Genomic DNA, 206,189 nt, shown 5'->3' with positions numbered 1-206,189 from the left:
GATGCTGAAAAGAGGCCAGGAAGTTTCCATCAGCCGATGGAGATCCTGGCCATGTCACACCCCCACAACAGCGGTGACACACCTGTTTTGGGAAATAGAGTCCATCACGGAATTGCGGAAGGCATGGCCACACCCCCTTAGGAGAAAACAAACCTTTTTGCAGTGCCCGGCGCAAATCAAGGGGGGACTCGCTCTCACCCACAGGCAGAAGAGACTGCTGCAGAGAAGCCTCCCACTGCAGTCCAACACAGTAGCGTGTGCTGGGCTACTGACAGGTAAGAGGGAGGAGTGGGGGGAGGCAGCATCAGGCCCCTCCAACAAGCCCGGGCCTGGGTAATTAGTAACCGCTCCCCCTCCCTCTCGGCACTCCTATATAAACCTAGTACACTGGCTGATTCACTAATAGTCAATAAGTGAACTTATCAACACAGTGTTGAGTAGAATAAGATTAAATAAATACCTAATACATTGCCTAATTCTCTAATATTAAGTTAGATTAATTAATGGCACATTATTGACATGTATTATCGATGATTTGTGTTGAAAAATAATTAAATAGTCTTCACAGAGTGATAGCATTTATTTGTTTGTTTTCTTAACTAACATTGTGTCATTAGGTTCACTTATTAGCGAATTAGTCTACTAATTATTCATTTAAATTATTCTACTTAACACTGTGTCGATAAGTTCACTTATTGATTATCACTGATCATAGCAGCTGTGTAATATGAAATAAACAAAACTAATAGGTTTTTATTAAATAATTACAAATGATAAAAGACAGTAAAATTACAGAAGTAACTTTTCCTTTTGTGTTTTGATAATTGGCACCTTTAGCTGCAATTACATTTATGAGCCTATTCCATTAATTCTCTACCAGCTTTGCACGTTTGGACACTTCCAACCAATATTGCATGCGTTCTATCAGGTGGCATAGGAATCTAGGGTAAACAGCAATTTACGAGTTATTTTGTAAATTCTCAATCTAACTGAGGTCTGGGCTTTGACTTGGTATACATTTATAATGTCGACATTCAATATTCAGAATGTTGACAATGACAGAATGTTGACATTATGTTGACTATAGAATGTCAGCAGCTGATTTGTGGATGATTTTAGGTTTAGGGTTAGGTTGCATTGTTGGTTAGGATCAGTCATACTTTGGTTAACATGCCGCTGTCAACTTTCACAATACCAACATTATGCCGATATGTATTGTTTGACTGGGTGACCCCCAGATGGTATTGTTTTAGTACTTCAGTCACTCCAAATAGTCTTTACTTTTATACTTTGTGTACTTGACCTGCTGGCATATAAATATATCAAGTTGCAGGTTTCTTACAATGCTTTGTGTCATTGATCTGCTGCATGTTTTCCTACAAGATTTATCTGTATCTTGCACCACGTACTTTCCCATTTATTTTCCCTACACCGACCACAATGCTTAATGGTATGGATAAGTTTTGCATATAAGTATTATTTTGCCAAATTATCTTGCTCAATCTCTTTAAAAACCATTGATGAGTGTTCTAACACTTGACGGATTACAGCTTCAGAAATATGTGATCACTTTCTGGAATTTCAGACGAGCTATCGAAAATGACTCGGGGCCTGATTCAGCAGCGGACGCAATGACGATTACGGATGCAGACCACGTGATTGTTTGCCATTGCGCATGCGTATAAGCCGCACGGTGCGTGCGCAGCAATGACATTGCGATTGCGGATGCACAGAGGAATTCATCGCAAAGTGAGTGACAGACTGTCAGTGTTTGAGGGTGGTGACGGGGTGGTAAAATAAATGCAGACGTGTCTGTCCGTTTGAATGCTGTTTCACGGGCGTGCATAAATTAGCCACTGCGATTGCATATGCAGCATAAAAGCTCTTTGCGTGCAAAGAGACTCGCAGTGTTTGCAGCTGGTCAGACCTGTTGTAAATGCTGTGTGACTGCCGATGTGCATCGATGGTTACACAGAAGAGCGAGGCTGGATGGATATGAGAGGCGGCAGTGGGCATCTTTATGTCGGCTGTGCTTTGGCAGGTATTAGCATATTGTAGCAAAGGCGATTGCATACAGTTGTGATTGCATTTCAGTTCACTGCTGAATCAGGCCCTAAGTTTGAATTTGGTCCAAACTAAGCATTCACTTTAGTGCTTGAAATGTCCAGGTAAACAAATACAATCCTAATATCAACTGCACTCATACAATAATGTATTTTTGTCAGCAAAACTGTCTAGTAATTCAATCTATTTCAGTCAGTATATTTTACTTTAGCTGGACCTTCATCAGCAAAGTTTTCATAAATTACAGAGGTTTACCATCGTCCTTACATTTGTCTTAATAACCTTCTTTCAGGGGTTAAGATATATTTTAGTGTATTATTTTTTTTGAAAGTACTATGAATATATTGAATATAACTAAAGGTGGCCACACACATGGCGATCTGCACACGATCAGCCGATGTGTACGATTTCCCTTGAAACTCTCCCCGGCAGCTCTGCACACGATCTCCACATGATCTGCACACAATTTGGTATCCAATCTTCAAACGATCTCTGCTGCATCCAGACTTTCACAGTGCATCGCCTTCTAGATTGTCAGATCTGCCCTACTGCACGGCAGATCTGAAGATGCGATGTGCGACCAGCGGGGACGCGCATCGCATCGTGAGTGGAGACTCACGATTTACTCAGGATTTGCCCATATTTTACACAATCTATCGTTCCAATGTGTCGGAATCGGCCAGATCGGGTAAAATATCGCTATGTGTGTGACCAGCATTTCACCAAGGCTTTGCCTGTACTCCCATTTCCCATTGGCTCCTTACACCAATATTTGACTACTAGAACCTTTGTGCCATTATAAATTCTCAAAAAATATCAGTTAAATCTGATCTCTGAACTTCTAGAAAGACAGCTAATTTTTCACTAAGTTGAATCTTTCAAAGAGCCTATAACCTTGTGCTGATCCAACCAGGAGGTGAGTGAAAAACAGTCTTTGGTACATGTTATGGGCACTTTCAGAATTGTATATTGTCTTTTCAATAAGCCAATGCCACTGCCAGTTTCCAACAATGAAGATGATGTCTCCTGAGCCCTGTTAGGTGGATATGTCGTGATTCATCTAGACTGTATTCTAATCTATTTCCCAAAACTATAGACCACTAAAGACATGGACAAACAGTTTTGGGTTGTCTTCGGGTACATGGACTATCTACTAAAGCAAAATATTATACCTTTGATACCTATAATTCCACCCAAACGTCTCCAGATGGAACACACAAAAAAGTCTGCTATTGAGGAGTGTCTGATTTCTAAAGATATTAACTTCAGTGTGCTCTCACTCATAGTCAGTGACTCTGATCCCTTCTGTCCCCCCTTCTCAGGCATGGAGTTCCCTCGTACTGCTGTTATTAGCTGTGTCTCATTTTGTTTTAAGTAATCACTGATGATGATGACTAGTAGCAAACCTGACACATATGCTACAGACACAGATGTGGGCAAATCTTGAGATGCTTACAACACTGCATAGGGGCAAAAATGAGAGTTATGGTAAAACTTACCTTTGTTAACTCTTTTTCTTTGAAGTCCATAGGGTCCACAGGGAGACCTTGGGGTGTAGGTGGTGGTTGAGGACCAGGCACTACACAGTTAAAGCTTTCAGCTCCCATGATGCACTGGTCCAACCCCCTATACCGCGCCCCCGAGCCAGAGGCACCTCAGTTTGTGACAAGCCAAAGGCCGGAGAAGAGAGAAGGAAGACTGGTACACATAAGAATCACACTCTCAGGTAGAAGGAGACAGGAAACCGGTGACCAGAAACATAGCCCATATGAAGCCAGGTGCGTCAGGGTGTGTGCCCTATGGACGTAGAAGAAAGAGAGTTAACAAAGGTAAGTTTTATCATAACTCTCATTTTCTTCTTCAGGGTCCATAGGGCTCCACAGGGAGACCTTGGGGATGTCCCAAAGCAGTCATTTAAGGGTGGGGATGCTCCTGAGCTGAGAGGAGAATCCGGTCCCCAAATAAAGCATCCTGAGAGGCAAATGTATCAAAGGCATAAAACCTCAGAAATGTATGGACAGAGGACCATGTGGCCGCCTTACAAAGCTGTTCAGCTGAGGCACCATGGCAAGCTGCCCACGAAGGACCCACGGAGCGAGTAGAGTGAGCAGTAACAGTAGCCGGTACAGGAAGGCCTGCCTGTGTGTAAGCCTGTGAGATAGTCATGCAAAGCCATCTAGCCAATGTCTGTTTGTTGGCTGGCTATCCCTTGTGAAATCCATAGAGCACAAATAAGTAGTCTGATATCCGAAGGGAACTGGTATGGTCCACGTATATCATGAGGGCACGGACTACATCCAAGGAGGCCTCACCTGCCGATAGGTCTGGTGATTGAAAGGCCGGGACTACAATATCCTCATTCAAGTGGAAACTAGTAACTACTTTAGGAAGGAAATCAGGGCGAGTCCAAAGCACAGCCCTGTCCTGATGGAATATCAGAAATGGGGAGCGACAGGAGAGCGCCCCTAAATCTGACAGCCTTCTGGCAGATGCCATAGCCAGAAGAAAAAGTCTTCGCTGTGAGCACTTGAGTTCCACAGAATCCAGGGGTTCAAACGGAGGACCCTGGAGGGCACGAAACACTACTGTCAAATCCCATGGAGCCATTGGAGGGACAAAGGGAGGTTTTATACAGAGGACACCCTGGAGGAAGGTGTGGACATCCGGAAGTGGAGCAAGTCTACACTGGAACCAAATGGATAGAGCAGAGACATGCACTTTCAGTGAGGCCAGGCGGAGTACAAGGTCCAATCCAGCTTGAAGGAAGGCCTGGAAATCCTAAACACTTGGGGGTCGTAGATTCTGGTATGACACCATTGGAAATATGTATGCCACACTCTGTGATAGATCCGAGCAGAGGATGGCTCACACGCTCTGAGCATAGTTTTGACTACAGAGCTAGAGAATCCTTTGGATCTCAGGAGGGATATCTCAAGAGCCATGCTGTCAAAGACAGACGACCCAGGTCCGGGTAAAGGTAAGAACCCTTAGACAACAGGTCTGGTCGTTGAGGCAGCAGGAATGGAGTGTCGATGGAGAGACTCTGAAGATCTGAGTATCAATGACGTCTAGGCCAAGCTAGAGCCACCAGCAGGACAGTGCCTCCGTCTTGTTTGAACTTCCGAAGAACTTGAGGAATAAGGGAGACTGGAGGGAATAGGTAAGCAAACTGGAAGGTCCACTTCACTGATAATGCATCTACAAGGGTTGACTCTGCATCTCTTGTTCTGGACCCATACACTGGCAGTTTGTGATTGTGTTGGGAGGCCATGAGGGCCACCTCTGGGAGGCCCCATCTGCTCATTAGGAATTGAAAAACCTCTTGGTGAAGAGACCATTCCCCGGGATGCACGTTGTGACCCTCGGTCCATATCACTTCTGTCATTGTTGCCCGACTTCGAGTGCCTCCTTGATGGAGGACTGTACCTGTACACATTTTCCGTGAAGTGTATTCTGGGCCAGTATGAGGGCCCTGTAGACAGCTTGAATTTACAATATGTTGATTGGCAGTGTTGATTCGATTGATGTTCAGCAACCCTGAAAGGAGTGTGGACCAGTCACTGTGCCCCAGCCCCGGAGACTGGCATCCGTTGTTAGGAGTAACCAGTCTGGAATCCAAAAGGGGGGACCCTTGGTTAGATGAGATGTCTGTAGCCACCAAGAGAGGGAAAGACGCACCTCCGGAGAGAGTACCATTGTCTGAGCTTTGATCCAATGGGGTAACCCTTTCCACCTGGAGAGGATCAGCCTTTGCAAAGGTTTGGAATGGAACTGAGCATTCTCCACCATGTCGAAGATGGACACCATGGATCCCAGAACCTGCATTGCTGAGTGGATCGACACCCGGCGACTGTGGAGACATCTGCGCATTCGTAGTTGAAGTATGGAGATCTTGTCTGATGCCAGAAAGATTCTCTGATCCTGAGAATCCAGCAGGGCTCCCAGATGCATCATTCTCTGTGAAGGATTCAGGGAGGACTTTTTCCAGTTGATTAACCATCCGTGCTTGTGAAGGAAAGCAATGGTTAGCCGTAGATGGCGGTGAAGCACTTCTGGGGATCCTGCTAAGAGTAGGAGGTCGTCCAGATATGGTAACAGTCAGACACCCTGACCACGCATAATTTTGGTAAACACCCGTGGAGCTGTGGATAGTCCAAAGGGCAGAGCCTGAAATTGGAAGTGTTGCTGTAGTATAGCAAACTGGAGATATTGCTGATGTGAGGGCGCTATAGGTACATGTAGGTACATGTCCAGAATATCCACAGATACTATAAAGTCCCCATAGCTCCATAGCTAGGATGAGCGTAGGGTTTCCAACCTGAACCTGGTTACCCTGAGGTTCAGGGATTTGAGGTTGAGGATAGGTCGATTAGACCCATTCGGCTTTTGAACCAGAAAGAGAATAGACAAGTAACCGTGTCCCATGCTGAGATAGTGGGACTGGCACAATTACCCTTGCTTGCAGCAAGGACTGTTTGGCTTTCTGGATTTGTAAATGCCTTGCTTGGGTCTGAAGGAGGGCCTGTGTAGAAAAACTGGTGGGGTGGCGGTCGAAGAAATGAAAGGGCATACCCGTGAGAGACCACTTCTCTTACCCAAGCATCCGTGGTGGTTTGACACCAGCACTGGGCACACTGAAGAAGTCGGTCTCCCACTCTGGGAGGGCTTATCCTTGGATTTTGAAGCAGGACGTCTGGTGGTCCAGGCCTGCTTGGTCTTGGCGGTCCTAGTGGAAGCAGACTGCCTAGGAAAGGACTGACCTTTAGGTTTTCCTTGAAGACGAAAGGACCTAAAAGATGTAGTCCGAGGCTTTGCAGTAGTAGTTGCTGAAAGCAGAAATGTAGTTTTTGATGCTGCCAATGTGGTTACAATCTTGTCAAGGTCTGGGCCAAACAAGATCTCCCCATTGTAGGGTAACACTTCTAGGCCTTTCTTGGAGTCCGCGTTTGCCTTCCATGAGAGTAGCCACAGGGTACGGCGGGTAGACACTGCCGTGGCCAAGACTCTGGAGGTTAGGAGACTGGCATCCAATGTTGCTTCTCCAATATAAGAAGCTGCATCTCGTATGTGAGCAACAAAAGAAATTTGATCCCTAGAAGCATTTTATGGAAAAGAGTGTTCGAGTGAGTCAACCCAGCTCTCTATAGCTTTAGCCACCCATGCAATAGCCATGGTCGGACGGGCAACAGCCCCTGAAAGAGAGTATATTGATTTAAGGCAAGATTCAACCTTTCTATCCGTAGGGTCCTTCAAAGAGGATACTGTAGGGATAGGTAACGTAGCGCTTTTAATTAAACGCGTAACATGCAAATCCACTGCACGGGGAGTCTCCCATTTTGAACAGTGAGCTGCAGGAAATGGATAACAGTAGGTCAGACGTTTTTGGGGCTGAAACCTCTTACCAGGCGTCTGCCAGGCTGTCGCCATGTGTTCAACTAATTGATCCAATAGAGGGATTTTGCTGAAGCCACTTTCTGTCGTAAACAGTGGGTGCTTTGATTTAGGGGCTGGCTCATCATCTTCTGTTATTAAGATGGATCTAACAGCTCGCACCAAGGCAGGAATATTAATTTTAGACTGACTCTCATCCTCCCCCGGAGGGGAGTCAGTGTTAGAGAGATCAGCATCTTCTGCCTGCTCAGATGATACTTCAGAATCTGAGAGCTGCATGGACTGTGAAGATAACACAGGATGCTTAGAAGGTTTACTGGGTAGGGGCTTTTCACCTTCCAACATAGGGCCTGATTCAGACCTGCTCGCGAGCGCACAGCACTCGCAAGCGGGTCGATGGTCCCCCACTGTGCATGCGCACGCCGGCTTCGGCATGCGTGAGACCCGGCCAGCGATGGGTGCTCCGTCGCTACGGGTCTCGCACCAAAGCAGGGCAGCTGTCGATGGTGAATGACAGCTTGCCCCGTTTTGGAGGCAGGCAGGGGGGGTGGCCTGCAGGAACGCCTGCCATTTGTGGACGGCCCTACTGACATCACTCGTGCTGTCCGTAGGTGGATTCCTGCTCTATTAGAGCAGGAAGTCCACTGGGGCTTGCGGCCACGAGATCCTACCACAAGGGTTTCGTCGCAAGTCTGATGGTCGCGATGGTCTTAACTGGTACCACTAGGCGGTCTGCAATAGTAGCCAGCACCTGAGAAAAGGAAGCCCAGGGGGGCTCTTGAGCAGGGGGGGTCTGATGGGCCTGGTGGAGTATAACACTTAATACATAACCCATCTTGTATCAAATCCTCCTCACTTAAACCTGCAGCACATAATTTGCATGATAGCAGTATGGGTGCAGATGCTTGATTGCTACTCTTGCCTTTGCTAGACATAGCTGTAGAGTAGTATAGCACACAATATGGCACCTGGTATAATGCAAGATATGTAGGATACAAGTAGAAATGCAATATACTGATCCTGTCCTAGGCTTGGGCAAGCTGCAGGAGCGCACAGCACAAATATGGCACTGTGCAGTAACCAACTGTATGTGACAACCCTCACCAACACATTTATTGTAGAGGTGAGGTACTGGGAAATACCCTGAATACACCTGTATTTTAGGGCAAAGTCAGGAAAAAAAAGGAAAGATATATACTGACAGTATAGAGAAGTAAACAGCCAGGCAGCGCTAGCATAAATCACATACAATGCAGAAATACAATATAACTGCAGAATGGCACTACAATCAACTACATAGATTCTATGGTCAGTGACTCAGCATCTGGTAGGCTATAGCGCTACATAATCTGACTCCAGGAAGAGGTATGTAGGGGGATCGGACCCTGCGTTTCCCTGAGAGAGCTGTGGCTGAGCCTGGAGAAAATGGCCGCCGGAGACCTCTGAGGGGCGTGGTCGTCGGAGAGCAGTTCAGGGAAGCGAGACCTCAGAGGAATGGCGCCCTGAATTGAGAGGCCGCTTTAATGGGGAAAGCTGACCTCCCCATGCTGATTTTTAAACACCGGGATGCTGGATTCCTGCTCCATCTCTACCCCGGAGGGGTGACGGAGTGGCAGCGCAGACATCCTGTGGACAGTCTGTTGCTGCGCACTCAGCAGGAAACATTTTTTTTTTTTTTATCAAATCATAAAATAAAAGCTTTTTGGGCTGCCTAAACAGCCCACTGCATAATGGTGACCGGACTCAGGCTGGGCACTGAGGAAACTGAGGTGCCTCTGGCTCAGGGGTGGGGTAAAGGGGGTTGGACCAGTGCATCCTCAACCACCACCTACACCTCAAAGTCTCCCTGTGGAGCCCTATGGAACCTGAAGAAGAAAATACAATTTTATTTACTCTCACCATTTGATTCTTGACCCTATACTCTACTTCAGTGGTTCTCAAACTCGGTCCTCAGGACCCCAAACAGTTCACGTTTTCCAGGTGCACAGGTGTATTCATTACTCACTGACATATTCTAAAAGATCCACAGGTGGAGCTAATTATTTAACTTGTGATTCTGTGAGATCTGGAAAACATTAACTGTTTAGGGTCCTGAGGACCGAGTTTGAGAACCTTATTAGATTGTTTTGTTTATTCTATTTTAATTCTCCATGTACGGCATTACGAATTGTTCATGTACGGCATGTAAAAAAAAAAAATGACGAGTGGGACATCAAAAGTTTAAATACGAGTGGGAAGAAAGCAGCTCTTTAATGACTAGTGAGGGCAGGCTGAATAGTCATATGCAGGCGATAGATGAGGTGACTGAAAGTTCCCTAGGGGTACACTGATTTGAAAGAGGGGGGTCCATTATGTGCCTTTAGAAGTTATTGTATGGTGATCAGTGTGAAGATCTCCTTCAATAAACTCAGGGACACATTAATTTGACAGAGGGTAGTAAAAAATGCCTAATCTCCCCCATACTGGCACATGCACACTTGGGGTACAATCATTTGACAGAAGGGAGTCACCTCTTTAAATAAATGTGCTCCATTAGTAGTTATTGTCTGGTGACCACGTAATAACCAGGTATCAACACCCTACACTACAGAAAACATGAATTTTCCAAAGATGGGTGGTTCTAATGACCAGATCTCCCCATCCTGTGTCAAATAAAAACAGGAAACACCTCATTTTATTCAGGTGGTTTTCTAGTTTTTGCCTTGTTGGGCTACCATAAAACTCCCGAACATTGTATAAGTTTCATTCAAGGTGGTGAAAAACTAGTAATTTTTAAGTGCATATTTTATTATGAATATCTATGTGTAGAATCCGGATTTTTGCTGTTTTGGTAAGTTTGCTTAATATACCAATGCCAAAACCACAAGTATTTTTATTGGTGGCCAGTCCTACCTCAAACAGTACACTACTAGGTAATTTCCTGTACAGAGTGAGCTAGGAGCAAACTTTTGTAATTACCTCCTGCTGCTGTTGCCTATAACATTGGGTCCATGGCAATTCATACTGTGGACCATTACCAAGCCAACCAACTCCCATGGTTATAACCCTATGCTTTTAGTTATCTACCGGGTTTCAACAAAATGGCCAATTCCTGCTTCACATTTATCGGCTATATACTGTAAGTGTACAGAAATCATTATTTGTGACAGGGACACTCAATTTACTTGATATTTGAAGGACTCCTGTACTACCCATTTTTCTTGGCTCATCACCGACCATCTAATAGACAGACAGAAAGGCTGTTTCAGAGTTGTGAGCAAAAAAAAATGCACAAAAAAATAAAAATAAATGTGCACCTTGGCAAAACAATGTTGCACTGCAGGTGGGGCAGATTTAAAATGTTCAGGGAGATTTAGAGTTGGAAAGGGCGTATCCTTGTTGAACTCTTATTTACAGTGTAAAAATAAAGCTGTACCCTGCATGCAGACACACACACAAAAAAAAATTAATCTATAACGTCTGGCACTATGTTCCACTAAAATAGGTATATCAAGGTGCTCTTGTAACAATAAACACAACTGTTACTGAATAACTGTTACACGCAATTATTCCAGAGGACGATCATGCATTATTGGGGATGTGTTTGCAGCACCAATTTGGTATATGAATGACTTAATATATAAAACACACCCCTATATGTATTGAATTTTTCTCAGGGTATTTCTAGGGTGAATATTCTGACAACACCTTAGTAATACCATGTATTTCTATGCAAAAGAATGAAATTGTACACAGCTCTGAACTAAACAAGTTAGTAAGAATGCAAATGGTATATACTAAAATATTTAATATTTAGACTCAATAAGAATAACACATAAAAAAAAAAAGACGTAAAAACTTAACAACTGAGAGTTTCACATCACAAGTTCTAAATCATGTGCATAGATTTAGTACAAGCCGCAATGAATACAACAAATGACCTTTATAATTATGAAACCAGCATGGGAGATCAGTCCTGACAAGCTGGGGTCCAGTAACTGTGCCCTCCGTGGGGAGGTCTATTATGCTTAGCTTTTAAAAGGACGCAATCCCAATGGATAATTTGCTGGTGAATAACAGGATGAGGTTTAGCCACAACAATGTCCCGTAAGGGAATAGTAAAGATAATTGCTCTTTGAGAGCTCTCACCATATAGTGTGAATCCTGAACAGGTGAGTGAGGACGGAGAACTCCAATCCTGGACGCTGTAAGTGAGCTGCTGTGGCTGTATCTGTGTATACCAGCACCAACAATGTATCCAGTGGAGATGAATAGCTGCTCTCAGCGTGTGCTCCGGACGTGGCTAACAGTGTTGTATTCCAATGATAGGTCAATGAGGCAGGTGGTATTGCAGGTGAAACAGGGAACTGAGCGGCTAAGATGATGTTTGTGATGACTCCGTTTCCCCGTGGCTCCTCCCACGGCTTCCTCAGATATGCCTCTGACGAAGCCGTGACAGGAGCCACGGGGAAACGCGTCAGCCACTGCCGCTCTGTCTATGAACATTACTGGAGTCTCATCACACACATCGTCTTCGCCGCATGTGTCTTTTTAATATGTGTTATTCTTATTGAGTCATATTAAATATTTTAGTATATACCATAAGCATTGTTACTAACTTGTTTAGTTCAGCGCTGTGTACGATTTCATTCTTTTGTATAGTATCCTTGTGAAACCATTAGGAAGATTGACAACCTCCTTCACAGCTGCAATGGTTGTAATTTTTCACAGCGCCACTATTGAGGTTTCCTGTTTTGCTTGTTGTATTTCTATCCAACACTCTTTTTACCTGATACTGGGCCAATTAGATATCTACCTATCTAACTTACTATAATTCCATAATCCCAGTCTAAGATTTATTAAATTCATTAAAAGTGTAGCTGCGGTACGACAATACTACAGATACGCTGTTCTAATTTTTACAACAGCCCAACATATTGTTGACTGTTTTTATGTTTGTTTTCCCACGATATATAGAATTGAATTATATTTTGGCTTCAATTAACGTCTTGTCTTGTAATTGGCGGGCGGGACCATTAATTATTAAACGGTCTGTGTGCATTTGTCACAATAGGATAACAGCAGAGTGCACACCATCAGACAATTAACCAATTTTCATAATTTTGTTCATATCAGCAATTTACATTAAGCATATCGCTCTCATAAATAGGTGTAGTGCGGATCTCCACTTTTATTGAACACGGTTGAACTTTGGGTGGGTGCCCCAATTGAGATCAGCTGCAAGGACCGTATCATATATAGGAACCAACAGTAGTGTAGCGCAGGTCTCCCATCAATCCTTATAATAAGATTTATTAATATCACACACACATGGCATAATGAATGATAATTACTAATATTCGTATTATTATTACTTTATTACAAGACAGCAGCATATAGTGAGTCAGTGTAATTTTATTACATCACTTTTCTAACTTTATTTTCACTATTCTCGAATTTATCTATTGTTTTTAAATATTTCACTAAACAAGGTTCTAATAAGAAAAATAATAAAAATTATATTTTATGGTAGCAGTTTTCTTCTTGTGCGCCATCATAGGACTTTTCTTTTTCTCCTTTGGGACGGTGTATATGTATCTGTGTATTATCCTTGGCAGCACCCCCACTCAGTAATATAACTTCTGTTTGAGTACATAAAATTGGGGTCAATTAATTTATTAATAGCTAGTGTAGTGGTTCCTTCTTTCCCTTTTCCCTTAATTTGTTGTTTACCACCTATCCAGGGTGAGTTGATATATTTACATTTACAGGTTATTTGAATATCATTATGGTACACACTATTGTCACACTTGTTTTCCCCAGAATTTCCAGGATACTTATTTGATAAATTCTTAATCATTCAGAGGACACAGAGAACGCCGGAACAACCCTGAACCCTCCCCCACCCTCTCCAACATACACGTAAAAGAGAGACAGAGACATATGGAACTTACCCAAATTCTCCCCTGGGTAGATATAGAGTTTGGGTAAGACACAAGATAGGATCCTTCAACTATAATATATAAGGGATGATAAAGATTTTTTTTTTTCAGGAAAAGGCAATCAGACCTAAGGGAGAGCAGTAGATTCAAACTTCTTAGGAATAAATTGATAAAAAGAAATAGAGACAGAGTATGAGCATAGAGACCTAGAGTACGAGAATCTAAAGGAGGAGTTAAAGCTTGGAACAAAATATACAAGAATTAAATAGTCCCTGAAGGGCTATTCTATCGACCAGAGAATTGATGTGACATGAATATCAAAATTAAATAAAAGATACAAATTTTCTGCTGCATCCAATCCAAACCAAATGTTTTTTTAATCTCCTTTATTGATTTGAATAGGTATGTAAGAACATTTAGTTGAAAGAGACATTTAACTTATAAGGAGATGAAAACAATGGATTTGGCCATTGTGTTGGTTGTATTAGATGATCTGTATAATAGATTAATTGATATGTTAGAGTCTCTTTTGGAAGAAAATTAAGAATCTGAAGTACCCAAAAACGACATATCAAATTTAAGTGATAATAGATTGTCTTGGATACTAAAAATTTTAATAAATGAATATTTTTACCCCCACTGCAACACGAGAGTATTTATAGAACTTATTTGTCAAACAAGATTGGGGGGTTTTAAACAAGATTTAAAAGAAAACAGAAAAAGTATGTAGACAGATAATTTATCTCAGATGGAAAGAATGACAATTCACTGATAACTGAATTGGTTGCTGATAGCAAAAGCTGCAAACATCAGAGGTGGTTTAATGGTTCAGAATATGAGTAATTATCTAACAAAAGCAAATAGACAATAAATGTTTTTTTTTAAATTGACAGGAGATCCCTTGTTAAGATTTCAGAGTTAAACACATAGGGGACCGCAATGAGCACCAGGCTTGCTCTAAGGTTCTTTTACCTATGTATAGACTTTTTTTTAGGAACACATTTATACCCTTTTTACACCAGAGCTGAAACCCGGGTTATTGCAGGGTTAACCCGTGTTGCTTCTAGGTGTAAAAGGGGCCAGGGATGGATTCCCGGGTCAAGTGACCCGGCAATCCAACCCAGGTTACTTGCAGCGTTTAACACGGGAACCACCTGTGAAACCCTGCAGTGTAAACGAGTAACCCGGGTCGTCCGACAAGGGTCCCGTTTACAGCATGGGGACTTCCTGGTTACTAAGCGGTTGGAGATGATGTCATCTTGAAGCACTGGGAGAAGTGTTCCACTGCACCCATGTGCAGTGTGAACGGCGCCAACCCGGGAATAACACGGATCGGCGCCATAGTGGAAAAGGAGTATGTCCAGGGTCTGACCTGTTTTGGAAATGTGGGCCTGATTCTGACCCGCTCGCGAGTGCAAGACGCTCGCAAGCGGGTCGATGGTGCCCGAATGTGCATGCGCACGACGGAGGGAGCTCCGTCGTGCGCATGCGCGAGACCCGGCGAGCGACGAGGAAGCTGTCGCTCAGGGTCTCGCACCAAAGCGGGCGTGCTGTCGATGGTGACTGACAGCACGCCCCCTTTGGTGGGCGTGCCGGGGGCGTGCCTGCCAGACGGAGGCTTTCCCATGGGAACGCCTACCGTCTGGGGCCGGCCCCACTGACATCAGTAGTGATGTCAGTGGGAGTGATTTTGGCTCTGATAGAGCCAAAATCACTCCAGGGCTTGCGGCAGCGAGACCCTACCGCAGGGTCTTGTCGCAAGTCCGATGGTCGCGATGGTCTTGACCATCACGACCATCATCATGGACGCTCGCTATAGCTGTGGGTGGTAACCCACAGCTATGGGAGCATCCAAGAGGCCGCTCCAAGAACAGGTAGGAGGGCTCTGATTCAGAGCGAGCGCTCTGGTCAGAGCGTTCGGCTCTGAATCAGGCCCTGTGTTCCATATCTCGGATCAGACCCTGGACTTAGGTGGAAAAGCAGAATTAGTTGGACAATCTTGGGGAAAAACCTTGGTTAGAGGATTTATTCTTTATTTGGGATTCTATATGTATTAATTATTTTGGTGAACAATTAAATATTAATCAGCATCATTTAATTTTCACAAGCACATATAACCGTATTCAAATCAGTTGATTTTGCCCTTCACAGTCCAATTCAAACGACCACTTTCAAAGACCTCAACGACACCTCATCCTCATACATCTCTGACCTCCCCACAAGATATTATACCTCATGCCATCTTAGACCTGCCTCTGACCTGTATCTACGATACCTATCTTTCACTCCTGCCTCCAAGAATTATTCTGTGCTGCCGACCATTTATGGAACCCTGTCTGACCAAGTATTTCACCAACCTCAACCATTTAAATGCTCTCTCAAACTCCGCCTCTTCCCTATAGCCTATACTACCTGATACTAATCGCTAAGGATACTACCGGCTACTGTCCCAATCTCCACTCAGAGTAATACTACCTTCAATTGTCTCAGCATTGCCCTACATCTCAAAAAGCAGGGCCCTCTGTTCCCTTTGCTGCATGTCCACATATTTTTGCCAACCTCATGCAGTTAGGTGGCAGGTTACAAATAAATGATGATGATGATAAGCTTACTAGAATGGCTGTGTTCATAATGGGCACTTAAAATCTTACATCAGAAAATAAGGGCGTATACGGGGCTAAGATTCTCCAAGTTGGTAGGCATGCAAGCCTCTTAATAAAGTGATGCAACCCTAGTAGTAGAGTAAGCAGAGTCTGGTAGCAATTCAAAAAGTTTAGAAACATGAAAATAGATTTAGGGTGAGCACCTTTCTGATTAATCAAAAAAAATAATTGATTTGTTTAATAGTTAGAATTTATTTTACCTTTATGTTATATACGATACTCAGCTTGAGTATTTGTCTGATCTTACATAGAATTACTTGGATTTAACCCATGTACAGTATCAATCTTGTTTTACATCAATTATTTCAATGATCCCAGAATAATTCAAAAATCAGATGTACAAATGTCTATCATGAAAAGGGCTAGGATGACATCAAGATCATCAAAGTAAAACCTATTTGAATTATGGTCTCTCACACAGTCACTGCAGAAGGACTTTCTGAACTCCGTGTATACGAGTATATGCATACATATAGATCTAGCTAAATATCTTATAAATGAGAACGTCTGTTTATTTTTTGTCTGATTGTGATAAACTCCACAAACCACTAACCGATTGTGATGCGGTTTACACAATTATGCAAGTAGTTTTCTCAGGCAGGGAGGGGTCCCCAGCACTGCTCTCGGCAAGTCTAAATTATTTTCAGCCCTATGCTCCGAAGAGGAGCTATTGCTGAGAGCAGTGAGTGGAGTCCTGAGCTTGCAGTAAAGAGGGATTTGCCACCTGAGGGGGGTATGCGAGCGAGATCGCACAACCCATTCTGCACATGCGCAGACCCTTCAACATCGGAGATGTGCGTTCATCCTCGGATGAACGTACATCTCTGAATCGGGCCCCATATTACAATACATTGAAACATTTGCTCTTTCCTGCAGTTTATTATTTTCATTTAACCTGAGTGCCGCCTCTTGAATGCAGTATGCTTAGACAAACACACACGCACATATATATATATATATATATATAGTGATAGGATCACTGGTAAAGTGGTCTGTGACAGGGACATTTATCCCAGATTCCTGTCTTATGTGTTTTAAATCCCCAGGAGAAAGTCTGCAATGTAGCAGGCTTGAGTCTCGGCTTTTTGAAAAGCCGGTTTGGGACCTGGGGGTTGTGGGTGAGAGGAGAGGGAGGGCTCCACCCACGGCCACTCCAGGTTTTGGTTCTCGCAGCCTGGTACAGGCTTGTTAGGGTTCCCACCTGAGAGTGGCCAATATAAGCCTTGCGTGTTTAGGGCTGAGTGTCTCACCTGGGAGAGCAGACAGGGAGTTTGCTCAGAGACACTTGAAAAACCTATCTGTAAGTGTTGTGCTGTGCCTTTGTTGCTGGTGAGGGCATTAGGCCCTGCCAGGTTCTGGTAGTGAGGGAACCACCTGTGAAGTTAGTGCCTCGACAGGGCTAGGATTTGTGTTTTGTTTTCTTTTTGTTATTTCTGACATTGAACAATAAAGACTGGCGCCGACCAGCTTGTACTCGAATCCAGTCTGGCGTACTGTTTCCAGCTGCTGTGTGTGTAAGGAAGGAGTCCTCTACCCAGGAGAGGGACCCCTAACCTGACTGTGTCACAATATGGTGGAGAATGCGGGCAACCACACACACTGAAGTTGCAGCAAGAGGAAAACTTTCCATTTAAAAATTAAAGGGACAGACACCCAATTTGTGAGTGTGGAAATAACACTGTGTCCTTGGAGTCCCATAGAGGAGGCGTCAGCCAATGCTCAGAGAGGCAAGGTTCAGCTTCCAACCTACACCCCAGGACAAAATGGAGGAAATTATTAAGGCCTTGCTCCAAGCTACAGCAGCTCAGCAGGAGACAAACAAACTTCAGCAGGAATCTACCAGAGCTCAGCAGGAGACGAACCAACTTCAGCAGGAATCTATCAGGCAACAACAGGTCGCCATTGAGGAAACCCGCCAGGCCTTAGCGGAAAACAGCCAGGCCATAAGAGAGGTGGTACAGCACCTGGTCGCCCGGCCCAGAGATGTTACTACTGGTCCTCCCACCACCACTCACTCCGTAGGAGCCAGTCACTTCCTCCAAAAGATGACTTCGGGCGATGATGTGGAGGCCTATCTGGTCGCATTTGAAAGAACGGCCGAAAGGGAGAGTTGGCCCAAGGAGCAGTGGGCAAGTCTGGTGGCACCTTTTTTGTCTGGGGAGCCACAAAAGGCCTATTTCGACTTATGCCTGGCTGATGCCAAGGACTATAAAAAACTAAAACAGGAGATCCTAACTCGCTTGGGAGTCACCTCCTTTGTTCGTGCCCAACAGGTCCACCGCTGGGAGTTTCATATGGACAAGCCTCCACGTTCACAGATGCATGACCTCATCCATCTGTCCTCAAAATGGCTACAGCCCGAGATGCTGACGGGACCACAGATCGTGGAAAGGGTCGTGATGGACCGGTACCTGCGATCATTACCTGTGACTCTGCGCAAGTGGGTGAGCCATGCAGACCCTAAGTCCGCGGACCAGTTGGTCGAGCTGGTGGAGAGGTACGTGGCGGCTGAGGAGCTGATGAGTATGCCCCACCGAGCCCCGATGGCGCACCGGCGAACTCCCACAGACACTGGTAAGACTATTCTAGGGGAGAAGGGTGCTTGGCGGTGGAATGTACCTAAGACTGAGGGTGTAGAACCTGGAGACAGGCCTGCCAGGCCAGGAAGGTTCTTGCCCCGTAAACGACTAGACATTAATATGATTCAGTGTTTCCGGTGTGGTGACTTCGGCCATATTTCCGCTAATTGTTCACTTACAACTGAACCTATGCAATGTGATACTGCTCATGTCTACCGCAGGGCGTCTTTCTTTGCACAGACAGCCTGTACGGCTGACCGGCAGGCTGAGACTGATAAGCACATGTGTGTACTCACTGTAGATGGCAACCGAGTAGAGGCACTGTTAGACTCTGGTAGCTTGGTGACACTTATAAAAGCTGAGCTGGTGAACCCCTTGAGGCATACAGGGAAAACTGTTGGTGTGACCTGCATACATGGGGATACTCGATATTATGTTACAGCCGAGGTGAACATCGAGACACCATGTGGTTCGGCTATAGTTTCTGTGGGTTTGGTGCATGGTCTGATGTACGATGCAATATTGGGGAGAGACTTTGCTCACTTCTGGAAGTTGTGGGAAAGTAGTTTTGTTCCAGAAGTGAACAACCCCGATCCATTTGAGAAGGTTGTCGATGTAGTGGAGGAGGGAGTTTCTTACGAGTCAGAGTTATTCCCTTTTTCTACTATGATTGGCGAACTAGAGAATGCGGAGCGTGATGGTGGCCCGCCAACTGATGTGCCTCCCATTGAGGTGGGAAGTGTTTTTGGGCCAGTTGATCGTCTGCCTGATTTAGAGGTCAGAGGAGAGGTCTTTGCCATGGAGCAGTTGAATGACCCTACTTTGGTAAAAGCCAGGGAGAATGTAAAAGTAGTTGATGGTAAACCCGTAGAGCCTGATAGTCCTTTGTCCTATCCCCACATGGCAATGTGTCAGGATTTGTTATATCAGGTGACTAAGAAGGGGGAAGATGTTGTGGAACAGGCTCAACAGGTACAGCAGAGGGTATACAACCGCAATGCTCGGTTACGCAGCTTTGCTCCTGGGGACAGAGTGTTAGTGTTGGTTCCCACTGTGGAAAATAAACTTTTGGCTAAATGGCAAGGCCCCTTTGAAATCTTAGAAAGAGTGGGACAGGTCAATTACAAAGTTTACCAGCCGGGGAAAAGAAAGCCGGAACAGATATACCATAAAAATCTGTTAAAGCCCTGGAAAGATAGAACGGTACTGTCGGCCGACCGAGCCCCTCCAGTAAATCTAAAGCCCTATAGGTTACCAGTAGCACAAAGAGAATCGGTGTCGAAAGAAATTAAAAATATGCTAGAGTTAGGGGTTATTGAAGAATCACATAGTGAATGGTCAAGTCCCATTGGGTTGATTCCAAAGCCCGACGGGAGTGTGCATTTCTGCAATGACTTCCGAAAGTTGAACAGTGTTTCAAAATTCGATGCCTACCCGATGCCACAGTGGAGAAGGAGGCGTTGGCCATAAAGTGGGCGTTAGAGGCTCTCAGGTACTACTTGGTTGGAAGAAAGCTCAAATTGATCACTGACCATGCCCCTTTGAAGTGGATGTCCGAAAATAAGGACAGTAATGCGAGAATTACGAGGTGGTTCTTGGCGTTACAAACTTTTATATTTTCAGTGGAACACAGGCCAGGAGGCCTGTTGTCTAAAGCAGACGCGTTGTCACGCGTTCATTGTTTGGGGGCTACAGTTGTTCCGCCCCATAGGTCGAAACAAAGGGGGGGGATATGTGATAGGATCACTGGTAAAGTGGTCTGTGACAGGGACATTTATCCCAGATTCCTGTCTTATGTGTTTTAAATCCCCAGGAGAAAGTCTGCAGTGTAGCAGGCTTGAGTCTCGGCTTTTTGAAAAGCCTGTTTGGGACCTGGGGGTTGTGGGTGAGAGGAGAGGGAGGGCTCCACCCACGGCCACTCCAGGTTTTGGTTCTCGCAGCCTGGTACAGGCTTGTTAGGGTTCCCACCTGAGAGTGGCCAATATAAGCCTTGTGTGTTTAGGGCTGAGTGTCTCACCTGGGAGAGCAGACAGGGAGTTTGCTCAGAGACACTTGAAAAACCTATCTGTAAGTGTTGTGCTGTGCCTTTGTTGCTGGTGAGGGCATTAGGCCCTGCCAGGTTCTGGTAGTGAGGGAACCACCTGTGAAGTTAGTGCCCCGACAGGGCTAGGATTTGTGTTTTGTTTTCTTTTTGTTATTTCTGACATTGTACAATAAAGACTGGCGCCGACCAGCTTGTACTCGAATCCAGTCTGGCGTACTGTTTCCCAGCTGCTGTGTGTGTAAGGAAAGAGTCCTCTACCCAGGAGAGGGACCCCCTAACCTGACTGTGTCACAATATATATATATATATATATATATATATATATATATACACACACACACACACAGTGGTCAAAGTAGGAATTCTGAAGTGGGGGTATCGAAGTAGCCTGCCCCTCTGTCAGTGCACACAAAGGGGACTGGGAGAGAGGACAACGCACACACGGGGGACTGGGAGAGAGGACAACGCACACAAGGGGGACTGGGAGAGAGGACAACGCACAGAAGGGGGACTGGGAGAGAGGACAACGCACAGAAGGGGGACTGGGAGAGAGGACAACGCACACAAGGGGGACTGGGAGAGAGGACAACGCACACAAGGGGGATAGGGAGGGAGGTCAGTGCACACACTGGGATAGGGAGGGAGGTCAGTGCACAGAAGGGGGACTGGGAGAGAGGACAATGCACACAAGGGGGATAGGGAGGGAGGACAATGCACACAAGGGGGATAGGGAGGGAGGTCAGTGCACACAGGGGGATAGGGAGGGAGGTCAGTGCACACAGGGGGACAGGGAGGGAGGTCAGTGCACACAGGGGGACAGGGAGGGAGGTCAGTGCACACAGGGGGACAGGGAGGGAGGTCAATGCACACAGGGGGATAGGGAGGGAGGTCAGTGCACACAGGGGGACAGGGAGGGAGGTCAGTGCACACAGGGGGACAGGGAGGGAGGTCAGTGCACACACGGGGACAGGGAGGGGGAACAGTGCACACAGGGGGACAGGGAGGGAGGTCAGTGCACACAGGGGGACAGGGAGGGAGGTCAGTGCACACAGGGGGACAGGGAGGGAGGTCAGTGCATACAGGGGGACAGGGAGGGAGGTCAGTGCACACACGGGGACAGGGAGGGAGGTCAGTGCACACACGGGGATAGGGAGGGGGATCAGTGCACACAGGGGGGGACAGGGAGGGAGGTCAGCGCACACAGGGAGATAGTGAGGGAGGTCAGCGCACACAGGTGGATAGGGAGGGAGGACTGTATATACTGAGGGCAAAAGGGAGGGAGAACAGTATGTGACGTGTACAGTAAGCAATAGTATAACTCACCTTTTTCTTCCTTCTGCTGTGGCTGCTTCCAGTCACTCTCCGGCAGCCCCGCTCCATCGTCCAGCTTCTCCTCGGAGTCCTGGCTGAAATCTATGCGGTGCCCCAGGCAGGACCCATCTCCTGTTTCTCCGCACACGATTGGTTCCTGTTCTCACCAGTTGGCTGAGCTCCTGATGCTGTGGCCTCCTCACCTCTATGGGTCAGCTGCCTGGCAGGCAGGCACTGCACCCCATGCGGCTGCGGCAGCATGTGACGTCATACTTCACATGAGGGGGAACAGCTGTAAGGGGCAGAGCAGAGCTAAAGGCACCCGAATGGAACCTAGGTCTTTGCCATTGATCGTGGCCCTGAGAGGCCACCTCGTTCGTTAAGGCCGGCTGTAATAAGTCCAACAGACTCATTATTAGTACTGCTACTTCTAATACCATGGACTCCGTACTTTCAGAACAGCACAATGCAGTGCTGACAACTTGTTAAAAAAAAAAAGTTTTAGTGCTTGAAGTGAGGGTATGTCATACCGTTGCTTACTGGCACACTTCGAGCACTGTGTAATATATATATATATATATATATATATATATATATATACATACACACACACATATTTTAAACATATGAGCTGGACACACTATCACTATGCCGGATGAGGGGAGGAAAATGGGAGGAGTTGCAGCTGCCTGCAGGGACTGATGGGAAAAGACCTGTCCCTGCAGTTTTAGTAAGAAATAAGGAATTTTTTGAAGATAACACCACATTCAGATGGCATCAATTAGGAAAGATAATCTAGCCGTTTTTCTGCTTGCTGCAAAGCATAATATGTTGAGTGCTGTATAGAGCAATGGCTAATGTGATGAGTTTGGAGTCAGCATTAATGGAGAAGATAGTTGCGTTTAAGTCACATCTATCTATCCCATATCTATCTATCTATCTATCTACTGTATCTATCCCATATCTATCTATATCTATCCAGGGGCGTCTTAAGAGAGGAGGTGGCCCGTGTGTAGCTTCCGTTTGGGCACCCTCCTCTCTGTCGGCGGCTCAGCACGGCACAGCGCTGTAGATTCTGGCTTCATGCCAGAATCTACAGCGCATGTGCGGGTCTCCGGGAAAATGGCGCCCGCGCCTACTTTCCCGGGGACATCTTTTTGCGCATGCGCAGATCACTGGGGAAATGGCTGCCGCCATTTTCCCAGTGAGCGTTTGCTGCTCAACAGCGCCGGTCCGGTAAGTATGATTACCAGTGGGTGCAAGGTGTGCGGTGTGGGTCCACCTGGACCCAGGGGCCCGTGTGCGCTGCACACCTTGCACCCATTCTAAAGACGCCCATGTATCTATCTATCTATCTATCTCATATCTATCTATACGCATAGGCATGCTCCTGTCCCTCCCTCCCACCAGGACATAGAGTATTGAATAATAACTTCAATTTCCATTAATTGAGCACTGATTTTATATATAAATAGAAAATGCAATAAAAAACTAATTTTGGCGTTACCCTATAGAAGTCTATGGGCATCTACCCCATCGCGCTGGTGTGAGTGATCCGAACTGATCCCTCCCAGCATGCCCCGTGGCCGCCTCGTCACTCTGCAAATACGCAGATGGACTCATAAACCCAGAAGTCCAGGGCGCAGCGCTGATCGCAAAGGACAGCTCTTATTGGAAGAGCTGTCCTCAGCGGTACTGAACGCATATGTTAGTGCATATACGATCAGTACGAATGCAATGTCTGGTGGTATGGACCGCCCTCTGTTAGTGCATCCCACCATCTGTAAAGACCACACACATACATAACTAGTCACACTCTCACGGCATTGGACACGCCCCCTGCGGCGGTATACAATAGACCCTTCACAAATTTCAGCTCCATGCCCATGTGGACCTTAATCTGGCACTGGACCCCAATGTATCAAATGTATTATGCAGGGCCATGCTCTGATGAGAGGCTGTCCTGACAAGATTATACAGTATAGTGACTGATAGCTATTGTTATCACTAGTCTCCTGGGTTCTGTCCCAGCCAATCCACTGTGTGGCCCTCAGGTAACACATGCGCATACAAACATTAGTGATTGGAGGGAGTGAGAAGCATGCAGTCTGCCGGGGAGGGATGCTGCAAACAGTATCCATGGCATTAGCTATCTGAGACAAACAGCCCCATTTCACCATCCCCATAGAAAACTATGGGGATGGTGATTGTTATTGAAATATTTGTGCATGCTGAAGACACTTGTGATATCTCTGGTATTACAGTAGTCAAATAGATACAATACTTAATTTGCCAATTTCATGCAATAACTCATGCTTTTGAGGCTTTATGGCTTCGATCCTTTTCATAAATAGGTCCCTAACACTTGGAAGCCTTGGAGCAGTCTACAATCCCCATCATACTGTATCACATTTACTGAAGTTGATTAGAACATGATTTGCAGTAAATACTACCCTTCAATAAAAACTAACCTGAAAAGCCAAGATAAAAAATAAATGATAGGACCTGCATCTAACATGCAGATAATTAGGATTTGTATTCTGCAGTTACATCAGCATGGTCATTTCCAGTGACAACTGTATTTAAAGTGTAGCAGCTATGCATTATTATACAGGGTGTTTCACTCGCCATTGGCCCCAAATTTACTCTTATAACTTTTAAAGTAATTGACGTGTATAATAATTCAAATATAAATATATTCAATAAACTGTCTTTGGCATGCCTTTAATCGACTCAGTTTTCTAGTACATCTGGACAATAAATACGCATTATTCAGCCGTGTACTGGTTCATATTGGCACATAACACACACACACGATGAATGTGGTCGCCTTAGTACACAACACCACTGTCAGAAGCAGGAATACCTACTGACTAGCAGCCGGCTCCAGAGGTGGAGCTACAGCACAGTACAAAAAATTAAAATAGGGGAACCTCACCAACTGCCACCCTCATTGCGCACATGCATAAACAGCTGGCCTGGCAGGGCCGGCCCTAGCCCAAATTTTTGGTAAGCAAATATATTTTTTGGCGCCCCCAGGCAAATTGTTGCACATGCCCGAAAAAATTAAGGGGCCATGGTCTCATGGAAAAAGCCATACCCCATTTCTGTCACACTGGATGCATGCTCTCTCCAGTGAATAGATGCAGCGCGCATGCGCACGTCAATTATTCACTGCTTGCTCAAAGCAGCTACCGCCTTTTGTTTTTTTTACTGAGGATAGATATGGCTACCATGCAGGTGTATAGAAGTCACCCATTGTCACACACACCAGTCAGACGTTCTCTCTCACACACAGCAATCAGCCATTCTATCACACACAGGAGTCCGCCATCGTCTCTCTGACACACACAGCAGTCATCTACTGTCTCACATGCAGACACACAGCAGTCATCTACTGTCTCACATGCAAACACACAGCAGTCATCTACTGTCTCACATGCACACACACAGCAGTCATCTACTGTCTCACATGCACACACAGCAGTCATCTACTGTCTCACATGCAAACACACAGCAGTCATCTACTGTCTCACATGCACACACACAGCAGTCATCTACTGTCTCGCATGCACACACACAGCAGTCATCTACTGTCTCGCATGCACACACACACAGCAGTCATCTACTGTCTCGCATGCACACACACACAGCAGTCATCTACTGTCTCACATGCACACACACACAGCAGTCATCTACTGTCTCACATGCACACACACAGCAGTCATCTACTGTCTCACATGCACACACACACAGCAGTCATCTACTGTCTCACATGCACACACACAGCAGTCATCTACTGTCTCACATGCACACACACAGCAGTCATCTACTGTCTCACATGCACACACACAGCAGTCATCTACTGTCTCACATGCACACACACAGCAGTCAGACATTGTCTCACATGCACACACACAGCAGTCAGACATTGTCTCACATGCAAACACACAGCAGTCATCTACTGTCTCACATGCACACACACAGCAGTCAGACATTGTCACACACATCAGTCATCCATTCTCTCTCACACACAGAAATCAGCCATTGTCTCACACACAGGAGTCCCCCATTCTCTCTCCCTCTACACAAAATGTGACAGCACCCCCACCCACTCTACACAAAGTGTAACAGTACCCCTACCCCCTCTACACAAAATGTGACAGCACCCCCACCCCCTCTACACAAAAATGGGACAGCACGCCCTCCCTTACACAAAATGTGACAACACCCTTTCCCTTACATACAAAGTGTGACAGCACCCCCCCTTCCCTTACATACACAAATAGTGCCAGCACACTATTTAAAATAAACACACAAAATGTGACAGCACATCCACTACACATACAAAAAGTGTGACAGCATACCCCTAAACACATACAGTGTGACAGCACCCACCACCACCACACACACATACAGTGACTGCACTTCCCCTACAAACACACAAAGTGTGCCAAACGTGCCCTCCTCCTGTTATGGAGGTATACCCCCACTCCTTCCTGTCTAAGGAACCATACCAGCCTGCTCCCATTCACAAAACCCCCTTACTTCAGGGGGACTCAGCAGCAACCCCTTTTCCCAGGAAGGTGTATTGTCCCCACTTTAGCTTGCTCAGCCTGTCCGAGCTTCAGCTGGAAATCCTCCACACGCCCCCCAACCGTTAGGCAGCTGTGCACGGATCATCTCCACCACACTCGCGTCTAGAGGCCCGGACGGGCAGTCCTGCCGCTCCAGCCCACAGGACACTGAAGACGGTACTAGCAGCAGAAAGATGGGCGCTGGCGCCTGGCGCCAGACGCCAATATAACTCCTCCTAACCAAACGGGGGCCGCGGCTCCCGTCCCAGACTCCATCACCGCACTCCCGCCCTAGCCCTGGTAGCGCGATGTGCCTGTGACCAGAGCCGGCTTTAGACCTCATGGGGCCCTAGGCAAGATATCGTTTTGGGACCCTCCTCCCTCAAACAATCCATAGCACTATATTTTTGTTCCTGATTCATGCCCCTTACATTATTTGTTGTTTATCCTCCATATATACAACTTTTTAAAGCTTTAAACATTACAAACATTGAAACATTAAAAAAGGTACATAAAAACACAGTGCAAATAAAAAAACAAAATAATTAATTAAACTTTTAAGGTCTGATATCATAGACAGTGCAATCATTGTATATATAAATAGCCACCTTTAAAGAGCCCTGGTCCATAGCTATCCTATATAGTTTACTCTTTCAGAAACAGTAGTGATAAAACACCAAGGGCAGTATTCAATTTGGCTGCGAAAAGTCAGAAACTGCGATAAATTATCGCCTATGACGTCAATTTCACGTTTCAATTATCCCCGTATTCAATTACGAAGACTTTTCGCCGGTGCGAAAAGTCTTTGTAAAAAAACGGGGATAAGTTTTCACCATGTGCTTAGGGGTGCAGGCTTAAAAAAAAATAGCCTACGCCCTTGGGAGGGTCCCCTAAAAATAATCTGTGTCAAAAAAAAGTTTTTTATAAAAATCGGGACACCTCAGAAAATTAACTTGAATTTTGCGGCAAAAAAAATAAAAATATGGGGGACAAAATCCAAAAGTAGCGAAATAGATTCCACAGGGGTCGCCATGTATACGGCAGGTGTTTTCTTCATTGCGGATATTAGCGGCAGGTGCATTTTTGAAGAATTTTAAAAATGCACTTTAGGGACTTAAAACACCCATTTTCATGTACCCCAAATTTGGTGGGAATAGTTATTTTCTCCCCCCAAAAAAAGCAAAGTGCTATTCTTCACCACTTCTACATAGCTGCATTTATGCACCTGTCGCGGCTATTACAAACCCTGACTACCTTCAGCAGGCAAAAATGGGGGTACCCATAGTGATCCCCCATGTCTAGACATCTTTAGGGGGGCCCAGGAACAATTCCTGAAAATTCCCGTTTTTTTGCGATACTTACCTTTCCACCGGCTCCCGTTTTTGCTGATTCCTAATTGAATACAGGGATAAAGCAGGCGCGCGCCCGATACTTTATCCCCGTCAAACCTGCAAGGACTTTTCACTCCAAATTGAATACCCCTCCAAGGATTCACATTTGTATTCCTCATAGATATAGGCCAGGCTACACTCACAGACTCTGTTATATTACTTTAAAACTTCACTGATTGCACCATGTCCCCTACCCTCTAATTCCCATTATTACACCCTCACTCTGACTGTATTATATTAATGTACCTTCTTCATTGATTGTACCAGGCCCCTATCCCCCCTAATTACTATTATTATACTGTACCCCTCACTCACTAACTGTATTATATTACTGTCCCACCTACACTGATTGCACTATATCCCTCTAGTTTCCATTATTATACCACTCATTTATTACATTTTAGATCAGTGACTCCCCCTCACTGATTGTAGCAGGCACCCATCCCTTATAATGTTTATTATTACACCCATTAGTGACCTCTTTATATATCAGTGTCACCAGCCCACCCCCCCCCCCTCACTGATTGTAGCAGGCAGTGGCACCTACCCATTAATACTTAAGGTGCATACACACAATTGTTTGAACGATTATCGATAACGATATCGTTTATCGATCAATCGTAGAAAAAATCGTTCCCTTTCTGAGTTAAAACGATGAACGATTATCGTTCATGCGCGTTCATGTTTGTAGTTCAGTCAGACTGACCAACTCAACGATTTTCAGTAAGGGAATATGCAAAAATTGTTTGTAGTTCAAAAAAATCGTTCAATAGATTTAGAAAATTAACGATTTTAGTAAACGATTTTCATTCATTGTTCCCTTGAAAAAATTAACGAAAATCGTTTACTAAAATCATTAATTTACTAAATCGTTGTGTGTGTATGCAGCTTTATAGTTACACCCAGGGCCATTAGTAACCGCTCTATATATCAGTGCTCCCCCTCAATGATTGTCAGGGCCGTACACAGGTCTACTTGCACCCTGTGCGAGAAATTTTGGGACACTCCACCCAAATCCAGCTATTTTCATAATTAATACTTTTATGAAATGAAAAAGATATTCCCTAGTTTTTAATTTAACATATTGTCCGCCTCAGGAAAAAAAAAAATACACGCCTCGTCTGCCACAGGAAAAAAAACGCACATTGTCCGCCACAGGAAAAAAACAAAACACACACACATTGTCCACCAAAGGAAATATTAATCGTCCCCACAGGAAAAAAAAAAAAACATACATTAATTCACTGCACCCACAAAAAATAAAAATACAACATACATAAATTCACTGCCCCACAGGAAAAATAATAAAACATACATTTAATTAATTGCCCCCACAAGTAAAAAAATTAAACATACATTAATTCATTGCACCCACAGGAAAAAAAAACATACACTTGGGCCTGTATTCAATTTGAAGCGAAAAGTCCGAGGCCGGACTTTTCATCGTCATCGGATGTTTTGCTGGCGAAAAAGTATCGCACGCGTCCCCATGTATCCAATTGCAAATGTGCGAAAACGGGACCTGGCGAATTGGAAATCAGTGAAAAGTTCTGGGAGTTTTGGAGAAATCAGCCTGACACTCCCCTAAAGATGCTCTGACATGAGGGTTCACTCTGGGTACCCCCGAATAGCCCTGCTAAAGGAATTTTGGGTTTTTAAATGGTCTCAATAGGCGCTATTTTGCGTCATTGAGCAAGTGACGAAGAAAATATTTTGGAAACTTTTTAGTGGGAAAATAAGTATTCCCATTAAATTTGGGGTACATGAAAATGGGTGGAAGTATAGTTCAAAGTCACTAAAATAAAGTTTTAAAGTGCACAAAAACACGCACCTTCTGCAAGCACCTGCAATAAAAAAAAAAACGCTCCCTCATACTCCCCCCCCAGAGGCTATGTCGCTAGTTTTTGAATTTGTACCCCCACTTGTTTTTTTGCCCATTTTTTCAAAGTGCTTTTTTTGGGGTGTCCTTTGGGTAATTGTTTTGCGTTTTTTTGACGCAGTTAGCGTCAAGGGGGGTGTACAAAGGGTTTAGGGGGGTTGCCGCAATTTTGCACCCAAAAACCCAGATTCTGCACTTTTTTCTGGAATGGAATCCATTGCCGATAGTTTTCCACTGGTTACAATGCGCAATCTTTTCGCACCGGGGAAAAGTCGGGGAAATTTAATACGGGGATAAATGAAATCGGCGAAAATTACGTCATCGGCTTTTTCGCTCCAAATTGAATACGAGCCTTTGTCCCCCACCCCCCCAGAAAACTGAGTGACCTCACCACACCTGCAGGGAAAGTTGCAGGAGGAGGTTCATAGAGATCTATAAGAGATCCCATAGGATCAGTGACTAGCCATCCTGTCCCTCACTTGCCTTCAGCCCACCGTGACACCGGCATGCAGCAGCCTCTGTAATAAGTCACTGGCTGCATATGCATTGTATGCGCGGGCTGGACTATGGGCCTCATTCAGACCCGCTCACAAGTGGGTCGATGTTGAGGCCCTGCGCACGCTCAGCGGCCGCACTGCGTGTGCGCAAGCCCCGGAGCGAGAGAGAAATTCTCTCGCTCCGGGGCTCACTACAAAAGGGGCGGCTGTCGATGGTGATCGACAGCTCACCCCGTTTTGTGGGCGGGGTGGGGTGGGTGGCCAAACGGAGGCGTTCCCGAAGGAACGCCTGCCATTTTGGGCGGCCCCACTGACATCACTCGTGATGTCAGTGGTGCGCTTCTGGCTCTGTTAGAGCCGAAAACTCACTGGGGCTTGCGGCAGATGAGACCCTACCACAAGGGTCTCGTCGCAAGCCCGATGGTCAACCTGGCCGCTCGCTAAAGCTGTGGGGGGGTCACCCACAGCTTAGCGAGTGGCCAGGAGAACGGCTCTTTACAGAGAAGAGGCCGCCCTCATTCAGAGCGAGCGGCTCTGAATGAGGTCCTGTGTGCGGCAGTGTGACCTATGACAGAGGAGCCCAGGACTGCCCAGGCCAGGAATTTGTATAATGGCAGGCTCAGCCATGATGCCTGCAATGCGGTTGCGGATTCTGGAGGACATGGAGGCCTGGGCGTAGCAGCGATCTGCCAGATATGTCCCGGCGCCGCTGTTTGGCCTCTCCACAAGAACTGCCCTCGATCTGGCTATGCTGATTGTAGCAGGCAGCCAGTGGCACCCATCCCTTAATACTTCTTGTTACACCCAGGGCCATTAGTGATCACCTTATATATCAGTGTGTGTTTGTGTCCCTCACTGACTGTAGCAGGCAAAGGTCACTAATAGCCCTGGCCCCTGAGTGTAACAATAAGAATTAAGGGATGGGTGCCACTGCTAACCCCCTACCCCCCTCCCTCTCACTCTCTCACATATACAGTAGGAGCAGGGCACAATCTTCTATATAGTATTTAATAACAGCTAGGTAATCAGCGCCACCCAGCCGCCCCTCCCCCTTCTCCCATATAGCACCAGCCCCTATCTCCTATACCAGTGTTGGCTAACCTTGACACTCCAGCTGTTAGGGAACTACATAACCCAGCATGCACTGCTACAGTTTTGCTGTTAGGGCATGCTAAAACTGTGGCAGGGCATGCTGGGATATATAGTTCCACAACAGCTGGAGTGTCAAGGTTAGCCAACACTGTCCTATACAGTGTTTAACAGCAGCCTCCAGTGTCAAAAACACTCACCTTGCTGCAGTGCTCATCCTTAGCGGCTGGTCCCGGCTCCTCTCTCTGTGCATGTGACATCATGCACTCGTGCGTCATAGGCACAACTCACAGTACAGAGACTAGCCCCTGGAGCCAACTCGGCGGAGACCGTCTGTGACAGTGTAGCTGTTGCACTCAGCCAGCCAGTGCGGCAGGCGCGCGCGCCCGCACCCATTGACTTCTACTGCAGGATAAGCCCTGCATACAGCCCTGGCCACGGGCCCTCTAGGACACGCTGGTGCGGGTGCCCCTATCGCCTAGCGGTAAATCGGACGCCCATAACAACCGCGGTCTGCCTCTCTGCTGTACAATGTTTAATTACAGTGTCTATAGTTTAATTAAGCAACATGTCAGCATGGACACGGCCGCGGCGCCCTTCACTATGTGGCACCCTACGCGGCCGCGTACCATGCGTAATTATAGAACCGGCCCTGTGGCCTGGATGCTAATGGCGAACACTTCCAGCACTTGCTATGACTTCCTCATGTTTCTCATAGACCAAGGTATGTCTGTGTCACACTAAAACACGTCAATTGCTTTAAAAGTTATAAGAAAAACTTTGGGGCCAATAGCGAGTGAAACACCCTGTATTATGCCCATCACTGGCTACAGTAAACTAATTGTACTCTTCTTACATCCCTGAATCTTACACGTTATACAATATCCTCCTGCTTCCTACAGAACACCTGCAGACAAGCTAGTAAAGCCCACACACACTCCACTGAAGTCGCCATTCCTTACACGCATCCCGTCCACTCCTCATACTGAGCTGACTGAGCAGCAAGCAGCTCATTACTCGTCAGTCAGCACTGCAGCAGCGGCGCTCCTGCCTGCTCTTCCGGGATAATGCTGCCACTTTCCTGGTCCGGCCCCTGATCCTGCTGCTGCTGCCTGGGACGTAAGCGCCTGTCCCCAAACAGGAAGCAGCGCAGGCGGCCGGGGGTGGTCCACAGGCTCAGGTAGCAGGAGGAGGAGAGGATGGCCGGTCTCCTGTGTCTGCCGGAGCCCCTCACGGCCCCGCAACTGCGGCGGCTGGAGGAGCACAAGTACAGCGTCTCCGGCTGCTCACTGCTGGAGCCCTACATGCAGATTTATTGGAACTGGCTGGTGACGAAGGTGCCCCTATGGATGGCACCCAACACTATCACCATGGTGGGATTGGTCATGAATGTTATTACCACCCTCATCCTCATCTACTACTGCCCCACGGCCACCGAGGAGGTAGGTGTCTGCGAGTGGGCAGCTCTATAAGCCACTTATACAATGCTTTCACTATTTGATACTGAATATTAGTGTATATGATGTTAGGTGGTGATTTCCTTGGCAGGAATGTCCAGTCTCCATTTATCACAGTGTTTGTTTGCCTTCCCTATTGTCACCTGATAATGTGTCAATCTGCCACCTCAGCATTCATCTGACATGTCACAATAGCCCTGTTGTAACTTGTAATTGGTATTACAAAGCCTGCTCAGTCAGTATTTGCTTATGCAGTGACCCTTCTGGCCTTTTATGTTTATTTATATTGTAAGCTTATAAATCAATTTCTAAAGCTTTTCACCACTGTGCTCATTATATAGTGAGCTGAAAACAACAAGCTCCATAGCAGAATTGTGTTTCTAGGTTCAAATATTTAATGTGGTAATATTATACATTAACTACCGGAAATATGGAATATATCTGACAATTTACATACTATGTACTAGTGGAATAATTATAAGGCTGTTCACCCAACACTATTGATGCGTACATCCTGTATGATAAAAATGAACGATATGTACGATAACGATATCTTTCAGATCGTTAATTTTTTTGTGCCTTCCAACCCTCAAACGACGAGTGATGCGCGGGCACGTATGGACGATAACGATATCGATCATTGGCCGTGCATGCAGGCCAACTTGGGCGATATCGTCCAGGTTACATAGTGACCTACGATCGTTGATCGTGGGACGCTGGCCCTTCGTTGGTGGTGTGCTGGATGAACTATATTCATCATCCAGCACACCGGAAAGGTGCAGGGAGATCAGTCAGCAATATCGTTATCGCTGACTGATCGTACCATGTGTATGCACCATATCGCCAAGGTGTAGGTAACAAGTGGTTGTGTGAGGATCAATGGGGGCACTTCAATTAAATCACTGCAGTGAATGTGAGTAATGGAGCACTGTCGTTTTAAAAATACACTGCTACCCAGCAGCTCCTGACCATACGTGTGTATGGCACGATTGGAGTCCGTAGGATACAGCTACATACTGAACCTGTCTACATGCTATTACTTGTTAAGCTGCGTATACACTTGGCGATATTTTGAACGATAACAATATTGTAATCATTCACACTATCGGCCAGTGTCTATGTGGTAAACGACCAACGATGCATGCTCCTGCTGGTCGTTTTACGATATCCCCAGGCGGCTGTACATGCAGCCCAATGGGGATATCGTGAGCGATGCCATGCTGCTGAATGCAGCATGGCCCCGCTCCCCGCCCCGCTGTCGTCCGTCGCTGGACGGCATCGGCAAGTGTGTATGCACTTGCCGATGCCAGCACCCCCGCCGGGCCCGCCGATGACGATATTGCCGCATACACACATCATGTAGTGTGTATGCGGCTTTAGAAATAACACTATTAAAAGGATGATTTTTTTTTTCAAAGCCAGTAAGGAGACCTTAGTTCATGTGCACACCATGGGGTCCATTCATTATGTTAATTGTTAGGGGCCGTCTGGCCCCCGCAACTCGCTGCGAGTACCAGTGGTGAATACAAGTTCACAGGGGCAATTCAATTTTGCTCCTGTGCGGAGACAGCTGATCTGAACATCAGCTGTCTCCGCGATCTCTTGAACCTTAGCAATGCCGAGTCTTACTTGGCAGTGCTAGTTCACCTGCGTGAACTGGGCTTCACGCAGGCGCACAAGGCGTCTGGCGGAAGAAGCCAAACAGGAGCTTTCGCATCCCTTGTCGCAACCAGTGACTCCTTCCCATAGAGAGAGAGCATGGGTGCAGGAGCAAATGCCATCTGAAGATGGTGAATGCTCCCGCAGTCAAGCTCCGAAAATATTATATGTCAATCATAACTGCGGCTTAGGGGGCACTCTGAGTGATCTCGCAGACACTGATTGGCACATGCGCAGGACAGATCCTGCGTATGGGCTGATTGGCCACCAACAGAGTTTTACGCAAACCATTGGGTTTACGTACAACTCTGAATCAGACCATAGTTTGGTCTTGAAGGGGTAGCTGCTTTATGCACATGGAGGCATTTTTTGAGGAGAAGCTTCTTACAATCCCTCTCCAGCAGCTTCCGTCTGCCGCAGAGGAGTTTCACAATCTAAAGGGGGTATCCACTTGTAGATATACAAACGACAGCACGATTACGACATTGCAATCGTGCTGTCGTTTGTATAGCTAGTGATGTGCCTAGACTGAACGTTCACTCGTTCAGTCCCGGCACAACCCTCATCCCCGCACATCATGAACCTGACGAGATCGTCAGGTTGACCTGCATGTATGGGCGATGTCAGAAGCGACCAGCGGGCACGCGCATCGCTGGTCGCTTCTGACCAAAACATGCCCGATGCATGCACGATTTGCAAGCGATTGCACGATAACGATGTCGTTATCGTGCAATCGCTTGGCTAAATCTCTAAGTGGATACCCCCCATAACACTAGGGGGTTTATTTACTGAAGTGCTGGTATTTAGAAGTGGAGATGTTGCCCATAGCAACCAATCAGATTCTAGCTGTTATTATTATTACTATTATTATTATTATTATTATTGTTTCTTTATATGGTGCCACAAGTGTGCGCCTTACAAAGTAAATACACAAGTAAGTGAACAAGAAGCCAGTGACTTACAATACAATACAGTGCAGGACAAGGACATGGTTTATATACATTGCTACATTAGCGATCATAACACTCAAATAAGCAACAGTGTGTAAGCAACCAAGTGTTAGGTGACCTAGAGGGCAGTAAGGATTAGATGAAAGTATAAGTAAAGAGAAGCACAAGAGGGTAGAGGGCCCTGCTTGTAAGAGCTTACATTCATCTTCTAGAAGCTTCTAGATAAATGTTAAGTAGAATCTGGCAGGTTGCTATGGGCAACATCTCCATTTCTAAAAACCCAAACTTTAGTAAATATACCCCTGTTTGCATGAGCGGTGCCAGTCACTGTAGAGGAGCCTCATTTCTCCAATGTGTGGTAAATTATTTCACAGGGACAGAGCTTTATCGAACGCACTGTCCCTGTAGAAATTGTTAGTAAACAGCAGGGGTAATCATGTAATAATGTTTATTCCCGCTGCTATGTACACTGAAAAAACTCGCTGCATTTCTGTGATTTTTAATACATATGCCCCTTATTCTCTGTTTTCAGTGTCTGCTTATAACTTCTTTGGGGCAGTTTCAATTAGACGTGGAAGCTGCTGTAATGGATCTCGGCGGCTTCCATGCGTTAACTGCAAAAGCCAGATTGTTTTCGGAGCCTATGGAGGTGCAAGCAGAATATGCCTACTGTAACAGGCAGAATATTGTCCACTGCAAGTTGCCGCGCCAGCCCGCGTCCTATTGAATCTGTCCTTTTGCAAGATTAAAGTATTGGTCAAATTCATGATTTTGTAGATGTATGCATTATGTACTGTACATTTCTTACTTCATTCAGTTTTTAACAGTCGTGGCAGCAGTGCTAATTGTTTCGCTATCCACACAGGTGCGTCTCTTCCAAGATGTCTCAAAGTATTTGTGCTGCTGCAGGTGCAGTGTGTCCTTCTTATTTTTCATGCCACCAACTTAGGGGTATATTTACTAAAGTGCAGGTTTTTAGAAGTGGAGATGTTGCCCATAGCAACCAATTAGATTCTTCTTAACATTTATCTAGCACCTTCTGAAGATAATAGCTAGAATGTGATTGGTTGCTATGGGCAACATCTCTAATTCTAAAAAACCGCAGTTTAGTAAATATACCCATTATAGTTATACTGACAACAAATTCTTAGTTAGAAGATTACTCTGTGTATATCTTGCATAAAAGGTATGCATATATTTGGGGAATGGTGTATTTAATGGTAATTGCTTCACAAAGCAAGGTGACTTGCTTTTACATGTTAATAAATGCAAAGTGCACATAAGGCAGATATAATTTATTCATACTTAAAATAAAGGTACTTGTGTACTTTATGGACTCATTGCTGAGAGAACCCAATGAATGTTTTAAATGGTACTTGTTTACTTTACGTACACAAGTACCGAAAGTTGTCCCCACCTAAAGAAGAAAGTTGTCGCCTCGCGGGCTCGCTGTGCTCTGCACGCTTTGGGCTCGGTGGTTTGCTACGCTCACCACAAGGTTATATTCCCCCTCTATGCCCACTTGGATGGTAAGGAATGACGCTGGACACTGGCTGAAGACGTCAGGGTCCTCTCCATGAAGGGGATTTAGACATTACCATGATTGATAATAATAATAATGAGTGTAGGACACTTGGGTTCTCTCTGCAATGAGTCCGTAAAGTACACAAGTACCAAAATAAATGTATAGAAACATTAAATGAAAGTAAATCCTGTATTTTAGTACAGTAAAAACCTCTTCTCTCTTGCTACAGACATTCCATTCATTCTATTCACACCTTGCCTTGGGGACATTTTATTGCACTGCCATTTATATATTATCATTAAAAGCTGTTTGTCAGAATGCCTTTTACATACATTTTTTGGTGTTATTTCTTAATGTAACACTACCAGACTGGTGGCTATTGTTTCTTCCTCAATAGTATTTTTTTTTCTACAGAATTAGTTTGGAAAGTCGCTGATTTCAAAAGAGGAAGTACAGAAAACATTCCACAACTCTGATTTTAGCTCCTAGGAGGCCCAGTTATCAGTAATCACATACTCCATGCAATCTGGGCCCAATATTAGTACCCATGATCACATTGCAGTATGCAATATTAGCGCCGGAATGTATTAAATAACACCCGCAGGGACCGTGTCTCTGAAAGGAGCCTGTCCCTGTAATGTGCTCGGAGTGAAGTGACCGCATCAGAAGTTTTGTCACTCCTCTATCAGGACTTCTGCGCATGTGCAGTCTACTGACCATACATGTGCGGCAACAGTTGCCGGGGAGGATTTCAGAAGAACCCTCTCCCAGTACAGTTTGCGTAGTGTAGCCCATAAGCCACAGTTAGCTGCACGGGCCAAACATATGGCAGTTGCGGCTGTTGTCGGAAATGGAAGGCTACAGAAAATATCGGAGATATCTGCAGCGATCCCTCCATAGTACATCTGGGGGATAGATAATATTTGCAGGTATTCCATGAAATCTGGTGTTTTCTGGGAACATGCAGCAAATATTTAATGATAAATAGGCTTCTTTCCACTGCTGTGTATTTTGACTGAAATATTCTGTTCATAAGTTATTTTGATGAATTATTGAACAAAACTTGTGTATACAACAGATCATCAGTGCTTGTATTGCATCTACCTATTAAGGTAGTTCATATGTAATACCAACATGACCTAAAAATGTGATATCAACATGTGTTTGTGGTCCCCAGGAGAATTTTCAATTAGAAATGTGCAATATGTAATAACATTTTCAGTTGACATGTGATCGTTATCTGCTTATGCGTGGGGTCATCTGCTCGCAATCTCATTTGTGATCTGATCACCTTGCCTGAGTAATAAATGGATCTGTGTGATTTGGTCATTCGTGGAAATATGTTGTTGCTGAGTGATGTGATTGGTCCACATGTGTTCAGTTTACTGCCCCTGTAAACTTAATAACTGTAACTGCCCCTCCATCTTCATTTAATAATTTTCAATTGGTATTTACTAATGCTTTGAAATGAATATTTTCAGGGCATACGCAGGCTACTCACCATGGCCAAATAGTGTACTCATGATTAATTGACAGAGATTCCTGTGTCAAGTGAGCTGGTACCTGACTTCCTTTAGCCTATCATTCGCTTCCACTATTGTGAAGTAGAAAATACTTTCACTCCCAATTAAATTTCCAGATGAAGGATGCTTGTTTCTTAATACAAAAACACAAATCTTGCTACTGGTATTTTATGCAAGGGTTAACTTAATCACATCACAGCGTTTAAAGTGTATTACACCAAGGCATGGGTAGTGTAGTACAATGCCAGTATTAGAGTGGCTAGCTCTGGGGTTTCAGTTTCAGACTTAGGGGTCCATTTTGTAATGGCCACATTTGTAAAGCGGCCTAGTCATTATATTACCGATTCATGATCGCATTGCAAGATCCGGCACCCGCAAGGACAGGGTGGAACCCTCTGCCAGCTAGTTATGTGAAGTGTAGCCCATAAGCTACAACAGGCTAACGCCATCTTGAGATGCGACCGCCAATCTCCGGGATGCTTTGCATTCTGGAAAGTGGTAAATCAGGCAGCATCGCATCCCCCGTAGAAACTTATCAGGGCTGCGGCTGTTGGTGGGAATTGCAGGATTAGAGCAGGTATCGGAGATATCTGCTGCGGTCCCTCCTTCATACATGGGGGTGCTAAACATTTGTGGTTACCCCTCGAAAACTGGTGTTTTTGGGAATAAACAAATATTTAGTGATAAATGGGTCCCTTAGTGCGTGGTAGCTAAATACTTACTGCCAGCAGGGCAGCATTATACTGTCACATCCCTTTTGAGGCACATAAATCCACAAGACCCACAAAGATTCAGAACAAAACAAGATTTGATAAGCTTCACAGTCTTTCATTGTAGCCGACAACTCTTCTACCAGTGTAGTGTGAACAGAACCTCTTGCCAGTCCATATACTCAGCGTCACGATCAGAGAGTCACACTATGGTCTCCAGACTAATGTTGTTTTATCCGGTCTCTGGTTTCCTTCTTTAGGACGGCAGTACTAATTTGGCTCCTTTGGAAGACTTTGGGGTCTATTTACGAAGCTGTGTTAGGAGATAAAGTGAATGATGATAAGGTACCAGCCAATCAGCTCCTAACTGCCATTTTTCAAACACCGCATGTGACATGGCAGTTAGGAGCTGATTGGCTGGTACCGTTCACTTTATCGCCTAACACAGCTTAGTAAATAGACCCCTTTATCTCTCAGGGTTGTATCATGCCTTGCACCTGCTACCTCAGTGGGAGCTTTTATTTTCTGTCTCTTTGATGTATGGCAGACTTGGCCTATCTCTGTTGCAGACCCTATGCCCACCGAAAGCACCTACAATAGGAACATGAGGGTCAGAACTGAACCAAGGGGCTATGGTAGAAAGTGGCAGGTTACACAATGGATCTCCTGAGAAGAGCCTAATCTCTGGGGAAGAGATTCACAAAGACATTTTCCTGTATTCAACCCGCTGCATTGCTGGATTGCAGAATATTGGTCTCTGACTGATGGACATTTACCATATAGTCTGTCCACTCTATTAGATGTATAGGCCAATTGCCACCCATGGCACAAGCCAGTGCTTGGCGCACTTGTGGACTAGGCTGCACTTGCCTTGTTTTTGGCAGGATCGTTCCTACCCTGAAATACAGTTAAACATACATTATGCATACATACAGTAGATACACAGGGCAACCTAAAGGGCATAACCATAGGAGAGAATCCCTGGCGTGCTTAATCTGTATTTAACATAACCCACTTCTTTTAACCTTGGAGGAACAAAAGAAGGAAATAGAACTCCAGACCAAAGTGCAAACTGCTTTGGGGTGATGCAGAAGTGACTGCATAGGTGCTTCAAATTGAATGTTCAAATTGTGTTCACTAAAAAAGCCACAATTGCATGGTTATGCTAAATTGTAATTTCATCAGCCCCTTTGTGCGAAACAAGGCGCATCAATGGTGGAGCAAAATGAATCTCTTGTTTTGTCACCGCATATGATGACTATCAGAAATGTATGGGTTTTTTTTTGTTTTCTCATGATATTAAGATGGACGCTAATGCTGCGAAAATATGCTAATGGTTTCAAAGCTAACCCGAGCATAAGAGCGCCCACTGCTGTCTTCTTGTATGCATACGACGTCGCTTACCTGTGTAATTATCGGTAACATCGACGCAAATCGAGATCTTGCCCTTGCAGCAGGTCTGACCTACCACAGACTCTGTAGCTCTCCTGACACACACAGGGCTCTCATGCTGCGCAGGAGATCGCAAAGTGTTAATTTATGCACGCCTATGTAACAGTGTTTAAACGGATGTGTTTTTCAGACCATCCCTCTGTTTCATTTCTGAATCAGGCCCTTAATCACTTAACTTGCTAATATTTTATCCAAAATCCACTCAGAAATTATTTTATTTTTCTTTCTTTTATGATTGAATTAGGTTAAGCACATCTATTTATACTTACCCAACACAATTTTCTAAAAAAAAAAATATATTTAATGAAGCACATGACAAATATGTTAAAAATCAATATTAAATGTTATCAATATGTCAGCATTGCAGCTGCCAGGTATACACTGGGGGGCTGGCTCTGGCTCTCTGACAGCTTCTTCTCTCTGCAGCCATCGGGAAGGGGGTGCTACCTGATTAGCAGGGATTGGCAACAGGGCAGATACTGGGGGCGGGTGTAGGGATACAGTGGTGCCGGGAGGTCCCTCTGCCATTGGCGGCTGCTGGAAAATGATCTTCCGGCAGCCACCCAGTGTGCTTTTCTTACTGATCGCATTGTTTGCGACCATGTCTGCTAACGCACTGCCTGGCAACAATGCGACCATGCCAGGCAAGTGGTTTAAGGGTTCATAACAATTTGTGATCCCCATTCTGCATGGTAACTCTGCATGTGGGATCCTTTCAGCTGACACACAGTGAAACTGAAAGATTGTGAAATAACTTTTTTTTTTTTTTCAAAAATGTTTTTATTGAAGTCCTCAAATACACTCTGGTACACAAGCAAATATGACAAGAAACAATGACATAGTCACAATTTATAGCATACAGTTCACTTGTGGTTTGAGGTAATAATCTTGCCACAATTTTCTCTTTTTACCAATCAATAGAAAATTAAACAGTAATATATTATAGTGACTTCAACCATAATAGAAGAAATGAAGGGGGAAGAAAGTAGATGGGTAATGGGGGGGAGAAGTATAAGAAGAGAGAGAAGGAAAAAGGAGAAAATAAATAAATAAATAAAAAAGAGAAGAAGAGGAAATAAAGTGGGATGGGAGTTATGAGCCATGCACTCCCAGGGTCAATCCCTCACTACTCTACTCTTGTTTATGTGGGTTTTTTCTTTTTTTTGTTTTCTCTTAAGTGTAAGTTATTGGGGGTCTTGTAGCAGTATTCTAGTTTCATACCATTGTGTTGATTTGAAACACTGTTGTATTTGTCTTTTAATCTCAGGATTTAAAGCCTCAATAAAGCTTTCCCAAATTAAGAAGAATTGTTCTGCTTTCTTTTCCTTATTGATAGAAGAGTTGACCCAATCCATTTTGAAAATATAAAATAATTTCTCTTTGAACATGGTTAATGAAGGAGGGGTAGGGGCAATCCATTGTTGTAGGATACATTTTTTAGCTACAGACGAAATAATTAATAATAATTCTTTACAACCCTTAGAAACTCTAGTTGTTCCTGGAATATAACCGAATATTGCCCATTCTGGTGTTAATGGAAGATAATTGATTAGGTCAGCTAGCACATATTGTTTCACTTCCATCCAAAATTTCTTGATGACCCTACAGTCCCATAGGCAGTGGTATAAAGATGCCTCTAAATGGGCGCATTTTGGACACGCAGAGGAGGTTGCAATACCAATCAAGTGACAACATTTGGGAGAAAGATAGCCCCTATAGAATAGTCTGTAGAACATTTCTCTGTAGGTTGTAGCTGTCAATGTTTGGAGGGAATACTGTAGAGTGCGCAAAATATTAGTTTCTGTTAGATTTGGAAAGCAAGTCTGCCACTTAGTGATACCAGTGGAGAATGTTCCCGTAAAGTAAGGAATTCTTAGTAGGTGGTAGAACAGAGATATAGCCCTATATGGATAGCCAGCGGATAAGAAGGCAGTGTCTAACCTATTATCCCAATCCAAGGGAAATAAAAAAGATAATATTTTACTGGTGTAGTGTTGTGCCTGTAGGAAGGCCAAGTTACAAGAATGAAGAAAATCGTATTGTGTATGTGCCTGTTCAAACGTTAATGGGCGTTTAAGTGAAGAATTAGTGAAATGTCTGACTGTACGAAGGCCCAGTGAATCCCACCTTCGGAAAGGGTGTGTTGCAGACCCATTCTGAAAGTCATTGTTTCCCAGGAGAGGGAGATGTAATGAGTAGGAAGCATGAATTTTGAATTTGTTACGTATCGAGTGCCATGTTGACCATGTTGACATCAGGAGTGGGTTATCAAGCAAGTGTGGTGGTATATCGTGTTTAGGCATATGTAAGAAGTAGACCAAGTCCAAACCAGATAGGAACTGTCTCTCTAATTCATAGTGGGCGAAATGATTTCTATGTAGAATCCAGTCATGAATGTATCTACAGATTGCAGCTTGGTTATAAAGGAGAGTATGGGGAAAGTTAATTCCCCCGTCTTCCTTAGTGCGTTGAAGAATTTTCAAACTAAGTTTTGGTTTTTTGTTATTCCAGACAAATTTCCGAAATGCAGCATCTATCTTTTTGTGAAATAACTCTTAACATAAGGGATCATTTATTAACTTTGAATTCAGGTGTAAAATTTGCACTAATCCATAATTAATCTAATGTTCCTGCTAGACTGTTTTGGCCTGCCCGATTTGTAACTAATGAGATACGCCCTGCCCGTTTTTTTTGAATGCTGAATTGCTCCCTGCACTTCTCCAGAACACGACACAATGTTAATTATTTACATTCTAATATAAGTATAAAGAGTGCCTGCAGATGGAATAATTTGTTTTTCCTGACAATAGTCAGCAGCATGCACTCTCAGTAGCAATACATTAATTAAGAAAAACTAACTGGCTCTGGAAGAATATAATTACAATGCAATATATTTAAGATACAGGTTGAGTCTCCCATATCCAAATATTCCGAAATACGGAATATTCTGAAATACAGAATATTCTGAAATGACTGAGATTGTGAAACTTTTTCTTTTTGATGGTTCAATGTACACAAAGTTTCTTTATGTGCTTAGATTTGGGTCCCATTCCCAAGATCTGTCATTATCTTATGCAAATATTCCAAAATACGGAATATTCCGATATCTAAAATACCTCATTTTGAATATGGGAGATTCAACCTGTACTAATACAAATCTTTGTTTACACCTAAGGTTGTTTTCAGGACACTGCATGTTAGGGGATAGATCAATATTTCTTCATTTACAGGTTCCAAAGGTTGATGCTGTGGAAAGTGTAGCACATTATACTTTGTGATAACTGAACGGTCAGTCCTTTACATATTCAGTTACGATAACATTCTATTATTGATTTTGATGAGCTTGTAGACATTGTCATGGTTCAGAGTTTACAAGCCTGAATATATCTTTTGCTGCTGTGTAGAAGCCACCTTTTGCTGCGGTGTAGTAGCCACCTTTTGCTGCAGTTTAGTATCCACCTTTTGCTGCGGTGTAGTAGCCACCTTTTGCTGCGGTTTAGTATCCACCTTTTGCTGCGGTGTAGTAGCCACCTTTTGCTGAGGCGTAGTAGCCGCCTTTTGCTGCGGCTTAGTAGCCACCTTTTGCTGCGGCTTAGTAGCCACCTTTTGCTGCGGCTTAGTAGCCACCTTTTGCTGCGGCTTGGTAGCCGTCTTTTGCTGCGGCTTGGTAGCCGTCTTTTGCTGCGGCTTGGTAGCCGTCTTTTGCTGCGGCTTGGTAGCCGTCTTTTGCTGCGGCTTGGTAGCCGTCTTTTGCTGCGGCTTGGTAGCCGTCTTTTGCTGCGGCTTGGTAGCCGTCTTTTGCTGCGGTGTAGTAGCCACCTTTTGCAATAAGATACTGAAAAACCTGCTGAGTGAGGCATCATGTTTCGTCCCTGTTGTATGTCTTGCACAGATGTCTACTTGTCCTATTTCTTATAGTATCAGTGACAGTTGGCTGCCTGTGCACCAGCTGTAATCAGCTGGTGGGGTAGCACCAAATCAACACCGCTGCCGCCTGGGCCCCCCTCGGCGGCTCTAACTGGAGCGGCCCACCTTGTGTGCATGATTGGGTGCAGGGGGAGCGGCGGCCAACAGAGACATCTCGGGCACCATAGCAGCCGTACCCCTTGCACCCATGGTAGTTTTGCCACTATTTGCATGCATGTTAGCAAACAGTGGGGTCCTTTTTTGGATCAATGGAATTGGCTTATAGGAGAGGACAATGTAAACAAATTAAGACTGCAGGTGTACTTCAGGGTACAGTCTTCAACCCGGGCATCGCCAGATATCCCAGCTAGTAGTACATTTCTGGGGGAGATAGGACTGTACTCAATAAGAGAGGGAGAAGGGGAAACGCACGTCTGTCTCTTGGGATTTCCGTTCCGCGCACAAGGGATTCCTTGCACCATGATCCGGAAAAGTACACTGTTTCTTTCTCTGTTTATTCAGCAGCATTCTCATTTCAAACAGCATACCCAAACAGCATACCCAATTACCCTGGCATGAGAGTTTTGCAATAGCAGAAGCTGCTCTAATCTAAATACTTAAATTTCCCGAAAACTGCAGGGACAGAGTTTTGCCTGCAGCATCTTGTAACTCCGCCTAGTCTCCGTCCCTGCTTTGCGGTGACCGCCAGCAGGTAAGTCACTCTAGAGCATGTCAAAGTTTCTTGAATTGATTGACATGTGTACACAGGCTTTATATTAGAGGAACAATATCCAACCAAGTGCTAAAGAGTACAAGTGTTCATATTTAAAATTTATATATACATTTTAAATATAAAAGCACAAAAATATACATGTATACAGACTAATATAAAGCCTGTGTCAATCAATTTGGACAGGCTCTATATGGACCCATCAGCGGTCCCGTGCACATGACTGAGCATGCGCAGAAACAAAGTATTGTTTTTCGGAAACTGATAACAATGCCTTCTGTAACATTGCAGGGACAGCGTGTTACCGCAACCGCTGTCCCTGCAAAAAATATTGCTGAATAGCTTACTTAAATTTTAATAATTGATAAAAAAAAAATCGTGACGATGTTGCCCGATAATATTCTGGACAACATTGTCACTGTTGCTGAATAGACCCTTAACTCTGGAATTAATATGAACTTGCATGAGTCATAAATTTTGACACTTGCTCAGACTGAGATTAAAAGGATACTTTTGTAGCTTTCACGCAGGTTTTTGGCAAACTGCCAATTTCCACTGGAGCCAGCCCCGGAACCTGTGTAATGTAAGAGTGTACCCATTTTTAAGAATTGTGTGACAGTGTGTGGCTCTGACAAAGGGCCTGATTCAGACCCGCTCGCAAGCGGGTCGATGTTAGGCCACTGCGTATGCGCACGTCAGAGCCGGCTCTGACGTGCGCATTTGTGAGACCCGGCTAGCGACGGGCGCTCCGTCGCTCCGGGTCTCGCACCAAAAGGGGGCGGCTGTCGATTTTGATCGACAGCTCTCACCGTTTTGGAGGTGTGGCATGGGGGTGGCTTCACAAACGGAGGCGTTTCCATGCGAACGCCGGCCGTTTGTGGGCGGCCCCACTGACATCACCAGTGATGTCAGTGGGAGAGCTTCCGGCTCTATTAGAGCCAGAAGCTGCTCTCTGGGGCTTGCGGCCACGAGACCCTACCACAAGGGTGTTGTCGCAAGCCCGATGGTCGCGATGGTCTTGACCATCGCGACCGTCATCCTGGCCGCCCGCAATAGCTGTGGGTGGTCACCCACAGCTATACGAGTGGCCAGGAGACCGCTCCAAAAAACCAAAAAAAAAACGCCCTGATTCAGTGCGAGCGCTCTTTCAGAGCGTCCGGCTCTGAATCAGGGCCAAAGTTCAAACCTAGCCAAAAACCTAATCCTGGTCAAGCTACACCACCATGCCAAATTTGTGGAGCTAAATCCAAAACTCTTGCTTGGATAAAGAACAGACAGACACGCTTTCTCTCTTATTATATATGTTTCCATATTGTATATAAGTCAGAAGTGCTCTGAGAAGTGATCTCGTGATGTCTCAATAGCACTTTTTAAAGTTAATATTGCCTCTTCCTTTTGTAAGTAGGTTGATGAAGTATGGCTTAACCTTGTTTCACCTCCATGGGAAAACTGGAGGGAGGATATTGGCTGTTTGAGTATGACTTATTTAATTATATGTGAGGCCTTTACAAAATACACAAACAGAGGTCCAAAAAGTAGAGATATGGGACAAGTTTTTTCTGAATGCATTCGTACCATTTGGCACATTTGACATGGTAGGTACTTCTCAAGAAATACAACTTTGGCAGGCATGCATATGTTGTAACATACTCTATGCATGTTATAGTTCTTATAAGGGGACATTATATTATTTCTAGCATCTATATGGTCACTATGCACATGATCACTATTTAAAGACCAGGGTCATCTGCACAGACGACTGGATAACTTTACTTTACTTTGGTACTTTTTTTTTAAGGTTGGATAAGTCTTTTGCTAACCGTTTGCTGCAATAGTTCTGCGACAGTACAACTGGGACTCATACACAATTCTATTTACACACTGGGTATAAAGAATATTCTGTGATATACTGTATGTTGCACCGATTAAGCATTGTTTACTTTTATGATCCTTTCATATACATTCATTAACCATTTCTGCAAAGCACTAGTAGATCTAGCAATCGTCATTTATTTTTTTCTTGTATATTTTAAATCTTTTCTTTTCGGGTTTAGGTAAGGGAAATTGTATCTAATACTTTTATTCACAGAATAATTTGAAATAGCAAATTATTGACTATAAAATTTAAATGAGAAGTATTAAATGGGGATTGTGATGTACAAGGGTGGTTCAATAAATAAGGTAACAAGACATCTCTTTGCGTAAATTTATTCAACTCGTACATATATGTATAGTCAATAGTATGCCCTTGGTACAGATAATTTTTTCACATAGTTCCCATACTTGTCTAATCATTTGTTCCAACGGTACACCAAGGCATCTATAACGGCATAAAAGAAATCGGTGATACACCTAGACAAGTTGGCGATGAATTTCAGCTGCTGATCTGCCCTTTTAGATGCAGAATCTGATCACATTATGCACCTCAATGTTGGGACAGTATGACTGATATGAGGAGCAGTCTAATGGCCGTGAGGGGAAGCAGTGGTCTACTGGCTGGCCCGGTGGGATATTAGAATAGAATAGAAAACCTAAAACACGTGAGAGGTCTTGTTAACTTACTTACAGAATTGAACCACCCTCCTATATAGAAAACATCTGCTCCCCCAGAACAGCTTGTTTTAACACATGTAAATATGTATTTTTCCTATTGCTGACAAGCACTATCCTTCTTCACAGGCTCCATCTTGGGCACTCCTGCTTTGTGCCTTAGGTCTGTTTGTCTACCAGTCACTGGATGCTATAGACGGAAAACAGGCACGAAGGACAAACAGCAGCTCTCCACTTGGAGAACTATTTGACCATGGATGTGACTCTATTTCTATAGGTAATATTCTTCTACAACAATTGTACTATGTGATTTGTTAGAGAAACCGATCTATACTTTGCTATTATTCAGTATGACTGGTATTTTTGAATATAGCTATATCTAACTTTTTATCCTAACCTATAATTGCAAAGTTAGAATGAATAAATGGGTGTTTATTCCTAATTGTAATGTGTGATCTCTTCCTGTGCAGTGTTTGTTGCAGTGGGGACAATTGCTGCAGTAAGACTTGGGACCATGCCCAGCTGGATGTTCTTCTGCTGCTTTATCAGCATGTTCATGTTCTTTTGTGCTCAGTGGCAGACGTATGTGTCCGGTACTCTGAGGTTTGGGGTGTAAGTTATTTTTCATTGTTTTCTTTCTTCTTTTTATATCATTTGTCCTTTGCTAAGTCACTGAAATAGTGTTTTTATGCAAGTGTAATATTTAAGAATATTAACAGTTAAGACAATGAACAATTTGTTATGCATGCAAATATCAGAGATGATGGCACAGAATGTAAGTTATTGTATGTTTGCATAGAACAACATAATCCCTATCAATGAACAGCATACCGTTACCCTAATAAACATTATCACACAACTTGCCCTTTGCCCCCTATGGTATTAATCTTAGGGCCGTATTCAATTAGCTGCGATAAGCCGTTTTCGGCGAAAAGTTTACGCCGGTGAAGTAATTTCAGAGGGTACCCCAAGTATGCCCCAGGTGTTTTTAAGATTGCAGGTGTTTGCGGCAGGTGGATTTTTAACGATTTTTAAAACTTCACATTAGTAACTTTAAAATATGCTTGCACCCATTTTTATGTACCCCAAATTTGCTGGGACTAGTTATTTTCTCCTAAAAAAAAAAAACAACAACTTTTAAATGCGCTTCTTCACCACTTGTGCAAAGACGCTAATTAGAAGCTATTGAGAGCATTTAAGTACCCCAAATACCTTTGGCATGGCTATTCGGGGGTATCCATAGTGATCCCCAATGTTAGTGCATCATTTGGGGGGGTGTCAGGCTGATTTTCCCATATCTGACAGCACTTTACGCCTGTTTGAGTATCGCCGGGTCCCGTTTTCGCATCCTTTGGAATTGAATAGGGCGAAAAGCAGCCACGCGCACGCAAGTCTTTTCTCCAAAAACATGCGATGTAGGCGGAAGGTCCGTCAGGTGAAACTTAGCCGACTTTTCGCGGCTAATTGAATATGCCCCTTAATCTCAGATTATCAATTGTAAAGCCCAATGGAATATAAACATACAGATGTGTCCACATACATCTATCCTCCTGCACCGCAAGTCACGTTACTCATAACTCGTAAGCGCCATGTGACTTGGTAGCGCAGAGCGTCTTTTCAGGCCACTTTTTCCTTACAGTGCGTCTGATTCGCACAATCAGCTTCTGCTTATTAAAATGATATGCGGCATGCCTATATTCTGTGTGTGACTATATATCTGCATGCAAAATGCTATGTTGCTGTGTCAGTGGCTGTGACACTGTAACATAGCATTTTGCATGCAGATACACCCTCAGTCACACACAGAATATAGGCATGCCGCTTATCATTTTAAACAGCAGAAGCTGCTTGTGCGAATCAGATGCACTGTGAGGGAAGAAGTTGCACGAAAAGACGCTCTGCGCTAAGGAGTCGCGCCACGGCATGGCGCGAGTAGAAGGGCAGTGTAACTCGCAAGGAGGCTAGATGTATGTGGCCACATCTGTATATAAGTAAATGTTAATAAATAATAGTGGAACCTATAATATCGTCTTCTCTATTTTTAAACATTAGCTTTTATTGTCAATATCGATGTCCCATTTTGTCTAGGAAGTTTGGGTTGACATTTGATTTAAATATTAGCAGTGTTTACCAGGGATATTAACAGCAATGTCTGGGTTATATCTATAGCTTAAATTCATTCAGTGACTTACAGGGAGGGCTCTGCTGTCACCATGTACCCCTGGGTTATGTATCGATACTGCCTTCATATCTCAGGCTAGGTACACATTAGACGATGTGCAAACAACCCAATGACCTTCCCGATTTCTCTTCATCCCAAGAACAAACTATATAGTGCGCACACACTGTGCAATCCTTCAAACGACTTAAAAATATATTTTGCATTGTTTGTACGTTAAATTAAGATATAAAGTTAACATATCGCCTGGTCGTCCGGTTGGGCGTACACACTTTACGATTTGCACAAAATTTGCTAAAGATATGTTCTCATCGTTCTCATCTGCTGTGCATGTACAGCAGATCAGAAGAACTGAGGAACAACTTAAGGGAGCACGCAATAGTGTGTACACATTAGTCGATGTAGATGATTTGTTGTTCCAATTCGGCTAAAAACGACAAGTCGTCCAATTTATTATCTAGTGCAGAGGTTCCCAAACTTTTTTGAATCACGGCGCCATAGTGTATCAGTATTGTTTTCATGGCACCCCCAAGCCAAAAGTTTTTTGTTGAGAAATTCAGAAACAAATGTAGTGAAGTAGTACAATGAAGTAAATTGTGCTGACCTGTCATCCTTAGGTACAGTTATGTGGTGGTGGACAGGTTTGTGCTTCTGTTTGTCTACGTATTTACATTACATTGATCATAAAGAATTTGATTTGATTTGCTTCTGGACCACCAACCTGAGCACTCCTGCAAGTGTCCCGAGGCACCACGGGTCCCGTGGCCACAGTTTGGGAACCACTGGTCTAGTGTGTACCCAGCCTCAGTAGCATTATAAACACAAGCATTTACATAACTTGATTCCTCTATAGAAACTCCTAGTTCAACAAAAGTTAGGGAGGCGGGTGCTATCTGTCGCTAATGTTAACATTGGGTCATTGTGTTGCATTATAAGATGTTAACAATTGGTGCATTGTTGCTTCTGGCAGGAATTACCTTTTTTTTCACGCTTTCAGCATGTTAAATATAACACCATTTTCTCTTTTATAAAGGATTGACGTAACAGAACTTCAACTTTCTGTAACCACTGTCTTTTTGCTGTCTGCATTTTGCGGTACAAGTTTTTGGGACTATGAGGTAATATGATTAAATCCTAACTTTCCACACAAGATCTATATGCCATATCTGTTCTGTGATACAATTAAAGGGGTTTAAGCCTTTAATGTCGAGGCCAGTTGATTGCATTTTATCACAGAGGATTTGGGTGTGCATGTGTGTATCATGTACATATGTGTCCTTACACATCTTCGCTGCAGTCGCACTAAAAAGCCCCTCCCGGCGCAACAGGTCCTGTGAGACTGTTAGCACCAGGTGTCTTTTTTTTGTGTCTTTCTTTGCCGAAAATGCATCTGAGACGCAAGTTGATGCAACTAGGACACACCAGCAGATTGTGCTGATTAATTTGATTTGCGACACTTCTATATCTGTGTGCGGCTGAAGCTCGCCACACATCTAAAGGTTATCTGTCTAACCAGCCAACTAGTTGATTGGTTGGAATGAAAATCTGGTAACGTATAGGAGTAAATGATGATCAGCAATTTGCTCCTAAATGCCAGAAAACGGATGAAAATGGTCGTCAGACAAGTTTGTTAAATGTTTGATCTAAACAATTTGTTCAAACAACAGTTTTTGTCCATTTTCCGGCGTTTGGGAGCAAATTGCTGATTGTCATTTACTATCATACCTTACCAGATTTTCATTCCAACCAATCAAGTTGGCTGGTTGGACAGATAATCTTTAGATGTGTGGCCACCTTGAGTCTCTGACTCCAAGTTCCGTTGTGGTTCATATACAGACTCAGTTGCACACAGATATACAAGTGTCACATATCAAATTACTCAGCACAGTCTGTTGGTGCGTCCTAGTCACATCACACTGCAACTAAGACATTTTCGACCAAATAAAAAAAAAAAGAAGCTCGACGCTAGCCGAGTAGTACGGGACATGGTGGCTCACTCACATGTAGCCTCAATGCACCACGCAGCGTGATTTGCCTGGTGTATGATGACATCTGTATATCACTCACTTCTCCCTTGAAGAATATGGGATTATTTACTTTAACATGCTCTGCTCGTCCGCAACCACATTAGCATACTGCCAATCCATTGAAGTGCTTTTTAAGGCATGTCCTTGTCAAATTCGTAAGATATGATCTGGTTACACCATACCACTCCCTTACCTTGCATTAAACGGAATATCTTTACCAATCGCAAGCAGGTTCTCACCAGTCTGATACTGATAACTTAGTGTGGGATGGAGAGAGCTTGGTGGAGGAACTTCTTACTTTGTGCACAGTGCGCTGAATCAGAGCATGACTGAAAACTGGTATATAACCACCTCAATAGGTCAGTTCCATGCTGTGTGCATGCCAGTGAGGCACAGTTCAAAAGATAACTTTTTTTTTTTTTTTTCATGGTGATGAAAATGTGCGTTAAAATCATACAACCGCTTTAATGCGTGAGATGAGTAACAGCTTTGACATGAATACAGTATTTGTGTAAAATCTATAATATGTTTACAATATGTATGGCCATCATATATTCTCAATGCGTTCGGTGAAAAAGTGGGAAAGCTTGATGCTTTGAAAGGTACCATGCCCCCCAACAAACACACACCCTATTGCAGAGACCATGGAGGGGAAAATCTGATCTGTAGTACTGCTGTATGAATGCCCACACTTTTAGAGGGTTTGATTCTGAAAGTAGTTGAGGTATTCATCTGTTTCTCTTTGCTTTCTGCTGCCAATGGAAGCTTTCTTGAGACCGGACAGTTCTTGAGGTAATTACATTGTTACTAAGATATCTAGTGTCTAAATGAAGGGTGCATGTACAGTAGTACAAATATGAAATGTACAGAAAGTATCAAGGTGCGTACATTTTCTAGCCTTGCAGGCGCTGTTTTAGTGGAGCTACCACCTAAAGTCAAGTAAGGAAGGCTATGGCATCGGAAGCACCACTTGACTGGACAGATGTTGCAGTGTTCCATCCAACTCTACAACCCTTATGGAGATCAGGCGTTAGCAGTTTTCAAGCAGTGATATTATGGAAAGGGCTCCCAGACATTTTACAGATCACAAATGGCAAAATCCTGTTGCTATTGCTGCAATAGGATCCCTTTCAGATATAGACTTACATGTGTGCTCTGTAGTACAGGCAGAGGATAATGACGTGCTAAAAGGAGTCATCTATCAACCTCATCTAAAGGAGTCGATCCATTTTAATTGGCTCGTCCTTGGGTATTGCACTTCTAGAAGTGCTATATAAAGTGAAAACAGGACAAATTGATATAATTAATAAATGTAAGTGAGGCCATTAAGGAAGAAATGGCAAAATGCATTTGTTATTATTGATAGAACAATATGCTGACTGGCTTAATTTTTTATCTAAAGACTCGACCTATCCACAGTATGTAAATTGTTAATGGGACCTCTTACTTTGTGTAACTTTTATTTCATAAAGGGGAGGCAGGCTATTAATTAGGACTTATTCCCACTTGTGCTTTGATTTAAAGTCCCAAACATGTCTGAAAAATGGTTAGAGGTATTAGCATTTATACTTGCATTCATAAGGTGACAGGAGCTCGCCCCATTGAGCTAAATGCTTTTTAATTTGGTTTAACAGATTAAGGGGCAATTCAATTCCACAAATGGCACTGCAACTCACCCGATCTCATCCCGGACTCGTGTCCCATATGGGGCTGTAAACAAAAATCCACGGGTCCGGAGGACATCTAGTAAGCAAAGGCGTGTTTTTTAACACTAGTAGGTATTAGGGCCTTACACTTTCATTATCCCTTGTAGATATGTTAAACATTATGTTGAATCTGCAAATGTACGGACCTATACATTTACACATTTTTATGTTTTATTTTAAGATTCCTATGACTGGACTACCAATGAAAGTACTTCCTCTCATGGGGATTGTCTCAGGAACAATTTATTCCTGCAGCAACTATTTTAGAGTCATTCTCAGTGGTGGAGTAGGCAAAAATGGATCTACTGTAGCAGTAAGTAGATTGGCAAAAACTATGCTGTGTTCTTTCATAAAAACTATGCTGTGTTCTTTCTTAAGTATGTATATACAGCTACGTGTTTTGTACAGTTAGCTTATCCCAATAAATAGTTATACTAAAGTATAGTAGTAATGGGAGAAAGGGGTAGCCTTAATGTGTCTTTATACAGATGTGTACAGGTTGCGTCACACAACGTGTGAACGCAGTGCGACTCTGTAGCGCCGATCGTCTTTTAGTGCAACTTTCCCCCTTAAAATGTTTCTTATTCGCACAGCGATGCGAATAGGACGCACAAGCAACTTCTGCTGATTAAAATGATATGCTGGGCTGCCCACACGCTCTTCCTAACAATGTGTAGATGCCGCACTATGCAGAGCAGCGATGACTGTGCTCTTCCCAACTTCCTTCCGCGGGACAGGCATATGAGTGTGGCATACCTCCCAAAGCAGGACACTTGGGAAGTAAGCCACACTAATTTGACCACCTTTTATATCACTGAACAAAGTCACTCCAGCCAGTGGCGGAACTAGCGGCGGTGCAGCCGGTGCCTTGCACCAGGGCCTGCTGTGGTTCAATGGCCCATAGCCACCTGCCCCGACACCACCGCTGCATCCGCCGCCAGCAGGGCCGCCCTCAGGGGTAGAATGCCGGGACTGGAGTCCCGGGCCCGGACCTTGGCTGAACGGGGGGGCCCGTCCGCTCTTATCGCCACTCCCTCCAGTGGCGTGACGTCGCGCATGCCGTGTCCAAAACAAACTTTATTGACCATAGAGGCCGGCAGCAGTAAGAGTGGGCGGACCCTGGCGGCGTGAAGTGGTAACGGGCTGGACGTAGAGGAAGGTGAAAGGGGCAGAAGATGATGAAGGAGGCTGGAGGCAGAGGAAGGTGATGGGGACTGGGGCAGAAGGTCACAGGGGCTGGAAGCAGAGGAAGGTGAAGGGGGCAGAGGAAGATGAGCATATACTTGCACCTGGGCCCACCACTCTCTAGTTCCGCCACTGACTCCTGCTAAGGGAAAGTAATGCTGGGTGCACACTGGCAGATATATTGTCCAATCAATGGACCAATATATTGTGTGCAGTGTGTACCAGCGATATGTCTGTGAACGACGTCGTTCAGACATATTGCGTCGGTTGTGCAGCCGAAGGCCGATATGTCTGCAGATATATTGACTGATTGTACTGCGTGCCTGTGCAGTCAGCTGACCGCCCGTACACTTGCTACAGAGGCCGCGGGGAGGGGGGCGCGACGCTGGTGGTTGTGTGTATGAACATCCATCATCTGTAGATATCTCTTAGGTGTGCACTCGGCTTAAGGTTTCTGTTTTATTTTCACATGGCACTAAGATCATTCTTTTGTTTTTTAGCCATTAAATTATAGATATGAGTGTGCCCAGGATCTTGCTGCCTTATCCAATGTTTGTATGAGTTTTCTCCAGGTGGTTCCTTCCACACTCCAAAAACATACTGGTAGTTTTATTGGCTGCTGTGAAAAAAATGAACCATATGGATTGTAAGTTTGCGAGCAGGGCCCTCTTACATTATTACCCAGTCTTGTTTTACTACTGTTTTGCTCCCAATTGTAAAGTGCATCAGAATATGCTGGTGCTATATAAGTAAATTTTATTAAAAAAACAATAAATGTGTGTCCATGTGATAGGGAATATGGATTATAAGCTCTGTTGGGCAGGGAATGATGTGAATGACTGAAATATTCTCTCTAAAGCTCTGCGTAATATGAGTGCGCTATATAAATGTTAATAACTGAAGGCCAAACAGCTCCACCTTGGTGTCATTTGTCCAAAGAACATTATTGCAGAAGTCTTGTAGTTTTTCAGATCCTCCTCTGTAAATCTATACTGCGCTGCGATGTTTTGGAGTACTTTCCTGGAAGTCATACTCGTTCATGTTTTTTTTTTTTTTTATGGTAGACTCGAGAACACATACCACAGTTACCATGTTGACAGAGGCCTGTAGATCGCTGGATTGAGCTGTGCAATTTCTCATAATAACACTATCTGTCCTATCCACGCCGGTAGCTCGTGACAAATTTGCTGCTGCAACTGGGAACGCTGGTGTCTGAAGCGGTCAGAGACTAAAGAAGCCTCTGATCGCTTCAGACGCCAGCGTTCTCAGTGCAGCAGTGTGCGGGTGACGTCATGACTTCACTCACGATATGAGGAGCCTGCTGGATCTAGTTAGATCCAGTCAGCGGCAGTGTTTATGGGAGTGAAAGCGGGAGTGCTGAGCGGTGCCCAGCGTGAGGAGAGGTAAGTAACAGCACAGGGGAGTGGGGCCCAGTTCTACACTGGGAGGGGGCCCAGCATAAGGAGCACTACTAGGGGCATTACTGGGGGCACTGCATATTGGGGACAGCAACAGAAGCACTACATAAGGAGCTCTAATACAGGGGACATTGCATAATGGGCACAACTACAGGGGACTGCATAATGGGCTCTAATACAGGTAGCATTGCATAATGGGCACAACTACAGGGGGCATTGCATAAGGGGCACTACTACAGTGGTCATTGTATAAGGGGCACTACTACAGTGGTCATTGTGTATAAGGGACACTACTTTGTGTCGTAACGTGAATAAGGGACATTGCTATGTGGTGTAATGTAAATAAGATTAAGCTGCTGTGTGGCGTAATTTGAATTGGGGATACTATGTGTGATTTCGGCAGGACAGACGCCACGCCCCTTGCTGCGAGGTCACGCTCCCTTTTTTGGGTTCGTTAGATCACAGAGTCCAAAAGTTTGGCCACCTCTGATCTAACGGCATCTGTGTTGTTACAATGAGTAATGCAAAATAAGAGAAAAAACTTGTAGGGGAAGGGTGGCCACCTTAATGGTTTTTAAAGTATGATTTTGAAATTCACAGTGTATAATAAGTCTGTATATGTATATGTATCCCTCTGACCCGCCTGCGACCTGCTTTTATACCTACCATGTAGGGGTTTTCTCTTTCCCCCAGCCACAAACTTGGGAGGGGATGAAGGGGGATGCCACACATGCCAGGGACAGGACAGAGCATAGTGAATTATTATTTTGATATAGATATACACATTGTTATTTTAATTATGAGCCCAGTGTACTGTGCGCCATGCTGAAAGATATGGTGAGCATCTGATACTCCCACCACAGCACTGCCTCTCTGTGACTGTACGTGCTACCAAATAATGGGCCTGATTCAGCAGTGCATGCAAGTGCAATGCTGATCGCAGAGTCAGGATTATCGGGAATCTGCATGTGCGCAGGACCCATTCTGCAAGTGATTGACAGACAGAGGCATTTAAGGGGCGACCGCCATTCCCAGAAACAGGGGCGTGTCTGTCCCATTTTCCAGGAGTGGCAAGCCCAGGGACTGCGTCGACCGACGCAGTGTCCTGGGCTCGCAAGCCGCCCAGCCTGAGTAAGCTGAGGCTTAATCAGCTGGCTGGCGGCCCGGCGCTTTCCACCATCGCGACCATTGACCACCGATGGTCCCAATGGTGATCCCACCCTACGTCTCAGAGCTGGAATCGCTAATGCAGTAGGGGGTGTTATACACCTCCTGCTGCATTTGCATAATAGCAAAGACGTAATTGCAAAGCTGACTGCGTGCAGCTTTGCAATTGCGATTATTGCTGTATCACCACCAAAGTCCAAATCCCAGAAAACAAAAATCAAAGTCTCTGAAGTATTCAGTCTGTTCATTATATTGGAAATACCTGTGTAAGAAAACATCACTAACTTCCATTTTATTATTTCTCTTATCTAAAGGACTACATTGTTCATTAGATTGGAAATACCTGTGTAAGAAAACATCACTAACTTCCATTTTATTATTTCTCTTAGTAACTCTGGTTTTATCAGTTCTCTAAAGGACTACATTCTGAAATTACGATTTCTAGAAAAATGTGGAAGTCTTACTAAGAATGGCCTAATAAAAACCCATTTTAAATCTTTCGACAGGGAACCAGCGTACTTTCTCCTGGTCTTCATATTGGACTGGTTCTTACACTGGGACTAATGATTTACATTAAGTCAACAACGGACTTATTTTACAAACACCCAAGTCTTTATACATTAACATTTGGGTGTGTGAGTGCCAAAATCACTATCAAGCTTGTGGTAAGTGTTTCTGGTTTCCTTAACATACTGTATGATGTCCATGACTTGCATGAAAACTGCAGTAAAAAGAAAATGCAAGGACACACTCTAAGCAGTAAGAATACTGATAATCAAAAACATTTATAATAAACTCTAACAATTAACATGGAGTTTAAATATGGTTCTTAGTACATGCTTGCCCAAAAATGTATGCCCACCTACCACGACACTTTATCAGGTGGGTCCCTAACATCCCTAATACTGACACATTATATAAAAACTGCGGTGTCACATTTTCAGACGGACATGAGACAAAATATTTTTTTTTCATTGTGTATATTACCTATGTTGGTTGTCAATCACAAATGACACTTTAAAATAGAAAGAGCTGCATAGATATAACTTTATTGTAGTTCCTCCTAAGGGTTTTTATTTGGTTGATGCTTGGTCTGGTCAGCCACCCTTACAGCCAAATTATATGAAGGGGGTGTTGTACGGTGTTTTCGTAAGGTAACAGAATAATTAAAAAAAAATGTAAGTGTAATATTTTCCATAACCGTGCAAAACAAAACTATCCCTCCCAAAACTCACCTCCCCATTCCACACACTGTAAATTATTCACGTATATCGTGTGTATGTATGCAGCCAAGCTATTATGCAGTGCAGTAGTTTCCATTTGTACATATATAATCAGTAAATATCCTAACCTTGAGAATTTGTCCATTGAGACCAGAATTGCTCCTATTTAACCATGCAGTTCCACATAGTGTACATTTAAAAATTCATGTTCTGTTGTTTCATTAACTAGAACTGTCCAATTTTGAACACTTGGTGCCACTGGGGCTATCTAAGATGTAGCAATAATTATATTGTATTGTGCACATTTGTCTAAAATGTATTTTATCTGTTCCAAGATAAAGTGCAGCCACAATCAGTGCAGAAGAGTACACATCCAAAATATACTCAAACTTAATAGCAGAATTAAAAAACAAATGCACCAAAATCAGGGCGCTCTCCTAGTACCAAGTTCTAGATGGTGTATATCACTAGTATGTATGAAAAGCAACAATAGTCACTGTAAAATATGCCGTATCCTTTAAAATCCTTATAAACTGAGGATGATTCGATCAAGATATATTCCCTTCATGCAGCTTTTCACAGTGCAGAGTAGTTAATCTTTTCAATATGCACAATCTGAAAAGTGTCTCCCCTCCCAATGTAATTTTACAGCCACAAAGGTTCAGGAAGACATAAAGAAAACATTAAAATATAGTGCATAAAACCTTTTAATAACACAGGTTTAATTTACATTTCTCCTTCATCCACTAGGGTACACTGGAGGCTTCATGACAGTGGGATATAGATGTGTGCTTACGGGGAGCTGGCACTTTAAGTTTAGAAAGTGTGACTAGCTCCTCCCCCTCTATAACCCCTACAAGCCAGTCTTAGGGGCATATTCAATTAGTCGCAGGGTTTCACCTGCGGCTAATTGACAGGCAAAAGTCCCGCGACGCGGGGTTTAGCTATTCAATCAAATGGCTATTTCCCCGCGTCATTAGACCGGGACTCCTGCGCGAGAACACACTGATTCCGCGAGAACTACGGAATCAGTGTGTATTAACCTCTCGCGCGAGGCCAAATACGGCGGCCTCACGGTGATTTTACCACGCACCTACATGAGGTGCGAGGTAAAATCAAACAGCGGGGACTCGAGCGCGGGGTCTCAGGGACACCCGCGCGTGGAATCCCCGCTAATTGATTCCCGTCCAGCGCGACAATTAGCTGCGGGTGAAATCCCGCGGCTAATTGAATATGCCCCTTAGTATTGTGCCCAAGGGAGCTGGTCATACTTTGGGCTTCTCAGGGCATTGTTTAGTTTAACAGAAGATGCTAAGCAAGCATTGAGAACATGATAGGCAGCTGGCTGCCTCTGCCTGCCTGTGACGATGGAGCAGCTGGGGGGACCCTATCACAGCTGCTTTGGCTCGTGCATGGGTCCTCGGCTATGGAGACCACTGTCTTCGGGGTAGACCAGGACATACTGCATGCAGCGCACGTCGCGGTCCCCCATTAGCCTCACCGGCAGCTATTGTATTATCCTGGCTCCCCGATTAGCGGGCGCCATGTACAATTTAAAACGGGCGCCATAGTGGGGGGGGGGGGTGTGCAGAGCCTATCGCTCAGGTCTGCTCCTTGCTCCCAGCTTCCCCGGCGCTTCCATAAGCACAGCTGACTGCTGCGCTGATCGTTTTCGCAGCGCCGAGACTGAGACAGCCTCCCCAGGATGAGTGACCAGTGGGGTTAGGCTTTATAGGAGCACAGTGTAATAATACTGCTGTGGTTTATTCATAGCGCTTTTTGCACTGCTAAAAGCGCTGTTTGGTCGGGTGTGGCTCTCCTCCCTCTCTGCCCTTATCTCCTGCTATATTTCTCAGTCTCTACTTTTACACTGTCCACTACACTACTGTATTGTTTGTATGTCAGTGTTGGGTACCATGGCTGGAAGATGATCTAAAGCTTCACAAAAAACTTTTTTCTTGCACATAATGCGCAGAAAAGTTTATACAGGGACAATCATCTAGCTCCCTGTTGTGTGACAATTCTGATTCAGAGCAGTAGGCTCAAGGATCACCCCAGATGCAGGAACCGCCGTCTTGGGTGGCACAGTTCACTTCTGTTATGTCCCACCTGTCTGCGGAGCTGGAGGCCTCTCGTAAGGAAAGAGAGGTTTTCAGATCTCGGAGTTCTACCCTCTCACCTCCTGAACCAGCCTGGGCTTGTTCCCTAGCTAAATCAGTGGAGGGGCTCACAAAAACCATGACCACGTCCCTCTCCCCTTCTGCGGGGACTTCACCACAGGTTCCCAAGAAGAGGCTGTTACCCTCAGTCCTACAGTCAGATGACTGAGGATGAGGATATGTCCCCACTAAAGGAGGGCGAGTTTCATGATTCTGGGGAAAAACAGGTCCCGGAGGATCCAGAACCTTTGTCCCAGGAGATAGAAGCTCTGATTTTAGCAATACACCAGGGGAACAGTGATTCTGTTCGGCCATCTATCTTTAGTAAAAAGCAAAGACAGACTGCATCTGAAGACCTGGATTCTATCCTGACCACTGCCTGGAAACACACGGATAAATAATTCCAGGTATCCCGTCGACTTTTGTCCTCCTACGCTTTCCCTACAGAAAGCAGGAAGCTTTGTGAGTCTCCACCCTCAGTAGATCCCTCAGTGTCTCATCTATCCAAAAAGACTGTTCTGCCAGTACCAGGGGCCATTTCCTTAAAAGAGACTTCCGACAGGAGGTTGAAAAACACCCTAAAGTCCATTTACACAGTAGCGGGCGTGATTCTTCTCCCTGCTCTAGTGGGCTGCTGGGTCAATAAGGCGATTGAAGCCTGGGCTAAACAACTACTCTACTGATTACGGATGTGACTCCCAGCTAAGGATCTTATTCCTTTAGCAGAACAGATTTGGGGAGTCTGCTGCTTATCTTGGTGAGGCTTCAAAAGAGGTATGTAATCTCACTTCTAGGTCTTCCACTCTAGCAATATCGGCCCGCAGAGCTCTTTGGCTGCAACAGTGGCAGGCTGATGCAGAATCAAAGAGGGCGGTGGAAACACTTTCATTCCTGTTTGGACCTGAACTGGAAAAGTGGATCTCCCAGGCTACTTGGGGTAAATCTACTGATCTCCCCTTAGCTGCTCCGGCTTCCCGTAAGCCTTATTCAGGACCGTCTTCTCGTACCCCAGGAAGATTTAGAGGCCGTTCCAGAGGAGGACCTACCACTTCTCGTGGTTCCAGAGGTAGGGGTAGAGCCGCAGTAACCTCTACACACCATGACAATAAGCCCTCCACCAAACCCAGTTAATGACGGGTTTCCCTCTCACCTGGGGGACCCCAGGGTGGGAGCTCATCTTCGAGATTTCAGGGCAGTGTGGGCACAATCTTGTCCGGACGCCTGGGTTCGGGACCTTATCACTCAGGGGTACAAACTCTATTTCCAAATTCAACCACCTCTTCGGTTTTTCACTACAGGTTTGCCAGTTTCCAACGACAGACTGGTCGTGATACAAGAAGCTGTGGACAAACTTCTGAACGCTCGAGTGTTGGTACAGGTTCCCACACATCAATTAAAACGAGGGTTCTCCAGCTTGTTCATGGTTCCGAAGCCGGACGGATCGGTCACACCTATTCTGAACCTGAAGGGTCTCAATCCCTATCTGAGAGTTTTCAAGTTCAAGATGGATTCCCTTCAATCTGTCATTGCAGGGCTTGAGGAAAACGAGTTTCTGGTGTCTTGGACATAACATCATAAATGATGCCTACCTACACATTCCCATCTGGCCACTTCACCAAGCGTTCCAACATTTCGCCATTTGGGTCTCACATTTTCAATTCCAGGCCTTACCCTTCGGCCTATCTTCGGCTCTCAGGGTATTCACCAACGTACTGGCGGTGATGATGGCTCTCCTTCGGACTCAAGGAGTCACGATTGTCTCTTACCTGGACGATCCCCTCCTGAAAGCTTCTTCCAGGAACCAATTATTACAAAACATACTGGTGCCTCACAGGCTCCTCATACGACACGGGTGGATCCTGAGCTTTCCCAAGTCCCATCTGCAGCCAACACAGAGGCTTCAATTTCTGGGGCTGATTCTGGACATAAGTAAGTCAGAAGGTCTTCCTTCCTCAGGAAAAGGTAACATTCAATCAGGAGATGGTACGGCTGATCTTATAACATCGACAAGTATCGGTGTAGCTGTGCATACGACTCCTCGGGAAGATAGTTGCAATTTTCAAAGCCATTCCATACGGCCGCTTCCACTCCAGGCCTTTTCAACTGGACCTCTTCTCCCAGTGGTTGGGATCTCATCTATTCCTTCACCAACGAGTGAATCTGGCCCCCAGAACTCTGGTGTACATAAACCGACAAGGCGGCACCAGAAGTCGGGCAGCAATGAATGAGGTAAGCCGCATTCTACTCTGGGCGGAGGAATTCTCAGTGGCAATATTTATTCCAGGCGTGGACAATTGGGAGGTCGACTCTCAGATTCCCTGTTTGTCCGGTATGATGTCGCTCGTCCTGTTTGACTGGCTTCCAAGCAGACTATTGCACGCTGGATCCGTCTGACCATCAGGCAGGCCTATGTGGCCTCCTCCAAGGAACCTCTGGCTTCCATCACAGCACATTCTACGCGCTCGGTGGGTCCCTCGTGGGCGGCTGCCCACGGGGTTTCCATGGCTCAACTTTGTCAAGCGGCCACTTGGGTGGGCCGACATACCTTTGTCCGGTTTTATCGTTTTGATACGTTCGTGGCCTCCGCCTTGCAGGGTTCTCAGCTCTCTCCCACCCAGGATGTGAGATCTGGGACGTCCCCACTGTCGTGAAGCCTCCAGTGGATGTAGGAGAAAACAGGATTTTGGTACTTACCGATAAATCTCTTTCTCCGATTCCACAGGGGACACTGGACGCCTACCCGGCGCTGTTCCTTCTTGCCATGGTTGGTTGTCATCCTACGTTATGACTGGTTGTGTTTGTTTTACTGTTTTTTTAGAACCTTTTTACACATGTTACGTGTTGTTTGTCATTCTGTGTACTTGCTTCACCTCCTCCTGTGCAGTTTGTCTTTCCAGTTCTCCTCGGGCACAGTTTCCTAAGACTGGCTTGTAGGGGGTTATAGAGGGGGAGAAGATAGTCACAATTTCTAAATTTACAGTGCCAGCTCCCGGTTAGCACACATCTATACCCCACTGTCATGAAGCCTCTAGTGTCCTCTGTGGAATCGGAGAGAGGGATTTATCGGCAAGTACCAAAATCCTGTTATTGCACTTACCTGAGAGTCCTAGACGTACAAAGGAGAGACTGGATCTTTGCTCCGGATGCCTAGGTCCAGTCACGGGGAATCCCCCTCCAGAAAACGGCTGAGAGAGCTCAGGAGTCCAAAACAAACCTAGAGCCACGCTTAAAGCGTTTCAGACAATAATTGTCCTTCAGACGCGTCTGAAAGACGATTATTGTCTGGAACGCGTTAAGCGTGGCTGTTTCCCTGTGGTAACTGGACCTAGGCCTCCGGAGTAAAGATTCAGTCTCTCCTTTGTACATTTAGGACTCTCGAGACCCCCCCCCCCCCCCAGACTGTTGTTGTTGCTGCTTTTGCAACTATGAAGTTTACGTATATGCTTATATTCTGCTGTCATTGTAAGTGCAATATGTAAATTAAACCTGTGTTTTTAAAAGGTTTTCTGCACTATGTTTTTTGTTTTCTATATGTCTTCCCGAAGCTTTATGGCTGTAAAAGTACATTGGGAGGGGAGACACTTTTCACAGATTATGCATATTGTAAAGGAAAACTACTCTGCACTGCACTACCCTGCATTAATCCTGATTGAATCATCCTCAATTATATATATTTTAAAGGATGCGGCATATTTTACGGACTATTGTTGCTTTTTAAACATACTGGTGATATACACCATTTGGTCATTATTCATACACTCTGGAACTTGGTACTAGGAGAATGCCCTTATTTTGGTGCATTTGATTTTCAATTTATTTATCTAATTCTCTTATAAATAATTATGTAACAGGTGTGTAGTAACCCGGGATTTGTTCTAATACAATTTACATTTAACCCTCAAACTGATACCACTGCAGGTATTTACTCGGATCAGATAAAATTAGGGAGGCACCTAGGGGTATATTTACTAAGGTGCGGGTTTGTAGAAGTGGTGTTGCCCATAGCAACCAATCATATTCTAGTTATTTATCTAGCACCTTCTAGAAGATAATAGCTAGAATCTGATCTGAGTAAATACCTGTAGTAGTATCATTTGAGGTCCCCCTGGAGAAAATAGGCTGTTGGTGCAGGAGAAGCTGCTCCAGGAACCCCCATCAGCTGTTAAGAGACTTCAATGTGAAAACAACAGGAAAAATACTTTAAAAATAGCTAGGCTTCCATTGGGGCTTTACACAAAATTGATTGTGAGACATAAAATGGTGTATATACAGGGAGAGGAGCCTAAGCTAAAGCAGTAGATTTGAAAGTTGCCAGGCTCCAGTGTCCTCCAAGGAAGAAGCAGAAAACATACATGCTTGTATTTTGCACTTCTCCAACACAAGGTTAAGTTACTTGCAGGTTAGAACTGAGGGCCTGATTCAGAGATGGACGCCGTTCACATCGCTGCTGCATCTTTGGACGCAGCCGTGATGTGAAAATATACTAATGCAGCAGGACTCATCTGAGCAGATGAGACACCCCCTGACTGCATCACAGATCCAAGTGCTGCGTCCGAAGATGCAGCATGGGCCATCTGAGAAAGTCAAAGGCTACTCAGAATGACCGTTTTACCTGCGTAGCCGAGGCCAGGAAATCTGTGCCGATGCCCGTTTCCGGGAAAGCAGAACGACACCACCCTCTCCCTGGCCCCAGCCTATCAGGCTGTGCTGGGAGACACTGCGAGCGAACTTGCAGGTGGAGACCTGCACATGAGCAGTCCTCCCACCATCAGAGATGTACACAAACCATGGGTTTGCATACAAACATCTGAATGAGGCCCTGAAATATCCCCCTGAATGAGGCTTTAGTGGCATGATGTATACAACCTATACAAGGCCTCCTCAGCGCCATCATACGTGTTCTATTTTGGAAGACCAGTGACCCCTTTAGTTTATCATTTAAGCTCTAACATTCCATTTTAATTGCTTTCTCTTCAGTAGTTTATGTCATCCTCTAATTGTAATTGTAGAAACACTATGCAAATCATGGCACCCCAAAGTACCAGTTAAAGTCCCTGGATGTATTGAATGAGTCGGTATTGTTTTAAGACCAGGCAAATAGTAATTGTGTGCATCCCACAAAACATTATTCCCTATTTTAGCTTATTTTCTAATGCACAGGTTCTAAAACTCGGTCCTCCGGACCCCAAACAGTGCATGTTTTCCAGGTCTCCTCACAGAATCACAAGTGAAATAATAGCTCCACCTGTGATCTTTTAAAATGTGTCAGTGAGTATTGAATACACCTGTGCACCTGCTGGGTGACCTGGAAAACGTGACCTGTGTGGGGTCCTGAGGACAGAATTTGAGAACCACTGCCCTAATGACCAGAGTCATTTTGCCAAATATCCTTTTTAAATGACCACTTAAATGGCAGTCTGAGTAATAAATCGCCATTTTCTTTATTTATTACATGGTTGTCTTACATATATTGGTAAATGGCAGAATTCATTTTACAGGCAACCTTTAAGTGCCCAGGCCTGACACAGCCAATTTAGCATAGTTGTATAAAAAGAAAACAGATCTCCACTTTTTCTGGTTCTAAAGAATATGTGGTATTGAACTCTGTTTATAAATCAACAAGATACTAACATTCAGTAACGTTTAGATTTTTTTCTTTCAGTTGGCTCATATGACCAAAAGTGAAATTTATGTTCAAGATACTGCATTTATTGGACCAGGTCTTTTGTTCCTCAATCAATACTTCAATAGCTTCATTGATGAGTACATTGTTCTATGGTTAGCTCTCGTAAGTATTCTTTACAATAGTGTTGTTTGATCAATGGAATCAAGAAATGTTCTCAGCTTGTATACTTTAATTATATTAGTTTTGCACATTTTTGCTTAATGTACGTCATGGTATGGAAACCTTCAGATGCCAAACCATATATATCAAGGCAAACGGTTTCTGTGCATTATGAAAAATTGAGTCAGCCCTATGTTAGCATCCTTATCCCTTCAGCAAAAGCCTATTTAATGCTCAAAAGCCATCAAAGGCTTTTATAACCTGTAGCCATAGGTTAAAGAAGCACCAGGTGCTATATACAAGTACCATCACCCATGTGGTCAGGATAAAAATCGAGCCCCTCCACCATTTAGCATGGAGGAAATGTAACCAAAAAGGAAACTAATGCTGCTGCTTTGTTTGGAGGCTCCAGAATGGAAAAAAAGTCAAACAAAACCCAAAAGGTAACAAGAGGTCACCAGAACTTTCATATATATATAAACCTGTCAAAAAGAAAAAAGGGTAATACAGTTTGCGGGGTGAGTTAAAAAGTAAAATGAATAACAATAATGTAAAATCGAATCAATATATAATACATTGCCTTGCTGAGAAATAAAAAATTAAAGCACAGCCTCATAATTTTAATGCCATTTAGCTTACAATGATAAAATCAAAAGAATGTTTTATACCATCACTAGAAGCAGAAAAATAAAAGGAATAAAGGAAACATCTGAAACTCATGCTTACTAGTCACATAGACAACAATATTCAAACCTGCGCTTCACTGAATGTGTCTACCAGCTGTTAAACTAAAAGGTAATATACTCTTTCCCTACAACAAATCATTTAAAATAGAAAAAGAGGAAACCAGCGCTCCATTCATTTAAAGGTGTTTCATAATTAGACTTAAATGTGCAAAATATTTTTTGTCCCTTTCTTTGGTCTCTCACATCAAAAAGACTGACACATATGAATTTCTTCTCGTGCTCACATAAAGGTATCTGAACAAAGCAGGCTGTCACCATGTGCTCTTTTGCGTAAGAAGGCTGACACTTACATGACATTTTTCTCTCGCTTTCACATCCAGGTATCTTTTAAAATAGCAGCCATGCAACATTACCAGAAATTACACTTATGTTGCAGTTCTAGCAGGCGTTCATGTAAAGGTTTCTTTGTAACTCGTTCTCCTTTTGTGTATGACACAAAGTAGCAGGCATTCATATAGTTGTAACCCCTTTGAAAAATACTTATTAGGTATAAAACCAAACCGATGTGCATGACAAACATCGATTTATTGATCCAACATCGGAAAAATTTCATAAAAAACATATATGAAACCAAACACTGATATCTGCGGATATGGAGTGTAGATACCGCAGCGCTGGAGGAAGATGTTACAGTTATGTCACTCTGTGCTACAGTTTTAATCCAGGGGCGGAGATGTAATTAAAGCAGATCTTCATTGCGCCGTCCCTCACACATGTACCTCAGGCCTGTAATATCAGCGGCATACTTGAGATCCAGTCTCCTTCCTCAAGATCTGCCGCTGTTGGTTGGAGATGGGATTTTTGTCCCAGTCTCAATGGGTCACGAGATATAATTTATCCAATCACTGGCTCTGATTCCTGTCTTTGCATTCTACATCAAACATGCTATATATATATATATATATATATATATATATACATACATACATACAGTCAGGTGCATAAATATTGGGACATTGACAGAATTTTCATATTTTGGCCTCTATTCACCACCACAATGGCTTTGAAATTAAACAAACAAGATGTGCTTTAACTGCAGACTTTCAGATTTAATTTGAGGGTAATTACATCCAAATCAGGTGAACGGTGTAGGAATTACAACGGTTTCTATATGTGCCTCCTACTTTTTAAGGGGCCAAAAGTAATGGGACAAACTAAACAATCCTAAATCTAACTTTCACTTTTTAATACTTTGTTGCAAATCCTTTGCAGGCAATTACAGCCTGAAGTCTGGAACGCATAGACATCACCAGACGCTGGGTTTCATCCCTGGTGATGCTCTACCAGGCCTCTACTGCAAATGTCTTCAGTTCCTGCTTGTTCTTGGGGCATTTTCCCTTCAGTTTTGTCTTCATCAAGTGAAATGCATGCTCAATCGGATTCAGGTCAGGGGATTGACTTGGCCATTGCATAACATTCCACTTTTTAGCCTTAAAAAACTCTTTGGTTGCTTTTGCAGTATGCTTCGGGTCATTGTCCATCTGCACTGTGAAGCGCCGTCCAATGAGTTCTGAAGCATTTGACTGAATATGAGCATATAATATTGCCCGAAACACTTCAGAATTCATTCTGCTGCTTTTGTCAGCAGTCACATCATCAATAAATACAAGGGAACCAGTTCAATTGGCAGCCATACATGCCCACGCCATGACACTACCACCACCATGCTTCACTGATGAGGTGGTATGTTTTGGATCATGAGCAGTTCCTTTCCTTCTCCATACTCTTCTCTTTCCATCACTCTGGTACAAGTTGATCTTTGTCTCATCTGTCCATAGGATGTTGTTCCAGAACTGTAATGGCTTTTTTAGATGTTGTTTGGCAAACTCTAATCTGGTCTTCCTGTTTTTGTGGCTCACCAATGGTTTACATCTTGTGGTGAATCCTCTATATTCACTCTTGTGAAGTCTTCTCTTGATTGTTGACTTTGACACATATACACCTACCTCCTGGAGAGTGTTCTTGATTTTGCCAACTGTTGTGAAGGAGTTTTTCTTCACCAGGGAAATAATTCTTCTGTCATCCACCACAGTTGTTTTCCGTGGTCTTCCAGGTCTTTTGGTGTTGCTGAGCTCTCCGGTGCGTTCTTTCTTTTTCATAATGTTCCAAACAGTTGATTTGGCCACACCTAATGTTTTTGCTATCTCTCTGATGGATTTTTTTTATTTTTCAGCCTAATGATGGCTTGCTTCACTGATAGTGACAGCTCTTTGGATCTCATATTGAGAGTCAACAGCAACTGATTCCAAATGCAAATGTCACACCTAGAATCAACTCCAGACCTTTTACCTGCTTAATTGATAATGAAATAACGAGGGAGTAGCCCACACCTGTCCATGAAATAGCTTTTGAGTTGATAGTCGCATTACTTTTGGCCCCTTAAAAAGTGGGAGGCACATATAGAAACCATTCCTACACCGTTCACCTGATTTGGATGTAATTACCCTCAAATTAAATCTGAAAGTCTGCAGTTAAAGCACATCTTGTTTGTTTCATTTCAAAGCCTTTGTGGTGGTGAATAGAAGCCAAAATATGAAAGTTCTGTCAATGTCCCAACATTTATGCACCTGACTGTATGTATGTATGTATGTATATATATTTCTTTTTAATTTCTTTTATTCATCAGAGCAATAATATAGCATATATACAACAAAAAATAATGGTAAATAATAAATATAACAGAGGCCCATTAAGGGCAGTAATCTACAAATAGTACAAAATAAATACATAAAAGTATTTTCTTTACAAAACAGAGCCAAAATAAGGTATATATTTATATATTAGTCAAAGTAATCTAGATGTGGCTGGGAGGTCCAAATAGAAACATCTTAACCTGTAACAGGTAGCAAAATAGGCGGATCGTCCAGTAAAATTCTTGTGTCATACCAAGAAGTATTTCTGAAGCATAAATAGATTTGGCGTCGTAATTCCAGCGTAAAGGAGTCTATAAAGCCTTCCCCAAGCTGAAACAAAGCAGCTGTCTTGGTCTCCTTATGTAGTGTGGTCTCTAGCCAATCCATTTGAAAAGCAAAAAATAATTTGGCACTAAATAAAGGAATGGATGGGGGATCTGCATGTGTCCACATCTGCAATATACACTTATGAGCCACTGCAGATATAATCAATAATAGTTTTTTACTATCTCTACCTGAAACAGATGGTGTTAAAATACTCAAAATCGCCCATTCCGCCGATAATGGAAGGTAACTGACTAGACACCTAGTTGCAAATCTGTTAACTGATAACCAAAATCCACGTATAAGGGGACATTCCCACATACAGTGTATGAAGGTTGCATCAGAAAAACATGCTATATTTAAAACACACCTGTGTCTATTTCAGTATTAGGCCCACAAGTCTTGCTTAAAACCACATTATTAGTATAAACTAATGTCAGTCTTTGCAAATGTCTGTTTCTTTACAGTGACACCTCGTTCCCCCCCCCACATCACAACCTCCTCTGCCCCACTCCGTGCCGCCAACCACCCAAGTGCATACAAAAAAATAAATACACTGGCCGGCCTCTTTAGGCGACCAGCCGTGGCACACGGTTTGGGAACCATTGGCCTATGTGTTTGGTATCAATTTTTTCCAACGCCTCTTAAGGTCTATTTTGCACATTTAAATCCTAGTATCAGGGCTTGACAAATTTTTCTAAAACCTAGGTGCCAGGATGAAAGTGTAGGAGCCAGACCCCCCCTTCCCCCGGGGCAGCATTACTGAGCACCTACGCCCTAGGCAACCAACCCCTATGGCCACACCACTAACGGGGTACCCCAGGTAAACCACCCTCCCACAGCCACATTATTGAGCAGCTAACCCACCTCTCCAGGCAACCAACCCCCAGAAAGACCACCCCTCCGCAGCCAAAAAACCCCGGGCAAGCAAAGCCACCCCCGGCAGTGGCCGAACTAGAGAGTGGTGGGCCCAAATGCAAGAATATGCTTTGGGCACCCCTATGCAGTTCCCCCAGTAGTAGTCCCTCCTCTGCAGTGCCCCCAGTAGTAGTCCCCACTATGCAGTGCCCCCAGTAGTAGTCCCCACTATGCATTGCCCTTAGTGGCGCCCCCCTATACAGTGCCCTAGTAACAGCCCCCCCCCTTATACAGTGCCCCAGTAGCGGCCACACCCCCTGTACAGTTCCCCCAGTAGCGGCCACCCCCCCTATGCAGTGCCCCCAGTAGTGGTCCCCATATATAGTGCCCCCAGTAGTGGTCCCCCTTTGTAGTGCCCCCAGAAGTGGTCCCCCCTATGCATTGCCCCTAGTAGTAGTCCCCCCTATACAGTGCCCCCAGTAGTAGTCCCCCCTATACAGTGCCCCCAGTAGTAGTCCCCCTTATGCAGTGACCCCAGTAGTAGTCCCCAGTATGCATTGCCCTTAGTATTGGCCCCCCCATACAGTGTCCCCAGTAGCAGCCACCCCCACCTATGCCCCCACAGTAGCGGCCACCCAAACTATGCAGTGTCCCCAGTAGCGGCCACCCCCCCTATGCAGTGCCCCTTAAAAAAAAAAAAAAAAAGAAAACGCAGCTTACCTGATCCACGCTCCTGCTGACGACTGCTGCTGTCCGCTCCTCCTGACTGCTCTGCATTATGGGACAGACGTCATGACGTCTCTCCCAACCTGCTGCTGGGTGAGCCGGCTCACTCCGTGGACGACACACCAGCCAATGAGAGTCTGATAGACCCTCATCGGCTGCTGTATCAAACATACAGCCGCCGCTGGCGGCTGTGTGTTTGTTACTCTGTAGTGTGGACCGCGCTCGCGGTCTGCACTACAGGGCCCGGGGGTTGCTGAAAATCTGGTCGCCAGGCAACCAAATGTGGTCGCCATGGCGACCTGGCCCCCGGGTTTTGTCGAGCCCTGCCTAATATAAAAAGGTGTGGATTCACAGAGGTAGTAGTAAATTATAAAAATATAGTACACAATACAGTACATGTCCTTATTAGTTACTAAATTATTTTTTAGAATATTAGTTACTAATTTGGTCTAATTAAAATGGATTATGCATTTGCGTTTAAGTTCAAATAAATACACACAGATTCCGCCTTCCCCTTTTTTAATAGATTACCTAGAAATATGCTGCGAAACAATTGGAAATAACACTGTAATAATGCAAATAGATTGTAGCAGGAACAGTGCTATAGCGTTCGCATACTGTAAGTGAGTGGGATTTGGAAGCAACTCCCAAGTTTGTATTTTCCACCAGGGTCTGAGCACCCGCTAGTTAATAATTTTTGGTGATTTTTTATTTTGTGGTTTCCCCATTTGTATATTACCTGTTCTTGAATGTTGCTCTATTTTCTCTTATTTGTGTACTTAAAAATGTTGCAATACTGCAAATACTTTAAATATTGTAAAGCAACAATGTGCTAATCTGTGTCCCGCTCCCATTACCTGAAGTATCTGTATAAATGCTAATCTAAAAACTTTAGATTTTTAGGTTATTTGTTTACTGCACATGAAACTTTGTGGTTCCAATGTTTCTTAATAACATTTCTGAAAATCTCTGTCTTAAGGGCCGTACACACCAGACTAGTTTTTTGAACGATAACTATATCTTTGAATGATATATCGTTCAGTGTATATGGTCTAAACGACCAACGATGCACGCTCCTGTGGGTCGTATACGATGTCTGCTATCGTCCGAACATGCAAGTCAATCTGACGATATTGTCAGGAACTGCCTTAAATGTGGCAGGATGACGTCACTAAACGATATCGTTAGTGATATCGTTTAGTGTGTATGCACTATGTCATTTGCCCGGGAGTTCAAGGGCAAACACTGACGATATCGCTCATGGAGCTTATCGTTTAGTGTGTATGAGCCTTTAAACTTTGGTTTTCATGGTAGCTAATAAGTTTACAAATTTAAATATAGCTTCTGTAATGCTGTGTGTGTTCAATAAACTTGCATTTTAAAGCTGCACTACCACCACCATAAAAAAAAAATACTAATGTATCCCATCTCCTAGCTAGAGCACTAGGAAACACAGCAAGGCATATAGGAGCCTCTGAAATTTTGTATGTTGGTAAAATGTTTAGTTCAGCTTTAAGTTTAGTAGCCCTTATATGTTCTATTGTAAAAAAAAAAAAAAAACACATTAAAGGAACAAAGGGGCATATTCAGTTAGATGCGAAAAGTCCCGTACTTTTCGCATGCCGAACTTTTCGCCGACATCGCTGGTTTTCCATGCAAAAAAGTATCGCACGTGTGCCTGCTTTTCGCCGTATTCAATTCCAAAGACGCGAATCGGGACCCAGCGAACCGCCAACAGGCGAAAAGTGCTGTCAGTTTTGAGGAAATCAGCCTGACACTCCCCAAAAGATGCACTAACATTGGGGATCATGGTAGATGCCCCCGAATAGCCCTGCTGAAGCTATTTGGGGTACTTAAATGCTCTCATTCGCTGCTAATTACTCTTTTTTTGTGAAAATAACTAGTCCCAGCAATTTTGGGGTACATGAAAATGGGTACAAGCATAGTTAAAATTGCAAAAGTGAGGTCTTAAAAAGTGTTAAAAATGCACCTTCAGCATGCACCTGCAATAAAAAACACCTCTCCCATACTTGCAGACCCCCCGCCCCCTCTCAAAGTCTATTTCACTAGTTTTTAAGTTTGTACCCAACTTTGAACTTTTTCACTCCCTTTTTCAGTCATTTTTTGGGGTGTTCTTTATTTGTTTTTATGATTTTTTTTTTTTTTACGTAGTTTACCTTTGGGGACCTGTCCTAAGGGTGCAGGGTGGTATCCCAACCGTTGCACCCCAAAACCGCAATTCTGCACTTTTTTCCGACAGCTATTCATAGACGAAACTTTTCTGCCGACAATTGAATACGGGGATAAGTTTCCGCTGGAAAAATGACATCACCGGCGAAACTTTTTTTTGCAACAAAATGGCTTTTCGATGCTACTTGAATATGGCCCAAGGTGTTATTATCCTTTTACCTTTTTTTTAATATATAGAATGTTACAAGTTCTGATTCACAAGTCAACATAAGAGTTGCTGATAAAATACGTAAATGAATGGTAAATTTAAAATAATGTGTTGCTTTTAATTTTTCTCCCTTCTTTTTGTAGGTTATTTCATTGTTTGAATTGCTGAGATACTGCATAGGTGTTTGTCTACAAATAGCAACACATCTGCGAATATCGGTCTTCAGAATCCCTTCTATCCCAGCTACTGAGCAGGTTCAAAATCAAACACATAATGACTGACTGCTTAAATAAATGGAGGAAAAGAAACAGGGAGGGAGACAAATAATCCATACTATCCTTATGGTACTAAGGGGAAAAAAAGGATTTAATTATTATTATTTTTTTTTTAACATCATCCTTAGTTTCAATGGTAGTAAAATAGATTATCAGAATGCTGGAGCTTTGCTGATTTAGTATTGTGGCTTCATTTGAATTTAATTATTTGGGACATGCCATCTATTTGGATTTTGTATGTCTTATATCGAATTTTGATACTGGATATAATAATTCTAGCTGGTTGGTAATCGGAATCCTAAACAACCCCATACAAAAATGAAAAATAATAAAGTAACCAGCACTTGTTGTGAATCTGCATGGGCTTGCTTTTGGCAGTTACTTAATTTACATTGTTTGACAGTTAATTAAAATAGTTTCTTCTCCTCCATATGAGCAGTTCTAAATTTTACATTTTTTACAATAAGAAGAAATTTGTTTTAATATTTCTATTTATTTTGGCAGTACTATAACAAGGAAACAAAGAGTTAATAAGCTGTTGAAAGTTTATTTAGCAAATTTCCATAAATGAGGTGAAGACATACCGAACAATGTACCTTTTTTTTATTGCTTCTTTTTAATTATCTTCATAATTTTGTGACTAATAGGTACAATACAAATGTACAGTATTGTAAACTGGAAAAAATATTTTTATTATACAAATAACCATGTGGTATTTACTCATACTAGCATGCTCGTTGGAGCTGAATAATTTATTTTCAGTTAAAAAGAAAAGAAAAAAAATACTTTAATTGAAATTATTTTTCTGTTTAATAAATGTTTCACTTTATATGGGTAATTGTGTTTGTTGAAAGTTTTGCACACATAAGAAAGCTAGATAAAATACTAATGTTTTTGTTGTTGGTAGTGGCATCTATGAAAGAGAGTCTAATTCTTCACTATTAAATATTAAATTCTGATATATCTGAGACACACTAGTTGAAAAAATTGGCAGGGTAACAAATAGTTAAAGCGAAAGAAACTGTTTCTGAATATAGTAAAGTGAGACAAAATCCGAAAACAACTTTTGTATCGCTTTTACAAAAACCTATTTATATATATATATATATGTGTATATATATATATATATATATTTATTTATTATAACAGCAAGTTGACTGGCACTCCTCCACTATAAAACAAAGTGACTGAGAGCTCTTGGATATAGAAAATACAGGAAGAGAGAAGCCGTGTCACTCACAGGACTTGTTGCATCAAAAAAACACTGGTGACATACCACCTAAGCCTCTTATATGTCAATGTTTAAGTTTTGTTCAACTTGTCCTGACGAAAGTTTTTTTTACACAGTTCTATAATAATTTAAATTACTACAAGTAAACATCAAAACATTTTATAACTGAGGTTTGTTTTGTTTAACATTGCACTATTTAAAAAAAAAAAAAGTAGACTTATTAACTTTATAAAATCATAGGTTGAACTGCAACTTTGTTTTTGTTGGATAATCATTTAATTATATGTTACATAGGTACAAGTTATTCCTTCAGGGACCCATCAGAATAACATTGACTGAAGAGACTTTCGAACACTTGCCATCTCTTGCTGTTGCTGGCAGAAGAAAAAGCATGAAATCAGTTAAACTATTTTTATATTTATCTCATATTTTCATAATAAAATTTATAGAGACCGAAATATTAGTCACATGTCAATGGAGTGTTTTACTTAGAAACAAATTTTTACTTACAGTGTCCATCAATATTTTCTTTTGTAGCATAGCCATTTCCTTCCTTAGTTCATTTTGAGCACTGGTTAAGAGGCTTTCATGGTTCTTTTCTAGTTCATGCATGCTCTGGGTAAGAATTGGAAAGAATGGCACTTTTGGTGGGAATGCTGGTAACACCCCCTCCCCTCTGTTTTTTTTTTTTTTTTTCAAGACTAAAATACAGATTTCATAGGTCGATGTAGCAATAGATTAAAACAATTGTTATTAGTTAAACTCTAGCTTTATGTACACTGAAAATGCAACAGTAACCGGAATTAAAGCAGAGCAATTAAACTGAATATGAAATGTCCACAAGCATATCTGTGGTTCTTACTCAAATACCAATAATCATGGGACCTTCATAGATTACTAGCTAGAACAGATGCCTTTATTAGGGGAAGATGGCAGCAGTGATGCAGGTACTAAACTGCTAGTCTAAACAGGTTGTAAAAGTAAAATCTGCAGAGGTGTAAGAATTCATTTAGTTGAGAAACGAGACCTACCTTAATGAAAAAATACAGTCAGATCATAAAAAGACTGCAAATTATTTACTAACAAATCATGAATATGCAATAATGTAGAGCAATCTAATATGTGCTTTAATTGTCTAGCTTGCACTAAGGATGTTTGGTATTATTATGATTGTTTTTTTTAAAAATGACAATGAGGCAGTATGACTATCTACTGGATCATGCAGAGCCGGGTGATGTAATAATATTGCAATACTCCTGGGAGTATAGAGCTACTGGGGGAAAATGGCTCATTGGAAAACAAGGTGGGGGGAGTGAGAGATGGAAATAGAAAAGGAGGAAGGAGAGATGGAAAAATGGAGATAGAAGAAGAGGGGGGGGGTCTAGTAGGATCAGGTGTGTCAGGACTCGACCATAAAGGATTAGCCTGCTGGACACCCCCCTTTGCCAACTTTGTAATGATGTGTGTACTATTATCACTGTTGTGCCAATGCTTTTGTGTATATACTGTAATATATTGCATACTTAAATGTCACCAGGTTGTCAATGCTGCCATTGCAGTGTTCCTTTATTCTGCAGGAGATGCACCTGCTTGTATCCCGTGGAGTGTCCTGCTGGGTAAAATCTGGTCTAGCTAGAAAGATGGGAGCCAGGTCACAAGTGGCCACCAAGACAGTATAAGAAACTGGGGATAACCCAAGTGAATTGAGTCTCTGCGAAAGCCTTCAGTTTAGATGGGTGTTCATTATTGGATATAACCTGTTCAGCGCCAGTGTGGGGTTTTAACTCCTGTTGGTCTTGGCGCAGGGCAGTGAGGATTGAAAAGCCACTGCAGACATCACTACCCACATAATACACCAGGTTCTCCGCACTGTCTTATAACATTGTCTAGTGGAGAGTTGCACAATGTTGTTTAAAGAGGTACAGAATGCAAAACAAGAGGGCAAAACAAGGTTATATTGGGAAACTGTACAGGCTGTGAGAAATATATGACCCCTACAGACACTGAATGGTGTAATGGTGTTTATTGGTTGTCTGATGGAGTGGTACAGAGAATACACAGGCGTGATAAAAGATGGCATCTCAGATGAACTTGTTAAGAAGTGGTGCCTCTGAGTAGTGTGCCTATTTACGTTGCTAACAAAGCACCTGACCATTCTGTGGCTGCTATTGCATCAGAGAGCCTTTGATGTGCCTATTTACATTGCACATTAATTGTGCCTATTTACGTTGCTAACAAAGCACCTGACCATTCTGTGGCTGCTATTGCATCAGAGAGCCTCTGCCATTCACTATGCTCTGGGGTGGTGCCTGTTGTTGTTATTTTTAACTTTTATTCATATGGCACCACAAGGGTTCCGCAGTGCCTTACAAAGTATATAAGTAAATGAGCACACAAGAAAGCCGTTATGCAGGACAGGGACATGGTTTATATAGTTTGTTGCATTAGAGATTGTAACAAATAAGCAACAGCGTGTCATCAACCAAGTGTTTGGTGCCGCTGTGGGGAGTTTGGAGTAAATGATAGTATAAGTAAGGGAAGAAGCACATGAGGGAAAATGGCCGTGCTCTAAAGAGGAGGGGCAGACAGACAGGGGTGACACGGGGTAGACAGTGAGGAATGATCATTGAGCAGTGGGTTAGGATGAGAGCTGGAAGGCGTTGTTGAAGAAGTGTCTCATGAGAGCCCGTTTGAAGGTTAGTAGAGAGATGGAGAGTGAGAGAATTCCGGAGGTAGGGAGCAGCATGGGAGAAGTCTTGGAGACAGGAATGGGAGGAAGTAATCGGTTGGCAGGAGAGGCGGCATGCATTTGTGGAGCAAAGTGGGTGGGGAGGTGTGTGAAAGGAGAGTAGGTCAGAGATGTAAATGGAAGAGGATTTGGTGAGGGCTTTGTAAGTGAGTGTGAGTGCCTTGAATTGGATTCTTAATGGGAGGGGAGCCAGTGTAGGGCTTGTAGGAGAGGGGAGGCAGATGTAGAACATTTGGAAAGGAAGATGAGCCGAGCAGCAGCATTGAGGACAGATTGTAGTGGAGAAAGGTGGGAGTCAGGGAGGCCAGATAAGAGAAGGTTACAGTAGTGCAGTCTGGGGATGACCAGTGAGTGGAAAGTCTTAGTAGCATGCAGGTTGAGCAATGTGATTTAGGAGCTGATTGGTTGGTCGTTTATCACTCTCCACTTTATCATTTTCCAGAGCTTAATACATCTGCTCCATTGAATGTGTGGTTTGAAGAGGGAGGAGTCGAGGATAAATTCAAGACAGCGCACTTGGGGACTAGAGGAGTTGGTTGTGCAGTCAATAGATAATTAATTTGTGGGAAGTGAGGTTATGCGGGAGAGCTGGGAAGATGATCAGCTTAGTCTTAGGCATGTTAAGAAAGCGCTGGGACATCCAGGAAGAGATACCAGAGAAGACAGTTGGAAGTATGAATGAGAAGAGAGTGGGAGAGGTCAGGGGAGGAAAGGCAGATCTGAGAATCTTCAGCATAGAGATGATATTGGAGGCCAAAAGAGCTGATTAGAGGGAGAATAAGAGGGGGCCAAGAGCAGAACCAAGAGCAGGGGGCCGGGGGGGGGGGTGGTTGGGAGACCAACCCGTGTGAAGTGTGTTACTTGGTCAATGCTGATGAGGGAAAGTCCTTACCCTGAGGCTAGAGTGAAGACCGAGACAGCAGCCCCAGGGTTGCACATCATAGGGACTGTGACAGAATGTTGTTTAGAAGTATGAGTGTGTAAGTTGCAGTTCGGTAAATACCCTGGTATTGCTGTTATTGTTTTGTCTTGTGTGTTTTCATACAAAATAGGGGTGCTTCTTTTACCCACTATTTGCCAATGTAATGTACGTAACTAATGTTGAAAGTAGCCGAAGTGTCAGAGGCAAGATATAAGGTCTGATCTATAGACCAGTTGGCTGGATTTAAAAGAGTAGGGGAGGAAGATGGAGCTAGAAATGGAGGTAGGGGGGTGAAAATAGAAGAGGAGAAGAGGGGGGAAAAGGAGATAGGAAGGAGGGGATGCGAGCTAGGGTTATATATCTTTTATACACTCTGTGCCAACTTTACGTTGCTGCAGATATGTTGGCTGCACATTCATGCTGGGAATCTCTTGTACATTCCAAAGGTGATCTGCACTAAGGTGCCAAAAGTCATGGGATAGCAGCATGTAAAGGTAATGGTAGGTGGCGTCGCCATACTATGACATCTTGGAAATGTCCAGACCTGCAACAGTTGTAATCTGACATCTCGTGAGTCTGTTTGAACACCGGCTAGGCTGCTCATGGCAAGGCGACGTGAATTATCTGAGTTCGAACGAGGCATGATAGTGGGTACCCAATGGATGCGACATTCCATTTCCGAAGTTGTGCATACATTCAACATTCCTCGATTAATGGTGTCACGTGTGTACCGGGAATACCTCATGGACGACCAAGTGGCCGACCACGGGTACTAAATGATCGTGACCAGCCAGAATTGTCAGTGGTAACATACAAGCGACACTGGTTCAAATTACATCCACATTCAATGCAGGATGTACCAGATGCATATCTAGCAGGTCAGTGTAGCATTCTTTAGCTTCCATGGGATATTGGAGAAGAATGCCCCTGTTAACACTACGACACCAGACACAGCGCCTCACCTGGGCTTGTGACGGCGCTAATCGTATCCTGTAGGACTGGCAAAGTGTTGTGGTCTGATGAGTCACTGTTCCAGTTGTTTCGGGGCTGATGGTAGGGTCCAGGTGTGGTGCAGACCCCATGAGGCCATGGACCCCAGTTGTCAACAAGGCACCATGCAGACTGGTGGTGGTTCCATAAAGGTGTGGGGTGTGTTCACGTTGCATGGTTTGGGTCCTCCTGAACAAGTCATTGACCAGTAACAGCTACTTAGCATTGCTTGATGACCATTTGAAGCCCTTCATGGATTTAATATAACCACACAACGATTGAATATTACAGCAGGATAATGGACTGTGTCATCGGTCCCAAGTTGTCCAGAATTGATTCGAGCGGCAATCTGGAGAGTTCTGACGAATAATGTGGCAACCACTTTCGCCCAACATGAACCCAATTGAACATTTATGGGACGTGGTGGAGAGGGCAATTCTCACCCAAGATCCTTCACCTACAAATATCAGGGAGCTGCGGGAAGCCATTCAAAAGGCATGGGTCACCATCTCTCCAGAGGTCTTCCATTCTCTAGTGGAATCGATGCCACGTTGGGTTGCTGCACTTCGCCGGGCTAGGGGGGGGGGTTCTACACTATACTAAGCATCTATCCCATGACTTCTGGCATTTCAATGTGTGTATATAATATGTGTATGTATGTATGTATATGTGTATATATATATATATATATATATATATATATAAATAAAACGGTTTCCCCTCACGCCCATTAGACTGTGCCTCATATCAGTCATACTGTCCAACACATGGCAGGGCTGGCGGAAACATGGTCCAACATTGAGGTTCGTAGTGTGATCAGCTTTCTGCGTCTAAAGGGCACATCACCAGCTGAAATTCATCGCCAAATTGTCGAGGTGATGGTGATAACGTCATGTCACGGAAACAGGTTTAGTTCACTGGCTTTGATAAAAACAGGACAGACATCAAGATGAGCAGTGTTCCGGCCGGCCAAGCATGTCCAGATGACATTTAGTGCTGCATTGATGGTATGATTCTTGGAGGACAGACGCATTTGAGTTAGTGATATTGCTGATGAACTGAACATCTCAGTGGGTACTGTGCACAACATCGTTCATGAGTAACTTGGGTACAGGAAAAAGTTCACGCTGGGTACCGAAGCAACTCACAAAAGTTCACAAAACCAATAGGATGGGATTGTCTCTCGTGCACTTGATGTGGTACCAGGAGGAGGGAGTGCAGTTCCTGCAGCATATTGTTACAGGTGATAAAACGTGGGTGCATCATGCGACACCGAAGGCTAAGCAAGCATCCATGACATGGAAACACGCACTGTCCCCACCTTCAAAGAAATTCAAAACAACTCCACCAACAAAGGATGTCATGGCGACCGTGTTTTGGGACAACAAGGGTGTGCTGCTTGTTGATTTTCTCGCTTTTATAAAACATTGAGCCGATTGTGGAGGGTAATTCTTCAAAAAACGACCTGGATGAGAACAGGTGTCATATTGCTGCATGATAGTGCCAGGCCACGCTCAGCCAATCGCACGTGTGAGTTGTTACAGTGCTATCATTGGAAGGTACTGGACCATCCTCCCTACAGCCCTGACTTGGCACCAAGTGATTTCCATTACTTTGGATCCTTGAAGAGGCACCTGGGTGGAAGGTGATTCGCAACAGACGGTGAAGCCTCATATCCTGGCTTCAGGCGCTTGTCACTGATTTCTTCTATGCTGGGTTAGATGCCTTGGTATACAGTTGGAACAAATGCTTAGATAAGTATGAGGACCATGTGGAAAAGTAATCTGTACCAAGGCCATACTATTGATTATACGAATATGTATGAGTTGAATAAATTTATGCAACAAAAGGTCTTATTTATTGAACCACCCTTGTGTGTGTGTGTGCGTATTAATATATAGTGTGTGAGACCGCATGTTTACAGTTTGCTAGTAAATTAATCCAGATTGTGGATGCAATCTTAAAAATAAATGTTCAGATAAAATATTAAAGCAGACCCCAAGACTAGTCTTAAAGTCATCAATACCATATAAAATCTGTAAGGTTACATAGAAATAAGTGTTTCCTCTTTTTCGAATAGTCTGCACTAATAAATGTACTGATTTAACCTTTGATTTACGAATTTTAGCATTAAATCTGGTGTTAACTGTAGCCACTCAGTTTAAATATATGTTTGACCATTTTAACTGCAGTGATTTAAAGGTGGACCTTTTACCCATAACTGTATACCTGGAACTAATACCTCAGGAATATCAGACTCTTGCTTTGTGATGTCCCTGGATCTAGCAAATTCGTAGACTGCATACTGGTACTCTCAACAAAATTGAAACCTCTGTTTTTAAAGGCTGTTAATGTTTATTATCAACTTACTTAAAAACTATGAACACTTATTTTTTTAAATCTCTACCTAGCTGGTTTATTTTGTTAGATACTCTGTCTTCCATGTTGAAAGCCTATATGCACTCAGTGGCGGTTCTAGGGGTGGGCTAACAGGGCAGTCGCCCAGGGCGCCGGCCCCTAGAGGGCGCCACTGAGTCACCAGAAGGTAAAAAAAAATAAAAAAAATCCCATAATAAAAAAAAAATTAAAAAAAAGCGCTGGTCCCCCCGGGCACCCGGCTCCCTCCCTGCAAAGGCAGCCGAAACTCACTCCAGAGCTCCGGCTCCCGCATAGAGTACTATGGGAGGGACGTCATGAAATCATGACGTCTCTCCCATAGATCCGTGGAGCTGGAGCTCACTCCAGAGCTCTGGCTCCAGCATGACGTCTCTCCCGTAGATCCGTGGTGGAGCCGTGGTCGGACCGGACGGCAGCGGATGCAGGAGTGGGGCCTAAGGTAAGTATTGTGTTTGTATTTTTTTTTTTCAGAAGGGAGGCATGGGGGCATTACTACTAGGGGCATGTCTATAAGGGGGCATTACTACTTGGGGCATGTCTATAAGGGGGCATTACTACTGGGGACATGTCTATAGGGGGGCATTACTACTGGGGGCATGTCTATAAGGGGCATTACTAATGGGGGCATGTCTATAAGGGGCATTACTACTGGGGGTATGTCTATAAGGGGCATTACTACTGGGGACATGTCTATAAGGGGCATTACTACAGGGGGCATTACTACTGGGGGGCATGTCTATAAGGGGCATTACTACTGGGGGCATGTCTATAGGGGGCATTACTACTGGGAGCATGTCTATAATGGGGCATGACTACTGGAGGCATGTCTATGAGGGGCATTACTACTGGGAGCATGTCTATAAGGGGGCATTTCTACTGGGGGCATGTCTATAAGGGGGCATTACTACTGGGGGCATGTCTATAAGGGGACATTACTACTGAGGCATGTCTATAAGGGGGCATTCCAACTTTGGGCACTACTATAGGGGGCATTCCAACTTTGGGCACTACTATAGGGGGTATTCCTACTGTGGGCACTACTATGGGGGGCACTACTTCTGTGGCCTTGTATTAGGGGCACTTCTACTCAGTACTGTGGGCATTGTGTAAAAGGGGCACCACTGTGTGTCATAACATGAATAAGGGACTAATGTGTGGCGTAATTTGAATTGGGGATACTGTATTATAAAGGGAATTACTGCATGTGGCATAATGTGTTCTACAGGGCATTACTGCATGTGGCATAATGTGTTCTACAGGGCATTACTGCATGTGGCATAATGTGTTATAAAGGTCATTACTGTGTGTGGCATAATGTGCTATACAGGGAATTACTGCATGTGGCATAATGTGTTATACATAATGTGTTATACAGGGCATTACTGCGTGTGGCATAATGTGTTTATAAAGGGCATTACTGCATGTGGCATAATGTTTTATACAGGCCATTACTGCGTGTGGCATAATGTGTTATACAGGGCATTACTGTGTGTGGCATAATTTGTTTATAAAGGGCATTACTGCATGTGCCATAATGTATTTATAAAGGGCATTACTGTGTAAGGCGCATTGCTGCACATGGCAATTATTCGCCACGAGGGGAGAGCTTGGGGGAAGCCCAGCACCTTCATAAGTGCTGGGCACGCCCCACAGTGATGAATTGTGGGTGTTCCGCAAGGACACGCCCCCTTTCCGGAAGCGCGTGTGCTTTCAGCGCGTGCAGAGGAACGTCATCTACAAATTTTTTTATTTTTTTTATGGGGGCAACTGTGAACTTTCGCCCTGAGCTCCACAATGTCTAGAACCGGCCCTGTATGCACTCATACAAGCTATGGTCACAACATCGAGGCCCAACGTTATCGCAGTCTGCAGCTTTCAGTTTGAAAGGTCTTTTTATTTGGCTAGGGAATTCAATATGTAGATGCCGTACTAGTGAAGGGTGCTAGGCTGAGTGTGGATAACACAGGAGCTTCTAGTGTGCAGCAGAAGAATTTCAGAATTGGGCATTATATTAGAATGTCTAAAGAATTTAGGTAGGGATTTTAAAAATGAATCACTCTGTTACAGTAGACACTTTTACTTTAAATATACTTAAGTCCATTCCAAAACACACAGGTTTCTTTTTACCATTTCAAACTTAAGATTTGAGAAATTCCACTTTGGTGCCTCAATGTAAATTATAGTAACTAAAATGATAACATATACTATTTTTCTGATGAATTTGGGGGATGTCATAGCTGCAGCTTTTAAGAAAAAAAAAAAGATTTTGCAATTTGTTTCAGCCTAACTTTATCCTGGGATCAGTGAAAATTATGGTAATCCATGTGAATAAATTTGTAATGTGTATCTTTAGTGTTTTATATCTTCACGTACACTGCGGTACTTAACTAGCCCCCCAACCACTAATGATTAAATCAATCCCTCCCTCCCCTAGACCATCCCAATGAACCTAGAATGGTTTCTAGACCCCAGAATGTTTGGAAATCTTTCTCCATTCCATCTTGTACCTTCACGCATACAGCGACAATTTGAACGATAAGTGGTCAGATCTTTAATTCTATGTCTCAGCACTGGCTTGGAAACTTATTAAGCAGCCTTTTCAGCATTGCTTCACAGAACCACTGGCATAACTGACACAGGTTTTAGGAAATTACTTTAAATGTAAAATATTAAAGTTAATTACACGTTCTTCCCCCTTTTAAAGGATTAGTTTTTAAACAATAAAATATACTAATACTCAAGGCTATCAAATAAAGCCTTGTGTATCAAATTAATGAGATTACATATATGTAACGACTGTTGACTCTGCGTTCAAATATACATATTGATTCTTTACAGGTGTTATTGTGTATGAATGTCTCCTTAATAAACAATAATAATGTAAATACCTTCAAGAACTGGTCATATAGTTGCTTGATTGATTTCAGTCTTTGATTCTGAACTATTCTGGCCTGTTGAAAAAGCTTCTGCTGCTGACGGAAGATGTTCTAGTTTGTGAGACAAAGAGAAATAAAGATTTTAAGTTGCTGTAATTTGTAAATGAGTTTTAACATTAGTAGCTCCAGTTAACTAGTGGTAAAAAAGCACTTGTGTCACACATACTAATGATCCTGCTCAACAATGACACTGAGCTTCGGGATTTGTGTCTTATTTAGCCAAAACATTTGGTTTACGTTTCAAGCAGGTAGATCTTTTCTGGATTTATTGGCTACACATAAGCCATCAGCAGTCAGCCTCTGATCAAGTGTACCACATACATCATTTAATCTTCGTGTAAGGGGGCCTAGTTGTAATCTATTTTGTGTGTATAATTGGGGGCTATTTGCTAAATTAAAAAGCACTCAACAGGTTCATGCCCAGAGGCCAATCTAATGAGCCACGTCCTGAAATGCTAGGCATAGTGTTTGCAAAGACAAAAACGCACATGTAATTTGCTAAAGTCCAATAAAAAAAAAAAAAAAAAACATTTTTATTGTAGGTAGTGACCTTATTTTTTCTAAAGTTACATTCTTTCTAATGTGAAATACAATGGATTTAATATAGAGACATTTAGAGAGATACCAGCTCTATTCAGTTTCTGGACCCCCAGATCACGGGATGCAGTCAGGAAGTCGAGCTTCCCGACTGTCTAACCCCGGCAGGGTTCTAATGACAGGCGTCGAAATCATGACGCCTGTCATTACACCTACGCCAGGAGCCCGGCATACCAAACGAAGGTAAGGTGGGCGCGGGGGGAGGGTTAGGTTAGGGGCTCCCGGGAGGGGACTTGGGGTTAGGCAACCCCGTGGGGAGGTTAGGGTTAGGTACCCCCCCGGGAGACTTAGGTTTAGGCTGCGGGAACTGGGGGGGTTAGGGGTAGGCACCCCTAAGGGAGGGTTAGGGGGGGGTAGGGTTAGTTATACTTACCGAAATCCCCTGTTGAGATCTTCACTACTGCCGGTCTTCCTGCATCGGGATTCCCAGAGCACAACTGTAATTGCTGTTACCAGTGTCCTTGACCATGTGTCAAAACAGCCTACTTCATTACCCCAGTCAGGTGGTAGCAAATGAGCCTCCACTGCCCTTGACAACTTGGATTAATTATTCTTTCCCATTCTCTCAATTCCTACCCTAGCTAACCACAATCATCTGCATCTCTAATATCACTTCATAATACACCAACTCAATTTTTCTGGACAGGTATATATGCATCTTATCTTCAAGATAAAACAGCCACTCAGGAGATTTTTCTCTCTCTCTACTTCTCTTCTGGGGGGGGGGGGGGGGGGGGGCTGCTCTCCCTCAGTCACAGTCTCAGATCATAAACAGGTGAAGGAATAGACATCCTACTTTCCTTTTCTAGCCATATACTCAAAAACCTTTTTCTCTGTGTTTGAAGTACACATAATAAATATATTCTCCACATTCTAAACAACACAGGAGAAGTCAACCTTGAGTCAAGATTTCTTTCCACTTAAATTCTTCCTTTCATAATACAACACTGCCCTTTCACCTGCCAAGCTGAAATACTTTGCTTTTCTACTTGCCCAAGTTTCTAACCTTTTGGCACCTTCAACTTGCTTCTCTGCTCTCATCCCTCTTTGTCCCTCACACCCAATTATTGTGTCGCATACGTCAAACAAAATCTACACCAATCCAAAAGATATTTCCTCATTCCTCTGCACACCCCACCTAACCTTTGTCATACATTAACCAACCCTCCATTGCTTCTTCCTAATAATCAAGGTTGAAGTCTCTGGAATCCTCTTATCGCCTCAATCTATAAACTGCTACGACAACCTTAATGTCTCAATATTTCAGCCCCTCTTTTACACTATATTCAAACCTATAAGTTCACTTCTTCAACTTCTCTCTCTTACGTGGCTCAATTCAGTCATCCTTTAAGCACACGATTATAAGAAACCATTTGTCTCTACCCTATTTCTCTCATCCCTTTTGCGTTCAAACTACTTGAGCAAAACATTTTTTTCTTACAATGTCCTTTCAGCCATTGTCTGTCTTCCCTCTGCTCTCTGCAATTGGATTTCTGCTCCAACCTTTTTTCTGAGACTATTCTCATAAAAGTAATCATTGATCTACTTAGAGCAAGTACCAAGGGTCCCTTCTTTATAAGATCACCCTATTATACTGCACACTATTCACTGTATTGGCCTATGTGACTGCTATTTGGTGCCTCTATCTCTGACATATCCTCCACTCCAACTGTTCGGGTCTCCACCCTCTGCTTTTCTCAGTATACAGCCTTTCTGTATGCATATTCAGCCTCCATTTCCCCTCAATGCTGATGATACCCAAACCTTCTTTTCTGACCTCTCCCTTTCTGTACTATCTGGTGTAGGTAACTGTATCTTTGAATTATCTATGTGGATGTTAATACAAAAGCTCTTCCTTATCACCTCACCTTACCTTTCTCTCACCATCAATGCCACCATAAATTCCTCAGACTCCCAAGCTTGCTGCCTTGGTGTCACACATGACTCTACCCTCTGATTTATGGTTCACATCCGGTATCTCTCCTAGTCCTGTCACCTCCAACTTTGAAATATTTCCAAAATATATCCTTTTCTTACCAAAAATGCAGCCAAACCTGTTACCCATTCTCGTATCATCTAACACCTTGGGTACTGCAACCTTCTCCTATCTGGGATTCCCCTCACCCATCTATGCCTGCTTCATTTCATTCTAAATTCTGTAATACCTCGCTCCCACTTTTTACACAATGTTAATCCAGGTCTATGTTAGAGCTTACCCTATTACCAGCTACACTACTCCCCCCTTGTAAACCACACAACTCTTTTTTTGTTGCAGCAGTGCCCTTTTCCTATTAGATTCTCATGGAAATGGTTTGACAAAATAAATGCAGACCTGAAAATAAAGGGTAGTCAACCTTGTGTAACTCTGTTTTATGCTACCCAGTTTCTCCACTGTTGGCACTGTGGACAACTTTAACCACTTACAAATCACTGATAATAATAATAAATGTCTATTGCATAATGATCCAGTAATTTTAATTTCTGAAAACTGGTACATGGTACTGTACACTAATAGGTTAATCTCCCTTCACAATGCAAAGGAAAGGCCTCTCCTAGCGCTCTTATGCTGGGTACAAGCTAGACGATATGTAGGTCCGATCTGCCAGATCTGACGACATCGGGCACATCGCCTCTAGTGTGTAGCCACTGTGTCTCTAAGTATGCGTGCTCCCGCTGCCCGTCAGTGAATCCTCCGTAGGCCTTACATGCAGGCCGATGGGGGATGTCGTTAGCCGTCAGTGCCCACATTGGCAAGTGTGTATGCACTTGCAGATGTTGGACTGGGTACACATATTCTAGTGTGTTACCAGCCTTAGCAATAACTTTCCTACCTTACTTTGCCTGGTCCAAACTTAAGCCATTACAGAAGATTCAATTTGTGACCCAATACCTTGACCTAGTAAGATACTTCCTTCAAAGCACACAAGAAACCAGTGATGAGCAAAGAAAACAAAATTAAACTGCATCAACTATGAGGAAAACTTGTGTCTCTAATATATAGACACAGAACTGCAAATAAATTGTGCTGTTTAGAACAGTCAATTTAACAAATACAGTATAATAAACAAAATTAGAGGGGCTAGCTCAAAGATTAATAAAAATGTATCCTAAAACATTAAAAACTCATTTACAGATTAATAAGATGTTAAATGTTATTACATATGATGTTTAAGATCTGTAAATGAGGTTTTAATGTTTTTAGAATATATTGTATTTAAACAATTTTAACTAGCGGTCAGTGATTGTTTCTTATACAAATGATATAGTAAATTGAGTGTTCTCTCCAAAATAAACTTCTTTGTAATCATAATGTAACAAATTTTGTTTTCCAATTACAGTTTACAATTATATCATAGGGGACACCTAAAGATAAGTAGTCCCAGAAAGAAAAATAAGTTGCTTATACATATATCTAAACAATCAACCTGCAAAAGAGCATGCATAGGTAATATATTGTAACACATCACTGAAAGCTATGTAGTTGAAAAGATGACCAAATTGCTTCTCAGAAGAACTTTTCTTGTTATATAATACATGTCTCCACACCCCCCTCCTTGGCTGTAAACCTCACCCTCCCATACTTATCCCAGTGGCCGATCCTCCTATTTTTAAGGCTGTTGAGTCTCCCTCGCAGTGGGAGCCATTGGGGCTTGCGCCCAGGCTTTCACTACGCGCACAGTGAGACAGAACAGACCTGCAATTCTTATATAGATACTCACACTTTCAAGAAGAGGCTTTAGATGTGTACCCAGCCCGATGAGACCTGGCTCCGATGCCAGGCTGGGTCCGACGGGGGGAGGGACGTGCCATGCTGCACGAAATGCCCTGTTGGCCCTGTGGTAGAGTTCGCGGGGGAGGTCGCTAACCACCCACGGAAGCGTGCATATCATGGGTACACTCTAGACAATGTACCAGATATGTCGCTCCGATCCGCGGGATTGGACATATCGTCTAGTGCACAGGTTCACAAATTTGGTCATCAGGACGCCAAATAGTGCATGTTTTCCAGGTCTCCTCACAGAATCAAAAGTGAAATAATTATCTCCACCTGTGAATCTATTAAAATGTCTCAGTGAGTAATGAGTACACCTGTGCACCTGCTGGGTAACCTGGAACAGGTGAACTGTGTGGGGTCCTGAGGACCAAGTTTGAGAACCACTGGTCTAGTGCGTACCCAGCTTAACACTGTAATTTGGTTAAACATTCTGCTTTAATTGTTAGGGTGGCAGACAACTTTCAAATAAACAAAATTTATTTTGTGTGATCCCTAGCACTAATGTAACACTGTCCTATGATTACCAGTTTGGCTAGCTTGTTCAATGTCGATTCCTCTGCCAACAGAAACCAGCACCTAATCTCCAACCCAGCTCCTTCCCAATTGGTTGGCACTAAACCCATGTCTTCCTTTGCTTGAAGTTCCCTGCATCCATATATAAAGTATGTACTCTGCTTGGCTTGGGTTCTGGACTATAGATAGACAGTAATTAGATAGACAACAGATGTTAGACAGTCAATAGTTAGACAGGGACAAAAGATCGACAGAGTCAAAAGTTTGACACAAAAATGGTCGACTTTTTGTTTTTTAGTTTAGGGTTAGGCACCAGGAGGGGGGGTTGGGTGAAGATTAGGGCTAAAAAAATAGTCGACCATTTTCATGTTGACCTTTTGTACCTGTCGACCTATTTACATGTCTAACTTTAGTGTGTCAGACTTTTGTCCCCGTCTAACTATTGACTGTCTAACATCTGGTGTTTATCTAATTACTGTCTATATCTTATACCACACCCGGCTTGTCTGGCTACAGCTGTACGGGGGGGAGAGAGATTATAATTATAATGACTGGCACTCCACTAGAGTCAAAATCGAAAACTTGCCTTGGTGCCCTCCCGGGGATGATGTACACCGTTGTGGTATGCAGTTTGAAGGGCGGCACTCACAGGACTTCCAAACATTAATGTAATAAAGGAACAATTAGATCTTCATCTAGCCATATGAAGGTCTAATTATTCCTTTATTACATTAATGTTTGGAAGTCCTGTGAGTGCCGCCCTTCAAACTGCATATATATATATATATATATTGTAAGCAGTGGCTTATAAACACCAATATAAAGTTACTTAACCTACAGTTAGGCCACCACAAGTAGCTAGTACATTTTGTATGTTCCATTGGGTACCGATGTCTGGAAAGTATGTAGGAAAGATTTAGCATCATTTTAACAAAGGAAAGTATTGGCCACAGGATACCACCAGTCAGGCAGATTGTCTGTATTCATTCATTGTTTTTATTTTTGGTACATATATTTTTACCTCATGGTGACTTATGTTTTTAATAAAAAAAGGGGGCACTTTATAGTGCAAGTAAACTTCTTTTTATTTATTTTCTTCCTTTCTTGGGGGAAAGAATTGTCAAATGCAAAAGCAAGTTGCGAATCTTGAAGGACCATGGTGCATCTGCAGCCTGGATAATAGTCACCAACACTGTACTTTGTGTGCACATATTAATACATGTGATTTTATGCATTCTCACACCTGGTATACTAATACACGGGCAGCTGAGGGAAGTGCACCGCTGCTTTTACCACACATTTATAAATGTTAAACTGTTTTCAGTTTTTGACAATTATAACAGTCTACTGCAGAGGTTCCCAATCACGGTCCTCAAGGCTCCCCAACAGTTCAGGTTTTAGAGATATCCATGGTTGAGCACAGGTGATTTAATTAGTACCTCAGTCAATTTGATTTAACCACCTGTGCTCAACCATGGATATCTCTAAATACATGAACTGTTGGGGAGCCTTGAGGACCGCGTTTGGGAACCTCTGGTCTACTAGATTGCAATAATGGCACTTAATGTGCACAGTGGGGCTAATTCTGCGTCGGACACATCTGTGGAAGCATTTCCATCTGGCCGCGGCTGCCTGCTTACTACGTTATGCTAATCCAACTGTAAATGTAGTCAATTTCATGTGGAAGCCAGTCCCACCCACTGTTCTTATGTCCACAGCCTTCATCATTAGTATTTATACATACATCATCCCCATGCTGGGTGCAAAAAGTTGTCTGGAACAGATGTCCCATCACTGCCTGCATGTTGTGAATAAGCACTGAAGTCTGTCAGCACGCCCACAACGCTCCCATGAGACTGTCAGTTCTGTTTGTTTACATGGCCACCTCCCAGGTACCGCACAGATATGCCGGTTTCACGGATAGTGTGGATTATCAAAGGACAGATAAATCCATATGAACTATCAAACTCAGGTTTCTACTGGACAAGGGGACAGACTGGCGCTAGGGACAACGGTAAGTATGTAGTGTGAGTGAATGCATGTATAATATTAAAACCTTTGGTGTCTGTCCTGTCATTTTTTTTATATATTTCTTTTGCAGGTGAAGTAGAGGTACCAGCGGGCCGTTAATGCCCCGCATGCTGGTATTTGTGGTTCTCCAAGTACCAGCATGCAGGAGAGGCTTGCTGAGACCTTTAGTTCTCCTGTAAAAGACTATTATTTTTTCTATTTTTCACATAACCCAGGGGTGCCCGGGATAGCCCTGGCTATCAGCCCAGGTCTGGAGTGCCCTGGAAAGTGGGAACCCCTTTATTGGGGGGTCCCCAGCTCCCCCAGGCCTGGGCTGACTAGCGTGGGGTTATAATGCTTTGGCCAGGGACCCCGTGCAGCTGGTCCCACAGCTGTGGTATTACACCCCTGCTAAAAATACACAAGGCATTAGAATTGGGGTCTGGATAAACACATACAAAAAAATTAATTCAGCAGGGACATACTAGATTTAGTACAGTTATTCTTAAGGCCCAAGAAAGATCCACATTTTAAGACCAAGCTAAGCAGTGAGTCCATTTAGCCTTAGGCAACTGAAAGGAAGAGAAATACTGCTGCCATATCACACCACCTTATCCTTTCAGGATCAGCAAAATATGAATATCAGGACAGTCATGTATATGCAGGGGCTCAAAGGCCAGTGCAAACTATGCCAGGGACAGAGAGCAACCCTGATGTAGGAATGGAAACATTTGGCTACATATCCATTAATGGAGACCCTAACCCTACTGCAGAGGTTCCCAAACGTGGTCCTCAAGGCTCCCCAACAGTTCAGGGTTTAGAGATATCCATGGTTGAACACAGGTGGTTAAATCAATTTGACTAAGGTAATAATTTAGACACCTGTGCTCAAACATGGATATCTCTAAAACCTGAACTGTTGGGGAGCCTTGAGGACCGCGTTTGGGAACCTCTGCCCTACTGTTTTATCAATCCACTGATTTATACTGGAATTGAATCCCTGGATTTGAACCAGAGTTATATACTTCTCATATACTTTATCCTGATAGAATTTCCATTCAGATTTTTATGGGTAGGGCTTTACACTGAAGCTGGCCACACACATGGCGACCTGCACAAGATCAGCCGATGTGTACGATTTCCCTTGAAACTCTCCCTGGCAGCTCTGCACACGATCTCCACACAGTTTGGTGTCCAATCTTCATACGATCTCTCCTCCATCCAGACTTTCACAGTGCATCGCCTCCTAGATTGTCAGATCTGACCTACTGCACGGCAGATCTGACAATGCGATGTGCGACCAGCGGGGACTCACGATTTACTCAGGATTTGGCCATATTTTACACAATCTGTTGTTTCAATGTGTCGGAATCGGCCAGATCGGGTAAAATATTGCTATGTGAGTGGCCAGCATTAGGTGCATATGTATCAAATCTTGATGTGAGATAAAATTGTGAACTATATATCACCAGCCAATCAGCTCCAAACTATCATTTCTTAAACACAGCCTGCAAAATGTAAGTTAGAAGCTGATTGGTTGGTGATATATCTCTCACAATTTTATCCTGCATCAAGCTTGGATACATATGCCCCTTAATGTGAGTGTCGATTTAAAAGCTGCCGCTTTCTAAATATATCCCTATGTGTCACCTCCTGACTGAAGTACAGACCACTGAGAGATTGTGCATTTATTACTTATACCTTACATATATATGGGCAGGATCTTCTTCTAGCCAGTGGTCCTCATTACGGCATCCTATCTTGTCAGTAAAGACGCCGAGACCAAAAAGGTTTCTAAATTAACACAGAATCTGCATGAGACAAATGCTTAGTTGAAGAGCTCTCAAGTGGCTAAAGCAGATGTTCCCAAACGCGTTCCTTAAGGCAAGTCAAACGCTCAGGTTTTAGAGATATCCATGGTTGAGCACAGGTGGTTAAATCAAATTAACTAAGGTACTTATTAATTCACCTGTGGTCAAGCATGGATATCCTTAAAACCTGGACTTTTAGGGTGCCTTGAGGACTGATTTTGGGAGCCTCTGGGCTAATGTCAACTAAAATTTGAAGCAGCTTTGGTAAGTCCTCCCTGAACTCAAAAACACTATAGTGCAAAATAATAAACAGCATTTAAGCTAGAGCACAGGTTCTCAAACTCTGTCCTCAGGACCCCAAACACTGCAAGTTTTCCAAGTCTCCTCACAGAATCACAAGTGAAATAATTAGCTGCACCTATGCATCTTTTAAAATGTGTCAGTAAGTAATGAATACACCTGTGCACCTGCTGGGTGACCTGGAAAACAGGAACTGTGTGGGGCCCTGAGGACCAAGGGCCTGATTCAGAGCCGGACGCTATTTGCGGTCGTTCGTCCAGAAAATAGGGGTGGCTATTCAAATGAACCGTTCGCTCTTTGCGGTCTGTTCACGCCTCTATGTCTGAACGAGCGAACAAAACTTGCGGTCGTTTTTTGAAAAAATACGCCCCCTGGCCGCTCGCATCCTACGTCATGTCCGCTATTTATTAGATTAATCGAGTACATCGACCAGCCTATGAACTGCTCGCTATTCTTGTGGTTGGTTTTTGCTACCACAATCTTGCGAGCAGTTCTGACTATAAAATAACCCAGTGACGTGGTCAATGACGCTGCTGTATTAATTATGCACACCCTTAAAACGCCCGTTTTGACCTTTAAGCACGCCTGCGTTCGGATCTCCACTCCCCGTTTTCAAGCACCTTCCCCTGTTACCACCCACCCCGTATATTATTAAACTTAGTGAAACATAATTAAGTGAGAAAGACACATATATATATATATACAATTCTATACCCACGTAAATAAGTAGTGGTGGACCGTACAGTATTGAACTTTGATTTTTAAAACGCATTTTCATTCTTTATTCACATTTATTCTATTTTTAATATTTCACTAACTGTATCGTGTATTTTAATTACAATAGTAAAGGTTATATTTTATTTATTCGAGTGCACCAGCAAAAGACAGTCCTCTCTTTACATTGTAAGCCTTAATTGTTGTCCATGGTAGCACTCCCTATTGTTCATAAACATATGGTTGCAAAAAACAATATAGGAGTGTTTTTTCTTCTTAAAACAAAACAACTTTACCATAATATAACACGATCAGACTTGTGAGGATGTATATATAGGAAGTGGGCCTCAGACTGCACACCTTGAACATATATATATAACTGGAGGTGTACCTGTGGAGATGTATGTCTGTTCCTATTACTGACTGTCCAGCCAAGCAGTATATTGTGTTTGAATTATCATGTTATACTATCACTGTGCAGTCACATATCACGGCATGAACCAAGCACAAAAAGGTGCTTAAAAAACACAGCCTCTTAAAAGTCTTCCATATTTCTAGTAAAACTTAGAAAGTTTGGTTGCTATGGTATAAAGTACATTTCTCCTGCTCCTGATTTTCATAAATGTCACCACTGCTTCACAAGAATGGTAGTGATTGAAATAATTTCTGGAAAGACCACTTAGGCTGATTCTGGTTTCACCAAGTTTGGGTCTGACGCAAGCCCAGCGCCCGGATCCAGACCGCCAGGATACCGAAGGTAAGTATTGTGGGGCTGTGGGGGGGGGGGGGGGTGGTTAGGCACTAGGGGGGGAGGGTTAGAGTTAGGCAGCCAAGAGGGAGGGTTAAGGTAGGGAGAGGGTTAGCACACTGACCAACAAGTGTCGGTATGTTAGCCCTTTCTGGATGCCAGCGTCGAGATTCTAACAGCTGGGATCCCAGGCGACGGCATCTCATACCGATTCCATTTAACTTACTGGTAGAATAGACATTACTTCTTATATAAATGGAGTATGATGGGGCTATGGACTTCTGCTGTGAAGGGAAAGGGAGTAAGAAAGCTGCCTGTGGGAGTAAAAAAATATAAACTGAAAAAATATAAAGGCCAGTGCACTGATTAGCTTATTGTTGCTGTTGAGCACTTTGTGGAATTAGATTATAACCGAAGGATAACAGATGCACTAATTTGTACTTGAATTGTTATTATTTTACAATGAATCTCTCTTTCTCCTGCATTATTTTACCATCAAGGAACTGTTCTTATTTTATATTCAACCGCAACAAAGGGATCAGTTCCTACCACATTGCTCACTGGACCCAGTCCAGAGTACAAGAACTATCCCCACTAGACACCCACAACTCAAAAGGGTGGACCCATGATATCTACTTAAAGAATAACTAAACGCATCTCTAACAACCAGGGTTCCAGAGGAACAATAAGCTAAGCATCACATTTTACTAGTCTTATTAGGTGGCTGACCACGTTTGTAGCACACACAGCACTTAATGTTAGCTAAGGTTTAACCCACTGCTCCAGAATAATTCATTGTTATTATTATTCTTTATATAGCTGCTACATATTAGGCAATGCTATACAGAGAGTATAATTCACATCAAACCTATGGCACCAGCACTGTCAGGCAGCAATGATAACTGCTGTGCCACTGTAATTTTATCACTGTACAGTATACAGTCTGTTAGAAGACCATGTATGACATTTTTAACATCTAATATACTAACAGTTATCTTCTCCTCTTGCTCTTCCGATTTTTGTATATCAACTTCCCATTGCTGAAATAATGTCAGGAACTGCTGAGAATATTCATTGCTCATCTTTTGCCTGTAATCACATGTCAATGCAGAGTACAAATTAATATGACAGCATATCTGCACTACAGATTAATGTTTAGACTATTTTATAATATATATTGTATACTGTTCTATAAAAAAAAAAAAATATATATATATATATATATATATATATATATATATATATATATATATATATATAGACTGTGTAATCTTCAAAAACCAAATCTATATATACATCAAATATCATACCCCATTATGTAATTTTTGGGACTGGAGTTGATGGTGGGTTGTCCTAATTAGCACAAGTACTTATATATGGGGTTGTGTATATGTCATTATTGCACGCCTACATTGGAGGTGGTCTAGAGGGACCAAATAAATATATATATATATATATATATCTATATATAGATATATAGATATATATATTTGTACATTTAACAAAAGCCTGATAGGTGCTCTTTGCTGAAAATATTATGGTCACTGGCTATTTTCATATACTGAGGAATACAGCAATTCATCTGCAGAGGAAAATTCTTTCCTATCATTCCTTAAACTGGCCCAAAAGGGTGTGAGTGACAGGGTTGTACACTTACTCTACAGAAACGTACTGGGCCTCACATACAATGAGCAAAATGGTTCTAACAAAGTGTCAAATCTGTCTTTGTTACATCACATGTCTTGATTTACATTTCAGTGCTTAGTTTTGCAAAGCAAGATGAAATGAAGTTTGCAAAGATTGTTGCAAAAGAGGATTTTTGTACTTACTGTACAGTAAATCTTTTTTTCTAGTAGTCCTTTGGGGGACAGTGTAACTAAAGGGGCCTATCCATCAGGCACAAAGAAAGTGGAAGGAGCGCTTGTTTGTGAAGAAACAACAAAAATTGTAGTAAAATGAACAATGGTTTAATAAATACAAATTTCTACTGAGATAATAAAATGAGCAATGGCTCTGTGCATGAATACCAGAACGTCCTTTCCTGTGCACTATGAAAACCAGTTAGTAGATGGGTAAAATGTCCATTTCGTGCAGAATTAATGATCCAAATGGATCAAAACAAGTCCTGTTACTTTCAATGAAAGCAAACAAAGGCCCTCATTCAGAGCCGTACGCTCTGAGCAGAGCACACGCTCTGAATGAGGGCCGCCCTCCATAAAAATGGAGCGTCCTCCTGGACGCTCGTATAGCTGTGGGTCACCACCCACAGCCTATACGAGCGTGCATTTTGATGGCCGCGATGGTCGTGACACAGCCGCTCGCGAGTGGGTCTGAATCAGGGCCAAAGTGTCCTCTTAATAGAGAAATGGTTAATTTAAGTTGCAACAGTAGCAGCAATGGTGGAAAAGCTACTGCAGGGAGCCGTTAGATGTTAATGGAAACAATGTCTATCCAGTACACGCTGACCCCAATAGTAACTGGGGAATGAGAACCTCTACCGCTTTGATCCCTGACACTAATAGTTTCCAATAAAGCCACAGTGAATGTCATTGGTCTTATGCAGAAAGACCTCCTATTCAAGAACGAAATGGACATTTTTTACCCATCTACTAACTACTGGTTTTCATAGTGCACAGGAAAGGACGTTCTGGTATTCATGCACAGAGCCATTGCTCATTTATTATCTCAGTGTAAATTTGTATTTATTAAACCATTGTTCATTTTACTACAATTTTTGTTGTTTCTTCACTAACAAGCTCTCCTTCCACTTTCTTTGTTCCTATTCTTACCCAGCAGGTAGCAGATCCTGCTTGTTAGGAGCTGCTAGTTTGGAAGCATTGTATTGTTTGACAGGCGCACCTTATCCTTCCTTCTCACTATCCATTAGGCGACCTGAAAAACTGAACGACTAGCATTCAGTCCTTCAGGTTGCCTAGGCGTAGTGCCCGCACTGAACGGCGTTCACTGAATGTCATTCAGTGCAGGAGACCAACCTCCTATCTACGAACATGTGGAACCTGATGATCGTCGTCAGGTTGACGAGCATGTTCCACAGATAGTCGGCAAGGACCCAGTGTGCACGCACATTGCTGGTCCTTGACGGTTATCCATTAGATGACCTCCTGGTTTTGGTAGGATCGTTCAAAAAGTCGTCTAATGGGTAGGCCCCTTAAGGGTTATATAGGTGCTAGTAGGAGATTGGGGACTTTACAAAAAAAATTAATTAAGTTTCAAGCTCCTCTGCCTCTACATCTAGAAAGTTTACAGAAAAAGTGCTAAAAGTGTTTATGAATGATAGGAGATGTGAATTGGAATGAAGATAATTAACAAAATCAAGTGCTGTGTTTGAAGATTGTCAATATAATGGCCATAGTGCACAAGGTTTGCTGCATAAGTTCCTCCTTCCACATGGCAGGACTCAAAGTCCCCCATGTAGTATAACTAGGGGTGAACCTAGTGCCCATGCCTGTACCTATCACCTGAAGATAACACACAAATGGCAGACAAGGAACTGACGCTGTGCAACAGAAGCAACAGGTTTAAATAGGCTGCCCTCCCTGGAAACAATTCCGATTGGTTAGAGGTATCATGTGATTGGCACAACCCCAGTCCTACAGAATGTGAACTTTGAGAAGATGGCGACACACAGAGCTCTGAAGCAAGAATTGTGCTTCCCAAAAACAGTGCACCCCAGCGCTGACAGGCCACCCACTGGACCAGGAGGGACCTCCCAGCTTCCTGAAAAACAATCCCACAGAACCGCCAGCTCTCCCAATGGAGCCAACAGGAGCACTTCACCAAGCACATACCCCATAACATTTTGATAATGGTAACAAGAGTAGTGTGACAACACACAGTGCATTCACCCTGCTACACATGGGGATGCGTAGCTGCACGCCAGTCAGAGTGTGCATTCAATGGGTAAGTATGCGATCGACGGAATTGGACTCTGGATCAAATGAAAGAATATTGGCTAGTCTATGAATCCTGTTTCTGATCATGTGGACGTGTGCATTGTTTACCTAGGGAAGAGATGATGTGAGGATACATTGTGGGAAGAAAGTAAACCGGTGGAGGGAGTATGATGCTTTGGGCAATGTTCTGCAATCAAAGCCTAGGTCCAGTCATTTATGTGGATGTTAATTTGATGTGTACCACTTACCTAAACATCTATGCAGATCATGTACATCCTTTCATGGCAACAGTGTATTAAGCAGGTGGTTAAAATGTTTTGGCTCATCAGTGTATAGAACAAGTAATTGGAGGGAGCCCAAAATTTATGGGAGACTAACACTAGATCATAAAGAGGTGTGATACATGAGCCAGCATCCCAAAATATTCAGATTCATATCTGCTTGTTATTATACTATTAGGATTATTCCTTCAGTGATGAGTAAACATCACAATACAAGCCTTCTTCACCAGGTGGCAGCTAGGTAACCCCCACACGTCACTGCTCAAGGATCTCTGTGTAATACACACACACGATTCACAGAACCCCATGTCCATCACACCGTAGTCACTGCATTACCTAACAAGAGCCTGGTGCTGTAGCTCTTACCCATTACCCTTGGAGACAACGAAGAAGGGAAAATGTGCTGAAATTACAAGTGCCAGAAAACGCATGCTGGGAGTTGTAGTTTCACAACAGGGCCATTAAGACTTAGGGGTAAATTTACTAAGAATTGAGATAGGTCGAGATGACCATCTCGGGTGATTTTATTCATTTTATTCCTGCTTGCAAATTTACTAAATGTAAAGTTGGGTGAGTTAGAGAGAGATTTCTCCCATATCACTCGTAAAACTCGGGTGAGATAGCAATCTCGAATAAAATCACCATCGGGCCAAATTGGAAGTACTTTTCACCTAAAACATACATCTGACAAATTTACCAAGAATCAGGATGACAAGCTCGGGTGAGATAGGAGCAAACTCTCTGTCAAAATCACTTTTCAAACTCTCAACCCCCTGAGCTGCGAGATGGTCAGAAACATACACAAATCATTGTGATTTGTGTATGTTTCTTTGTGTTAATTAGAAAAAAAATGACGTGAGGTCCCCCCAAAAACTTGGCAACTAGTCCTGGTTTTTAACATTACAGGGAACAAAATATGTAGAGTTCCACTGTAATTTAAGAACCAGCACCAGGCACCGAGCTGGTTTTAAATATACGTAGAAAAAAATTGATGTGAGGTAGCCCGTATGTTTAAAACCAACCCTGGACCCTTTCTAATGGGGGACTGATGCCACAGCCAGGGGTGCCCTTTCTTCGGGCCCCCCAGCCGCAGCATCAGCCCTGACTGTTAGTCAGCCCAGGGATCCCTGGGGAGTTGGGGACCCCGCCAATGAAGGGGTCACCCTCTCCAGGGCACCCATGGCCTGGGCAGATAGCCTGGGGCTATCCCTGCCACCCCTGGGCGGTGGGTGGCGGGTTGATAGTGTTAGGTATAGTGTAAAAATTTGCATTTTCATCATTATCTTTACAGTGGAACTACAGGTCCCAGCAAGCCTCCCCCGGATGCTGGTACTTGGAGAACCACAAGTACCAGCATTCGGGGTATTAAGGACCCACTGGTATGTGTAGTTCACCTGTGAAGAAATGTTTAAAAAACACAAAACACACCGTGAGATTAAAGTTTTATTACATACATACACATACTTACCTGTTGCCAGATGTTCAGGTCCCCTTCTCAACGTAAAGTATCCGTTCGAAATACCTAAAAAAAAAAAAGCGCCAAAACTCACCCTTTTGTCCCTCGATGTTCTCCGCAGTAATCCTTTTAGGTGGCCGGACACTCTGTAACAACATGTATCAGCATGGTATAGCGAATGACTTCAGTGTCCCGGCCGCCAGCCAATCAGCGGCCGCTCATTGGCTGGGACCCATGTAGACTTAGCCAATGAGGGGCTCCTCCACGTGGGTCCCAGCTAATGAGCAACAGGTAAGTATGTGTGTGTATGTATGTATGTAATAGAACTTTATTCTCACGGTGTGTTTTTTTTTTTTAAATGTCTTCACAGGTGAACTACACATACCAGTGGGTCCTTAATGCCCCGCATACTGGTACTTGTGGTTCTCCAAGTACCAGCATGCGGGGGAGGCTTGCTGGGACCTGTAGTTCCACTGTAAAGACAATGTTGTTAATTCTAATTTTACACTACACCTACACTATCAACCCACCACCCCCCACCCAGGGGTGGCGGGGATAGCCCCGGGCTATCAGCCTAGGCCAGGGGTGCCCTGGAGAGGGGTACCCCTTTATTGGAGGGGTAATCAACTCCCCAGGGATCCCTGGCCTGGGCTAACTAGCGGTCAGGATTGATGCTGCGGCTGGGGGGCCCGGTGAAAGGGCACCCCTGGCTATGGCATCAGACCCCCGCTAGAAAGGGTCCAGGGCTGGTTTTAAATATACATGGAACCACACGTAATTTTTTTTTCTACGTATAGCTCGGGAGAGATTTGCAGAGAGAAAACACTGCAATCTCGGGTGAGTATATCTCGTTATATATAATACTCTGGTGATATATCTCGTTTTGCTTCACCATCGGCCAATTCGTTTAGCCTCAAATCACCTGTTGGTAAAATTGGCAAAAAAAAAGGTATTAAATCACCCGAGTTTTGGCGAGTACCAGCGAATAAATCACTTTGAACAACGGGACCATCTCGAATCTTAGTAAATGTACCCCTATGTATCAGGTATGTGAGGAATTGTATTAATCATCCTTTTACTGTGTGATGAGGGGCACTTCACATGCTCTCACTTTACAATGAGACTTTAGTGTTGCATTCAGGGGTGTAGCGTGTGGCCATGGCGCCTGGAGCATGTGTGCTCTATCGCGCCCCCCCTCCAAGTGTGCCAGGTAGGGGGCATATCTAGCATGCACCCCCTCACAAAGCTCTCCTTACACATATCCCCTACACCTACACAGCTCTTCCCCCTTACTCAGCTCACCTCACCTCAAACACACAATGCTCCCCCCTCACTCAGACCCCCCCCACACTCTCCCCCTCTTTCAGCTCACCTCCCCTTACGCTGCCCTCCCCCCTCACTCAGCCTCCCCTCACACACACAGTGCTCCCCCTCACTCAGTTCATCTCCACCTCACTGGGAACACCCCCACAGCTCTCCCCCTTCCTCAACTCTCCTCCCCTCACACAGCTTTCCCCACTCTGTCAGCCACCCCCTCACACACAAAGCTTTCCCCACTCACAGATCCCTCTACACAGCTCCCTCTCTCTCCACATTCAGATCCCTCCCTTCACACGCACACCGATCTCCCCTCACAAAGATCTCCCTTCCTCACACACTCATACACATACAGCTCTTCCGCTTAACATTGCTTCCATTACCTCATATCACGCACACAGTAGACCACCCTACTAAGATCTCCTCACCCCTCTCACTATTGCAGGGCGCCGGGGATCAGCCATCAGAGGGGGGCAGATCACCTGTTACTAAGTAGAGCCTGCAGCACATAAAGAGATCAGTACCTCCATAGTAGGGGCGTGGTGTGGGCGAAGCCACAAACGCCACTCTACCCACACCATGCTTCCTGTCTGCAGGCAATGATTTTTTATGTGCTTCAGGCTCCGCTAGTAAAGTTACAAAAATATATATATTTAAACAAAAGCATACAGTTTAACCAAAAAAGCAGCTCCTACACCAAAATGCAATGATATAATTACAGACAGTTTCAGTTGGCTAACTTTCTAATCAGAAACACTTCAGAAGAATACTCCTCTCTTTTGATACTGCTCAATTTCAAGATTCCTCTGAAAATCTTTCCAATCTCTCTTTGAAGTAGCATAACCAAATATGAAAATTGCTAATTTATTAGCCCCAAACACTAGTGGTTATATATAACTGAAAACTTTGTAAGCACTCAGGTGTCCCGGTGCACTTAGGTGTCCTACGTCAGGACTCAATACATTATTTCAGGTTGAACAGTGTTTAATGCAGCTTATGCTATTAGAGTACAGTCATACTAAGTATGTGGATATGGTCTAGAATATTATTTGATCTGTAACTTACTGTTTATCTTAAAAGTATGCTTACAAATATATAGAAGTGCATACATATATTGTTAAATTGATATGTGACTCTTGAGTGCCACTTTCTTACTTTGAGAATCAAAAAATATATTTATTTTCGGTTTGCAAGACATCAAATACAGTCTATAGTGGGAAATGAACTGTATTTGGGTCTCAAAACAACAAAACACTGATACTTGGTGTCCTAGTTTCAAAAAGGTTGTGTACTACTGATAAGCATTAGGCCACAGTGACAATGTGGCAACTTCTGTAGTTAAGGTAGGAGAAACAAAGAAAAAATAACCTTTCCAAAAAGAAAGAATAACTATTCATCAGTGCTAGGAAAGATTCTGTGTTGAAATACAAGATACTAGAGCATCAACACAGGGTGGCTACTTATATGTCATTATTAATCTATACTTATAAATAATGTTGTAATGGTTTTGTCTGTACATAGAATTTTTTTTTGCAGAAATGTACTCCTTTGGACTGTGTATGAACTAAAGAGACAAAAGTTTTTTCTCTGAATTTTTGTTTGTCTGTCTGTTCATTCCGGCATCATGCAAAAACGATGAATTTTGATTGCGATTTCAATACTGTATAGCTTAGTCACCTAGAAAGAAACTGAGATATATATTATCTCAAGCGACATCAGAGAGAGGATCAATAAAGGAAAAACCAGATGCTTGACACTCATCACGTGCAGTGTGCATGCTCCTTTCCCTACCCTAACCCTCCCGGTGGGGGAGTCTAACCCTAAGTCCCCCCGAGGGTCCCTAACGCTAACCCTCCCCCCCCGTGGCTACACGCTAAGACACCCGGCTTACCTTCGTTCGGTAAGCCGGGTGTCGAGATTTAGTAGTGGGGCTAATGATAGGCGCCGGGATTTCCGACAGGCGCAGGTGCTATCCCGACATAGTCCCATGTCGGGATAGCACCTGCCGGTATCCTAACTACATCCTGTATGTATGTATGTATGTATGTATATATATATATATATATATCAGGGCTTGACAAATTTTTCTAAGATCTAGGAGCCAGGATGAAAGTGTAGGAGCCAGACCCCCCCTTCCCCCGGGGAAGCATTATTGAGCACCTACGCCCCGGGAAACCAACCCCCATGGCCACACCACTAATGGGGTACTCCAGGTAAACCACCCTCCCACAGCCACATTACTGAGCAGCTAACCCCCCTCTTCAGGCAACCAACTCCCAGAAAGACCACCCCTCCGCAGCCAAAAAACCCCGGGCAAGCAAAGCCACCGTCGACAGTGGCCGAACTAGAAAGTGGTGGGCCCAGGTGCAAGAATATGCTTTGGGCAGCCCTATGCAGTGCCCCAGTAGTGGTCCGCCTATGCAGTGCCCACAGTAGTGTCCCATATACAGTGCCCCCAGTAGTGCGCCATTAACAGTGCCCCTTATACAGTGCCCCAGAAGTCCCTCCTATGCATTACCCCCAGTAGTTGTCCCCCCCAGTAGTAGTCCCCCCCTAATGCAGTGACCCCAGCAAAAGTCCCCACTATGCATTGCCCCTAGTAGCGGCCCCACCCTGTACAGTGGCCCCCCATACAGTGTCCCCAGTAGCAGCCACCCTCACCTATGCAGTGTCCCCAGTAGCGGCCACTCCCACCTATGCAGTGCCCCCCGCAGTGTACCCATGAGCGGCCACCCCCCCTATGCAGTGCACCTTACACACAAAAAAACCCCACAACTTACCTGATCCCCGCTCCTGCCAACAACCGCCGCTGTCCGCTCCTCCAGGCCGGCTCTGCACTATGGGAGTGACGTTATGACGTCTCTCCCATCACCTGCTGCGGGGTGAGCCTGAAGGCAGAGCTCATGAGTGAGCTCCAGCCGGCTCACTCCGTGGATGACGCAGCAGCCAATAAGAGTCTGTCTGACTCTCATCGGCTGCTATAACAAATGTACAGCTGCCGCTGTGTTTGCTACTGTGTAGTGTGGACCACGCTCGCAGTCTGCACTACACTAGCGGTGGCCCGGGGTTGCTGAAAATCTGGCCCCCGGGTTTTGTCGAGCCCTGATATATATATATATATATATAAAGATCTAGCCGCCCTTATCATTGCCGCAATGTGCATGCACAGCGGCGCGCATCGCAGCATAGCGGAGCTCTCGCCGGTCTGCAACTAGGCGATCCCAGCATTCTCCCCATTGAAGTCTATGGTATGTGCATGCATACGCATGCCATAGATGCAGACATGCGAGTTGCGCCATCCATGCCGCAATGCGCTTGCATCGCGGCATAGATGAGTGTGGCTACATCTGTATATATATATATATATATATATATATCTCGTCTGTGTATATATATATAATGATCTATTTTGTACACCAAGACAAATACTACATATCATAGAGTTGCTACTCAGTTTACTTGTAACCTTTCAATGTTACTGTAGGTTAAGTGGCTTGCTCATGAGTTAGTAGCCTCAAGCATCTTTTTGTGTTAATCCCTAGAGGAAAAACTGAAAATATTGTTTACAAAGACATTTTGTGATCAATGTCTACAATATAAAATATACATCACAATACTAGATGCCACTACTGTCTTTGTAAAATTAGTTTTGCTGAGCAATAAGAGACATCCATGCGAGCAAAGTTGCGGATAAATGTTGGTCTTAGAATAAAATGTAGAGCCAAAAAATTTACAATATTTAAGAAATCCACCTGTCTAAAAATTATTCTTGTTAGAGCCTACCCAACTCCAATCTATGCTACTCACATTGCACGCCCTGAACCCACAACTGTCCAATCTCGTCTCTTAACCACTCTTGCTCTTTTCCCAAATACTTGTAAAAATCTCTCACAAGCAGGGCCCTATCTGTCCTTTCTTTTCACATCTGTAATTTATTCCGTCTACCTTCGATGTTCATTTTATGTATGCTGAGTAGTTTCTACAGTCTAATGTTGCAGAGCATTATGGTGCGTTACAAAAACAAAGATATAAATATCAGCAACTCGAATTCATCAAGAATCTTTTTAAATGAAATTTGTTAGACAAATATGAAAATGAATCATTCTACTATGAAAGAGGATCCTCATGTGTTTATTATGTTTATGATATGGATGAGGATAACAGGAAGAAATTCACCAAGTCTTAGTAACCAATAAGACTCTTCTGTCTCTCCCTTTCTTATTTTCAATGTCCTAAATAAGGATGTGCTGCATCTCTGGAATAGAAGATGATGATATTTTACATTTCTGATTTGTTTTGTAATAATCCTGGAAAACTGAGCTGTTATAGGCTAGAGATCTTACCCGTTCTGGGTCAAAAAAAGTTTTCTGTCAATCTGGATGAGCAGCAAATGTTATGCTGGGTAGTCTAATAAGAGCTATAAGAGACTGGCAACAAGGGCTAATTTTATAGCAGGCACAAGAGAGAGGCATCTGCAGTCTATTGGCATTATTCAATAAATTAATCTAGAAGCACCCACCTTGAATGTACAAGTCACAATAATTTTGTTAAGTTCCTGTCACGGAATAATGTATACATATATGCACCCATTATTCCACATGGATAACAAAAATCATCCCTATGACTCAGAAAAATAAATTATGAAGCTGGAGACACAGGAAATGGGAAAAAAGGCCAGCTTGCTATCAAAGACATTACCCCCGATTTGAAACGCTTAAATGGAGTATGAGGAAATAATGCAGGTCACCCTGGTCCAAATCCCTGACACCTATATGGATCAGTTGAAAGGCCAATATGAAATCTTTGAAACAAAGACAAGTTATGGAGGTAATGAAAGGAAGCAGAACAAATAAGTAAAATAAATTAATAAATTATCCTACACTGTCAAAGCAAAATGCTATAAAACTACTAAAAGCAATTACAGGTTTAAACCAGAACTATAAATTTCCTAGTGTTGAGAGTATTAATATGTATATTTAGTTTTCTATATTATTTCTTACACAAAATTTGTTTTTGCTTTTTCAGCATCAAAATTAATTATTAATTAATATGTAACAATTTCTAATGTTCTTAAAATAATGTCAAACTGAAACGTATGTAATAAACCTGGGGAATGAATGGGGCTTAGGTAAATATAGTGAGATGATAGATTGTAAATATGGAGAAATATGTGAACTTGTATCTTTTACCAAAATGTTGTACTACTGAAATCCAAAATGGTCTTATGTGATCGTGGAGGTAATAACAAAACACACTGTCCTAGGAAATCAGACAGGCAGGAGGAATGCGAAACAGATATTTGAGATTTTCATGATTGATTTTCCTTTTAAATTGTTCAAGGAGGTGTATTTTCTGTAACTTTTTAGTTTATGGCATATGGAAGGAGTGACTACATATTTGAATTTATATGCCCTATGGAAAAAGTATCTCTATATTATATTACAGAAAAAAAATAGACATACAGTCAGGTGCATAAATATTGGGACATTGACAGAATTTTCAGATTTTGGCCTCTATTCACCACCACAATGGTTTTGAAATGAAACAAACAAGATGTGCTTTAACTGCAGACTTTCAGATTTAATTTGAGGGTAAATACATCCAAATCGGGTGAACGGTGTAGGAATTACAACAGTTTCAATATGTGCCTCCCACTTTTTAAGGGGCCAAAAGTAATGGGACTATCAACTCAAAAGCTATTTCATGGACAGGAGTGGGCTATTCCCTCATTATTTCATTATCAATTAAGCAGGTAAAAGGTCTGGAGTTGATTCTAGGTGTGACATTTGCAGTTGCTGTCAACTCTCAATATGAGATCCAAAGAGCTGTCACTATCAGTGAAGCAAGCCATCATTAGGATGAAAAAACAAACCCATCAGAGAGAGAGCAAAATCATTAGGTGTGGCCAAATCAACTGTTTGGAACATTCTTAGAAAGAAAGAACGCACCGGAGAGCTCAGCAACACCAAAAGACTCGGAAGACCACGGAAAAGAACTGTGGTGGATGACAAAATAATTATTTCCCTGGTGAAGAAAAACCCCTTCACAACAGTTGGCCAAATCAAGAACACTCTCCAGGAGGTAGATGTATATGTGTCAAAGTCAACAATCAAGAGAAGACTTCACAAGAGTGAATATAGAGGGTTCACCACAAGATGCAAACCATTGGTGAACCACAAAAACAGGAAGACCAGATTAGAGTTTGCCAAACAATATCTAAAAAAGCCATTACAGTTCTGGAACAACATCCTATTGACAGATGAGACAAAGATCAACTTGTACCAGAGTGATGGGAAGAGAAGAGAAGGAAAGGAACTGCTCATGATCCAAAACATACCACCTCATCAGTGAAGCATGGTGGTGGTAGTGTCATGGCGTGGGCATGTATGGCTGCCAATGGAACTGGTTCCCTTGTATTTATTGATGATGTGACTGCTGACAAAAGCAGCAGAATGAATTCTGAAGTGTTTCGGGCAATATTATATGCTCATATTCAGTCAAATGCTTCAGAACTCATTGGACGGCGCTTCACAGTGCAGATGGACAATGACCCGAAGCATACTGCAAAAGCAACCAAAGAGTTTTTTAAGGCTAAAAAGTGGAATGTTATGCAATGGCCAAGTCAATCCCCTGACCTGAATCCGATTGAGCATGCATTTCACTTGATGAAGACAAAACTGAAGGGAAAATGCCCCAAGAACAAGCAGGAACTGAAGACATTTGCAGTAGAGGCCTGGCAGAGCATCACCAGGGATGAAACCCAGCATCTGGTGATGTCTATGCGTTCCAGACTTCAGGCTGTATTGCCTGCAAAGGATTTGCAACAAAGTATTAAAAAGTGAAAGTTAGATTTAGGATTGTTTAGTTTGTCCCATTACTTTTGGCCCCTTAAAAAGTGGGAGGCACATATAGAAACCGTTGTAATTCCTACACCGTTCACCTGATTTGGATGTAATTACCCTCAAATTAAATCTGAAAGTCTGCAGTTAAATCACATCTTGTTTGTTTCATTTCAAAGCCATTGTGGTGGTGAATAGAGGACAAAATATGAAAATTCTGTCAATGTCCCAATGTTTATGGACCTGACTGTATAAGGCAAATATATCAGTCTGTCAACTTAGCTCTATTTTATATGCTAAAATATTGCATTTTGAAAATACTAATCCATTCTATGAGTTTCAACAATGTATTTGTTTATCTAGTCATATTTCATAGCTGAACATACCTCTGATCCTGTTGTGTTTTCCAAACATGTTCAATCTTCTGGTTACTGGTTTTCAGAGATGCTTTTGTGTACATTTCCAACCTCTTCCGTTTTGCTAAAAGAGCTTTGCTAATATCAGCTGTTTTGAAACATTAGCACAAATTGTAATTACTGTTCCAAACTGCAAATCTGAGCTACTAAAGCAATGAATAACAAACATATAAATTGCATACCCTCGTTTACTTCTTCACAATAAAAATATATTTAAATGTATTCAATGAGTTAGTGAGAAGAAACTCCTCCATGTAACAATTTAATGATGAATAGCAAAATTGATTTGCATGTTCTGTATTATAGGGAAAAAGCTTTGCATGAAGCAGCCTGGGGTCTCCAGTTAGGGGTAGGGCACCTTACAAAAATCTTTGCCCTTCTTGAGTGCAGATTTTAGCCACTGCAATGTTGCTTTTGCTGTATATTTACGGTTATTTTTCTGATAGAATTTAACTCTGCTCCCAAGGTCTTGCAAACTTTTTTCAGTAACAGTGTTATATTACATGCTACCTATAGTTCCATTTTGAAAGACCATGTTAAATGTGTCCTGTTTGCTGATATGCTATCCGATTCTTTGTATACTATATATTTAGCTAAGTATTAAAATTTACAACTGTATATACAATATATTTCTCCACTTGGTTGTCAAGCTGTATACATCTGCTGTTATGTCCTGAGGAAGGTCCACTGTGACCGAAACGTTGACCTCTGCACCTTATTTGGCTACATGCACTTTATTTCCATCAAGGATGGGTAAATAATTTTTTGTCAGTAACCTGGTGAGTGCCGATTCATATTTTCTATTTTATATATATATATATATATATATATATATATATATGTATATTTAACATAAGTCTTAATAGATGTTTATTTTAATAGTATACGAATTCTAGATAGTGCTGAGTTGTAGCATGAATTGCATATGTAAACTAATCTAATTTGACTTATGACATCTGTCTTACAACTTATTTTTCTTTTCTGATTTCTTCTTGTACTTAAGATTAGCAGTAGCCTTTTTAGGAGCAATACTCTAATTCAGACAGAACCATTATTTTCTTAATACTTTTTTAAAAACGCTATTGTATAGCGCATTAATTTTTACTATTGTGACAAATACACTGGGGCAGTTGTCAATGTTCCTAGCTTTTGTTAATTAATTAGCAACATTACCAGACCACCTGTGAGAGGCTGATAAAAGTTGGGACAGTTTATCTAGTCAGTCTCTTACTGCCTGGGGAGCAGTTTGAGGTCAGCAGAGGGAGAGAGACCATTGCTTGTGATTGTAAGTGCTGTGCTAAATGCTGTTTTGTGAGTTGGACACTATCCTTCCACCTTGAGAGAGGAATTGTATGTTAGCTAGAGCTGGACAGGCTAGGATTTATTTATTTATTTCATTTTTTTGAATAGTTTATTTTTAATTAAAATATATATGACATACATAACATAAGCCTTCAAATGAAAAAAAATGGAAACATTGTGAGTCAAAATAGAAATCCGAAGGATATATTAATCATAGAAGATCGTATATGATATAACAAAATATTGTAATCGATTGTACATCATTAGCTGTGAAGGAGAAGAAAGAAGACACAAGAGAAAAGTGAAGAAAAGAAAAGTAAAGATGGAGAAGGGGTGGAGGGTGGGGTAGGAGGCCTCGCTGGTACAACATCGCAAAAACGAATGTAGTATAAGCAAATGGTACTAAGATAGAATCGGAAGAGTCTGTAGGAAACACCTATAGAGTAGAAAGAGAGAAGATAAGTGACTATATAGAAGCAGTTGATCAAAACAGAAGGGCCGAAAGACCACCCAATGAGTGGGAGCTATGTGAGGGGTTTTGATAATTATACCAAGGGTTCCAAATCTATACGAAATTAGATGATCTATTATTAAGATACGCAGTAATTCTTTCTATACTCACCAAATGGCAAATTCCATCAGTAACTAAGCGGAGAGGAGGAGTGTCTAAACATTTCCAGTATAGGGCAACAAGGCATCTGGCAGCGTTCAGCATTTGAACCACCAACTTATTACAGATTGTGTCTAACGTTGCTATTGGTAGGCTCAAAAGAAAAGACCAAGGATCTTTAATTATGGGAGTATTAACTACCTTACTTAATAAGTTTGCAATCATGTCCCAGTAACGCGCTATTTTGGGGCAAGTCCACAAGATATGAATAAAGGAACCTAGGGCACCGCAACCTCTCCAGCATTGAGGGGAAACAGAAGGAAACATCTTATATAATCTAGTAGGGACCAGGTACCACCTATAAAAGATCTTGTAGGCATTCTCCTTCACCAGGGTCGAAATAGATGTCTTTGAGATCGAGGTATATATATATCAGACCAAGTCTGCTCATCCGGTGGTGGACCTAGGTCTTTTTCCCACTGTAGTTCAAACGATGGTGTAGGAGACTGCCCACTCAACAAGAGGAGCGAGTAAGTGACAGATACAATGCCCTGAGTTAGGGGACAGCGATAACACAGAGATTCAAATTTTGACAGAGAGCAAAGTGGTATAGGGCTAACCAGAGAGGATACAAAATGCCTCAATTGAAATTAAAAAAAGGGTTCACTTCAGGGAACTTATATTTAGTTATAATATCCGGTAACAGCATACATACATCATTATCCATAATATCTATAACAAAGCGGATATTCCTATTTACCCAGGGGCGAGCACGTACCTTGGATTGGCCTGGTGGGAAGGCAGGGTTGTCCAATATAGGGGTGAGAGAAGAGGGAGACGATAGAAGTTTAAAGCAATGGATACAGTAATCCCAAATCTGACAAGTAAAATTAAGGACAGGATGCAGACCAATATAAGGAAATCTGGATTTGGAGGGTAATAGTAGTTGGGAGGCCAGTGAGGTAGCGCAACCTGAATCCGTCTCTAATTGCAGCCAGCGAAGAGTGGATATGGGGACGAACCATGCAACAGCTTGACTCAAATGAGAGGCGTAGTAGTATAAATGGATGTCCGGGAAACCCCTTCCTCCTCCGTTACACGTCTCCTTAAAGACAAGAATCTCGTTCTGGGCACTTTGTTCCTCCATACAAAGCGGAAAAACCATGTGTGGAATTGTGCTAAAGTTGACTCTGGGACTTTAACCGGTAAAGTTTGAAACAGGTATAAGAGACGTGGAAGTATATTCATTTTAAGGACCACTATACGACCTAACCAAAAAATGATGAGAGATTGCCACCTGTGCTGGTCCGACTTGATGGATGAAAGCAAAGGTATAAAATTCTTGTTATAGAGAGTGTTATAGTGGTTTGTAACAAAGATGCCCAGGTAACTAATTTTAGAAGTCCGCCAAGAGAATTTATAGTTGGTTTGTAAGAGTGACAAGCAGGCCGAATCAATATGAAAAGGCAAGGCTTCACTTTTGGACCAATTGATTTTATAGCCCTACAAACGGCCATATGTAGTGAGAACACGGAATAAATATGGTAGAGAAGTATGGGGTGAAGAAAGGGAAAGTAGGACGTCGTCAGCGAACAACGAGATCTTGTACTCAGACTCACCTACAACAATCCCCGTAATATCTCCTGAAGCGCGAACATAGGCCGCCAAGGGTTCGATGGTCAAGGCAAAAACCAGGGGTGACAGAGGGCACCTCTGCCATGTGCCATTTGTAATCTCCAATGGGCAAGAAGCAAGACCGTTTACTGACACCTTAGCCGAAGGGCCTGAGTACAAGACCTGAATCCCAGTGAGGAAGTCTCCTCCAAATCCGAAATGTCGCAAGGTCTCAAACATAAAGGGCCAGCTAATCCTATCGAATGCTTTCTCTGCGTCCAGAGAAAGCATAAGAGCAGGAGTGTGCAGGGAGTTTATCAAATGTATAAGGCTAATTATGCGGATTGTATTATCCCATGCCCATCTACTTGGGATAAACCCCACCTGATCATTATGTATATGTTGAGGCAATACAGTGTTCAAACGTAGGGCCAGAATTTTAGCGTATAACTTGGTGTCCACATTAAGCAAAGATATGGGACGATAATTAGCACAATTCGACAAATCTTTACCCTCTTTAGGTATTACTATAAGTTTGGCCTCAAGAGCTGATTTAGAGAGTGGGGCTCCCCGTAGAATATCATTAAATAAGACCGACAAGTGGGGTATAAGATGACGTTGAAAGGTCTTGTAGTAACTGGAAGTGAAGCCATCAGGGCCCGGCACTTTATTGCTTTTCAGAAGTTTAATAGCGGAAGCGACTTCCTCCTCAGTTATCTCAGCATTTAGTGTAGAAGCTGCCTCTGGTGATAAACGGGGTAGGTGGCATTGTGAAAGAAAACTTTGAATCTCTCACCCAGGTGAGGGCGAAATCCGAGAGGCCCCAAACGCATTATAGAGTTTATCGTAAAATTTGAAAAAAGCCTGATGAGTTTAGGGTTTCGTAAGATGTGACCTGTGGGGGAACAGATAGAAAGCACATTACATCGAGCGATCTTAGACCGCAACCTAGAAACTAAAAGTCTGTCGGCCTTGTCCCCTTTTTTCGTAGAAGGTTTGATTGAGCCATTTTAGACTAGTTTCAGCCTTAGCAGTTAAAAGTAAGTTCAATTCGCCCTTAGCGGATGACAAAACAGATAGATCCATGGGAGAACCTGAGTGTTTGTGTTTTAAAGAAAGGGATCTTATCTGCTCTGAGAGATCTTTCATGTGCTTAGTCCTGGCTTTGGTAGCGTGGGCGGATGCTCTGATTAGATAACCTCGCATAACCGCCTTATGGGCATCCCAAAGGATCATTGGGGTAATAGCTGGAGTCTTATTGCAGTCAAAGTAATGTGTTAATTCCTCTACTAGTTGGGCCTTGAGGAAGGGGTTAAGAAGGAGTTTATCATTCAAGCGCCATGAGGGCTGATGGTTGGGCATAGGGAGACGTCCCAAGAAGGGCTCAAAAAACATTCAGCATTGATACAAGTAAAATGTAATATGTCAATTAAGTCAGAGCATCAACAGGGTGAATAATAAACAGGAAACTAAAAGGTATAGGGTGTATAAGGAAAACAGCATATCTAAGCCGTATATCGCATATATGTAGGTAAACACCCTGCAAAGAACTGATAACAATATTAGAGGACAAAAGATATGTAAAGACAATAATGATTACGAACTTTGTAGAGGTTCACAGAAACTTTGTGTCCCACAAAGTCCAGGTTTTTCTTCAGGAACGCCCGCATTGATAAGGAAGCAATGAGCCACCTCAATATCAATGGGGAAACTACAGATGGTATTCCACATGTAAATAGAACAATCAAAGGACGGAGTGAAATCAAGTCTCAGGAAGGGTGCCCGAGGACCCCCCTACTGTGTGCCATTCCTGGGATGGGGCTCTTTGGGGTGGGGAGGTGTTGACAGGAGGAGAGCATTGCGGAGGAGTTGAAGAGCTCGAGATGTTTAAGCATCAAAGCAATTGTAGGGCTTCATCAGGTGTTTTGGCAACCAAAATTTTGCCATCCGACAGAACTTGGAGGGCAAAGGGGAAACTCCAACGATATTTGATGTTATTGTCTCTCAGTGTCTTGGTAATATCCTTCATCTCACGACGTCTTGCCAGAGTAATGGGGGAGAGATCTTGAAAACTAAGGAGCATGGATCCCTCAAAAGAGATAGCGGAGGATAATCTGGCTTTTGTATAGATCTGATCTTTTGCCAAATAGTAATGCAGCCTCAGAATTACATCTCTTGGGGTGTTTGCGTCCATGGACCTACGGCGAAGAGCTTGATGGGCCCTGTCCAAGAGCAACATATCCGAGATGGTGGGGGCAAGGACCCAGAAGAGGCGGAGAAGATAGTCCATTAGATGAGCCAGTTTCAGGAATGTTGCGATTGTTACGGCGGCCTCTATTGTCTAAATCTTCTTGTTTATCAGCTAAGAGCATCACATCTGTGCGTATTTGTGCTACCTCCTGTTCGGACTCTTGTTGAAAGGCAATAAGTTCTTCTTGTTTTCTCTCAATCGCGTCAACTCTGGAACCCAAAGTGGCCACTTCTGTTTTAATACCAGACAGGGCATCTTGGACTTCCTCGGAAATTGTCTTCTTAATAGTTTTCATTTCAGTGAGGAGCATCGCGATGTCAGCTTTAGTAGCTGAATTTGAAGAGGATTTCTCATCAGAGTCCTTTTCGGAAATCTCGTCGGTAGGTGAGGCGGCAACAGATTTCTGCGAAGATGAGAGTGTAGAGTTCTTGAAGTAGCCAACAAGATTGCGGGATCCTGATTTTTTCCCTCCTTTAGGCATGGTGATGAAGGAAGGGGAGAATGCGGGGAATCTTTAAAGCATCATTAGTATGTACAGGACTAGACTCTCAATATAGTGATATCACATATCCTGTTGTAGCAAGGCTGTGTACAGAGGATTTTGTGTCACATACTGTATGAGAAATGTAATTATAAAAAACGCCACTAGGTGGAGCTGTGGCTCCAGGTAGGGGTTATCCCCTTATATGGATGGCATGATCGTGTGCAGGGGGAGTCAGTTGGTGTAGGTAGGTCCAGGGGTGTCAAACAGGGGGCACATCCAAGAGGGGCTGCAGTAAGAGACCCACACCCAGGGCACTAGGAGGAACCGGCAGCGTGGGAAGCAGCCGCGTCAGCACCGGAGGCCACAGCACTCACCTCCGTGACAGTCAAAGTGGATGCGGGAGCAGAGAGGAGAACAGCCGACTGGGTGGATTGCGGGCAGCACAGGCAGCCAGATGTCAGCGTCCAGGTAGGTGCAGCCGCGTCAGAGAGCTAGGGTCCCCTGATTTCACGAGACCAGTCGGCCAGCGGCTCTCGGAGTTCCAGATTGCGTTAGTGGCGGGGCTGTAAGTACAATCAATTTCCTGCCGTTTGGCTTGTTTTGTTCAGTACGTCCTCGGCTTTTGTTGGGAGTTAGCACTGAATGTGTGAAGCAAAACATTTTCGCCGTAAAAATAACTTCTTCTCAGAGACGGTGTACTAACAACCCTGATGTTTTTTGTTATATTTGTGACAAATATAGTGTTGCAAAAGAAAGAAAAAATATAACTGTATTTGTAAAACAAACGTATCAGGCTTATTTTGGACGTCACATAAGCCAGCAAGACATGTTTTGGGTGCCTCACAAAGTTTGTAAAACCTGCGTGGAATCACTCCGCAATTGGACTAAAAGTGATCAAAAAGGACTTCATTTCAGCATACCTATGATGTGGTGTGAGCCAAAAGATGACTTGAGTGACTGCTATTTTTGTGCTGTAAATGTGAAAGGTATGAATCGATTTAAGAAACACAAATGGGAATACCCAAGTATGAATTCTGCAAAACAACCGATACCACATAGCGCAGATTTACCTGTACAATCATCCAGTTCTTTGTGCGAAGTTGAATGTGATGATGTGGAAATGTTAATTTCATCGAGTCCAAGTGACAACACAGATGAAAGTGAGTTTGAAGAAAGTTCCTCTACTCCAAACAAATTTTCTCAAAAGGAACTAAACGATTTAATTTGTGAATTGAATTTATCGAAAAAAGGAGCTGAGCTTTTAGCATCCAGACTTCAAGAAAAGCACTGTCTTGAGCCGGATGTTACTATAACGTTGTTTCGAAATAGAGAGCAAGCCATACTGCCATTCTTTAGCCAAGATAACAATCTTGTGTACTGCAACAATATTCCGGAACTTCTCCAGATGATGGGTTTACCAGAATATCGAGCAGAAGAGTGGCGGCTCTTTTTGGATAGGAGCTTACAATGCGTATTACTGCACAATGGGAATTCATTTGCGTCGATTCCTATCGGTCATTCAACAAAACTTAAAGAACAGTATGAAAATATCAAGTTAGTCTTAGAAAAAATTGCTTATTCTCAGCATCAGAAGTCTGTTTGTGTCGATTTAAAAATGGTAAACTTTCTTCTTGGGCAGCAAAGTGGATATACTAAGTATCCTTGTCACATATGCTTATGGGATAGTTGTGCAAAACAAAAGCACTGGCAGCAAACCGTATGGCCTCCAAGATAAGTTATAGGAGAAGCCAAAATCAATCATGGGCCCCTAATAAAATAAAATCATACTGCCACCTCTCCATATCAAAGTGGGTTTAATGAAACAATTTGTAAAAGCATTGGACAAGTCAAGCGATTGTTTCACGTATATTTGTCGAACATTTCCATCTCTTAGTATTGAAAAATTAAAGGCAGGAATTTTTGATGGCCCACAGATACGGAAACTGGTGAAGGATCCAAATTTTACCACATCTATGACTGAAACCGAATCTGAAGCATGGTTGAGTTATGGGTCTGTCATTCAAAAAATTTTAGGCAATCACAAGGCAGACAACTATCATGAATTAGTCCACAACATGCTAAAATGTTTCGAGAAAGTAGGTGCCAACATGAGTATTAAAGTACACTTTTTGTACAGCCATATAGATCACTTCCTGTCAAATCTAGGAGATTTAAGCGAAGAACAGGGTGAATGGTTCCACCCGGATATTCAGGTAATGGAAGAAAGATATCAAGGAAGGTGGGATCGTCACATGATGGCCGATTACTATTGGAGTCTGCAGAGGGACTGCCCGCAACAAGAATACAAAAGAAAATCCTACAAAAAACGGTTCTCATAGCTTCCTAAATTTAATCAAAATAAAAAATATATCTTTTTAACTATTTTTAACATTGTTTAATTGAAATTTTCATAAATATTAAAGACATATGCATATCTCAAAAACTAGAGCCAAAATTAATCGAAATCGACTCTTAAATCCCTGGCAACAAATTGACTGTTCCCCAGTGTAATAATTAAAGCAATTGTGTCAGTATATTCATAGCAAATAAAAGAGACTACTTAACCGCTTGCCTGGCATGGTCACATTTTTCCGACACGCCAGGCAGTGCTTTATCTGATCTGGTCACAATATTTTGAGCAGTCAGATAAATAGCGTGGGCGGCTGCAGGAAGAGAATCTTCCCGCAGCTGCTGCTCTCAGAGAGACCTTCCGGTCCCTCTGCTTGCCTGCACCCTCCTCCAGTGTCTGCTGTGCTGCCAATCACTGCTGATCGGTCAGCACAACAGAACACTCCACCCAGGGGTGAAGGGTCCTGTTGTGACCCTAAATTGATGTTTACCTTATTCACTCATAAAAAAAAAAAATTGTCAGTTAAGTGGTTAAAAAAAGACTATTGGATTTTATGAGATGAACAGAACTACCATCAGCTAACAATAAATCTCTTCATGAACTAGTCAATTGTGCATGATCTAATAAAAAAAGCTTACAAATCAACATTGCAAAACAGGAAAGAGATTTTATTGTCATCTTATTCCTTACTATGACATTGTATTATCATTTACACAAGATCCATAAATTCCTAAAAGGTCCTGTCCAGCAGGCTTATCAATTTGACAATAAGTGAATAAATCAAATCTGAATTATTAGGTTTTTAGACAAGATAATCTAAGTGGTTTTCCACCTGGTAAATTGATTCATGCTGTTCTTACAGGTGGCGGTTACCACCTGAGAAATCTCCAGGTTTATGGGTATATTTACTAAAGTGGGAGTTTTTAGAAGTGGAGACGTTGCCCATAGCAACCAATCAGATTCTACTTAACATTTAACTAGCACCTTCTGCAACACCCCGCTTAAATGTCAGTTCCAGATGTGGTGCGTGTTTCCTTACCGGGCTGTATTATTTCTTAGTTCTCTTATTACTGTAGTGAGGCAAAGAGGTAAGTTCAGGTAAGAATGTTTTTTTTAAACCACAGTATGAATTTATTCGACAATAGCAGTTCACACAACATTACATGACACTATAAGCTTTACATTGTGCAGTCAATAAATTACACTTATTTCATTTATCTGGGTCCCAGATTGGTAGGTTCTGCTGCAGTCCTCTGTCTGACTGTTAAGAAGACCTCAGATGAAACTGCCCCTTCACACAGAGAAAACCAGTCAGGACGGATTATCCTCCAGGATTTTTAACATTTGACTCTGTTCCTGAAGAATTTGTGATCTGCGATCTCACTGCAAAGCCAGTTCACTGTGATTGCCGTGGCTGCGGGACTCAGCAACGCCAGATGAGTAGAGGGTAAGAGCGGAATTACTCACCCCTCTCCTCACTCCAGCTAGCAGTGGCTCAGAAAACAGGAGGTTGAGCATTGCGCTGGGACTTTTAAGTGTGTGGCCCGCCGTCTTCCCTCCCTACATTAATTAACAAGTTGTAGCGACTAACAACGGCTCAGAGAATAGAAGGTCGAGTACAACGCCGGGACCTCTAAGTTTGTGGCCCGCCACACTCCCTCCCTTCATTAAATAACAAGCTGTCCATAAAGGTTGAAGCATAGCGGTAAAGACTAAGGAATAAACACAGCTAAGCGCTCTCCCTCTTGTTATGCTTAATTGCAGCTGGATACAAAATTACCTGCATGAACCGAAATATCGACACCACTCATCCGTGACTGTGTAAATTTGGCAGTGTGATCTCTCAATGCTATATTAAAGGGGAAATGAGGACAAAAGTGTCTGTTTTTTATGCATGGACTTTTTTTCTCCCTGTTTTAACAATCACCTGAAATGGAGTTTATTAATCAATTATTTTCTGATGCTCATTGTATATGTTATTATATATGTATATGTTATTATATTTATTGTTTCTTATTTTTGTTTTAATAAAATGATATATTAATTGCGCTCCCTTGGTGGAACTTCTCTGCTTGATTATATTTATATTTTTTGGCAATAACAGTTTTGCCAAAGCTGGGAGTTGCATTTTTATTACAATTTATGTGGATATATAATTTTTATTAAGGTAGCATAGGTTATATTGCGCTAGGGTTATCTTTAAAACAACTTTAACCCGAAAGTAATCCTATATGGGATGTAGGCAGCATCCCGATAGTCAGGATGCCAACAGCCATAATACCGACAGCGGCATCCCGATTTAGGATTATGGGGAGGTTTAGGGCACTAGGGGGAGGGTAAGGCTGCGGGAGGAGAGGGTTAGGATTCGGCTGCGGTATGGAAGGGTTGGGATTAGGCTACGGGACGGAAGGGTTAGGGTTATAATACTTACAGTAATCTGTTGGGATACAGATTGTCGGGATCATGGTGATACCGTACCAAACGCTCATTCATAACCACATTTCTTTAGTCCTAAACATAATTTGTTTATATCGCTCAGTCATCTCTAGCATATTTTACACTCTGTTTTCAATCCACTACAGGGTCAGATTAATAAACTCTGCAACTTGATTCTCATTGTTTCCAATAGTGAGATGATTGTGCCATGCTGCCAATCTATTATTCTCTTTCCCCATGCAAATCAGTGTTTTATTTTTAGTATATTACAGAGGTTCCCAAACACAGTGTGAGGTTCTGGTTTTGTTGTGGGCCCATGGTGGTAAAAGGAGCAGACACTGAAGCAGATTTAAAAATAAACGTGGAATTTTTAATGAGTGGCTTAACAGACATAAATGTGGAAAAACAAAAAGTCCGGGTATAGCACTAAAGTGCACTTGGGAAACTGTAGTGAAGCAATGGGAAAAAGTCCAGGTAGTGATAACAGAAGGTAGTCCAGTATTCCAGGGTTTGTGAGGCTGAAAAACAGGAGATATGGTAAGAACTTACCTTTGTTATCTCCGTTTCTACGAAGTCCTTAGGGTCCACAGGGATACCTTGGGGTATAGGGCTTGGCTCCAGCCATGGGCACCACAGAGTTAAAAGATTTCTCCCAGGATGCACCGGGCCCCCTCCTATACCCCGCCCCCAGGCCAAGGCACCTCAGTTTTAGTATCAAGCCATAGGCCGGGAGAGAGGAAAAAAAAGGAAGAAGAAAGTCTGGAACACACAAGATTCACATTCTCATAGAAAAGGGAGACAGAAACTGGTGACCAGAACCACACCCTACGGAAGCACAGGGCGTCAGGGCGGGCACCCTGTGGACCCTAAGGACTTCGTAGAAACGGAGATAACAAAGGTAAGTTCTTACCATATCTCCTGTTTTCTACCTCAGGGTCCTTAGGGATCCACAGGGATACCTTGGGGATGTCCCAAAGCAGTATCCTTCAAGGGAGGGGATGCTCCTGTGCCGAGAGGAGAATCCGCCGCCCGAAGGAAGCATCCTGAGAAGCAAATGTGTCAAAGGCGTAATGCTTGACGATAGTATGGACAGAGGACCACGTGGCCGCCTTACATAGCTGAAGAGCTGAGGCGCCACGTCGAGCTGCCCACGAAGGTCCCACAGATCTTGTAGAATGAGCTGTCACAGAGGGTGGCACTGGAAGTCCCTCGTGAATGTATGCCTCAGAGATAGCCATGCAGATCCAGCGTGCCAAAGTCTGTTTATTGGCAGGCCAACCTCTCTTATGAAATCCATATAGGACAAACAAAGAGTCTGATTTTCTCAAAGAACTGGTGCGGTCCACGTAAATCTGCAGAGCCCGTACCACATCCAAAGAAGCGTCACCCGCTGTGAGATCAGATGAATTAAAGGCTGAGACCACAATTTCCTCGTTAATGTGGAAACTAGACGCCACTTTAGGAAGGAAATCGGGACGGGTACGAAGTACCGCCCTATCCAAATGAAAAATTAGAAATGGGGGACGACACGAAAGAGCCCCCAAATCCGACACTCTTCTGGCTGAAGCAATAGCCAAAAGGAATACTGTTTTTGCCGTAAGCCATTTTAGATCCACAGAACCCAACGGTTCAAATGGAGGATCCTGTAGCGCCTTCAGGACCACAGCCAGATCCCATGGAGCTACCGGATGGACATAGGGAGGCTGGATGCGAAGGACACCCTGCATAAAGGTACAGATATCAGGCCGCGTAGCAATCCTTCGTTGAAACAAAACCGACAGGGCAGAAACATGTACCCTCAGTGAAGCAAGGCGTAGACCTAAATACAAGCCTGCCTAAAGGAAAGCCAACACTCTCGATATTCTAAACTCGTGAGGATCATATGCTTTAGGGCGACACCACTCAAAATAGGTAAGCCACACCCTGTGGTAAATTCTAGCTGAAGCTGGCTTACGAGCATGTAACATGGTATTGACCACTGCTCTGGAGAAACCCTTGGACCTCAAGAGGGAAGTCTCAAGAGCCACGCCGTCAAAGATAGCCGACTCAGATCCGGGTAGAGACAAGGACCCTGAGACAATAGGTCCGGCCTCTGAGGCAACAACCAAGGAGTGTCGATGGATAGACACTGGAGATCCGAGTACCAACTCCTTCTGGGCCACGCAGGGGCCACCAGGAGGATTTTGCCTCCTTCCTGCCTGAATTTTCGAATTACTCGAGGTAGCAGGGAGAATGGAGGGAACAGGCACGCGAATCGGAAGTTCCATCGTGCCGACAGAGCGTCCACCAGGAGAGCTCCTGCGTCTCTTGTTCGGGATCCGTACGCCCACAGCTTGCGGTTGTGTCTGGAGGCCATGAGGTCTATTTCGGGAAGACCCCACTTGTCCACCAGGAGTTGGATCACCTCCTGGTGAAGAGACCATTCCCCCGGGTGTACATCGTGGCGGCTGAGGAAGTCCGCCTCCCAGTTGAGCACACCCGGAATGAAGACGGTCGAAAATGGCCGGAAGATTGCCTTCTGCCCAAGTCAGAATGCGGGACCCCTCCCTTAGGGCCGCTTGGCTTCGAGTTCCTCCCTGACGATTTAGGTAAGCCACCGTGGTGGCGTTGTCTGACTGAACCTGCACAGGTTTCCCCAGCAGGAATGGTCTTGCATTTTGCAGCGCCCTGAACACTGCTCGAATTTCCAATATATTGATTGGCAGGTCCGATTCCTCCGACGTCCACCGGCCCTGGAAGACGTGTGGGCGTGTCACAGCGCCCCAACCCCGAAGGCAGGCATCCATTGTGAGAAGGACCCAATCCGAAATCCAAAACGGACGTCCCCTGCTGAGATGAGACTTTTGTAACCACCACGTCAAAGACAGGCGCACTTCCGGAGTGAGCCTGATCAACTGCGTCTTTATTCGACGGGGATTTCTGTCCCATCTGGACAGGATCAACATTTGTAGAGGCCTGGAATGGAACTGGGCATACTCCACCATGTCGAACGTTGACACCATGGATCCCAGTAACTTCATTGCCGAGAGAAGAGACACTCGGCGACTGCTTAGAACATTGCGTATCTTGGACTGCAACAGGGCTATCTTTTCCTCCGTCAAGAAGATCCTCTGTTGCTGAGTGTCTAACAATGCCCCGAGATGGACCATTCTCTGAGAAGGAATTAGAGAGGACTTCTTCCAATTCACTATCCAGCCGTGAGCCTGCAATACAGATACTGTCAGCTGTAGATGGCTGCAAAGGAGTTGTGGTGACCCTGCCAACAACAGAAGGTCGTCCAAGTAAGGTAACAGGCGAACTCCCTGCAACCGCAGGTGTGCCGCCATGACCGCCATTACCTTTGTAAACACCCGAGGAGCCGTGGAAAGGCCAAACGGTAGAGCCTGAAACTGGTAATGGAGGTCCGACACTGTAAATCTGAGGTAACGCTGATGAACTCTGGCAATGGGGATATGCAGGTAAGCATCCTGAATATCCAGGGACACCATAAAATCCCCAGGCTGCATAGCTAAAACAATAGAACGCAGAGTCTCCATTCGGAACTGAGGGACCCTTAAAAACTTGTTCAGGGACTTGAGGTTGAGTATAGGTCGGTATGATCCATTTGGTTTTTGAACCAGAAAAAGGTTGGAGTAATATCCGGTCCCTCTCAGGGATAACGGAACAGGTTCTATTACTCCCATCTGAAGCAGAGAACGCACCGACTCTTGGATCGCTACAGCCTTCGTTGGATCCGAAGGACGTGCTGTTACAAAGAACTGATGAGGAGGCCTTCTGCGGAAGGAGAGGGCATATCCCTGAGATACCACCTCCCTTACCCAAGTGTCTGTGGTGGTTTTGAACCAACACTGGGCGTATTGCAGAAGTCGGCCTCCCACCCTGGGATCCCTCAAGGGGAGGCCCAACCCGTCAGCCTGAGGGATTGTCGTCCGGCTTGGCAGCTGGACATCTGGTACTCCAAACCTGCTTCTTGGTCTTAGCGGCCTTTTTGGGACCTGAAGGTCTTGGAAAAGACTGAACCCTAGGTTTTCCCGGAGGGCGATAGGGCCGAAAGGATGGATTTTTAGACCCAGACGGAGTCGGGGCCGAGGGTAGACATGCAGATTTGGCAGCCGCCAATGTGGCCACTATTTTGTCCAAGGCTGGTCCAAACAGGACCTGTCCATTGTAGGGTAAGCATTCCAAGCCTTTCTTGGATTCAGGGTCCGCCCTCCACGAACGTAACCACAAGGAGCGTCGAGCAGCCACAGCCGCTGCAGAAATCCTAGAAGTAAGCAGGCTCAATTCCAAAGCTGCTTCGTTAATGTACGTAGCGGAATCTCGAAGGTTACCCACTAACATAACCTGTTCGCTGGTACCCTCAGAAGCAAATGATGTTTCCAAAGCGTCTGCCCACCTTTCCATAGCCTGGGCCACCCAGCAGACAGCCATAGCTGGTCTAGATGCTCCTTCAGCAAGGGAATAGATAGACTTTAGGCACACCTCCACTTTACAGTCTGTAGTATCCGTCAGAGAAGACATAGACGGCATAGGCAAAGTTGCGCTCTTTACTAAGCGCGTCACGTGAGAATCCACCTGAGGAGGAGACTCCCATTTAGTGAAGTAATCTTCCGCAAATGGATATGTATGTGCCAGACGCTTGTGCGGTTGAAATCTTTTTCCTGGAGATTTCCAGGCCTCCTCCATGTGATCAACTAGCTGACCAGATAGAGGGAATACTGCTGCAGCTCCTTTAACCTCTTTAAAATAAGCATGAGTAGGCGCTGCAGGTAAGTTGTCGTCAGTAATTACCATGGCCGCACGGACTGCCCATATGAGGCCTGGAATGTAAATACTAGACTTAGCCTCTGCCCCTGCTTGAGGAGTGTCAGTGTCCGAAAAATCTACAATTTCGCCCTCATCAGACGAGCCATCATCTTCATCATCCTGAGCGGATGGATATGACAATAACTGTCTTTTAGCAGGTCTAGATTGATCCTGCTGAGAGCCCCGCACCCCAGAATCAGACGAACCTGGGTCAGCCTGATTCAGGACCTGTTGCGGGGGGCACTGCATTACTATCGGTGCCGGAACTCCCAGGATAGGAGGCGGGACTACCGCCTGCTGTGCGAACCCCAATTGTGGAAACGTAGGAGGGGCTGCAAGCCTATTTACAAGAACAGTCAGGGCTTGTGCAAAACAAGCCCAAGGTGCTTCCTGAGAGGTGCTGGGTACAGCAGAGGTACTAGGGATGGCCAAACATGTAGCACATAACCCATCCTGGAGTACCGCCCCCTCCCCCACACCTGCTTTACATCTGGAGCAGGAAATTATGAGAGGTGCTCCTCTAACAGAGTCCTCACTGGACATAGTGGTATGTGACACTCCTCTCACAGAAATAAATCATAAACTGTGAGGTAAATTCCCACCCTGACAGTACTGGCACTGAGAGGGCTGGTCAGGAGAAAGAAATAGGGATAGCTAAAATGGCTGACAGGAGAAAGATCAGGCACACAGCGCTAGCATAAAGTCACATACAATGCAGAAATCCTGCACTAAGTGCACTATGACATACACAGACCTACAGCCTGGCAGTGATATCGCTACATACGCTGACCTTTACTGGAGGAGAGGTATGTAAGGGGCACCCAGGCTCCGCACCCTGCACCACAGCGTCTGCACATAAGATGGCCGCCGGAGGATGAAGAGAGGCGGGCCTGGGGAGGATCACTGCCTCAGCCCGCCATAACCTTACTGTAAGGCGCCGACAGCAGTGATGGGGGAGGAGCCTCCTGTGCGCTACAGGGAAGGCGTCCTCCCCTGGCAGGCCATTAACCCCCCGGGATGCTGGAGCGTGTTCCGCAACGCTCCAGCCCCGTATCCCTGGTGGTCTAGTGGAGAGCGCAGGCATCCGCCTGGCTCCACTATACTGCCGTCCCCAGGGAGCCCCCAGCCCTGGAGACGCCGGACTGTGATTCAGCAGGCGCCTACCGCAGACGTCCGCTGCTTACCTTAAGTGGCCCCCCCGTACATCCGGCCACAGTCCAAGGCCCCCGGGGGTTCCACTAGCTGGAACCCCCAAGAGCCCGCCGAGCTCCCAGGATCGCTTCCGGTGGTCGGCGCCGGCGGGGGTGACGGAGCGGTAGCATGGACGTCCGCTGGACAGTCCTATGCTACCGCTCTTGAAGATCTTCAGGGGCTGTAATACAGCCCCCCTCTGCGATGACCCAGCTTCCCGGCCGGGCACCTACTGAAACTGAGGTGCCTTGGCCTGGGGGCGGGGTATAGGAGGGGGCCCGGTGCATCCTGGGAGAAATCTTTTAACTCTGTGGTGCCCATGGCTGGAGCCAAGTCCTATACCCCAAGGTATCCCTGTGGATCCCTAAGGACCCTGAGGTAGAAAGAATTGCAGGCTGAAATGAGTTGCAGACTGAAGTGAATGGCAGGCTGAAGTGAATGGTAGGCTGAAGTGAATTGCAGGCTGAAATTAATTGCAGGCTGAGAAATAATGTCCAGGGAAACTGCAAGTGGAGGCAAGGTGCAGGGTAACAGTTGACACAGGTACTCAGGCAAGGGAGAGGAAAAGGAGGAGGCAGGAGCCAGCAGGGCTGGAACAGGCAGGGTGAAGCAGGCTAGGTAATGATCCCAACAGACAGGTGAATGAGTACAGGAACTCTCTCTCTCAGCTCTCGCTGAGAAACACGTTGCACTGGCAATGAGAGGAAGCTCGGCACTCCCTTAAATACCTAGTGCTGCACTGTGACAGGCCAGAGAGAGCATGTGACACACCAGGATAGGGCGACTAGGTCACATGACCGGAGGCAAGATGGCGGCGCCCAGGCCTAACCAGACCAGAGTGACAGTATGCCCGCACAGGACTACGCGTAGCCAATGCACCCCGCCAGATACCAGTGCCACCGCCAGACGCCCCTCGACATAGCGTCCTCACAAGTAATACCTGCCGGCCGGCATGCCGAGAAACATTGGTCATGACACACAGTCCTCAAGGCACCCAACAGTTCAGGTTTTAGAGATAGCCATGATTGAGCACAGGTGACATAATTAGTACCTCAGTCAATTTGATTTAACCATGGATATCTCTAAAATTTGAACTGTTGGGGCGCCTTGAGGACCGCTTTTGGGAACTTCTGAGCCATATTCGATATTTTTAAGTGCTTTGTGCATTTTATTCTTTCAAGCACCCACCGGATGGCAGTTCCAGTACATAAGTGAGTAAACTGTCACTACGCTTTACCAACTATATATAGATATTCTTACTATTTAACTTTTTTAGTGTTGTATTTTATTATGACATTACTACTTACATATTTATTAATTTGTTAATTTACACCTTACTAATGACATCTTGTTGCTCCCTTATTAAACAGTCATCAATGTGAACATATATTGTATATCTGCCCAAATAAAATATTCACCATTTCTACAAACTGTGACGTGCAGGCAAGGAGTCTTATCCACTGCAGATGTTGAATATCCGTGTGATAACAAATAGTGACTCAAATATAAAAAAAAATTTACAATGATTTTAGATATATTTTGTCATCCACATCAGAAACTGAGGACCTCATTCAGAGTCGGTTGTTGCGGCCGCACGGTCGTAAGGGAAAAGGGGCCGGATATGCAAATGATGCACTCGCAAGTTGCGTCCTTAAGATTGGATCGGTAGCTGGACGACCAAGGGGAGGATGCGGCCGTAAGACAAAAAAAAATACGCCCCCTTCTCGTACGCATTACACGTCATCTCCGGGCATATACGGATTAATCGAGACCATCGGGAACCATCGAAACTGGTCGTAGAGCTTAAGGTTGACCATACCCTCTCTTAAGCACTACGATCATGTCAGTGTAAAAACCTCCCATGTCACATGTGCTATGACACTACTTTGTTAATTATGCACTCCCATTAAACGCCGTTCGCATAATTAGGCACGCCTGCGTTCGGATCTCCACTCCCCGTTTTCAAGCACCTTCCCCTGTTACCACCCACAAACGGTTCATTCTGTCACTCAAACTAACGACCTGGCTGTGTTCAAGGAGAGAGAAATTTGTGATAGTAACAGCTAGTTTGCGCACACGCATTGCGAACTTTAAGCATGCGCAGTTTAGCGAACATCGGTGGCGTACGACCGTGCGGCCACCACGACCGACTCTGAATGAGGTCCTGAGTCCTAGTTCATCACCATTATATAATATCACCCACGTAGCAGTTTTACCAAAAATGTGGGAACCCTTTTTATTCTTATATGTTAATTCTGATAAAGCTAAGTGACGATACAGCCAAGAGGCCTATGTATTAAAAATAATAATGTGGAATTACTGCAACTAGTAAGTATCTGTTTTGTGATTGATATTTTCAATATTAATAACAATGTACTAAGGGAAACTCACAGAGACAGCTGTCCCTGCGAGTTACTTCCTCTGCACTTTGTAGAAGTCTTTCACATTTGTGAAAGATGTCTCCGGGGGAAGCTGACAATGCGCATGCGCACAGTGTCAGTTTTCATTGTAGGCTGTGGGGGAGAAATCGGAAGATCTCTCTCCTGCTTGTAAGCCTCCATAGGCTTAAAAAGGTTTACACCATCAGGGCTAAACTCCGAAAAGCTTCACTTTTCAGAGTATGGTACATAGGGGTCAGATTGTAGTCCCCATTGATAATGGGGCCTGCGATCTGCTGTGCTAAATAATACTCTGCTGGAGATTTCTGTGAAAACTCCTGCCTTGTGCTATGAGTACATAGCAACAATACATAAAATTATGCAGAAAACTACATAATTTTATGAAAAAAAGCTTGATAAATATGCCCCATAATCATTAAAGATAAGTATGGAACCTGCGCACTGAGAAGATGGTGCTACTAAATGGCGAGCTGCTGCAGTCAGATAGCTGACCCTATCCTATGAGTTACATCATATAGTCTTGATAGTGCTGCGTTCAGCCTGGTGTCTACTATTTCTCTATATTCTCTATAGGGTGTATTGAACAATGCAGAGGTGTTATATATAAACAAGTTTACCTATTCGTAAAATCAAGATTATACAATGTACTATGCACCAATGAGTTAATTTCAGAAAATTAAAAAGTCCAATTGATTGGCTGTAATGCTGGCCACACACATGGCGATCTGCACACGATCAGCCGATGTGTACGATTTGTGTACGATTTCCCTTGAAACTCTCCCCGGCAGCTCTGCACACGATCTGCACACAATTTGGTGTCCAATCTACAAACGATCTCTTCTGCATCCAGACTTTCACAGTGCATCGTGTCCTAGATTGTCAGATCTGCCCTACATGCACGGCAGATCTGAAGATGCGATGTGCGACCAGCAGGGACGCGCATCGCATTATGATCGAGAGTGGGGGCTCACGATTTACTCACAATTTGGCCATATTTTACACGATCTGTCGTTCCAATGTGTAGGAATCGGCCAGATCAGGTAAAATATCGCTATGTGTGTGGCCAGCTTAAGTCCATTCAGAATTAATAGGTGAAATTCTTCTGTCAATCATTCCCGTGGGAAGGTGCCTATTTGTGAGCTCTGTGCTCTAATTATCTGGAACGATTCTGCAGAGGTTATGATATTTCAAAATCACATGCAATAGAACAAGTAGCGCTGATGATATATAGATATTATATATGACATATAAACTGTGGTAATGAATATATAAAACAATGTATTATAAAAATGTTGCTGATTCCACAATAGGATATAACCAGTCAGCACATAACATTAAAATCATAAATTCTCACCCATAATCTCAAGTCTATAATGAAATTTTGATATAGGATTTTAATAGGGTACCATCGATGTTGCCTCAATTGGGGACTGTTCTTTAGATGTTATCCCTGGCTGCCGCTAGAGGAATGTCCCTTAAGATGTTGTAATCCAATTGGTGGGTCCTCAGATGATGCGGTCTCCTGTATGATATATTTGCTGCTTGGTAAAGTGCCTAGTGCCGCTAGAGGAGTGTCCCTTGTGTATGGTAGTTCCAATAATGGGTCCTCAATTCATGCGGTAGCTGGGCAGCAGATTCCTGGATGCAGCACAAAATGATGTTAAGCATATCACTTAGTCTTCGGCTTCAAGGACTAGTGTAATGGATAAGCAACAGGGTCTGCTTGTAATATGAATGTAGTCTCCCAAATCGCTAAGTCCTTAGCTCCAAGAGCTGCTGGAATGAGAGGTGATGGTACAAACGATGTCCCAACAAAGATCTATAAATTAGGGTGATGTCCAAGAGAAATCCTGACGCGTTTCCCTGCGTCTAGGCGCAGATTTATCAAAGGTAAGAAATATAAATCAGGCATGGTGCTTTTATACCCTTAAATAGGGTCATTAAGTGGCACCTGATTTCAATTAAGAAAATACCACAGATAAAATTATTACTAATTTTCACCAAAGTTACATTTGAACCATACATAGGTAAATACAAATATATAAACATATAAATACTTAGAATGCAGACCCATTTTTCAAAAGAACTTTTGTTACCATACTATATAGAAAACATTATTAAAGTTTCCGGTTTCTCAATACCTCATCACGTGATGTAAACAAGGGAATACTATTTGTATTTAGTCCCTTATTCCTACCGATCGCGGTTATCTAACTAAAGTTTCTCTCATAAGAGAGTTTATACAGGGTCACCAAGTCGTGATTACCTTCATTTTTAAGTTGTAGATCTCTGTAGCCGCGTTCGATAGTTCTCATGGTCCGGTCACATGTCCCTGCCGTGTACCGGAGTCAATCCCCCTGTGTGACGTAAAGTCACATGGTGCGTAGTTATGCTCACTATTAGCAACTAGATGCAGATATTACTTCGGTCACGTGTGATTATCTCGTGATCCGGCCTAATCTACATCCCGCGGTCACGTAATTCGTGTACTTCTGTCAACTTAGACAGTTCAGCTGAGGCTTCTGGGACATGTAGTTAAGAAATATATATACATAGTTCTTTCAGTATATCTCAAATTTATTATGGCATATAGATACTATTAAAAGGAAACATAGTATTATGCAAATAATAACCTAAATTATCTAGTCTCCTTATATAGTGAATATGCCTAAACATTATTGGAATATTATCATATTAGCTATTAATGAAACATGATAATGTTCTTTATCCAGTCACCTACGGGCGGCAGTCATGAGTTGCTTTTCTAATTTTGAAGAACGTGTTAATAGAAGGCAGACCTATTTTTCAAAATGGGATTCATCAGTGGAAGAAAATAGAAGTGATATAAATAATGAACTTAAAGATGGTTTTTATAGATTGGAAGATTTGTTGAAATCAGAATTGAAACATTGGTTAGATCGTACGAATCTACAGAAATACCTTGATAAAAAAATGATACCTAGGGGTCTTAGATTATTTAAACCATCTATTTTTCAGGAAACTTATGAATTCCAAAATGAATGGGAAAGAATCCTAGATAAGTGTTCCTTTTCCTTAATGGAATTGATAATCACCTACAGGACAAAAAAAGTTAAAACTCTGGAGACAGAAATTGAGATATTAAAAACTAAGTTAGAACCTGCTAGTCATACAAGGGAGTTTAAGGAAAGAGATCGAATGATAATGGAGAGGGTAAATAAATTAGAACAAACCTTAATAGAGACAAAGTGTAAAAAATATAAAAGGGATCAGGAGGACTACAGGAATGATCTAGTAAGAACTTATAAAAATAAGAATAAAGGGACAACTAATGTCAGATCTAACCAAAGAAGAATAGAACATCGCCCTCAACAATGGAATAAACAACAACTAATTCATTCACATAGATGGGTTGACAATCCAACCAATAAGAAAGTGGAGAGACAGAGAGTTTTCTCTGGCCACCACCAATTTCGAGATTCCAATAGAAGATATGGTCATCCGATACAAACGGAGGGCTTTGTACCAAGTGCCATTCACACAGGGGCTAGACCAAAGATCAGGAATCCTCCCCCACCATCTGCCTCCAAGCATTCCCCAGAGGTTTTTTTAGACCAGCGACCCAAAAGACGACACAGAGACTATGGGTTAAACCAAGAGTGGGAGATAGGAACTCCAAAAAGAAGGAGAAACACAGATTTAGAGGAAGAAGAGGACGAGTTGTGAATTTAAAAAGGAAATTAAAAAAAGAAAAGGAAAAAAGAAAAAGAGAAAAGAATGATAGGAATACTACCATTTTTAATTTATCTTCTAGAAAACTTACTGAAATAGAGGTTACTCTTCTCAATAAGGGTCTTAAATTTTCTCCATCCACACCACCAAATATATTTGATTTGTTTGTAGAGCTCAATTGATTTGTGAGGACATTATGTCGTAAACGCTTTTTCGCAAAACAGAATCTAACTAAGAGAAAAGAAGATGCCCATCCCATTGTTTTGGATACAAATGATGATTCAGGATTAAAAATCTTAACAGAACTATGGGAAGAGAGCAATAGTAATCCATTATCAGAAACTGAAAAATTATTCGATCTTAAGAAAAATGGAAAGGGATTCAAATTAAAGTCTGAGTTCTACCCGATCAAATCTAAGGGTTCAAGCATAGACAGTTTTTATAAAACCACTCTGGAGGACTTTAAATTAATGTGTAAATCCAAATCTAATGAGAAGAAATCTAATTTAAATAAATGGGAAAGAAAAGCTATAAAGGACCTAATGAAAGATACCTCTATTATAATCAAAGAGGCTGATAAGGGGGGAGGACTAGTGGTACAAGATAGAATGGACTATATTGCTGAAGCTTTGAGACAGTTAGGAAATGACCAATTTTATAAGAAACTGTGTATAGATCCCACTCAGAACTTTCTATTTGAACTCTATACCTTGCTGGATGGAGCTCTAATGGATGGAGTCATTTCCAGGGAAGAATTCCGGTTTTTGTTTTCTGCACATCCCACAACACCCATTTATTATCATTTACCGAAAATACACAAATCTCTCACCTCACCTCCTGGGCGACCTATTATTTCAGGCATAGATTCTCTTTCATCCAATTTATCCTTTTATGTTGATTCTTTTTTACAGCCACGTGTCTCTACATTAAGATCACATATAAAAGATACTACCCATTTTTTACAATTAATACAAGATATTGAATGGAAAGAGTCATATGCTTTCCTAACCATGGACGTACAAAGTTTATATTCAAATATCCCTCATAATTTGGGAATCCAAGCTATTTCCAATAGATTGAATACAGATGGTGATCTTGATGAGAGACACAGAACTTTTATTCTTGATTCCAAAGCATTTATTTTACAACACAATTATTTTCTGTTTTTAGACACTTTCTATTTACAAACGATGGGCACGGCCACGGGGACCAGGTTTGCGCCGAGCTATGCCAATCTCTACATGGGGGAGGTTGAAGACCACCTCGTGTGGAGTGGCGGGTTCGGCGCACACCTGGTCCTCTATGGCCGATTCATAGAAGACCTTTTTTTCATTTGGGATGGGGATATTAATTCAGTGCACCGTTTCACCTCTTTTTTAAACACTAATTCTTTTAATCTCCAGTTTACACATTGTTTTAACTCAAGCCGGATTTCTTTCCTGGATCTGACTCTAGAGATTCAGGATAATAGAATCTGTACTTCCAATTTTTCAAAAGAAGTAGGTAGAGATGCTTATTTGCATTATACTAGTGCTCACTATCCCCCTTGGAAAAGGAATATACCAAAAGGTCAATTCCTTCGCCTAAAATGCAATTGTTCCACTATTGAATCCTTTGAAAACCAGGCCAAAAGGATGGCTACTTCTTTCCAAACACGAGGATATCCAGCAGTAGTCGTAAATAAAGCACTAAATGAAGTTAGAAATATAAACAGAGAAGACCTTTTGATACAGAATCAAGCTAAGAAAAGGGAAAAAGAAGAAAAAGATTTGAGTAGAGAAATAAGTTTTATATCTACATTCAATAATCAATATCATAAAATTAAAACTATAGTACAAAAGAATTATAATATTTTGAAACAAGACCGTCTCTTATGCGATCTTATTCCCTCTAGGCCTGTATTTGTCTTTTGTAAAAATAGGTCTCTAAAGACTCTACTGGCACCAAGCTTTCTACAAACATCAATGGACCACCAATTAGTTAAGCCCCAAAAAACCCTGTGGTCTCAGACCAAACTGAAAGGATTTTTTAAGTGTGGAGGCACGAGATGCATCACGTGCAATTATGTTAGCAACAGGACATTATCAGTAAAAACAAAAACAGAAAATATATATGAAATAAAACATTTTATTAATTGTAATAGCACTTATGTCATTTACAAGTTGAGTTGTGAATGTGATTTAAAATATATTGGGAGAACTACAAGGAAATTAAAGTGCAGATTTTTAGAACACCGTAGAAGTATATATTTTTTTTTATAAATTCTTTATTTTCAGAGAAAAACATCTTGTTATATCAAGTAATAGTGATACGAAATCTATACGTTTTCCTTATTTTCTCAACATTAATACATGTAAACCTTGCAGATGAAAATTCGAAACAATAAAACAAACATTAAATATCAGCAAGGAAAAGAAAAGAGTTGTATCCACACAGTTAAATCTTCTGCAGACAACCGTATGGACAGCAAAAACCACATTTTCTCAAATAAAACACAGAGATAACAAATTAGACCAGAAGAATTAAAGAAAGGGAAAAAGAGAAAGAAATTTTTGGAAAGAGGGGGAGGGGGAAGGGGGGGCAAGGCAGACGACCCATGCTAAGCATACAACTTCCGACACCAGGCATCGGTAAAATCAGTAAATAAATGAGCTAGGTTCGTGGGATAAGGGCTGCGTACGAAGCAGTTGATTTAAATTCAATCCAATTGCACCACAGAGTCGTAAACTCTGAATGTTTTTCTGGGGCTGAATAGAGGATATCATCCATGGTCATGTAGAAGTCGAGACATTGACACCATTCCCATAACGAAGGGGGAACCTGAGAGCGCCAGCGAACTGGCAGCACTGCCCTTGCAGCATTGTTGATATGTTTAAGTAATGATTTTTTATATACAGAGACAGAGAAAGACGTATGGGATAGTAACCAAAAATCAGGTCCCATTGGAACAGTAAATCCTAACATCTCAGAAGCCAAGGCTATTATCTTACACCAGAAGGGAGAAATTAATGGACAGTCCCACCAAATATGTATCATTGTTCCTGTTTCCTGAAGACATCTCCAGCAGAGAGGGGACACCGATGGGAAGCATCTATGTAAGAAGACAGGACAGCGATACCATCTTGTCAACACTTTGTATTGTGTCTCCCGAACCTCCAGACTATCTGAGCACACTTTGGTGATTTGAAAGACCTTGTCCCAGTTAATTTGAATACCCTTACTTGAAAAATCCCTATCCCAGGCCTCAACAAAAAGAGGATCAGTAGAAAACATGTCGTGTAACAAGATCTTGTAAATACCTGAGATAATATGTGTGGGAGGAGTACGATGATAGCACATAGATTCAAAGGGCGTCAATTCTCTGGTAAATACTGAAGGGCTCCCAAGAGATGAAGCGAAGTATCGTACCTGAATGTAGGCCCAAGAGCATTCCTCAGTAAGGGAAGTATTAGCACATAGGATTGGAAATGACATAAATTTACCATCTGCCAGCAGATGACTCATTCGAACAATCCCAGCCCTCGACCATCTAGAAATGAAAGGTCCTAAAGTCCCAGGGGGAAAAAGGGGGTTATGTAGGATAGGGGTAAGTGGCGATATCACAGAAGATATCTCAGGTTTAGTACGCAGTCGTTTCCATGTCTCTAACGTAGGGCCCACTGTTGGATGTGGGGAGCGAGCGATTTTAGAGCACCACGGCAGTGTGCGCAAATGAAGTCTGGATGAATCCGCCTCTAAATCAACCCACTGCTTACCCGAGCTACCCCGGGTCCAATCCAAGACTCTACTAAGCACTATGGCTTGATAATAAGTGGATAACATGGGCAATTGCTGCCCACCCCGACATCCTGGTCTAAATAACACATCATGCTTAAATCTGGGTTTTCTGCCCCCCCAAACAAAATTTCGTATTAGATTATGTGTTTCAGTCAAAAAGCCTGGAGGGAGACCTATTGGAGTCGTCTGTAAGAGATATAAGAGACGTGGGAGGATGTTCATCTTAACAATATTTAGACGACCAAACCAAGAGAACTGTTTTAAGAGCCACTCGTCTAATTCCTTACGGATGGAACTTAATAAAGGTTTATGATTAAGAGTAAACAAATCCTGTAGACGGCTAGGTATGAGTATCCCTAAGTACTTAATATAGGAAGTCTGGAATTTAAATGGGAAAGAAGCTCCAAGGGCAGATATAGTCTCAGCTGAAGCGGTGACATTTAATGCCATAGATTTACTGTAATTAATTTTAAAGTTTGAGAGACTGCCAAAACGTTGGAATTCTTTCATTAAATTGGGAAGAGAGGTGACTGGGTTAGTGACAATCGCTAATAGATCATCCGCAAAGAGGGCAAGGCGATACTCCCGCGAACCCACCATGAGACCTGTTATGTTTGGATTAACCCTGATAGCTCTCGCCAGTGCCTCCATGCATAGAATAAAACCAGTGGAGAGAGAGGGCAGCCCTGCCGAGTACCATTGGCTATATGCACTGGATCTGATAAAATCCCGTTTACACGAATCTGGGCTGAAGGGGCTCTATATAAGGCCAAAATTTTTGATAAAAAATTTATGCCCAGGCCTAAGCGCTTTAGTATTGATGTCATGAAACTCCAGTCCACCCGATCAAAAGCATTTTCAGCATCGGTGGAGAGGAGTATCATAGGAACATCAGAGGCCACTGCATGGTGTATCAAATCAATGACTTTGGTGGTGTTGTCTTTAGCCTCTCTACCTGGAACAAAGCCCACCTGGTCAGAGTGGATGATAGTCGGGAGAAATGGTTTGAGACGATTGGCTATAAGTTTGGCGTATAGCTTTATATCCACATTAAGTAGAGAAATCGGGCGATAGCTCGCTGGTAGGGATGGATCCTTGCCCTCCTTGGGTATTACTGTGATGTGTGCCCCAATGCGACCGATTGGAAAAAGGACTATGCTCTGATACAGCATTACATGCTCGTAATAACAATGGCAAGAGGGTATCTTGATATGTTTTAAAGTAGGACACCGTAAACCCATCAGGGCCGGGACTTTTCCCAGACGGGGAGGTTTTGATAGCTACGGATAGTTCTGTTTCTGTAAATGGGAATTCGAGAGACTGTGTCACCGCTTCAGGGAGAGTAGGGAAATCAATTTCCTCTAAATAATTCTGGATTTCTAATTCCCGGTCCGCCAGATCCAAGCTCGAACGGGTCGGACCTAAATTATAAAGCCCAGAATAAAAGCTCTGAAACACCGCAGCAATAGCTTTATCTGTGTGGCAGAGATTACCCTTATGGTCTCTGATACTCTGAAGGTAAGTCAAAGATCTCTGGGCTCTAAGTGCCCTAGCCAACATTTTACCTGGTTTGTTCCCCCAACGGTAATGTTTATGACGGCATCTCCGAAATCCTCTCCGGGCACCCTCATTTAAGAGATTATTAAGATCAGATCTAGCCTTTTGAAGTTCAACCAAAACATCAGAGGTCATATTACGTTTATGGGTAAGTTCTAATAACTGAATTCTAGACAATAAAGCATCTCTACATTCAGTTTTCTTTTTTTTTAGATAAGACCCTAGTTGAATACATTTACCCCTAATGACGCATTTATGGGCCTCCCATATTGTAATAGGAGACACATCATCAGTGATGTTGTGAGAAATGTAGTCTTCCAGGGCCTCCCCAATTTGAGCTTTACAGTAGGGATCCCTAAGGAATTGCTCATTAAGCTTCCAGTGCCACTGGCGCGGGGGAGGGTCACATAGATATAATGTCAGAAATATCGGGGCATGGTCAGAGCTAGTAATCTGCCCAATAGTAGCTTCCGCCAAGAGATCTAAATGGGGGTGATCAATGCAAAAGTAATCTATGCGGGAATAAGACCTATGTGGAGAAGAGTAGAAGGTGTAATCCCTCTCTGCTGGATGTAGTAGTCTCCATGTATCTACTAGTTGGAAATCGTGTAAGATCAGCCTAAACTTCCTAGTCTCTTTAATGGAGGTGCGTGGAATCTCAGAGGAAGTATCAAGAGAAGGTTCCAAAGCCCAGTTAAAGTCGCCACCAATTACTCTGATCCCCTCCAACTGATCCTCTATTAATTCCAACGATTTACGCAAAAAAGCAGATTGACCCTGATTAGGTATATATAGATTGACAAGGGAAAATTTTTGGTCATCTATGGTAACTTTAACCAATAGTCCTCTACTGTTCCCAATAGGGACAGCTGAAACATTGGTAAGCTTCAGGTGTTTAGCAAACAGAATAGCTACACCCCTAGCCTTGGCTTCAGAGAAATTATTAAAGTAACCCACCGGAAAGTATCGAGACGGGGCCATACCCTCTTTAAAGTGCGTCTCCTGAAGAAAAGCTATGTCTACCCTATCCAAATGCAATGTATGTAGAAGACTGAGCCTTTTTTCAGGTATATTAAGTCCCTTCACATTATTAGAAAAAATAAGTAGTTTAGCCATAGTCAATATTTGAAAAAAGGAAAAGATACCAGTGTCGTTGGATGCCGTGGTCGTTTACCTGAATGTGTGTGGTGTCCGCCTGCAGGTAGAGAGGGAAGGGAGGGGTACGGGATGAGAAAAGAAAAAGAAAAGAAAAGAACAAAGAAAAAAAGAGAAATGACAGAAAAGAAGAAAAGAAGAAGGATAGACATGGAACAAACCATATCTAACAACATACATATTAACCTCATATTATATTGTAAATAAGAGATGAAGATAATAAAATAACATGACTCCGTAGAAAAGGCCATGGAAACCCCTAGCGGGTCCATGGACAATATATATACAACGGAGTTAGGGGGAATGGGAGGGACATAGTGAACATGACAACCAAACAGGTCCATATAAAATTGGGACCCATCTAACAAAATATTACATAAACAATGATTGCCTAAGTCAGCAAGATATTTTTGAGAATACGCAAACAACAACAATCAAAAGAGCTCCTATCCCAAAACAGAGTAGATATGCGAAATTTAGCAGAGCATAAATATCAATGAATAGCCATCCTCAGCAGGGTATAGTATCTACTTGCAACCAGGATAAGGTAGAAAAAAAAGCATAGAATTAGTAAATATGCCATTTATAACCCTGCTAGTCTAAAAAGGATACTCAAAACAGCATTAGAGACAATAATCAAGTAATATCCTCGCCCTCAGCCGCAGAGTTTCCTCCGGGTCTACGTCTGGAATTCCGGGTACGTTGCCAAGTCTCTTTGCGGGGCGGTTGGGGAACGTGCATATCTAAAGGGACTAGCCAATTAGGAACCGAGACAGCAGACAGATTGAGAGAGGAGCAAAACTGAGGCACCTCGTCGGGTTCCCTTAGTATATGAAGCCTCCCCTCATGCATAACTTGAATGCTCAGGGGAAATCCCCAACGAAATTTAATGTCTCGTCTGTGAAGTTCCTCTGTGAGCGGCCGGAGCAGGCGTCTCTGTTGGAGTGTGTTCCAGGATAGGTCTTGAAAAATCTGCACAGGGCACCCATTGAATTCAATTTCCTTTACTTGTCTAGCTTTTCTCAAAATCTCCTCTTTCACTGTATAATAATGTAATCTGCAGATAATGTCTCTGGGCTTTTCAGAAGGCATACCTTTAGGGCGCAAAGCTCTATGTGCTCGGTCAAACTGGATTCTGGCGTCTGGGTCAGCATGAAGAAGGTCATTAAATATTTTAGTGAGGGCATCTTCAATACCAGACTGATTGATATCTTCAGTAATCCCACGTACCCGCAGGTTATTTCGTCTACCCCTGTTGTCGACATCATCCAGACGTCTTTGAATTTCTATCAATACACGGGAGTGACGTGAAAGTAAACCATGGATATCCCCAAGTTGAGTGTCAACAGTCTCCCTGTGTTCCTCCAGCGAGACTACCCTCTCCGCCACTTGGTTAAGATCCGACCGAATAGAGGCGACATGCGTCTGGACTGTTTCCTGGATCCTCTTTTCCAGTGATTGTAAATCTTGCTGAATGTCCTGTCTAGTCGGTAAGGACTTTAAATGTTGCAATATCTCACCTATATCGGAGGAACTGGCAGGAATGGATGGTGTTAAATGTGGCGAGCAAGACTCCGGGGTAGAGCCGCCATCCGAACTCCCAGAAGCCATATGTGGAGAAATAGGTCCCGAGGAAACACCAGCGGCAGACGTAGAAACACCAAAAAGGGTATTAAATGCAGTATTAGATGAAGACTTAGCTGGAGTGACTGCGGGTCGTTTGGTTGTGCCCCGTTTACCCATGAAGAAACATATTAGAAGAGATATACAGAGAAAGCAATATATAGACTTCTAGGCATAGCGTAGGTTGGGTGTCATAATTCACATTCCCCTCACCATTATGTAGCTATTTCATGGCAGCTGCTGTTGGGACATGGATTACTTCTTCCAGCATCCACAAGATATGGGACAGCCACCCATCCAATTTCAGAAACTGTGCCAGTGGGGAGACAAAGGCCAGAGCCAGCAGCAGACCTAGCAGGGTATCCACAGAGGCAGCTATGCAGGAATGGATGAGCAGAGCAAATGGGAAGACAATGCCCTGTATAGATTTAGCCCGTCACCACTGAATCATCAGCACAGTCACATAAAGATGTAGTGGGTCTCAAAATGGCGCCTCCCGCGACTCGCGGCTCCGCTCAGCGCCGCTTACCAGGTCTTCCAGGGTATATTAAGGCTGCCCCCTATGTCCCCAGTCGGGCAGTAGAAAGCTTAGACTCGGCGGGGTCCTGCCGCGATGTCCGGCGGCAGCCGCGATAGCGCCGAGCACCGGCGCGGCTACAGTCCAGAACTCAAGGCCGCTGTTCCAGTACACTCCGCAGGCCGCGATGCGGCCACAGCCCCCGTCGCACTCCCGCGATCCGGGAAAGAGGCCAACAGGATCGCACTGTAGGTAGCAACTTAGGGCAGAGCAGATGGGGGATCAAAGGCTGTGGTAGCCGGGCCCAGATGAAGTCTAGCCGGGAGCTGATCCAAAGCACGTCCACCTCCCTTGGCAAGCAAGCCACGCCCCCATCCGTAGAAGTATATTAAATAAGATAACAACACATAGTGTATCCAAACACTTTTTGGAGCATCACAATGGAGATCCTAGGTGTCTCAAATTGGTGGGCCTAGAACATATTCCAGTAACGATACGGGGTGGAGATCGTTTCAAGAAGCTCTGTAAACAAGAAGTATTCTGGATGTTTAGAATGAATTGTATACATCCGGAGGGTCTGAATGAAGCAGTGGAACTCAACTCCATCATTAACTAATATAGGACATGTATTACCACTTCTTCCAATTTTATTAGATACATATGGTATTTTGGAACTGATAGTATCTTCTCCCTGCTTTTTTTGTTTTGTTTGTTTTTTGTATTAATAGGCTACTCTGCTCTATACCTAATCATCATGTTTCATTAATAGCTAATATGATAATATTCCAATAATGTTTAGGCATATTCACTATATAAGGAGACTAGATAATTTAGGTTATTATTTGCATAATACTATGTTTCCTTTTAATAGTATCTATATGCCATAATAAATTTGAGATATACTGAAAGAACTATGTATATATATTTCTTAACTACATGTCCCAGAAGCCTCAGCTGAACTGTCTAAGTTGACAGAAGTACACGAATTACGTGACCGCGGGATGTAGATTAGGCCGGATCACGAGATAATCACACGTGACCGAAGTAATATCTGCATCTAGTTGCTAATAGTGAGCATAACTACGCACCATGTGACTTTACGTCACACAGGGGGATTGACTCCGGTACACGGCAGGGACATGTGACCGGACCATGAGAACTATCGAACGCGGCTACAGAGATCTACAACTTAAAAATGAAGGTAATCACGACTTAGTGACCCTGTATAAACTCTCTTATGAGAGAAACTTTAGTTAGATAACCGCGATCGGTAGGAATAAGGGACTAAATACAAATAGTATTCCCTTGTTTACATCACGTGATGAGGTATTGAGAAACCGGAAACTTTAATAATGTTTTCTATACAGTATGGTAACAAAAGTTCTTTTGAAAAATGGGTCTGCATTCTAAGTATTTATATGTTTATATATTTGTATTTACCTATGTATGGTTCAAATGTAACTTTGGTGAAAATTAGTAATAATTTTATCTGTGGTATTTTCTTAATTGAAATCAGGTGCCACTTAATGACCCTATTTAAGGGTATAAAAGCACCATGCCTGATTTATATTTCTTACCTTTGATAAATCTGCGCCTAGACGCAGGGAAACGCGTCAGGATTTCTCTTGGACATCACCCTAATTTATAGATCTTTGTTGGGACATCGTTTGTACCATCACCTCTCATTCCAGCAGCTCTTGGAGCTAAGGACTTAGCGATTTGGGAGACTACATTCATATTACAAGCAGACCCTGTTGCTTATCCATTACACTAGTCCTTGAAGCCGAGGACTAAGTGATATGCTTAACATCATTTTGTGCTGCATCCAGGAATCTGCTGCCCAGCTACCGCATGAATTGAGGACCCATTATTGGAACTACCATACACAAGGGACACTCCTCTAGCGGCACTAGGCACTTTACCAAGCAGCAAATATATCATACAGGAGACCGCATCATCTGAGGACCCACCAATTGGATTACAACATTTTAAGGGACATTCCTCTAGCGGCAGCCAGGGATAACATCTAAAGAACAGTCCCCAATTGAGGCAACATCGATGGTACCCTATTAAAATCCTATATCAAAGTTTCATTATAGACTTGAGATTATGGGTGAGAATTTATGATTTTAATGTTATGTGCTGACTGGTTATATCCTATTGTGGAATCAGCAACATTTTTATAATACATTGTTTTATATATTCATTACCACAGTTTATATGTCATATATAATATCTATATATCATCAGCGCTACTTGTTCTATTGCATGTGATTTTGTATCTTTAGGGAGTGACTCCCCCAATTTTTTAGTAGCTGCTAGGAAAGCAACACATCTCAGCGCCTGTTTATACCTACTCAGGTATTCTTTTCGCTTGTTATGATATTTCAGTTATGAAGATTGGTCTTCTCAGACTCTGGTAATAGTCACTTGATTTCTACGTGGAGATCCTTCTGTAAATATATCTAAGTTGTCCCCTAACAGCTAAGTGAAATACATGTTAAATGATCGGTGACTGATTTTATAGGAAAAAAAACATCTCTATGTATGCTAATGTGTCTCGTATGGCCCTTAATCAAAGTAAGCAGTGTATTTAGCTTTACAGTGGCAGCAAGAATACATTTTTCCAGTCTTTTGTTTACACAAAATGTCAAACCCGAAGAGCAAATGCTCTTTTGTAACACCAAATGTCTTCTGTTCTATGGGGAAGCGTGCAGGATTGCAAGCCATGCAGGGGGCATCTGCTAGGCACCAGAATGTGTGGAGTTAGGAAGATTTGAGACATTCATTGCTAAGTATGAGCGCATATACGTTTGCACTAAAATGCTAAATTAAACATTATTTGCAGGAGATAACACGCTGGACAGAGCACATTTACATGACACGGTTGAGGTTTGATTACCATCAACTCTAAAGTAGTGTACAGATTTAAATATGCTTGTGCATTTTTAAATTACACGGACAGATAAAAAGCCATCGAAATGACAAAAATTATGATAATTTATTGTTAGATCAGAATAAAATGATTTATCTGTGTAGCAAAACTAATTGAATGAAATCATTGATTAAATCTTACCTCCAAATCTTTCCAACATGTTCTGCACTTCTCCTCTATAATTAAGAAATGTGAATAAAAATGTTCAGTTAATAAAGAGACAATAATTAGTTTCATGCTGCCCATCCACTACACGACATAGAAACGGCAGCACGATTACAACATTTTAATCGTGCTGTCGTTTCTATGTCTGTGATGTGCCTACACTAAACGTTCAGTCGTTCAGTGTAGGCACATCCATCACCTCCGTACATGCTGAACCTGACGTGATCGTGATGCACTGGCGATGATAGATGGCAAAAACGACCAGCGGGCACGCGCATCGCTGGTCGTTTTTGACAATAAACTGCCCGATTTTTCAGCAATTACGCGATAACGACTGTCATTATCGCTCAATCGCTAGGTTTAATTGCCCAGCGGATGGGCAGCAATAGGCAATCTTTTTTTGGGCGTAGACCTAGAGTTTCTTTGGAGTGTATATGTGGGTATAAATGCACCGAGTAGATGTAAATTCCAAAGAGACAGGATTCTGGTTGGAATCAAACCCACACTGTACCGTGTTCCCTTCCTCACAGCTGCAAAGCGAGAAAAGCGACTATGCTAGAGTTGATATATTTGAAATTCACGGCCTCATGAAGAGTTGGACGCATTTGTAAAATGCATGCTGCAAATATGGCTGCACACATCTTATATCTTAAGATATGTGCAACTCAGTATAGTGTTAAAAGGGTCTTATGGAGCTACTTTTTAAACACTTTAAGCTAATTTTGGTGCAGCCAAATACTAGAGATGTTAATCATTATTAACTTGTAAAGGTGCAAATTGTGTCTCTCTCCGTAAGGGGAAACCTGCAGCCTTTGGCCCAAAGATGTTCAGCAAAAGGCTGAGGGGCTGATTCAGACCCGGACGCTAAGCCGCGTTTGCTCGCTATGGGCGATTGTCGCCCGTCTGCGCATGAGTATGTGGCAAAATACGTATGCGCGAACCAGTCTGTGCGATGGGGAAGTGCTCGCTCGAAGCCCGCAGAGGGGCCGCTCCTCTGAGTGACAGATAGTTTGTGCCGTTTGTGGGTGGTAACAGGGGAAGGTCTGGGAAAACTGGGGAATGGATGTGCGAACGCAGGCGTGTCTGAGCGTCAAAACGGCGTTCTTTGGGCGTGCATAATTAGCATGTCAGCGTCATTGTACACGTCTGGTTGTATTTCAGCCTGCAGTGATCTCAGTGCTTGCGGTGGGGTAAGTTCTACCTTAAGTGCTGGGAGCAGCTCCGATGGCTCTCGATGCTACTGAATAATCATACACTTCCTGAAGATGACGTGTGCTAAGAAAGAAAAGGGCCGTCATTACACGGCGAGCGTTCACTCTGCCGTTGCTCTCTAAGACATAGAGGGCGTCCTTTAGCCTGGCTGTGCGATTGCGGCATGTGCATATCCACTCTCTGACAGCTGCGAGAGAGCGCAGCTTAGCGTCCGGGTCTGAATCGGCCCCTGAGTCCTAACAGAATGAGTAACATTTTTTAAACACTACAAAGGTCACAATCAGTAGCACAAATCTTTCCTCCAGTGGTGGAGCACTTGCAGTTGGTCAGAGCACGGCTGTTCCCACACTCTGACCGGTAAGAGCATACCCATTAATTTCTATGGCAACAAACAGCTCTAAGGCTAATGTATGTATCATTCAGGTGGTTATGTTTGGACCAAGCAGAGATAGTACATGGACCAAAGAGGACATTTCCATTGGATCTAAGTGTGGGGGTTTCAATAAAATAAGAATTATGGTAAGAACGTCCCTTTTTTAACTCTCTTTCTTCGACGTCCATAGGGTCCACAGGGAGACCTTGGGGTGTAGGTGATTGGAACCAATTCGGGCACCACGCAGTTAAAGCTTTAGCTCCCAGGCTGCACTGGGTCCACTCTCCCTATACCCCGCCCCCCGAGCCAGAGGCAACTCAGTTGGTAATAAGCCAAAGGCCGGAGGAGGATAAGAGAGAAGGAAGACTGCAACACTCAAGAAACACTCTCACAGAAAAGGAGACAGGAAACCAGTGATCAGCAATATCGCCCATATGAAGCCAGGTGCGTCAGGGCGGGTGCACTGAGGACCCTATGGACTTCGAAGAAAGAGCATTAACAAAGGTAAGTTCTTACCTTTCTTCTTCAGGATCCATAGGGGATGTCCCAAAGCAGTCCTTTTAAGGGTGGGGATGCTCCAGTGCTGAGAGGAGAATCTGGCGGCCAAAGGAAGCATCCTGAGAGGCAAAGGTATGAAAGGCATAGAACCTTAGAAAGGTCTGGACAGAAGACCACGTGGCCGCCTTAAAAAGCTTAACAGCCAAGGCGCCACGCCATGCTTCCCACGAGGGACCCACAGACCAAGTGGAATGAGCCTTAACAGAAGTCGGAACAGGCAGGCCTGTCTGTTTGTAAGTTTCTGAGATAGTCATACGAAGCCATCTAGCCAATGTTTGTTTATTGGCTGGCCATCCCTTCTTGTGAAATCCGTAGAGCACAAACAATGAGTCTGATTTCCGAAGAGAACTGGTACGGTTCACGTAAATCCTGAGGGAGCGGATCACGTCCAATGAGGCCTCACCTGCCGAGAGGTCTGGCGACAGAAAGGCCGGTATAATAATTTCCTAACAAATGTGGAAACTAGAAACCACTTTAGGAAGGAACTCAAGGAGAGTACGAAGCACCACCCTGTCCTGGTGAAATATCAGAAAGGGAGGACGACAGGAGAGTGCTCCCAAATCTGACACCCTCCTGGCAGAAGCAATAGCCAGGAGAAAAAGAGTCTTAGCTGTCAACCACTTAAGTACCACAGAATCTAGTGGTTCAAATGGAGGGCCCGAAGAACTACTGCCAAATCTCAAGGAGCCACTGGTGGGACAAAGGGAGGTTGAATGCGGGGGACACCCTGGAGGAAGGTGCGGATATCCGGAAGCGGAAAAACAATTCTACGTTGGAATCACACCGACATGCAGAGACATGCACTTTCAATGAGGCCAGGCGTAGGCCAAGGTCCAACCCAGCTTGTAGGAATGCCAGTATTTTGGAAATACGAAACACCTGAGGGTTGTAAGCTTTTGTATGACACCACTGGAAATATGTATGCCACACTCTGTGGTAGATCTTGGCGGAGGCAGGTTTACGCGCTCTAAGCATCATGTTGATGACCAAGCTAGAGAAACCTTTGGACCTCAGGAGGGATGTCTTAAGAGCCACGCCGTCAAAGAAAGACAATCCAGGTCCGGGTAAAGGCAAACACCCTGAGACAACAGGTCCGGTAGTTTGAGGTAACAGGAACGGAGTGTCGAGACTCCGAAGATCTGAGTACCAATGACATCTGGGCCAAGCTGGAGCCACCAGCAGGACAGTGCCTCCATCTTGCTTGAACTTCTGAAGAACTCGAGGAAGCAGGGAGACTGGAGGAAATAGGTACGCAAACCGGAAGGTCCATTTTACTGACAAAGCGTCCACCAGGCTTGTTTTGGCATCTCTTGTTCTGGACCTGTACAACGGTAACTTGTGATTGTGTCGTGAGGCCATGAGGTCCACCTCTGGAAGACCCCATTTGTCCACTAGGAGTTGAAACACCTCTTGGTGAAGAGACCATTCCCCTGGATGCAGGTTGTGACGGCTGAGGAAGTCCGCTTCCCAATTGAGAACTCCCGGAATAAACACTGCCGAAATGGCCGGGAGATGAGATTCTGCCTATGTCTAAATGCGTGACACTTCTGTCATTGCTGCCCGACTTCGAGTGCCTCCTTGATGGTCAATGTACGCCACTGTGGTGGTGTTGTCGGACTGAACCTGCACGGGCTTTCCGTGAAGAATGTGCTTTGGCATCATGAGGGCCCTGTACACAGCCCGAAGTTCCAAAATGTTGATGGGCAGGGATGCCTCTACCGTTGTCCACCGACCCTGAAAGTAGTGTGGACCAGTCACTGCGCCCCATCCCCGGAGACTGCCGTCCATTGTTAGGAGTATCCAGTCCAGGATCCAAAAGAGGCAAACCTTGGTTAGATGAGATGTCTGTAGCCACCAAGATAGGGACAGACGCACTTCCGGAGAGAGTACCATCATCTGAGCTCTGATCCAGTGAGGTAATCCGTTCCAGTTGGGGAGGATCAGCCCCTGCAGGGGCCTGGAATGGAACTGAGCATGTTCCACCATGTCGAATGTGGATACCATGGATCCCAGAACCTGCATCGCCGCGTGGACTGATACCGGGTGATTGCGGAGACATCTGCGTACTCGCAGCTGTAGCGTAGAGATCTTTTCTGGAGTCTGAAAGATTTTCTGCTGGTGAGAGTCCAGAAGAGCTCCCAAATGAACCATCCTCTGTGCGGGAATTAGGGAGGACTTTTTCCAATTGATCAACCACCTGTGTGTTTGTAGACAAGCAAATGTCAGTTGCAGGTGGTGGTGAAGTACGTCTGGAGAACTCGCCAACAAGAGGAGGTTGTCCAGATATGGTAGGAGTCGGATACCCTCACTCCGCAGGTGGGTTGCCATAATTTTGGTAAATACCCTTGGAGCCGTGGATAGGCCAAAGGGCAACGCCTGAAACAGGAAGTGTTGTTGCATCATAGCAAACAGCAGATAACGTTGGTGAGAAGGCGTTATGGGAACATGAAGGAATGTGTCCTCAATGTCTAGCGATACCATGTAATCCCCAGGTTCCATAGCTCGTAAGGTTTCCATCCTGAACCCGGGTACCCTGAGGAACTTGTTCAGAGGTTGAGGATAGGCCAATGAGACCCATTCAGTTTCTGAACCAAAAAGAGTAAATAGTAACCAGATAGTGGAACTGGAACAATTACCCCTGCTTGCAGCAAGGGCTGTATGGCTTTCTGGATCTGCAAGGCCTTGGATTTGTGTGAAAGAGGACCTGTGCAGAAAAACTGGTGGGGAGGCCTTCTGAGGAATGAGAGGGCATACCCCTGAGAGACCACTTCTCTTACCCAAGCATCCTTGGTGGTTTGACACCAGTACTGGGCAAACTGAAGAAGTCGGCCTCCCACTCTGGGGTCCCCCAGAGGGAGGCCCGTCCCATCAGGCTGCGGGCTTATCTTCCTGTTTGGAGGACGGGCATCTTGTGCTCCAGGCCTGTTTCTTAGGCTTGACAGCGGACTGCCTAGGAAAGGACTGCCCTTTGGCTTTTCCTTGAGGACGAAAGGACCTAAAGGAGGAGCTACGAGACTTAGCAGGAGAAGATGCTGTGGGCAGAAATGCAGATTTTGATTTGGCTCACGTGTCAACAATCTTGTCCAGGTCCGGACCAAACGAAATCTCCCCATTATAGGGTAAGGCCTCCAGGCCCTTCTTAGAATCGGCATCTGCGCTCCAATAGCGTAACTACAGGGAACGTCGAGCAGACACGGCCGCGGCAGAGACCCTGGATGTCAGTAGACTAGCATCCAGAGTGGCCTCACCAATATATCCAGCCGCGTCCCTAATATGGCCGATCAATGACACCTGATGATCCTCTGGAACTTCGACAGAATCCTCAAGAGTATCGGCCCAACTCTCTATAGCCTTAGCTACCCATGGGCGAGCGGGCAACAGCTCTTGAAAGAGAGTAAATAGACTTCAGGCAAGTTTCCACCTTCCTATCCGTAGGATCCTTTAAGGAACAAATGGAAGGCATAGGTAACGTTGCACTTTTTATCAGCCGTGTAACGTGGGAATCCACCGCAGGAGGAGATTCCCACTTTATACAATGAGCCTTCGGAAACGGGTAATGGGAGGACAAACGTTTCTGAGGTTGATACCTCTTACCAGGCGATTGCCAGGCATCCGCTTTGTGATCCACCAGCTGATCTGATAGAGGGAATACTGCAGATGTCACCTTTACCTGTTTAAACAGGGCGTGCTTTGATTTAGGGGCTGGCTCGTCCTCCTCTATAACCAATGCGGATCTGACCGCATGCACCAAGCCAGGAATATTAATTCTTGACTTAGGCTCCGCCTCTTGCCGAGGGGAGTCAGGGTTAGGGGCATCAGCCACCTCTTCGTCATCAGAAGGCATCTCAAACTCTGATAGCTGTGTGAACTGAGATGACAACATAGGCCGCTTAGCTGGTCTAACGGGCTTCTCACTCTGTAACATGGTCTGAAGCGCAGTAGAGGTTGCTGTCAGACTCTGTACTGAGCTAGAGAAGATATCCACCCATGGTGGAGGGCCCTGTAGCAATCCCACTGTGGGCATGACCGCCTGCTGAAGTACAGGAGGGGTCTGCATATTCAGTGGTAGTCCCTGTGAATGAGGGGCGGGCTGCTATATTGTCCCCATAGGAGGAATAACAGCCGAGACCGCCAGGCGGACCACAATGGAGGCCAGCATCTGAGAGAAAACCACCCAAGGGGGCTCCTGTACTGATGTTTGGAGGTTTGAAAAACCTGGCGGGTTATAACACCTCATACATAGCCCATCCTGAACCACATCCTCTTCTCTGAAAACTGCAGTACATAATCTGAAAGATTGCGGCAAAAGTAGAGGAATATGTCCGTCACCCTTTTCAGACATGTCTGAGGGGTAAATGACGCACAACCATAGTATAGATACTAACAGGGTGCAATATACTGGTCCCGTCTTATGCAAGCTAATATGGCACAGTGCAGCACGCAACAGTATGTGACAGACCTCAGAAATATTGAAATATATATATATATATATATATATATATATATATATTAGTTGAAAAAAGTGCACTCACCAGGCTTTATCCATATGAAAAAAATGTACTCATCACTTTATTTGCAGCATTTGTATACACAATTGCTGTCCTTGGTCGACGTTTCGGTCCACAGGGGGACGTTTCTCAAGACCCACAACTCGCCATGTCATCAGATGGATAAAGCCTGGTGAGGGCACTTTTTTCAACTAATTATGGCAGCTCCTGATGGATTTGCCTAAGTTTTGGCACCCCAGCAGATGCAGTTTATGCAGTGAGTGCTACTCTGTTCCCTGCATATATATGTATATATATATATAATATAAGGAATGTAGGGGCGCACTGATTTATAAAGTAACACTCCAAATAATTGATTGCAACAAAAAGAGGAAGATTAATTATTAATCTACAGGTGACACACCTTAAATAATATCTAAGTGGCTGCTCCCAATTAGTGATAGGGATTGGTACCCAAAGTGAATATAGAAAAAATGAAAAAAGAAAGCGCCTACTAGTGTCCAAAAATAAACCACAAGTGAGACCAGAAATGAGGATAAATACACTACTTATCTGGTATGGAGTTCTTCGGTCATATGACCATTAAGAGAGATATATAGAAAAAACAAAAAAATCAACATAGTGTGTATTGTACCGCACTGTATGTTATTATAAAGCACACAACGAAAACTTAAATTAGACCCCTTTTTTATGGAAAACAATCTTTTCCCAAATATAGCTCAAACAGGAGGTCATAGTAAGTTTTTCAATTTAAAAGAAAAAGTTTTTAATAACACAGTGACATAAAATGGTAAAAAAACACACGTACAAGAAGAATAAATAATATATGCTTATCTATCCATTCAAGGAGGATTGAGGTACAGCAAAGCCCAAGGTACAGCAATCCCAACGCGTTTCGTCTCTAGGACTTCATTCGTCTCTAGGACTTCATCACCTTGATGAAGTCCTAGAGACGAAACACGTTGGGCTTGCTGTACATTGGGCTTTGCTGTACCTTGCTGCACACTTAGAAAATGACCTCAGTGGGGGCCTGTCCGGAGGAGACCAACTCAGGGATGCCAGACCGCAGTGGAAAGGCGCACTGAGCTGAGGGTTAGAATACCAACACTTTGTCGGTTGGTATCCTAACCCTCCCTCTCCGGTGCCGAACCCTAACCTCCCCCCCTAGTTCCTAAACCTAACCTCCCCCTCCCAGCACCCTAAACCTAACCCTCCACCCTTAGTGCCTAACCCTAACCTCAACTTACCCTCTGGAATCCGGCGGTTGGGATGCCGGGATTCTGACAGGTGTCGGGATTCCAGCTCCGGCATTCCGACCGCCAGAATCCCCGCTGTCGGCATTTTAACCGCATCTCCTCTAGAGGACTTGTACAGATGACAATATGTCCCATTTCTTATCAATGTTCTGAAAAGTTGATAAGCAAAATGGGGCTCAGTGTCATTTGAAAAAGTCTTCTAGAGTGCCGCCTACACAAGTGTTAAATAATCCTCTTCCTGCTAGGAAGTGTTTGCGGGTAGGATAAGTGTTCTGAGGGCATATGGTGAGTGTGTCAGTGAAACTGCAGACATACACTGTCTTGAACGTATGCAGAAAACTTTCCGATTTCAGACAAATCCCTTGCACCAGCCATAGGGCTGGTGTAAATGTCTTTTGACAGTGATGACGGCTACTTCAACAAGTGGATAGGGGCAGTTCAGCGGCATAGATGCATGCAACTCTGCATATGGGCAAATATTTGCATTTATTTTCATACACAATATGTGGCTGCACGAACAAATGAATTCAGTGCAAATCTGCATCAGCCACTATGTTGGATAAATAATACTCAAGTCCAACACTGATATCATACACTACATAGAGACAGAGACACAAACAGCTATTTATATGCACTCTAGAGTTACCAATGCAAGGCTTCCTTTTTTTTTGCCATACAATTGTTTAGTGAAATGTGCAGCTGACCAAGATCTCTAAACTCTGTACACTGGGGATCATGATCAGTTTAGGTTCTTATAATTTTTGTCAACATTCTGCTCATTAATTATTAAATAGATAATGTTAGTTTACATATCAAATATTTAAAAATCAGGATGTGTAGATTCTGCAGTGTTAAAAGTAAACTATCACCCCATGTGATCTTCATCAGTTTCTTGATCAGTCACTGGTGCAGGACGTTTTTTTCCATGTTTATCAGTAACTGTAGTCTTATCTGCAAAACATCAGAGCAGTATACAGCTTCATTAGCAATTATATAGTGATAATATGAATAACTAACATTCTAAAGGGTATAAAAATGATGACAGAGGACAGATTGAGCAGAACAAGGTATGTGTATAAATCTAAAAAGTAGTATTTAATATCAACACTTACGTACTGATGCAGAGTTGGTAGTAAATCAGGCATATGCTGTGCCAAAAAATTGTGCACAGAAAAATTGTGTATATACGCTTATATTGAGTTCTGCCCCTATGTATATGCCTGATTAGCTACTAGTCATGGAATGTGGTTAAGATACCGCCGCCCTGATTTGCCGCCCGAAGCTGGAAGCTCGACCAGGGACAAAAGATAGGCGTCTAAATACCGACGCCTATCTTTAGCCCCACGCCGAAATCCTGACATCCCGAATGAAGGTAAGCCGGGACTTTCTAGCTGTTAGACGCGTTTAGGCACCCCTGTGGGGTCTTAGGGTTAGGCACCTGCCGGGGAGGGTTAGGCTAAGGGAAGGGGGGTTAGGCACCACTGGCGGGTTAGGTTTATGGTGTGCTGGAAGGGGGGGGTTAGGGTTAGGCACCTCAAAGGGAGGGTTGGGGGGGGGGGGGGAGAGAGGGGAGGGTTAGGGTACATACCAGCCCCATTCGGGGTCTTCACTGTTCGGGCTTCCGGCTTCGGTATTTCATTCGCTGGGAATAGATCCGGCATCATTACATACCGATTCCACTAGTCATCATTATCATTGAGCACTTGCACCTACCCTATACTAAGTGCAAATGAGATGCCTCCAGAGGTGTATTTTTGTTTACATCCAATTCTGCATAACCTGCAGTTTCAAAGACAGGCCACTGAACTTTGCCTATGTGAGAATGCCCAATAACCACCCAGTTAAGCTTTTTCAGTTGTAAGTGTAGATGCAATCTAAATGCATACACTCTGCATTGCACATACTGCTTTCTCTCAGTTTAGGTTTTGCATTGTGCAAAACCAACGCAAGATTTACACCTGTTTGTAGAGCATAACTACATAAAATTACATATGCTAAAACCTAACATTCCTATAACATAGAAAGAGAGTTCTGTGGATGTTTGTTACAAGAAGAGAAACTGGAAACTCAATCACTACATTTACTAGCCAAAGATACCAGTGTTTTATGATAAGCATGTTAGGAGCATACTGTAGCTGATGACAACACACTCAGGGTCTCATTCAGACCCGGTCGCAAGCGCCGATGCGCTCGCAACCGGGTCGATGGTTAGCCCTGCGCACGCGCAGTGGCCGCATTGCGCAAGCCCTGAAACTCTCTCGCTCCGGAGCTCTCTACAAAAGGGGCGGCTGTCGATGTTGATCGACAGCTCGCCCCGTTTTGTAGACGGGCCGGGCGGTGATTTCCAAAACGGAGGCGTTCCTTAAGGAATGCCTACCGTTTTGTGGGCGGCCGCACTGACATCATCAGTGATGTCAGTGGGGAGTTTCCTGCTCGACCAGAGCAGGAAGCTCCCTGGGGCTTGTGGTTGCCGAGACCCAACCTTAGGGTCTCGTCGCAAGCCCCGATGATGTTCACCATCGCGACCATCAACCTGGTCGGTCGCTAAGCTGTGGCTGGTAACCCACAGCTTAGCTAGCGACCAGGAGGCCGCACTAAAAAAAGGAAGCGGCCGCCCTCGTTCAGAGACAGCGATCACTTCTTGCGACCGCCTCTGAATGAGGGCCTCAATGTCCAAAAGTAAATAAATTGATCTAATCAAGAGCATGACAGAATCCGAAATCATGAAGCTATATATCAGAGTTCAAGCAAATCTGGAAATAATACAGATAAGCACTAAAACTTGCATGGCCATTTTGTATTGTTGATGCCTACTGCAATTAGTCACAGCACGAGAAAGCTGCTGATTGGCTTTTAGCAGTTAGACTCCACATGGAATCTAGCCGTAACATCTCAACCAGAGCGCCTTTCTCAAGCTGACTAATGAGAGCAAAACCACTGACTTGTTATAGTATTTTCCTTGGGAATTAAAAGCATCAGTAGGCTCACCATGTGAAAATGGATGAGGGCTTGCTATCCTTGTATTTGTTCATGCATCTCATCTAATCCATTGTAGTTAAACTGACTGTCCTTTTCTAACACTTTCCTGTTACCAAGATCCCTTATGAGACAATCGCAAACTTACATATGGAGTACTTTTTTTCCCACTGTCAGGTTATTGAGATTGTATGTATATTTATGCATTTCCTCCTGATAACTGTAGCAATTGATCACAGAGGTGCAGTGTTAAGCCTCAGGACATGAAGTTTCCCCGTTAGCTTGACCCCCTAACTCACTCCTTTGAAATCCCACAGGAAGCTTGGAACTGTTGGATTCCTTGTAACTGAGTGATCTTTCCCTCGTAACCCTTTCCACTCAACCAGAACAAACATCTTCATCTCCATAGCCAAGTGGCTATTGTTTTCCTGTGGTCAAGTTGGCTCCTCCACGTGAGGGATACCCACATTGTCCTGTTTGAATTCACACCCCCTTCAGCTGGCACAGTCAGGCCTCCCGATAAGAAACTATTTCAGGCAGAGTTACCTCTAAAAGATGATTCAAGCTATTAAAATAACAAATCTAAAGATATCAGAAAGATTATAAAAGAGGTTGCACAGCTCCTGGCATTGAACATTTGAATATACCGGCATTGGAATTTGGCTTCTGCTTGTATCTGGACAGTTCCAGTGTATACATGCCCATTTCTTTATCTTAATATATATTAAACTCACATACTCACGCAGTTCTGTTTCTTGGCTCTGCCTCTTTTCAGGTAACTATCCTATTTGGACCTTCAGTGACCATATTTTGATATTAATTTCCAAGTACTAATATTTGTCAATATTTTCATATAGATTTTTGTTCATTATTTGTTTGGTTCACTACTACACCTGATACTGACTTGCACACAGGGTTCACTTTTTTCTCAGATTTAAAATATGCAAATATTTAGATTGTGGAGGGGCTTTCCAAACTCAAATCTAAATTTCTGTGTAAAAATAAAGATGTCCAGCACTTGAGGGCTATCTGCAAAATGGCAGGTTGAGGCCTAGGATCGGCCGTTACTCACCACAGCGCCGGCTTCCACATATCCCTCTGGTGGTCAGACGTCAGGTGCGGCGGCTAGTGATGCGCTGAGCATTATACTTAGAGCCATGTGGACACCCATGAGCTGCGCTGTGCCTTTGTTTCTGCGGTTGCCATCATGGACGCAGCCATGACAGTTCACATCACCTGACTACCCTTTACCAAATGGTAGCATGGTGGTGGTCAGCTGACGCTGTCCACCAATGATCTGCTACCTTAGGATATAAAGCCAGTCTCCGGACAGAAGGAAGTTGCCTGTGCAACGTTGTCACTACCTTGTGTATACTTGCTGTTACCTCGTTCCGGGTTCCCTACGTGATTTCCTCAAGTCTCAAGTGCTGACTCCTTGTGCAACAATGCGTCCGATCATCTTGCCTGTGTGCAATACAAGTGCTAACTCCTTGTGCAACAGTGTCTCCGAACATCTTGCCTGTGTGCGATACAAGTGTCAACTCCTTGTGCAACAGTGCGTCCGATCATCTTGCCTGTGTGCAATACAAGTGCTAACTCCTTGTGCAACAGTGTCTCCGAACATCTTGCCTGTCAGCGATACAAGTGTCAACTCCTTGTGCAACAGTGCATCCGAACATCTTGACTGTGTGCGATAGAAGTACCACCTCCTGGTGCAACATTGCGTCAAGTACCCCTTTCCAGTGTCCAGTTACAAGTGCCACTCCTTGGCACAACAGTGCGTCAAAGCAGTTGGCTACTGTACATACCAGTACAAGTACCAGTTTCCTGTGCCAAGGTACTTCTTTTAGAAGTATATCTCTTGGGCCATTGTTATATTGTCTCTATTCCCACGGTATCAGACACCTGTCCAAAGGGCCGCGACCTGCCTGCTTGGTGCAGCTTAAACCCATATCCCGCTTGAAGGGGTCACTGGTGAACAGCTCCCAGCTGGTTAGACTCTGCGCCTTTGGACAGGTCTCGCCAACGTTTGATTTTCGTGGATGAGATGATCATATATACAGACTTCTCTCTCCTCCAGGGACCTCAGTGAAATCCCTTACTGAGGGGATGGAAGCTAAGCCAAACGTGACACAAAATCAGACAGTATTTACCCAGCTTGCAAAATCAATACATGTATTTGCCCCCCTTGCATTGCAACATGGTTTGTCCAGGTACAGTTATTTGTTCTTTTTTGCTTCAATCCAAACTCAGAATCAGGTCCATAATACTCTCCATGCAACTCGCTTCATTGGGAGCCGCAGGAGGTTCAATGAATCTCGTGTACAAAAACCAGAGTAAGCAGACTAGCAGTCATTCCCTATCACACTAGCAGGGGGTTGACCGTAATGCGGCCAGGAACAGCAAGATCATCTCTGCAGATTTCATACCCAGTGCAGCCCTGCAAGGATGGCTGCTCCCCATTGGAGATTTGTACCCAGCTGCCGCTGGTAAGAACTGAGAACTCTGCTAGCACTACAGTGTAAAAGGGTATTCACAAACTGTGAGGTGGTGGAGAGCACTTTGGGTGTGACTGATACCATGTAATTTACTTTGTAAATATTCTTATGTACTTTTTAGTTATGATTTAACTTTTGATGTGTGCTATCTAATAAAGGTAGAATTGCAGATTTTGTTTTCCTGTATGATCCAAGAATCTATAAAAATATTGGGGTACCATGGCAACTATAAACATAGACCATTGCAAGGATACTCATAAACCGGGTATCCTCACACCATGGTTTAGCTGATTAATGCATTGGGGAAAGAGGATTTGGAGTCATTTAAAGAAAAGATTTTTAAAATACCTTTGGGGCTTTTTAAAGTGTTTTTCTATATGGCATGTGCATAGAATTAAAGTCATGCTGAAAAAGGTAAGGACCGTCCCCCAAAATGCTGCATAAAGAATGTCACGGTAAGCTGTAGCAATAGGATTTACCTTCACTTGAACTTATGACCCCGGCCAAACTATGAAAAAAAAAAAAAAAAAGCCCCAATCCATTATTAGTCCTTACATTACAGTTGCCATTACCAATTCAGGCAAAAAAACTCCTGGCATCTGCCATACCCAGATTCATTCATCAAACTGCCAGATGGTGATGTGTGCATGGTGATCAGAGACTTGTGTGCTACTGCAAAGCCATGGACCCTGATTAGCAGTTCTTGTGTTGACTTTGCTTACAGGAGCAGTTTGGTACTCAGCAGGAAGTCTTGCAAATGAAGTAAAATTTTACATGCTTCAGCTCGTCTAGTGCGAAGGCCTCCTCAGCCACAACACAAAATTAAGCATGTGCTTCATTTCCTCAACCAACTGTAAATTGAGGCATTTGGAGATGGGCTTGTCGTCGAAAGCCGTTTGTTTGAAGATGACATAACTCGATAGCGAAAAGGATCCATCACAAGAGAATGTAGTATAGACACACTTTGCTAAGCCAGGCAAAACAAATCAGAGCAGTAAAGCAATGTACAGCGTTCAGCAGGTATACACCAAGACTCACTAGTCACACAGCAGAACTGCACAGAGCTAAAATGGCACCTGCTTTATATACCCTATAAAATGGGCAGTTTCCTGTTAAACAGCCTAGCAGGCACAGTACCTAATAAACCGGCCACTGAGGGCCTGATTCAGAGATGTACGCTAATGCAATTTGGATCTCTTACGGATCGCAATTGTGAAAATATACCAGTGACTCACTTGCCGCCCAGTGCTTAAAGCATCTTACATTAGCCGGTCACGCACGAAACCAGAAACATGGCATGCAGATCAGACGGCCATCGGCCTTCTGAGTCTAGCATGCCGCAGATACAGCTTGTCTCTAGACACGCAGAGGGCTCTCCTGCTGTGAGCAAGGAAGCAGTGGCTAATTTATGAATGCCCTGAAAACAGTATTTAAATGGTCAGACACATCTGCGTTTTTCTAATCAGTCCCCCTTACCTCCCCCAAATGCTGACTACCTGTCATTCACTTTGCGAGTGAATCATCTGTGTGAGTGTAATTTCAATTCAATCACTGCACATGCGCAGTGCAGCTTACACGTATGCGCAATGGCAAATAATAGCTCAATCTGCGTAAATATTGGCACTGCGTCCATCTCTGAATCAGGTTCTAAATGTGTAGTCAGAACTAGCTGGATAACCGGCGTTGCCGCAGCCTTCACTTTTTACATTGCAGATCAACATTGGAGAGCATAGCATATGAAAATGTGCTTGGAGGAAATGAGTAACTGTCAGTGCAGGTGCAGTGTGACAGTTGATCCTCCGACTCTGCCTGCCCCCCACTGGTACATATCAGCCTGTGCCTTCAGATCAGTACAGTTTTTGGTACTGGAAGACATCCTGAGCGAACTTGCTTAAACCAAAATTTCAAATCAGAGACTCCAAGGATTACTTGGTGGGCACCATGTAGACCTCCATGGCCCAGACTAAGGCCCTCATTCAGAGCCGTTCGCTATTTGTATGTTCGTTCAAAAACAAGGGGTGGCTATTCAAATGATCCGTTCGCACATTGCAGTCTGTACACACCTCTAAGTCTGAACGAGCGAGCAAAACATACGCTCGTTTATTTGATAAAAACGCCCCCTGGCCGCTCGCACCATACGTCATGTCCGCTATTTATTAGATTAATCGAGTACATCGTACAGCGTATGAACTGCTCGCTATTCTTGTGGTTGGTTTTTTCAACCGCTATTTTGCGAGCAGTTCTGAGTTAAAAAAAACCAAGTGACGTGGTCAATGACGCTGCTGTATTAATTATGCACTCCCTTAAAACGCCCGTTTTGACCTTTAAGCACGCCTGCGTTCGAATTCCACTCCCCCGTTTTCAAGCACCTTCCCCTGTTACCACCCACATACGCCTCATTCTGTCACTCAAAATAGCAGGCACTCGCTATATAGCGTACAAACGATTTTCGGCCGCACTGACTGGTTCGCGCATGCGTACTAAAAACCGTACGCATGCGCAGATGTGCGAACATCGCTCGTAACGAGCGTACTGCCGCTAGCGAGCGGCTCTGAATGAGGGCCTAACTTCAAACATAGTCAAGAACCTAATCATGATCAAACTACACCACCATGCCAAATTTGGTGAAGTTAGGCAAAAAACTCTGGATTTGCATAGAACAAACAGACAGACATCCACTTCCTTGCTTATTATATACATATGCTTCAATTTGAAACATTTGTATTATAAGGAATAATGTATCTATTGTATATGAGAGTTGATTATGGTTCAGATTGAAGATTGGGCAATTGTCAGTATGTACTAATGTTAGTAATACAAGTGGGAGTAGGGTAAGCTCTAATATAGAGATTGGTTTTCAGAGAAAGCAATTACAGATTTGAAGGCAGTAGGAGAGTCTGACCAGGCGTAAGTGAATATTTCCATAAGAGAAGTCTTGTAGGTGAAGCGAGCAGTGATTACCAAAGGTTAGGCAAGCACATATGTAGATCTAAAAAGTGCATGAGGCAGAATTCATTAAGCATATGTGGGTAATTTAGTTAGATACCTTCAGTGATGTCTTCATCTGACCCACTAGGAGATTTATGTTCTGTATCTTCAAAGTTATAAGAAAGCACTTTTTCATCTTGCACTGTTTTAGCAGATTTTGCTGACTTCCTTCCAGGGGCCATGAATTCAATACCTACTATCTGCATGGAAAAAGAAAAAGAAATTTCATATATTAAATTTACATAACAAAAAATACTGTACTGAGGATAAATACTGTACTAAGCAATTTATATTAAGCAATTTTGTCCTTAAAATATGCAGAAACTGCTGTGTTTAAGAGCAGAATTAAGTATCTGTACAATATAACAAGATAGAAAGCAGGAAATATTGGAGAGATCTCCTGCTTTTCAGTAGCCAGCCCTCGCAGGAGCCATCCCTATGATTTTCTTTGGTGACAGTATGTAAGAAAGATCCACAGAGCTTAGCCATGGCATTAGCCCGTTTCCTTCAAATGTGGCAGTTATGGCCAGAGCAGGAAGGAAGTGATGAAGTCTCCCCTTGGGCAAAATTTACGTCTACAAACAAGCGGCCCCTGTCTGTGGATAGAATGGACTACTTGAGCCAAGACTGGTATCACTTAAAAAGTATCTCTTTACTACAGATAATGGGCCTGATTCAGAGGTGCTGATGTTTGTCATTAATTCCTACTGCGCATGCATAAAAAGTCCTGAAAACCCCAACGGCGCGTACTTTACCCTGAATGTATGCGGAGTTCGCTATTGTGTACTGAGGAGCTTGCATTAGAATCGATGATGCAAAACCATGGGCGTTCCTGGATGGTGACTGGGAGGTGGCCTACTGACTGCACAAGAAAATAGGATTTTGGTACTTACCGATAAATCCCTTTCTCCAATTCCCTAGGGGATACTGGAGTACATACAATGGGGTATAGACGGGTGGAGAGTGGAGTCTGGCACTTTAAAATTCTTTAGAAGTGTAGTTGGCTCCTCCCCCTCTATACCTGGTCCGACTTCAGTTAAGATTAACCAAGCCCGAGCGTAGATGGAGAGCATAAGCAGAGGAAGGAGAGACAAGGAGAAGGAGGAACCAACTAAGAAGGTCCAAGACCAAGAGCAGCTAACAAAGTGAAAACAAAAATGACCCGCTGCAGACAACCAAGACTAAAAATTCACCAAACACTGTAGCAAGGAACAGTGCTGGGAGGGCCCTATGCAATCAGAGAAAGGGATTTATTGGTAGGTACCAAAATCCGATTTTCACCTTCATCCACTAGGGGACACTGGAGTACATACAATGGGGACGTCCCAAAAGCTGACCTCCCGGGTGGGAAGGTGCTGAGAAACTTGAAGAAACCTGCGACTAACAGCAAGAGGAGTCGCTGGAGAACAAACAGTAGAACCCAACAATATAAGAACTGTGGATTGGACAACCGCATGGCAAACTGAGAAGCAGAACACTCTACTAAACCATGCCTGAGAACCCCACCAAAAACACAGAGTGTATCAGAGAGAGTACCAACAAGAATTTGTTGGAAAATGGAAGCAACATGAAAATAAAACTCAAGAAAACTCAAACTACATCCAGAGTCTAAGCAGATCTAGCTATAGCCGACCAAGGAAGAACCACAAGGGTGATCAATGTGGAATGCCAATACCATCAGATTCAAAAGAGGCCGCCTTCGGACTAAGCATATCCGATTGCAACAAAAAATAAGTAGGGAGAGTGATTGGACAGAGTCTCAAACTCTGACCCTACCGAGTGAAGGCAGGAGCCAACCGCAGTAATATCGTCCAGGACCTTACCTGAGGTCCAACCCGGCTAGGAGTTCAAACCCATCCGATTGTCAGAATCAGATGGGTAAGAGGTAAAACATCACCACCAGGGCGAGATTCCATAGGGCAGGAGGGGGCACCAAGGTGACTGGATCCGAGAACTCCCTGCAGAAGAATTGTAGATTAGGTACCAGGGAAACAAAAGATGAGAGGGCAGCAATCTGTAAACTCAGCGAGCCCAGGCGAAGACCAGCATCCACTCCTGCATGGAGGAATGACAAGGCCAGAAGAGTCAGAACAAAAAAGTAGAGAATAAAACCACTGTGGCTACACTCATCGACAGAGGATTTTCCAAATGTAATGGAAGGGTGCCATCGACATGAAATGAACGAAACCTGCTGAATATCCTCCAGCCAACGTGGCAATTACCACAAGTCGCTGGCAAGAAAAACACTGAAGATCTAAAAACCACACTCGGCGAGGCCTAACCAGAGTCATCGGGATGACTGACATGTAGCAGCCCTAGATAGATCTGAGAGACCGTGCCAACAGACCTCTGGAAAGGGAAGATCACACATGCACCAAGAAAAGGAATTACGACACTTGTCCCCAAGGACCAGACTGAAGCAGAAACCCAGAAGGATCCTAAAATCATCTTTCTTCTACATATAAAACACTGGGTTTAAGAAAAAACACTGGTTTGCTGATTACAAGGTCCGTTGGAATGCAGCCTGATTACTTCCTGGGAGACCTAAACCGTATGCTACTTTGCAAGGATGGCATCCTGTCAATACATACACAGACTTTCCATGCGTGCCCTTCTCCACGCATATATGATTCTCCATATATATATATATATATATATATATATATATATATATATATATATATATATATGAGAGAGAAAGAGACACACACACACAAAATACATGGGTAGAAGACAGGGCACATTCGGTAAGACACTAGGGAGGACACTGAAAGAACCATGGTGTAATTGAGTCAGTATAAAAACAAAAGACAAAGCTACTCCATCTAGTACATGAAACAAAACAGCAGCCGCACTGCGAGCCTACTCTGCGCTGAGAAAATAATAATACTGCTATTACCCCTGCATAATTAGTCTGGACACACTAAGCCCATTACCGAGATTATAACTATAGAATGATCTTTGACAGAAAGGACCTGTCCCACAAGACTAAGGAATAACGTTTTTAGAAGAAGGCGTGGCTAAGCAATTTAACAAAACTTTGAGACTGGAATTACCAGCATGGCTGACCCAGTCCTCATGCACAATATGTCCCCTAACAGGAAAAGGGGGCCTAAGCTTTCAACAAGAAGCATGAACCCACGCGTATGAGAACTCTTCACTGCTAATGGTGACAGAAGGACACAACACAGTGAATGTGCATCGCTCCAGCAGGGGGGATAGTGGCTGCAGTAGAACTAAGGACACATCTGTACCTTAGTCGGACGTGATATGAACTAAAAAAACTATAGAGTCCAAAGGCAAAAAAGAGAATTCTACCTACTCAATAATGGATATAACCCCAGGAGATATAGAGCCGATAAAGGGACTGAAAATCCCAGGCTTGTCTGACCAGGACTATCCAGCCTAGGAGAATAGGGCACTAGTTGAATAACTAGTAACCATCTTATAATATCAGAGGTAGTCATATATAAGGAGATATTTAAGGAGATATTTAATGTAGGAAAGCTCTTAGGTGTAGAGCCATTCTGATGTGAAAGGAGGTACCCTATAGGGACAGATATCTTCTAGTATGTAATGCTAAGTCAGGTGTCCACTAAAGCACATAGAACCTGTTACCCTTCTAAAAGGATGTGTGTCCAAGTGTTTTCCGAGGAATGGTGGAACAAGGCACTTACCTGCGGGCGGCCAGGAGCCGCCTGGTTACTTCGTAGATTTTTTACTGACCCGTTTTCAAACTTGCAGACAGCAGCAGTCTCAGGCATGTAGAGTACCAATATTTTCCATAGGTGGTCTGAGACCCCACACTCTACATCCTGGTTTTTAAAACTGAAAATACCTCAGTAGAAGATGCGCCCTGTAAAGAAAATTGTCAGAGTTGTTAGTGGCGACATGTACGGTTCCCAAGGGGATTGCCCTCCATGGCTCACAGAATCACAATAGCGTAAACACTTGGCAATCATCAGTCATATGGGAGAAGAAGAACTAGACTACAGGAACTGGGTCAGGGAAGATACCCGACTCAGCCCAGTAAACTGAGAGTGCTCCATTAGGGATATACACTTATATACCTATACACCACAAGGGAGTCTACACCGATAGTTCTATCTGCTAATCGAGACAGAGAGGCCAATCATTTCAGTATGCACATAATGCTGTGTCACTCACAAGAAACTTAGTGAGTGTCTTATTATGTGAACTACTAGTAGCGTTCCCGCTAGGCTGTTTTAGCGGGGTGCGGCGCCCTGCCCTCCTTCTGGAGGGCAAAAAGCACCCTGCCCTCCAGGAGGAGGGCAAAAAGCGCCCTGCCCTCACAGCCTGCGGGAGCCGTTCTCACCCGCGGGACGCAGTGTCCCGCGGGTGGAGAAACATGCGGTGACCCGGTCACCGCCGGAGAATAGACGCCGGGCGCATGCGCCCGGCATCTATTCTCCCTTTCTGCAGCGCTTGGGGGCTGCCCGGCATGTCCGTAAGCGCCGGGCACGCCCCCAAGTATGACGAAAAGGGGACGCATCTTATAGACACGCCCCCTTTTCATGACCACGCCCCCTTTTCGGGCACGCGCGCGCACAAGATTGCCCTCTCTAGCTCCGGCGCCCCCGGAGCTAGAGGGAACACTATACTAGTATGCCAGTGGCAAACAGTTTGCCACATTGAACCCAGAATATATGTACGGAAACATCTTTGCTAGATATAGGCTAGATCATATTGTAATACGACGGAATCGGGTAATAAAAGATGTGTATGAAACATAAACAGCTAAGCCACCCCTTTATGTTTTTTGGGGGGATTTGTTTATTGTAACGTTTCGCCAATTTGCAAGTGCGATTATATATTTAGCCAAGGACTCTGAAGCAAAATGGACCGTTTCCAGGGGGTATTGCAAGCTGGGCCCCTATAGATGCAAATTATTATCCCTATAAATGCACTATTACACCGCCTCACCGTCTCCCAGCCTCCCGCCAATCAGCGGCTGCCGGCAGCTCTCGTGGAAAGCAGAGTAAAGAGGCATTGCTTTCGAGGCGCAAACCCAGCGCTGATTGGCTGGGAGTTGCGAGCCTGGAATCCACGTGTTGGATAAAGTAGGTGAGGGAAGAGCGCCCCCTACGGCAGCAGCCCTCATTATGTAATAGCTACGTCACGCAGCCAGGCGGCCAATCAGGAACAGAACTGGGTGTGAAATTTGTTGACCAAGGCTATTTAACCCTTGTACAACTAAAGCTACTTATTCAAAATGACAAAATGTGTTGCCTGAGCCAGCTTTACAGTCCTTTTTATGCCCAAAACCTTGTTGGTCACGGTACAATGCAAGTGGTACATACGTAAGTCACTACCCTTGACCAAGGCTATTTAACCTTTGCAGAACTACAGCTACTTATTTAGAATTACAAAATCTGGTGCCTGTGCCCCCTTTACCACCCTATTTCATGCCCAAAACTTTGTTTGTCAAAGCAAAGTACAAGTGGGTCACATGTACACGGCCACCCTCTATGGGTTCCAAGTGTAAAATTTGTTGACCGAGGCAATTTAATCCTTGCACAACTACAGTTACTTATTCAAAATGACAAAATCTGGTGTCTGTGCCCGCTTTACTACCCTATTTCATGCCTAAAACTTTGTTGTGCCAGGTAAAATATGATTGAAATGCCATTTTTTATTTATACAATGTTATCTTAGAGCCTCATTCAGTAAGGATTGCAACTGCAAATTCACATGCAACACAGCTGCAAAAACTATGCCATTGCCTGCCACAGTTCATACAGCATAAAGACACCCACTGCTGCTTTCTCATATCTGTCCAACCTTGCACATCTGCGTAAACATCGGTACATTGACGCACATTGGCCTGTCACGCAGAATTTACAACAGGTTTGACCAGCCGCAGAAACTGCAAGTCTCGTCGCATGCAATGAGTACTCAAGCTGCGTACCAGATGGTTTCCCACCATCGGTGGTAGATGTATGTTGGGTTGTTGTTGGAAGTCCCACCACTTTTACAGGTTGAGCTATCATTCACAGCTCAGCCCCGCCCCTGGCTCTCAGTAAGAAGCAGAGCCAGCCGCAAAAACGGAGGTAAAACCATTGATTGCACCAGACTGAATAGTTACCAGCCAACGATGGCTTGTGTCACCATTGATGGATACCATATCGATGGCCATCCCTAGGTCATGCCTGGGTTTGAGTCCCAGGCATGACAGTATTTTGAAATGTGTGTTAAATAAAAAAGGATGTAACTGAAGGTGCTTAGGGGCCCATTTATCATTCACTATTTGAGGTAAAATCCCCGAAAAACAAGAGATATGGTAAGAACTTACCTTTGTTATCTCTGTTTCTACGAAGTCCATAGGGTCCACAGGGTTGACCTTGGGGTACAGGTTGGGAACCAAATCCGGGCACCACGCAGTTAAAGCTTTTAGCTCCCAGGATGCACTTGGGTCCACTCTCCCTATAACCCCGCCCCCCAGCCAGAGGCACCTCAGTTTGTAAGTAGCCAAAGGCCGGAGGAGAGAAAAAGAGAGAGAAAACTGGAACACTCTAGAACCATACTCACAGAAAAGGAGACGGGAAACCGGTGACCAGTAACACAGCCCATATGAAGCCAGGTGCGTCAGGGCGGGCGCCCTGTGGACCCTATGGACTTCGTAGAAACAGAGATAACAAAGGTAAGTTCTTACCATATCTCTTGTTTTCTACTTCAGGGTCCATAGGGGGTCCACAGGGTGGACCTTGGGGATGTCCCAAAGCAGTTCAACCAAGGGTGGGGACGCTCCTGTGCTGAGAGGAGAAACCGTCGCCAAAAAGGAAGCATCCTGAGAGGCAAAGGAAACCAATGCCTAGAACCTTAAGGTATGGACAGAAGACCACGTGGACACCTAGTAAGGCAAAACAGCCGAGGCGCCACAATGAGCCGCCCACGAGGGTTACATGGCCCGAGAAAAAACAAGCCTCAACGACAGAAATGCCCACCCATGGGTAGGCCCCTGAGGAAGACATACGAGGCCAGCCAGCCAACATTTCATTATAGGCCGGCCATCGTTTCCTTTGAAAACCAGAAACCGCAGACCACCAATAAGGAGTCCGATTACCATAAGGAACTTGAACGGATCACATAAAGCCAAAGAGGCCGGACCACAGTCAATGAGGCCACACCAGCCGAGAGGACTGGGAACTGAATGGCCGTACCATAAGTTCCAGAATAATATGGAACCTAAAAACCACTCTAAGAAGAAACACAGCGCGAGAGCAACTCACACCCTGACATGATGCCCTCCAGAAGAGGGAGCCACATGAGAACGCTCCCAATTCAGACACTCTCCTGGTTGATTTAAACACCCTGAGAGAGAGAGCTTAAACAATAGACCATGTAATGGCTATCACAACTAGCGGTTCCATTGACTGTCCCCGGAGGGAACAAAGAACCACTACTAACTCCCCAGGAGTCCCTAGGGAGGACAAGTGGAGGCATAATCCAGAAAACACTCCAAAGGATGAACTGGATACCAGAGCGGAGCAATTCCATATCTTAACCATACCGACAGTGTAGAGATCCGCACTGTCAGGAAGGCCAGGCCAAGGGTGAAACCCAAGCCAGCCGGAAGGAATGCCAGAATATCTGGAAATCCTGGACACCGGAGGATCGTATCGACAGGTACGATACCATAAGAATTATGTATGCCACAGTCCGTGGCAGATCCCAGCAAAGTCTGGCCTATCTGCTCTAAACATCTCAATGAAGACAGAGCCAGGGAAGCCCTAGGATCACAGTAGGGGCGCAGTCAAAGACAAACGATCCAGGTCCAGGGAAAAACAAGGACCCTGAGACAACAGGTCCAGATAGTGAAACAGTAAGAACGGAGCATCGAATCTTAGTACCAGTGATGTCTGGGACGAACTGGAGCCCCCAGAAGGAAAGCCCCTCTGTCTCGAATTAAACTTCCGAAGACCTCGAGGAAGAAGGGAGACCGGAGGATACAGGTACACAAAGTGGAAGGACCACGTCACTGACAAAGAGTCACTGAAGGTAGCTTCAGTACTCCTAGAGCTGGACTGTAACACCGGTAATGTGTGATCGAGTCAGAAGGCCATGAGGATCAATTCCCTCAGGGAGGCCCCCTCTGCTCACCAGGAGTTGAAACCTCTCTTGGAGAAGAGACTAGTCCCCGGGATGCACGTCGTGACGGCTGAGGAAGCCCGCTTCCCAATGGAGAGCTCCGGGAATAAACACTGCAGAGTTGGCCAGGAGAAGACCCTTGGACTATATCAGAATGGATGACATTCCTGACATTGCCACCCAACTACCAGTGTTGCCTAGATGGAAGCCACTGTTGTGACACTGTCGGACTGAACCTATTCAGGTTTACCGTGACATATGGGTTAGGCCAGAGTGAAGGTCCAAGACAGCCTAAAGTATCAACAAGTTAAGTGGCAGGGCAGAAGCGACAGACGTCCAACTGCCCCGAAACGAATGCGGACCAGACACTGTCTGTAGCAAAGAACACCCTGGACGAGATGGCCATAGCCACCCGGACAGAGACCAACTCGCCTCCGGAGAAAGTATCATCGTTCGAACAGCGATCCGATGGAAAAAACTCGATCCATCTGGAGGGGAGTCAATTATGGCAAGGCCTGGAATGGAACTGAGCACATTCCACCCTACCAAAAGGTAGACACTCTGGTAGACCGCGCATCACAAAGAGTAATGACATATGTCGACTGCGTAGATATCCGCACACTCCAAGCTGAAGAGTGGAGATCTTGTCTTACGCCAGAAAAATTCTCAGATTCTGAGAATCCAGCAGTGCTCCCAGATGAAGAAAACCCTGTGAGGGATGCAGGGAGGACTTTTTCTCCGTTGACTAATTATCTGTGCCGAGAAGAAGCCACGGTTATCCTGATCTGGCGGTAAGGTACCTTGGTGATCCTGCTAAAAGCAGGAGACCATCCAGAGAAAGGAGCATTCAGATACACTGAACAGGTGAACTGTCAGAAAATCCATAAAGCTGGTAAACCCCGGTGGAGTTGAGGACAGCCCCAAAAGGCAGAGCCCGAAACTTACAAGTGTTGCTGTGGCACAGCAAACCTGAACCCATGCTGATGAGAGGGCTCTGCATGTACCCATAGGTACGTATCCTGAATACTCAGATATACCATAAAATCCCCAGGTTCCAAACGTCGGATGATGGAGCATGGACGATTCCACCTGAGTCAAGGCACCTTTGGAATCTGATTCAGGGATTTGAGACAGAATATAGGCAAAGGAGGACCAGTCGGTCACTGCCCCAGAAAGAAAGTAGAACAACTAGTCCCTCACTGAGATAGTGAGGTTGGCCGAAATAGCTCTGCTTACCACAAAGACTGTATAGCTTTCTGGGATTGTAAGGCCCTGATCGGGTCTGAAGACGGGCCCGTGTAACAATGCCTGTGAGGAGGCCGCCTGAGCAATGAGAGGCCGTTGAGAATCAGTACCTCACTCTGGAATTCCCTAGATGTAGACCTGTCCCGTCAGGCTGAAGGTATATCCTCAGGTGTAGAAACAGGGTCGTCCGGAAGTCCAGGACTGCTCGGTAATGGATATGGTGGCCCCCATGGAGGCCGACAGCCTAGGAAAAAACAGGCCTTTAGGCTGACCCTGAGGACAAAAAGACTTAACAGAGTTAGTCCGAATGTAGTGGGAGTAGCTAAAGACGGTATCTCCCCATTAGTGATACTGCCAATGATGCAACGATCTTGTCAAGGTCAGGACCAAACAAGATCTTCCCCATGGAAGGAGTCTGCACCTCTGCTTTCCCATAACGCAGCCATAGGGTATTGCGGCGGATACAGTCGCCGCCGAAACCCTGAAAGTTAGAAGACCGGCATCCAATGTAGGTAATCCCACATATGACCACTGCATATTTTATGTGAGCGGCAAAAGATATTTGAACCCCAGACGTGTTGGAGGGGAAAAACGTCACAAAAGCATCACCATGCGATGGCCATGGTAGGATGGGCAACAGGCCCTGAAAACGAGTACATCGATTTCAGGCAAAGTTACCACCTACGGATCCGTAAAATCCGTCCAGGCCGGGATGGGAGGCGTATTAATGCCTGTAACCCGACGATTAACATACAAATCCATCCCAGAAGGGGATTTCCATTACTTGTGAGGACCCCAAGGGAATGGGAAACAGGAGGCCTTTGTGACTCCTCATATCTGGCGACAGCCAGGCTCCAGCTATGAGATCCACCCGCTGGGCAGAAAACGGGAGATGTATGATACAGGTGCAGGATCGACATTCTCTATATCCAGAATGAACCTGGCCACCAGCCCCAAAGCAGAGATAATAATACTTGAAATCGGCTCCCCCCATGTGAGAGGGAAAGAGCCGAATACACCATCCAGTTCACGGCAGAGCCACTGGGAAGTAACCACAGGTCGTATATCACGCCAATTAGTATTTCGTATAAAACGACATCCACCAGGGTGGTAATCCCTGCAAGGGGAATGACAGACCGATGTGGTATCGGAGGTAATTCATGTACTGTGAAAAACCCTGGCGGGGAGCGATAGTCTGTTGCACAGGGGTAAATTGCAAGAAATTGCGAGATACCCCGAGTTCAAAAGGTCAGTATGGTGAAGTAACTCCAAGCGAGTAACGACAATGGGGCCCGCCCGGCGATCCTCAAAGAAAAGAATCCTGAGAAATAAACCGCCCTTTAAGGGGGTCGTGCAAGGGGCCCGGCACCAGATGGTGCCGCATACATAAACCTTTCTGAGTTAAAATCCTCCGCACTACTACCTGCAGGCTATGACTTGCAGGATAGCAATAATGGGTGCAGTATCGTGTGCAATCTCCTGGTCAGATATATCTGACTATCTTGACGGAAATATTAAGCAGCACCATACCGGTCCTGACTGACGCTAAGATTAGCTGCAGGGACCCATTATCAGCGTATGCAACTCACAGTTCCATCTAAAATATGGCAACGTGCAGCACGCAACAGTATGTGACAAACCTCACAGATATTAACAAGTATATATATGTGAGGTCTCAGAACCACCCCAGGCACACCTGTATTAGGGCAGATAAAGAAAAGGGATAGATATACACTGACAGGTGAGAGAAAAAGCAGACTGTCAGCACTAGCATAAGTCACATACAATGCAGAAAAATATATATACATACATTTGCATGACATATAATATAATGCACAATGTCGCTACATTCAACTGCCCAAATTCAGTGTCTGGGAAGGCTATAGCGCTGTGTACACTCACCGAAAATGGCCAGGTACGCAGGGGGACTGGGCTCACTGTCATCCTAAGAGGTCTGCAGCACCACAGAGAGAAAATGGCCACTGGAGACCTCAGAAGAAGCGTGGCCCGAGGAGGAAGCAGCTCAGCGACGCCAGACTGTAATATTGAAAGGCGCGCTGAGCTCAGGGGATGAGCCGCTAGACAGGGAAGGGTTCCTCCCCTGGCTAGCAATTAACCCCCCGGGATGCCGGCTCCCGCTGCCGCTATAATCCCTGGTGGGCTGTGGACACGCGGGGTATGCCTCCAAGGAGGGGGAGCCCGCCACCACCGCTAGCGCCTCCGGTCTGTCCCCAGAGACTGGAGGCATAAGGCTGCATGTACACGCGGGTCACCGCAAGCGGTGACCACGCGACTTACCTGTCCTCGTCGATCCGGCAGCAGCCCAGGGATTCCTCCAGAGCCCGGCTAGTACAGACTCTGGGGTCCCGCTGCGATCCCCAGATCTGTACTGGCGTCGCAGCGCCGGCGGGGTGTAGGAGCGGCAGCTTAGACGTCCATTGGACAATCTGATGCTGCCGCTCTGAAGAGTAGTAAAAAATAATAAAAAAACTCTGTTAAAATAAATTTTAAGCTTAGCGGCTGCTAAGCAGCCCCCCTGCAGTAATGGTGACCCGACTCCGGCCGGGCACCAACTTAAACTGAGGTGCCTCTGGCTGGGGGGCGGGGTTATAGGGAGAGTGGACCCAAGTGCATCCTGGGAGCTAAAAGCTTTAACTGCGTGGTGCCCGGATTTGGTTCCCAACCTATACCCCAAGGTCAACCCTGTGGACCCCCTATGGACCCTGAAGTAGAAACACACGTTTTCAGGGGTTTACCACAAATACGAAGTATCTCCCGGATGTATGAAGGAGGGACCGCAGCAGGTACCTGCTGCAATCCCTCCATTGCCGCCTCCCCCATAGGTTTCTATGGGGGATGCGATGTGGCCAAATGTACCAATATCCAGAATGCGAAGCATTCCCGATATTGGCCCCAGCGGCTAATGTCATCTGAAGATAGCGTTAGCTGCTGTAGTCTAAAGGCACTTACCGCATTTCAGCCAGTGGAGGGATCTCCCAGATCCCTCCGCCGGCAATGGGCACCGCTCATGTGCAGTCCGCGGGACTGCGCATGCGCAGCAGCCCAAATGCACTCCCGTCACATGGCAGGAATGGGCTCCTTTCGGAGCCCGTCACCCTGCATGTGCCGGTTAATACATCCGGCCGCTATGATCGCATTTTGCATGGGCTGTACTGCATGCCCTGATTGCATTGCAAAATGCGATCATTAATAAATGGGCCCCTTTAGGAGGTGGCCAGATGGAGGGGGAGTTGGCTACGGAAGAGATAGGGGCGGCCAGAAGATGCTGGGGATAAAAGAAACGGATGCTACAAGAGAGAATGAATACAAACAGAAAATTGGCAGGTCTGAGCAGCGCCATTGCACGTGCCACACCACCCTAGTTATGGCCGCTGGTGACAATCCCCCCTGGATAAAAGTTGAGAAAAAAAATTAAAATTTGGAATTGGAACCGAATAAGTTCTTGTTTTATAACAATTATGTTAAGATTCACTGACAACCACTATTTTCAACTGGGACATTGTTTATGCTACATAGCAATGTATTAATATTTAACTCAGATAGATGTGGCAAATGTCCTATTCATGTTAACACACTGCTTTAGGATATGCTTATCAGTGTCAGTAGGCCTATCTTCTCTGAATTTTATTTTACTAATGATCACGGAATGCACTTATGTATCGTGCAGTGAGCTTGCTATGAAGGCTCCCCGCAGACCCATGCCATACTGTACGTAGACTTTCCAGAGCAGAAAGGGCTTGTTAGAGGCAGCTAGCAGTGGCAAACGCAGGATTTGCAAAGGGGGGTTTCCAAATACTAGGTTACACAATCAATGACAAAAAAAATCTAAAAGACTGCAGACACACACACTCACACACACACTGACACAGACACACACTCACATACTGACACAGACACACACTCACATACTGACACAGACACACACACTGACACAGACACACACACTCACACACTGACACAGACACACATACTGACACAGACACACACACACACTGACAAAGACACACATACTGACACAGATACACACTGACAAAGACACACATACTGACACAGACTACAGACACACACACTGACACAGACACACACACTCACATACTGACACAGACACACACACTGACACAGACACACACACTCACATACTGACAGACACACACTGACACAGACATACACACTCACATACTGACACAGGCACACACACTGACACAGACACACACTCACATACTGACACAGACACACTCACACACTGACACAGACACACACATACTGACACAGACACACTCACACATACTGACACAGACACACACACTGACACAGACTACAGACACACACACTGACACAGACACACTGACAAAAACTACAGACACACACACTCACATACTGACAGACACACACACTCACATACTGACAGACACACACTGACACAGACACACACACTCACATACTGACACAGACACACACACTGACACAGACACACACTCACATACTGACACAGACACACTCACATACTGACACAGACACACACACTCACACACTGACACAGACACACACATACTGACACAGACACACTCACACATACTGACACAGACACACACACTGACACAGACTACAGACACACACACTGACACAGACACACTGACAAAAACTACAGACACACACACTCAACATACTGACAGACACACACACTCACATACTGACACAGACACACACACTGACACAGACACACTCACACAAACACTGACACAGACACACACACACTGACAAAGACTACACTGACACACACCTCTCACTTAAAAACACAAATAAATACAGCTCTGGCATCATTGCACCCCACATGTTATACACACACCTGCAGTGCAGCTCGAGTCCAGGAGAGACTGCCGGCAGTACCATCAGATCTCTGTCACCCGGCAGCAGCTCCCTCTCAGCCTCTCACAATGCTGGTGCTGCCATGTGAACTGCCTAGGAGGGACTGTGCGCTGCCGCTGCAGCTCCCCCTACAGCCAGCACAGTATGACAGCAGGCACAGTTGCCTGAGCTTCTCTTTTAAAATTAAAAAAAAGTTCAGCTGCGCAGCGATGGAGCAGCTGGCAGGGGGGGTTTCTAGGTACTCAGAAACACCTCCTGCGTGCGTGGGTGGCTAGCCATATGCATGGTGGCAAACCTGTATGTATAGTTGATAAGACAAAACCTTCATAACTTACACAGCAGCGCTTGTCACGGCGGTGTCAGTGATGTATACAGAGCGCTGTACACCACATCACCACATAGACTGCACGGAAAGCAGCAGCCCCGGATCACCTCCTCAGGAGCTGAGAAAGGCGGGAAAGTTCAGTGAGGGAACAAACCAATCCCAGGATGATGTGGGCGTGGCTTCACCACAGAATGATCGGTGCGGTGCCCGTCTGACAGCAGAAGGAGGAGGAGTTATCAGGAATATTTTCCACTTTGTGCCTTGTTGTGGCGGCAGTGATTCGCCCATTTATCATTCAATATTTGAGGTAAAATCCCCGAAAACACGTTTTCGGGGGTTTACCTCAAATACCAAGTATCCCCTGGATGTATGAAGGAAGGACCACAGCAGGTATCTCCGATATGCATGGTATCTGGAGATCTTCGATACCTGCTGCGACCCCTCCATTGCCGCTGGCAGCCGCCTCCCCCATAGGTTTCTATAGGGGATGCGATGCTGCCAAATCATAAATGAGACAACACCGGCGCCGAAATCCTGACTCGGGATGCCGACGTCAGGATCCAAGCAGATGGCATCCTGATCGTAAGGACACCGCAGAAAGGTAAGTTGATAGTATCCAAAATGCCTACCAAATTAGTGTATCTACCATGATCTGACTACTGTTAATATTTATCTATAAATATATAAAAACATAAAAAGAAAAATATTGTGACCAATTTGAAGCAGGTGAAGTAAATTTATATACATATTCTGCATAACCCCCTTTCATTCTAACTCTTTGGGGGGAACTGAATTCAATGTGATGCGCCACAGTTGCGCACATATAGGCCATATATACAATTTTCCCTCACCTCTATGAAGTGTGAGGGAAAAGCAGGCAATCTGGCCCTGATTCAGAGCCGGACGCTCTGACAGAGCGCTCACTCTGAATCAGGGCCGTCCTTCCTGATTTTAGAGTGGCCTCCTGGCCGCTCGCATAGCTGTGGGTGACCACCCACAGCTATAGCGAGCGGCCAAAAAGATGGTCACGATGGTCAAGACCATCGCGACCATCGTGCTTGCGACGAGACCCTTGTGGTAGGGTCTCGTCTGCCGCAAGCCCTGGAGTGCTTTCGGCTCTATCAGAGCCGAGAGCACTCCCACTGACATCACTTGTAATGTCAGTGGGGCCGGCCCCAGACGGTAGGCATTCCCATGCGCATGCGCACTGGCCCAACATCGACCCGCTTGTGAGCGCTCGCAAGTGGGTCTGCATCAGAACTGCACATCGCGTCCATCACGCTGAATGAATTACCCTATCACTGAACCCAAACCAATCTAAGGGCCTAAGTCAGACCCACTCGCGAGCGTAGGATGCTCGCAAGAGGGTCGATGGTGCCCTAATGCGCATGCGCACGACGGAGGGAGCTCCGTCGTGCGCATGCGCGAGACCCGCATAGCGACAGCCAAGCTGTCGCTATGGGTCTCGCACCAAAGGGGGCGTGCTGTCGATGGTGACTGACAGCACGCCCCCTTTGGTGGGCGTGCCGGGGGCGTGGCTGCCAGACTGAGGCGTTCCCATGGGAATGCCTACCGTCTGGGGCCGGCCCCACTGACATCACAAGTGATGTCAGTGGGAGTGCTCTCGGCTCTGATAGAGCCAAAATCACTCCAGGGCTTGCGGCAGCGAGACCCTACCTCAGGGTCTCGTCGCAAGCCCAATGGTCGCGATGGTCTTGACCATCGCGACCATCATCATGGACGTTCGCATAAGCTGTGGGTGGTAATCCACAGCTATGCGAGCGTCCAAGAGGCCACTCCAAGAATAGGTAGGAGGGCCCTGATTCAGAGCGAGCGCTCTGGTCAGAGCGTCCGGCTCTGAATCAGGCCCTAAGTTCCTTTCTATGGTGCAGAAAAAAAATGTGTTCAGTCAATTCTGCAATGCTCAAAAAAATTCCAGTTCCACACCTTCAGAGCTACCACAAAGCATGTTTACTAAGGAGCAATGGTAGATTTTGCCTAGGGGGTGCAGGGCTGCAGCATCACCAGTAAAATCCGCCACCTCAGTGCAGTCCGTGACTGCACTGGCTACACTGTGACTGACAGTGGCCACCATTGGAAGCGCCACCTGCCAGTCACATAAACAACAGGCAGTCTCAGGGGGAGGGGTTTCCTCCCCCTGGGACTGCCAGCCCAGGCTGCTATTAGCAGAGAGCAGCTTCCAGTAGGAAACCGCTTCTCTGCTTTTCCACCAGCCCTACCCGGGCTGGTGGTTATGCGCGGCTGCCCGTCGCTAGTGCGCATGCGCAGGTCCTGGCAGCTGTCAGATCGATTATGCAACAGGCGCCGGGACCCAGCCAGGGTGAGTGGTTCTTGGCGGTGGCAGCCCCCCTCATCTAAGAGGGTAGGAGCCGCCGCTGCTAAGGAGCATATTTATTAGTTGTGGGAAATCCCCTGAAAACATCCCTGTTCAGGGGATCCCTGCATAATCCAAGCATCCTCTAAGATGTAACAAGGAGGGACCACAGCGCCTGTACGGTATCTTCCGTGGTTCCTCCATTTCCAACTGCAGCGGTTATGGGGGCTGGTAAACTGTCGGATTTACCAAGCTATGGAATGTGAAGCGGAGTTTGGCTCCGGAAGCTAACACCATTTGAAGATGGAGTAAGCCCATAGTAGCTATAGCCTATTCGATCGCAAATCAGTGGACAGTTTCTATGGCAGCATCTGCAGATTGGCTGATAGTGTCCGACTCTTAATGATGTGAACCCAGCACAATGTCGTTCGCGACGGGACCTGGCGGGGGTGCCGGCATCGGCAAGTGCATACACACTTGCCGATGCCGGCAGTGACGGAACGATGGCGGCGGCCATGCTGCATTCGGCAGTAAAGGCTCCCGCTGGCGATATCGCCCGTCAGACCTGCACGCGAGAGAGTGCATCGTCAGCGACATAGCGGGTACATACTGGCCGATGTACCGGATATGTCGTCTGATCCGCTGGATTGGACGACATATCGTCTAGTTCGCCAATCAGTGCTTGACCATTGTGTATTGCAGTGATCCATGTGGAAACTATGAGATCCCGGTTAGCGCTGTACATAGTGTACAACGTGTCCATGGGCTCGGGTGTTCGCATTTTTTAATTCTACCGAGACCATGTACACGGCCACCCTCTATGGGTTCCAAGTGTCAAATTTGTTGACCAAGGCGATTTAATCCTTGCACAACTACAGTTACTTATTCAAAATGACAAAATCTGGTGTCTGTGCCCGCTTTACTACCCTATTTCATGCCTAAAACTTTGTTGTGCCAGGTAAAATATGATTGAAATGCCATTTTTTATTTATACAATGTTATCTTAGAGCCTCATTCAGTAAGGATCGCAACTGCAAATTCACATGCAACACAGCTGCAAAAACTATGCCATTGCCTGCCACAGTTCATACAGCATAAAGACGCCCACTGCTGCTTTCTCATATCTGTCCAACCTTGCACTTCTACGTAAACATCGGTACATTGACGCACATTGGCCTGTCATGCAGCATTTACAACAGGTTTGACCAGCCGCAGAAACTGCAAATCTCGTCGCATGCAATGAGTACTCAAGCTGCGTACCAGATGGCTTCCCGCCATCGGTGGTAGATGTATGTTGGGTTGTTGTTGGAAGTCCCACCACTTTTACAGGTTGAGCTATCATTCACAGCTCAGCCCCGCCCCTGGCTCTCAGTAAGAAGCAGAGCCAGCCGCAAAAACGGTGGTAAAACCATTGATTGTACCAGACTGAATAGTTACCAGCCAACGATGGCTTGTGTCACCATTGATGATACCATATCGATGGCCATCCCTAGGTCATGCCTGGGTTTGAGTCCCAGGCATGACAGTATTTTGAAATGTGTGTTAAATAAAAAAGGATGTAACTGAAGGTGCTTAGGGGCCCATTTATCATTCACTATTTGAGGTAAAATCCCCGAAAACACACGTTTGCAGGGGTTTACCTCAAATACTAAGTATCCCCCGGATGTATGAAGGAGGGACCACAGCAGGTACCTGCTGCGATCCCTCCATTGCCGCCTCGACCCATAAGTTTCTATGGGGGATGCGATGTGGCCAAATGTACCAATATCCAGAATGCGAAGCATTCCCGATATTGGCCCCAGCAGCTAATGTCATCTGAAGATAGCGTTAGCCGCTGTAGTCTAAAGGCACTTACCGCATTTCAGCCAGTGGAGGGATCTCCCAGATCCCTCCGCCGGCAATGGGCGCCGCTCATGTCAATGGGCGCACTCCCGTCACATCGCAGGAATGGGCTCCTTTCGGAGCCCGTCACCCTGCATGTGCCGGTTAATACATCTGGCCGCTATGATCGCATTTTGCATGGGCTGTACTGCATGCCCTGATCGCATTGCAAAATGCGATCATTAATAAATGGGCCCCTTTAGGAGGTGGCCAGATGGAGGGGGAGTTGGCCACGGAAGAGATAGGGGCGGCCAGAAGATGCTGGGGATAAAAGAAACGGATGCTACAAGAGAGAATGAATACAAACAGAAAATTGGCAGGTCTGAGCAGCGCCATTGCACGTGCCACACCACCCTAGTTATGGACCCTGGTGACAATCCCCCCTGGATAAAAGTGGAGAATAAAAGCAGTAACATTAAAATTTGGAATTGGAACCGAAAAAGTTCTTGTTTTATTACAATTATGTTAAGATTCACTGACAACCACTATTTTCAACTGGGACATTGTTTATGCTACATAGCAATGTATTAATATTTAACTCAGATAGATGTGGCAAATGTCCTATTCATGGTAACACACTGCTTTAGGGTATGCTTATCAGTGTCAGTAGGCCTATCTTCTCTGAATTTTATTTTACTAATGATCACGGAATGCACTTATGTATCGTGCAGTGAGCTTGCTATGAAGGCTCCCCGCAGACCCATGCCATACTGTACGTAGACTTTCCAGAGCAGAAAGGGCTTGTTAGAGGTAGCTAGCCATATGCATGGTGGCAAACCTGTATGTACAGTTGATACGACAAAACCTTCATAACTTACACAGCAGCGCTTGTCACGGCGGTGTCAGTGATGTATACAGAGCGCTGTACACCACACCACATAGACTGCACGGAAAGCAGCAGCCCCAGATCACCTCCTCAGGAGCTGAGAAAGGCGGGAAAGTTCAGTGAGGGAACAAACCAATCCCAGGATGATGTGGGCGTGGCTTCACCACAGAATGATCGGTGCGGTGCCCGTCTGACAGCAGAAGGAGGAGGAGTTATCACAGGAATATTTTCCACTTTGTGCCTTGTTGTGGCGGCAGTGATTCGCCCATTTATCATTCAATATTTGAGGTAAAATCCCCGAAAACACGTTTTCGGGGGTTTACCTCAAATAACAAGTATCCCCCGGATGTATGAAGGAGGGACCACAGCAGGTATCTCCGATATGCATGGTATTCGGAGATCTTCGATACCTGCTGCGACCCCTCCATTGCCGCTGGCAGCCGCCTCCCCCATAGATTTCTATGGGGGATGCGATGCTGCCAAATCATAAATATATCAATATCGGGAATCCCGAACGTTGAGACAACACCGGCGCCGAAATCCCGACTCGGGATGCCGACATCAGGATCCAAGCAGACGGCATCCCGATCGTAAGGACACCGCGGAAAGGTGAGTTGATAGTATCCAAAATGCCTACCAAATTAGTGTATCTACCATGATCTGACTACTGTTAATATTTATCTATAAATATATAAAAACATAAAAAGAAAAATATTGTGACCAATTTGAAGCAGGTGAAGTAAATTTATATACATATTCTGCATAACCCCCTTTCGTTCTAACTCTTTGGGGGGAATTTAATTCAAAGTGATGCGCCACAGTTGCGCACATATAGGCGATATATATACAGTTTTCCTTCACCTATATGAAGTGTGAGGGAAAAGCAGGCACTCTGCCCCTGATTCAGAGCCGGACGCTCTGACAGAGCGCTCACTCTGAATCAGGGCCGTCCTTCCTGAGTTTAGAGCGGCCTCCTGGCCGCTCGCATAGCTGTGGGCGACCACCAACAGCTATAGCGAGTGGCCAAAAAGATGGTCGCGATGGTCAAGACCATCGTGACTATCGGGCTTGCGACGAGACCCTTGTGGTAGGGTCTCATCTGCCGCAAGCCCTGGAGTGCTTCCGGCTCTATCAGAGCCTGAGAGCACTCCCACTGACATCGCTTATGATGTCAGTGGGGCCGGCCCCAGACGGTAGGCGTTCCCATGCGCATGCGCACTGGCCCAACATCGACCCGCTTGCGAGCGCTTGCGAGTGGGTCTGAATCAGGCCCACTGTCCCATTCCAGAACTGCACATCGCGTCCATCACGCTGAACTGAATTACCCTATCACTGAACCCAAACCAATCTAAGGGTCTAATTCAGACCCACTCGCGAGCGTAGGACGCTCGCAAGCGGGTCGACGGTGCCCTAATGCGCATGCGCACGACGGAGGGAGCTCCATCGTGCGCATGCGCGAGACCCGCATAGCGAGAGCCAAGCTGTCTCTATGGGTCTCGCACCAAAGGGGGCGTGCTGTCGATGGTGACTGACAGCACGCCCCCTTTGGTGGGCGTGCCGGGGGCGTGGCTGCCAGACTGAGGCGTTCCCATGGGAACGCCTAACGTCTGGGTCCGGCCCCACTGACATCACTAGTGTCAGTGTGAGTGATTTTGGCTCTGAGAGAGCCAAAATCACTCCAGGGCTTGCGGCAGCGAGACCCTACCGCAGGGTCTCGTTGCAAGCCCGATGGTCGCGATGGTCTTGACCATCGCGACCATCATCATGGACGCTCGCATAAGCTGTGGGTGGTAACCCACAGCTATGCGAGCGTCCAAGAGGCCACTCCAAGAATAGGTAGGAGGGCCCTGATTCAGAGCGAGCGCTCTGGTCAGAGCGTCCGGCTCTGAATCAGGCCCTAAGTTCCTTTCTATGGTGCAGAAAAAACTCAAATTTGTTCAGTCAATTCTGCAATGCTCAAAAAAATTCCAGTTCCACACCTTCAGAGCTACCACAAAGCATGTTTACTAAGGAGCAATGGTAGATTTTGCCTAGGGGGTGCAGGGCTGCAGCATCACCAGTAAAATCCGCCACCTCAGTGCAGTCCGTGACTGCACTGGCTACACTGTGACTGACAGTGGCCACCATTGGAAGCGCCACCTGCCAGTCACATAAACAACAGGCAGTCTCAGGGGGAGGGGTTTCCTCCCCCTGGGACTGCCAGCCCAGGCTGCTATTAGCAGAGAGCAGCTTCCAGTAGGAAACCGCTTCTCTGCTTTTCCACCAGCCCTACCCGGGCTGGTGGATATGCGCGGCTGCCCGTCGCTAGTGCGCATGCGCAGGTCCTGGCAGCTGTCAGATCGATTATGCAACAGGCGCCGGGACCCAGCCAGGGTGAGTGGTTCTTGGCGGTGGCAGCCCCCCTCATCTAAGAGGGTAGGAGCCGCCGCTGCTAAGGAGCATATTTATTAGTTGTGGGAAATCCCCTGAAAACATCCCTGTTCAGGGGATCCCTGCATAATCCAAGCATCCTCTAAGATGTAACAAGGAGGGACCACAGCACCTGTACGGTATCTTCCGTGGTTCCTCCATTTCCAACTGCAGCGGTTATGGGGGCTGGTAAACTGTCGGATTTACCAAGCTATGGAATGTGAAGCGGAGTTTGGCTCCGGAAGCTAACACCATTTGAAGATGGAGTAAGCCCATAGTAGCTATAGCCTATTCGATCGCAAATCAGTGGACAGTTTCTATGGCAGCATCTGCAGATTGGCTGATAGTGTCCGACTCTTAATGATGTGAACCCAGCACAATGTCGTTCGCGACGGGACCTGGCGGGGGTGCCGGCATCGGCAAGTGCATACACACTTGCCGATGCCGGCAGTGACGGAACGATGGCGGCGGCCATGCTGCAAATTCACATGCAACACAGCTGCAAAAACTATGCCATTGCCTGCCACAGTTCATACAGCATAAAGACGCCCACTGCTGCTTTCTCATATCTGTCCAACCTTGCACTTCTACGTAAACATCGGTACATTGACGCACATTGGCCTGTCATGCAGCATTTACAACAGGTTTGACCAGCCGCAGAAACTGCAAATCTCGTCGCATGCAATGAGTACTCAAGCTGCGTACCAGATGGCTTCCCGCCATCGGTGGTAGATGTATGTTGGGTTGTTGTTGGAAGTCCCACCACTTTTACAGGTTGAGCTATCATTCACAGCTCAGCCCCGCCCCTGGCTCTCAGTAAGAAGCAGAGCCAGCCGCAAAAACGGTGGTAAAACCATTGATTGTACCAGACTGAATAGTTACCAGCCAACGATGGCTTGTGTCACCATTGATGATACCATATCGATGGCCATCCCTAGGTCATGCCTGGGTTTGAGTCCCAGGCATGACAGTATTTTGAAATGTGTGTTAAATAAAAAAGGATGTAACTGAAGGTGCTTAGGGGCCCATTTATCATTCACTATTTGAGGTAAAATCCCCGAAAACACACGTTTGCAGGGGTTTACCTCAAATACTAAGTATCCCCCGGATGTATGAAGGAGGGACCACAGCAGGTACCTGCTGCGATCCCTCCATTGCCGCCTCGACCCATAAGTTTCTATGAGGGATGCGATGTGGCCAAATGTACCAATATCCAGAATGCGAAGCATTCCCGATATTGGCCCCAGCAGCTAATGTCATCTGAAGATAGCGTTAGCCGCTGTAGTCTAAAGGCACTTACCGCATTTCAGCCAGTGGAGGGATCTCCCAGATCCCTCCGCCGGCAATGGGCGCCGCTCATGTGCAGTCCGCGGGACTGAGCATTCGCAGCAGCCCAACTGCACTCCCGTCACATCGCAGGAATGGGCTCCTTTCGGAGCCCGTCACCCTGCATGTGCCGGTTAATACATCTGGCCGCTATGATCGCATTTTGCATGGGCTGTACTGCATGCCCTGATCGCATTGCAAAATGCGATCATTAATAAATGGGCCCCTTTAGGAGGTGGCCAGATGGAGGGGGAGTTGGCCACGGAAGAGATAGGGGCGGCCAGAAGATGCTGGGGATAAAAGAAACGGATGCTACAAGAGAGAATGAATACAAACAGAAAATTGGCAGGTCTGAGCAGCGCCATTGCACGTGCCACACCACCCTAGTTATGGACCCTGGTGACAATCCCCCCTGGATAAAAGTGGAGAATAAAAGCAGTAACATTAAAATTTGGAATTGGAACCGAAAAAGTTCTTGTTTTATTACAATTATGTTAAGATTCACTGACAACCACTATTTTCAACTGGGACATTGTTTATGCTACATAGCAATGTATTAATATTTAACTCAGATAGATGTGGCAAATGTCCTATTCATGGTAACACACTGCTTTAGGGTATGCTTATCAGTGTCAGTAGGCCTATCTTCTCTGAATTTTATTTTACTAATGATCACGGAATGCACTTATGTATCGTGCAGTGAGCTTGCTATGAAGGCTCCCCGCAGACCCATGCCATACTGTACGTAGACTTTCCAGAGCAGAAAGGGCTTGTTAGAGGTAGCTAGCCATATGCATGGTGGCAAACCTGTATGTACAGTTGATAAGACAAAACCTTCATAACTTACACAGCAGCGCTTGTCACGGCGGTGTCAGTGATGTATACAGAGCGCTGTACACCACATCACCACATAGACTGCACGGAAAGCAGCAGCCCCGGATCACCTCCTCAGGAGCTGAGAAAGGCGGGAAAGTTCAGTGAGGGAACAAACCAATCCCAGGATGATGTGGGCGTGGCTTCACCACAGAATGATCGGTGCGGTGCCCGTCTGACAGCAGAAGGAGGAGGAGTTATCACAGGAATATTTTCCACTTTGTGCCTTGTTGTGGCGGCAGTGATTCGCCCATTTATCATTCAATATTTGAGGTAAAATCCCCGAAAACACGTTTTCGGGGGTTTACCTCAAATAACAAGTATCCCCCGGATGTATGAAGGAGGGACCACAGCAGGTATCTCCGATATGCATGGTATTCGGAGATCTTCGATACCTGCTGCGACCCCTCCATTGCCGCTGGCAGCCGCCTCCCCCATAGATTTCTATGGGGGATGTGATGCTGCCAAATCATAAATATATCAATATCGGGAATCCCGAACGTTGAGACAACACCGGCGCCGAAATCCCGACTCGGGATGCCGACATCAGGATCCAAGCAGACGGCATCCCGATCGTAAGGACACCGCGGAAAGGTGAGTTGATAGTATCCAAAATGCCTACCAAATTAGTGTATATACCATGATCTGACTACTGTTAATATTTATCTATAAATATATAAAAACATAAAAAGAAAAATATTGTGACCAATTTGAAGCAGGTGAAGTAAATTTATATACATATTCTGCATAACCCCCTTTTGTTCTAACTCTTTGGGGGGAATTGAATTCAAAGTGATGCGCCACAGTTGCGCACATATAGGCGATATATATACAGTTTTCCCTCACCTATATGAAGTGTGAGGGAAAAGCAGGCACTCTGCCCCTGATTCAGAGCCGGACGCTCTGACAGAGCGCTCACTCTGAATCAGGGCCGTCCTTCCTGATTTTAGAGCGGCCTCCTGGCCGCTCGCATAGCTGTGGGCGACCACCAACAGCTATAGCGAGTGGCCAAAAAGATGGTCGCGATGGTCAAGACCATCGTGACTATCGGGCTTGTGACGAGACCCTTGTGGTAGGGTCTCATCTGCCGCAAGCCCTGGAGTGCTTCCGGCTCTATCAGAGCCTGAGAGCACTCCCACTGACATCGCTTATGATGTCAGTGGGGCCGGCCCCAGACGGTAGGCGTTCCCATGCGCATGCGCACTGGCCCAACATCGACCCGCTTGCGAGCGCTTGCAAGTGGGTCTGAATCAGACCCACTGTCCCATTCCAGAACTGCACATCGCGTCCATCACGCTGAACTGAATTACCCTATCACTGAACCCAAACCAATCTAAGGGCCTAATTCAGACCCACTCGCGAGCGTAGGACGCTCGCAAGCGGGTCGATGGTGCCCTAATGCGCATGCGCACGACGGAGGGAGCTCCATCGTGCGCATGCGCGAGACCCGCATAGCGAGAGCCAAGCTGTCTCTATGGGTCTCGCACCAAAGGGGGCGTGCTGTCGATGGTGACTGACAGCACGCCCCCTTTGGTGGGCGTGCCGGGGGCGTGGCTGCCAGACTGAGGCGTTCCCATGGGAACGCCTAACGTCTGGGTCCGGCCCCACTGACATCACTAGTGTCAGTGTGAGTGATTTTGGCTCTGATAGAGCCAAAATCACTCCAGGGCTTGCGGCAGCGAGACCCTACCGCAGGGTCTCGTTGCAAGCCCGATGGTCGCGATGGTCTTGACCATCGCGACCATCATCATGGACGCTCGCATAAGCTGTGGGTGGTAACCCACAGCTATGCGAGCGTCCAAGAGGCCACTCCAAGAATAGGTAGGAGGGCCCTGATTCAGAGCGAGCGCTCTGGTCAGAGCGTCCGGCTCTGAATCAGGCCCTAAGTTCCTTTCTATGGTGCAGAAAAAAACTCAAATTTGTTCAGTCAATTCTGCAATGCTCAAAAAAATTCCAGTTCCACACCTTCAGAGCTACCACAAAGCATGTTTACTAAGGAGCAATGGTAGATTTTGCCTAGGGGGTGCAGGGCTGCAGCATCACCAGTAAAATCCGCCACCTCAGTGCAGTCCGTGACTGCACTGGCTACACTGTGACTGGCAGTGGCCACCATTGGAAGCACCACCTACCAGTCACATAAACAACAGGCAGTCTCAGGGGGAGGGGTTTCCTCCCCCTGGGACTGCCAGCCCAGGCTGCTATTAGCAGAGGGGCAGCTTCCAGTAGGAAACCGCTTCTCTGCTTTTCCACCAGCCCTACCCGGGCTGGTAGATATGCGCGGCTGCCCGTCGCTAGTGCGCATGCGCAGGTCCTGGCAGTTGTCAGATCGATTACGCAACAGGCGCCGGGACCCAGCCAGGGTGAGTGGTTCTTGGCGGTGGCAGCCCCCCTCATCTAAGAGGGTAGGAGCCGCCGCTGCTAAGGAGCATATTTATTAGTTGTGGGAAATCCCCTGAAAACATCCCTGTTCAGGGGATCCCTGCATAATCCAAGCATCCTCTAAGATGTAACAAGGAGGGACCACAGCGCCTGTACGGTATCTTCCGTGGTTCCTCCATTTCCAACTGCAGCGGTTATGGGGGCTGGTAAACTGTCGGATTTACCAAGCTATGGAATGTGAAGCGGAGTTTGGCTCCGGAAGCTAACACCATTTGAAGATGGAGTAAGCCCATAGTAGCTATAGCCTATTCGATCGCAAATCAGTGGACAGTTTCTATGGCAGCATCTGCAGATTGGCTGATAGTGTCCGACTCTTAATGATGTGAACCCAGCACAATGTCGTTCGCGACGGGACCTGGCGGGGGTGCCGGCATCGGCAAGTGCATACACACTTGCCGATGCCGGCAGTGACGGAACGATGGCGGCGGCCATGCTGCATTCGGCAGTAAAGGCTCCCGCTAGCGATATCGCCCGTCAGACCTGCACGCGGGAGAGTGCATCGTCAGCGACATAGCGGGTACATACTGGCCGATGTGCCGGATATGTCGTCTGATCCGCTGGATTGGACGACATATCGTCTAGTTCGCCAATCAGTGCTTGACCATTGTGTATTGCAGTGATCCATGTGGAAACTATGAGATCCCGGTTAGCGCTGTACATAGTGTACAACATGTCCATGGGCTCGGGTGTTCGCATTTTTTAATTTTACCAAGACCATGGACTTCTACATGAACAAGGGGACCGAGCACATCCAAGGAGAAGGTAAGTATGCAGAGTGAGTGTGTGTGTAATAAAGGGTTAAAACTATTGGTGTGTGTGTGTGTCCTTTCGTTTTTGTAAGTTTTTGTAAGTTTTTTTTTACAGTGGAACGGCCAACGGGCCCAGAATGTCCGGGCATGCTGGCACTTGTGGATCATAGAGATCTGTGCAGTGCTTCTTTTTTGGAGAAGTTTGCCGTCGTGTTTTAGGTTGCATTTGCCGTAGGTTTTCAAGTGAAAAACCAACGGCATTTACACTTGCAAAATCCGACTGACTTTAATTTTGAAATCACGACATTGAGTGCTTAAAATCGATAACAAAATCTACTTTTAGTAAATAGACCCCTATTTGCCTATCACTGTTATAGCAGGGCCGCAACTAGGGGAGCGCTTGAGGTGCACGTGCACCGGGTGCGCCGCTGCACCCAGCGTCAGTGACCTCCAGCCCGGTGTCGCAGGGAGACTCTAAGGCGGGCGCCCGCTGAGATTTTATTTCCAGCGGGCGCCCGGCTCTTCTCTGCAGCGCCGCGATAGCCGGAGGCTGGAGTTCTCTCCTGAACTCCAGCTTCCGGCTCTCCACACTGGCAATATGGGAGAGACGTGCCGAGGAGCAGCCGGGCGGACCCAACGGCGGCGGTCACAGGAGCGGGGTTTAAGGTAAGTATTTCTTTTTTTTTGTGTGCGTGTGTAAGTGGCACTACGGGGGCATTACCAGGGGGACTACAGGGGCATTACCAGGGAGCACTATGGGGGCATTACCAGGGTGCACTAAGGGGGCATTACCAGGGGGCACTACTGGGGCATTATCAGGGGGCTCTACATGGGCATTATCAGGGGGCACTACAGGGGAATTACCAGGGGGCTTTACAGAGGCATTAGCAGGGGGCTGTATATGGGCATTACAGGGGAATTACTAGATGGGCACTACAGGGGCATAACTAGGGGTATTACTACAGGGGCATTACCAGGAGGCTCTACAGGGGCATTACTAGAGGGCATAAACGGGCATTACTAAATGGGCACTACATGGGGCATTACTAGGGGTATAACTAGAGGGCATTACTATATGGTGACTACAGGGGCATTACTATCTGGGCACTATGGGGGCATTACCATATGGGCTCTACAGGGGCATTACTATGGGAACATTCCCATATGGCCACTAGTTCAGGAGCATTACTATAGGTGCACTACTGAAGGGGCATTACTGTGGGGGCACTGCTGCGGGGAAATTACCAGGGGGAGAGGGGCGCCAAATTACTGTCTTGCCCCGGGTGACATGTCGAAGCCGGATAATTGGCTGAGACAGGATTGGTTTAAAATTAAATCTGCGCAACGCCATTTTGCAAATGGCAATGAGATGCCATTTTGCAAATGGCCACCCAGCGCCATGTTAGTGAATCTCACCCATTATAAGTACATACAGCGATGCTACTATTTAGCGTCGTGCAATTCCCACGCAATAGAAAGAAGTTAAAAATCCTCACCATATAAATACAGGTAGTCACTAAAACATATAAAATGATTAACCCTGCAAAACACGTACCAAGGTGTACTCCACAAAACACATAGTCACACAACGCTAACTAGCGTCTTTTCCCAAAACCCCAATACGTACACACTGCATACTTCCATAAAAGGTTCCCTAGTATTAAAGTATAATATTCAAGGTTTATTCAGTATTTTTAATGTTGTGAAATAAATGTAATTTGATATCTAAGGTTTAGTACATGGTAAGCAGACCGTGTTTGGTGTTGTACTGATCCACTGTGTCTTTGCAGATTTCCGGTACCGTCGGTGAGAAGATCGCAACATGTGTCTGCAAACTATGAACTATAGAGAGTTAAACATTAAAATGTACTCTGTAATGTAACCAGCTTAGATTTAGTATGCAGCTGGAAAAAGGACACAAAGGGCTGTTGGAGGCTGGTTTGTGTCCATTCTAATTGACCTATGAACTATACTGTAACAGAAGAACCAGGAAGAAGAACCAATGGAATCATGCCAAACTTTTCTATTGTATTGCCTATCTCTACTAGTGTATATATGTGGGCTCTCTAAACTTGGATGCCAGTCTGCTTGCTTTGCTGCTGACGGAGGTTTCTACTTTGATGCTGGGATCTGGGTCCAGAGCGCGTGCCTATGTGACAACTGTACCTTGGGTCCGTATACTTTATTTGCGCTAATTGTATTTAGATTGCAGCGTGTAACCATCAGTTTTTTATATTGAAAAATAACTGTTAGTGCTTTGGAACCACACTCAAAGTCTGAAAGCATTGATTTCTTGTGCAACTCATAACGCTAAATAGCGACACTTTTAGAAGGTATAGACAGGCAGGAATCCATAGACAAAAACACTAGTTTCGGCCCTGGTTATAGACGATCACATACAAATAAAAGATATATGGGTAGCATGTTAATGTTATGTGGTAATAGGTACACAAGGTATATGTAGTATATTAAGCAATGTTTGTGTAATACAAGGATATTTTCAATCACGTCAAATGTTCAGTATGTGATCCCTTCTTCTTTAGATCAAGCTGCCATTATTTAGGGACATATTTACTAATTATCAGGTTCCAGACCCAATAATTACAATTTCTTACCGCTGTTATTCACTGCAGCAAGAAATTATACATCGCCGTATGTACTATTCATCATGTGCCGGGACAGGGGCTCCTGAAGCAGATGTTCCCTGCGATGTGCAAGAAGTGAAATGATTGCAAAAGCGATCATTTTACTTCTCCTTCGAGGTTCTGCACATGCGTGGTCTGCTGACCGCACATGTGTAGCGGCTATTGCCCGGGAGGGTTCTGGAGAAACAATCTCCCGGTGACTTCTGAGATCTGTAGCCCATAGGCTGCAGCTGCTGGGGCCAAACTTGGTAAATATGACACCTTTGCAGCCTCCATCTGTTGCATCTGTTGGAACTGGAGGGACCATGCATTAATAAAATATTAGAGATGTGCGCCGATCCACGTGTTTTGATTTTGGTTTTGGATCTCTGGGCCTGATTCAGAGCCGCTTGTAAGCGGGCGCTCGTTCGCTCCGAGCGATGTTCGCACATCTGCGCATGCATATGTGTTGTAGTGCGCATGCGCCAACCAGTCATTGCGGTCGGAAATTGTGTGCTCGCAAAATAGCGAATGCCTGCTAATTTGAGTGACAGGATGAGGCGTTTGTGGGTGGTAACAGGGGAAGGTGCTTGAAAACGGGGAGTGGAGATCCGAACGCAGGCGTGCCAAACGGTCAAATGGGCGTTTTAAGGGTGTGCATAATTAACAAAGCAGCGTCATTGACCACGTCAGTTGGTTGTCTTTTAGCCTGAACTGCTCGCATGATTGCGGTAGGAAAATGCTACCACAAGAATAGCGAGCAGTTCATACGCCTTTCGATGTACTCAATTAATCTAATAAATAGCGGAGATGACGTATGATGCGAGCGGCCAAGGGGCGTCTTTACAAAATAGCGAGCGCATGTTTCGGACGCTCACTCAGACATAGAGGCGTCAACAGACCGCAAAGAGCGAGCGCTCAATTTAAATAGCCAGCCCCTTTTTTCTGAACGAGCGTCCGCAAATAGCATCCGGCTCTGAATCAGGCCCTCTATCTCCTCTGGTTTTAGATCTGGATTGGTTTTGCCAAAACCGCCCTTGCATGTTTTTGTTTTTTTGTTTTTGGATTTATATTTTTTCTTAAAAAAAAGATAAAGGCCCTCATTCAGAGCCACTCGCTAGCGGCAGTACGCTCGTTCCGAGCGATGTTCGCACATCTGCGCATGCGTACGGATCGTTATACGCATGCGCGAACCAGTCAGTGCGGCCGAAATTCATGTGCTCGCAATATAGCGAATGCCTGCTATTTTGAGTGACAGAATGAGGCGTATGTGGGTGGTAACAGGGGAAGGTGCTTGAAAACGGGGAGTGGAGATCAGAACGCAGGCGTGCTTAAAGGTCAAAACGGGCGTTTTATGGGTGTGCATAATTAATACAGAAGCGTCATTGACCACGTCACTGGGTTATTTTATAGCCAGAACTGCTCGCAAGATTGTGGTAGCAAAAACCAACCACAAGAATAGCGAGCAGTTCATACGCTGGTCGATGTACTCGATTAATCTAATAAATAGCGGACATGACGTATGGTGCGAGCGGCCAGGGGGCGTTTTTAACAAATAAACAAGCGTATGTTTTGCTCGCTCTTTCAGACTTAGAGGTGTGAACAGACTGCAATTTGCGAACGGATCATTTGAATAGCCACCCCTTGTTTTTGAACGAACGACCACAAATAGCGATCGGCTCTGAATCAGGCCCAAAATCAGCTAAAATCACATAATTTGGACCTATTTTTGTTCCTACAATATTATTAACCTCAATAACATTTATTGCCAGTCATTTCCAATCAATTTTGATCACATCACAATATTGATTTTTATCATCTAGTTTACGGCCAAAAAGTTGCATCCAGCTAGCTGGCAGCACTAATATGTGGCAGTTACGCTTCCAAGTTCCAGCACAGATACAGTGTGTTATGCAGTGTGGGTTGGATACACCATTAGTGCACTTACTGTGACAGCAGTGCGGGGTGCTGGTGGTGTCCTCAATGCGAGAGTGTCAGTGGTGTCCTCAATGTGGAAGTGCCGTCAGTGTTGGCAGAGTGAGGGTCCTGGCAGTGTCCCGAGTGCAGAGTGCCGGCAGTGTCGGCAGAGCGGGGGTGCCAGCGGTGCCCTCAGTTTTGGAGTGCTGACAGTGTCGGCTGTGCGGGGATGCACTCGGTGTGGGAGTAGCAGCAGTGCGGGGTCGCAGACGGCGCCGTGGGGCAGTAGTGGGGGGGTGCTGGCAGTGTCCTTAGTGCAATGTGCCAGCAGTGTCCTTAGTGCAGAGTGTCGGCAGAACGGGGGTGCCAGCGATGTCCTCAGTGCAGGAGTGCTGACAGTGTTGGATGTGCAGGGATGCCCTCGGAGAGGGAGTAGCGGCAGTGCGGGGTCGCTGACAGCATCCTCAATACGTGGGGCAGTAGTGCGGGGGTGCTGGCAGTGTCCTTAGTGCAGGGTGCCGGCGGTGTTGGCAAAGCAGGGGTGCCAGCGGTGTCCTCAGTGCATGTTTGCTGACAGTGGGCCTGATTCAGAGCTGCTCGTAAGCGGCCGCTTGTTCGTTCCGAGCGATGTTTGCCCAACTGCGCCCACGTACGGATCGTTATACGCATGCGCGAACCAGTCAGTGCGGTCGAAATTCATATGCTTGCAAAATAGCGAATTCCTGATAATTTGAGTGACAGGAGTAGGCGTATGTGGGTGGTAACGGGGGAAGGTGCTTGAAAACGGGGAGTGGAGATCCGAACGCAGGCGTGCTTAAAGGTCAAAACGGGCGTTTTATGGGTGTGCATAATTAAAACAGCAGCCTCATTGACCACGTCACTGGGTTATTTTATAGTCAGAACTGCTCGCAAAATTGTGGTAGCAAAAACCAACCCCAAGAATAGCGAGCAGTTCATACCCTGGTCGATGTACTCGATTAATCTAATAAATAGCAGACATGACGTAGGATGTGAGCGACCAGGGGGGCGTATTTTCTCAAAAAACAAACAAAAGTTTTGTTCGCTCATTCAGACCTAGAGGCGTGAACAGACCGCAAAGAGCGAACGTTTGATTTGAATAGCCACCCCTATTTTCAGGACGAGCGAGCGCTAATTGCGTCCGTCTCTGAATCAGGCCCAGTGTCGGCAGTGCAGGGCTGTCGGTGGTGTCCTCAGTGTGGGAGTGTCGGCAGTGTGGGGTTGCTGACGGTGTCCTCAGTATGTGGGGAGTGCGGAGGTGCTGGCAGTGTCCTCAGTGCAGGCTGTCGGCAAAGCGGAGGTGCCAGCGGTGTCCTCAGTGCAGGAGTGCGGACAGTGTCGGCTGTGCGGGGATGCCTTCGGAGTGGGAGTAGCGACAGTGCGAGGTCTCTTACGGCATCCTCAATATGTGGGGCAGTAGTGCGGGGGTGCTGGCAGTGTCCTTAGTGCAGGGTGCCTGTGGTGTTGGCAAAGCAGGGGTGCCAGCGGTGTCCTCAGTGTATGTGTGCTGACAGTGTCGGCAGTGCAGGGGTGCCAGTGGTGTCCTCAGCACGCGAGTGCTGGCAGTGTCAGCAGTATGGGGCCGCTGACGGTGTCCTCAGTATGTGGGGCAGCAGTGCATGGGTGCTGACAGTGTCCTCAGTGCAGGGTGTTGGCAGAGCGGGGGTGCCAGCGGTGTCAGGCACAGGGGGATGGGCGGGTAGCATCTTCCTTACTTCCTCCTGTGCCCATATGGGCTTAACGCTGATTGGCTGAGAGCCGTGACAAACGGCTCTCTCAGCCAATAAGCGTTAAGCCCGCTCAATGCAAAACCTCGCGATCCGACAGCGAGATCGCAAGATTTTGCCTCGGAGAGGGATCCGGGGCAGGCAGGGAGATTTTATCTCCGGTTCTTCTAAAGATGCAGCAGCACACACAGCTGCATGTATTGGTGGTCGCCCGTCTGCGACTTTAAGCAAACGTCACTACAAACTCCTTCCTTGGTGTACATCTCGAAGTCACCCCCCATCACTTTTCAATAAAGTTTCAGGATATCATGTGCACACTCTGGCCCTCATTCAGACCCGCTCGCAAGCGGATCGATGGTGAGGGCCTGCGCACGCGCAGCACTTGCAGTGCGCATGCGCAAGCCCCAGAGCGAGTGACATATTCACTCACTCCGGGGCTCGCTACAAACGGGGCGGCTGACGATGCTGATCGACAGCTCGCCCCTTTTTGTAGGCGGGGTGGCCGGACAAATGGAGGTGTTCCTGAAGGAACGCCTGCCGTTTGTAGGTGGCCCTACTGACATCACCAGTGATGTCAGTAGGGAGCTTCCTGCTCTGTTAGAGCAGGAAGCTACCTGGGGCTTGCAGTATCGTCGTATGTATCATTATCAAAGGATTTCTTTATAAGTGTCTGATCTGACGTAATACGATTGGTTCCTCGAAATTATCTTGTTATTTAATCCAACATATTTAACTTGATACATACAATTAATCCGGATGGATTGATAGTGACCAATATATATAGGATCAAGTTCGCATGGAGTTTTTGTTTGACTGACAAATTATTTATCTACTATCTCTAGCACTTAGTATGTTGATAATATGACTGCAATCTAGTGATGTCAGCCTGCAGAGTTCAATTGCGCCTGTGTAGGATAGGTTTGTCAGATGAATAGGCAGCTCTGTTGATATCCACGGCTGAGTCACGTGGTGTTGTTTACATCACGTGACCGCATCACATTTTGTAGCGATCTCCAGCCCTGACACATTATGCGGCTGGCTCCATGGAGACTCCCCAAGGCTGCGAGTATATGACACGATCTGGACCAATCACACTTTACCCATGTCATTGGTCACATGATCGGACTGGAGTCACATGACCACGACAGCGATATAATGAAAAATAGTATTTTTAGTACTTTAAACTACTCGTTTTTACTGGAACATATGTAATTTCATATTATGATTGCCTTCGGAGATATTTTTATTTATTGTTATTGTCTTTTGTTCACTGGCTTGGTCTTGATATTCTGCACATCTGTTTCTGATTTACTCATTTAAGAGGTATAAATATTTGGCACAGTCAAAGACATTCACACACTTGCTCCTGATGAAGGTGTGGGCATCTCCACACGGAAACGCGTTGAGCCTGCCAACTATACCGTGCATGTGTAGTGCCTACACTCATCTTTATGCTGAATCTACTCTGGGAGGACTTTATATCACTGTGGATATTTCAACAGGATCCGGACCAGTTTATATTTTCCTTCTGAGACACCACTGGAATATCCCTCTATAGGAGGACATTATTGCGAGGACATCTTGCTAACCAGGACTGGTAACGTCTCTTTCATTACTGGATTATTTTCCAGAATCTACATACCAACGTTTACTACCTACACCAGTGCCTCCCATATGAGCAGGGCCGGATTAGTAATGGGGCTGATGGAGCTACAGCTCCAGGCCTACAATCAGAATAGGCCCACAGCCCTCTGATGCGTGTCTGCTGCTGCAGAAAGGAATTTTTATTTCCTTCTGCAGCAGCCTCAGGGCCGACCACGCCCCCCTGGCCGCGCATAACACCCTCACCCTGCCGGTCGCGGCTGTGACACGTGACGTGACACCGGAACGCCGGTGGACACCCATACTGCAAGGGCAGCGCAATGGAGGACCTCCCAGTGCTAGTAGCCGGCGGAGCCTACCCGTCATGTGACGTCACTGCGTGTGACGTCACATAGGAACCGCCCGCCGCCACCACCGCACCGCATCCTCACCCTGAGGGCCGACCACACCCCCGGCCGCGCACCGACTACTGGCACCTCAGTCACACAGGCTCACAGCTCCAGCTCCTCCGTGGCTGGTGACACTGACAGCAGCAGCACTATCTGCAGCAGGGTGTGTTTTTTTCAGTCCCCAAGGTGAGCTGCTGTTTTCATTCCTTAATACTAGGCTGCTGCAGTGTAGTGGTATATGTATTGATATGTATGCATATCGATACATACATATCTTACATAATATTAAATATTCTTAAAACAGTGTGTTTATAAATATATAATGTGTGCACAGTATATATACACACATATAAACTGTGTGTGTGTGTATATTATATATATATATATATATATGTATATATATATATATATATATGTGATATATATATACATATAAACTGCACATATATATATATATATATATATATATATATATACACACACACACAGTATATATAATATATAAACATATACACTATATATGTATATATACTGTGTGTGTGTGTGTATATATATATATATATATATATATATATATATATACACACATATATATATTATATATACACATAAATACACTGGGTGTGGATATATATATACACACACAATATATACATATATATATATATATATATATATATATATTAGGGGTGAGCGGGTTCGGATTTCTGAAATCCGAACCCCCCCGAGCCCCCCCGATCCGAGTCCGATCCGAGTCAGGCTCGACTTTTCCCGCCTGACTCGGATCTGAAATCGAGGCAAAACGTCATCATCCCGCCTTCCGAGTCTCGCGGGTTTTGGATCCTATATAAGGTACCCGCGTCGGCGCCATTTTCTCACTCGGCTGTGGACAGTGAAGAGGGAGGGTGGGAGTTAGGGCTGTGTAGTGTAGTGTAGTGTAGTGCTGCTGTTGTCCACTACTTCAAAGTCCATAGGGGCTGGCTGTGTTGTGCTGCTGTTGTTAATAGGGGCTGTGTCCACTACTTCAAAGTCCATAGGGGCTGGCTGGACTGTGTTGTGCAGTCAGTTCTCCATAGGGGCTGTGTCCACTCCAAAGTCCTGTGCAGTGTCCCAGTCCTAAAGGAGTGCTGTAGTGTTGTCCAGGGGGTGCTCTGTCCATCAGGGGTGCTCCCCCCAAGTGCTAAAAAAATAATATATTTTCTGTGTTTGTGAATTGTGTGCGCAGTAGCCGCACGTGCATCAACAAAGTAGTGCCAAGCGTGCGCCTGTGTCATAAGTAAAGGGCCGGCTGGCTTGACCGTTAAAGGGTGCTGTAACCCCCGAAAGTACACTCCAGTCCAAACCAAAAAAAAATTATTTTCTGTGTTTGTGAATTGTGTGCGCAGTAGCCGCACGTGCATCAACAAAGTAGTGCCAAGCGTGCGCCTGTGTCATAAGTAAAGGGCCGGCTGGCTTGACTGTTAAGGGTGCTGTAACCCCCGAAAGTACACTCCAGTCCAAACCAAAAAAAAAATTATTTTCTGTGTTTGTGAATTGTGTGCGCAGTAGCCGCACGTGCATCAACAAAGTAGTGCCAAGCGTGCGCCTGTGTCATAAGTAAAGGGCCGGCTGGCTTGACCGTTAAGGGTGCTGTAACCCCCGAAAGTACACTCCAGTCCAAACCAAAAAAAAAATTATTTTCTGTGTTTGTGAATTGTGTGCGCAGTAGCCGCACGTGCATCAACAAAGTAGTGCCAAGCGTGCACCTGTGTCATAAGTAAAGGGCCGGCTGGCTTGACCGTTAAGGGTGCTGTAACCCCCGAAAGTACACTCCAGTCCAAACCAAAAAAAAAATTATTTTCTGTGTTTGTGAATTGTGTGCGCAGTAGCCGCACGTGCATCAACAAAGTAGTGCCAAGCGTGCGCCTGTGTCATAAATAAAGGGCCGGCTGGCTGGACCGTTAAAGGGTGCTGTAACCCCCGAAAGTACACTCCAGTCCAAACCAAAAAAAAATTATTTTCTGTGTTTGTGAATTGTGTGCGCAGTAGCCGCACGTGCATCAACAAAGTAGTGCCAAGCGTGCGCCTGTGTCATAAGTAAAGGGCCGGCTGGCTTGACCGTTAAGGGTGCTGTAACCCCCGAAAGTACACTCCAGTCCAAACCAAAAAAAAAATTATTTTCTGTGTTTGTGAATTGTGTGCGCAGTAGCCGCACGTGCATCAACAAAGTAGTGCCAAGCGTGCGCCTGTGTCATAAGTAAAGGGCCGGCTGGCTTGACCATTAAAGGGTGCTGTAACCCCCAAAGTACACTCCAGTCCAAACCAAAAAAAAAATTATTTTCTGTGTTTGTGAATTGTGTGCGCAGTAGCCGCACGTGCATCAACAAAGTAGTGCCAAGCGTGCGCCTGTGTCATAAGTAAAGGGCCGGCTGGCTTGACCGTTAAAGGGTGCTGTAACCCCCGAAAGTACACTCCAGTCCAAACCAAAAAAAAATTATTTTCTGTGTTTGTGAATTGTGTGCGCAGTAGCCGCACGTGCATCAACAAAGTAGTGCCAAGCGTGCGCCTGTGTCATAAGTAAAGGGCCGGCTGGCTTGACCGTTAAAGGGTGCTGTAACCCCCGAAAGTACACTCCAGTCCAAACCAAAAAAAAATTATTTTCTGTGTTTGTGAATTGTGTGCGCAGTAGCCGCACGTGCATCAACAAAGTAGTGCCAAGCGTGCGCCTGTGTCATAAGTAAAGGGCCGGCTGGCTTGACCGTTAAAGGGTGCTGTAACCCCCGAAAGTACACTCCAGTCCAAACCCCAAAAAAATTATTTTCTGTGTTTGTGAATTGTGTGCGCAGTAGCCGCACGTGCATCAACAAAGTAGTGCCAAGCGTGCGCCTGTGTCATAAGTAAAGGGCCGGCTGGCTTGACCGTTAAAGGGTGCTGTAACCCCCTAAGTACACTCCAGTCCAAACCAAAAAAAAAATTATTTTCTGTGTTTGTGAATTGTGTGCGCAGTAGCCGCACGTGCATCAACAAAGTAGTGCCAAGCGTGCGCCTGTGTCATAAGTAAAGGGCCGGCTGGCTTGACCATTAAAGGGTGCTGTAACCCCCAAAGTACACTCCAGTCCAAACCAAAAAAAAAATTATTTTCTGTGTTTGTGAATTGTGTGCGCAGTAGCCGCACGTGCATCAACAAAGTAGTGCCAAGCGTGCGCCTGTGTCATAAGTAAAGGGCCGGCTGGCTTGACCGTTAAAGGGTGCTGTAACCCCCGAAAGTACACTCCAGTCCAAACCAAAAAAAAATTATTTTCTGTGTTTGTGAATTGTGTGCGCAGTAGCCGCACGTGCATCAACAAAGTAGTGCCAAGCGTGCGCCTGTGTCATAAGTAAAGGGCCGGCTGGCTTGACCGTTAAAGGGTGCTGTAACCCCCGAAAGTACACTCCAGTCCAAACCAAAAAAAAATTATTTTCTGTGTTTGTGAATTGTGTGCGCAGTAGCCGCACGTGCATCAACAAAGTAGTGCCAAGCGTGCGCCTGTGTCATAAGTAAAGGGCCGGCTGGCTTGACCGTTAAAGGGTGCTGTAACCCCCGAAAGTACACTCCAGTCCAAACCCAAAAAAAATTATTTTCTGTGTTTGTGAATTGTGTGCGCAGTAGCCGCACGTGCATCAACAAAGTAGTGCCAAGCGTGCGCCTGTGTCATAAGTAAAGGGCCGGCTGGCTTGACCGTTAAAGGGTGCTGTAACCCCCTAAGTACACTCCAGTCCAAACCAAAAAAAAAATTATTTTCTGTGTTTGTGAATTGTGTGCGCAGTAGCCGCACGTGCATCAACAAAGTAGTGCCAAGCGTGCGCCTGTGTCATAAGTAAAGGGCCGGCTGGCTTGACCGTTAAAGGGTGCTGTAACCCCCGAAAGTACACTCCAGTCCAAACCAAAAAAAAATTATTTTCTGTGTTTGTGAATTGTGTGCGCAGTAGCCGCACGTGCATCAACAAAGTAGTGCCAAGCGTGCGCCTGTGTCATAAGTAAAGGGCCGGCTGGCTTGACCGTTAAAGGGTGCTGTAACCCCCGAAAGTACACTCCAGTCCAAACCAAAAAAAAATTATTTTCTGTGTTTGTGAATTGTGTGCGCAGTAGCCGCACGTGCATCAACAAAGTAGTGCCAAGCGTGCGCCCGTGTCATAAGTAAAGGGCCGGCTGGCTTGACCGTTAAAGGGTGCTGTAACCCCCGAAAGTACACTCCAGTCCAAACCAAAAAAAAATTATTTTCTGTGTTTGTGAATTGTGTGCGCAGTAGCCGCACGTGCATCAACAAAGTAGTGCCAAGCGTGCGCCTGTGTCATAAGTAAAGGGCCGGCTGGCTTGACCGTTAAAGGGTGCTGTAACCCCCGAAAGTACACTCCAGTCCAAACCAAAAAAAAATTATTTTCTGTGTTTGTGAATTGTGTGCGCAGTAGCCGCACGTGCATCAACAAAGTAGTGCCAAGCGTGCGCCTGTGTCATAAGTAAAGGGCCGGCTGGCTTGACCGTTAAGGGTGCTGTAACCCCCGAAAGTACACTCCAGTCCAAACCAAAAAAAAATTATTTTCTGTGTTTGTGAATTGTGTGCGCAGTAGCCGCACGTGCATCAACAAAGTAGTGCCAAGCGTGCGCCTGTGTCATAAGTAAAGGGCCGGCTGGCTTGACCGTTAAAGGGTGCTGTAACCCCCGAAAGTACACTCCAGTCCAAACCAAAAAAAAATTATTTTCTGTGTTTGTGAATTGTGTGCGCAGTAGCCGCACGTGCATCAACAAAGTAGTGCCAAGCGTGCGCCTGTGTCATAAGTAAAGGGCCGGCTGGCTTGACCGTTAAGGGTGCTGTAACCCCCGAAAGTACACTCCAGTCCAAACCAAAAAAAAATTATTTTCTGTGTTTGTGAATTGTGTGCGCAGTAGCCGCACGTGCATCAACAAAGTAGTGCCAAGAGTGCGCCTGTGTCATAAGTAAAGGGCCGGCTGGCTTGACCGTTAAAGGGTGCTGTAACCCCCGAAAGTACACTCCAGTCCAAACCCAAAAAAAATTATTTTCTGTGTTTGTGAATTGTGTGCGCAGTAGCCGCACGTGCATCAACAAAGTAGTGCCAAGCGTGCGCCTGTGTCATAAGTAAAGGGCCGGCTGGCTTGACCGTTAAAGGGTGCTGTAACCCCCTAAGTACACTCCAGTCCAAACCAAAAAAAAAATTATTTTCTGTGTTTGTGAATTGTGTGCGCAGTAGCCGCACGTGCATCAACAAAGTAGTGCCAAGCGTGCGCCTGTGTCATAAGTAAAGGGCCGGCTGGCTTGACCGTTAAAGGGTGCTGTAACCCCCGAAAGTACACTCCAGTCCAAACCAAAAAAAAATTATTTTCTGTGTTTGTGAATTGTGTGCGCAGTAGCCGCACGTGCATCAACAAAGTAGTGCCAAGCGTGCGCCTGTGTCATAAGTAAAGGGCCGGCTGGCTTGACCGTTAAAGGGTGCTGTAACCCCCGAAAGTACACTCCAGTCCAAACCAAAAAAAAATTATTTTCTGTGTTTGTGAATTGTGTGCGCAGTAGCCGCACGTGCATCAACAAAGTAGTGCCAAGCGTGCGCCCGTGTCATAAGTAAAGGGCCGGCTGGCTTGACCGTTAAAGGGTGCTGTAACCCCCGAAAGTACACTCCAGTCCAAACCAAAAAAAAATTATTTTCTGTGTTTGTGAATTGTGTGCGCAGTAGCCGCACGTGCATCAACAAAGTAGTGCCAAGCGTGCGCCTGTGTCATAAGTAAAGGGCCGGCTGGCTTGACCGTTAAAGGGTGCTGTAACCCCCGAAAGTACACTCCAGTCCAAACCAAAAAAAAATTATTTTCTGTGTTTGTGAATTGTGTGCGCAGTAGCCGCACGTGCATCAACAAAGTAGTGCCAAGCGTGCGCCTGTGTCATAAGTAAAGGGCCGGCTGGCTTGACCGTTAAGGGTGCTGTAACCCCCGAAAGTACACTCCAGTCCAAACCAAAAAAAAATTATTTTCTGTGTTTGTGAATTGTGTGCGCAGTAGCCGCACGTGCATCAACAAAGTAGTGCCAAGAGTGCGCCTGTGTCATAAGTAAAGGGCCGGCTGGCTTGACCGTTAAAGGGTGCTGTAACCCACAAAGTACACTCTAGTCCAAACCAAAAAAAAAATTATTTTCTGTGTTTAGCCGCACGTATATATCAAATCGATATAACATAAATGGAGGACCAAACTTTCTCCGATAAAAATAAAATAGAGAAAGATCAAGAACCACTTCCTCCTAGTGCTGAAGCTGCTGCCACTAGTCATGACATAGACGATAACATGCCATCAACGTCGTCTGCCAAGGCCGATGCCCAATGTCATAGTAGAGGGCACATACAATCCCAAATGGCAAAGTTCAGGAAAATGACCTTGAAAAAGACATTTAAATCAGCTGAAGAGAAACGTAAACTTGCCAATATGCCATTTACGACACGGAGTGGCAAGGAACGGCTAAGGTCGATCCCTAGTATGTTCATGACTAGTGGTTCAGCTTCACATGACGATGGAAGCCCTCCTCCCACTAAAAAAATCAAAAGAGTTAAGCTGGCAAAAGCACAGCGAAGAACTGTGCTTTCTAAGAAGATATCACAAATCCCCAAGGAGAGTCCAAGTGTGGTGGTGGTTGCGATGCCTGACCTTCCCAGCACTGGACGGGAAGAGGTGGCTCTTTCCACCATTTGCACGCCCCCTGCAAGTGCTGAAAGGAGCACCCACAGTCCACTTGCTGATATGCAAATTGAAGATGTCACTGTTGAAGTACAACAGGATGAGGATACTGGTGTAGCTGGCGCTGAGGAGGAAGTTGGCGAGGAGGATTCTGATGGTGATGTGGTTTGTTTAAATCAGGCTCCGGGGGAGACAGTTGTTGTCCGTGGGATGAAAAAGCCCATCACGGTCATGCCTGGGCAGAAGACCAAACATTCCACCTCTTTGGTCTGGCAATATTTCTATCCAAATCCGGACAACAACTGTCTTGCCATATGTACCATATGTAAAGGTGAAATAAGTAGGGGTAGGGACGTCAACCACCTAGGAACATCCTCCCTTATACGGCACCTGCAGCGCGTTCATAAAAAGTTACTGTCAAGTTCAGAAACTTTGGCTAAGACCGTAAGCAGTCCAGGGACACCTAAATCCCGTTGTCCTGTTGTATCCAAGCGCCTGCAAACCACACCATCAACTCCCTCCTCGTCAATTTCCTCCTTAGTCAGGATCGGAAGTAGTCCTGCAGGCCATGTCACTGGCATGACTGACTCTCCTATCCGGGATTCCTCTGGAGGATCCTGCATTGCTACGCCTACTGCTGCCGCTGCTGCTGTTGCTGCTGCTGGGAGTCGTTCATCATCCCAGAGAGGAAGTAGGAACACCACTACTTTTACTAAACAATTGACCCTCCAACAGTCCTTAGCGAGGAGGATGAAGTACGACAGCAGTCATCCTGAAGCAAAACGTATAACTGAGGCCTTGACTGCTATGTTGGTGTTAGACGTGCGTCCGGTATCCGCCATTAGTGCAGTGGGATTTAGACAATTGATGGAGGTAGTGTGTCCCCGGTTCCAAATCCCGTCTAGATTCCACTTCACTAGGCAGGCGATACCGAGACTGTACAGAAACGTCAGAAAAAGTGTCCTCAGTGTCCTGAAAAATGCCGTTGTACACAATGTCCACTTAACCACGGACATGTGGACAAGTGGAACAGGGCAGACTAAGGACTATATGACTGTGACAGCCCACTGGGTAGATGTATCACCTTACGCAGCAACAGCAGCAGCGTCACCAGTAGCAGCATCTCAGAAACGCCAGCTCGTTACAAGGCAGGCTACGCTGTGTATCACCGGTTTCAGTAAGAGGCACACCGCCGACAACCTCTTAGAGAAACTGAGGGAAATCATCGCCCAGTGGCTTACCCCACTTAGACTCTCCTGGGGATTTGTGATATCTGACAACGCCACCAATATTGTGCGGGCATTACATCTGGGCAAATTCCAGCACGTCCCATGTTTTGCTCACACAATAAACTTGGTGGTGCAGAATTTTCTGAAAAGCGACAGGGGCGTGCAGGAGACGCTTTGGGTGGCCCGAAAAATTTCTGGCCACTTTCGCCATTCAGCGACTGCGTGCCGAAGACTGGAGCGCCAGCAAACACTCTTGAACCTGCCCCGCCATCACCTGAAGCAAGAGGTTGTGACGCGGTGGAACTCAACCCTCTATATGCTTCAGAGGATGGAGGAGCAGCAAAAGGCCATACAAGCCTATACATCCACCTATGACATAGGCAAAGGAGGGGGTATGCACCTGACTCAAGCGCAGTGGAGAATGATTTCCGTGTTGTGCAAGGTTCTCCAGCCCTTCGAACTTGCCACACGTGAAGTCAGTTCAGACACAGCCAGCTTGAGTCAGGTCATTCCCCTCATCAGGCTTTTGCAGAAGCAGCTGGAGAAAGTGAAGGAGGAGCTAAGACGGAGCGATTCCGCTCGGCATGTGGGACTTGTGGATGAAGCCCTTCATTCGCTTTGCCAGGATTCCAGGGTGGTCAATCTGTTGAAATCAGACCACTACATTTTGGCCACCGTGCTTGATCCTAGGTTTAAAGCCTATGTGGTGTCTCTCTTTCCGGCCGACACAAGCCTGCAGAGGT

The 206,189-nt window shown here is 44.7% G+C and overlaps 2 protein-coding genes across 3 annotated transcripts; one reads left to right on the top strand and one right to left on the bottom strand.

Annotated features, from left to right (window-relative positions):
- Positions 1-32,387: 32,387 nt before the first annotated feature.
- Positions 32,388-76,383, top strand: CHPT1 (choline phosphotransferase 1). 2 transcript variants are annotated; one of them, XM_088467871.1, is made up of 10 exons: positions 32,388-32,848; positions 47,998-48,145; positions 48,339-48,480; positions 51,081-51,165; positions 53,962-54,093; positions 58,057-58,215; positions 66,595-66,720; positions 74,546-74,656; positions 75,182-75,249; positions 76,203-76,383. In XM_088467871.1, the coding sequence occupies exons 1-9, from the start codon at positions 32,606-32,608 to the stop codon at positions 75,206-75,208; spliced, it is 1,173 nt and encodes a 390-aa protein (XP_088323997.1). In that variant the 5' UTR covers positions 32,388-32,605; the 3' UTR covers positions 75,209-75,249; positions 76,203-76,383. The 2 variants fall into 2 exon arrangements, with proteins under 2 accessions (XP_088323997.1, XP_088323996.1); XM_088467870.1 differs by lacking the exon at positions 75,182-75,249 and having other exon boundaries at positions 32,390-32,848.
- On the bottom strand, positions 76,089-162,038 carry SYCP3 (synaptonemal complex protein 3). Its single transcript, XM_088467872.1, has 8 exons — positions 161,904-162,038; positions 154,253-154,334; positions 145,453-145,487; positions 110,564-110,681; positions 97,360-97,459; positions 85,855-85,953; positions 76,419-76,523; positions 76,089-76,282 (listed from the first exon to the last, which is right to left on the bottom strand). The coding sequence occupies exons 1-8, from the start codon at positions 162,025-162,027 to the stop codon at positions 76,229-76,231; spliced, it is 717 nt and encodes a 238-aa protein (XP_088323998.1). The 5' UTR covers positions 162,028-162,038; the 3' UTR covers positions 76,089-76,228.
- Positions 162,039-206,189: the final 44,151 nt, after the last annotated feature.

This window comes from Taudactylus pleione, unplaced genomic scaffold (assembly GCF_031769625.1).
Source record: "Taudactylus pleione unplaced genomic scaffold, aTauple2 ptg000077l, whole genome shotgun sequence".
Taxonomy (NCBI): Eukaryota; Metazoa; Chordata; class Amphibia; order Anura; family Myobatrachidae; genus Taudactylus; species Taudactylus pleione.
The sequence above is the reverse complement of the archived record's forward strand: the minus strand, read 5'-3'. Positions and strand labels throughout refer to the sequence as shown.

Bases quoted from the DNA above. Each gene is read 5' to 3' on its own strand.
- CHPT1 (XM_088467870.1), top strand. From the start codon at position 32,606: ATGGCCGGTCTCCTGTGTCTGCCGGAGCCCCTCACGGCCCCGCAACTG. The intron at 48,146-48,338 runs GTAATATTCTTC...CTTCCTGTGCAG, and splicing joins ATGTGACTCTATTTCTATAG to TGTTTGTTGCAGTGGGGACA. The intron at 74,657-76,202 runs GTTCAAAATCAA...TATGTTACATAG, and splicing joins CTATCCCAGCTACTGAGCAG to GTACAAGTTATTCCTTCAGG.
- SYCP3 (XM_088467872.1), bottom strand. From the start codon at position 162,027: ATGGCCCCTGGAAGGAAGTCAGCAAAATCTGCTAAAACAGTGCAAGAT. The intron at 85,954-97,359 runs GTTAGTATATTA...CTCACAAACTAG, and splicing joins AGCAAGAGGAGAAGATAACT to AACATCTTCCGTCAGCAGCA. The intron at 76,524-85,854 runs GTATTTACATTA...ATTCTTACCCAG, and splicing joins TATATGACCAGTTCTTGAAG to AGCATGCATGAACTAGAAAA.